Source organism: Lepisma saccharinum, chromosome 20 (assembly GCF_977018435.1).
Source record: "Lepisma saccharinum chromosome 20, izLepSacc3.1, whole genome shotgun sequence".
Classification (NCBI taxonomy): domain Eukaryota; kingdom Metazoa; phylum Arthropoda; class Insecta; order Zygentoma; family Lepismatidae; genus Lepisma; species Lepisma saccharinum.
The window spans coordinates 56021630-56309987 of NC_139248.1; the positions used below are offsets into that span (position 1 = coordinate 56021630).

Consider the following 288358-nt stretch of genomic DNA (forward strand, 5'->3'; position numbering starts at 1 on the left):
TATACAACATTAATATGCAATACACATGTGTTGACAAACACAAAAAACGACAGTTGATAAAATCACATTAAATGGATACTGCGCCGGCGCGAGAGAGGAGACCATTTCATACAGTCAGTCGCAATGGAGGATTGGAGATTTCAACAACGTGCTACTTGTGTTTGCAGTTATTACGAAACGAAGTCTGTGACAGGAGAGCAGCAGACGACCGTCCATTGGTCGACATGGACACGGGATTCGAACCCGGGACCTCTGGCGTAGTAGTGTAGTGTGATAACCACTCCGCAACAGAGGCCGGTGAAAACTAGAAAGAAGATACAAGGAAAAGAAATAGAGAAAAGGGGTTACATGAAAAATAGAGAGAGAAAGACGAGTAAAGTAGGTAATCTCTTGTTATTCTAGGGCGGCAAGTGCCCCCCCCCCCACACTTGATTCTCCCTGTGGGCAGCATTTTCATCTTTGAATCTCAGAGATCCATGCAATCCCAGGGTAATTGCTAGATGATTTATTTAATTAATAGATGATTTACATGAAGTTCATTAGAAAATAAATAGAGCAGAATAGACTATACCAGAACATTCATAGCCTTCAGTGAACTACCACATTTAAGATTAAACACGCCGATATCTCTGTTCTATTACTCCTTAATCAAATGTTTGAATTAGAGATTACTGCAGCTAAAATCCTCGTATAAGAGCTGCGAGAGTTTATGAAAATTGAACTCGAATATCCTCAAAATGCATATTAAAGTTTGCATTCTAAAGTGCAAAAGGAAGCCAGTCAATATGAAAATTTCATGAATTATTGATGATGGTTATTTACGAGGAGGCATCGTAAAGATTTCATTATCACCACGAACTAAATGAAACAGAAATTTTATTTCAAGTTGTAGTCGTTCAACATGTGTGTCGTACATTTAGAATTTACGTAGTAGTAGTAACCGTATGTTTCAAAAAATGTTCTTCACAGCTTAGAAAAATTGTTAAATATGGTATACTTCTATTTTAAATCAGAAATGCAAACTATGACTCTTTAAATATAACTTATATAACACACACACACATTACCTTTTATGGTCGGCAGCTAGTGCGGCGGGAAATATGATCGCGTCTACAGGCAAACTGTGAGAAGTAAGTGGAACCGCTAGCTACGTAATGAAATAATCTCGTACAATTACACTAACAGTTACAATTGAAATAAGTATGTACACACAACGGCGAAAGAAACAGTAGGCGAATTGTCCACCACCATTTTCATTCGGTCTGAATTACACAATGTGATGACAATGAATTAAAATAAAGACGTCAAAAAGCAGAGAACAATGCCTGCTTCCAACGAACATTGTTTCATTCCTTAAAACAACACAGGATGTAGAATAATAAAGTAGTGAAAATAGCGGTGGACAATTTGCCTACCATTATCTTTGCCGTTGACTGTACCCTGTTAAAAGAGGTGTTGGAAATGATGTCCTCCTGCATCCACACATTTATGGCATTTTGAAAGGAAATTTTCACTAACACGTATCAGTTCCTCTTCCGAAATCGCTTCAACTACTCTCCTGATATTTTCGTTCAATTATTTGTACTCTAATATCTGGCTTCAGCTTTAAAAGCTTGGTAGCTCGCCACGCAGACATCATAAAAATGTATGTTTCTAATGCAAGGCCAACGGAGGGATTTTCGATCATACTTCAACGTCGTCTAGATTCTCCTCATTAAGCACACGCCCGTTTTACCCTTCGCTTCTTATCAAGAACATACCCCGATTACTTAAGTTTGATCACAAGTATCCGAACACTGTATCTGTGTGAAAAAGGAACATCTGGGAATTCCAACTTCCCTACAATAATTCGTAATCACGTAAGAGTCCTACATAAAAATAGATTGTTTCAAATTGTACGCATACCGTGGCATTATTAAACTGTAGAAAAGAGCCAGTAATACGCAAACTAACACAAAACAAACTAAAACATTTGTAAACACCTTAACACTTCACAAACACGTGCAAACTGGACACCAGCTAACTGGATACTGAAGCTCTGACGCGTGCAGTGCCAAGGTCAGCGTACAGCTGTGAGTCTAAATGCCGGCAGATGCGATCTTACTTCCCGCCACGCTAGCAGCCGCTCCACGGACCCCTCGACCATAAAAGGCACTATATAACACACACACACACACACACATACACACACACACACACACACACACACACAACAACAACAACAACAACAACACGAAACATGAAATAATCTTATAAAACTTAAAAGAGTAAAAATGCCATTGCATTTTCATGAACGTTAATTCCAGAGTAGGGGAGAAGGTCGATAAGAGATACAAACTTGTCTTTTCCCAAAGACACACGCCACTGTAGAACAGTTTGAAATGTTTCACTTGCTGTTAGATAAAATTGAATTTGTGATCTCGTCATTATTTTTCTTCTTCACGTTCAGGAAGAGTAATTTATTCTTATTTTATCTCAGTCCATTTAACAAATTCTGCTATTTGTATTACTATCGCATTTGTGGGTTGACTATTCTGTGTCAGTTCTCTACTCTCTCTAGATCAATCGCGGCGATTTGGATAAATGAATGAAATAGATGAAGAAACAACACAAGAAAATGTCCATGTGTTGTCCAGAATTTGAACCTTAAAACCCCTGATGCCTTACGGTAACCACTCCGCCATGGTGGATGAAGATAATTCTGTAGGTGGTAGGTAAAGTTCTCTGTGCACATTGCACCATGCCCTGAAGGCGAATACAGGGGAAGTGGAGGTAGGGCCCCACACATTCTCGATCTTGTCCATTTGTGGAAGTGATGTGATCAGCACCACGCTTCCCTTTAGGTGCCCATTTATTTGAGGCTGAGTGAACCCCAAAGCTGCAGTATGTATGAAGAATTCCGACATTAGATCAGCTACCTCTAGAATCGAACCCACCAAATGTCTCTTCTTCCCTGATAGCGTAGTGGTATCGCTATCACCTTGTAGTCAGTAGGTCTCTTGTTCGATCCCGGTGGAGGCACATTGCACAATGGTTCCGATACTGCTGTAAACTGTAGGCCCTGTCATGATTTGCTTATTTGAGCGCAAAGTGGGAATTTTCCCTCTGGGAAGACGTAAGGTCAGTTTTAGGAGCGTGTAAAGGGAAATTCCGGACAAGACGACCGCCAGAGGTTTGGAATATGTTGGAGAATATTTCAGTGGTTTCGCAGGGGTGTTGGGTGCGTGTGGATAAATCACTGGGTAGATGAGCTTAACGCGCTACGAAGCCAGAGGTCCCAGGTTCGAAATATTTTCAATGAGGTTAAACACCTTGTCCAACACCACAGGGAAATTGTGAGTAATCATAAGGGACTAGGAACGACACTGGGAAGAGAACGGCCAGTAGTGCAAGTGGAGGGATCGTGCGTGGGCTGTGGTTCGAAGAATAAAATCAGTCTCATGTACGATACAGTCAGTGTTCACTTCCGGATATACCACGAGCTACCTCACTTCGGGATCATGTGAGATCTTTCTTGTCCTTAGTTCGCGACAGAATTAGAATTAGAAACAGTCTTTCGAAACATCCTCAAGTTAATAAATTCAGCTACCAATCAGAATTCAAGAGCGCACTGGCTGAAGAGAGAAGAAGAAGCGCAGTAGGTGTTCGACTGTTTATTTCAAGGTAGTTTTTTTGTTTCTTTACATACGAATATATATATATGACTAAGAAGAACATATTACGAGTACTTATTGAATGAAGAATCTGCTAATTATTGCTGTTCTGTGTTAATAAACCACGTGTCTAATGTTTCTAATATTGATATTTAATTTTACAGTAGCAGTAATATTTCGAACTGAACAGTCACACATGTTTTCTGAAATTTATAAACTGTGACGACGTGGTTTAACACACAGGAAATAAACTTTGTGTATTTACGACATATGAGGATTGTTTTTAAATTATCAATTATAAATACTGCTTCATGGGTTTCAAAGTAAATCTCACAATAAATATTTTATGGCCAAAAGAAATGTCAGTGTAATGTAAATACTATGATAAGCTTAATGTAAGCACAAGAGTTTTCATATTTTCAATATTGTGAAGTTTATGTACTTTTGTTGGTTAGTTTGTATTGGGAAATAAATTAGATGCGACCTCTAAATTAATATATGAGTAACACAACTTTATACTAGTGTGTCCTTAAAGTTCGTTATCAGTCTGAAATAATATTTCATTCACTGTTACGCGCTACACATTCTGCATTTTTCAATAGTGCCAAAGTTATTATTATATTCTTTGTTGGGTACAACATTATTTGCCCTTCTTCTCAACAGTTGTTAGCATACTAAACGTGTGAAGTGGTATATGCTGTTCGTGTTGTCGCCATTTTTAAGACTGAGTTTTTAATGATTGTGTGAGACCTCTGTCGTTGCCTTCCCGAACTGAGGACATAAAAAAATATCTTGGGTAGTTTGAAGATGGAGGTCGATTCGGAAGTAAGGACGTGCATAGGAACGTGTGAAACTGGCTTAAACTTGCTTTGGACAACTTTTTAGGAATTCCAAAAAGTTTGAAAAATGGGGTTGGATTATGTCAAGGATTGGCTCTCTCAGCATTATCTACTCGCATCATAATGAATTTTTCCTGGCGGCGAATGATGAGCTTTTCTCTGGATTTCAAGCAGATGATTTCCGGATAGGCTTCCGAGCTTTCGAGGGCTAACCTCATTCCCATCTTCAGGGTTGAAGTTACTTCAATTCCTGACAATGAGAGTGACTTTAGCTCTCGAGAGCTCACTCGAAAGCCTATCCGGAAATCACCTGTTTGATGTTCCGAGAAAAACTCTTCATTTGAATGCATATTCGTAAATGAGTTTCCGGTTTTGGATTCTGAACTGTCCTTAATCCTACATGCCAGAAGTTTCGGGGGAAGGGGTTCGAACCCTACCCCCACTTCTCCCGTTTAAATAGTGCTATTAGTCTTTCATACATATGGTTTTCGCTACATTGTGCCGAATGAGAAAACTGCTAAGGTGCAAAATAACAATATCCAACAACTTCCTTCCTACAAGAACTATTTTCATGATCAATCCGCACTGGCAAATTAGGTCGTCAGCTACGAGTCCCACCTTCAACAATCCCGTTATATCAATTAATTTATAATAACTGTCAAATCGCGGCAAGCATCACGATTTTCTCCGCTTTGCAAAAATGGAAGCTTTGGAAAGTCACAGGTGACAAGAAAACAGAACGGAACCTTGTCCTTGAGATGACTTTCAAGTGGAGGAAATATTGTTTCATACCAACTCAAAATATTCCTTCATCCACTCGTAAAGATACATACCTATACAATCACAATATTATGAAGGTACGGATCTTAAGAAACTTCATTTCAGAACGGTGTGCACATTTCTTTTATTTTTCATAAGTTTGTGTAATTTCTCAGTTTCGTGAAATACCAGACAGGCGTAGTTTTAACGCAGCGAGGCACCATTAAGGCACTAAAAAATTCCGACACACCCAGACATATTACGATGATGCTAGTTACAGACATTTATAATATTACTATTGAATATAATTTTTCGATTTTCTTTATTTTGTTTGAATGTTATCTTAAGTCCGCCTTATGCACAAAAAGGCTAATCTGGACTGGACCTACAGTTTAAAGTGAGATCCAAGACACTATGTGCCTCCAACGGTATCAAACCCGGAGAAGACACTGACTGATACTACAAAATGCGAAACCAGAAAACACCATACAACCCCTCCCCATAATAAAAAAAACCCTAACACGCCAGGTGAAGTAAATTCGGGGTCGGATCGGAGGGTGCAATTGTCTCCCCCCCCCCCTTGCCCCCCGAGACATTCTTGTTTTTTTCCTAAGCCGACCAATTGCGCTCGGTCACCAAGCGTTTGTGTATGTATACGTGTGTGTCTATCTATCTACTGACCTCCGAGGTAGAATCGTTAGCACTGCGCACTACGACGTCTTGGGTTCCGGGTTCGAATCCCGGCCTGAGCATGGGTGTTCTTCGTGAGTTTGAATTGCATTGAAATGATGTTGTTTTAAGTCCACTTATGCATATAGGCTAAATTTAAAGTGGGCTGCAAACCACCGAACAATACGTTGATATGATCCTCTCGAATCCTATCAAAGATTCGGCCATATATAATGTTATTCTAAATTATTTTGCCTCTTATATTCACGATAAACGTTATGAAAGTTATGATATTTAATGGTTGACCTAATTTAAAAATTTTGTCTCTGAAAAGTTTCGTGTTTGTTATTTGTAAGCTTCATGAAAGCAAAATCTTTCATTGTTGACAATTAGTTAAAAATATGTTGTTCTCAGTTTTATGAAAGCCATAAGAGCTAGATTTCAGTTGAAGTTATTAGTAACATAAGCCTTATGGACATTGGAAAGCAGTTCCTTAAGATTGTGACAAAGTTTGTGGTAGAGAATATTATAGAAACTTCAAGGGTCATAATTGTTATTTTAGACATAGAAAAATGAACCTTATGGAACATGCTGTTTAATCTTTAGAATATTGCCATTATACACAAATTAGTTCTACATATCACAGCTGTATGTTTATCTTTTGTGCCACGGTATAAATACAGCCTCGAAACCTAATTCGGGGGCATTTTCATCACCGACTCCGATGGGTTAAAATCTTAAATACTCAGGTCCCTTTATGGGAGGGTTCAAGAACTCAGTCTTCGTTCTGAAATTGACTTAGAGACATTGTTATCTGTCGTATGGGTAAGTTCGCCCTGTGGACATGCTAACATTCCACCATACGAAAGAATAAGTTCATTTAAACTTTATTTTAAAGCTTTCTGAAATGTTAATTAAATCTTCGCATAATAATGTTAAATTTCGACACAAATCTCAGACCTTATTGTTATTCTGACGCATGGTTGGTTAGGTTCGCCCTGTGGACATACTAACATGTCACCATGCGTGAGAATAAGTTAATTTAAGATTTCTTTCAACTTCGTTGTAATTCAGTTTGGTATCTTCGAAACTTATACGTAATATATTTTCAGTTTGAGTAGGTTCGCCTTGTAGGCATGCTAACAAGCCATCATACGGAAGAATAAGTTCTGATTATTTCGTCTTCATAATTATTAATTATTTATCAGGTTATTCATTATTGATATCTGGCGTGGTTAGGCTTCGCCCTGTGAACATGCTAACATATTACCATACCCGATTTCAAGTCGATGTCTAATATTTTACGAATTATCGCAGTTTTGTATTCCTTCACATATCTTGAAGCCAGACCTATAATGTCCAATTAATATTAAATCGGAGTCAATACCAAAAGTTTTGCCAGTCATATCAAAGTTATACTTCATTATGTCCGGGGAGAGTTCAGAAAGTTTCAAGCAAGGGCCTAGTCGTCTTTGTAACGAATTTGTCAACCTACTCCATGTTCAGATTCCATAGATGTAATAAGAAAGAAAAATTGTTCGGCAATTTGATTTTTGGAAACCTCTAAAGAACCCATGTAAATATTTCTGAAATAACCTTAAAATAAACCATCTTCAGAAAAGGATTTGCCCTTAAAGAAGCCTACTGAAGACGCAGACCTTTCTTCAGAAACAGACGTTGTTCATTTATCTAATCTCCTTTTCCATAGCCTGTGTGCAAATGATTTAGTATATAACAATTGAAGCCTCATATCACATGTATTTCTATTTCTATTACTATACCCGAACCTGAGAGGGGTCAGAGCATCCCATTAGCCCACTGAGTTCAGCCGAGGTGAAGGAACAGATGAAATTGAATATGAAAGGTGATCGAAGGAAGGTAAAGATGAGGATGGACGCTTGGTCTTCGTGATTTCTTTTTTTATGTTATAGCTGCGATTGTATAATTTTTCGAAGACGATCTATGCTCGAGGACGCAGACGACAGAGGGTGGCCTAAAGGTTCGAGAGAGGAACCGCCACGAAGCCTAGTTCAGCATGAGAGTAGCCTAAAGTGTCGCGATGGATTTTTCCGCTCACTTTCGTAACGCTATGCATCTCTCGTCGTATAGTTATTCACCTGTTGATAGATAAATTGAAAGGCGAAAGATACCTTTCAACGTCTCCACCAGATATCGAGCCCGGGACCGACGTTACCAGTACGCCATAAGGGAGGCCCCTGTTCTTTATGAGTGTCCATCAGTTTCATCATGTCACAGCTCACCCTTACCTTTCCCGGGATTCGAATTGGAGACCCCTGGGTAGTGCGCTGTCCTAACAACTCCGCAACAGAGGTCGGCTGGGAAGATACAGACGTGGGCGTCTGTGTAGCGAGCAATAGGACGCATTTGGCCTGGTTCAGGGTAGGGGGTTGGGCACAATTCAAGCGCGTGAGAGAGGACGGGAGTGTAGAAGAATGTCCAATATGTGTAGGAAGACGAGACGAAATTCCACATTCTCCTCCAGTGAAAAGAAACAGCATTGGCAAGACGAAAATACACAATGGATATGAACGAATGTAAAATTGAGGGGTTAATGAGGACCATTACTGGGAAAGAAAGGGAGGGGAGGGAGGAACGCAAATAAAGGACTTGGAAACCTTCCTTCAGTACGTCTGGACAAAGAAGACGAATAAGATGAGGGAGGTGGTGAAAGTGTTTGAGAGCGACGTGCGGACAATTTGTTGTCTTTTTAACTCGTGATATCAGGAGTGGTTCCCTGAAGCGCCGCGTCTGGCTTACAGGAGCGCCTGGAAATGTTCCAATATATTAAACTAATGATATGATTGTTCCAAATATGTACTTATGTAGTACTTTTTACATATAAAATGTTTCTGAATTTGAAATATGTGTTGAGGCAACTCTACCACACTGAGCGTTGCAAGTGTTGGGCTTACATTGTGACTTGGGCGCCGCGGGAAAATCTTGAAGCACTAAGGGCTCCGTGAAACAAAATCGTTTGGGAATCCCTGTTGTAAAAAGGAGAGATTGTAGTTGGTGGGAGAACCCAAAATTAACACGGACAGAAGAGACGAATATATAATAAGGGTAAAAGAAGGGGGATATTTAGAAGAAAAAAAACTCATAGGTGTGTGGCATACAATCGCAGAGGCTCATGCGGGTAAATAACTTTATTCTATTCTACAGACGATGATAGTGAAATACAATCTTTGTCAGAAGAGTTCCAGGAATGTTTTTTTTTCTTTACCTGTGATATTCAAACACAAGAAATGGGTGTAATTCAGTCACCTGATATGTGTTCTGAATAGACATGGCCTTTGAAAGTGTTTCCATATAAACTCACTAGGTGGCAGGGCTGTGCTAAATAACCCACTGTTCGGCTTGTTGGCACATTTAGTTGGAAGTTACCCGAGTGACGTCATGGACGTGGATTCCGAGCAGAGAGTTAAGTTCTGCGTTAAGCTAGGAAAATCCCTTGTAAATCATGGAATATGATACAGCAAGCATATGGTGACGAGGCATTATCGAGAAGCCGTGTCTTTGAATGGCACAAGAGGTTCAGCCAGCCTCCAAAAAAGTGAAGCGACAACCCTGGAAAACAGAGACAATGTTGATTGCACTTTTTTTGGTGCTGAATGTTCGGTGCATCATGAATATCTGCCTGAAGGGCAAACGATAAACTAAAACTTTTATATTGACGTCCTGAAACATTTGCGTCAAGCAATTCGGCGGCGCCGTCCTGATTTGTGGCCATCTGGCAGTGATTCTTAATGCACGACAATGCAAGGCCCCATAATGCTTAATCAGTCCAGGTATATCTGGCGAAAAATCATATCCCTGCTCTACCACATCCCCCATATTCACCCGATCTGTCGTCATGTGATTGTTTTTCCCCCATGTGAAAACGCCGCTGAAAGGGCAGCAATGCAAACAGCTGTGACAGATGTGCTGTGCTAAGCATCCCAGATGAAGCTTTCTCTGCTTGCTTCCATGACCTCCACAAACGGTCTGACAAAGGTTGAACATGCTTCTAGTCACTTTTGAACACGTGATTACATCAAAAGAGATTACTTTGTTTGTTGTTTATTTTCAGTTTTGACTAAGTCGTATCAAGTGTGTGAGGCCTCTGCCTCTCCCTTGAAACATTTCCGCAACCTACTTCTTCTCGCGACCGTACAACGAGAGACCTACCCTCCTTGACACGTACGAAGCAGGACGCTTGACGAAACCCCGAGCCTCTCACAAGGCCCTTCTTTCCCAGTCAGCAAGACTCCATCCATATTTTGTAAGCAAGGAAATTAATGGACGCGCCGCTATTGATCGATGAACAATGAATCGCCCGACTCGGCGTCACATGCAATTCCAAGACACCGCTCCTTTCGAGGCCCCCCGCCCCCTTGTTTCATCTCCTCCTCTCCTCAAACGGAGTAATGCGAGCGAAAAAGAAATCCCATTTGTCTGAATGCGGGGCTACTTATTTGCACAAACCTTGATTGATGGGGGGATAATGACCAAATTCTGGATTAAGTGCAATAATCAAAAATGACAGCGGACTCCTCTGTTGAGATCTGTCCGAGGTTCTTTTTATCTGTGAGGATTGTTGAGCTGGGAAAAATAGCTCCTACATTTACCACCGCCATAAAATAATTAGGGCCTTATTTGCAGATCTGGTTTTCAGGTCCCGCCTACCTGGAACTCAACTTTAAAAAATCCAAATTGATTTCGAGATGAAACGGTGGCGACATCTGGGATCTCAATTAGCGTTATTTTTTATATACCACTGCGTAATCATGCCAGTGGTTCCTGGTTCGAATCGCGGCCTGGACATGGGTGTTCTTTGCGAGCATCCCGTTATTAATTTCATCACTTATTCTCATTATCGCGATTAGCCAAAAATGATAAGAAAATTGGCGCTAAAGATCAAAAATCGAATCAGATCATTTTGATCATATGATCACTACCGAGAAATATATTTCGGGGGGAAGAGGCTGCAAACCCAGTGTTTCAAAAATAATAATTACATAAATTAATACGTTAACATAATACGTTACATTTCTCTTGATAATAATATATAAATTTATTAATATTGTATTATTATTATATGAATAAGTAAAAAGACTGTATAAGAATATGACGGCACCTATTCATTATCTAGCTTACGTGAAGTTAAGATCGTCAAAATGTGTATAAAGACAGCTGTCCTGGCATGGTAATTAATGTCAAAAAGATAAAGAATTAAATATTTGTTGAATAACAAAAAAGTATGTTAGATCTAGTTGACGAAAAGTATTTTTTTTTATTAATATTTGATGCATATTATTGTAAGTGGTAGTGTGCATTGCAGCAGCGCAGTTTCATTCAAAGCCGTAAGATCCCACTGTCATCCTTACCTTCCATTCTAATAAGAGAAAAAGAGAAGCATAGAAGCGAGACAACACACAATCACATGCGCAGACAGAGAGAGAGGAGAAAGAAATAGAGAAACCAGAGAGAGGGAGAGAATGTGCCACTTTTGGCAAATTTGCGAAGGAGAATGAGTGATGATGATATGATGAAATTGATGAATGGACACTCACAAAAATCCATGCCCAGGCCGGGAATCGATCCCGGGACCCCTGGCGTCGTAGCGCGATGTGCTAATGCTAACCACTCCGCCACGGAGACCCGCTAAAATGAAATAAATACGAACGAATATGTGCTAAAACTGAGAAAAACTCGAAATATAGAAAAAAGATACAAGGAAAGAAAGATAGTAAAAAAACCGGAGGGAGTAAGAAGTAGGCCATTTTTCTTTATTCCAAGGAAATGACCCCCTCCTGCGGACGCCAATGAGTTCTTATGACGAACACCATAACAAAAGTTGAAGGGTACTACCGGAACCTTTCTTCCAAGAAAAAAATGCTCTAGTAATAACCTTGGTATGAGTCCGTTATATCAGAGACACTTTAAAATCGGATATTTTGTGTTTCGTATGGTTCGTACTTACCAATTGAGTATTGCGGAACATTTTTACACTAAAATAAGCCATTTCTCGAAGTGTTACGGAACGCACGTCATGGTGCGAGCCGCACAAACCATTCACGGATAGCCCCAAAAACCATTCACACATAGCTTCAAAAACCATTTGGGATCGTATAAACCATCCGCGAATAGCCCCAAAAACCATTCCCGGATAGTCCCACGGACCATTCACAGAATGTTAGGTTAGGTTCAGTTAGGTTAGGCAAACATAGTTAAAAAACGGCGTGGTTACGTTTTCGCTTAAATTGAAGCAACGGGAATTGATTTCCGGCTGAAATAGATTGAAAGATGAAAGAAAATACCTCGAAGGACTTCGACAATGCTACAGAAACTGATTTCCGTAAGTAGTTTCTCCTGTAAATTTGAAGAAAAGTGTCTCCGATATAACGAACTGTTACCATAACCTTAGCAAGTGGAATAGATGGGATAATTGTAGACCTATAGACCTATATCTGGTACTTTAACCTTTGGCCAAATATTTAGGCCTACATACTATATAATTTCTTTAGAGTATGCTACGTCCCCGGCTATGAGTATGAGAACTCTTGGTACTATTATCGTATGGGTGAAACACCTACGAATCATATATTTCGGACTTCTTTACATTGCTAACGTGTTGCGGAACATTTCTTAAGGCGAAATAATGCATTTCTAACTAAGATAATGTTTATTTTCTCTATTTACGAGTACTTACTGTTACTTGTTGTTTCGAATCTGTAACACATTATGGCCGTGATAGCATACTGGTTTAGGGGGCGTTCTGAGAGTGTTTTGTCGATTTATGCAGTGGTGCAACCTCGTTCACCGGAAAATATCTACTTTCGTGCCCCTATTTGAAATTATGCTAATACGTCGCATTTACGTGTAGAACTTGTAAAATAACCTTGCGATTTACCACGTTCATTGTCCATAAACAGCAATTCGGAACCATCTTCCTTTCACAATTCGGAACCATCTTTCTTTCGCAATTCGTTAATGCTCTTCCTTTACGCACAACACTCTTGCAACCTTGAATATTGACGTCAGACGAGGAATGCCTACGTGGTTAGGTTCCATTAGCATAAATACAAAGAAAAAATAATATTTTCGCTGAGACGCGTTACCTTTGTATTGCCTAACATGAAAAAGGTCTCTCCTGTGACGTCAAAACACAATGTTGCTAGAGTATTGTGCGATAAGTGACACCCATTCGGGTCGGAACCATCTTCCTTTCGAAATTTGTTAATGATCTTCCTTTACGCACAACCATCTTGCAACCTTGAATATTGACGTCAGACGAGGAATGCCTACGTGGTTAGGTTAGGCCTGTTGGGTTAGGTTCCATTAGCATAGATACAAAGAAAAATTATTATTTTCGATAAGAGACGCGTTAGCTTGTATTGCCTAACATGAAAAACATCTTTCCTGTGACGTCAGAACACAATGTTGCTACAGTGTTGTGCGATAAGTGACACCCATTCGGGTCGGAACCATCTTTCTTTCGTAATTCGTTAATTCTCTTCCTTTACGCACAACAATCTTGCAACCTTGAATATTGACGTCAGACGAGGAATGCCTACGTGGTTAGGTTAGGCCTGTTAGGTTAGGTTCCATTAGCATAAATACAAAGAAAAATTGTAAAAACAGCTCTCTCCTGTGACGTCCGAACACAATGTTGCTACAATGTTGTGCGATAAGGACACCCATTCGGGAAAAAAGCTTGTTCCGTACTCCACAGGTGGTTCTAGTGAAAACACGGCGAGGCTGAAACACTGGCTACGGGGTTGCATCGTCTTAACACACGGAACATTGCACTCTCATGCAAAAAGCAAATGGCGGGAGCAGAAACAGCGTGTCGGACAGAGATTTTCGCAGAAAACAAAACGCATTCACATTAAAATGGATCAAATCTACATTCAGTAACTTCCAAAACGCTCAAGAAAATGATTTCCGTAAGTACTTTCTCCTGTAAATTTGAAGGAATCCGTTTTACCCATACGATAATGTTACCGAACTCTTCAACGCCCATGTGCGTTTAAGTAACAGCATAATTAACGATTAATTAACAGTAATAGTTTGAACTAGCAACTAGTTAACAACACACGTGATTCAACACGTTTAAAAGACACTTCCACGGAGATAGTTAGTTTACACAAACCTTACAGAGGCCAGTCTTTTAATTAAATTCTAGCTCTGCTATTTCCAACAGATTATAAGCAGTAAAATAATTACAATATTATCACAAAAAGGACTTGCAATAACACAAATTTAGACTTACATTCATGTCATCTTTTCTATGTTTTTATAACCAAAACCAAAAGAAAAAATCTCTATCTTTTCCCATCGTTACCAACTCTTTTATTTTTGCGGAGTTTCCAACCTCGCACAGAAAATTATCCTATACCTAAATGTGTGACAACACTAGATATCTTCAATGACCATACAGGCCCTCCTATACGAGTAATAACACTGATTCAAACGAACATGAACATAAATTAAACAAAATAGTAATATTTTGCTACGATGTAACTTGGGTCGTTCCACGTAAGTTCATATGAATCAACACCACAATGTAGTTTTACGTTTTCAGCGCTTCTCTCTGCCGATTGAAAGAAGAGTCTGTACAGTGAGATCCGTAAGTATTGCTCACCAATTTGTGCATGACTATTTTCGTTTGTATTTATCCTCATCCTGAGTATTTTTAAGGGCTGTATTTCTACGTACTATCGTTCAGAGGTTGTAAGCAGATTGTTTGATGTTTTGTGTCAATTATTGAATCTCTCATTGTATAAAACAAAGGGACAATTAATTAGATTGGTAATACTTATTGATCGCACTGTACATATGAAGAAGTAGTAGTGCTGCTACCAGACGGCACAACATTGTTTTCGAATGCACTCAAAGTTCCTAACATCGTACACAGGCACGTACCCAAGGGGTGGGGCTTAGGGGACTCGATCCCCCCGAAAGTTTTCCGTTTTAGAATAGATAAAATGAGGTTTTTTGTTTCTTTTGGCGTGAAATAAAATAATGTGACGATAATTTAAGGAGAGAAATAATTATGGGGGCAAGACGGAGCATGTTCTGTAACCCTCTTATTGATAATAGCACGTATCCAAGGTGCGGTACGAGGGGCTCGAGCCCCACCCCCCTCCAAGAAAATTTTTAGTTTACACTAGATGAAATTAGTTTTTTTGCTTCTTGAATAATGTGACAATAACTTATGGAGAGAAATATTTATCGAGGCAAGATGTAGAATCTGCTATAACCCGGTTATTGTTAATAGCACGTATCCAAGGTGGGGACCGTGGCGCTCGAGCCGCCCCCCCCCCCTTTCAGGAAATTTGTCTGTTTACACTAGATAAAATTAGATTTTTGGCTTCTTAAATAGTGTGACGATGATTTAAAGAGATAAACAATTATCGAGACAAGACAGAGAATGTTCTATAACTCTATTATTGTTAATAGCACGTATCAAAGGTGAGGGTCAGGGGGCTCGAGCCCCTCCGTCAGTATTTTTTTTTTGTTTACACTAGATAAAATTAGGTTTTTGGCTTCTTGAATAATGTGACGATAATTTAAGGAGAAAAATACTTATCAAGGCAAGACGGAGAATGTTATATAACCCTGCTATATTGATAATATTCCGCTTAAACTTTTCTTGCGCTTTCGGCGTTGTCGCAGCGAACTTGAGTACTATAACTTGACAAGTTTAAAAACAAGACGCTGCAAATAGCTGTTGCGCAACTCACACCACATTTCCCCACTCCACTTTTCGGAGCGACGTTGGTTCGCAGTGTTGCAACCTGGAGGGAGGGGAATGGTCTGAGGATTTTAAACGAAATTTGTATTCGCTTTTCCTGGGCTGTTTTCTACCTGTCGGAGTACAGAACTTCAGCTCACCTTTCGCCAACGACTCCTTTCCTTCTTTTAAAACTTGAACTCCCCGATGGCGCAGTGGTAGCGTCGTCGCCTTGTAATCAAGGGATCCCGGGTTCGATTCCCGGTGAAGGCACATAGTGGTTCGGATCCCACTTTAAACTGTACGTCCAGTATCGATTAGCCTTACTGTGCATAAAGTGGACTTAAATCAATCCAATCCAATTCTTTTAAAACTTGAGAAACCATCCATTTAGATACTCCCGTGGCGGCGCTTGTGGACTCTACAACATTATACTTAAGTTTATGTAACTCCTTCTGATTTCGCAAATACGTTGCAACACTGTAAACAATTTATCTGGCCTGTCCTCTAAAAGGCTTTACAGAGCAGATTGTGGATTTCGTTGGACCCGGCATGATTTGATTTTTGCATTTCAAAAATATGCAGCCAAGAGTAAAGAGCAAGAACATTTCAATGCTTTAAAAAAGCACACAGGCAAGCGTGTTATCAGATTGTCTTCTCGTAATGATTTTTGTACGATAATCAAAATAACCCCCACCCCACTCAGCTTTAAAAAAACAAAACAAAAAAAAACAGGCCACTGGTCGATGTCGCATTCAGAAAATTGCTACGTTCCCCGGATTATTATCAATGGAACTACTTACGTTTATTCCTCAACGGCGAGCCTGAGACTTATCAGCCTACTATGAAGCTCTCAGGTTGTGGGAAAACAGATAAGGATATGCTTACGTAAACCTTACCAACTCTCGTACACAAAATATATTTAGAAGTCAGTTAATGTTAATATATTACACTTGAACTCACAATTAAACTTCTTATTACAAACAAAAGTGTATTTTGATCATAATACTTCTTCACTACACAAATTAAAACATTCACATTTCCAAAATCTTCTTCTTCTTCTTCTTCTTCTTCGTGACCCTTACCGCCGGGTATATGGCAGTTTTGGTCAAAGGTCTGCGATGTAGTACACTTGTGAGCAGAAGTACCATTGAATCGAAGTCATAGTAAGTTGTGGTCGTAAAGATATTGTAATATTACACTTCACTGTATTTTAGTACTGATCAGAAGCTTGAACATACACACAAATTTCAAAATTGAATACCATTCTGTCTGGCAAAACTATATAATATCCACATCGTACGCGGTGAAGGAGACGATAATAGGGATGGTATGGATATGGGAAATGGTATTTTGGCTCTGTGTAAACAGTTAAAAAGAGCGTGTCTGTATTTGCTTCTTAACGGGCAATGGAAGAAGAGATGAACTGGCGTTTGTTTGTTTTCTCCGCAATCACAAGCAGGGGAGGGATTTTGATGCAGTCTTGCTAGGTGTTCGTTTGTGCAAACGTGTCCCGTTCGTAGGCGAAGTGTGAAAGTTATCACTTCACGAGGAAGTTTTAGTTTATGAAACCAGGGTCGACTGACTACTTTTTCTGCGTACCATTTATAAGTGGTCGTATTTGCAATTTGATTAAGTGCCCGAGCTTCCCATTGGGAATTAATTTTCATTTTAACTCGGGGTAGAAGATCAGTATAGGATAAACGAAGGGGAGTAGGAAAAGGAGTGTTCTTTGCCTTTTTTGCGTATTGGTCCACTAAATCCTGATATATATTAAGATTGCTATGAGCTTTTACGTACGTAAATTGCACTCGTTGATCATTTTGGCGGAGATTTAATGTAGTTTGTAAGATCAGGGACGGGAGAATGGGCATGCGGTATGCATCTTTTTCACAACGATCGAGTGTAAATAAAACACTCATTGCGTCAGTTAGAATTAGAGTTTTTTTAAATCCCGCTCCACGGGCATAGAGCAATGCCTGGTGTATGGCATAACATTCTGCCGAAAATATGGACATGTCTTGCGGTAAGGAGAATTGTCTGACTATGTTTTGGCAGGGTGCGTAGAATGCGCAGCCGACATGTTCGTCATCTTTTGATCCGTCAGTGTATATGAAGTCATAGTCTGGCCAAATTTCTTTATAATATTCATGTCGACCGAAATCAACATAATTGACATTGACAGGTGACTCGGTAGGAATCTTCAAAGTGTAAATCAAGGGATTTTCTATAGTGTAACTTAAGTGATATGCTTCTCTATCTATGTTGTAACAATACAAAAAATAATATCTAGAACATGATCTATCCAAGGGTAAAGTTTCACCCAGTTGTCGTTGTATTGCAAATGCTTTATTGAAAGGATGGTTTTGTCTTTCCCATATTTTAAATAGAAATTTCGTAGTAGAATACTGGCGTCTAAATGAAAGGGCCTGTTCAGCGCTCTCGTTGTAGACACTAATATTTGGACTAGATTTCATTAATCCTAGACAAACACGGAGTGCCTGTCTCTGTAAAATGTCTATTTTATCGGCCCAAGTATCAATCGTCCCACCATAAACGGGTGCCGAATACTCGAATAAAGAGCGAAAGCAATTTTTGTAGAACAAAGTCATAATGGAGGGGTGTCCACCCCATTTCGTGTTCGCCAAACCTTTTAGAATATTGATTATTTGTTTTCCTTTTGCTAGCAGTTTGTTAATATGGACTTTCCAATCTAATTTTCTATCAAAGGAAACCCCCAGGTAAGTACAGGAAGATACTACCGGAATCTGTAGTTTATGTGTCAGATTGTTAGGGTGTCGGTTTGATGTATAAGGGTTAAATATTATAATTTTTGATTTCTCGGCAGAAAAAGATAAACCGCGAGATAATAATTGAACACGTAGAGTATGAATCAGGTTGCGCAATTCTAAAATTCCTTGTGTGGTGTCTGATGTACTTTGATAAAAACAAAAATCGTCAGCATATTGAATGATGTTGTGAGTGGCACTTGGTATTTGATGTATATATTTGGTGTAAATGTTAAAGAGGAGGGGACTCAGAGGGGAGCCCTGTGGTATTCCGCTCCGAACCAGTCTCGGGCCTTTAACATCATTATGAAACCAGAAGACCAGAATACGTTCCTGATATAGATTCCAAGCTATTTTAGCCACAATCGGGTGAATGTTTATTGAATCAAGAAGATTGCATAATATTGAAATGTCAACGGAGTCATATGCTTTAGCGATGTCAACAAATAAGCTGAAGCAAAATTGTCTCAGGAGTTGGCTATTTTGAATAGCAACAGTGAGTGTAGCAATAGCATCCTGACTACCAAGACCGATGCGAAATCCTAATTGTGTGGATGGGAAAAATTGGCGTTTTTCTAGTGTCCAAACGATTCTATGTTGGAGGGTACGTTCGAATAGTTTAGCCATAACTGGTATCAAAACTATAGGTCGATATGAAGAGGCTTGCATGGTTGGTTTGTTTGGTTTTAAAATAGGTATCACAATATGTTGGGTCCAGCCACGTGGTATTTTTCCTCTGCGATATACATAATTATAAATCGCAGCAAGAATTTCGAACCCTTGAACTGGTAAGTGCTTTAGAATTTCATAGGTAATACCATCGTAGCCAGGTGCCGTGGATTTGATTTTATCAAGGATATTTTTTAGTTCTTCAACTGAAGTAGCTGGGAAGTCATCAGTAAATTCGGAAGGCATAGGAACGGATGGGGGGGGGGGGGGGGTGAGAAGATCCATAAAATCTGATTCCCAGGAAGTATCAATTGGACGTGGATGGGAAACATGGGGATGTCGGAGAGAATTGAATTTCCGCCAAATTATACTAATTGGCACGTTAAGGTCAAGAGACTGACAATATGATTTCCATGCCTGACGTTTAGCTTTGATATATGTTTTTTTCGCTATCGCCTGGGCATTCTTTAGTTCTCGCCAGGTATCCGGTATAGGATATCTGGCGTATAATTTTGCTAATATTTTCTTTCTTTTTTTAATTGCGGCACAGGTTGGGTTCCACCAATAGGGTTTTGGAAAACGGTCAAAAGAGTAAAACTTTTGTCTCGTTCCGCTGTCATCGAGTGCGATTGTTAGCATTTGCAAGAATTGGGTATATGTAATGGTCCTTACTGAAGCCGAATCATCACTATAATATAAACGGAGGAAAGAAGTGCGGAAATTTTCCCAGTTTATGGAATCGCGTTTCCAGCGACGAACCGGAGGTACAGTTGTGCTTGTAGTCGATAAATTAGCCGGTAAAGAAAGGAAAATTGGGGTATGATCACTCCCTCTTAAATCCATGTCGTTAAACCAATTGATGTTATTGAATATATGTGGTGATACTAAAGTGAGGTCTATACTCGTCGGGCTGGATCCGTTATGAGGATAATGTGTGGGGGAACCATCATTCAGAATAATAAGGTTATTTTCAGTAACCCAATTTTCTATTGTGGTTCCCAGCCTATCCGTCCGAGAGTTACCCCATATGTGATTATGTGCATTAAAATCTCCTGTTATCAAATATGGACCCGGAATGATTGTAAAAAGTTCGTTCAAGGCTGAGAGTGGGATATTCTGAGAAAGAGGATGTGGTGGAAGGTACATAGATATAAGCGTAAATAAATAATGAGCATATTTAATTCGGGCGGCAGCTATTTCACCTTGGTATTTTTTTATTATTGGGAGGGAATGTGGAATGTTAATTACGGAATGGGGTATATTTTCATGGACATATACAGCAACTCCCCGTTGATTTTGGTCAAAGGGAGGGCCGTACATTATGTAGTGGGGTAACCGATAGTTCTCATGATGAGTACCTTTCACCTCCTGTAGACAGATAAGTTGTGGACGGTAATCCGCCAACAAATCTTGAATTTCGCATTTACGTGCCGATAGACTGCGCACGTTCCATTGTAGAGTAACAGGCAAGGACATGTTTTTAGGATAGGGGAGGGGAGGTGATAGAGATAAATATGAAAGATATCGGGGCGTATTAACGACCCGACATAATAGACAAGAGGTGGGACGTAAGTTCTTGTATTCTTCCAATTATTTTCTCCTGTTCGTGTATTTCTGGTATATTAACTACAGAGGCCCATAGATCCGGAATAAGATCAAGTAGAGAACGATATATTGATCGCTGTTCGGGAGATAATGTGTCTCTGGCACCATATGTCCACATAGGGGGTAAAGTGTTATCGGAACGAATCTCTGTTAGGCCTTGTTGACCTTGAACCTTCTCGTCCGTACGAATCGTGATACTTTCTGGTATACTCTTGGGTGGAATTCTCCCAAGTGCACCAGCTCCTGTACTACGAGGCGGAGGAAAGGCTCGGGATCCTATTGGGGGTGAGGGATGGAAAATATCATCATCTGAGGCACTGGTAGAAGAGTCCGAGGTGTCAGAGGTTTTCTTATTATTTTTCTTCTTACGTCTTCTTCCACGTGTAGGGCGCACCAGAGGTGTACAGTCCTGGGTAGAGTTAGCTTTATTATTTGTAGTAGGTTCTTGTCTCACGATGTTGGAATAAGTGTTTCTTCTTGTAGAGGCCGGTGATCCCCCAAAAGAGGTACCTGCTTCCAGGGTAGGTAAGGTTGGGTATGTATGTGGATCGTGTAGTGATCGTAATACCTCCGCCTTTGTGAGAGGGGCTACATATGTACCCCGTATTTTGTGGCTAGCCTCAAAGTAAGAAATATTTTCTATTGCCATACGTGTATGTATGGCATGAGCTTCCCTCCTAGCTGGACAATTCTTATCTAGAGCATTGTGTTGTTCTTTGCAATTTATGCATTGGGGTGGTTTGTTGCAAGATTCCCCATGCTTTGGGGATCCACATTGTGGGCAATTTGCTTTCGATTTGCACTGATTTGCACCATGAGACAGTCTGTAACAGCATTTGCACTGCAAGACAGGTCTAATACGAGGTTGTACGTCCTTGATTTCGAGATTTAATATAATTTTTTCTGGAAGTCTGTTTCCGCGAAAAATGACACACTACAGTGGAATCTCTGAGTGTGAAATTCGCATCGGAGTTCCAAATTTTCTTTTGTTGTCGTTTGGCACTTATTGCCTGTATGGGACCAGCATCAATTCCTTCCAGAATATCTGTTTCTGTTAAGTCTATGGCCACGCCAAAAATTAAACCCTCTCTTTGAACTAAAGATTGGGGTACGCGGGCCAGTACGGCTAGTTGTGTGTGTAGTGTTCGGTCATTAACGAACGTGTTGGCTGCTTGTGCACTAGCAAATGTGACTCTCACCCGATTTCGTCCACATTGCTCTACTAGATCAACTGGGATTTCGTTTTTACGAAAAAAATTGCCCAAACTTCCCCCATTTAGTTTGCCAATATTTTTATCCACTCCTTCTAATAAAACAATATATGGTCCCGAATGATCTCTAGAATAATTAAAGTTAGGTATAGCAGATGTGGGTGATTTAGCTACTTTTTCCTGGCCTACTTCATTGTTTTCCTCTCTTTGCCTTTTGGGAACACGTTTGCTTTTGTGATCCGTCATGTCAACTTCTTCTCGATCATTTATATCTGCCCAGTCATTCTGGTTTTCCGTTACGTCAGCCAAAGCTAACATAGCATTTGCTGCGTTAAGTTCATTACTACTTTCTTCCATGTTGGGACGATCTAATTGTTTCCCGGTATCCTTTTGAAACAACTAGAAAAATGTCTGTCACAACACAATCGTAGCACTCGATAGTCACACTTTCTTACGCTTTTCGCGTTCAAAACCTATCACGTGTGTATTTATCGAATCCTGAACCTTTCACTTCTAATAACAAATAACTTTCAAGTCCACAATTATTAAAAAACCATGTAAAATAGACACTTCCAGAAAAGTACAACTTGAAGTTCCATTTTCACAGACTCGAAACCATTTCCAAAATCACTTCCATTATTCCAGCAACTTCCATAATATCTCTCACCTCTCCACTCACAGTCCAATGTTTTTAAGGTTAGTTCATAACCATAAAAGACTACCCAATTGAACAAAACAAATTACGACATAATAGACAATTAACATTTTAAACATATTAAACACCTAAATGTTGGAATGAACACATTTTTTATCTCATTTATTTCATACGCCATAGACCAATAAATAATCCAAAAATACTATGTAACCATATGCACTGATTTCTTCAGACATTTGGTGGGACCCAAAGCTAAGAAAAGCATAAAGACTAATTCCTTTCTGTTTGCAGGGGGAGGGGGGGAGCTAAGAATATGCACACTAACATTTGAAAAGTTGTAATTTCAATTGTCCTCCTCCGTAGTCGAGCGGGTTAAGGCGTTCACTCGTCTTGAGATCGTTCGCTGCGGGACGGCGTAGGTTCGAATCCGGCTCTGGTCGGAATTTATTCGGCCTGCGTATAGGGCCGGTGGCAACCCACCATCGTGAGGAAATTGGGGAGAAGACCTACTATAACGGCTGGGGATACGTCGGGCTGACCCCCCGACTATTCCAATACTGGTTGAAGATCTCCACGCTTAGAGGTGACGAAGAAAGCGTGGGAGGGAGATCGGCAGTCGGTAGGTATGCCTAGGCCCTTCATGGGCTGTTGCGCAACGAATTATTATTAAACACCTAAAAGGATACAATAAGTGGGTGCGTATCATGGCATCCTCCCACAAACAAAAATAAAATTAACAAAATGAAAATGGAGTAAATTTTCTTTTTCAAACTCTGAGGCCATCCACTCAACTCTCCAACTGCTTCTCAGTTTCTTGGGGTGTAGGACGGGGCAGACGTATTCCAAGTGGTAACATCTAATTGTTTAACACTAGTTTCTCCACTATCGAAATCTTCCGTCTGTGTAGCACTTTCTTTCTTCCTCCAATTGTAGTTACCTCTATACCGGTTATCGCGATGTGGGGAGAAATTATTATTACCATACGAACTTCTTCTTCGGAATGGCGTTCTTCTTTCTTCTCCAGAAGATCGCTGTGATCCCTCGCAGTTCCTTCTTCTGTAGAACCCGCTTCTATTTTCTTCTCCTGAAGGATTGTTACTTTGTCGAGCGCTACCACTGAAGTTCTCATTATCAGATCTTCCGTTACCTGCAGGCATCTTTGCTGAATTGGGTTGATTACTGGAGAACGTCAATTGCCTAACTGTAGCTTGGTTGGCTCTTCTGTCCTCGAATCTCGGATTTTCTCTCCTCCATCCCTCAAGTTGCTCCGAGGCTTCATATCTTCCCAAGAAGCAGGTAAGTTGGTCCATGTTGCGTGGATCGCGAGTAAGTACCAACTGACGCACTCGCAGCGGAAGTTGACTAATAACCAAGTTCAGCGCTTCGCTTTGGTCAACGCTATCCACAAGATTACAATACGAGCCAGTGAGAGGCCACAGCTCCTCGAATACCGTTTGTTTCTCAGCGTCTGCATTTCCCTTTGCTTGGCATCAGCAGAGGCATATTGTTTTCTAAAGGCAGCACAAAAATGTTCCAAAGTCTTCCACTTCTTCTCATTTGCAACAAACCACGCCTTAGCCTTTCCTACCATAAGAGAGGGCAATAACTTCAATCTAAAAATCATAGGGACATTCATTAGATCCAGATATGTTATTAGCTCTTTTAAATACCTCTCAGCAGAGACAGTATTAATCTCTCCAGCAAACTTTGTAAGAGCGTTAACATCAGACATGCGAAAAGATTTGTAGGAACTATTCTTATAGGCATTGTCACGAGATATCTCATCCTGTCCCCATCTCTCAGACTTTCCATTATTATGTCTCTTCCTGGGCTTTGTAATTTTCCTAGTTTCAGTTTCCTCAGAACTAGAGGAAACTGCAGAGCAAGAACTTGACGAGTAACGATTTATTTTCCTCATCTTCTCCTTGGAATCACCTCTCGTTGTTGAACCGTTCATTCCCGGTTGAAATACAGCTTCACCATTTCGAGAAGGTTCTAGAACCCGACAGCCTGCCATTAACATCTGTAGTTGATCGACCTGCCTATCTACAGATGCGACTTTCTCTGTAACTTCTTCAAGTTTCCTTTCTTGCCTTCTCTGATTTAGCTCTAAATTATCAAGTAATTCTGAGGAACCCTGTGTTGGTTCTGGCCTTGCAATTATTTCAACACTCTCTATTCGTCCCCTCTATTTCTCAATTTCATTTTCCATTTCCTTTTCTTTAGCTTCTCTAGATGTTTTCTCCTGTGTCAAGTCTAAGTTCAACTTTTCATAATCCTCCTTTTGTTTTTCTTCCAGCTTTAGTATTAATTCATCTACTTGCTGCCTCTCACATGCAATTTCCTTCCTCAGAGTCGCCTTAATTTCTCTACATTCCTTTCGCCCCTCTTCTATTCTAAATAATAATTCTTCCTTATCTTGGCTGAGCAGCTTCATCAATTCTCCTCTTTCTTCATTCCTTTTTCTTTCTTGTACATTTCTTATCCTTTCCTGTTCCTCTTTATCTTCTCTTCTGATTCTTTCTTGTTAATTTCTTATCCTTTCCTGTTCCTCTTTATCTTCTCTTCTGATTCTTTCTTGTTCATCTCTTCTCCTTTCCTGTTCCTCTTTATTTTATTTTCTTATCCTTTCCTGTTCCTCTTTATGTTCTCTTCTGATTCTTTCCTGTTCCTCTTTATCTTCATTTTTTTTCTATCTTGTTCATTTCTTATCCTTTCCTGTTCCTCTTTATCTGCTTTTGTTATCCTTTCCTGTTCCTCTTTATCTTCTTTTCTTATCCTTTCCTGTTCCTCTTTATGTTCTCTTCTGATTCTTTCCTGTTCCTCTTTATCTTCATTTCTTTTTCTATCTTGTTCATTTCTTATCCTTTCCTGTTCCTCTTTATCTGCTTTTCTTATCCTTTCCTGTTCCTCTTTATCTGCTTTTCTTATCCTTTCCTGTTCCTCTTTATCTTCTTTTCTTATCCTTTCCTGTTCCTCTGTATCTTCTTTTCTTCCCATTTCCATTTTCTCCATCAGAGTTTGAAACAACTGTTCCAAACAAGGACTTCCTTTGTTACCCTTCTCTTTACAATTAAGACATTTCAATTCTTCCCCCTTATACTGCGATTTTGGCAAAGGATAACCAGCACAACGTAAGTGGAAGCTTCTTTTACAATCGTTGCACTCGACCTCTTCATCATCAGCTTTCCCTTTATCAATTTCCCCTAGGTCTTTCTCGCTGGGACAGCTGTCGATCACTGTTGCCAACTTTGCTCTTTTGGGGCCAGATCTGGCTCTTTCGTGCACTTGTTACTGTGAACTGTGGCACCCGCCCTCTACCCCACCATGGTGGCACCACTGGCTCCGGCCCATAAAGACCAACCTTTGCCATGAGTGTACATTTTGCACGTGACGTGATATTCATATATAGGCTGCGTCACCCACACCCCTCTTTCCTCCCCAGGTATTTTTATATATAGAGCTGTGGCTTAAGGTGAAGATGTCAATATTATTATCCGGGAATCCTTTATTTTCGATTTCATATGAACATCATAAAATTATTGAGATGGGTAATGCCGCCAAATCTAGGCGGTGAAAACTAATAATACATTTCCATCACTTTAAAGATAACGGTAATAGGAGCGCCCCCACCGCTCTGACACCTAAATTACCCTAGGAGACACTTTATGCAACCTTCCTTAATCAAGATCCTTGAAAGTCATCTTTAGCTCTTGGTGAAATGTAACTCTTTTATGCACATCAGGTTTGGCAACACTGCCAGGATGGCTGTAGGAGGCAAGGAGAAATACATTACGCTTATACGAGGGTCACTATTTATATTTTGAGCCTTGGCAACACTGATTGAAGTTAGGCGCGATTTGACGTTTGCACGGAATCGTCTGGCATTATTGACCATAACGTACTTCAAATGTTTTGTCAATATTTTCATTTGTGTTGTTTATGTTGCCTTGGAGATTGCGCGACAACATTAAAATGGAATTAACTCGTGAACATTTTCGTGCAATGATTTTTTACGATTTTCGACGTGGATTATCAAGACAACAGTGCATCGATCAACTTACTTCCACATTTGGCGATGAAGCCCCATCCTTTGCCACTGTGAAATGCTGGTATAACGAATTTAATCGTGGCCGCCATTCGCTCATCGACGAGATTCGCGAAGGTCGTCCAAAATCAGTTGTTGTTCAAGAAAACATTGATGCTGTGCAAAACCTAATACTGCAAGATCGTCATGTGACATACTGTGAGATTGAGGCAACCATAGGCATTAGTTCCACCAGCATATATAAAATATTACATGATCATTTAGCTGTGAGAAAGGTATGTTCTCGTTGGATCCCACACAATTTGACAAAACTCAAAAAGACGCTCGCGTCAATTGGTGGAAACAAATGCTCAATAAATACAATCGTGGTGCTTCAAAAGACGTATATAAGATTGTAACAGGTGACGAATCATGGATATGTGCATATGAGCCGGAACGTAAACAGCAGTCGACTGTATGGGTGTTTCAAGATGAACCCTATCCAACAAAAGTTGTTCGCTCTCGAAGCACATCGAAACAAATGGTCGCCTGTTTTTTCGGGAAAACTGGTCATGTGGCAACTGTGCCTTTAGAGGAACGTAGAACGGTCAACTCTGAATGGTACACAACAATTTGTTTGCCAGAGGTCTTTGGTCAAACGGAAAACGGAAAACAAACAAACGCCGTCGGATCATTCTTCATCAAGACAATGCCAGTTGTCACACATCTCGTCTAACAACCGACTTTATGAACAGTCAAAAAATCGAATTGATGGGACATCCGCTGTACAGTCCTGATTTGGCACCCAATGACTTTTTCTTGTTCCCGAATGTCAAGAATAAATTGCGTGGACAACGATTTTCGTCGGCGGAAGATGCCGTTGATGCGTTCAAAAACCATATTATGGAGGTGTCTCAAGAAGATTGGAAAAACTGCTTTGACAAATGGTTCGAACGAATGCAAAATTGTATTGACCATAAACGAGAATACTTCGAAAAACAATAAAGCAGTTTTCAATGCCAAATTCCTGTTTTTTCATTGTTAGGCTCAAAATATAAATAGTGACCCTCGTAGGAGAATTATTTTACTCGTTTTCTTGGAGATATCAAACTTCCGATGGCGGAAAAAATATATGATCGGGTAAAGGATCCATTGAATATGATATTTGCGCTAGAAATAGTCGAATCTCCCATTTGTTTAGCCGTAACTTCAATTTGAAGTTGTCTCTCTATAAGGAATACATGGGATTCTATAGGTACGTATTCATCACATTTTTCAAACATGGTATTTAGCTTAATAATCAACTTTAAAAACCGCTTCCACTTGCAACATGGGGAGAAATTCATACTCTCAAATTATGCGTGGATTTTCTTTAGTAGCAGGGCCAATTCCGACGATATTTAAATAAATGAATGCCTGGTGCGAAATTGTCCCTCCTCACCTTAAGGATTTCACAAATCGAAGGCAGGCTAATACGACCTATCACGCCTCTATGGTATGAAACGTTGCTGTTGATACGCTCGTTCCCAAGCGGTATGTGTCGCGGGAGCACCTGAAAATTTACACTGGAGTAACAAGCGACACGTCATGTCGCTTGAGGATTTTATCAATGCAGCCTGTCTTGCCGCTAAGGCAGGGTAAACGTTGGCTTGCTCGTACCGACGCGACGCGAGTCGCGTGTACATTAGATCTGAAAACTCCATTATTTGAGGCTACAAGCGACACGAGCCCCTTCAGTCTGATGAAAAAAAAAAACCTGTGGATGCGCCACCAACAAACCGAGCCGACACAATGGACTGTATTAAGAAAATTGCCCGGTCCGAGCGACATGCGTCGCCTGTCGCTTCGGTGTGAATTCTCACCAAAGCAAATGTTGCAAAAAGTGTCGCAGATGCCCGAGCAACACACCGAAGCGACACAATGTATGGTATTGGGAAATATGACCCAGTCCGAACGACACGCGATTGACACGTGTAGTTTGTCGTGTCACTTCGGTTTTAAAAAAAATGCATTCATTTCTGAGAGTCGGTTGCCAAGAGACACTTATCGTTTGTCGCCTGCCGCTCCGGTCTGAATGCTTCCATTAAATGAACGGGCTCCTGTCTTTTGTCGCCTATCGAGTGTCGCGTAATCGTCTGATGTTTCGGTCCGAAATCTACCTATAATCTCGATTTAGACTTACGTATTGAGGTGGCGTAAATTGTGTTATTTCCTGTTAAACCTTTGTACATAGCTCATATTTTTATATAATAATGCTTTGTGATGCATTTACAAGTGTAGGAGTTATAATGCAATTCCTATTTTGATTCTATTATTATTTCATTAAACTCTTTCTGGTATACTATGGTAAATGAACACGCCCCAGTACATAAAAAAGTTGTAGATCTCTTTCTTTCTTCGTCAAAACTAGTTACTAAGATCTTCGTGTTAATGTTTCTAACGATTTAAACATAAAGAAACATAACAAACAGCCTTAATTTTTCCGACGAAATTCCCTCTCGCTCAATGTTTACAAATAGACGCAACAGCTGGGTGGAACATCCCAACATGGCGGCAGCCGCAAGCTATTTTGGTTTCAGCTGACGTCACACACGCTCTCCCTTTACCGGAAATAACTCCTACTTCCTACTTGGCGCGATGATGTTGCCACGTTTAAAGTGTAACAAATGGAAAACAGCAAGCGCTTACGCTTTCGCTACACACTTCGTTCTCGCGGTCGCTCCAGCCGACGCCAAGAGATGTTTTTTTTTGTTTCAGTGGTGAAGGGATGCGAGGTGTACGCAAAATCACATGTAATAATTAGGCGTATTTTTTAGGATTTCAAATGTAAATCGTCTCATTTCACTCATTAAATGAGCTGAAATTCAGAGGTAGCAATCATTTCTTCTCAATTGAAACAAACATGAATGGACATTGGAACCAGACCCGTATCCAGCTTTGGGTCGGATGTAAAATGACAATTGAAACAAACAAAAACAGTCGGTTACTGACAAAGGCCGCTGCATGTCTTACAGCTTCACACTCATTGTTTAGTTTCAATTCTCAGTAGTATCCGAATATTCAATTCAGCAAATTAACAATGTTTTCGCTTTCTTTTGATTCCGTTACATCTGCACTACTGAATAGTCACGATATTTCTATGTTTAGAAAATAATATATGCTTTTGGCAAATGCACAATTTCATAGATTATTTAAATGATACATATTAGTCGATCGCGGAAGTTCAGGCATTTATTTTCGTTAAAATAGGCAGGCAAAAAGGCATTTATAATGTGGAAAATAGGCACTAAAAATGAAAAAAAAAGGCAAAATAAACAAAAAAAAAGGCACATTTGGAAGTCGCTTACTTTTATCTATAATTTCTGTTAAAATCTACATTGGGAAGAGCATTTCAATTTTCACCAAATTCACGCACGTAACCATGTAACTTACCACTTAATGGCACACTAAACTTCGGCATGATGACAACTACACGATCCTTTCCCTCCAAAGTGCAGAACTAATCTAAAGATAGAGAACTTTATTTTGGAATCCATGCAAAGGCCCTTGGGCATTAGTGCTGTTTCTTGTCAATAACATCCTGACGCGGACGCTGGACGTGATGACGTAATTGTGCAATGTTCTGCAACAGGTTTTCAGCAGTCAATCATGCACAAGGAAATGTTAACCGAAAGCCAATATCCTAACTCAGCATGAAATACTTTTTTCTCACACTTTTCTCCTTCAGCAATGTTGAAACATGCGTGAGTTTAATATTACTGAAATAAAACGAAAATTATTCACATAATAAAGAAAGAAAAATAAATGCCAACAACGTTTTTTGGGAGAAAAATAATTTATATATACCTACACACTTTTTTTTAAAAAAAATTGTCCAATTTCATTGAAAAAGGCATTATAATAAAAAATAGGCAGTGGGGTCCCAAATAGGCAAAATTGGCAAAATGAAAAGGCTTCTAAAACATTCGAAACAACATAAAAAACGTATATCCGGAAACATTTTATCAATATATGCAGTAGATAAAAAGAGGCATTTTGCCAAACTTCCGGGCTCTACATATTAGCAATGCTATTTAAAATGAAAAAGTAAAAAAACATTGCTTAATGTGAGTTAACCAAAGAATCAGGGCATTTTCGGATCACGGCTGCTATTCTAAGAAAACTCGGTACAAAATTAAAAGAAAAAAGTAATTAGTTATTAACCATGTTGTCTTGTAATCGAGTAGAGTGTTTGATTCCCCGTGGAGTCATATGGACAACGGTTCGGATTCCATTTTATAGTCTAGTCTCGATTAACTTATCTGAGAATAAATTGAACTTTAAACAAACTTGTTCAATTAAATCGAGAACACGGAACTAATGTTTTTTTTCGCGCGGTCCTTCATATAATTAATGAAAAGTACCAATTAAAATTTTACATATTTTAAAAATTTGTGAATGAATCTTTAGAGTTATGTTTACGCCGTAAAGTTGAGAGTGACATTTTAGGAAAATCATTTTCGTCTTTGATGATATTGTGAAGTTTTCAGAAAGTCTGTAGCTCATTTTCCCTATACATACATAACATGCACTGTCCTCCTGATAGCGGCCTGGGTAAAACCATAGAATAGTTAGGTTCTATGGTAAAGGTATCATATTTTTCAAGGCGAATCGCCCCATATCGTTCTTCTTCTTACTTGGTGTAGAAAGTTTCCCTCTTTGTTTTCATTAAAGTCTTTCTTAATTTTAATAATAGTCGACCTCTGACATAGCTATCCCCTCGGTTGCACTACCCCGCGCTCGCCAAGAAACTGATGTGAAGTGCTTCCGGTATGTACCGAACTGGGCTGAACAGGGCCTTAGGCCCGTTCCGAAAGTCGCACGAGCTTAACGCGTTAAACGAGTTATGGTAACTGGCTGTCCCATAAGTGCTTCCGTGCGTTTCATTATGCTGTCCCAAAAGTCGCATTCCGTGCGTTTTGTGCAAGAACGAGATTCAACGCACGGGCCAGGAGGCTGGTTCGTTCGGTGAGAATCGTCTGCTCCTTGCACACAAAGCGCGTGCTGAAGGATTCAAACTGCACTTCGGAAAATGTATTATACTTTTAACAGAGACCAATATGAACCAACATGCACAAGATGAATATGCCTTGACCGTTCTTAGAATGTGATTAAAATGAGTACCAGTGTCCACAGTAGAGTTTATTCTTGCCATAAGGACATTCCTTCTGCTGACGCCATGCGGAAACTTTCTCTAAACAAAACGCTGCACCTGCGTTTTCGCCTAGAGTCTGTAAAATAACTGCCTTCACCAGATTCACGAGCCCAAGAGTACAGCGCCTTGAATAACGTAGTGTAGAAAACGGCACAGTTCTGCGCGCTCTGGCTGGTTCCACTCGAAAATGATCCGCTAGAGGCGCTAGTGTTGAACCCGGGAGTTTTCGCTGCAACGTCTGATTTTTTTACATGAAGCATTTCCATGAATGTGATAATTGCTATGATATTTGGTACAGTGGTCGCGAAGATATTAACGAACATTCTAGACAGTCGACCACGTCATGTTATCGTCATACTTTAGTTAATAATATGAGAGAAAAAATACGCGTGGAATGCTCTTGGCAACTAAATTTCTGTGTATGAATTAGGTTCATTATTATTATCATCATCTTCATTTCTTCTAAAGATATACACAATGAAGCATTTGTATTTTGGATATTTACTGTCCCTTTTCTTCCGCTTTAAACTAATCGCGGCAATGATGATAATGATGATTCCATGAAACGACAAGGGGAACCCCACAAAACTTTCTTAGTGTCATCGACATGAGTGTAAGGGAACTTTCAAACCAATGGTACAAGCGACACGGGATGTTCACACTGTCACACTAGTGACACACGCTTCCAGACGGTAAATTGCATTCATTGCACATGAGGGTCCAAACAGCAAACGACACGTTCATATGGCGTATTCGCGTGCTACTTGTTACTTCGGTCGGAAAGCTCCTTTAAGGAAGGGTGCTCAGACCGAAGCGACGCGCTACAGTGGGAGTTCCCAACTAAATGACAAGCGACATGGTGCCTTCAGTCTATTGGCAAGCGTTCGCTGCTAATTGTGCGAACAACAGATAGGCGACACGAAAAACTGCACATTACAACAGATCTAGGTAACACGATAAGTCACACGTGTCGCTTTGTCGCTTGTGCGTCGCTCAAACTGGGCCATTTCCTCAATAGCTTGCAATATGTTGCCGTGGTTTGTTGTTCGCGCATGCGCGATGCAATGAGTGTCTTGCTTTAGGGAGATTGCGCAGCAGAGCGACAATGGGCACGCGACACCTGTCGCTTGAGGATTTCACTAACCGAACGCTGGCCTGTGCTTCCCGTCATGCCGCTACGATGTGAAATGTTGCTCTTGATTGGCTCCTTAACAAGTAACATGTGTCGCTTCGGTGTGAAAGTTGCCTTGGAACGAAAGACCCGTGTCGCTTTGGTGTGAAATCCTCGTATTGTTTGTCGCGTGTCGCTTTGGTGTAAAATCTCCTTGAGGTAACGGTGCAGTCAGCTTGTGTCCCTACGGTTCGAAAGGCTGCATTGATTACGGACTGCTCGCTTCCAAGCGACACTTATGGTTTGTCGCCTCGGTATGAAATATCTCTCAGGATACTATTTGTATTCTAATAACATAGAAAAATTACACTCTAGTACACAATCCAACACCTGACGTCCGGAATCACTTTGCGATGTTTCTTCTTGTGTTACGCATACTATTTATTTATTTATTTTATTTTACTTTTCTTTCCAAATTAATGTCATTTCGTGACTGCAAATCACTCCACAAATATAACTGTTTCCATCTATTCACGTACCGCCTTTCAAGACAAACAAATCTACATAATATATTCCAAAAACTAACTAAGCCGCATTACTTTCGTAAGAAAATTAGCACCGACATTGATCGCACTGCCATCTATGTTTCTCATCCGTCTGGGGAACTAGTTTTTTTGGTCGTTTTCCACACTACGTTATTCAAGGCGCTGTAATAAGACACACCCGTCAAGCGGCTCCGCACAACACGATACCAACCTTGAGTTCTGACGTCAGACGTGGATTTCATACGTTGTTAGGTTAGGTTTGTTAATTTTGAATCTCTTACAATAAATGCACTGCAAATATACTAAACATAACAAGTACACGGTGACGTCAGAACACAAGGTAGCAAAACTGTTGTGCGACAAGAAAGGCACCTACAACAAAGGCAAATATAATATTTAGCAAATTGTCCATTATTATTTTCATTCTCTTTTATTTTGTCCCATCCTGTGCTTCTGTACGGTATAGAATTCTGTTGATGCAAAGCAGATATTGATCTCTGTTTATTGACGTTTTTATTTCAATTCATGTTCATAACTTTGGAAAGAGGAGTGAAATGAATGAAAGTGATGATGGCCAATTCGTATAGCATTTCACAGATTACTTATTTACGTTGTGTTGTACGAATGGATGATTTTATTTTCCAAGCAACTTTTGTGAACCAACCGGGCTTGTGAATAATCGTTGAAATTTCTCTCTGATCATCGGGTGGGACGTGTATTGTCATCTGCCAGTGAATTAGTGAAGTAAGTTACGTTATTCCAAAATACTCCCTATTACAAAATAGAATAGAAATTGTGACATGTTACAATGCTTTCCGTCTAGTACTTATACTTTACGGTTTTCGCCCAGCTATTGACTGGAGAAAACTTGCAGGACGAATAATAATAATAATGTATGAGACTCTCAATTGATTCCTAACATAGCTCAGTCGATTTTCTTTGTAGAGCAAACCAGCGAGACATTCTAGACATACTGCGTTGCAGCATGGGCTAAGAGCAACTGGTAAAATATTGTATGTTTGTATAAAGTACCTAGTATTAATATGTAAACTGCCTCACTTTCTTAGTAACGATTTTACTGTTGTATGGCGTGTCCTACAAAAGATATTGCGTCTATAACTTCCAGAGGTGAATTGGAAACAAACTTGCTTTTGCTATGCTTGGAACACTTTACTGCAGCTAGCCCAAGCTCCGGTTGTTTAATTCCGAATTAATCATGGTACAGACATTTTGGTAACATTTTCGAATCTGTCTTCTTGGACAGTACTCATTTTAATGTATTGTTGATGTTGCGTTCAGAGTACCCATTCTGTTTGAAAGCCATGCAAAGATGCTGTGGTAAATGTCTGTTATATCGGAGAGACATTTCTTCATTTTTTTCAGAAAAAACTAAAGGAAATGAGTTTCTGTAACATTTTGAAAGTTCGTGGAGGTGTTTTCTCACTAGAATGCTGCACAACAAGAAATAAGCACTTTTGATATAATAAAAAACTTGCATTTTGTGCAAAGCGACAACATTATATCGTTGTTTCCATTATGTTCCTGCAGATAGTGCGAGCGTTGAAAGTCACGTGGTCTCGCCAGTGTTCCCAAACGTTCCATTTTTTTTTACGAGAATTTTTTTTTTAACTATGCTTACCTAACCTTGCTGGAAATGGTCCATGGGGCTATCGTGAATGGTTTTGGGGGCTATCCATCAATGGTTCATGGGACTATCGTGAATGGTTTTTGGGGTTATCCGTCAATGGTTTCTAATGACATAATGAACATGAAAGTAGGTATTTTTCGGTTACCAAGGTTGAAACACTGCATAGCGGATGAAAATCGACAAAACACAAGCAGGACGCGTGATGATGCACAGCTGTGCATGCCATATTGTATGTTCCGCAACTGAAGAAGGGAACCAAAAGAATTAGGGTGGGTGCAGGTAAATATGAGACACATTTTAAATCTTTTATTGGAACTTTGTCTAGAACTGGTTTATTGTGATGAAACCAAAGCTATACCAACACAATTCAGGTTATACTTCCATTTTTGTTGGCTTGTTATGATTATGTTCACCAAAAAGTCCAAAAAAAAAAATGAAAAACACTCTCATTTCTAACCTCAAAAAAGGTAAAATATGATACACCATGAAGGTAAGAATGAAACATGTTTATATCTCAATGGCCATGCACTGTGGAACAGTAGGAATGAAATAATGAGATAAAGCATGAAAATATGAGTCACTTGGTATATACATATTTTTTTTGTAACGTGAAAACTGACAGAGTTATGGCTTATAGAGTTAAAGCTCCAAAAAATCCTTAGAAATGAGAAGGCCTGTAGGAACATAAGGAGACATAATGAATACTGTATATCTATGCCTATATGCTACACATTAAATAAAAAATGAATGAAATAGGCAAAGGAACATAGCCTAGCCTACATTTTACAGTGTAAAGCAATTATGTCTCGCCATAAACATATCTACTACTGATAGGCCTAGTTCAATACATAAACATATTAGGCTATGCCCACTGCTACTATTATTAAGAAAATATGAAATGTTAGGCCTCCTCGGTAAGCTATCTTATTCATTAACACAAAAATTGAAAAAAATGAAAACATCAATTGTACAAAAAGTTTAGGCCTACAGGTCTTGCCATAAACTCAAAAACGAACATTCTATACTGGTATTAACATTTCAATACAGCTCATGAATACCTAAATAAACAAGGAAAATAGGTAATTGAAACACGGTACCAAACAATATGGTAACTCAAGAAACTAAAATACACGCTGGAAATTAACAAAACTAGGCTATGTTTCAAACACATCAATTGGCTGTGAGAATCGATATTTCACTCTGTCCCCAAAAAGCACACAGTTTTTGGAACCTCAAAATTGCCAATGATATCGGAAAGGCTTGTGACTGATATATCATTCTCGTCTACAAGAAAAGTGTATTTTGTTCCTGAATGTCTCATTCCCATTATCTGGATATCGTTTTTATCAAGAACTTCTTGCACGATACACACGTACCGAAATTCAGTACATTTTCTTTTACCACCTCTGAAGCGAACGAATATGTAGTCACCACGTTGAAGGTTTTGTGTGCTTTCCACTGGACTTGATAGTCAATTTTACTTTCTTGATGTTAAGACATCTTTAACATAATTGTAAATACATAAAAGGAAAAGAAGAAGATAGGCGAGGTAAATATCTGCTGTCTCATTTTTATCTTCACGTGTCTAATTTTGTCACCTAAATTGAAAAGTGACATAACTCATGTCACAAAGACACTTTTTAGGTTTTTTTTGCATTGATGTTACTCTAAAGTTAAACCTTCAATGAGTTATGGTTTCAATTTTCCTCCTAAAGTAATAGATGGCTGGGTACAGCGAAAGTTTGTCGTCGGAATTTGAAAGTTTTTTTGAAATAAAACAAGGAGTTTTAGTCAAGAATTATTTTCCACTAAATGACTTTTTTCAGAACACTGTAATATACATATAATGAAAGACAAGATCCTAGGCAACTTTTGATGATTTTTATTCAAAGTTTGAAACACTGCGTTAGTGCAATATTTCACTGTCTCATTTTTCCCTTCATTTTCCCCTGTCTCATAATTACCTTCACCCACCCTACTCGTAATGTGAAAAATCGAAGTTATTTTCGTGTAAAAAGCATAATGGCACCTTCAACTATGTTCCGCAATACACAATTGGTAAGTACGATCCATCCGAAACACAAAATATCAGATTTTAATGTGTGTCCGATATAACAGACATTTAACTAACTAACTAATTAACTCTCTAGCCTTCTTAAACCTGAAGGTTCATGGCTGCAGCAACACAGGCCTTCCATCTTTCCCTATCTTGAGCAAGATCTATATACTCTTTTCCATCCATACAGATTTCCCTTAGGTCCATCTCAACGTTGTCCCTCCTTCTTCGTCTTGGCCTTCCTACAGGTCTCTTACCATCAGGTTTCCCAACAGGAATCCTGTAAACTCCTCTTTCCTCTCCCATTTGTGCCACATGGCCTGCCCACCTAAGTTTAGTTTAGTTTAGTTTAGTTTATTTGCGTCCAAGGACTATCGGTGTGTACAAATTACAATACATGGTAATATAGGACATGTCAATACTTACATTACAATACAATACTACATTAATAGATTTTACAAATACAAAATTTATAGCCAAAAATTGTAAAAAATTGGGTCTTACTCTGGTATTATATCAAAATCACAAAAAAAATATAACATGAGAAGATATAGAACATTGCAGCCTACTTCTAGGTGATACTAATTATCCACTTTCATTTGACATTTAATTTTACAAGAATAATATGTGATTATACTGCATTATGTACATTTGTCTTATGTAAAAGTCGCTTCCATGTATTCAGCTATAGAAAAAAAACATGCTTCAGAAGCATTGATTTTATCTTGTGCTTGAATATCATCAATTTTGGTTCTTTCCTCACATCTTGTGGTAGTTTATTGTAGAGATCTATGGAAGAGTTTAAGGGACTTCTTACATAAGTCAAGGCGGCCGTGTTTTATGTGAAGTTTGTCTTCATTTCTTGTGTTTAGGCCATGTATTTCCTCATTTGTGGCAAAGTTGGAAATATGTTGCTTAACATAAATTAAGCATTCATAAATGTATATGCAGGGAAGAGTTAACACATTAAGTTTACGGAAAAGAGTTCTACATGAATAAGTTTTCTTTACTCCAGCTATGATTCTTATAGCTCTTTTTTGAAGCATAAAAAGGACATTGGAGTGGCCCTTGTTACCCCAAACCATAATCCCGTACCTTAATAAAGCATCAAAGTTTGCCATATAAAGGCACTTGACAGTTTGGGTGCTTGAGATGTCTACCATTTCTCGAAGGGCATAGCACACACTACTTAATTTTGATTGTAACGTCTTTATGTGTTCTGTATAGCTAAGGTGTTTATCCAGAAGTCTTCTTGATTTAATTATTCTAATATCTGGACATGAATACAAATTATGTAGTTCTAAATTATGTAACCTTCTCCACTCACCTGTCTCCTCATCCCTTTTAGGTCCAAAGATTTTCCTAAGGATCTTATTTTCAAATACTCTCAATTTATATTCCTCTTTCAATGTAAGGGACCAAGTTTCACATCCATATAATACTACAGGCAAAATTACAGTTTTGTATATTTTAACTTTTAGTTTCTTAGATATTAAACGAGAAGACAAAAGTTTATGAAGAGAGCAGTTACATGCATTTCCTGAATTAAGCCTACTTTTTATTTCCTCTTTAATATAATTTTCATTTGTTAATATTACTCCTAAGTATTTGAATTTGGAAACTGGTTCAAACTAGGGATGGCCAAACGGATCCGGATCCGAAAAATCCGGATCCAAAAGTTACGGATCTGGATCCGGATCCAAAAATTCCGGATCCGGGTCGGAAAGTTTCGGATCTGGATCCGGATCCAAAAATTTCGGATTTGGATCCGGATCCAAAAATTTCGGATCTGGATCCAGATCCAAGAGTTCCGGATCTGGATCCGGGTCCGAAAATTCCGGATCCGGATCCGAGAGTTTCATATCTCAATCCCATTATAATATTACCACACCTTAAAAGGTATTATGATCTTCGATTACAAAGAAATTTTTCATTAGTTAGTCCTACAAGAATTTTTTTCAAGTGTTGTTCCTAAAATACTTTGCTACGCATCGGCTAACACACTCGTGCACAAAAATAATCTTACTTGTTTAACATAAAATGTCAGAGGTGATTTTGTAAATGCCATTGAAACTAATATGTATTTATTCGAATGCATTTGAAATGAAAACACACATAAATGTGAGACATTCCATTCCAGGATGAAACCTTTAACACATATAACAAGATAGAAACGTTATACAAAAATTATACAGTTATTCTAGTTACAGTTTTACAAATTAAAATAAAACATTATAATATATGCAGTGTTATATAATTACAAAGTGCAAGACTAACAAGGGAGGTTATCTTAGTGTCCCCCTCCGATTTCCATGAAACTTGGCAGGTGTGTGTATAAACGGGCCCAAAGGAAGAAGTACGTGTTTTTTTTGTTTCAGCAAAAAAACGGTTTTAGGGGGAAAAACCCCTCAAATGTCAAGATGAGGACAAATTGAAGTGGGGATCTGACCCCTGTGTCCCCCTCCGATTCCCATGAAATTTGACAGGTGTATAGAGAGGCCCTATGCCCCCTGTTTCTTCTGGATCTGGATCCGAAAAAATTTAGGATCCGGATTTCGGATCCTCCAGGATCCGGATCTGGCCATCCCTAGTTCAAACGAGTTGTTATCAATAATTATATTTTGATTATTACCTAACACTTGGTTTCGGCCTGTAAGCATATATTTAGTTTTCTCTTTTTAAACTTCCAAACCTATCTCTTTAGCAGTTTTGAAAAATATTTTAGCATTATTCTTAATTGTATTCACATCATCCCCCAGTAAGTCTACATCATCTGCATATGCTAACAACTGAGTCACACCATTTAATTTTAGTCCTTCTTTAGTTTCTTTTACCTTCCTTACAGCATATTCTAAGGCAAAATTAAAGAGCAATGGAGATAATGCATCTCCTTGTTTTAACCCATCATGAATTGTAAATTTGTCAGACATATTAATACCCACACAAATTTTACTTTGTTTCACTGGTGCATATTTTTATCATACTAACAAGCTTCTTAGGTATTCCAAACTCTACTAATATATTATATAATTTATCTCTTTTGACCGAATCATATGCTTTTTTGAAATCAATGAATAGCTGATGGACATTTTGATTATATTCCCACTTTTTTTCAAGTGTCTGTCTGATGTGAAAAATTTGATCTGTAGTTGATCTGTTACGTTTAAATCCACATTGATAATCACCTATAATTTCATTAGCATATGGTGTTAGTCTTCTTAAAAGAATGTTAGACAATATTTTGTATGTTGTTCAGAATAGAGAAATTCCACGGTAATTATTGCAGTTCATTTTATCACCTTTTTTAAACACAGGAACAATTATGGATTCTTTCCACTGTTGAGGGATTTCTTCTTTATTCCATATTAAACAAATTAATTTATGAATTTGACATATTAATGAATTTCCACCATATTTAATTAACTCAGCTGGTATTAAATCAATGCCAGGTGCTTTGATATTCTTTAGCCTTTTAATAGCATCTTTAACTTCAGTCAAGTTAGGTTCTGGAACTAAAGGTTCTGCTGTGTGTACTTCATTCACTTCTGATTTATCTCCTACATGAAGATTTAAAAGGTCATTAAAGTAGTTCTTCCATCTATTTAGAATATTGCTTGGGTCAGCTAGAAAATCACCGTCTTTATCTTTTATCAAGTTTACTTTAGGTTGCCACCCCTTTCTAAACTCATTTACACCTTTATATAAATCTATGATATTTTTATTTTTGCTGTTTCAATTTCGTTAATTTTGCTTTTCAAGTAATCTCTTTTTTTTACTTCTAAACGTGCGGTTAACTTCTCGCTTTATTCTATTATAATTGTTTAGATTTGTATCATCAGAGTTATTTAACCACCTAAGTCTAGCCTGATTTCTTATTTCTATTAGATTATGACATTCATTATCAAACTATGGCTTACTTTTTCTCGGTTTATGGTATCCTATACTTTCTTTAGCTGCTGATTGTATTGCATTACGTATGTGCTCCCAATTCTTATTTACGTCTGTTTCATTTATATTTTCATCATCATTTAAATCCTGCAAAACATCAAATCTATTTGACAGTTTAATTTGGTAATCTTTCTTAATTCTTTCATCAGTAAACTTTCCTGTATCAAATTTTATAACTTTTAGATTTTGTTGCTTATGATTTATCACTGAGAGTCTTTCTCTTCATTTAGCAATTACTAAATAATGATCATTGGCATGAACGTCAATTATACTAGTATCCCTTCTCTTATCTGTGAGAATATGATCTATCTGATTATGAGTTTTACCATCTGGAGAAGACCAGGTATATTTATGGATATCTTTATGTTTAAAAGTGGTACTTTTCACAATTACACAGACATTTACAGATGCTGTATTTAGTACCAGTTTCATAGATCGGAGACACATTAAAATCGCATATTTTGTGTTTCACATGGTTTGTACTTATTAATGGTTTGTAACACTTTACCATAGGGGTGACGGATTTCTTACTTTTTGCAGGAGAAAGTACTTATGCAAATCATTTTCTGTAGCGTTGTGGAAGTTCGTGAATGTAGTTTTGATCCATTTTAATGCGAGTGCATGTTGTTTTCTGTGAAAATCTCTGTCCGACATGCTGTTTCTGCTGCCGCCATTTGCTTTCTTCATTAGAGCACAATATTCCGTGTGTTATAGTGGAACCACAAGCAAAAAAACCTGCGCAGAAGCACATCGGGGGGTGCGGGAAAGGGCAGAGGGAAGGAACATTCAGCGTGGCTCACGTCAGCGTTGCCACGTCTATTGGTTTCTCTGGAGAATTCCTTAATAAACTATTGCTATGGAACCTCCAACTGCCAGCTCAAAACATATTTCCTCCTCATCTTACTTGAACATGGAGGGGAGAGGTGGAGTGGAACTCCTCTCAGTCGTGAAAAGTGCTGTTGGAACTGTGAAATGATGTCAAACGCTATTCAATTGTGCTACGACATTATTTTATTACTTTTACTACATGACTATTTTTAGAGGGCTGTATTTTATCCAACTCCAAACTCTATTTCTATTTTAGTTATTTTACTTCGCTTTTGTGCCTCTATGGGTAAGTACGACAACAAGGATGAATGAAGAACTGATGAAATGGATAAAGTGACACAAACACAGTGAAACGTCCATGCCATGCTAGGTAGAACCTTCGTAGCGTGGGCAAATATATATACAGGGTGTTTCGTAAGTTTGTTTACAACACTTGGGAGGTGATTGTACGAGTGAAAATAAGGTGGAAAGTTCATGTAACGAAATTCCAGAAACTGCTTTGTTGCCAAGTTATTGACGTTTGAAAATGTGGGAAAATGATTTTCCGAAGTGAATAATGGCAAAACGGGTGGAGATAAGTCGTCGGTGTTGGGAGGTCCACTAAGAAATTGGGTACGCTCTTGTCAAAAAAAATCAGGCGGCAATGTTGTGCAATGTCGGCGCAAGGGATTCCCCAAAGGATACGAACGATGATGTTGACGGGAGTAAATTGGCATGTGTTGAATGGCTCCAAAAAACAAAGAAAACTTCCTGAGCAACGGGCACCATGACGTAAAAACGAAAAAAAAAAAATGAACTGTCATAGGTTGCATACCCTGAAGGGCACACAGTATGCTTAATGGAGATGTGAAGGGAACCTCATCACAGACGGTTTTCAAAGTTTCCACCATGTATTTGCAAGCAGAGGTGACAACGGCGAATCAAGGATTGTCTAGTGCGACCCAACAACCCCGGCGTTTCTGCTATCGATGCTGCAGCTACATTGATACAGGCAACGAGGTCCTCGGCTGACACGACAGGAGGCATTTCATCTCTCCCCAGAGGAAGAAATTCAGGGGCGTAATATTAGGCGATCGAGGTGGCCATGGCACAGGCCCTCCCCTGCCAATGCACTGGTTGTGGAATAAGGTATTGAGGAAATGGCGCACATTCCGATCGAAATGTGGGGGTGCGCCGTCATGTTGAAACCACAGTCTTTCTCTCAGTGCCAAGGGCACGTCCTCTAGTAGTTCAGGCAAAACCTCACTGAGAAATGTTTTGTAAGTGGGTCCACATAGGCGAACAGGGAGAATGTACGGTCCAATCAAATGGCCATGCAGTATCCCGCACCACACATTCACTGCAAATCTATGCTGATGATGTGCCACTAGCAGTGCATGTGGATTTTCATGTTCCGATACATGACTATTTTTACTATTGAACACACCAATTTTTGTGAAGATAGCCTCATCAGTCCATAGTACCGCATTCTGAAAATTTTGGATAGTTTAAATTTGATGAATAAACCATTGGCAAAAGTCCTCACTTGGCCGAAGTCCCGAGGTAAAAGTTCTTGCATTTTCTTCAATTTGTACGGGTACATCCCCACTTCTGCCATGACTCACCACACATTCACATGGGAGGTGTTTCGTCCGTGGTCTAGTGTGTGCGTACTGGTGCCTGGATGATCCATCACTGCAGTTAGCACATCTTCTACAAACAGTCGCGTTCGCACACTTCGCAGTCGTCCAACTTCTCGACGAGGTGGCAACACTGATCCTGTTTCCCGAAGTCGATTGTCTAGTTTGAAATAAGGTGTGCGATGGTAACACCCTATTTGGAAAAGGTGCCCCATACACACGCCTTGCAGCCTCCCCATAAATCAGATGCATGTCCGCCAGCTCTTGGGACGTGTATGCAGCCATCCCTTACACCGGGCTACAAGTGTTTATGGCCGTTAACACTAGTACACTTCACAGAACACGATGGGCTGTGGCTAAGAATTAACACGTAACACTGCTAGGTCAAATGTTTGGCCAACACTACTGTCCAAGAACCTCACGTCTTTCCATTCAACTGTGAATGTTAAACAACCTGCTGCTGGCAAAGCACCTGAAGCACGAATGGCACAGACACGTGCGCTCCTTCATGAGGAAACCTACACTGTTGGTGCCCCTAGCGGGAAATGTGGACTTAACGTAAGATCTCACGGACAGCCATCTGCCCTTCAGGGTATGCAACCTATGACAGTTCATTTTTTTCGTTTTTACGTCATGGTGCCCGTCGCTCAGGAAATTTTCTTTGTTTTTTGGTGCCATTCAACACATGCCAATTTTCGTCGATACCAGCTCACGCAGAACGCACACCCACCCCACTCCCGTCAATATCTTTGTTTGCGTTCTTTGGGGAATCCCTTGCACCAACATTGCACAACATTTACCGCGTGATTTTTTGACAAGAGCGTACCCAATTTCTTAGTGGACCGCCCAACACCAACGACTTCTCTCCACCCGTTTTGCCATTATTCACTTCGGAAAATCATTTTCCCACGTTTTCAAACGTCAATAACTTGGCAACAGAGCCGTTTCCGGAATTTCGTTACATGAACTTTCCACCTTATTTTCACTCGTACAATCACCTCCCAAGCATTGTAAACGAACTTACGAAACACCCTGTATATACATGTTCATGTGTGTGTGTGTGTGTGTATATATTTCTAGCAGATAGGGAGGATAGGTGAACCCTAGTATAAGCGTTGTTATCTTCAATTATTTTGGAAGACATGCTGTATAATTCACCAATATATTTCACATACGTAATTCATTTTCTCATTATGGTGCAGGACGCATGCCAACCCCTAACAATACCTGTACACCAAACACCAGCAAAAGGCAAATTAATTTGTTATTGTTAGCATTTGGCTTGAAAGATTGTGGAAAATCCCTGACAATGAAGGGCGGCACGTTAGCTTCATTTGTGAACACAATTTTCTACGATTTACTGTCCGAAAATAGAGGCATAGCAGACCCCTTGTGTCGGTGCAGAGAAAGGGCAAGCTTGAGGTTGTTTTTCGTCCACCCTCTTAGATTTTACCACCCGAAGATGCGGAAGAGATGAAATACATTGGTCGGGTCCCTCGGACGGTATACTTTCTTTTGTTTGAAACACGTCCAATCCTGAAATGGAGATGTTCAGTTTTTTTTGCCAAACACAGGGTGCTGGGTTTAGCACCATTGTTAGAAAAGTATCTGACTTTTACACCTTAAACAACGCGCGCCACTGCAACAGGGGTCCTTTATTGTGACCCTTTGCTTGGCGACTGTAGGTTATTCACAACCTATATCGTTCCCTTCCCTTCTGGAAAATGAATGTTGACGTAAAAATACCTATTATTTCAGACCTTTGAATCGATTTCAGTCACAATAATTTACATCCTATTATAATAGGAACGTGGTAATTTCAAACGCAAGTGGTGTTTTCTGAGAGGGCAACACTATTACGGGTTAGTATGCCTAGTTTAACCCACCTGATAAAAACATTGTTTCCCCCTAGCTGGAAAGAATCTGCGGACGTTCCCTTGCCCCCAAGTGCGCACGCCTATGCCACCTCCCCCCAAAAAGTCGTTTATCCGCTACTATTAGATCATTGGATTTTGTAGCAGATCTTCTGGTTTTTCAAGTCTGACCTGGCAACACTGCTTTGAGCACCGACAACGGCAGGGAAGATGCGCGGACATTTTTGACGGAACTATAGAGGACATAAACCCCGTAGTCAGTGTTTCAAACTCGCCATGTTTTCACTATAAAATGACTTGTCTAGTATTTTTAATTTTTTTTTAACTTTGCTTGCCGAACCTAACCTTACGGAAAATGGTTTGTGGTGCTAACGAGAATGGTTTGTGAGGCTAACGTCAATGGTTTGCTAGGTATTAGCATAATTTCAAATCTGGGTATGAAAGTAGGTATTTTCCGGTGAACAAGGTTGCAACACTGCATAAATCGACAAAACACTCTCACAACGCACGATGAATCAGTACGCTATCACCATAATATGTGTTACAGAATCGAAATAACGAGTAAGAGTAAGTACTTGTAAATGTAAGAAATAGACATTATTTTCGTTAGAAATTCATTATTTCACCTAAAGAAATCTTCTGCAATGCAGAATAGTACGTTAGCAAGGAAAAAAGTGTGAAATAAATGATTTATAGGTGTCACCCCTATAGTAAAGTAGTACCCCAATGGTGGGTAAAAGTTAAGTATCCCGGAAACATATTTCTTCAATTTTACAGGAGAAAGTACTTAACCGAAAAGAGTTTCTGTATACTCTACCAAGGTCTCGGAAGTGTATTTTCCCGGAAAACCATCTATTTTTCAACATTATTGTCTCCAATGCACGAAACCTGTTCCGTTGATGTCCTTCTACTATGTGAACAAAATTTTGCGGGCGCTTGATGACGTATCAACCGGTCAGTGTTTCCAAACATGCATTTTTTTTTTTGCAAGAACATGACAGTTTTGAGGATGACAATTTTATCTATGTTTGCCTAACCTAACCTTGCTGTTCATGGTTCATGGGGCTATTTATGAATAGTTTGTGGGGTTTTCGAACCTGGGAAAAAATACAAAATCAGTAACACAAAAGTAGGTATTTTTCGATGAAGAAGGTTGCAACACTGCATAACCACTGATCATCGACCACGCTAGTCAAGATTTCTCCGCCATATTGCGTGTAATGCAAGCGAAAACGAACAAACAAGAATTACTCGATATGTCGAAAATTGAGATTATTTGCATGAAAAAAATGAAATGGCACCTTCAAGAACCATTAGGAATGCGGAATACGTAAGTACCAATGTGAAAAACAAGAAAATAAAATACCTATTATCGTGTTCGTCACGTGTGAAAATTTTACATTATGCATGGTAGCTGACCGATAGTCGCACAAACAATTTTGCATGGTAGCTGACCGATAGCCCCACAAACCATTATGCATGGTAGCTGACCGATAGCCCCACAAACCATTCACGGATAGCCCCACAACCCGTTTCCGATAAGGTTACGTTAGGCAAGTATAGTAAGAAAAGGGGTGGGGTTCAAACAGTGACAGGGGCTTACGTCATCAAAAGTACGCAGCATTGGGTTGTCGTAGGGCAAGCAAATGAAGCAATGGCAAATGTGTGTCAGTGAGATATTTCTCTTGAAAAATACATGAATTCCCGGGTCAAATATATTCCACGATGAAAGAAAATACCTCGACGAACGTTGTATACCTTGCAGAAACTCATTTCCGCAAGTAGTTTCTTGTGTAAAATTGAAGAAATGTGTCTCCAATGTATGAAACTGTTACCCTGTATTTCTTCTGATAGATGCTCAGTGTCACTGATGGAGATGGCCCGGTGAAATAAAGTAGAGAGTGCTGTAGCTCGTTGAGATGAGGGTGAAAACTGTTGGCATTGAGATATAGATCGGTGTGACTCGGTTTCCTGTATACACCGTGTCCCAAGGATCCGTCTGGCTTGCATTTGATGAGTATATCCAGGAACAGCTGTTTGTTATTTCTGTCTCTATGGTGAACTTGATATTTGGGTGTTGATTGTTTAGGTGGTCTAGGAATGGCTGAAGAGTTTCTTTACCTTGCAGCCAGATGATGAAGGTGTCGTCGACGTATCTGTAGAAGGCGGCGGGTTTCAACGGAGCTGTGCGCAGGGCTTCGTGCTCTAAGTTTTCCATGAAAATATTGGCTATGGCAGGCGAGATTGGGGAGCCCATTGCCACACCACCGGTTTGTTCGTAGTACTGTCCACTGTAACTGAAGTAGGTAGAGGTCAGTGTGTATTTGAACAGATTGATGATTTCTCGTGTGAAGTGTAATTCCTGTGAATCTTGAAGCGGCACTTTGGTGAAGAGTGACACTACGTCGAAGCTGACTAAGATGTCATCTGGTGATGTTCTGATCTGCTGCAGCATCTTGATGAATTCTGCAGAGTTTTTCACATGGTGTTCACATTTTCCTATGAGTGGTTGAAGCTGGGCTGTCAGGAATTTGGCGAGTCTATATGTTGGGCATCCAATGGCACTGATGATCGGTTTAGAAACAAAAAGACTACAGGTTTATACAAATTTGCTGTAATGCAAAGTGATGCCCGGAATAAAGCACTGCATATTCTTCGCCATATTGTCTCGTGCACCGATTGAGGGTCACTCTCCTGGGTTTGAGAGTATGCATCGGCAATGCAAAACTGCATTGCCCTGACATCTGTTGATAAAAATGACAAACATATTAATTGTGATCTCAGACAGACATCACAAAGTACTTCATAATCATAACACTGGATACATTGTTGCGATGTTCATTCAATTCTGTTAAAGGTGTGTTTGTTTCCTTCCCGCCTCCTTCTTTGCAGATGACAAACCATTAAAAAAAATAACAATTACAAGTAGTATTCTATTTTTATTATCTTTAGTGATTGTATTTTATCTATTTTCAGGTACATTTGTTCACGTGTAACTGCTAGCATGGGTACTTTGGTGTGCCCTCTGTGCTGCAATGAGCCGTTTCTGACTCACTGGGATTTAAAGTGTCATTTGAAGAAGGTCTTGACAACAATAACATGTCCAGCATGCAAAGCAGTGTTTCTATCTTTGCAAAAGTTTGTGAAACATTTAGATGGTGGCTGCTGTCAGGCAATGAACACAGTAAGTGCCAATTTCCCAGATGGTGTAGAAGGAGATGGTTCTTCACAGGGCACTGTGTGTGCAGGGAATTCAAAAGAGGAGAAAAGAAAACAAAGCAAGGTAGGTGTAGAAATATGTTGCTTTTCTGTTAAGAGCATAGCTTGATTAAGGGAGAGGATAAAGTGAATGATTTACCATTAAGATGTCTAAAACTAGCAATTAGGGGCAGTGTTAGCCTGGGTTTTCCCCATTTTTTTTCTTCTTCAGAAAAACCCACCTTGAAATAAAAAATATTCAAAAAGTTGTTGTTTTTTCAGAAAATGTTGTAATGCTTTAAATACTTGTGAATTTTAGGAAACTTGTAAAGAAAAGCCTTAGCAGAGCTTATAATACTAAAAATAATTAATGTTGCACAAGTCATAGTTGGTTTTTCAGGCTATTTTTCTCAAATCATGGTAGAAATGGACTTTTAACAAATAAAACTAACACATCCAAGAAACAAGAAAGCAAGAGTATCAGACATTTTTAGATAAAACCTTTGCATTGATTGATGTAGCATAGTTGAACAAAGCTTATAATTTAGAAATTTGGTAGCTCTTTGGTTATCAGTCATATGTGGGGAAACCATCATACGTGTATCATACATTGTTCACATAGTTTCAGCTGTTACAATACATTTTTGCATGTTTAAAGCATTACGAGGGAGAATTTAGTATGTTTTATTGAAATGTCGTTAATTGTATCAGAATGAAATCAGAACTTTCTTCAAATGTTTTTTTCATTTCTCATCATCATCATCATCATGCTGGCCCCCGTTGTGGGGTGGTTAGCACATTGTGCTAGAATGCCAGGGGTCCTGGGTTCGAATCCTTGTCTGAGCATGGATGTTCGTGAGTGTCCATTCATCAATTTCATCATGTCATCACTCATCCCCATCTTCACGAATTAGTCAAAAGTGGCACAAAAAGTAAAGTAAAATAAAGCAAATCAATCAGTCAATCATCATCATCATGGGTTGCTTGCGTATGCAGGATAAATGTTGTTTATGTCTGGATAGGAACTCTATACCCATGTAAGTTGTACACTTTCATAATCTACCACAATTTCAGTTTTATCTTTTTCTTTTTTTTTTTTTTTATCGGGTTGTAAATACAGTGTATGTGTATACTTTGTTATTTAGATCACTTTTGAGCTTTGTGCATGAAACTTACGCGAGCATTATGGTATTACAGTAAAACCGTGTTAATCCAGACTAATCACATAAGTTGACCAGTTCATGATGAAAGTTGTACAAATTACTCACAATTATAATAAAAATATATTAAAAACTTACGTTTTTGCAAAGTATCTATGCTGCTTTCACGACGTTTCGGGATGCTACTGCTCCCTTCTTCAGGCTGTTCACTTTTGGTTATACACAATTCATAACCGCGTTGACCTATTATTATGTATAGGATATGGGATTGGTTAAGTGTGTGTGGATAAAAGCATTAAAAACCCAACACCCATAACTGGTGCACGTCATATTATCATGCTGTTTTCCTGATTAAAAATTGCTCCTTGAAACGTTGAAACTTTAAAACTAAATAGCCACGGCCCGCGTGTGCTGCAATTGCAATACTCCGGATTAACTGAAATAACCTAAAAGAACAGTAGAAAGTGCCTTAAAACTCCGTTTATAGGAACAAAACATGTTTATTATGGTGTATTTAAAGCAGGGTTAGCCCGGCTAGGCCCAGCCCAGTTTTTCCCATGTGGGTTTTTTCAGAAAAACCCACCTTGAAAAGAACAACAAAAAACCCACTCAAAATGTGTTTTTTTTTCTTCAGAAAATGTTGTAAATTATTGCTTTATATAATTGTAATGTTCTAGAATTGTCAACATTTTGAGAAAACTTGTAAAGTAAAAGCTTAACCAACCTTATAATACTCAAAATAGTTAATGTGGTACAAGTCACAGTGGGTTTTTCAAGATATTTTTCTCAAATCATGCTAGAAATAGACTTTTAACAGAAATACGAACATATATCCAAGAAACAAAAATCAAGAGGGTCTGAAATATTTAGATAAAACATTCAACGAACAAAGCGTATAAGTTTGAAATTTGGTAGCACTTTAGATATCATTCACTTCCGTATGTGCGCTAGCCACGTAGTTTCACCTGTGACGATCAACTTTTGCAATATTTTTTTCCCCATGAATAAAACATTACAAAGAAGAATTGAGTACATGTTATTGAAATGTCGTGAAAGTAGAATATGGTTAATTGTAGTATAATTAAATCAAACACTTTTCAAATGATTAATTTCATTTCTCAAAATTTAGTATGTGTGCAGATGCTCTGTTATCTTTCCAATGCCTTTCACTGAGACAGTGACCCCTCCCTCCCTCCAGTTCAGTGCATTGATTGAACGTAATGAGTTGCTTGCCCAAGAAGTCGAGCACTCTCATAATCTACCACGATTTCTTTTTATCTTAAATATAGGGGATGTGGGGTACTCCAGTAATTACAATGCATACATATACTTTCATATTTTGACCATTTTCAAACCTTTTTACAGACTACGATTTTGATCTTTGTGCATAAAACTTTCAGGAACATTGTGACATTACTTGCACTGTAAATTCACAATAAAATTATCAAAACATAATGCATGATTTAGGAGGAGCATGGGTGGGGTGGATGGGCAAAGATAGACAAGTGACCATGATAACATGTTTCTGCAGCTAGAAAACTTGATAGACTGCAATGGGACATGTGAGTGAAATTGAACAATGTGTTTCAAGATGGTGAATGAAAAACTAATTTTCCTTATGTTGCATGCACGTTCTATACCATGCTCTCTTTTCCCCCAAATTTGCGTTCGATGCATTTTCAGAGTTAAAAGAACCAAAATCAGTCAATGTAGATAATCCATCAGTCCACAATTTTGCAGTAAAACTTTAAAATTCTATTTCATAGTTTAGGAGAGAAGTGATGAAAAAAACCACAAACATAAATTTTGCCATAAATGTAAACCTTTTGAGTTGCGTTACAAGATAACTTAAGAGATTGGTGTCAAATTGTATTTGAGAAAAAATTGTCACCATGTTTAAAGATGGTGGACAACAGACTGATTTACATGCCTTGCGAGAGCTTTAAGTTATGCAAATATTTGAGGTTAAATTTTCGTAGATTAAGAAAAGCAAGTCTAAGCTACATTAGGACATTACTAGAGCTTGAAGTTTTTAATAAAAAAAACTGTAATATAGTGTGTGGTCTCGGAAGGGTCACCAATTTTGAAACCACGATATCTTTAGCAATTTTAGAGTTCTTAAGCTGAAATTCATGTCGCAAATAGAAACACCCAGGGAATGATTTTATTTTGCATTTGCATTTGTTGAAAGGATTTCAAGATGGTGGATGAGAAATTGATTTTTCATATTCTGAGGTAGCTCCAAATTCTGATGCCACTTTCAAATATCAGCCTACTCTACATTTTTGGACATTAAGAAAAGATATTTAAATATTTTAGGGTATTTCTTAAGCTATGGCTTGGCAAATATTTTTTTTGATTTTATAATGCAGTACAAAATATGTTATAACTAGTGCTTTCTTTATGGCAGTAAACAACGTAACTACATACTGGTACCTTATTATAGGTGAAGACTATTAACATTTTATTTTAACAAGAGATATGTGTATGATGGCAAAGGTCCTGGGTTCGAATCCTGGCCTGGGCATGATTATTCTTTGCAAGTCTCTTCATCAATTTCATCATATCCTCATTCATTCTCATCTTCGCGATTAGCTTAATGTGGCAGAAAAAAAGGAGTAAATTGAAACAAATCATTCAATCAAACGAGAGAAATGCATATATGTGTGTGTGTGTGTGTGTATACTTGGATGCATCATCGTTTTTGAACATAATACAATTTTGAGTAGTTGTTATGATGCACACATTAATAAGCAACACAGTAACATAAGAAATCAACTTGAATAGTGCAGGAACCATTCTTCCCAGAAAAAAAGAATCAATAACAAACTTTTTTACTGTGAGACTTTTAATTTTATCATTCAAGTTTGTTACTTTCTTCCTCCTGCAACAACACTCAAATTTAACCCTTAACACGAATCATGTTTTTGTTTGTGCGTAATCCAAACCACCCGGTCTGTCAAACCGACATGCATATTTTCTTTTTTTACAGCCAATTTATTTATTTTTTGGTAATGATGATAAAAAATATTTGTTCTGTGAGCCTTAATTATCAACTTCAAATTATTTTATCTATGTAATGTTCAATAAATAAGAAGGAATATTAATTGTTTATTTAGAACACAGTAAAAATTTGGCTGCTTGCAGCCTTCTTTGAGAACATGGAAAGCATATTTTCATGAACGGATTTAAAGTACAAGAAAATTATAAGAAGAGCCCTTCGCTCAGTAAGATCCATGTGTTATTTTGAGGAGTGCGAAGATGTTTTGGCAGTTCAACACTTCTCCATATGTATGGGTTGCCTCTCGCACTGCCAAATTAAAAACTGGGGAATTGGTCGAGGGGCGTGACATTTCAGTTGATGTTGTCTCTGGCAGAGAACAGGTGATGACACAATTCATCATCGTCACTACTTGTTCCGGAATCTCCACCATCCTGCGACTCAGGAGAATAAATGTGATCAGCGTCAAAGAGTTATTGATTGTCTCAGAATCAGCACTCTCATCACAGTCATCCTCGAGTTCAGACTTCATTTTCTAATAGTTCCCTAACACGTTTGTCAAAATCATCGTCTGTGACTCACAAAATGGCTCTTATTTCTTTCTTGGACCATGGAAACACTGTTCGCAAAAATACAACGAAAGGGACAAAAACAAACACTCACCACAAATGTACACAACGGATCGGGGTGATTCTGACGTAAATCAAACTACCCTGTCTCACTACCGTGCCGATCGATACTCAACAAGCCATTGATATGGTTTGGCTAGTTCAGAGGTAAACATTGTGGTGGAAAGATTTTGATTGATTGATTGATTTGGTGTTTTAAGTCCGCTTTATGCACAGTAAGGCTAATCGGGACTGGATCTAAAGTTTAAAGTGGGATCCGAACCACTATGTGTCTCCACTGGGTGAGGGGGAAAGGTACAGGGAGTTTCCGGGTGGAGAGCGCAACAGTGTAGCCACACAAGCCCGATGAAATTTTCAGGGGGTCTGTCAGACCGAGGGTTCGGGTTAAGGGTTAAGCATATTAAAGTATGTTTTTCAAGATGCAGAATATTTGTGTAAGTACTGTTAGTGAATATTCCATTCTGAACTTCAGTTTATGAAACAAATTATTTTGTGAATGCAGTGTTGTGCATATGTTGGAATGATTTATGTTACAGCTACAAACACATTTATTATTTCATATACCATAGACGATTAAATAATCCAAAAATACTGTGCAACACAATGTTTTCAATCTGCTTCAATACAATTTGTTCACAGTTTATCACAGTTGTGTCTTCCCATTATTTTTCTGGATGTTTCAAGCATACCTCCTCCTTGTATTAATCATGCCAAATTATAATTTTGCCACATTCAATTGTCTGGCTGATTTAGTCTCAAACGAATACCTTATACATCCTCTAAACTATCTGGCTGCTATGAAGATGGCAGTTCCCCTGATTAAAACATTAGTGACCCCCCCCCCCCAAGTGATGCCCTAAAAACCTTAAAAGATTTTTTCTTGATCTCCAGATATGTAGTTTAGCCATTTGAAAGTGTCATCAGAATTTGGAATCTACAGCAGCATATGAAAAATCCATTTTTCATCTACAATCTTTAAATGCTTTGAACAAATGAAAATGCAAAGCAAAATCGTTCCCGAGGTGTATCTACTTTTGATTAATTTAAGCTAAAAACCTCGAAATTTACCTCAGTTATCATGGTGTCAAAATTGGTGACTTGCACCCAAACTTCCTTAAGCACACACTATATTACAGAGATTTTATTAAAAGCTTAAAACTCAAATGATATCATAACATTGCTGAGACTTGTGTTTCTTAATCTTCAAAAAATGTAACCTAGTCAAATATGAGCATAAGTTAAAGCTCTCGCATGGCATGTTAAACCGGTCTCTCGTCTACTATCTTTAAACATGATGACCAATTTTTCTCAAATAAAATGTGAGACCAACCTTTCAAGTTATTTTGCAACTATAAAAATTGCAACTCAAAAGCCTTCCATTTATGGTGCTTATCATAAATACAACGTTTGTGATTTTACCACCACTCTTCCCCTAAGCTATGAAATATTATTTTAAAGGTTTTACTGCAAAACTGCGGACCAGTGAAATCTCTAAAATGACTCAGTTTAATTCCTTATACTCCGAAAATATATTCTTGACAGTTTTGGAAAAAAAAAAAAATGTAGAGCAGAGCATAGAGCTGCATGGGAAAAATCAGTTTTTCATCCACCATCTTGAAACACATTGTGCAATTTTGGTCACGAGTCTTCTAGCTGCAGAAATAATTTTACCTATATGATTCTAAATTTACAGCAACATGGTCACTAAATAGATGTCTCTCTGCCCATCCACCCTAACTCGTGCACCATTTTTTGATGATTTTATGGTCAAAGTATAGTGTAAATACATAATTCTCCTGTAACTTCCATGCACAAAGCTCAAAACTATAGTCTATTCAAAGCTTTGAAAATGATCAAAGTATGAAAGTATGGTATACATTTGATGAAAATAGCGTCCGCAAAATGCCTAAGCAGACAAGAAACGATGAAGCAGAGCTCATTGTGCGAAGTAACGTGGTCAACGTGCAATACCGATCACCACAGACGACTACCGGAGTCTGCAAGCGAATGCGTGTGTTCGAGCGTAGCACCACGGTAGTCGGCGAAGGTTAGTTAGGTGTTCCTTGTGTCCAGTTAGTGAAAGGCGAGCGAGTGAATTTCTTCTTGCGGCACAGGACGAATGGGATCGCTTACCACAAGATCACCTTGATCGTCTCATCCTCAGTATGCTACAGCATGTTCAAGACCTTCTTCCAGCCAGGGGAGGACACACCAGGTGGTAGGCAATGTTTCTGGTGGATCCGCTATGACGAACAGTCTTCTTGTGACAGTTCTTTGTTTTTTCACCTCCATCATGAATTGTGCCATTTTCGTTTTAAACAAATTTCTGAGAAAATTGTACGTTTTTTGTTCCCTTTTCATTCAACATGTCTTGTTCTTCATCTTTTCTTTTGTATTCTCACTGTCATTGTCAATAAACCTTGTGCTTCATATATGTTTTGTCATTTTCCATCCTGATGCAAAACTTTTTTGACTGTGTTTATGTTGCATCAATCAATGCAAACGTTTTATCTAAAAATGTCTGATACTTTTTCTTTTTTGTTTCTTGAATATATATATTCTCGTTATTTGTTAAAAGTCCACTTCTAGCATGAATTGGGGAAAATAGCCTGAAAAACCCACTATGACTTGTTCTATTTCATTCATTATTTTTAGTATTATAAGCTTTTCTAAGCCTTCTCTTTACAAGTTTTCCAAAACTTTTTGACAATTTTAGAACCTCACAAGTATGTATTTAAATAATTTACAAAATTTTCTGAAAAAAAAAAGAAACCCACATTTTCACTGGGTTTTTTGGTGGGTTTTTCTGAAAAAACCCACATGCGGGAAACTGGACGGCCTACCCGGGCCAACCCTGATTGAAGCAGATTTAAAAGTGTGTGTGTGCAGCTACCGTATGTTTTATAGATAAAGGTAAAGTTCCCCGTACATATCCAGGGTGGCTACTCACCGGGAATTCCTTGAATTCTGGAAATTATGTGTGAATAATTGGCTCCAGGAATTCTGCATGAATTCTTCGTGAATATTTCTCCGTAGACGTGAAAAATTGCAATATTTATTAAATCCATATCCCACTGAGGGCATACCCGATGGCGCAGTGGTACCATCGTCGCCTTTTAGTCAAGGGGTGCCTGGTTCGATACCGGTGGAGGCACATAGTGGTTCGGATCCCACTTTTAACTGAACCTCCAGTCCCAATTAGCCTTTCTGTGCATAAAGTGGACTTAAAACACCAACTCAATCAATCAAACCATATCCCATTGAATTTATAAATGCTCTGAGGCAAGTTTTTAACAGATTAATTTTATTTTTATCCAGGAAGGACAAGAAAGCTACATGAAAAATAAAATGAATTCTCTTGATCTGTTTACTTTCTTAGTGTCCTTTGTAGAACAATCTGTCTGATAGATGGAAGATTATTGCAAGATAATATCCTGAAGTTGAATAGGCAAATTTCAGCTTAAAATTCTTATACAATTAACAATTTTTCGTACATTAGTATATCTTAATATTTGAAATATACATATGTGCCGTTTATTTGAATTGATTTAGAATTTTTGGATACATTGGAATCACAAAGACCCTTTATAGTGTTAATATATTTGTGTGTGTATGTGTGTGGTGGTGAGAAGCTGTAATACGTAATGTTGAAAAGGAGGAAACATCTTCTGGCGACCTTCAATTTTTGTAAAGTTCACCTTGAAAACTGGAAATTACCGTATTTACTCATGTATAATGCACACTTTTTTCCAAAATTTTTGCCACCAAAAACTGTGGTGCATATTATGCACGGAATAATTCAGACAGCCAACATGAAACAGTACAGGGTCATTCCATGATTTTGGGAAACTTGCATTGATTTTTCATGTTTACGGAACCCTATCATGTTATATATCATTGTAAAGCTTGAATCCTGCAGTTTCTGAATATGGAAACAGTATTCCATACAAGATAACGTCACTAATGTGAAATGCGGTTGAAATAAGTTTATCAAAATATGAAGAAACATTCTGATTTTTATGGTACTTTGGATGAAAGAAAACATAAGGAAAAAGATAATAAAAATTAAAATGTATTACTGGCCAGATAATACGACATACATGGAGTGTGTAAATTCCTTAATGGAAGAAATCTTGTGCTGCTAACTGCTATTTGGAAGGTCCTGAATGTACCTCGTATAAATGTTACAACTTGAAACTGGATTGTACTGCGCATTATATACGAGATATAATTTTTTGTTACTTTTACCCATCCAAAACCAGTGTGTGCATTAGGCTTATGACAAAAAAATATTTTTTTAGCCTGTAGTAGAAATCAATGAACTTTTTAATACAGAATCAGAAAATGACAATTATTTCGTTCAATTCATAAAAAATGTTCCGCACCAATGACAATGAAAATTCTCAAATTTAAGTACATTCAGCACAGTCAAAATGTATTAGTTGAAATAAGCTTCAGATTCAAATATTTATCTGTTTTGAATTTCTGGTACAGTTCTTCCATTAATTTCACCCCTCGTTCGGCACAAATATTCGTCCGTGATATATCTGCAATGAATCTTTCTTATTTCACCGCTGATTCGGCACAAATATTCGTCCGTGATATATCTACAACGGATATTGCAACATTCCAGTGAGTTACAAAGCACTTCATGGCTGCAGAGCAATTTAATTCGGAAATTTCATCCATCAGTTTCTGGTGAATCTCTGTGTTGAACATTTGGTTAGAAAACCAGGCTTCCTGCCATGTATTTGAGATGAAAGCGCACAGAATTTCCAGTGATATTCTCCATTTAGGAATGAGGAAGTACGAAATAAGAGCATATATAGCACATGAATTCCATCTGGCATTGTGAAGAGACGGTAATTTTCTCCATTTAATTGCTGGGATTGCACCAGTTTCTTTAAGGAAACTGAATGCTCTACATAACTCATACTGAAATTTAAAATCATCTCGACAACCTGTATTTTGAACAGTTATCATTTAACTTTCTGGCTTGTAGGACTGCTGCAAGACATCGTATTGTTTTATCACTTCGTCCACGAATTCATAGTTCAGAGTTGGTTTGGTAGAAGAAATCGGATTAAAGAAGTCTAACACATGCTTTACGATTCTATCAAGAATATGGTGCTGGCAGCCAATGTACTGTGGCTGATCAAATCCTCTTGTGATCATTTCACTTTTTAATTTTTGAACAATTCCATTTATTCGTCCAGGATTTACTGCTGTTGTGTCACATACGATCATTTTGAAGTTCTTCCATGCATCAAATTAATTCAGCAAACTTTGCAGTGCATTAAAATATCCTGTGATGATCTGCTTTCACATTTTACTATACCTAATTTCAATTCTTTAAGTGAACTCTTCAAGATTACCACTTGATACTCGTGATTTGCAATTTGCTTACCGTCGAAATGAAGGCAGAATTGTTTCTCTTCTTGCAAAATAGATTTTATTTTATGCTTTGCATCTTCGCCACTTCTTATAACAGCTCGCCAAACACCTGATTGTGATGGTGCTGTAACACTGATTCCATCTTCAGCTAGACTGGAGCACACTACAGCAGCTTTATTAATTGAAAGAGGTTTTTTTGTCACCAACTTAGTTGCATGTGATGTTGAAAAACACACGACTCGTTTTCTTTTGACATTTTCATTTTCATTTTCTTCTGATACATATGCTGCGTCTGTGTCATAAAAATTTCATCACTACTTACTTCTGCTGATGATGCGTCGTCTACATTAGTGGCAGAGACAGTGTTTGGTCCAAATTGTGAAGCTGATTTTCACACTCGCTTAGAGGGATGGATGGACGATTGTGGAGCAACTGTGCTTGTTACATATCCAATTTTACCTTGTGATTTAACTTGTAACTTTATAGTTCTTTATCTTCTTGGCTCACCAATGTCAATCTGTTTTCGTTATGTCAAATATATTTTCTATTTCAACTTGAAGTGAATCCTTTTTCCTCTTTCTATTTTTATCGTTCTCTTCAATCAATTTAACTACTTTTGACATAATTGGTTGTTTTGATAAATTTGGAAAGCTAATTTTTCCCAGAGCTCACCAGTTATCATAGTCATTCTTTCTTTCTTATCTTTCTCTGTTTCCAGAAGTGTATGATAGCGACCAATAATGTATTTCTTTCGCATAAGTCGAGTAAAAAAACTAAGTATTTCAATTATAGGTACATCTCGTCTTATTGTTGCATCAATAGCTTCATTCTGCGTCCACGATTCCGCATTTTTCTTAATCGCATCACTTGATTTATAATATGCCATTATAATACTAATATTGAACTACCAAACTTGAAAATAAGAGAAAATATACACAATTTGTCACTTAATAAATAATCATTTAATAATTACTACATTAATTTACTAATTATTACATTAATAATGTCCTTTTCAAATGTTGTTTGTAGTATTTTTCGAAAGAGCCCCAAAAATAGTTGTTATTGATAATGTAGGATTATAAAAATTTAAAATTTATTTTGATGCTCTTTCCGATGAATCCTCGCTGTTTGAACCCACCAACAGTTACACACACACTGTATAATTTGCATAATCTGTAACTACATACAGATACAAATACACGTATCATTTTAAATAATGTTTTACTAAAAATATAAACACATCTTATTAGTAATTTTATCGTGAGCGATATTATAAAGATCTACTTTTTTATTAGCTACAGGCTACAGTACCGTACATACAGTTCTTGTGACACACACTGAAATTGAAACGGGTTGGTGCGGGAAGTTTTTTTTAGAGTCACCTGTAATAATTATTTTTTAGTAATCAGGTCACAAAAGCTCATCATTTGTGACCACAGGAGATACAAAATTTTGCAATTTTTTTTTTTAGTCATAACCCTAGTGTGCATTATACATGCACGTGCACTATAAACGCCCTGAATTTTATCATGGTCCTAGAGTGTCCACCCTGATATAGCACCACACCATGAAGACACATTCAGGGGATATGGGGGTAGGGCCCGACATATTCTTGATCTCTGCAATTTTGGACGTGATGGGATCACAACCAAACTCCGGCTGCCTTTACCCCCCAGAACCCATTGATTTGAGGCTGGGTGAGTTCCACATCTGCTTTATGCAGGGACAAGACTGGAAAAATTCCGACCTTAGATCACCCACCCCAAGATTTGAACCCGGGTCTTCTGCATGGCAGTCAGACAGCCTGTCTACTTTTTTTTACGTAATAAAAGTAGTCTGCTTTTTTTACGTAATAAAAGTAATACCGCTAAGCAGTAGTATCCCCCCCTTTTTTCTCTCTATTTTCTCAATTTTCTGTATTTATTTTCTCTGTATTATCATTGGGACATGTCTGAACCAGGATTCGAACCTGGGACCCCTGGCATGGCAGCATGCTGTGCTAACCCCTCTGCCACAGAGGCTGACTAAACCACCACAGCTATCAAGCATTAGTATAGTATTGCAATGTGCAACCCTGGGAACTGATCACAGATCTACTAACTGTTACGCCATCCAGGAAGAGTAGAATCAAACTGTTTGTCAAATTTTTCAGAACATAGTATTTTAGATAATTTAATCATTTGTCTCACACTGTGGCTATGTGGTCATGCTTTGAGCTCCGGCTACGGGACGCGTGCAGGTTTAATTCTCCTTGGGGAAATGTTACAGCTTCTCTCCTGAGATTTCAGCCTGTGGTTGAGACAGGTGAACACATGATTAAATTGGGGAGCTACGAATGAGTAGCATAACCTGGTCATTAAACCCTACAACGAGGGCTGGAGGTTCGTCGTGCTGACCACACGTCACCCCGTAACTGGTTGTATGATATGCCACCTCCTTGTAGGATCAGGTGGGAGTGCGGCCGGCAGTTTGACGATCGAAGGATGTATTAAACATTTGTTATATACAACTGAAAGAGTATCCATTATGGATATTTTGTTGGTAGGAATCATGAAAGAAAACCCAAGCAACCCTGTGACATACACATGTATTAATGTACAAGTTACAAAAACCTGTCTGACCCTGTGACATACACATGTGCATATGTTACAAAAACTTGTCTGATTATGACAAACCTTCGAAATAATCTCCCGCATTGTCCACAGCACGCTGCGCAGTAGGTCCCGTACACAAGCTGCCTTATGTGGCCTTGCATTATCTAGGAGTATGATTGCATTATGCAGTAGATCTGGACGCTTCTCCCTAACGGCACATCGTAGATGTCGCTGCAGGAGCTGTTCCACATCGATGGCAGCATGCTGTGGACAAGCAGGAGATTATTTCGAAGGTTTGTCATAATAAGACAAGTTTTTGTAACATGTGCACATGTGTACAGGTTTTTGTAACTACATTAAACAAGGTTGGCGACAGACCTGGAAAACTGGGAAAAGTCAGGGAATTTGAGGTGTCAAAAAAAGTCAGGAAATTTTGTCTTTAAAATTTTTTTTATTATTTTTTTTTAAAGATATTGAGGGGCAGAAAAATGTGTTAAGCCTCTAAATATTACGTGGAAAACACATTGAATTATAATTTTTTCTTGTCCGTATGGAAGTAGTAAGGGGACAGAACTGTCAACACATGAAGGGGATGGGAGTGGGTGGCACCATCCGATAGTTGTCGGACGTCGTCGTAAGGCATTTTGTTGGACAAACTGAAGGAACATGGAAACAATTAGGCTCCATTGATACATACGATTTTTGTTGAATATCACCACCCGACAAAGTATCTCACTACAAAATGCGACAGAATTTCATGCATGACACTCGTATTGAATTGATTTTTGTTGGATGTCTTCGGACTGCAACATCCAACAAACATCGCATGCATAAACAAGAAGAGCTTTGCTGCTGGAATTTTATTACTCTTCTGGCTCACTTCACCTTATTTAACGTAGCAGTGCTTACGAAGGTTTTCTTTCATCATCCTGACATATTACTGGTTTTGCACAAGTTAACATATGTTTACAATGACATAGCACTATTCTTAGATATTAAGAAGAATCCAACAAAACGGGATATACTATTGCGAAGCAGTGAAACATAAATCTCCATTGGTGAATGTTATAAAAATTGACAAGTGCATGCTCACAACCTCAAATTTACTGCAACATTAGTATTGCAATGAAATTATTGCCACTCTCTGTCCTGTCTGTTTAAACTCGTGAGAGATGGTCATTAATCTCTGAGTGAAGTTATTATCCAATATTATGAAATAAAATACTATAATAAATATGTAAATATTTTTATATATTTACTCGAATCATTCAATCATAAAGCAAATCACTTTCTTCAAGAATTGACTTTTCTCTGCCAGCCCTGCTAAATTTTCACTTTCCATCTACTGATTTATACGAGGGGTGGCCAGAAAGTAATTTCCAATTAGTAGGGACATTGATTTTTCGCAAACTCAAAAACCGTGAAAAATGATAATTGCTGTGAAGTTGTGTTTATGAATGTGCAGTGATGTCTGGACACATTCTTCACCTGTTCGAAATATCGAAATAATGCGAATTTGGCATCAAATGCAAGTTGTTAGCATTTTTAGTGATTTTTTTTTAAAAAAATGTCCTACAGCAACGAAAAATTCCATGAAATTCAACATTCTTGGCTTTTCTAGGCCATGTTTTTGTACATAGAACATGCAAGTCCAACATTTTATTCAAGAGTAAACTAATAATGCTTGTTATACATGGAATAATTCCGACAGCCACATTAAATCCTGTATTTCCCACGATTTTTTCAACTTCTATCAAAACCATTTGCATCACAGAGCAAAGTGGCAGGGTTCTAACAGGAGATTGAGAGCGTATCTGCTGTCACACGGGAGCCACATCTTCAGTATTTGTCGTACGAGATGTGTTTTGAATTACCAAGTTAAGTGTGCACCATTGGCATTTGTCGAGTGAGAAATAATGGAGCTCAGTCGTTAGGGCATCTGATTACCATGCGAGAAACCTGGGGTTGATCCCCTGCGGGGGAAAACTGGGATCTTTTCCACCTATTCAAACTGCTCTGGCACCCACCCAGCATCATATCAAGCATGTACTTGGAGGAAACTTTGAGGGTAGCCAGGTAAAGGTAACCAGGAGTGTGGTGCTGGCACATCACTCACACCTTTAGCCGTGATCAAGAAAGTGTGGGGCCCTAACTCCACATCCTTATACACCTTCATGGCAAAGTGCAGGGGAGCATTTTACTTTTACTTCCTCAAAAATCTGTTCCAACATATCAAACTGTCACGAAAATACGTAGACCATGTGACCTACAATTTAAAATGATAGTTTAAAAGCACAGTGGAGTATTAAGTTTTGGTATATTTGCCCGAAAAAATTTCTAAAACAAAAACGTGAATTTTGGGGAACGTAACAGCAAGAAGTAAAAAAAGAAGATAATGCCAATTTTTGGTGCCATAATAATATATCGGTATCTGTCACGTGGGTCATTATGCACCCTTCAGTGTGTATGGGGAAAATTCCATTATCTAAAACCATTACCTTAAAATTAAAAAGGAGGTATGGAAAATAACTTACGCAAAATAACTTTCAAGATATCAAACTCTCACGAAGAGGCATAGGCCATGTGACTTACAATTTGAAACAGTAATTTAAAGACACCATGAAGGTATAATTTCAGGTATTTGCCATAAAGTGCGCTAAAATTAAAATGTGAATTTTGGGGAAAAATAACACCGAATAGTAAGAAATAAAAAATACACCAATTTGAAAGAAAATAACAAAAAACTCAAGGTCCCTGCCGATTAGGCATTAATAGAACAAGAATATCAGTAGTAATTTATTGCATTAGTAACAGTGAGTCCCAACCTAATTTTTGGCATAATCATCATTGTTGTTCTGGCATTTGTCGTAGCATGGCACTAAATTTTGTATGCCCATGCCATGTGCAAAGACTGGAACTCTCTCTACCACAGTGTAGCTGTCAAATCCTTGTCCTCCCAGAAACCTCTTCAGTTGAACAAAGAGATGAAAGTCGGTACATGCAAGGCCAGGGCTGTACAGGGAGTGGTCCAAGATCTCTCACCTGAAGTGGCAAAAGGCCTGTGTGTACTCAGCTGTGTGGGGTTGTGCACATTCGATTGGCCTTCTGTGAATTGTCTGCACCATCGTCTGACCATACTATCATTCACGACGTCTGGTCTGCACACCTCACACGATTGCTGGTGGCTCTGTGCCAAATTCTGAGCGTGCAAGAATCTGATTACTACATGTAGGCTACATCGCAGTCGGTGGGAGACTCTATGACCTAGAACTGTCCTAAACCGGCTGCATTGCAACTGTACCAGATTACAGCTACATGCTACTTGTTCCTGCCTGCATGTGTGTGTGTCGCTCTCCGACCACTAGTGCTGCATATAGGCACCATTGGAGCTTTTATCAGAATGCCCCTCGTATATGAACTTTCAGAAGCTGTTATTAACAGTGTGTTCCTGTTGAATGTGTGGTTAGCTAAATCAGGTACCTATATTTCTAATATCTACATACCCTTTTCGCCAGCAATAATGGTATAACTGCATGTTGTCAGTTTCACAGTACTTGACTTGGATATACTGTACTGAAGCAGAAATCCCATGTATGTCCAATTCAATTGTTTCACTTATATGCATGAGTTAAGTTGTTTGCTTTACAGAGAAGAGAGAAGTAGCTTTATGCATCGAAAAATGAGTCCGCACTCATGCTTCTTGCAAGCAGAGGGTTCCAAACCTCAGTGGAAATATCAACATATAATACCGAGAATGTATAAGGAGACTGATAAATTATAAATTGTATTTCTTAATCAATCACTCTTCATTCTTATCTCATTTAGTCGTAACTTTAAGAATAATCAAGTATTTTATTTTAAACTTACTGCATATGATAAAATTCCGTAATTCTTCCCTTGCTTGTGAATTGTAATAATATTCCAAATACACTATTTTGCTGTTAGAATTCAAATGATAGAGAATAGAGAAATTAAGTCAATTTCATAGAAGATAATATTGGTACTTAACAAATCCATACCTGGATCTGTACGAGTTTATTATTTCCATTTGCAAGAACATCAATTTAGTCTAGTTTGTAATTGTCAGTGAAAAATGTAAATGTTGTCCTGGAAAAGTCAGGGAATTTCATTTCTGCTTGTTTGTAGCCACCCTGATTAATACATGTCTATGTCAGAGGTTTTCTTGGGTTTTCTTTCATGATTCCTACCAACAAAATATCCTTAATGGATATTGTTTCAGTTGTATATAACAAATTTTTAATACATCCTTCGATTTTCGAATTATTCTGTTTTCCACACAGCTTTCTTTTCTTTTCCTCCCTGGATAAATTATGACTTACTCCCCAGCCCTCGTATATTAACAGAAAATATACTGCTGGACAAAAAAAACCGGACACTTGCATTTTTTGTGATAACGCAATGGGTCGATAAAAGCTCTGGTACAAGGGCTAACTAAATGTTGCAGAAACTGAATTAAGTACGAATGCATAAACAAAGTCCGAGCCTATGAATGGTGCATATGGTACTACATGATCTGCCGAACATTCTGTAATATACCTGCGAGCTGTTATTGCAATTCATATGTCAAATATTAAAGTGTCCGGTTTTCATTGTCCAGCAGTATATTAAATAGTTTTTGATTCAGTGAGCTAAGACAATATAAACTGAATGCTCCAATATATTACTATCAGGTAAAAATGTATTTCATTTTCAAAATATATATATTTATAGATATAACCTGAAAAACCCAATAAAACCCAGTTTTGCCTGTTTTTTTTTGTTTTTTCTGAGAAAACCGAAAAACCTACCTGTTTTTTTTTGTTTTTTTCTGAGAAAACCGAAAAACCTACCTGTTTTTTTTTTTTTTTTTTTTATAAAAAAAAGACCTGTGAAAATACCAACCCTGACTCTGTGGAAGGTGAGGATTGTAAGTTAACAGACTGGCTACTCACTGGAAATTATGCATGAATTCTGCTTGAATTTTTCTCTATAGATGTGAAAAATTGCAAATCCCATTCTATTTATAAATATTTATTGATGCTCTGGTTCAAGTTTTTCACAATTTAGCTTTTATTTTTATCCAGGGAGGAAAAGAAAAGAAAGCTGTGTGGAAAACAGAATTATCTCAATCTGTTTGCTTTGTTAGTGTCCTTTGCTGAACAATCTATCTAACAGAGGGATGATTATCATCATGAAGTTGATTAGGCAAATTTGAAGTACTTATAGAATTAACAATTTTTCATAGATTACTATATCCCAGAACATTTGTGACTTGTGTTTGTAGATGTATTTCTAGTCTTGAGTATGCGTAATGGCAAATTCCTTATGTACATTATTCTAGAAATTATTTATTTAAAGTAAATTAAATCTTGATTTAAATCAATCTACGTTGGTTGAAAATAATTTTGACTCATTCTTAGTTAAAGAGCTTTCAGATGGAAGTTATGAATGTAATAAGCCACAAGCTACTCTTGACCTGGAAACATACCTTCAGAAATAAACCCAACCTTTCACACCAAAGCAGTGTAAATTGTGGTCTGTGTATTTTTATTACATTCCTCATTCATTTATTTTATTTTTTTGCAGGGAGAACTTCAAAAGTATAAGAAAAATGTAGATTTTTCATCACCTGAGCCTTTCGTTTTCTTTGATGATGACTGTTCAATTGCTAAGGAGGAGGTGATTGTACCAAATGAGTCTGAGGCATATTTTATTGCCGCTGATGATAATTCAATTCAAGAAGTGGTACTGAGTGGTGGTGATATTTCACCAGGAGCACCTTCTGTCATTCCAACAGATGAGGAAAGTGATGATGATTATAGGATGGATGCAGATTCACTGCTGGCCAGTCCTGATGATTCACCATTGAAAGACTCTAGCGAAAATGATGCAGGTAATTTTTCATTCCTTTTCATTCATTCATTGTTATTTTATTAAATGATTTTAGCAATTTATCAAGTAGAGTAAGAGGTAGTAACAATTAATCCTTAAAGGACACTTTCGTGCTTGTGGCTTGTCTATATTGAGTGTATAAGCTTCGCTGCTAGGAGTGCCTCTAGGAAGCATAAAGCTTGTGTTTGAGACAATTAGTTTTGGTCTAGGTAACTGCATTGTTGTAAGAGGATGTATTTGTTTTGACCTTCAATTTTTATATTAAAATTGTGATATGCTGGAAAGTAAATACAGTAATCCCTCAGTAATCAGGCTGATATCAGACCAGAGGACTGCCGGATTAACGAAAATGCCAGATTAGTGGAGGTTCATTAAAAAAATGCACTTTAATAGCAAAACCTATGTTTATTGCACAAAATATTACAATATATGTACGTATGTATATTAAAATGGAAATTGGTGTTGTAAAAAAAATTACGAAACAAGATACATATTGCATTTTCCTGGATCACACAAATATTGCTTCACTGAGAATAATATATTGATATTTTTTTTCTTCTGCACACATTGACACATCATTCGAGCTTTTTCTTGGTTGACAAAACAAAAAAATAATTAGAACTAATTTTAAATATATTTATAGATAGAGTTATGTCCAAAAATGCAATATTTTCATCAGTTAATTTTTCTCATTTTAAAAATAATTTTTAAATATAGTTGCATAAAGTTTGTATTTCTGATTTTTTTAACATAGCATGTTTATTCTTTCTATATATCACCTTCATCAAGATCTTTATGTATATGAGACGCCACTTTGTTCTACAGCGTAATTTGTCATGATCCCCAATTGGGGATCATGGGCTTTGCCATGTTAAAAAGATAACTTTTCTATAGATGTAAATTTTCGTTTTGCGAAACAATAAAGAGTTTAGTCTTTTATATCAATCAAGAAAGAACTACCTAGGACCATGAACATTCCTACCCACAGTAAGCATAATGGTCTCTCATAAATAGTGAAGTGTAGTCTTCAGGGTAGTGTGTAATCTACTAAATCACATTGCAATCCCGGGACACATGATGTGTTTGGGGATGGTGTCTATATAGAGAATAAATTGATGCCTTGTAGGATTATTCTCGGTGGCCAAGACTCCACTTCGTCTGTCTGTTACAAGGACCTCTTGTACATGAAGTTGCCAGGGCCCAGGCTCCACTTCGTCTGGTGGTCCCGTCAAGACTATTTTTCCATGTAGGCTGCCAGGGAGAATTAATTTGCGGTGGCCCAGGTTCCACCTTGTCACTTATGTGCAGGGTTGGAGATTTATCTGTACAGATGGAACTTTGGCCAGTCAGCATACAAACGAGGATCAGTGTAGCACACGCACGGGGAGAACTGTATGTCCACAACCATTCAGGGTCTGACAGTTCACGTAAGCGGCACTGAAGGAGCATTACATTTTTGGGGTTGATTCCCAACAGTATCAATCCTTTGACAGACAGACGAGGTGGAGCCTTGGCCACCGAGAATAATCCTACAAGACAACAATTTATTCTCTATATAGACACCATCCTCAAACACATCATGTGTCCAGGGATTGCAATGTGATTTAGTAGATTACACACTACCCTGAAGACTGAGGCAGAATCAGCCTCCGAAACGTTGGTAATTTTAAAAATAACACAGTGGTTAAAAATTCAAAACGAAGAATAAATAATTCCTTGTTCATAATTAGTCAATACACATATCACATAACTCACCCCTATTACTTAACTCCCCTTCCCTATTCAACAGTCTATTACTGCTAAGTTTCCATTCTTGTTCTTACCTTTATATGTGAAGTAAATTGGTTAAGTCTGAGTGTTTAGCTAAAATATTGTGCCATTCTTCCAGATATGTTCATGTACATTAAATACCCTAATGATTTGGTCCGGAAAATGTTGGTTCTTAGTCTGCAAAAGTCAGCAAATTTTGTTTTTACAAAACTGTAGACATCCAGTCACCCTTTGGTGGTAATATGGGATTATGGGTAACACAATAGTTTCTTTAACCTTTTGGATCCCGAGTGTCTCGATCAAGATACCCAAATGTAAGCCTCACGGTCCCAAGCGTCTCGATCGAGACGCTGTGTCAAGGTCGTAGTTTTTACGTTATAACTTTTCTATTTTTGGCTAGAATTTCGATTTTTTTTAATATTGTTCCTAACACATGTATTTAACAGAAATGGTTTTTTGCATTTTTTTTGTCTTCATGAAAATGAAGGGGGAAAGGAGGGAAAAGGGACTTCTCTTTTGTGTCTCTTTTCAAGGTCAAATTTTTGCCGACAAAGGAACACCAGCTTTGTTGTTCTAAGGCAATGCTTTTCACTCCCGCGTGTGAACTGCTTTCAAAGGAAGCTTGTTTATCAGTATCCGATGTCAAAATGAAAGTTTTCCATGAGGGCGCAAGCAGGGGGTGTGGGTGGGGGAGGGGGAAGACTGGTTGCTGAATCTGCGTTGTGAGAATAGAATTTCGAAGCACGCTGAAGGAAACATTTGTTTTTTTTAGCACAAGTGTCCCCATTTTTTTAAAAAAAAACGTATTTTCAGGGGATTTCCCCCCTTTCCCCCTCCATATATATGCCGAATGTGCATGAATTACATATCGTCTGAATCTGTGATTCACTCTGCGTACAACGGTATATCTTTCATATCTCTAGGGCATTTAGTTTCTGAGCTATAGTCATTTCAAGGTACCGCTGCATTTTGAAGCTTGAATCAATGGCGTGCCGACCATTCCTTTTGGGGGTACAACTCAAGTTACATGGTCATATGATAATAATGCAAATATTTTTGTGTTCCTTAGATGTCAGCGATCATTTCCATGTGCATGTTGACACTGTCATGTACTTTTTTCTTGGGGGGAGGGTGGGGGAACCAAATTTTTTTTCCGAAATTTTGGAATTTTGAGAGTTAGCCCCCTTCCCCCCGCCACATATACGCTGAATTTGCATAAATTTCATATAGTCTGAATCTGGTTCATTCCGCGTACAACGGTATATCACTCATCTCTCTAGGGCAATTAGTCTCCGATCTACACTCATTTAATTGAAACTCTGCATTTTGCTCAAAATCGGCTCGGGACCGAGAGGCTTACTTGTGAAAATGGCCTTGGGACGCAAAAGGTTAAGAATAAAATTTAGTACTTTTAACACCAAATCTAATTTTTTTGTTCTCAATTACTGACTGGATCCTGAAATTAATAAAATACAGTCAGGACAAATTTGAAATTACTTAAGTAATTACAAAGAAGACTAACTTTGCACCATGGGTCATGACTAGGCCTCAGAAGTTGATATATATATATTTTTTCTGGCCCTTGAAGATAGTTCCAAACCTGATAGTAATTCGTTTCTCTTCAGTTAGCACCAGAAAATATTGCTTTTATTTTGAATTTCCTTTTTTCATTTTCTGACCATTTTTGGCTTTTAGGTTCTTTTTCATGTATATTTTTTTTAGCTTCAGTCTAGTGTAGTTTGCAAAATAGGTTTTCTCAAACTATTCAGTAAATTCTAATTTAAATATTTTATTTTGTTCATTTTGACTTCGTTCTTATTTTGCAGGAACTAATACACAAAGAGGAGTTCGAAACTATGATATTGATATGGAAATTCCTGAGAGAATATTAAGTGACAATGAAACCGAAATCCATGGAGACAAAAGTAACATTCCAAAGGGCAAGTGTAAGACTGAACTGATAGAGAAACTTGTACCTGTCGCTATGGACAGTGTAAGGGATAAAGTGGAAAAGAGTACGGTACAAACTCCAAGTGCTAAATCACAAACATCAAGTGCTAAATCACAAACATCAAGTGCTAAATCACAAACATCAAGTGCTAAATCACAAACATCAAGTGCTAAATCACAAACATCAAGTGCTAAATCACAAACACCAAGTGTTAAATCACAAACTGTAAGTGCTAAATTGCAAATGCAAAGTGCTAAATCACAAATGCCAAGTGCTAAATCGCAAACACCAAGTGCTAAATCGCAAACGCCAAGTGCTAAATCGCAAACGCCAAGTGCTAAATTGCAAATGCCAAGTGCTAAATTGCAAATGCCAAGTGCTAAATTGCAAATGCCAAGTGCTAAATCTCAAATGCCAAGTGCTAAATTGCAAATGCCAAGTGCTAAATTGCAAACACCAGGTGCCAAAACACCAACACCAGGTGCCAAAACACCGACACCAGGTGCCAAACCACAAACTACAAGTGCTAAATCACAAGCACTGCATAAGGAGCAGCCACCATCTTTACCTGGACAGAAAGCAACTGATAATTGTGCTAGTGAGGAAGAGGATGAAAATCTGTACACTTGTTCGTCGTGTGGCATGAACTTCACATCTGTATTGGAGCATATTCAGAAGCATCACAGTGGACAGGAAGTTTTAATAGAGGTAAGTAGGCTCTGGTTTTGCCTGTTGCATAATGCCAGTGTCAGATCAACCAACATAACTTTGAAATTTGATATTTCACATTGACTCCATTTTTGGTACATTGACAGCACATGAAAGATAAATGTTCTGAAACTGTAGTTTTCTTAAAATTAATTTTTGAAAATTGCACAATTCTCAAAATTTTGCCGTGCTTCCACTCCATATTTTTTTTTATGCAATCCAAGGAATGTTAATTAAACTATCCTAACTCTGTGGGACCACTTTAACTTTATCATTTGAGCATGGAATGCCCTCAAGCGTGGTATGCTTGGCAAAATTATTTTCCCGTATTACAGAGAGCTATGTCGATGTAAAAAACCCATCCATGGAAGCAAACTCCTATAAGCAATCAGAATTCTAAATAATAAGTCCGTACATTACCATGTAAGACCCAAATTAGGGATGGCCAAATCTGGATAAAATATTATCTGGATATTGGATAATTTTCTATCCAGATTTCAAATATCTGGACATTGGATATTCTGATATATGGATTATCTGCATCCAGATATCTGAATTGTCTAGATTATCTGATATCCAGATTATGGAGATATTTGGATTATTTGAATTATCCAGATATCCGAATGTGTGCATTATCCAGACAGTTTTATTGTTTATCTATTTTATGGCCTATCTACATAGGTTATTTTATTTGTCATGTTTGTTTTTCACTTTTTGAATTTTCTACAAATTCTTAATGAAAACTCTACTATCCAGATATCCATACTATCCAGATATTCAGATTATCCATATATCCAAATTATCTGCTTATTTTGATATCCAGATTATCTGTTGCATCCGATACAGATATCGGATAATTTGAAATCTGTCCAGATTTTGTGGCATCCCTAACTGAAATATGAGAGCATGCAATATCTACAGGCCGAAACGTAAATGGAACCCTAGTTAGACATGACAACAGACTTGCCTAAGCAATTTAAAATATGTAATCATAGTGCAACAAATACCTGTACATCATTGTGCACTATGGAAAAGAATAGTCATATTCTGTTAAATAATAAGATACAGTAATAACATACTGTAGGTAGGTCTTGACCTTCAAGACCTGCTACACCACGGGCTATTTATTATAGCCTAACATACAATCAAACATAATTTTAATGTAACAATAATCATAGAAAAACATACATAAAATCTCTGGCCGGATAGTTTCAGACCACAGTCACAATCATATATTTCACTTTCGTAGCTCATTGTGTTTTTGTAAGATAGACTGAGCCCGTGTTTCCCAAATGGCTGGTCTGCAGTTTGGTACTGGGCCCCGGCATCAATTAAACCAGGCTGCGAGAGATTCTAAAGTTTGAAGCTTGCAGCCTGAGCTGGCGACTACCTAGAATGATGGTTTTTCGTTCAGGTTTCCACTGCGATAACAGAAAATGCTTTCTCAGCAGTGGCAGTGAAGGATCAAACGTCGAACAGGGGTGCACGCTTTCTTCTTGCCTCCAAATTTGGAGGTAGTTGGACCACAGAGTAGATAATTTTATATCCAGAGGAATCCTGCTTACGGCCATCACCCTTCACCACGCTTGACTGAGCACCAGTAGTTTTCTGAGCACTCTTGGTAGTTCTGATACTCCTCGTTAGGGAGAGCGCACTGCACCTTAGCTTCAGTTTCTCTCCAGGAGGTTCGCAAGTCCCCACCAGGAGATGGTGTTGAAAAATTTTAAGGGTTTTCTTTAAATTAACGTGCGCTAAGATCACAGCAGATGGCTAATGTAAAGAAAATTAAAATAAAATAACCAAAAATACAAGACAAATGGGGACTCGAGTTTAACTAGGGTGTCTTAACTTATTTTATGGTTTAACAGAGTTTCCCCGATGGTGCAGTGGTTGCATCGTAACCTTGTAATCAAGGGATCCTGGGTTTGATACCTGGTGGACGCACATAGTGGTTTGGATCCCACTTTAAACTCTAGGTCCAGTCCCAATTAACATTACTCTACATAAAGTGGACTTAAAACGCCAAGTCAATCAAGCATGGTTTATATATAGTTGTTGGTTCCATTCACAGGCATCATTTGCTGTCTAACTCACAGGAAATTGTGATCTCAGATAATTTCAGTTAACCTCGACAGATGAAAATAATTTAGCCATCTCGCCAGACTCGAATCAGGATATGATTAGACGAAAATTCCCGTATTGCTACCGTTATCAATCGGATGAATTATGCTGCAGTGACTTAGAGTAAGTTTCTGTGTCCCATTCCCCCCATATTTCCACGCAAGTAAAATATTGTGAAGCCCCTTAGAGAAAAGAAGAAATTTATCGAGAATCCCATATTGTACAAATCATTGTTGATAGTAGATAGGACAAACGGACGCACAATAGTTAGACCCCCCACCCCAACACACACAAACTTGCACAAGAATTAAAATACATATCGAAATAACTGTATGAGGACATTCGGAATGTTTTATTTTTCTTCACGTAGTGGCGAAGTTATGGTTTATGGTTCTTTCTTGGGGAAGGGATGATTCTTCATGCGGAAAAATATATAATGCATGATCTTTTGTATTTTTGTGCTTCATACAATCGTAAAGAAAAACTATTAGCCTACACATGCATGCATTCAAAAAATACAATTTTGGAGGATTATTTAAAAGATATTAAAGACTACTCTTTTGAGCTTCGATGTGGGAAGCGATTCAGCACCAAAAACCTTCCCTTCACTTAGAAAGTCAAATATTCAAAGAAAAAGGCACATTCGTGGACTAATACTAATAGTAACAAATATATCACAGCAATGACTTCAATGATTGAAGTTGGATTGTCCGTGTTGTCTCAGCATCACAACGTCAATTGGAATCTACGGAAGGAAATAGAGTGGCGATGGGACTCGATTCGCTTGTCACGTGTCACCCAACAAGGAAGTGTATTGGAAAGACTTGCCCCTCGGAAGTTTGTCACACGAGCACGGAATTATGTTGGTGCACTTTGATACTCTTAATCATAATTTTAATGATGATATTTTTTTCCCATATATCACTGAACATACATTTCTAACAATTTTGCATAAAACAAACCTTATTTTTAAAGGAATAGCATAATACACTGAGAATCAAGGGGTCCCGCGTTCGATACCAGGTGGAGGCACATAGTGGTTCGGATCCCACTTTAAACTCTAGGTCTAGTTCCGATTAGCCTTACTTAGTAGTGGCAACTATGCTATAACGAAGCCCTGCATCGGAGCAAGGCCATGTCGTTTATACCAAAGGTTAGTTACATGCGTACCTTGCCTCAGAGCAAATGAACTCACTTTTCCCACTCCCATGTCCGTGCGCAGTGACAACAAGAACAGAGCATTTGTGAGCGAGCGGTCGGGGAGTGCAGTCATGATGTTTACGAAGCAGGAGCAGCAGAGCTGGTTAAATATTGAATGTGTTAGAGGTCGCACAGCACGACAGTGTCACAAGCAGTGCAAAACAACCTGCGAGCAGCTCTGAGAAGAAAACGGCGACACTTATGCATAACCCACCCATCATTCTGCTTGACAATGCTTGGGTGCATACAGCAGGAACTGCGGATGGGATGGGGATGGGATGTGCTTTACCACCCCCACTCCCTCCGGATTTAAGTCCCTACGACTTCGACCTAATCCCTAAGATGATGGAACCACTTTGTGGGATTCACTTCCGAACAGTTAGAAACATTCTTCTGGAAGTAGATCGCTCTCTTCACACTATCAACAGATTAGGCAGTGCCAACGACACCCGACGGCTTCCACATCGCTGGCAACACATTGTACGTAATGCTGGGGACTACATCGAAGACCTGTAAAAGTGAAAACCATGTATGTATGCTGTGTGTCCAGAAAATGAATAGTTGCCACTACTAAAAAATCAGCCCTTGTATATGTACAGTTTAATTCAATTGAATTAGAATTTTTGAATACATTGGAGTCACACAGACCCTTTATATTGTTAATATATTTGTGTGTGTGAGAGAGAGAGAGAGTGGTGAGAGGTGGTAATATGTAGAGAAAACATCTACAACAGCTTCTACCCTTGAATTTTTGTAAAGTTCATCTTGAAAACTGGAAATTATACTTGAATTTTATCATGGTCCTTTTCGGTGATCACCCTGGAAAATGAAGTCAATTGTGAACATCAATGTGCATATATATGTGTGAGTACAAGTTGGTTGATCAGACATTAACTGACCGATGTGCTTATAAGTACAGACCTTGATTATTTTCGCAATTAAAAAATATATCAAAATGTTTCAACTGACAAGGACTGAATTGCCGATCATGCTACGTTGCCGGCATTGTGTTGAGAGACCCAAGAAAAAATGCAAGGTAATTGGAAGTTTAATGTTCATTGTCACTGAAATTTAACATGAATTCTGCATACATGGCCTTTACAGCCATAAAACAGTGACAAAACTCCAATCAAATCAGATAATAGTAATCATTTGAATGTGCATTATCATAACAATTTAACATAAATTTCTCAAATTGAAACCAAGTAAATAATTCTTCCTTGGTGACTGATACAGTCGGAAAATTGTGCATTAAATAATACACACAACTACAATAAAGCACTGTGTGTTGGTGTGTTTTATAAATTGTTACTTTTATTATTAAACGTGTTTACACCAGGTGAAACTATAATCTGCGTACTGATGAATTGTCACTGTGATGGATTCAACAAATGCTGGCATAATACTGTTCTGAATTGATTGGACTAACATTAGATGCTCATATTTTTAAGTGTGAAAACATTATTGTGAAAATTATAATTTCATCAACCATATTTGACAAACAATAGATATTTTTCATGTTCCTGTAATATTTCGACTCAAAGACGTATACATTGTGTAGAACACATGTTCGTTTCTTGTCACTAAAATTTTGAAAATCATTATATAGAACCAGGAATTAGACTTAAATATTTACCTTCCATCAGGCTAGTTACTGATACATGACAAAATAGCATTGCAGCAAAATTAAAAAAAAAAAGAATACACAGATATTGGTAAAATTTAGTGGACTCGAAGAGAAGATGCAATTTAACTTAATTAATCACTGTTTTAATGAACATTGTCATTAATGGCTGCATTGTCAGCAGAGATCAAAGAATAGGTTGTTTCACTTGATGCTTTCACATTGTCTACATTTCATTAATTCTTAGAGTAGCCGCAAAGTGCGCAAGTGGTTTTATTGCAGTTCATGTGTTGCAAGTTATCTAGTGCATTTGGTTTTCAAGAAAAGTATCATAAGAAGTGCAGTGACTAATATAATTGCAACAAAAATAATCAAGGACCTTGCTTTTAAACTAAGTACATGTCGGTTGGTTTTTTTTCTTTTCAATTTGTTTTCTATTTGACACTGTGTTTATTTATATGTGTAGACCAGGCATGTCAAACTCAAAATCTGAACTGGGCCAAATAGTCAGTAGTGTTTGATAGGGCGGGCCGCAAGGAAAAAATTAATTATTTCTTTAATACTTTATTTTAAAGAATGACTAACATAACACTTAATAAAGTATATTGAACATTCATTGAAACTTGATCATTGCTTCTTGCTTGACAGCTGGCATCTTTTTCTGCCACCAACTTATCAATATCGGAGACATCTTATTTAAAGCAGCTACTTTCAGAACACAGCTAAGATGAACGTCTGATAATCTGGATCTCGTTGGTGACTTGTTTCCTTTCACGAGTTAGAAAAGTTTTTCACACTGGTAAGTGCTACCGAACATGGAAATTATTTCACCTGCAAATTTGCAGGTTTCTGGAAAACGTGCAGGCAAGTACTTGTAGAAGTCAGGGATACCCACTTCGCTGTACTTTTGTTTCATAGTTGAGTCGCACTGAATTTCAATTACTTCCATCTGCAAATGTGCTGCCACTTTTTCTACATCAGTCGTAAACAGGGCTGAAAACAAGGAGATCTTGTCTTCGAAAGAACGAACATCGTGGAACCTTTTCCCGAATTCAGTATTCAAAAGCTGAATTTTTTCGGCGTACTTTTTGTACAAAACAGGGTCCTTTGAACTAGATCTGTATTTAGAACAAGTTGGAAAGTGTGTCAAGTCTTAGTTTCTTAACTGTTTTTCCCAAAGCAATAACTTACGCTCGAATGTTTTGACTTGATCATTCATGTTGGTGATTAATTGATCATTTCCTTGCAGTTTCAAATTTAAATCTGACAAGTGTTTCGTTATATCAACAAGAAAGGAAAGATCTTGTAACCACGTTGGTTGCGAAGAAAGGCTGGTGTCTTGTTCTTTCATTTCAAAAATTGACATAGTTCATCTTTCATATTCCAGAATCTTTCAAGAACCATAGAACATGATAGCCAGCGCACTTCTGTGTAGTAGGGCACTCCAGAATATTCGCTTTCTAAATCTGCTAAGAAAGCAGAAAATTGTCGCTGGTTTAAGCCACGGGATCTTATGAAGTTGATAGCTTTTTTCACAGGCTTCATCACACTTTCCATGTTGATTACTTTTGAACACAAGACCTCTTGGTGAATGATGCAATGCACATGATGGAACATGTGTTTATCGCAGGTTTCACGAAATTCGTTTTGCAGTTTTGTCACAAAACGATTGTTTTTTCCCGTCATTGAAGGGGCACCATCCGTAGCTAGACAGGATAACTTTGACAGAGGTAAATCATACTTCCGCAAAAGTTCACGAACAGCAATAAATGCCTTCAACTCTCTCAGCTTGTCTTGCCTCATTAATCCGTCGTATTGGTTGTATGTAGCTCTGTGTTGCTCATAATGACGTTTGACATTATATAACTTCGGTACACTAATGGTTGATCTGCAAACCAAGCAAACAATTTTATCTTTCACTTGACATCAAAAGTACTCAAACTCCCATTTCTCTTGAAAACTACGATGTTCATCAGAAATTTTTCGTTTACTACCACTTGGTTTCGACAAAGACATTGTTGGTAGCACAAACAAAGCAAACCGAATAGACACAAACTTCTTGGGAAATGGAACCGACTGAGGGTAGCGAAGATGCGGGAGAGGCAAGGGAAGGGTGAGTTGCGAAGACTATAAGATGCGGTAATAGGTTTTCGGGCGAAGGCAGCTTGTTCCCCTTTCCCTTCAACCCTCCCCTCATTCTAGATTCCAGAGGGAAAACTGCGCAGGCAGAAGACGTAGCCTTGGACTCTGAACAACTGGCAATCACTACATTCGCCAACCACCCCAATAATGCAACACGACCACCTTTTTTCATCTACCGACGGGTATATCCTGTCCAAGAGGAAAACGTGTGAAATTTCACATCGTGTTATATAATAACACACATATTTTAGCAACTACTACATCTGAAGGTTCTACTACTTAAAAACAGGTAATAGCAAAGGGGCCGCACAACAATATATAGAGGGCCGCATGCGGCCCGCGGGCCGCGTGTTTGACATGCCTGGTGTAGACAGTACACACAGGCTTGTGTGATATGTCATTGACCTCGACATATAGATTATGTCAATATTGATATCAGTATTATTAAGATCGGTGGTGGCCTCGGTGTGCTTGACTTGCACATGACAACTGCAGTGGCATGATTCATCTCTCTTAACTTTAGTTCCTTAATAAGAGGTGGTGTTTGAGAACTATGGACTGCAGAGCGAATGACTCCATTGTGTAGTGGGACTCATATTTCTTTCTTAAAATAGTAAATAAAAATAAATTTAGTTATATTGATGTCATCGATATCAATATTATTGATATTGACATTGATATTTTTAAGACTTAATATATTGATATGATGTCGACATTGTACAATACTAATCTTTGATATCGACAAATCAATATCGCACAACCCTAGGTGTACACAACTTGTTTGTTGCTATTTTCATTCATCTTGTGTGATTTTCTTGTGATGAGATATTCTTCCTAGTGCAGAGATTTTTTTTTCTGATTTGGTGATTATTTTGCTTCATTTCTATTTATGCAAAAAATGTTGTGAACATAATGTTAGGTAACTTGGGTACCCATATATTTGTGGATGATGGTTCCCTATTGTTTAATTCCTATGCTGTTTACACATACCTGCATCTGATATGTATCTGATATGTTAATTGCAGTTGCCCTAGTAAAATATAACATTATACTTACATAAATCAAGTCTCTCACTAGTGTATGTTGATGCAAATTCTATGGACAGACTGCAATTTTTCACTACTTTCTCACAAATTTCATCATGCTTATTGTTAGAGGCATGCAAATTTCATTTTCAACGGAAACATGAAATTCGAAATAACACACTGTATACCCTGTCCCAGCTGACTGTAGAGCAGGCCAGCGCATATCAGCAGAGGAGGAGGAGGAAATTTGAGTGGTGAAAGTGCAGCCTTGCCAACCATATGGTCCTGACCGTACATATACGGAAATTTCATTGCATTAACGGACGTACGGTCCAGACCTTAGTCCGGACGCTAAATGCACGGCTTGTCAAAATTTGTTCTTGTAGTTTTATCCCTAATATTTCCCCAAGAAATTCTTAAACCAATCGTACGGACCTGGAGACAAAAATACGGTCCGTTTGCCATGTGCGTTCGGTATTATCCTTTTCAATAGTTTGCAACTCTGCATAGCGAAGGAGGAAATTGGGTAACTCCCGTCGCCCATTACACAATCGCATTTCTCTCACTGTTCGTTGGTGGAGCCGTCTCGCGTCACTACTTGCGCAGACACTTGTACTCGTTCGCCTGGTCTACAGTTAGCTGGTACAGAGTTTAATGTTCACTTTTCACGCTTCTGAAAGGTGTGAGTTGCATTTTCCTACCATGTTTTGTCATGAATGATGCAATAAAATGTAGACTTTATTTACTGATGCAATACTTGCTGAAGTCTGAATTATATTAGAAGTTGTGGAATTCACAGCAAATTTAATTAATTGTGCTGTATGTATTTCAGAAGCAAAAGTGGACTATTTTATACAAAAATAAACTTCATACTCTGATTTAGACCACCCCCTACATGTGCCGTTATGGCACAGCTCTATATGCACAGGGAACATTACCTTACTTTACTCTGATTACTACATAAATGTGCTATTAGAAGGGGAATGTTCTATTTTGTGTTACCAGTGTGGTTTTTAAATCAAATTACAGTTATTTTTCGCCATTTTATCACCGAAATGCCATTTTAGAGTTCTGCTTTTCCCTATGTTTGTACCGAAATCATGATCTTTTATTTGCCCGAAATATGTGGTCCTATATTTTGTGTACAGGCTTCACAAACTTATGTAATAAAACACACGAACTGTATGAATACAAAACAGTTGAATTGCCATTTTGGTAATTTTACATCACGTTTCTATCCCTCAAGCTTAATTTCAAAAATGAGAATAGGAGATAAATTTATGAAAACTGCAAGAGATGAAAACAGTAAAACATTCATGTCTCACCACAAGTTTTTACTCATTCTCCTCTCAACATGGGGTTCGTTCGCAAAGCACTGTATTTGGTATATATTTTGTAGATAATAAAAATTATATTCTGTGATGCAAGAGCCCTTGTGGGCCAAGGCCTACTTACCAACTGCTGGCCTCATTCCTGCATGTCTCAATATAAGTGACCGATCATCCATCCAGTTATGGGGTGATGTATTGTCAGCACGACGGACCCCTAATCATTGCTGTCGGTTTTGTATGACTGGGTTACGCTACTCATTTGCAGCTTCCCAATGTTGGGTGGTCACTGTTCATACACTAGCTGAAATCTCAGAAGAAAACTTCTTACTCCCCCCCCCAGGAGACTCAAACCAGCATCCCTGATGCCTTGGTGGGGGGACTGACTAGTTATTTACTTGGAATAGCAAACAGGATTTTTCATGCCTTCATAGGAAAACACTTTTGTTTATGTATTCATAAATATTTGAATTAAGAATAGTATCTTGTAAATAAATTCAAGATTAGAAATTCTCTGCTTTTGTACTCTTCACATTTTGTCTGAGCACAATGAATAAAAGAAGTCTCTCTGGAGAAATGGAAGAGCAAGAAATGGCAGAATCTTTTGGATGTTTTGAACAAGAATTTCAGTGTTATCTAAAAGTGAAATGAAAAGTACGCTTGTTTTCAATATCAAGTCTGTTAGATATGTATTTGTACAGTGTTAGGCCAGAAGGGGTTACCAATACTGAATTGCCAATTATGTGTGAATTATTTTGGCCAAATGCTTATCAGTGCAAACATAGCAACTTGAATGTGACACTAAGTGCTCAAATTCTCCCTTGCAAAGGAAACTGTGAACTCTGGTTGGCAGAGAACAAGTCGCATATTGTCGGTAAAATTTCATTTCACATGTCAGAATTGAAATTTTATGTAGACTTAAGTTCTTGCTACATAATAACCCATGGAGTAACATCCCATGATAGACTACCAACTGCCGGCCTCTTTCCCACCTGAAGTGTGAGATTATCCAACCCGTTACAAGGTTTACGTGTGGTCAACATGATGAACCTCCAGTCATTGTGTTTTCTATGACCGGGTTATGCTACTCATTCGTAGCTACCCAATTTCCTCATGATGGCCACCAGTCCCATACAGAAGCCGAATTTTCAGGAAAAGTTGTTGTGCTTCTCATACGAGACTCGAATCTGTGTGCATCTTGTAGCGGAGTCCCAAGATTGCACTTTAGATCGCATGGCTGGTCCGAGACTTTAGGTTCTTACTAGCAACTGTATTATATGTATGAATAAGCATTAATATGTTGAGAAATGTAATGTATTTTTATCAGAGGGAAAAGGCTTGATCATATATATCTAAACTTCACTTAATCTCCTCACTGAAGTTCCCAGATTTGCATCCTGGCCCGGCCATGGGTCTTTCATATTTTTCATCTATTTATCACTCATCCACGTCATTCTAATTAGGCAAAAGCAGCAGAAAAGCAATGCTAAATAACAAGTACAATATTGTATATTTATACTATTCATAATACTGACTATTTGCATACATTATAAATTCTTGATTACCGCACTTTATTCAAGACAGATAATATGTTGAAGCTAGTTCCATTTTCTGCATGGGGTTAAGACTTGTTGACACAAGTGAATGAAGCCTTTCAAAATTTCTTCTGGGAAAAAAAACCTCCATTATGGTGCTCCAAAATTCTGCTTAGAATTCCTTCTAGAACATTCATGTTAATCTTTGTGTGGCTTGCTTTCGCTGTTGTCTAGATATCTGTGATGGATAATAGAATAGATGGAGAATACATAGTCATGAAACTATTGTGAATACCTAGACAACAGGAAAAGCAAACCACAAAAAGATTCACATTTATGCTCTAGAAGGAATTCCAAGCAGCTATAATTTTTCACAATTTGGAATATCATAGCTGTTTTTAGAAAGAGGAAATTTCAGAAACTGCTTCACTGGCGTCGGCCTGTTTCAGCAAAACCTTAATGAATGGCAGAAATCAAGCTCTCAGTATATTTACTATACACTCACATAGTCACAATTTGGCTTGAAAGTGACCAGTCAATTTTGTGAAAGTTACACCGACAGAGGTTCTTTGAGGTTGAGGTGACGTCATGTTGAAGTCAATTCCAGCATTCTGTTGGAGAGCTCTGAGCATATAGTTTGCACTTATTAGTGCTGCATGTAGGGACTCCTGCATGATAAACTGTGGGGGGGCTGGTTAGCGTTATTGTAAATTGTGCGCTCATAGCTCGAATTACACGTACAGCACTTAATGAGAGGACTGCGTAAGGACTCATGTGTGATAAACTGTGAGAGCAGGTTAGCATTATGCTAAATATTGCACTCATAGAGCAAAGTCCTGAAAAGTGCATTCTTCTGTAAGGGAACAAAATGCAATTTGGAGCATACTTATACTGGAGGTGTAATGGAACGTTAAATAAATAAATAATTGTACATGAAGATATCTCTGTGAGGCGTCATTGAGCAAGCCCTATAGTTTGTTGGTGCATGCTAGGTACTAGGAGTGTAAAGTGTTTTGGTGTTTGTGAATCGGTCGGCTGTTAGAAACCCATAGACTTCTAGAGGACAGCCAATCTGGGTTATGTAAATTGCAGATATACGTAGAATCACAAAACAATTTAGGCCTCCCCAATGGCATACTGGTAGCGTCGTCGCCTTGTAATCAAGGGGTCCCGGGTTCGATATGCAGTGGAGGCTCATAGTGGTTCGGATCCCACTTTAAACTGTAGGTCCAGTCTTGATTAGCCTTAGTGTGCATAAAGTGGACTTAAAACACCAAATCAATAACAGCAACCAAATCCCAGAACAATTTTGTGAATATAAATTTCTCCCATACTTAAAACAATATGTCAGCAAAGAACAAATGGCTTTGAGAAGCCTAACTGTGGCCAGCTCTTAGATCATGTGGCCATCCATCACAGCACTGCTTGAGCAATGTCTTTCCTGGTCATGAATTTACTGCACCTTCACACTATCAAATTGTCCTCAATATACAAAACATCAAATTTTACTCTCTAACTTTGACCAATTTAAACATGGAAACTGGGATATATATATTAACACTGGGTTACCTACACTATACAAGCCTGCACGATTGTAGAAATTCATCCTATCATGGGATTTTATTTAATTGCCTCGTATACTAAGATTTTCATAAGTCTGTGAAACATTTGAAAATTTTATAAGATAGGAACTACTGAACAAAAAACAAAACATTTTATATTCATAATAAAGATACACTCTCCAAGTTTTGTTGCCAACAGTACAAAAGTCACAAATGCTCTGTGTCCACCTTTAGTGATGCAGCAAATGCCTACCTAGCATGGGCGTATATATAGTTCACATAAGGAAGGGGTTCAATTTTAGATATGATTAGGGTTGATATATTTCATAAGTGAAAATCCAGGGCACTGCTGACCAGAAGCTTGATGGGGAGCAGAGGAGGGGGGAGCTAGACCTGACAAAGTTATGTGTATGTACATATCCATCATCATATTTTTTACACTTCTTAAAACAGGAACATAAATCCACTTCGAAGTATATCATTAATCTTGCAATTCCTTTTCCATGCCATAATGAACTAAGCTGCTATCTCACAATGTCGAAGCTATATTTGAGAACTGCGGACTGAACAGTGCAGGCACCAGGGGTGCCCACAGGGGGTTTCATGACGTGCCTGCATCATGGGAATTTTTTTGGGGGACAAAATTTTATACCAATTTTATATATCTTCACACAAAAATTGGGGGGATTGTATCGTTTGACTGACTTGTTATTGATTTTTAGTTTTGGTTATGATGTTTAGTTTTTCTACCTGCCTGTGAATAATTGCAGTGATAGGGTTGAAATGAAACACCACCTCTTATGTCTTTAGAATCGGTTTGACGGAGGAGGAGGGGGGGGGGGGCGGTATTCGCATTAATACAATGTTATAGGTGTTTTCAGTTCTTATGGTGGGCACTCTACAAGCTGGCAAGGGAAGTGGGGAGCGGGGAAGCGACGAAGTCCGCGCGATAAGAAACACACCAGCCTGTAGAATGAGGTGGGGGCAGCACCTCCTCCCCTCGACGTCACAAAGAAAAATGTATTCCTAAACTTTTTATTAGATCTGGTAGACTATGCAATAGTGGAAAAGAAAAAGAAAACTAAATTCGGTGGATAAGAAAAACAGGATTAAAGAATGGATTCACAAATAGAGAAATGGATAGGATCGCGGGAAGAGCTCAGAAATTTTTTATGAAAGAAACCAAAAAAGAGGAAGGAGATCAAAAAGAAAAGGAAAAAGAGAACGAAAAAATAAAAATGCAAAGGTAAACTACGTTGGCATCCCTTACCATCAAATTGTATCCGAAAAAATCGGAAAAATAACAAGAGATTTCGGAATTGTTTGTGGGATGAAAGCCCCAAACAATGTGGAAAAATAGTTTACCTATTATAAGAAAGGAAAGACGACTAGGGAAATACCGGGAAAACAGAAGGGAGTATATCGAATAGAATGTCAATGTGGGAAGGAGTACATAGAACAGACTGGTCGAAATATGGGTAAAAGATGGAGCGAACATGAAAAAGATATAAAAGAAAAAGTTCCCAAAGATATAAAAGAAAAAGTTCCCAAAACAGGCGCCTCTGAACACATTTTGGAAAGCGGACATTGAATGGCAAAAAAGGAAATCATTAGAAAAGAAAAGAGGAAGTTAGGAAGAAATGTGTATGAAACAGTGAATATTTGTAGAGGGGGGAAAATAATCTTAATAGGGATCATAAGCCTTGTTGTTGTTGTGTGTGTGATCTCTTATCTATACATTTACAAGACATACAGACACGTAGGTTCAAATTAACAACATAACTTTAATGCCTGGAAGCCATTCACGTACATCTTACACACGGTTACTATAACAACCAATCAATAACATGCTATAGAATACAAATTCTTCTTCTTCCTCTTATCATGCGTCTATCATCTCCTCCTGGAGTCTCTTTTTTTTTTGGGGGGGGGGTTTAAGTGCTGGTCTCACCGTATCTATCAGGAGGTCTCCTAAGTCTATTTGATCTCCTGATTGGTGTGTGCCCAGCATCTGTATATGGTTGGTTTTGGTTATCTCTTCCCTCTGCATCCTCCGGCTGTCCTTCTGGTATCGATTCAAGGTTTGGATCAGGTAGATCTGTTGATGGGGGTTTGGTTCATGCTGACGTTTTCGTAGCCACCTGACGTGTACCGTTCGTGTTGATCCGTCGAACAACTGCACTTTATATATTAGGCTGTTGCCAACTCTAGACAATACCATTCCTGGTACCAATACCATTCCTGGTACATGCTTGGGCGAATTTACCTTCAGGGTCTGCACCCAAACTGGATCATTCGGAAGATATGCAAGATAAGTTTTGTCAAGTCTCTTCCTCTCTACTCGGCTCCGCCGTGATCCAAGAAATGGTGGTCTATCCACTCGCCTTTCCCGCTCAGTCATATCTGTTACCATCACCAGAGTCTTGGTTGAAATCACAACACTGAAGCAGAAGGCAAACTTTGAGTTTCTCCTAATCTGGAATTTCTCAAAAACAGAAGAACTTCCGCGATCCTCGCGTCCATTTGTAATGAACTTAAATTGTGGTGTTCCAATACCAATTTTCTCAAGTGGTCTTTAACGGTGCGAATATATCTCTCGGCCATTCCGTTACTCGGACTATGGTACGGAGGTATGGTTATGTGCCTTATTCCGTATTGTGAACAGAAGTTCTGGAAAGTTAGGCTACTGAACACAGGACCATTATCTGGCACAATATTGTCTGGTAGACCTAAGTAAGAACAAGACTGTAATATCCAACGTATGGTTTCCGCCGAATCCAGAGAATGAACTGGCCATATGTCAACCCATTTACTGAATGCGTCAACTAAAATAAGAAATTTCTTTCCTCCGAAGAAAAAGTGGTCTATGTGTATTCTCTCTGCTACGCGTGAAGCTTCTGGCCACTCATTTATAGGGCCTTTTCTTACTTTCCTCCGTTCCGATTGACAAATATTGCAATTATCAACATATTTGTCTATGTCCTTGAGCATCTTTGGCCACCAGTATATTGACGAAGCTGCATCTTTCATAACACGGGATGCTGCATGATTACAATGTAGTAATTTTAATACATTTTCACATAATATGGATGGTACAGTCATGTTCAAAAATTCTGTCGCATGGATTTTTTCTAAGTCCAACGTCTTACGAAATTATGTTGGTAGCTCTGAAACAAGGAAGTGTTGTGAAATATACGATCCTCCAATCAGAGTGAAGTTCGATTCTGAGAAGCAGGAGGCGTGACTCACGGTCTTGTCCACAGGAAGTTCAACCAATGCAGCATTTCCAAATATGAGATAACGTCCCCATTGGTTAAATATTGTTTCAATAATGCGAATCGGCAGAAAGATTGCGCAAAAGTTTACTTTGTCGTTTTAATACTTTTAATCGTTTCAAATTAGTATTAAGCTTAATATAATGTATTCATGTATGTGTTTGACAATCATATATCACTCATTAGAACAATTTTCACATTGTTTTCACTACGTGAGATGACATTTCATTTACATTTACGATAAAATAGTGGTTTGGGTGTAATAACAGTTTTCATTAATTAATTTAGAGATGCATTTTTATTTGTTGAGTTAATGATTAGGTTAATTCGTTATTTCTCGCGAAAGGAGGGAACCACAGCTGAAAGAAAATACACAACTTGTATTATTGAGGTCAAGAGTTCGTTTTAACATCACTTTTTGCACACATAGGCTAATCACGACTCGGGATAGATTTAAATTGGAATCTGAAACATTATGCGACCTGTCTGGAACTCGGAAAAGGACACACCGATTACAAGACGTCGATACATTACCACTTGGTCTGGCGAACGCCAATAATAATGAGGGGTTGTGGGAGTGGGAGAGGGGTGACGGAAAGTAGAAAATAAATAGTATTTTTGGGGGTATTTAATGTTATATTTATACACATACAAACCTAAGAAAATATTTATTTTGATACATGTCTGTGGGGGGGGGAAGGGGGAAAAGAGAGGGACAGAAAGATATTGGGAGAGATGGGACGAAGAGGTGATTGTGGAAAATGTTTTATTTGACGTTCAGTAATAAAAACAATCAAATCAATGATGATTATCTTATAAATACCATATTTAATGTAAATTTGTTTTAAAAATGGGGGCGGGGAGCTGTTTGTTTTACGTTCAGTGCAGGATAACAAGTGGAGACACATAGTGGTTCGTATCTCACTTTAAACTGTAGGTCCAGGCCCCATTAGACTATCTGTGTATAACGTGGATTTAGAATTTAGTAGAAAATAACGTCGATCTAGTATTTTGGATTTTAGATGCGTTGAGACCACTAAAATTTCCAATTCTTATAAGAAGAAACCTGTCCTCATATTACCATTTTGAAAGAGATAGAGTTAATTGTATAATCTTTCGTTGTTAGTTTCAAAGAAGACTAATTCAAATAGTAACAATGGGAACGAATAAAGCTTACGAAAAGTTTTTGCCACCGTGCGGATTTGAACCTACGACCATTAGAGTGACAACCCAGTGCGATAACCACTACCCCACGAGTTCGTTCTTTCTTACGCATGATTATGGGTTAAGACCAATTCGTTCGATATGCATTAGAAATATAATCCCCACCCGCCTCTTTATAAACAACACACCCAAACGCTCCTTTGTAGCAAATGAAATAAAGGTGGTATGAATGTCACAAAACATTTAAGCAAAATCTACTATATTTACGACGCAATCGTTTTACATGGAGAGGCTACAGCTTCCAGAATTGAGGTTGTGACGTGGCTTCTTGTAGTGATAGGGTAGATAATCGTATGGCAAGGTTCCAGCGTGCACTAGCCAGTAATTTCCGAGGCAAAACCTTAAATTTATTTTATTATGGTAAAGTGGTTCGGTGATAGGCTATCAGTATTACACGCCGAAGATTATAAGTTTGACTTCTGTTCGATTACCCCTATTATTATTATATATAGCAACTAAGTATTGTATTTAATTAATAATTGAAAGAAATAAAAATGTTATATATATTTTTAAAAAATAACACTCCTTTCTAATGATTTTTCAATGTTATTTTTTAAAATAATTTTTCAGAATATGTTTTTGAATTTCTCATCATTTTACTAGGATTTGCATAAAAATGATCCATGTGTCATATTCGACGAGATGTCATGTACAGCGAAAGTTATACATTTTTATTTTAGGGAAAATTATCAAGAAACAAAACAAATAAATACTATTGACATCCTTTTGTGAATAGTATTTATATTACATTATTTTTTGTTCACCATGCATAGTTGTATTCTTGTAAAAAGCATGAAAAACAATATATTCTCTACATTTCGCAAAGCAAATAATATACGAATTTTCGTAATAAGAAAAATGCAATAAATAATTTTTCGGTTTAATATGAAATAAAAATCGCAGTTAACCGAACGGTGAATCGAACACAGAATTTTACAACCCATAAAATGCCTTGTAGCCTTTGCAATGAAGTGATGTAGATTCAAGTAATACAATTTAATGCAAAATCGTACGTTATAAGATTGTTCAAATATATTAAATCAATGTGTCCATAAGTTATTATTCTGTCAGCCATTTGGCACATCTCGTTACAAAATCTCAACACATCATCATTCACTAGTTAATCGAATTGAATATTGATTCACTTCACAGTCCAAACTGCAACAATAGTTTCGACTCATTACACGTGAGATGTAATCTCCAGTAGCGTACGCAGGATTTTATCAAGGGGGGGGTTATTTCTAAAACTTTCTCCAAATTCACATTACCATTGTTTTATTATACTTTAATTAAATAATAATAATCACAATTAAATCCGGAAACTTTTCTAACGGTGGAAGCGGCCCCGGCGCCTACCCAGCGTCGAATAACATGGGTACCTGGGGGAAACCCTGGGGGGTAAAGGCGGTCAGGGGCGTGATGCTGATCACATCACCCCCACTCACGACCGGATCAAGAAAGTGTGGGGCGTTACCCCCACACCCCCTATACGCCTTCATGGCGTGGTGCTATGCACAGGGGAACACTTTACTTTTTACTCTTTATTAATTAATAATACTTATAATTAATTAATTAGCTGAATTACTACTAATAATACTAATATCACTACTACTATTAAGTAGTAGAGATCTACATAAATATAGTATTTACGAAATCAATAGAACAATATCACTTTCTAGTCATTTGATTTTTATCAAATTCTGGCAGCATTTTTTTGTTTCTTTGTTAGGAAATAATTGTCTGGTCAACGAGGTGAGACATTTTAAGTGTGAATAAAATCCATAAAAACAAGAAAATATATTAAAATAAATTAAAATAATCTAAGTATGGAACTCATCCAAGGAGCTGGGGTGATCTGGTCGGTAGAGCGTCTGACAACCACGCAGGAGATCCGGGTTCGATTCCCGGAATTGGTTGGAATTTTTCCGGCATAAATGTCGCCGATAATTCACATCTGGATTGTGTCTCTGTTCTTCCCAACAAAACATTTTACAATAGTTAAGCTTATTGTCGTTTGAATAATTGTCTAGTCAACTAGGTGAGACATTCAAACATGCTGCGGTAAACAATGGGAAGGCGGACTGGTGACTGTTCTTGTCCGCCTAGCCTTTGTCTATGCATTAGCCGCTTACAACGAACCAAGAACATTCTTTAGTTAATTCTCATTGTTCACACACAAAAAAAATACATGTTCATTGAACATTAGCGTACGTAGAGGTTGGCTGATGGTGTTACAGCCCCTACCGAAATTTTGAGAAAATCAGAATTTTCAAATAAAAATCCGTTAAGAACTTGAAAAAAATCAAAATGTGTAAATGAGAAACCTCTTTTCAAGTGAATCCCGATTACCATTTTTGTCTTCGAATACAATTTTAATAGACTGAAAAGCTCCAAAAATACGAAATATTTTATTATGCATCTTGCCCTCCAAAACGAAGGCATGTGCTATCCACATTTACAATTCCAGCCCGTCCCGAAAAAAAAACCCTGCGTACGCCAGTGTATTGAACATTGTTGCAACTGAGATACAAAACAAGTTTCCTCTCTTTTAAATCATAGTTGCACTCATATTTTATTTTCAAGAATACTTGTTAATTTTCAAGACTTTCTCTCTGAAAGACGCTTGTGTTTGGAATGCTGCGCTTCTCTCCGTGCTGCATGGAAATAATAATTCAAATTATTATTATTTTTATTATTATTATTATTATTATTATTATTATTATTATTAGTAGTAGTAGTAGTAGTAGTAATAGTAATAGTATTGTCCCAGATCTTTGACTGTGGTAAATTGGCCATTTAATTTTTTTTCCACAGCATTTTTCATAACATTTCACAAGCTCAAGGGGGGGTTTAAACCCCGTAACCCCCCCCCCCCCCCCTTGCGTACGCCACTGGTAAACTCAATTCAATTCTCTCATTGTATGTAACTTGTATGTTGAGCTTATGTAGAAATATCAATTATGAGCTTTAATCTAAATTTGATGCTACAATCGCTTGATCAACTCTTGCGTCTCGCTGCCAGACATTCTACGTTCCTGTTTGCTCCAGGTCGCTTCTGCATTTCATTATCATTGTTTTTACCTCTGTTTCATTCTCATCGTCGTTATAAACCTACGTAATTTCTACTGTTTACAGTAGACCGAATCTACTGTTATCAATTGTAGTACTCTACTGTTATCAATTGTAGTACTCTACTGTGTCTCTCGGAAATCTACTCAAAATCAATGATTTCCTACTGAACACTTTCAGTAGGCCAAATGTGTAATTACAGTTGAGGAACTACAAGTGAAATATTCTCTTCAGTATTACATGTAATATTGCATGTAGTGTGTTTGAATTTCAATTTGAATTCAAAATTTTGGGTGCATCAGCACTTAGGCTATTTTGCACCTGTCACTTTATACGGGGTCCAGCCCCTTACCAGAACTAAAATAACATAACTGTAACGTCGTGTTGTAACTAAAATATTAAAATATTCTGAATTCGGTTAAAAGCTGAGGCTGTAAAGAGGCACTCAGCACCCACAAGGACCAAACACAGGACAACACAGAAAATTATACTGGCCATGGGGCCAGTCGCCAGAACCTCGTTCGTCTGCAAACTGAAGTCCAGGGTGTACTACGTGGAAGGAACAATTTGGTGTATATACTTCGTGGAAGGTCATCCCTTACACCCTTGTAGTGTGTTTAGCTCAGCATGTTAGCTGTAAATATAACTTTTTATTCCTCCTCACTAACAATTTGTTTTTATATCTATTTAAAATTTAAACCAACCTCACTTCCATGTAGTACACCCTGAACTGCATTTTGCAGACTAACGAGGCTCTGGTGACTGGACTTACTGTTAGTATAATCTTTGTAGGACTGCGTGTGTGTTGTCCTTGTTTGTGCTGACTGTCTGTCGCTTTACAGGCTCAGCTTTTAACCCAGGTAAGGATATTTTAGTTTTCAGACACGCTTTTATTTTTGTCATGATAACGGGCTGGACCCCGTATAGCGTGACGGGTGTAAAATACCCTAAGTTTTCAGGCACACAAATTGTAATTCAAATTTACAAAATCTTAACATAGATGTTTCAAAGCACCTATTGATCTACTGAAAACAGTAGACAAAAGTTTCATTGGAGTAAGTAGAAAAGAGTCATGAAATAATACCCAAAGACGTCAACCATTATGAATTAAGTTACATACTTTTTTTTTATTTCACTTTCCAAAACCTAGGAGCTCAAAATAATACATGGCATGCGATTTACTAGACAGTCTGCTTTTCTGTGAATGATTCGTCGTGCCCAGTCGGGGATAACTTCCGTTCAATTTAAAAGGGGAAGGGGAAGAAATCCACCACAGTACCGTGACGTATGAAGTAACATGTTCACAGGCATCCAATACAACTGATAAGGGTTCACCTGACCTTGGAAGTGTGGGAAACACGTTTCACGCTGGTTTCCAGAATGCTGTGGCTAAATCTGGAACTAACGGTGGAATAAGAAATAGTTTCTAACATTTAACAATGACATTTCGCATTTACAAAATATGAGATATGTAGACTTTGATTTATTTATTATAGTAGACGGTAGAGAATTACTTACCACGAAAGTCAAGTTCTAAATTGCAGACATCAAAATGTACTCCAGGTTGTAAAATACATTTGTGATAGACAGCCGATAGGTTAATAAGGTTTATAACATTGCTAACGACTATTAAGACAACGTTCAACGAAGGTTATTGACTGGGAAAATGGGAAATTGTTAAAAATAGCGGCCTAGTTGAGTGAAGATCGAAGGTTCGAATCTCTTATAGAACCGGCTATTTTTTTACACTAATTTTTGGTGCTTAATATATTTAATGTATTGTCGACATTTATAAGGAACAAAATATGAAAACTCTCCTCCTCTGTAACGGTGCGGTCTAAGACTCTGTGCTTTGGACTCCGACTGCAGCGGGACGGCATGGATTCGAGTCGTGCTGGGTTCTCGGCCTGTTATCTGTATAGGACCAGTGGCAACCCACCATCTTGAGGAAATTGGGGAGCTACGAGTGACTGGTGTAACCTGGTTTCAGATATCTTCTATAACGGCTGAGGGTTCGACGTGCTGACCAGCGACACCTCGTTGCCAGTTGAAGATAACTCTAGGTAGTATTGTGGAAGGGAGACTGACAGTCGGGAGATAGCCCATGGCCCTTCGAGGTTTTAAAATATGAAAACTATTCCTTCCGTAAATCTAATTTCTCGTCGTTGTCACGTGAGATTTCTTTTCAGTATGATTGCTGCAATACTAATTACTTCCTAAGTAGGATAATGAGATGGACAGAGAGATATTAAATTATGAGTTCACTGTTTCAAAATTTGCATTAACACATTTTTATATTCACATACCTCTTTACAAATTCCTGATCACGTCACTACAAATGAACCAATCTAGTGCACACTAGAGCCTTGGCTTATCGATATGGGGTATCCTACAATTACAGTCAAACCACAACCTCAATTCTCGAAGCTGTAGCCTCTCCATGTAAAACGATTGCGTCGTAAATATAGTAGATTTTGCTTAAATATTTTGTGACATTCATACCACCTTTATTTCATTTGCTACAAAGGAGCGTTTGGGTGTGTTGTTTATAAAGAGGCGAGTGGGGATTATATTTCTAATGCATATCGAACGAATTGGTCTTAACTCATAATCATGCGTAAGAAAGAACGAACTCGTGGGGTAGTGGTTATCGCACTGGGTTGTCACTCTAATGGTCGTAGGTTCAAATCCGCACGGTGGCAAAAACTTTTCGTAAGCTTTATTCGTTCCCATTGTTACTATTTGAATTAGTCTTCTTTGAAACTAACAACGAAAGATTATACAATTAACTCTATCTCTTTCAAAATGGTAATATGAGGACAGGTTTCTTATTATAAGAATTGGAAATTTTAGTGGTCTCAACGCATCTAAAATCCAAAATACTAGATCGACGTTATTTTCTACTAAATTCTAAATCCACGTTATACACAGATAGGCTAATGGGGCCTGTACCTACAGTTTAAAGTGAGATACGAACCACTATGTGTCCCCACTTGTTATCCTGCACTGAACGTAAAACAAACAGCTCCCCGCCCCCATTTTTAAAACAAATTTATATTAAATATGGTATTTATAAGATAATCATCATTGATTTGATTGTTTTTATTACTGAACGTCAAATAAAACATTTTCCACAATCACCTCTTCGTCCCATCTCTCCCAATATCTTTCTGTCCCTCTCTTTTCCCCCTTCCCCCCCCCCCCACAGACATGTATCAAAATAAATATTTTCTTAGGTTTGTATGTGTATAAATATAACATTAAATACCCCCAAAAATACTATTTATTTTCTACTTTCCGTCACCCCTCTCCCACTCCCACAACCCCTCATTATTATTGGCGTTCGCCAGACCAAGTGGTAATGTATCGACGTCTTGTAATCGGTGTGTCCTTTTCCGAGTTCCAGACAGGTCGCATAATGTTTCAGATTCCAATTTAAATGTATCCCGAGTCGTGATTAGCCTATGTGTGCAAAAAGTGATGTTAAAACGAACTCTTGACCTCAATAATACAAGTTGTGTATTTTCTTTCAGCTGTGGTTCCCTCTTTTCGCGAGAAATAACGAATTAACCTAATCATTAACTCAACAAATAAAAATGCATCTCTAAATTAATTAATGAAAACTATTATTACACCCAAACCACTATTTTATCGTAAATGTAAATGAAATGTCATCTCACGTAGTGAAAACAATGTGAAAATTGTTCTAATGAGTGATATATGATTGTCAAACACATACATGAATACATTATATTAAGCTTAATACTAATTTGAAACGATTAAAAGTATTAAAACGACAAAGTAAACTTTTGCGCAATCTTTCTGCCGATTCGCATTATTGAAACAATATTTAACCAATGGGGACGTTATCTCATATTTGGAAATGCTGCATTGGTTGAACTTCCTGTGGACAAGACCGTGAGTCACGCCTCCTGCTTCTCAGAATCGAACTTCACTCTGATTGGAGGATCGTATATTTCACAACACTTCCTTGTTTCAGAGCTACCAACATAATTTCGTAAGACGTTGGACTTAGAAAATATCCATGCGACAGAATTTTTGAACATGACTGTACAACAATTTTTCCCATCCAGCTAAGATAATCATTCTCCACAGATAAAATACGTCGTCGCTCGAAGAAAACACCCAATCCGGATTGAATATCTTCTACAGATAATTTATTTGGCCAACCATGTTTGGCAAACAAAATTACCTTGTTTAACAGTGGGTCTTCTAATGTGGCTTTATTAAATTCCTTCAAAGAGATTTTTGAATCACGTGTATCAACGCTGTTGCAAGTTGTTGTGTCTATGTCTATTGGAGTTTCACTTTGTTGTGGTAACCGACTCAACATGACTGCCACAGGTACATGCGATGAAGAAACTACACGGTAATTATACCCCGATAAGAATAATGACCATCTTAATAGTCGGTTCGATGTGTGTTTCGAGATACCTTTATCAGGATTAAATATATACTTAATAGCACTGGCATCTGACACAATTTCAAATTGTTGACCCTGCAAAAACTTATGGAATTTCTTAATTCCAAAAATTACACTCAATGCTTCACATTCAATTTGAGCATAACGCTGCTCGGCTTCTGACAACGTTGTAGATGCACATGCAATTGTTTGAATTTTTCTATCTACTCGATGACAAAGTCTTGCTCCGCATCCGTAAGGTGATCCATCGCAAATTAACACTACTGGTTTTGAAGGATCATAAGTTCCTGTGATATGTCAGCAAACTCTTGGATGCACTCTTTCGACCAATCCCAAGTTACATTTTTCTTCAAAAGTCCTGTAATATTGCGTATCTTGGACGAAAGATTAGGGATGAACTTTCTAAAAGTGTTCAACATTCCCAAGTATGAACGTAGCTGCGAAGAATTCTGTGGTACTGGACATTTAACCACTGCGTCCCAATTCTTAGATGGAATAATTCCATCTTTACTAATAGTGTATCCGAGATACTCAACTTGAGAAGCAACAAATACACATTTCGTTAAACTTGCTTTTACATTATGTGCATCTTACTTTGACAGTACAGCACATGTTCTATTGTAACACTCACGTTCCGAAGTTCCACCGATGATTACATCATCAAAATAAAACGAAACACCAGGAGTATCTCCTAATATCTTTGCAAGACACATCTGGAATATGTCACCGCTAATAGAGATTCCAAAGCAGAGTCGCTTTATCCGGAATAATCCAACATGAGTATTGACGACTGTGATGTGCTGTGCCTCTTCAGTCAACATCAACTGACAATAAGCCATCTGAAGGTCTATAATACTATAATGTGTACAATCCCTTAATTTTACAAAGATGTCTTCTGGCTTGGCTATGTTAAATTTCACATTTTCAGTCATTTCCAGAAAAATCAACGCAAAGGCGTAATGAACCATCTTTTTTCTTAACTACGACGAGAGATGATGCCCAGTCAGAGTACATAATAGGCTCCCAGAGTCCTATTTCGACCAACTTCGCTATTTCACTTTCTACTTTATCTCATAGTCCATATGGAACTTCATAGTGTCGTTTAAAAACAGGCGAAGCATTCCTTCTCAAAGGTATATCAACTTTAAATGGTGTGATGGGCTTTGATAGATCACCATCAAAAACTCTAGCATATTTGCTAGATAATAAATTAGCTGGTCTCAAACCTTCAATTTCCGGTATTTTAGTATTAATATCTCTGTTATTCTTTTGTTCAGATCCCGTGTTTGTCAACACAGTGTTACATTGTGTTAACAGTTTTCTCCAACCCAGATGAATACTGTCGAGCCATGAATGTCCAATCAACGGATAACGCAGTTCTTCTTCACACAATATAACCGGCAATTTATACAATACATCATTCAATGATAAATCCACTAAGGTTTGACCTTATGACTTTAACGTATCATTATTCACGCCTCGTAAGGTTAGTGAAGTAAATTGTGTTCGCCTATGTGGAAACAATTGTTTGAAAGACTTGTTATTAAACAAAGTAACTGTAGATCCAGCATCTAGTTCACATTGTACAATTTGCTTATCAATGCACAAATCAACTACGCACGGTTCTGCTGACACCAGAACATTAGTGCCATCCAGAGGCGAAGATATAGTACAAGCACTGCTTGCATAATTCGAATATCATTTAATGTACTTAATGTTCTAACCGTATTTAGTTTCCATCGCACTCGATTTCGCGAAAAAATGCGGCCGCAAACTCCCCCAGCAGCTCTGTAGCAAGCACCAGCCTCAATGCTTGCAGCCGTTCTGCGGGAAAATAAGGCCTCCGAAGGAGTCACATGGCGAAGCGTGAAATTCTGGTGGAACCCATCCACAAAAGCTTCTACAAAAAGCTGTGCTTTCCGAGCTTGCGTGATTCCCGAAAATAGCCGAGTTCAACCGAAAGCAGAATGATTCATCTATGGGTACGTTGCCAGCAAAAACTAGTAACGAATATTTGTCTTCATGAACACGTAAACAAGATCGCAAATATAATAATAATTGTTAGTCATAAAATAACTAAAAGAAGTTATTATCACTGTTCTAAATTCCATATATATCATATTATATTACAAATTATTTTAGATTTCGCGAAATGTAAAACGCGTAAAAAAAGTTGACATTGGGAGTTGGGGCAGTGGAATTTCTGCAGCCCCGTGAAGAGTTTTCTCAGGGAGGGAGGGAAGATTGGACGGACCTTGGTCCCGCACCCTGCTTCCTGGTCGGTCCAGCTCAAATTACGCCAGAAGTGTTGACCGCTACCAGTGTTTGCAACTGCCAAATTATTTACGCAGTAATTCAAGTGAGCTCTTTCACAAATTTTACAATCAATAAATTGACTGCTTTTGAATAAAACTTGGGGTGAAAATAAAGCTATCTGAGAAAGAACTATCTACTGATATTTGTACATGGCATAGAAGTAAATCGTATACATTCTGCATATTATGAGCACAAGAATATGTTTTAATGATTGATTGATTGATTTGTTGTTTTAAGTCCACTTTATGCACAGTAAGGCTAATCGGGACTGGACCTGCAGTTTAAAATGGGATCTGAAACACTTGTGCCTCCACCGGGTATCGAACCCGGAACTCCTTGATTACAAGGCGACGACACTACCACTGCGCCATCGGGGAGGCCCGAATATGTTTTAAGTTCTATTATTATGACGCAAGTGGTGTTCCCAGGGTCTTTTTACGGTCCCTATTTTGTCATCTTTTCCTTCCTTTGACGTTTTTTCTTAGATATACTGGGCCAAAAGGGGGTTATGTCTACCATCCACCCCCCCCCCCTTCGCCCCAGGCACGCCATTGAATGACACTTTATTACTTAAATATTAATGTACATACTCGTTCTGCTGAAATGATTCTGATTCCTCCACATAATTTTTATCTCCAAACTGATATATCTTTCCTTTGTGACGGATAAAATTAAGGAAATAGGTTGGTATCACTTTCTGTTGTTTCAGAGATTTTCAAAGTGATCTTGTGTGGATGCTTGCATTTGCAGTTGTGGAAAGCGCGTGGGATAGTGTGAGTGTTTGTTGCTTCGTGTTTTGTGCTGTGAATTTATCGGAATGAACGCGTATTTAGGAACGGTTGATGTGAAGTGCAGGTGTATTATTGAGCAATTGAAAATTGCTTCGTTTAGCTCGAGAGAGATAAGTGTTAAAATGAAAATCGTGGAAGGGGGTCGACCAACACCAAGAGTTTGAAATTTATTGTGGTGAGTACATCGTCTATGCATGTGTTTCTTTGCTTTGAAATGAATTTTTTATTGTTTGTGTTTAACTTTTTATTTAGTGTTTAAGTTACTCCAATGCGGTTTTTAGGGTGCCCAAAAATACTAAATTACATCATGCAGCGTAAAATAAACAAATGATTCCCATTTTTTTTTATCTAAATCGGTTTGGTCACCGTTTGACCATATTAAATAATAATGAACAAATAAAGGTACTAATAAGTAAGTAAGAAATTCCGTCTCCCTTTAGTCGTATGCGGAAAGTTCGCATATGCAAAACGTTTAATATCATATAAATAACGTTACCTGGATTTTTTTTAAAAAGTAAATGTGACGTTTGTGGATCATATGGTTTATTTTTAGTACAGTCACTTTATTACGATATTTTGACAAATCCAGCGACTGGGTAAATGAGGCTATAAACCTTGAATCTTTCCCCTCGGCATGTCGTTGTACTACATGTTTTGTTGTACTGAAACATTGCTTGCGTCCTTCGTAAGACTATGCTTCGCTACTGGTGCCATCTATAGCTTGTGCTCTTGGCTTGAAACTAACACTCCTTGCTTTTGAACGAGTGAGTGTTGCATCTTCCACTTGTGTATTTTCTGTGTTCGATGAAATAGTGCAAGTATTATCTTCTGGCAGATGAGAATCACTAACTTCGACGTGCAATAAAGACAAACCATGAAATTCATTTTGTATGTTTTGTTCAACAATAGCGTCTAAAGGTTTAATATCAGACGTAGATATTTGATCATTTGTAATTGTCTTACTCGCAAGTTCATGGTTCTTTTTCCTAAACTTGCATTTTACATGCCAATGACCTTTCTTTTTGAAAAATGAACATATCGAATATTTTGCTGGACAATGTCCAAGATCATGCCTTCTGGAGCATCTATCACATTCTTCAGTGTTTTTATTACTTTTATCCCGAGGAGTAACAAAGTTCTTTTTGCTTGCTTGCGAGGACTGGAAACATGGTTTAAATTTCTGTCCCAGCAAATGCAACTAGATTAGGACTACATTCCTTTTCACGATGTGTGAACATTTGTGTTTCCCGTTCAATTAATTCCATTTGAAGCACAATAGCTTGACATTTTGCTGGAGTCAATGTAGGTTCAGACAGTAATTTCTTTCTAATGGCGTCAGACCGAACGCCTACAATTATTTGCTCTACAATGGCTTCCTGTAAGTACTGGCCAAAACTACATTTAAGTGCTTGTTGATTAACACGTACCATAAATCGTGTTGCATTCTCACCACTTTCCTGCGTGCATTGCCTGAACTTGAAACATTCCACATATTTGTTTATTTTCTGGCCATAATGTTTATGCAGGTTGTCCTTGACGATCGACTGGTTCAGGTGCAAGGATGTTCTTCAGCACTTTGAAAGCTTCAGACCCTATAACTGCAATCAGTATGGGCAACTTCCTGGCTTCATTAACATCATGAGCCAAGCAAGACTGTTGAAACCTCGTTAAATAATCTTCTATTTCTTCCTAATCTGGCTGGAACTCTGAGAATAAATTCAAACCGAACATATTCATAATTGTGGTAAACTAAATATCACAATATCGTAGACACAATCCGTATCACACTGATTTAAACTTTGTTCGTGTACAATTATTGTAATCTACGCCGTAGACACAATTTGTATCGCACTGATTTGAATTTGCCCTTGTACAATTATTGTAAATTATATACAAACCGTGTAATCTTGGTTCTTACCGTAGAAATTGATCAAGCCGACACAATTTCTCCTTGCATAAACCTATGCTGGAATGATGATCGTCGCGTACTCTTCGTGACGTCTTCATCCATACTTCTTCTCACGAAGAATCACCAAGAATATCCTGTACGACTGCGCCATAGATGTAAGCCTTGTTGTTGTTGTTGTGTGTGTGATCTCTTATCTATACATTTACAAGACATACAAACACGTAGGTTTAAATTAACAACATAACTTTAATGCCTGGAAGCCATTCACGTACATCTTACACACAGTTATTATAACAACCAATCAATAACATGCTATAGAATACAAATTATTCTTCTTCCTCTTATCATGCGTCTATCAGGGATGAAGGAAATTTAGAAGAAGGGTGGGTCAATTTCCGCAAAAAAAATGGGACAAAGCCTGGAAGATTGCACCCAATATCGGTTTCCATGTCACTCCGGAAGTTATCCAAGCTGCTCGAGAAGAACGAGAATTTATGTTGGATTTGTGATGTGATAAGGGGAAATGAGGAAATAAAGGGGAGAGGAAAGCGTTCATGGAGGAGTGACGTTCATGTAGATTAGGAAGCACAGTTGAGCAGGAATGGCCGAACCTGCAAGTTGTATATAGTGATACACTCAGGTTTTTTAATTTATTTAACGTTTTTAACATGAGAATAGGTTTATTGTGCAAGTTTTTAGTGAACGACGAGCTTTTTATATACGTCTGTGGCGAGGATATAATATCTTAAATGTATCCACACCAACCCTTGTCCACAATCCTTTTATTACATTTCGACGTGGTACTATGCTAAGTACCTGGTTTTTTCATATGAACCTGAAGAATAGGATAGTTAATCCCCGAAACGTATTCTATACAAAGAAAAATAGGAACAACATACTTTCATATGTAAGTACAGTTTTTAACGTTAATTTGTTAACGTCTTTTTATATTCTGCAATTGTGAGTAATACGCACCAAACCTACAAAATGCTACATTAGCTTTTGTTCGTTCTCATTATAACACATGCTTTTACAGTACATCAGGGACATCGTTAGGAGAATGTTTGTGAGTGTTCATTCATCAATTTCATCATATCATCGTTCATCCTTATATTCCCAAATTAGCCAAAAGTGGCACCTGAAGCGAAGTAAAAAAAAGCAAAGGAATCAATTATTACTCACGGAAACGAAAATCTTCATTCCGTGGGGCAGTGTACTCAGTGCAATTTCAAGAGAAAGTTTTCTAATTCCATTTCTAGGTTGGTGTTTTTTTGTTGCTTTTCTATTTCATGGGTTAATCGTGGTGTTGAGATTGAATGATGAACTGAAGAAATGATGATGGGAAATGCATGATACACGTATGCCTGACCAGTGAAGGAAAGTATCATTGCACCACGTTCGGCTCACGTATAAGAATAAAATTAGCCACTAGCTGTGCAAAATCTGTTACATCCAGTGCCATCAAATATTTAGTTCTGCACTGACAAACAATATTATTTTTTAATATATTAGACCATAGGCCTAAGTGTATGTAAAATTCGTTATCCAACGTCATCATTCTTGAAGTCCGCAACCAGTTGGTAAAACAAACAGGGACCTCCCCGAAGGGTAGTGGGTAACACGATCGCCTCGAAATAAAAGGTGCTAGGATCGATTCTGGTATAAACTATATACATGAGATGCCCAGCAGAGGATTTATTGGAGTTATATTCCCATATTACAGATCCATCGCCGCATTTGGAACCCTAGCATGGAAGTGCCACAGTGAAAGAAAGAGGAAGGGAAGTCTGTAGTTCCGATGTTTCAGTTATCTTGGCACAAGTACACACCACTCAAGGCTTATGTCGGCATCCATGTTACATTATGAAAACTGAAGTAAAGACAACATCCATTTCTAGTAAAATTCTACTCTGAAAATCAACATTAATATTGTGTAATGATTATTTACGCTTGCGGTATGACAGTATACAATAATATTATTTAAATTGGGAGTGATGTTTACAGAGAGCACGAAAGTATCAACCTCTCTTCCACATAGTACACCGTAGACTGGATTGTTGCAGATTAATGAGGCTCCGGTATGTGGACCCACAGCCAGTGTAATCCTATGACGGGTTCTGTTTTGTCTTGTCCATGTTCCTTCGTGTTTGTCCTTTCATCTTATCATTCGTCCTCAACGCCACAATTAAAGCCAGAGTTTTTGAGAACTAGATACAATTACTACTACTACTACTTTATAGTACCCTTCAGCACGTAAAAACATAGATCAGAATATTAAGTGGTCTGTGACTCTGATTGATATCTGTGCATTGTGAAAAACTACAAAAAAACAAAGAACTGTTCATCAACTAAGTGATAATGTTTATTGGAAGGCAGCAAGGCGAATCCAGTTTCTACCTAAACAGTAGACTCGACTCTGAACTTGTATACAACGCCAAAGTATTTTCAATTCAATTTATTATTTGTAAAGTAATAATAATAATAATAACAAAATAATAGCAATAATAATAAAATAATATAATAATAATAAAAGATTCTGTGATTCTGCCCCCCCTAAGAAAAATCCTGTCCGCCACATACACATGCAAATCATTTTATCCCGGCCAAAAGAAAATTATTTTTAAATAAACCCTGTCAGGGATGTTTTTAACCCCCCCCCCCCAAAGACAATTTGAAAGGATAGAGTATACCATTTCTTAACTATGTAGCAAAGATAACTCATCAATCATTTGTGTCCGTTAATGGTTCAGTCATCAAAAATTTCCCTGCCAAAAAGTATGTAGAATTGCTTATTACAGGACGTGTAGATTACATTGAGTTGTAGTTTACATAGACTATGTAGACAATCTAAAGTGCATTAAAATTAATTTTCAAGGGTTTCGTGAGAAGAAAGTGACATTTTCAAGTATATTGGTTCCTAACGAACTGGAAAGAACCCTATTTACAACAAAATTTCTCTTCTCTTATATTATCAAATATGGAAGAAGATAAATAGTATGCAAAAAAATAACATTCTTCTTTGTAGCTAATTAGTGGTGATTTATTCATTCTAGTTTTTTGGACTTTTAACCACTGTTATTTTTTAAAAAAAGATATTTACCTACGTTTCGGAGGCTGAATCTGCCTCCATCTTCAGGGTAGCGTGTAGTCGTTAAGTCGCATAAAACTAGAATGAAAAAAATAACAGCTGGCACTCATGAGGCAACATTAGTCTTTTCCCCATAAAACACTAGAATATTTCCTATGTTAGGTTTTTCCTAGGTGAGAAATTGTTCAAATTTGGAAGAAAGAGTATGAAAAGTTCTACTCACACATCAGCAACTGATATGCAGTATAATTTTCTTTTAATTCCACGGCGCCCTTTGATAGGTTATCACCTTTCGCCATGTTGTTTACATAGATTACGTCATCTACGTGTATAAAATTGTCTACGTGTAGAATGTAGACTATCATTGTTTACGCGAAGATGCACATCACTGGTGCCCCCACAAAATATAACCAAAGGCCCCCCTCTACTTACATCCCTTCACACACATTATATATATATATATATATATATATATATATATATATATATATATATATATATATATATATATATGTGTGTGTGTGTGGGGGGGGGTGAAGGTCTTGATCTCATGATGACAGTCACATACAAGGGCCCACAGGGAAATTTAAAAGTCTCTTAACACCCCCTATAGAAAGTAAAGAAATTAGGCTGGGTAAAATGGGTCACAATAGAAACAGGTTAGGCTTAGGGGAGACCACGTTGGTGTGTTCAAAGTGGACGTTTGCCATATTGCTATATTTTACTTCGCTTTTTGTGCCAATTTTGGCTAATTTGCTAAGATGGGGATGAGAGATGACATGATTAAATTGATGAATGGGCAATCGCAAACATCCATGGCCAGGCCGAGATTCGAACCTGGAACCCCTTATGTCGTAGCACGATGTGCTAACCACTCCTCCACGGGGGCCGGTAAGTTAACCTTTGAAAAATTGTAATTACAATAACTAGCTTTTACAACAAAACATATATATCAGGGTACTTCGAACTTTATTAGCTGGACAAAAAAATTAACTGTACTAATGTGATTATGTAATTATACAACATAATACTATACATGTAACTTTTGACTGAGAACTTGATTATCACATTCGGTTTATAATACTTATTTCTATAATCCTTTATAGGAGTTTAATATCTTCACACATATTTAGGTAAAAAAGGAAGGCCCAAGATAAAATTTTCATCCAGGCGAAGTCTGTTTTTTTTGCACCTCATCTGTCCACCCTGTCGCACCCTGCCTCAACTTTCTATCTTGATCCCACTACTTTCCACCTTCGGCCAATAAAAAAAAAAAAACTTGACCGTGTTGTATATTTACAGTCTTAACGGCAATAAATAATAGCCTTATTTTTTCAATACCTTAATGTAAAGAACGTGTATACTGTAGATTGATATCAAAATAACAGTAGTCTCTTAGTTTAAATAATACATGATTTTGCAATATACATTTGTCATTGAGAAGTAACTTCAATTCATTTTTCTCTACACAAATCCAACTCTTTACAAAACAAATATCCACATTTATGTAATCAGAAATAAGGGTTTGGCTCGACTAAATCGGAACCCCCTGGTCTGGCGCCAAACACATGTTTACAGGTACATGTAGAGAAATTAGTAATCCTGATTATATAAAACAGTGCCATATTGATAACAGAATATTTTCAACTTCCGCTTGACTTTTCCGATGGGAAACAAAGGTGCCTATTTTGCAATGGGCTGGCTGATTCAAGAACATGAAGACTACAGTATTCCCACGCTTCTTGCTCTATTCTTACACTTACTCATTTATAATATACCATGCCTTTTCCTTAATTCATTGTCGGTTTGAAAAAAGAAATACTGAAATAGTAAACTTTCTGTGTGCAAAAGTTATGTAATATGTTGAAAATTATACATTGGGCCCCCTATAGGTGGGGACCATACGATAACTAGAGGTGTCCACCCCCCCACCCCTGGCCCCTCCAGTTTCAGCACCCTTGCGGATGTGATATATACATATGACACTGTTTTCTCACATCTGGAAAATGATACATTTGTTACAATCATGCAGTCATAACATTTTCCTGATAAAAGATAGGTTCATGGGGCCTCCTCGATGGCTCAGTGGTAGTGTCGTTGCCTTGTAATGAAGGGGTCCCAGGTTCGATACCCAGTGGAGGCACATAGTGGTTCGGATCCCACTTTAAACTGAGGTCCGGTCCCGATTAGCCTTTCTGTGCATAAAGTTGACTTATAGCAACAAATCAATCAATCAAAGATAGGTTTATGAAACCTTCAACACTGCATTTCTCGTGAAACTCTAGCCTGATTTGATTCTACGCTGACTGCCACGTGGGAAACCAGGGGTGGGTGATCTAAGGTTGGAATTTTTCCGGCTTTGTCCCCGCATAAAGCATCTCCAGGGTCCACCCAGCCTCAAATCAAATGGTTCCCAGGGGGTGCAGGTGGGGGATGCAGCTGGAGAGTGGTGCTAATCACATCACCTCCAAGACGTCAGACATCGAAAATATGTTGGTCCCTACCCCCATATACCCTACACGTGTCTTAATGGCACAGGAAACTTTACCTTTACCTGTATATATTGTATTATTTTCTGTACCCCTGAGTAACTGGGTTTGCGAACCCTCTACTATGTCAATGGCTGAGGGTTCCCTAAAGGCTTACTTGACCTCTGCCCCCCGCACTGCGGGGTTTTGCGGCTTGTAGATCCGGCACTGGACGTTATTTTTGAACTTGGTTAAGTTTTCGGTGTTATTAGTTCGATAATTCTTTTTGTGTATGCGTTTGGATTTTCTTAGAATGTAAATACAATAAATGTTTCTAGATTACGTGTAAATATTATCATAACATTTGATAACCTAGATTAGAACCAATGTTGTTAATTTGCACAGTGATTGCATATTTCACACATAGCCTATAATTTCATTTCAGTCACAGTAATTTATGTTAATTTTTATATGATCGTTTGTGCCTCTCCCAGAACAAAATTTAAAATTTCCAAACATTAGGTTGCTGTTCGGAAATCAAGCAAAGTGATAATATTCTTATTTCATTGGCATATCTCACATGCCTCCATAAAAGTGCTTTATATTTATCTTAGTCGCTAAAATATACATGCAGGTTTCTTGTTTTGTTTATTTTCAAAATCGCACACCCTCAGTACCCCTAGTTGATCACGCCGTCGCTGATCTTCACCGGAAAATCACTTCTTCAGAAACTCTGGTTTCAGCTCCTTTTTGGATGAACATTCTCTGCCACGGAAGTAGAATCTCCATTCTCCTCTACTATGTCAATGGCTGAGGGCCCCCTAATGGCTTACTTGGCCCCTGCCCCCTCCCCCACACTGCGGGGTTTTCCTGTTTGTAGATCCAGCACTGGATGTTATGTTTGAACTTGCTTAAGTTTTCGGTGTTACTAGTTCGATACTTCTTTTTGTGTACGAGTTTGGATTTTCATAGAATGTAAATACAATAAATGTTTCTAGATTACGTGTAAATATTATTATAAGATTTGATAACCTAGATTAGAACCAATGTTGTTAATTTGCACAGTGCTTACATATTTCACACTTAGCCTATAATTTCATTTCAGTCACAGTAATTTGTTAATTATAATTATTATAAGATCGTTTGTGCCTCTCCCAGAACAAAATTTAAAATTTCCAAACATAAGGTTGCTGTGCGGAAATCGAGCAAAGTGAAGCAAGTAGATAATATTCTTATTTCATTGTCATATCTCCCATGCCTCCATGAAAGTGATTTATATTTGACTTAGTCGCTAAAATATACATGCAGGTTTCTTGTTTTCTTTATTTTCAAAATCGCACTCCCTGAGTACCCCTAGTTGATCACGCTGCCGCTGATCTTCACTGGAAAATCACTTCTTCAGAAACTCGGGTTTCAGCTTCAGGATGAACATTCTCTGCCACGGAAGTCGAATCTCCATTCTCCTCTCGAATAGGCTGCTGACGGAGTTCAAGGTGTTCCAGCTCTCTGATGCGGAATTTTCCTCAAATAGAAATAAGGCAAGAATTAGAAATCTGCGTAGAGTGGCGTACCCAGGATTTTGGACAAGGCGGGGGTTACGTATACTTTTTTTTTAGTACTTACTCATTGTGACAACGTTTCCTGCCTTTGACATTTATTTTAGGAATACTGGGCCAAAAGGGGGGTTATGACCCTCACCAACCCCCTCTGGGCACACCACTGTATCATGCATCAATGTCGATAATGAATATACGTATAGTACCCTTGCTAATACAATAAATTGATTTTTAAAAACTCAGTCATAAAAATTACATGAATTGTGGTAAGTATATAATGGGTTCGATCCCCGGCCGGTTCAAATCCGGGAACTTTTCTAACGTTGGAAGGGGCCCCGGTGCCCACCCAGCATCAAATTACATTGGTACGTGGGGGAAACCCTGGTGGGTAAAGGCAGTCAGGGGCATGATACTGATCACATCACCCCCACTCAAGACCGGATCAAGAAAGTGTGGGGCGTTACCCCCACACCCCTATACACCTTTATGGCATGGTGCTAAGCACAGGGGAACACTTTACTTTTTTAAATATAATGACCGTTAACATTTACTTTAAAAATGGTCATGACTAGACATGGGATTTTTAGGTTCTAAAAAGTGTACTTCTAGGTTCCAAAAAAATCCTAAAATAGGTTCGAAAAATCCTAAAATAGGTTCCAAAAAACCTAAAATAGGTCCTAAAAATCTTAAGTTATGCTCGAAAAATCCTGAAGTAGTTTTAAAAAAATTGAAATAGTTCAAAATTCCTGAAAAAATGCTGATTCGGTATAGTAACTGGCAATGAAAATGGGACACCTATATCCTGAAATATGTACTATCTTGCATAACGCTATGCGTGTTGCCTAACCCTACGGCGATGGAAGAACTTACCAGTGGAAATATGCCATTAAAATCCACTCTTCGTGTATAGTTACAAACATGTTCGTCATCGAATCTTTCGTGACCAAACAAAGCAAATGTCTCTGTGTGACATAAAAATCCTGTAAAACCTTTTAAAATATATATACAAACCTAATAAAAGGCTTCATTTAGGTGCATAAACTTAAAATATGTTCTAACAAGCAAAATAGTTTTTTTTTTAGCACAATAAAACTTCGTCAGTTGTTGCATTTTGTAACGAAAGGCTGACATAACTTATTCTTTCTTACGTACCTGTAGGAAAAATATAGGTTAAAAACCTAAAATCTAAGGTTTAATCATGACCACTGCGGAAATTGACTGTTTTAGACTGATGGGAAAGTAAACTGTCTTTGTCCCCCCTTCCTCACTTCAACTCATTTTCTTAAGTTTTTACCTTACAAGTCTACGTGTTACATTTTCTAATATTTAGATTAGTACATAGCTACAATGTATTTCACAAAACTGAAAATAAGAAGAAAACGTTTTTTTTTGTCCAGAATAACGAGGCTTTCAAGTAATATAAATTTTGTCAACAGATGGGGTACAAACATTTTTTATAAATAATGTTGTAATTTTTTAAAGAGAAAGGTTATTTATAATATTGCAAAACGATTTTTACAATATTTATTGCAATCAAACTCGTGAAATAATCTTGAAACCAGTTTATGAGTTTTTCTGGCACAGATTTTGAGACATTTAAAATTAACCTTACATTCTTACAACACGTTGGTGGAATTTCTCCTTGAAATAAGAGCTCGGGGTTATGATTTGTGCTTGATTTCATTAGATTGTAATATTTTTGGGAGGCGGTAAATCGGTCAACCCCAGACATGATTTTCTGCCTAATCAGGGAAATAAAAACATGTTTGTTCTTAGCTCCAGTCTGTTTGCTGTAGAAATCTTACAAGATACGTGTGACATTTGAAACCGGGTAAGCGTTGATGTAGTTTTATGTACTAAGAGGAATTTGCATAAAAGCAGCCTCAGTAGGAATTTCCACTTCCAACACTGGTTGAATGAAAAATACAGTACTAAAGAATTCAACGACCGAATTATCTAAATGTGTATCATCATTTCTGAGGAAATTCGGTAAAACTAAGTAGCAGAATGTGTAAATGTTATTGTAAAGCTCTGAACTGAATGGAAACATCTGCTAACTAAACCTTACCAAAGAATCGCCATAATTCCCTTTTCAGATAGCAAGTATCTTCCATAAATATTTAAATATACATTAATAAAATTCATTGAAAAGTATAAAGTACATTATCGTGTATGGTATTGTATTCATAATACAGCGTGTACATTTTATAACCGGCCCCGAGCACAAATATGAGAAATGTTACAATATAGTGATCTGCGTATTTAGTACCATACTCTAAATGTTGGAAATGACGTCCTTCTTGCAGGATACACATGTCCAGACACCTAGCCATATACCTAGCAACCTTATGGAGTACTTCTGCGGTGGTATTCTGAATGGCAGCATATAGTGATGTGTAGAGCCTGGAAGTTCAGGCATTTATTTTCGTTAAAATAGGCAGGCAAAAAGGCATTTATAATGTGGAAAATAGGCACTAAAAATGAAAAAAAGGCAAAATAAACCGAAAAACGGCACATTTGGAAGTTGCTTACTTTTATCTCTAATTTCTGGCAAAATGTTAAAATCTAAATTGGGAAGAGCATTTCAATTTTCTCCGTCTTCATTGCACATAACTACAAGGTGCTTTTTAAGTTCTAAACATTCATTGATAGTCGTCTGTCAGAGAGAATGTTTTTCATAATAGAAAATGATCTTTCTACTTCGACAGAAGTTATTGGAGCATACATATAACAAGCTAATGTAGCTGGACTCATTTTGGTAACAGCATTTTCACCTTTTAGAATATCACAAATTGTTTTCAATTGTTTCAGGTCCTCATTTGCACTCACTACCCGTTTGCACTTTTCCGCAACAGCTGACCCCTTTTCTCCTGGCACTTCCATCATCTGCTGCATAGATTCCTCGAACATATTCATGGATGGTATAATTGTAATTGTCTCTGGCAATGCACCATAATGTGCAAAAATAAATTTGAATAGCACAGGGTTTTTTTCACTTCACGAATTGAAGCCACTTCATTTTCTGGAAGAGCATCGATCATCTCACTGATTTTTTGAAGGTTGTTAGCATAATATATAGCTGCTGATATCCAGGTTCCCCATCTCATCAAGACTGGTTGCTGAGGTAAACTAAGCTCAATCGCAACTTCCTGAAATTTCCGGGTTCGAGAGGGAGATTTCAGAAATATCTTCTTTGTGTTCGAAATCAACCTGTCCACTTCAGCAGTCAATCATGCACAAGAAATGTTAACCGAAAGGCAATATCCTAACTCAGCATGAAATACTTTTTTCTCACACTTTTCTCCTTCAGCAATGTTGAAACATGTGTGAGTTCAATATTACTTAAATAAGGTGAAAATTATTCACATAATAAACGGAAGAAAAATAAATGCCAACAACGTTTTTTGGGAGAAAAATAATTTATATACACATTTTTTTAAAAAAAATGTCAAATTTCATTGAAAAGGGCAAAAAAAGGCATTATAATTAAAAATAGGCAGTGGGGTCCCAAATAGGCAAAATAGGCAAAATAAAAAGGCTTCCAAAACATTCGAAACAACATAAGAAACGTATATCCGGAAAAATTTTATCAATATATGCAGTAGATAAAAAGAGGCATTTTGCCAAACTTCCGGGCTCTAGTGATGTGATACTTCAGCTCTTCTAAGGTGTGTGGATTATGTCTGTAAACAGTTTGTTTTTTAAAAAAACAACAACATAGGAAGTAGTCTGGACTTGAGAGATCAGATCTGGGGGTCATAGTCATGAAATAACCCTGTCGCCAAAAAATTCCCTCAACGTCGCAATAGTTGATTTAGATGTATGAGAAGTTGCACCATCCTGTTGAAACCAGCAGCACATTCGTTCATCAGGTTCCAACATTACAACAAACTGCATAATATGTCTTGGTAAATCTCACTGTCCAGTGTGGTTTCAAAGAAAATGCGTCTACTTGATATGGCACAACATACACCAACTTTCTCAGGATGATGGGCGGTAATTTTGCGAATTAAAAGAACTGAAACATCACATCACCGTTGCCATTCAGAATACCACCACAGAAGTACTCCATAAAGTTGCTAGGAATATGGCAAGGCATGTGTATCCTGCAAGGGGGACGTCATTTCCAACATTTGCTGTAAAGTACTAAATGCGCAGATCACTATATTGTAACATTTCTCATATTTGTTCTCGGGGCCGGTTTTAAAATGTACGCACTAGTACCAGAGCAGCTAAAGAGGTAGGTTTGGAAGTTAGCAAAGAGAAAAAAAATATATATGCTTACAGGCCAAAACCAAGTATTAGGTAATAATAATCAAAATGTAATTATTGATATCAACTCGCTTGAACCATTTTCTAAATTCAATTAACAAATAAAATGATATGAAACAGGAAATAAAAAGCAGGCTTAATTCAGGAAATTCGTGTCATCTATGAAACTAAAAGTTATAATATACAAAACAGCAATTTTTGCCTGTAGTATTATATTATATTATATTACATTAAAAGAGGAACATCAATTAAAAATATTTGAAAATGAAATCCTTAGAAAAAATATTTGAACCTAAAAGGGATGAGGAGACAGGTGAGTGGAGAAGGTTACACAATTTAGAACTACAACATTTATATTAATCTCCAGATATTATTAGAATGCTGAAGTAAGAGGACTTAAATAGGCAGGCCATATGGCATGAATGGGAGAGGATAGAAAAGTTTACAGGATTCTTGTTGCGAAACCTGATGGTAAGAGACCAGTAGGAAGGCCAAGACGAGGTGGAGAGATATCATTGAGATGGACCTAAAGGAAATAGGTAGGGATGGAAAAGTGTGGATAGATTGTGCTCATGAAAGGGACAGATGGAAGATTTGTATTGCTGCAGCCATAAACCTTCGGGTTTAGTATCAGAGACTGTTTCTTTCGAAGAACACCATAGTGATATTCGAAAGAAAGAGGACAAAACAAACATGCTGTTACACCCTGACTAGGCAGTGATTAGATAATTTAACATGCAGAATGCCTCCATTGTTTCTCCTTCTTCTTTTCTTCTGTCGGTGCTCTTCTGTTGTGACGTATACTGGAACACTGTTGTGAGCGGTATCTTTAAGAGACGATCCTTGTCGCAGTCTCATCTCGTGAATGAGACGAAGTCAAATAAACCAATCAATCAATCGTCTAAATTTTCAAACTCAGTCTCAGTCCCTTCTCTAATTTTGAGAAGAAATCGAGACTTCTTTTGTCTCAATACAACCTCCTCATGATCTTATTTCAAGGAGAAATGAAAATTTAGGCAGGATTATTTTGGTAACATATGTGACTGTTGTGCATTGGCAGCTTGGGAGCGAGTCATATCTCCAGTAACACCCAATCAACGAGCGAGCTGCTGACGTCATCTCAGTCCAGAACTTATCGATAACGCTCTTGCTCACGCCATACACTGTTGGTAGGCTGGCTAACTAGAGTAGGGCACTGCACTGACCACAATGTGGACAAAGGAAACCAATGTGGAAGTTTTAATTCAGGAAGTCTGGAATAGTACCTCATGACGGAGGAAAAGCAAACTGAGTAAGCTATTAATATTACATCGAAAGCCTCATTATTAGGATTCGGAACCGGAAGTTGATGACAAATCAAAAAAAAAAATTTTTGTTTTAGTTTGTTGAGAATAATGCTAAACCTGATATCAGTCCACTTCCCTTCAATTAGACCAATAAACATAGCTTTTGTATTTTTTTCATCCTTTGGACTTTTTTTGCTTTCAGGCCATTTTTCAGTGTGTTTTGCCACTTTTATTGCATTTTTTTTCATTCTTGAGGCTTTTCCATCCTCTCTTGTTTCGTGAATTTTAAAAGTATTTGCTAGCATAACTTACATATTTATATTTCCTGACCCATAATTAAATTACCACAGACAAAAACTTTCCTTTGGTAAACTCACAGATTATCTTCACATGGCCAAACTTTGCTGTGATTGGCTGTTCCATCAGAACATGGCCTAGTCGGCAAAACCAGTCAAGCAGCCATCCCATCGGGACACCAGTAGCATACGCAGGATATCATCAAGTAGGGGGGGGGGGATCATTTCTAAATCTTTCTCCAAATTCACATTACCATTGTTTTATTATACTTTAATTAAATAATAATAATCATAATTAATTAATAATACTTATAATTGATTAATTAGAATTGCTGCTAATAATACTACTAATACCACTACTACTATTAAGTAGTAGAGATCTACATAAATATGGTATTTATGAAAGAAATAGAACAAAATTAGTTTGTAGTGATTCGATTTTCACAAATTATAGGAGCAATTTTTTGTTTCTTTGATATGAAATAATTGTCCAGTCAACAAGGTGAGACATTTTAAGTGTGAAGAAAATCCATAAAAACAAGAAAATATATTAAAATAAATTGAAATACGTAATCAAAGTGTGGAACTCATCCAAGGAGCTGTGGTGGTCTGGTCGGTAGGTCATCTGACAACCACGCGGGAGATCAGGGTTCGATTCCTGGAATTGGTTGGAATTTTTCAGCTCTTGTCCCCGCATAAATGTCCCCGATAATTTGCATGTGGGATGACTCGCTGTTCTTACCAACAACAATTTTACAATAGTTAATGTTATTGACGTTTGATGCCAGAAATTTAAACGTGCCAGTGTAAACAATGGGAAGGTGAACTGGTGGCTGTGTATTCTTGTCTGCCTGCCTAGCTATACATTACCCGCTTACAACGAACCAAGAACTTTCTTTAGTTAATGCTCATTGTTCACACACACATACACCCACACACACACACATACAAAATACATGTTCATTGAACATTGATGCAGCTGAGATACAAAACAATTTTTTTCTCTTTTAAATCAAAGGTGTGGAATTCTGTGCTTTTCTCCATGCTGCATGGGAATAACAATTCAAATTATTATTATTATTATTATTATTATTATTATTATTAGTAGTAGTAGTAGTAGTAGTAGTAGTTTTGTCGCAGATCTTTGACTGTGATAAATTGGCCATTTTTAATTTTCTTCAGAGCATTTTTCATAATATTTCAAAAGCTCAAGGGGGGGGGCTTAAACCCCGTAACCCCCCTTGTGTACGCTGCTGCCGGGCAGGTAGTCATTTCAGCGCCAACTAGGGCATTGCTACTGGAAAATCAGTTCCATGTGATTCGGCCTTTAGCTAACAACTGCTGATAAAAAAGCCCACATTGTGATGGATGTTGGCTTACATTGAAATCTTTGTCGCTGTACTTATAGCTATGATAAATTCATATTCTGAACTGAATATGCAACCTGTCGTATGTGTTAGCATGGTAGTGTTACATAGCACGTTAATATGTTTTGTGACATAGAAATACAGAGCTTCCTCGATGTCGTAGTGGTAATGTTGTGTCCTGTAAGCAAGGGACCTTTGGTTTGATTCCCGGTGGAGGGTCATTGCACAGCGACTTGGATTCCAATCTAACACTCTAACCCGTAGATCCAGTTGCAATTAGCCTATCTGAAAATAAAGTGTATGTCAAACAAATTATGACCTTGACAGCAAAATATGCCAGTGGCAACCCTGATTCTGGAATGCATAATGTGTGGTTCCATACATGGAGGATAACTAGATCCCCAACGAGCAAACACTTCATTCGGGAAGGTTGCTCGCATGCTGTAAAGGTCTGACAGCATTGTGTAACGACCTCAAATAGGGATTGATGAGGAAGAGAGAGAGAAAGAGAGGGAGGGAGATAGAGAGTGAGAGAAAGATAGGGATAGAGAGAGAGATAGGGACAGAGAGTAAGATAGAAAGAAGGAAAAATAGAGAGGGAGAGAGAGAGGGGGGGAGAGCGAGAAAGAGGGAGAGAGAGAGTGTGTGTGTGTGTACATGCAGACCTTGAATATTTTGCCTTTTGTAGCAAATTTCCAGTACTTGTGGGCGATTAGTCCCTTCTTGGTTGAAGAGAATGACAACGAAATATGTGTTGTAGAAATATGTGCATCTGAATTGTTAAAAATCCATGCTCCAAATACTACATATATTAGCATCAATTATGTATATGTGTAAAATTAAACACCATTTTCGAAACAATTGCTTGATTTGTTAATTCTGCATATTCAACTTTGTGTAATATACGGCATCAGTGTTGCTCTTTTATGTGCATTTAAAAATAAACATTTAGTTTTTTCAAATAATTTTGAAGTGTTAGTGAAAGCTACAATGACGACAGGGACTTGTGGAAATGAACTTTCACCAGCATCTACGTATGTAAGTACAAAAAGCAGATGCACTAGCCACACATACATTGGGTTTGTAGTTTTTCTTGCAATTTTTACTATGAACAGCTGTTGTCTCTCAGCGGCATTCAGTTCAAAAAAGTTCCGGAAGGTGTTAAGCCTAATATCCTCTACCTAACACGTGTCACTTACCGCATACATGCTTTTGCATTGAAAGTCATCAGTGTTGCCCAAAGAAAGATGTTCACGTTCCTGCGTGTGCATTCACTCCTCTTGGCTGCGTAGACAGGGGCGTAACCAGGAACTTCTTCTTGGATGGGGCCTAAGTTTTGGTGAAAGAAAAACAGTGTTAATGGAAAAATAATACTGAAATAGCAATTTGTAATGTACATGTCAATATGTACAAGGGTCGTTCAAGGTTGACTGGAATTTTCGTACGTAAAAAATCGATGAATAGCCGGATCATGATGAAACGTGCAGGTGACGTAATGTATTCCTTCGCGAGTAACTAGCACCCGGCATGACGTATTTCGTGCATGTGCAGCAGTTGCAGTGAACATGGAGGCAAGCAGTGTGTGTGTGGCTGTGGAGCAGTGGTGTGTAATCACATGAAGGAGAAAGTGAAACCAGCTGAGATTTTCAGACGATTGCAAGCACAGTATGGTGAACAAACGATGTCACGGACAAGAGTGTACGAATGGTGTGAGCAGTTTCGCGAAGGACGGGAGCTGGTGACAAATGAAGCGCATGGACACATTCGCCCGACTGCAGTCACACCAGTGAATATCGCACGTGTTGAGCAAATGATTCTTGAGAACCGGCGAGTAACAGTGCGGGATATTGCTGCCGAGGTGAATATCAGTGTCGGGAGTTTTGAGACAATCATTCACGACCACTTACGCTTCCGCAAAATCTGTGCAAGGTGGGTTCCCCGCCAGCTTACATTCGATCAGAAGTGGACACGCAGGATGGTCTGTGAACAGCTTCTGAATTGGTTTCGTGTGATGAAACATGGTTGCACAATTCAACCCCAGAGACCGAAAGATGCAGCATGGAGTGGCGGCATAAAGGTTCCCCGCCCCCCAAGAAAAGCAAAACGCAGCCGTCTGCTGGAAAGATCATGGCAAGTGTCTTCTGGGACATGAAGGGCATTATCCATGTGGATTTTCTGGACAAAGGGAGCACGATTAATGCCCAGCATTACTCCACATTGTTGAGTGGTGCTGTACGAAAGTCCATTCGCAAGAAAAGACCTGGGATGTTGTCTGGAAATGTCATTCGTCTCCATGACAATGCCCGCCCTCACATGCCAATGTGACAACAACAACTCTGGCCGACATGCGCTGGGAAGTTCTGCCCCATCCCCCCTACAGTCTGGATTTAGCCCCCAGTGATTATCATTTGTTTGCACCTCTTAAAGACCATCTGGGAGGGAAGAAATTCACGACAGACGAATCACTGCGGAGCGATGTCCTCCAGTGGCTACGACAACAACCAAGTTCTTTCTACGCCAAAGGAATTCGGGAACTGCCAGAACGATGGCAACAGTGCCTCAGTGCGCACGGAGAATACTTTGAAAAACTGACATAGTTTGGTGTTGCTTCTGCTACCTATTTCCTCTGCAGAAATAAAAGTCCCGGTCAACCTTGAACGACCCTTGTACATTAATTGTGAGTACTTTATTTGCTGCTTCATTGGCGACCTAATTACTCGAAGAGCTAATATCTGAAATATATCTGCTCGTGGATAATCTCTCTCTGCTAGGAGATGTAAACTGTGGTTATCTCGCCCCAAAAAATCAGAAATACAGTATTTAAGATTAACTTTTGATTTTTTTGGACTTAGGCGAAAGATTAACTTTTGATTTTTTTGGACTTAGGCGAATAGTTACAAAACCAACTCTAATCACAGAAAATAATAAAATACTACTTGACATAATAGCCGTTGACAACATTGAATTACTGCTCAAAACTGAGGTCACTGTTCTGATTGGTATATATATATAGCTATATATACTGTAGGAATTTTAGCACTTTCAACGAAGACATGTTCGCAAAAGCTATAAGTGATGTTGATTGGTTGGAGTTACATTTGCTCGATGATGTTAATGAAAAGCAGAGTTTTTGACCTGAAATATACAAAATCTGTTCGACACACATGCACCTCTAATAATGATAAAACAAATTAAGAAAGCCCACATCATGAATCACCAGTAATGTCAAATTGCTGATGCGAATCAGAGATAATGCGCTATGAAAGTTCAAACATTCGAACAATCCAAGCGACTGGCAGTATTTTCAAGTACTCCGAAACTTTACCACGTCTGCCATAAGGCAAGAAAGGAACGCCTATATTACCTTTAAATTTGGCGGAAAAAATTAAAACCGAAAAGAAACATGGGATGAGTTGAAACAACTGGGTATTGTTAACAATAAAAAGTCTCACAATAATACATCCTCATTCATTAATACTATTGAGGATTTGGATGCCGTTAATGTTCATTTTTGTAAAAGTTGCAATGAATGTGAAATTCCTCTTCCACTCAAGGCTCAGGAAATAAAGTATTTAGAAAAGAAAACCTGTTTCGCAGGGAAACAATATTTTAACTTCACTGAAGTAATTGAAGAAGATGTATACAAAACTATGTATAGCATGGGCTCAAATAGCTCCGGAGCAGATGGTATCAGCACTAAAATGCTCAAACTTGCTTTGCCTTATGTATTATCTTCGCTAACGCATGTCATTAATTTTTCTCTTTCCTGAAATGTGGAAAGAAGCACGAATTCTACCACTTCAGAAGAAACAGATTGCTACCTCTGACAATGACTTTAGGCCTATCAGTCTTTTGCCTGTACTATCTAAAGTTCTCGAAAAAATAGTGCACTCACAAAAGTTGAAATATATTAACACAAATAATTTACTGCCTCCACTGCAATCTGGATTTCGTGAGAAACAAAGCACAGCCACTGCACTTGTTCAAGTAGCGGATGATATTCTTTATGCTACCGACAAACAGCAAGTCATTATTTTAATACTTTCTGGATCGCAGTAATGCTTTTGACACTGTGCAACATGATTTATTATCAGCTAAACTTAAATATTACAAGTTTCTGCTTCAACGTTAAACTGGTTTTGATCCTATCTGTTTAACAGGCGTCAAAACATCATATTGCATAAATTGACGTCTCACGTATCTCAGCCTATAATGCTAAAAGCAGGCATGCCACAGGGATCCATACCAGCCCCTCTCCTGTTTACCCTTTATACTGCAGATTTACAGCAAGCCATAAAATTCTTCACTCCACATTTCTACGCAGATGATATCCAGTTATACTTTTCAGGTCATCACGCTTTATTGGAACATAACTAGAGCTCGGATTTTTAGGTTCTAAAAATAGTGCTTTTAGGTTCCTAAAATAGGCTCTAAAAATCCTAAAATAGGTTCTAAAAATCTTAAAATAGGTTCTAAAAGTCCTAAAATAGGTTCTAAAAATCTTAAAATAGGCTCAAAAAACTCTGAAGTAGGTTCCAGAAAATGTAAAATGGTTCAAAATTCGTGATAAATACTGATTAGATACAACCGCAAAAAACAAAATTTCAATTTTTGGAATCGCACAGACCCTTTATATTGTTAATATATATATTTGTGTGTGTGTGTACTGAGAGGCGGTAATGCGTAAAATTAAAATAAGAGAAAATATCTGCCTGTACCATTGAATTTTTTAAAATTTCGCCTTGAAAACCATTTTATCATGGTCCTAGATTGACCACCCTGAATACATAACAGTTTTTTTTCATGTTATCCACAGTCAAACTTCGCTTTTTTTTCTGCGAGGATCATCTTACGTATTTAACATGATCTTTCAACAAAAAACAGTCAGTGGATCAAATTTGAATGTTGAAACGTTACTTTGCAAGGCATGAATGCCACAAAGCACAGCATGATCGTGCAGGTAACAGTGGCAAAATCTTTCCACGGCATCCAAGTCAGAATGTATGCATGTCTAACACTTGCAGGGCAGCGCTCAGTTAGTGTGGTTTGGTTGCTTGCCTTAAGTTAAAAATTAAACACACATTTCAAATTCAGAAATATTTTATGTGTAAAAGTACTAAATAAGCACATATTTCAAACAATCATATCATTATTTGAATATATTGGAACCTTTCGTGGAAGCACTGTAAGCCAGTGGTACCGGTACCAGGGTACCGTGGCACACACTTTGGGAACCACTGGTTCATGCACTTGGAGGAAGATAAATTGACAGTAAGTTTGTTTCAAACATGTTAATCATTGACTTTTTTCGGTACCACAGTAAGAACAGCTTACTGTGTGATACAAAAATCCTTAAAAGCCATGAAAAATACATAAAACCTAAAAAAAATATATATATATATTTAGGTGCATAAACCTAAAACAGGTTCTAACAAGCTAAATAACTGTAGGTTATTTTAGGCACTATAAAACTTCGTCAGTTGTTGCGTTTTTAAATGAAACTCTGACATAACTTGTTCTTTCTTATTTACCTGGAAAGGAATAAATAGGTTGTAAACCTAAAATCCGAAGTCTAAACATAACCTTCGGTCACTGAACTCCAACTTGAACATCGTCAATAACTGGTGTGAATATAAGGGTCTTAAAATTAATCCGGAAAAATCCACTTTCATGATCATTGGATTTAATTATTCAAGGTCGTAAATGAAAAACATTAACGTGGATCTCAAAATAAACAATTTGTCTATTGTCAGGAATAGCACTACCAAAAATCTTGGTCTGGTCTTTGACGAAACAATGAACTGGTCAGAGCATGTCAAGATGCAATGTATGAAAGCTTATGGAACACTCCGTGACTTCCTCCCTGTTGAATGCAAGCAAAGACTCATCCAAGCATTAACCTACCCATTCTTAGACTATTGTGATAATGTTTACGGCCCTCAACTCTCACAAATGCTCAGAAAGAAAAATACAATGGTGTAAAATGCCTGCATCAGATACATTTTTCAACTAAAAAGATCAAATCTTATTCTTCCCATTTCTAAATTCTAAAATAAATTTGAGTTTGGTGTCAATATGCAGATTAGTATAATGCATCACTGAAATTAAGAAAGTTGTACCTTTTTTTTTTTTATCCGATAACAGCTTTTGTAGTTATGTAAATCCTCTTTCCAAATTGAAGTTGGTTAGGTATATATCTCTGGCAGAACAATTGCAGATAAAACTTTTATGTCTAAAAAAATGTTCCTCTGAGATATTATAAGCTTTTCGTTTATTGCCATGAATACTATTGTTAACAATTACTTTGGTTTATCATTATTTCTATTGCCTTGTTTAATTGTTCACACCACAATTGCCGTCATTAGGGACTTATTGAAAACACGATGAGATTCCTGCTACTTACACCTTGCACCTGTGTCTCATATATTATTATTTATCTGGCCTGTCTGACATAGGAATTTTGATATGTATTTTAATGATTCCATAACAAACAAACAATTCTCTTTCATTTTCTTTTCAAAAACACAATCCTATGTGCTTTACAAAGCTGGAAATAGCAACACTCGAAAGAATTTGCATCTTGGTGACCAGAGGTAGAAAAAACTTAAAACAACTCAGGCGCTGGTCCCGTTTCCTCAGGAGCCAGTTATTTATTCTCTTCTTTTTTTGTTTTTTTTTTCAAATGCGGTCTAGAAAGCCATGGATCCAAGAAGCATAAAGTATACCCTGTCTCACTTATCTGTGGAGCAATGCTACGTTAGCGTCAGGTAAGGGGATGAAATTGAGTAGGCAGAGCGAAGCAGTACATGCTTCTGCGAATGCTGGTAACTGAAGTCACTTCCCCCTTCATGCAGTCCCGTTCCCTCTCATGTGTTCATTGGTGGATCCATCCCGCGCAGAGACAAGTTTTCGTTCACCTGCTCCAGAGATAGATGGGACAGGGTATACAAACTTTGAAATATGATCTTAAAACATTTCATTCGTACATTAATATAAGATAGGCCGTGCGGTCTAAGGTGTAATGCTTTTGACTCCGGCTACGGGATGCGCTCAGGTTCGAGTCTCCTGGAGGAAGTGTAACAACTTTTCTCCTGAGATTTTGACCTTTGTATGGGACCGATGCTCACCCACCACCATGAGGAGCTATGAATGAGTAGCGTAAACCTGTCATGAAAACCTACAACAACGACTGGGGGTTCGTCGTTGGATTAAAAGGATCAATTTTTACACCGAGGGGAGGGTGACCTTCCAAAAGAAAGCTCTACCGGTAACAGCATAAAGAACTATTAGTCCGACTCTACCATATTGCCGAATATTTTAAAATTCGGCTAGTAACAGTGCAAATATTTATTATGGCATGTTTATTATTAATATTTAATGATACACGTGATACGGAAAACACACAAACATTAAAAACCAAAATATTGTACTCATTATTTTAAAAGAAGTTAATGGAATTTTCCATAAGCAACCTTGAAATATTAGAAAAGTGGACTTATACAGGACTTATACTTATGTAGGGAAAGAATTTTAAGGTGCAAAATTATGGTGGGGATAGGGAAAAAAAGGTTCTGAAAATGTTTTCAAAAAGGTGCAAAAAAAGGTGTTGATAAAATGCCTTTATTCAATGCTCTCTTTTTCTGCGTCTTTTGTACATAATGCGCGTGGACCGCATAGAGAACTGTGGCTCTGCTGAATAGGTTTTGTTGAAGTTTGTGTTTTCTCTCGTGGGTTTTACTACATTATCTTGGAAACTATTGGGGCTGCAATGATTTATATTATACCATTTTATAGCTCTCGTTCTGCTCCACAAAATGGTACTATAGGTTTTTATGTATCTGCTCAAGAAGAGTGAAAATCATTTATTTTTCTGTCCAATTTTTTAACGAAACATGGTAGAAAATGGCCGAGTGGCAGAGTAGTTAGCACATCACACTACAACGCTAAGGGTCCCAGATTCGAATCCCGGCCTGGGCTTGGATGTGTGTGAATGTTCATTCATCAATTTCATCATGTCATCACTCATCTCCATCTTCGCAAATTAGCCAAAAGTGGCACCAAAAGCGAAGTAAAATAAAGCAAATTAAAAAAAATCAAATGATAGAAAATGAAGAAGAAAGGTGCTGAAGCATCAAATGTGCCAATCTCACGAAAAGGTGCAACAAAGTGTGTTCGTTTTACTCGATTTCATGTCCTATATCTCAAACGATCAGTATCAGCTATATTTTTGGAAAGATGCTGCAACTTAATATCCGTTCCCTATCTTATATGCAGTGCTCGAAAAATTGTCTTCAAAGCTAGGAGTCAACTCTGAAAATCAGGCGCCAGGAAACCACCTACTAGCAATTGTGCATACTACGGTATGCTTCAAAAGTCGCGCAATCCAAACTTTGAAAATGTATACCATGAAAGTCGTAAGAGATATTTACACCGGGTTTTCTACACTAAACTAATCCTGTAGGCTATCACTGGGTTCATAAATTTGTTAGCATTTATCTAAATAATTACATTATTTAAAAAAAAACATTGTTAATTTGCTGAAAACATCTGAGAACTGATTTTCAACAATAAATACCAACTCTTAAACAATTTGTGGGATCATTTGTTGGTGTTTGACTGGTTGTAAAACAGTTGCTTTGTGAGGTACAACAGAAGCAGGGCATTTTTATTGGAAAATCTCTTGCACATGTGTGTAAGAATAAGTAGTGAAATACTCTTCAACAATGCACACGCACTGCTCCAATGAATACACCATGCTGAATCAATCAGGCACTGTAGTGGCGAAGCGTGAGCGAAGAGAATTCAATGTAACCAGGGGTAGCCTAGGGTTCTCTCAAGAGTCCAATTTCGGCACAAAATCTTGATTTACGTTTTTTAACGTAAATGTATAGCCAATACTTAGACACATCTTACATGTGACTGTTGGCAATATATCAACCTGCTAGTGTTGCCATATATGGAGATATGTCCCAAAAATGGCACTTTTCACTCAACCTATAAAATCGCCAGTCAAAAATTCATCAAATGTTGCACATGACCAATATTTATTTATTTATTCAGAGTTTGAGATACAGTCTTATTTGGCCATTCTACACTGAAACAACATAAAGTAGAAACAAAGATAACAAAAGATAAAAACAATAACATGATGGGATAGATTGTCGCAAATGACAGACTTACATGGCTTCAGTCATCAAATGTCTAATTATGACTCTTCGATAATTTCTTACATATTTTTCTTACTCAGAAGTTCATTTCTGGAAAAATTTGAATGCTGCTTTCCGCCAGTTATTAATTTATATAATTTTCTGTACGGAGTGAACTTATAATTTTAAGAATTGAAAAATATCAGAATGGAAACCCGGTGTAAATATATATCTCTTATGGTTTTCATGATATACATTTCCAAATTTTGGGTTGTGCGATTTTTGAAACACTGTATAAGATGCTGAGCATAACGGTATTCAAAACATCGCTAAATCATTTGAGAGAGCAGGAAATGGAGTATTGGGTGACAAAGGGTAAGAAATTGTTACGGACTCTATGGAATGTTCACAACGTTGATAAAAAAAAAAAAAATCATTTACTAACTTACGCTGCACTGCAATTTCAATTTAGAATCATCAAAATTTCGTACATATTACAGCAAAAGATCACAGTCGCCAGCCTGAAATTTTTAGTCGCCATGGCGACCTGGCAACTGGAATTTTTCGAGCTCTTCTTATATGTATTTTTCAGAACTGAATTTGAAATTTCAGGCAGAAATTTGCAGGTGCTATGGCGACCGGGCACCCTGTATTTTTTCACCCCTGTTGGTGATGTCAGAGAAATCCTACAGATATACGAAGGAATATTTAAGACCAAGAATAGTTAAGTTAGATACTGGGGACAGAGAAAGGGGGAGAGAGAAGAGAAATGCAGAAGCAGGAGACGAAGGAAGAGAAAGAAAGGAACAAAATGGAGAAAAAAGAAAAGAAAGAAAATAATGCATCGACACAGAGAATTGAAGAGTCAAAAGAATGATACTGGAAGAAATAGATAGGAATATAGAAGAGAGACAGCGAGAGGCAGAAAATAGGAACAAAAAAAAGATGCATAAGGAGTGCTGTGGTCCCGAACATTTCATAAGGTATATGCTAAGTTTCATGAAATCTTAAATGGAGACCATGTTTCCATTATCCTTGGATTATGTTTCCATTCAATATGTGGATGAAATCAATCAACTTCTAGAAAACATTGACCTTGATGGTAAAACATTGGTGATTATGATGATGATATTCTCATAATCGGCATAGAAGAGGTATATTACAATTAGGATGGCATTTTTAAAAGGAAGAAAATAGGAAACTCATATTTTAATGATTGCATTTAGACATAAGGGCTACAGTAGTATTTTATGGGCTACTGAACAGTATGTTACTCTATTTTATTTTCTTGCTAATATTGCTTTTGTGAATTGTCAATTTCTATAATAACTTGAACCAGTAGCGGCGATTGGGTTCCAAATCTGAGGAGGGCAAGGTGCCAAAGTTGTGGAACGGGGCAAGAACAGTGTACTTTCCTTTGGTACATAAAGTTTAGCATAGTGTGAGGACAAAAGTGGCAAAAATGGAGGGGCAACTGTTCCCCTCACCCCACCCCCCAGCTAATACCACCAAAAATGAAAAACTTGGAAAAATACTTTGAAGTTTTCTGGAGCTGTTTCTACTACTTTAGACTACAAAGAAGAGAGAAGCTAGGAAAACTGAAGAAAGAAAGAAAATCAGAAAGAAAGAGTGAATGAAGGCATCCCCCCTCCAGGGGTGCCAACAGGGGGGATTATGGTGCAGACTGCACCATCAAGATTTTGGGAGGGGATTTTTTCCCCTTCAAATAATATAAAATTCAACATTTTTATATTTTTCCAAAATATATGTAAGAATTTTACACCTTAAATGCACCATATTTAATCCATTAGATGAAGACAAGAAAGTATTTGAGGGTATTATCGAAGGGGAGGGGGAAATTTCCAACTCTTACATATTAGGCCTTAATTGACACGTGGATTCTGAATAAATGTGGGGGGGGGGGGCAGTATCCAACTCTAGGTCTTAGATTATGGCAGGTATTTTAGTTAGAGGGAGATTGAGCATTAAATTGAGGTGGATATCCAATTCTTGTGTATTACTAGACTTTTGCGGAAATTCTGGTGTGGAGGTTGAGAATTAATTCTTTGGAGGAGGCAATATCTACTCTTCAATATCAACAGTAAGTCTAAATTTGGCATGGCAACTTTGGTGGTAGGATTGAGTATTTAATTTAAAGGGGGAGATATGAAGCTCTTGATAAAGTGTTAAATCTTAGATTGTCAAGGGGTTTTCGTAGTGGAGAGAGAGTTTGAACATTGAATTTTGGAGACTGCATTTAGCGATATGGTATCCACACGTTTTTGATCCCAAAAGTGCCAAAAGATAAGCTGGAAAGGACTAAATATCTCGGGATGCTAAGAAAATGTTGACACCCCCAATAAATTAATATTCTTGAAAGCCTGCAAAGAAATGGATGTAAAAATTTTCTTCCTCACTTCACTCACAATCCTATATTACGAGAATGCATGTTTGCATTCCTTTACTGAGGTGGATCTGAAGTTTTATACTATAGCTGCATTATAAGACATAAGCGATATTCTCGATATTCATTAATAACATCACTTCTTAAAATATAATGTTCAGTGTTGGTATACTGCTTAATTTAAAGCAAGTGCATCATTTGGAAAAGAAATATATCGAATCCACATTTCTAACTTCTTGTCACAGGAAAAATTTTCTTTAACCAGTTTAATTTGCACTGAAGATAAAAATCCACGTAATTACTCTTGTGTTACTAAAATAATTATATTTATCCCAAGAGAACTGGGGGGGGGGGGGGGAGGTAGGCAAGTTCTTTGAAAGAGGAACTGTAGTATATTATTGCCCTGAGCTCGAGAATTTCTAGCTAGGGTTCTGTAATGTCTCGTGAAACAATAATTGAATCTGTTATACGGCTGGAGCATGTTATTTGATTTGCCAAGGTTGAATTTTTTATCTTCATCTTCAGTTGTGTAACAATTTGTGTTAAATACCTAAATTGTGAGTTTTATACTCGCTCACAAACACTATTTATATGCATATTAACATAATTTAATTTACTACATTTAACCAATCAATCTGCTAACTTTATTTATTTATTTATTTATTATTATTTTTTTTTTTTTCGAAAATTGATCATTTAAAAAATATGGAAAGTTTAACATGGTATTTTATTGTCATAAATTATTACGCATTCATCCAAGCTATTTTGGGGGATTATGATGAACGATTTTCGGGACGGTCTTTAGTGATGAACACCCCTATTTAGGGAGGAGGGGTAGATCAAGTATAGTGTTCAGTAAAGCTAAGAAAAAATTACTTTCGGTAGACATGCTGTCGTAATTAAATACTTTGTGATGATTACAATACGGTTTGAGTGTGCGAATGATGATTTTGGGGGGGACACATGACATGATTTTGGGGGGAGGGGATGGGCACCCCTGGCAGGCACCCAAGCACTGACTGTTGACTGTAAACAGCTTACTGTGGAATGGAAGAGATGTGCAACTGAAATTCAGTGCTGCTAGCAGACGGCGGCGCTATCGTGAAGCCAAATATCTTTCCAGCACTTTCTTGTAACTCAGTAACTCTTGTATTATCCAGGGAGCGGTTCACTGTACAGTTAGATTGTTTAGTTAAATGAGCATTTTAATAATATGCATTTAAATATAAATAATGTCAAGGAAAGTATAGTCTTAATCATTTCTTCTATCCCACCCGATTCCAGGACATTGTGCATCCCAAAGAAACTATTTGGGACACCAGGACAAATTATGTCATTCCGAGATTGTCCCAGAAAATCTGGGATGTATAACAGACCTAGATATGATCAGCCTATCAAAATCCAATCTATCAACCAGGCCATCCAACATTTTGACACACTGTTCCAATGAATGAGGGATAGCCATTTCACATTTTTGGAATAAGTTGTTCCATTTTGGCAATGTGTTTACTATGTTCAGAGAAACATGAGTTAATTTCTACTACAAAATGGTCCACAAATGGACAACAAAGGTTTACCTTTTAATATTCTTCTGTACTCTCAGCTGGTGTATTGTTCCCTCAGATTTGACGGCTGGGTGTTTTAAGTCTATTCATTTCTTCATCATAGTCTGTAAATAGTATAAAAGTTCTCAAAACTCTCTCTTAGTTTTTTTTTTTTTAAAAATATCTCTATTACAATACAGTAGTTCACAGTGGTGAATAGTCCACCTTGTGAGGTGCCCAACATAATCTTGCACTGCATGAAAACAATTTGGTTAGGACAAGTGAAGATATTTCAAACTCCCCACAGGTTACACAGTGAAGAAACTGAAGAGCTTGCTGAAATATTTCTCTTCTAGTAATAAATTGTAGTCATGGCATCGGTGATTCGGTCCCTGAGATCGTGGATGTTAGTGGGCAGTGGGGAGACACAAACAATACCATTCACAAACCCCACAAGAAAGTAACAACGGGTTAAATCAGGGGACCAAACTTCTTGCAAACTCAAGAACATTAAATGCCTGCTCCCATTAACTGAACAACATATTGCTATTGTGGCCTTCTAGCAGCAAACCATGTCAACACCGCACCACACATTTCTTGCATTAAAAACTTACATTGTTTCTCTCTCTATTGAAGTTAGAGTTCTAACAATCTGTTGCATAGTTTAATTGTTATAACTGTTTTAAATGTTTCACAGACATGAATGACCCTGTTTTAATAAAAGTAACACTTTTGTGACCATGGTTGTTTTGGAAAATTTGATAGCAAGTCTGGGCTGACTGAGTAAGTGATTATTGTTCAATGACTAAATTATGGTTAGCTGTGCTTGTAATATCTACCAGACTAATTATCTGCAATTTCATCTTTACTTTATTCCTGTTTTCGCCCAGTACTAGAAGTTCGTGAGTACTTGTGTGAAATAATTGAATGATTAGCTGGCTCTGTAATGGAACATGTTAAGTGGTCGATTTTTTGATCGTCACTGGGTTCGAGTCCTGGCATAGGCATGGCTTTTCTTTCTGAGTGTCTCTTCACCAATTTCATCTAATCACCATCCTCATCATCACAAATAGTCAGAAAGTAGCAGAAATGTGATGGAAAAGAAATCAAATTGAATGATTGAGTCATGCTATTGTGTAAGATGATGTTTGAAAACAAACAATGTGGAAAATGTTGAGGAAATTGCTTATGAAATTGTGCTTCCAAGAATAGTGCCTTCAGTCAGAAGGGAATGAATTATTTCTTATACGTCCTGCGTTTATTTCTGTAGTAATTTGATGTACTTTTTGTTTTGTATGTTGTTATTCACTTCTCGTGCATGAGAATTTCTGGCTACACAACATGACATTCTGTATGAGGTGTGTTTTCTTTCAATAAATGTTTCCTTACATATTTACCCATTTCTGTCAAAGAATACATCTTCCATCTTTATAATCCTTTACGTTAATTTGCTACAACAATCATGTGATTTTTACCATTTAGTTCCTTGTTTAGAGCGGTTGAAATTATTTGACATTTTGGTTTAATTTTTTTTTTTTTTAAATCAAGAACTCATTATTATTAATCTGGTTACGAAAACCAAAACTGAAGAACAGTTTTAAGAACCAAAAAACAAAAATTGATTTTAAAAACTTAACCAAATGTTTTTTTATATCTAAAAATTGAATCACATAATGTAGTTTTGAAATACCAGCAATGTAATTATGTATTAAGTGCAAAACTTTGGGGGTGGGGGCCAGGGTCGAAAAGTTTTTGATCCCATAAAAATAGTGTTCAGGATTATTTGCTAAATAACTGTTATATTTGCGAAATCATAAATATTATTTATTATTTAGCTCCTTAGGTCTTAACAGGATATTAACAAAAGTATATTTTACTTGTAAATTTTAACAAACATGAAAATTTTGAGGGGCCCCCTTGCCCCCACCAAGTTACGTCTATGCTATCCAACACCAAATACTTTTTTGAAAGCCAGTAGATAGAAAACAGGCATTTAAAAACAGACCGGTTATAACCGGTTATACAAGTGTCATGTGCCATCGGGCACTTAACAAGTGCAATCAGGTGACCCTGTGTCGGGATGTGTCATCTTGCATCTTGGAACATGCATGTTAGAACATGTTATTTCCCAGTAGGGAACAGTGCATCTTGGGCTAAACTGGTTATAACTGGTTATACAAGTGTAACTTGTCATCGGGCACTTAAGAAGTGCAACTTAAGGCTATGCCTACCCCTCTGCAAGAGGCCACCCACCCCCACTTCCGGTCCACTTCCGGTTCACTTCCGGTCTACTTCCGGTCCACTTCCGGTTTGACTACTTCCGGTCCACTTGTGGCCAAGTTGTGGCCTATTTCTGGTCTTATTGTTTCAGATATTTTCAATGCGGTCCGTGCTCAGGCTATATAAAGAGATTTTGCATTGCATATCAGCCAGTATTGTGAGAGCTGTTGAAGAGAAAGGGTGTGTTGTTGCAGTGCTGCTCATATTTTTTAAACACAAAAATGCCAAATCAAAAACATTGTAATCAATGCAATAAGAATATATCCAGCCCCAATTGGGCTAAGCACCAAAAGAATTGTAGTCCAGATAAAAGCAGAATAGTCACAAAAATATGCCCCAAATGCCATAGAGAATATAGCATGAAATACTTCACATATGAACATATAGATACTTCTTCTGCACAGTCATCAATATTTCCAAACAAAATTGATTGGAAATATTTGTGTGATTGCCCTGTATAACTTAGATTGCAAGGCCAAATTTTGTAATTTTGTAGACCAGGAGCTTTATCCTATGCTCCAGAAACAGGCTCTCTACAAATTATGTGAACATCATGGAGTACACAATATATTTTACAATTTTGAGAATCTCAATTTAAATTCAGGAACAAGAGATTTGGATTTGATGTATCTGGAAATATTTTTGCATCTTGAATCAACCTGCAAACAATATTACATGTTAGGCTGGGCTATTTCAACAGCAGTAAATATTTACCAAATGTTTCAATGTTAAAAAACAATCAGAATAATATCTTCCAGGAAATATAGATACCTGAACATGCAAACATATTTTGAAAGAAGAAACATTGCAAGATATATAAAATCAGACCACCTGTTGGATTGTTTTAGGGAAAAATTTGAAAATCTATCAGAGTATGATTTTTTTAAAGTGCAAAATGAAACAGAGGCAAGATGGGTACTTGACAGTGATGTTGGGTTTGGGTATGTGAGCATAGAATTGGGTTCTGAATATGATGATTTTGAATCCAATACATACTGGCATAGAATTGATGCATACCTGTTGCATTGTTATTGGGGAAAATATGTTGCTTTTTTTACAAAAAGTACTTCAAGTTTAGAAAAATTTAGGTTTTACAAATTTTTCCATGATCATAGAATTTATACAAACAGCAGGTGGCCTGTTGATGACATAACATGGGACACAACAATTTCCATACTTGATGAGGCAGGAAAATTGGATGTAAATTCTGGTTTATATTTTAATGAGTTGATTATGTACCTGCTTAAAAACAATATCAATTCTGGCTTATTCAATACAAGATGGACTTAAATAATTAGAGTTTTTACACAAAATATTTTTTTGCTAACAATTTCAAGTTCCTTGAGTGGGAATATGTTGTTTTTAAGATCAGCATTGATTCTGTAGTATAGTATTGCTGTGGAACATGTCAAGTCCTTGGATTCTGTCACACCTATTCTAATACAATTAATATCACAAGTACTATTACAAGGCACGCACTGCATAAAATCATAATTCCAAGCGATGGAATGGAGTAATTATTTTTCCACGATTCCATATCATACAAAAAAATTATACTGCAATTGGAGCTTCAGCAGTTCGGGACTGTGCAATATATTGTCTACAAATGTAGGAAAAATAATATTGTACGGGTTGCAAACAAAACTCCCAAAGCTTATGTATTTCAGGTTTCTTAAATTTGAAACAGAATCCAAACTGTCTGGAAGTTCATAAAAGTGAAGCCATTCTACAAGCGGGTCTATCTCAGCTTTTGCATGATATATTTGAGCAAGAGGTGATGTGTTTATAATATTTGTTGGTATAGAGGTTTGTTCTGAGTACAATTATATCTTATTAATTATGAACAGCTCTGCTGCATGTTGTGATGATGAATATCTAGTCCCTAAACCTAACAGAGCTGTGCAGTGATGTTGTTATTGGGAACAGGATTCAAATCCTACAAATATTTATGGATAGGAGTGAAGAATTAATTTTTGCCATGAAATTATATCTAGATACTCAATATTCCTGTGCAATAATGCTGTTATTGGGAACAGGATTCAAATCCTACACAGATACAGATTCTTGCTGAGCTTAATAGGTGATTGTCATGGAAGATACTCAATATTTCTGCTGTTATTAGGTACAAAATTCAATTACACAGACACAGATATAAATAATAATGCATACAGAACTGTGGTTTCTATAAATCTATACTCAATATCCCTACACCTGACAGCTGTGCGGTGATGCTGTTATTGGGAACAAGATTCAAATCCCACACAGAAACAGATTTTTGCTGGGCTTAGAACTATTATGGATAGGTGATTGCCATGAAATAATATCCCTATACCTGACAGAGCTGTGCAGTGATGCTGTTATTGGGAACAATTTTAACAGAGCTGTGTTTTCCATAAATCTATACTCAATATCCCTATACCTGACAGAGCTGTGCAGTGATGCTGTTATTGGAACAGGATTCAAATATACAGATCCTTGCTAAACTTAGAACTATGCCATGAACAAAACTGTGCGGTGATATAATTATTGGGAACAAGCTTCAAATCCCCGCACAAATACAGATTCTTGCTGAGCTTAGAGTGAAGATACCAGTGATATAATTATTGGGAACAGGATTCAAATTTTGGAACTATTATGGATAGGTGATTACCATGAAGATACTCAATATTTTTGTTATTAGGTACAAGATTCAATTATACAGATACAAAAATATTTATTACCAGAGCTGTGCGGTGATGTTGTTATTGGGAACAGGATTCAAATCCTACACAGATACAGAGCCTTGGAATTATTATGGATAGGTGATTGCCATGAAGATAGATACTCAATATCCCTATACATGACAGAGCTGTGCAATAATGTTATTATTGGGAATTGGAACTTAGGTACAAGATTCAATTACACAGATACAGACACGGAAATAATATCTAGATAATATTTTTTAACAGAGCTGTAGTTTCCATAAATTTATACTCAATATCCTATACCGTGCAGTGATGCTGTTATTGGGAACAAGCTTCAAATCTCACACAGATATAGAGCTTTGGAATTATTATAGATAAGTGATTGCCATGAAGATAGATATTCAATATCCTATTAGACACAAACACAGTATCAATAAATTTATAATATCTTTATATTTAATAGAACTGTGCTGTGATGCTGTTATTGGGAACAGGATCCAAATCATAGATAGGTGATTGCCATGGGAATAGATATTAGATATAGATATAGAAATAATATTTATCCATAAATCTATACTCAATATCCCTATATTTAATAGAGCTGTGTAGTGATGCTGTTATTGGGAACAGGATTCAAATCATGGATAGGTGATTGCCCTATACCTAACAAAGCTGTGCGGTGATATAATTATTGGGAACAGGATTCAAATCTTACACAGATACAGAGCGGAATTATTATGCATAGGTGATTGTCATGAAGATAGATATTAGACACAAATACAAACAGATACAGAGCCTTGCTGAGCTTGGAATTATTATAGATAGGTAATTGTCATAAAAAACACAGAGAATGAAATAATATCTAGTAAATAATTTTTTGTAAATCTATACTCAATATCCTTTTGACAGAGCTGTGCGGTCATAATGTTATTGGGAACAGGATTCAAATCATGGATAAGTGATTGCCATGAAGAGGTAAATAATATTTATCCATAAATCTATACTCAATATCCCTATACCTGACAGAGCTGTGCGGTGAAGCTGTTATTGAGAGGATTCAAATCCTACACAAATACAAATCCTTGCTGAGCTTAGAATTATTATAGATAGGTGTGTTATTGAGAACAGCATTCAAATCCTACACAGATACAAATTCTTGCTGTGCTTAGAATTATTATGGAAAAGTGATTGTCATGAAGATAGATATTAGATACAAATTTTATAAATCTATACTCAATATCCCTATACCTGACAGAGCTGTGTGGTGATGCTGTTATTGGGAAGAAGCTTTAATACTGAGCTTGGAATTATTATAGATAGGTGATTGCCATGTAGATAGATATTAGACACAAATTTTATAAATCTATACTCAATATTCCTATACCTGACAGAGCTGTGTGGTGATGCTGTTATTGGGAAGAAGCTTTAATACTGAGCTTGGAATTATTATAGAAAGGCATGAAGATAGATATTAGATACAGACACAGAAAATAAAATAATATTTAGTATTAATTCTATACTTAATATCCCTATCTCTAACAATTACAAATCCCACACAGATACAGAGCCTTGCTGAGCTTGGAATTATTATGGACAGGTGATTACTATGGAAATAACATCTAATAGAGCCTTGCTGATATTTCTACAGCATGGAATTGTTATGAATCCCTAACAGAGCTGTGTTGAGTAGGTACATATCTCACACATAGATATAGAGCCTTGTTGATATTGTTATTGTCATAATCCCTATCTCTAACAGAGCTGTGTTGTGTAGGTTGCTTTGAAAATATTATTTACCCTTGCTGATATGTTATGGATAAGATGTGAATAATACATACCCTAATAATCTGATTCTGATATTTTCCACTATTGTTCCTTTATAAACGTTTCAACATACGTTCCAGTTTTGTAGCTACAAAGCTGGAACGTATGTTGAAACGTTTATAAAGGAACAATAGTGGAAAATATCAGAATCAGATTATTAGGGTATGTATTATTCACATCTTATCCATAACATATCAGCAAGGGTAAATAATATTTTCAAAGCAACCTACACAACACAGCTCTGTTAGAGATAGGGATTATGACAATAACAATATCAACAAGGCTCTATATCTATGTGTGAGATATGTACCTACACAACACAGCTCTGTTAGGGATTCATAACAATTCCATGCTGTAGAAATATCAGCAAGGCTCTATTAGATGTTATTTCCATAGTAATCACCTGTCCATAATAATTCCAAGCTCAGCAAGGCTCTGTATCTGTGTGGGATTTGTAATTGTTAGAGATAGGGATATTAAGTATAGAATTAATACTAAATATTATTTTATTTTCTGTGTCTGTATCTAATATCTATCTTCATGCCTTTCTATAATAATTCCAAGCTCAGTATTAAAGCTTCTTCCCAATAACAGCATCACCGCACAGCTCTGTCAGGTATAGGAATATTGAGTATAGATTTATAAAATTTGTGTCTAATATCTATCTACATGGCAATCACCTATCTATAATAATTCCAAGCTCAGTATTAAAGCTTCTTCCCAATAACAGCATCACCACACAGCTCTGTCAGGTATAGGGATATTGAGTATAGATTTATAAAATTTGTATCTAATATCTATCTTCATGACAATCACTTTTCCATAATAATTCTAAGCACAGCAAGAATTTGTATCTGTGTAGGATTTGAATGCTGTTCTCAATAACACACCTATCTATAATAATTCTAAGCTCAGCAAGGATTTGTATTTGTGTAGGATTTGAATCCTCTCAATAACAGCTTCACCGCACAGCTCTGTCAGGTATAGGGATATTGAGTATAGATTTATGGATAAATATTATTTACCTCTTCATGGCAATCACTTATCCATGATTTGAATCCTGTTCCCAATAACATTATGACCGCACAGCTCTGTCAAAAGGATATTGAGTATAGATTTACAAAAATTTATTTACTAGATATTATTTCATTCTCTGTGTTTTTTATGACAATTACCTATCTATAATAATTCCAAGCTCAGCAAGGCTCTGTATCTGTTTGTATTTGTGTCTAATATCTATCTTCATGACAATCACCTATGCATAATAATTCCGCTCTGTATCTGTGTAAGATTTGAATCCTGTTCCCAATAATTATATCACCGCACAGCTTTGTTAGGTATAGGGCAATCACCTATCCATGATTTGAATCCTGTTCCCAATAACAGCATCACTACACAGCTCTATTAAATATAGGGATATTGAGTATAGATTTATGGATAAATATTATTTCTATATCTATATCTAATATCTATTCCCATGGCAATCACCTATCTATGATTTGGATCCTGTTCCCAATAACAGCATCACAGCACAGTTCTATTAAATATAAAGATATTATAAATTTATTGATACTGTGTTTGTGTCTAATAGGATATTGAATATCTATCTTCATGGCAATCACTTATCTATAATAATTCCAAAGCTCTATATCTGTGTGAGATTTGAAGCTTGTTCCCAATAACAGCATCACTGCACGGTATAGGATATTGAGTATAAATTTATGGAAACTACAGCTCTGTTAAAAAATATTATCTAGATATTATTTCCGTGTCTGTATCTGTGTAATTGAATCTTGTACCTAAGTTCCAATTCCCAATAATAACATTATTGCACAGCTCTGTCATGTATAGGGATATTGAGTATCTATCTTCATGGCAATCACCTATCCATAATAATTCCAAGGCTCTGTATCTGTGTAGGATTTGAATCCTGTTCCCAATAACAACATCACCGCACAGCTCTGGTAATAAATATTTTTGTATCTGTATAATTGAATCTTGTACCTAATAACAAAAATATTGAGTATCTTCATGGTAATCACCTATCCATAATAGTTCCAAAATTTGAATCCTGTTCCCAATAATTATATCACTGGTATCTTCACTCTAAGCTCAGCAAGAATCTGTATTTGTGCGGGGATTTGAAGCTTGTTCCCAATAATTATATCACCGCACAGTTTTGTTCATGGCATAGTTCTAAGTTTAGCAAGGATCTGTATATTTGAATCCTGTTCCAATAACAGCATCACTGCACAGCTCTGTCAGGTATAGGGATATTGAGTATAGATTTATGGAAAACACAGCTCTGTTAAAATTGTTCCCAATAACAGCATCACTGCACAGCTCTGTCAGGTATAGGGATATTATTTCATGGCAATCACCTATCCATAATAGTTCTAAGCCCAGCAAAAATCTGTTTCTGTGTGATATTTGAATCTTGTTCCCAATAACAGCATCACCGCACAGCTGTCAGGTATAGGGATATTGAGTATAGATTTATAGAAACCACAGTTCTGTATGCATTATTATTTATATCTGTGTCTGTGTAATTGAATTTTGTACCTAATAACAGCAGAAATATTGAGTATCTTCCATGACAATCACCTATTAAGCTCAGCAAGAATCTGTATCTGTGTAGGATTTGAATCCTGTTCCCAATAACAGCATTATTGCACAGGGATATTGAGTATCTAGATATAATTTCATGGCAAAAATTAATTCTTCACTCCTATCCATAAATCTGTGTAGGATTTGAATCCTGTTCCCAATAACAACATCACTGCACAGCTCTGTTAGGTTTAGGGACTAGATATTCATCATCACAACATGCAGCAGAGCTGTTCATAATTAATAAGATATAATTGTACTCAGAACAAACCTCTATACCAACAAATATTATAAACACATCACCTCTTGCTCAAATATATCATGCAAAAGCTGAGATAGACCCGCTTGTAGAATGGCTTCACTTTTATGAACTTCCAGACAGTTTGGATTCTGTTTCAAATTTAAGAAACCTGAAATACATAAGCTTTGGGAGTTTTGTTTGCAACCCGTACAATATTATTTTTCCTACATTTGTAGACAATATATTGCACAGTCCCGAACTGCTGAAGCTCCAATTGCAGTATAATTTTTTTGTATGATATGGAATCGTGGAAAAATAATTACTCCATTCCATCGCTTGGAATTATGATTTTATGCAGTGCGTACCTTGTAATGGTACTTGTGATATTAATTGTATTAGAATAGGTGTGACAGAATCCAAGGACTTGACATGTTCCACAGCAATACTGTACTACAGAATCAATGCTGATCTTAAAAAAACATATTCCCACTCAAGGAACTTGAAATTGTTAGCAAAAAAAATATTTTGTATAAAAACTCTAATTATTTAAGTCCATCTTGTATTGAATAAGCCAGAATTGATATTGTTTTTAAGCAGGTACATAATCAACTCATTAAAATATAAACCAGAATTTACATCCAATTTTCCTGCCTCATCAAGTATGGAAATTGTTGTGTCCCATGTTATGTCATCAACAGGCCACCTGCTGTTTGTATAAATTCTATGATCATGGAAAAATTTGTAAAACCTAAATTTTTCTAAACTTGAAGTACTTTTTGTAAAAAAAGCAACATATTTTCCCCAATAACAATGCAACAGGTATGCATCAATTCTATGCCAGTATGTATTGGATTCAAAATCATCATATTCAGAACCCAATTCTATGCTCACATACCCAAACCCAACATCACTGTCAAGTACCCATCTTGCCTCTGTTTCATTTTGCACTTTAAAAAAATCATACTCTGATAGATTTTCAAATTTTTCCCTAAAACAATCCAACAGGTGGTCTGATTTTATATATCTTGCAATGTTTCTTCTTTCAAAATATGTTTGCATGTTCAGGTATCTATATTTCCTGGAAGATATTATTCTGATTGTTTTTTAACATTGAAACATTTGGTAAATATTTACTGCTGTTGAAATAGCCCAGCCTAACATGTAATATTGTTTGCAGGTTGATTCAAGATGCAAAAATATTTCCAGATACATCAAATCCAAATCTCTTGTTCCTGAATTTAAATTGAGATTCTCAAAATTGTAAAATATATTGTGTGCTCCATGATGCTCACATAATTTGTGGAGAGCCTGTTTCTGGTGCACAGGGTCTAGCTCCTGGTCTAGAAAATTACAAAATATGGCCTTGCAATCTAAGTTATACAGGGCAATCACACAAATATTTCCAATCAATTTTGTTTGGAAATGTTGATGACTGTGCAGAACAAGTATCTTTATGTGTATATGTGAAGTATTGCATGCTATATTCTCTATGGCATTTGGGGCATATTTTTGTGACAATTCTGCTTTTGTCTGGATTACAATTCTTTTGGTGCTTAACCCAATTGGGGCTGGATATATTTTTATTGCATTGATTGCAATATTTTTGATTCGGCATTTTTGTGTTTAAAAAATATGAGCAGCACTGCAACAACACACCCTTTCTCTTCAACAGCTCTCACAATACTGGCTGATATGCAATGCAAAATCTCTTTATATAGCCTAAGCACGGACCGCATTGAAAATATCTGAAACAATAAGACCAGAAATAGGCCACAACTTGGCCACAAGTGGACCGGAAGTGGACCGGAAGTGGAGCGGAAGTGAGTGTAAGTGGCCTCTTGCAGAGGGGTGGCCTCTTGCAGAGGGGTAGGCATAGCCTTAAGTTGCACTTCTTAAGTGCCCGATGACAAGTTACACTTGTATAACCAGTTATAACCAGTTTAGCCCAAGATGCACTGTTCCCTACTGGGAAATAACATGTTCTAACATGCATGTTCCAAGATGCAAGATGGGCACATGACACATCCCGACACAGGGTCACCTGATTGCACTTGTTAAGTGCCCGATGGCACATGACACTTGTATAACCGGTTATAACCGGTTTGTTTTTAAATGCCCGATGGCACATGACACTTGTATAACAAGTGCCCGATGGCACATGACACTTGATGTTTTTAAATGCCCGTTTTATATCTACTAAAGCCAATACTGAAAAACTGTGTTTGAAAACCAAATCTGAAGAACAGTTTTTTTTAAAGAAATTTTTAAAAAAAATTGTTGAATTAACTTTCAAAATTTGATATTCAATTTTATTCTTAAAAGAAAGTTTTGCCAGAGATACTTGGAACCACAGTGGAAGCAAGCTATTCAGAAAATTACTTTTGTTTGAACACGTTGTTCGTTATTTTTTCATGAGCATAGTGAGTTATTAATTACAAATTTGCATGTATTATTAATGTCCTTAATACATTATTATTATTAATAATAATACCTTGTTCTTGCTTGATTCATTTTCCCTTCTGCAACACCAGAATTTTTTTTGTTGGTTTGTTGTCTCATAGGTTTAGATGTTCTCTTTGGTGCACAAGAATATTCATTGTACAAATGAAATAGATGATTATGGGCTGAAACTGTTTAGGCTTACATTTTATGTTTCTATGATAATTTCCACATTAAAATCCAGGTAACTTAATATACTATAAGGTAGCGCCATCCGAAAATTGCCGATCATGCACGAACGCGTGACGTCATGTGGGAGGATCGGTTATGCTTGGTGTCCCTTCGGTTATTTTCGTTTGGGGCTTGGCAGAAGCAAACGGCCGCTATCATTTCTATGCGAGTTTCAGAGAGGGAAAGTGTTTCATTACTTTGAGGGGTAAATATTAATTATCATACTTCGGGATGGTATTGAGGTATTCCTTTAATGATTAGTAACATAATTAAAACATGCTACTTTTAAAAGAGGGGAAAATTGCACATGCAAAAGTATTGTAAAAATTCATTTTTCTGAAACATGATCGATATATTACAAAGAAGGTTGTCTGTGTTCTAATTAGAATTTCAGATTTCATCATTTCATAAATCGTATTATGATTTTAATAAGAAACGTTGCATGCTAAAGAAGAATTGCATAGTGAAAGAGTTACAAAGAAAGAATTGATTGACAGATTTGGTTTATTTTTGCTTTTCTGTCTTTTTTTAAATATGAAAGGAAAACCCATAAGAGGATCTCTTTCTTTGTTTCCACAAGCTGGCCTCCTTGGCGTAGTGATTAGCACATCGCACTTCAACGCCAGAGATTTGGGTTCGAATCCTGGCTTGGGCATGGATGTTTGTGAGTGTTCATTCATCATTTTATCACTCATCCCTATCTTCGCAAATTAGCCAAAAGTGGCACAAGAAGCAAAGTAATATATATTTGTTTTCACATATACTATCACATTTACTAAATTCTCAATTTTCACATTAAGGACAAATCAATGTCTTACCCGATTGGATTCGAATCCGGGACCCCTGGCGTCGAAGCATGATATGCTAACCTCTACGCCAAGGAGATCGACAGAGGCCTCCGAGGTACTACGGGCCTCACAGAACGTCACAGGAGTACTATCGGATTATAAATTATGGATATTAGAGTTTGGATAATAAATAAATAAATTATATAATATATAATCTATAAATAAAAAAAAAACACCCGTTCTTTATTTATAGAATCTCAAAGAGAGCGATAGTTTGCCAAACTAAAAAATAATCCTATCTTGTTCTCACGATAATAAAAATAGAAGGATTATAAAAAAAATAAATTGGTAACTATAGATTGACACAGAATTGAATAAGCTGAATTTTGATGTAACTCGTTTTTATGTGGTTCTACTGATTAACTTTTAATTGGAGTCCAAACTTGAATATCCGTAATTTTTAATCCGATAGTAGTCCGGTATAATCTATTTACAACATTTAACACAACGCAGTACAAAAGCCTAATATTTAGTTTTCTGACTGAATAGTTCCTTCTTATTCATTCAGAACGTTGCAATCATTTCCAGGAACATTTCAAATTTTACATAACATCAGAAAGTATTAAAATTATACTGATATACTTAAAATCCAATCTTTACCATTCTCCATAATGTAACTTTATTTTTGAAATTATCAAGTGAAAGAAGCAATATACAATCTAGATAAAATTTTACTCTGCATTTGATACTTACTCTAAATTCGAAAGAATTCCAAACCTTCTTCATATATTTATTTACTGTACAATAATTTACGTACGGATCAAAGTTCCACATGCAAAAATTTTTTGAAAAGTTTTATGTGGAGGAAGAATGATGAAATAGTTTGTAAGATAGTAGTTTCAGACTTTGAAAACGCAATTCCAGTTTGTAATTTGCAGATATTTTTAATTTCTCTGGTTCAAATTTGGCTGCAAGTTATCGTTGTCATAGTTCTAAAAAAGTATTTTTTCGTATTAAGAACTTTACATACAAACGCGTGCAGAAGACGAGCCAAAGTGTACAAGTACTAATTTAACTAAGTTAACCTACTCGAAATACTTGATGAGTACTAGGAACATCAAACTTAAATGTCTTAACCTACTAATTCAAGCCTATAGAAATAGATTTTTGATCACACTGTAAATGAAATGCTTTGAGAATATTGATGAAAATATCTTAGTTTAATTAAACAATAAAGGAGAAAAGTTACATGAACACACAATGATTGACCGGGCAACTGTACAAATCATTATTCGTTAAAGGACTTTGTCCGCAGATTTTCCATTTCCATTCCCATGTGTGTCTGAGTTGTATAACCGGAAAATATACTCCAAGGCTGATATGCGACACACATTTGTACATTAACGAAGTAACTTGCATTACACTAATCTTAGATCTTGCTCTTTTTGACAGAAATGTACTACAAAGAAATAATGTAACATCCATTGGTTTATATTGAGTACAAGGGTACAAAATTATTCACAATATATTTGTGAAATACCAAAATTGAACAAAGTTGCAAACATTTTAATGATGGGTGTAATATTCACTCATGCAATATTTACCATCGTGCATACAACGCTATGTAACTCGAATTGAAGATGTATTAAGTGAATTTCATTTCGAATAGCGTGAAAGTTAGTACACGATCTTCGAAATGCCCATTTCCGACAACGTTGTTCACAATAATGTGAACATACAAATCACAATCAACATCGGTCTGTGTTAAATGAAATTGTTAATAATTATAAATCCGACTTACATAAAATGTACTTAACAAATCAGTTAGGCTCACTACGTACTTCGCACTAGTTGAACACATTTTCAAGATATTGATGACTTCTCTTGTAGTACTGTCGGTTAGGTTACGTTCTAGATTTTGAACTTTTTTATTTGGTTAAAGAGGTTGAAAGAGGTTGTTTGTAATCTTTAATTTATTTGCTTCATTATGCAGATGTGTATTTCTCCTTTGTAATAGATCGAATGTGTTTTCCAACAACGAAACATTGCTTGCAGTTTGTGTATATACCAACGTCTATATATTTTTCACTTTTTTTGGCAGCATAGTCTTTAGCCTGTTTAGGGCACGTTTCCTTATTGTGTGTCTTTCGTAGCGTACAGCTCTGCAAACCTTATCAGCACGTCCTACAAGCGAAGCATATTGTGAAGATAAGTGTTTAGGAGAACTACACCATTTCCTCGATTATTTGGTACTAAAGTAATTGGATGTAATTTTAGCGATGGCACTGCAGTTGGCTTCAGCACGTTCTTTGGTGGAAAATACAGAAATTCTGCTTTTAGATCTCGCACATAGTCTTCTTCACAATAATTGGCACTGCACACTTGCATTGTTTTACATTTCGTCTACAAGCATGAATCCACTGTTTACTTACGCAATTATCGACTGGAAATCTATGATATTTTATGTCAGTTCCTTTAGTTTTCTGGATATAGTTTTCATAGCTTGCTACAGCACAATTAGACATGATTGCAGTCTAGAAGTACAAAAATACAATAAAAATAAATCGAATGCTACAAAATCAACAACCTGCTTGTTCCGCTGATTTTTGCGACGTGTTAGTAGCTAAATGTACCCCGCACCAAACTTACTGCACATAGCAACGAGCACCGTCAAACCCGATCCTCCCAGATGACGTAATGCATACGTACTTCACATAGCAACGAGCACCCCCTGATTAAAATGATGTTCGATTGAATGTTAGAATGGCATTTTATTATTTCGCAGAATATGCTTATTCTTTTCGGTAAGTGAACGTACTAGATGCAGTGTGATAAGATATTTGTAATTGATTAGGCAAGTCTGTCAGCATGTGTTTCAATTTTACATTTCAGTCTGTAGATATTGCAAACTTTCACGTGTGATGTATTTGAGTCTTACAAAATAATATGTGGAATTGTGATTTAGAATTGAAATTGCATAGAGTTATTTCCTTTCGTGTATGGGTTTTAGCTTGACAGTGTTGCTTATTAGGCTCTCAAATACGGGACGTCATCAATCATGCCACTATAAGTGTGGTACGATCGAGCTTGGGAGACCCGAATGAGTTTGAGTAAGTGAAAGTGGTCCTATGCAGTACTCTAATATGTACACATTCCTCATACCCTGAATCATTTCGGCAAAGACTGAATGCACAATGCTCACCCTGCATGTTTTCATTGGAGGATTTGATCTGTTTGCCCGAAATGTGGCAGCGGAGCTTGATTTTGTGGAATGAATTTGTGGGGGAAGTTGTTCGCTGAATATCATCCATTAGAATTCAATGCAGGATCTTTCTCTGAGGGGTCAAAGATGTGGCTAGATTTATTTTGGTTCTGTCATTGTGTACATAACTCGGTAAGATACACGAAACTGCATTTTAACGTGGAGATGATGACTATAGCCTGACAAGTTAAGTCCCGATATGCGCAGAGCACTTCCTATTATGTCATCCTCCCCACCACTCTTCTACGTACTGGTCTGGCCTTGAGACTACGAGTGGGGCCAACTCGGCAAAATTAAGCTGAAACAAATATGACAAACTATTTTTACTGTGTGGATTGTCTGTGCCGGCTCATATCAGTTTATCAGTGGTTCATTTGATTTAATCCGGTCTTTGAAAATGCGTGGGGTGCACGGGTCGTAAACTGTAGTATTACACACGCGTGTTAACATTTATAACGAAGAGAAACTACGGGGCGAATGACTTCATTTTCTGAATGCGAAATCGAACAGTGGCCTGGTTTTTTTTAAAGCTGAGTGGGGTGGGGGTTATTTTGTTTATCGTACACCAATCACTACGAGAAGGCAATCTGATAACATGCTTGCCTGTGTTCTTTTTTAAAGCACTGAAATGTTCTTGCTCTTTACTCTTGGCTGCATATTTTTGAAATGCAAAAATCAAATCATGCCGGGTCCAACGAAATCCACAATCTGCTCTGGAAAGCCCCTTAGAGGACAGGCCAGAGAAATTGTTTACGATGTTGCAACATATTTGCGAAATCAGAAGGAGTTACATAAACTTAAGTATAATGTTGTCGAGTCCACAAGCACCGCCACGGGAGTATCTAAATGAATGGTTTCTCAAGTTTTAAAAGAATTTGATTGGATTGATTTGTTGTTTTAAGTCCACTTTATGCACAGTAAGGCTAATTGGGACTGGACATACAGTTTAAAGTGGATCCAAACCACTATTTGCCTCCACCGGGAATCGAACCCGGGATCCCTTGATTACAAGGCGACGACGCTACCACTGCGCCATCGGGGAGTTCAAGTTTTAGAAGAAGGAAAAGAGTCGTTGGCAAAAGGTGAGCTGAAGTTCTATACTCCGACAGGTAGAAAACAGCCCAGGAAAAAGCGAATACAAATTTCATTGAAAATCCTCAGACCATTCCCTTCCCTCCAGGTTGCAACACTATAAACCAAGGTCGCTGCGAAGAATGGAGTGGGGAAATGTAGTGTGAGCTGCGCAACAGCTATTTGCAGCGTCTTGTTTTTAAACTTGGGAAGTTATAGGTTCTCTTATTTTTCAATTTCACTTCGTCTTTCACTTCACGATCCATAATTAAGTGCCTGCTATCATGGACAAATTACGGAAATACGTGTACTAATATGCTTCAAGAGTTTGTGTGTATTTCGCTCGAGCGTAAGACCTATCAACTCTGTATGCCATCTAGCGCTGCCCATGTTTTTGTTTTTGTTTGATTTAGTTTTATTTTACTTCGCGTTTTGTGCCTCTTGGCTAATTTGCGAAGATGGGGATGAGTGATGAAATGATGAAATTGATGAATGGACATTCACAAACAACCAAGCCCGACCGAGATTCGAACCCGGGACCCTTGGCGTCGCAGCACGATGTGCTAACCACTCGGCCACAGGGTCGGGCCGCTGCCCATGTGAATTATTTGCTGTTGGAGCGAAAAGCGCTCGTTGCTTTACTCTAGTACATTTAAAATATTGCAAAGTTCCCGCTGTGGTGAGGTTGGAGTTTTGGGTTGAGGAAGGGTGGTTGTTGATTCTGACGTTCAAGGAGGTAGAGGTTACACCAAGGTAGAAATTACCACTGATTGGGCAGATGAGGGTGTATATAAGGTTGGACGAGTGGTAGGTGCTCTTTGGGTGAAGTGTGAACTTTCCAGCAGTGGTAGGGATCTGGAGGGTGGGGGGGGGGGTGATCATTATGGGGGCAGGTCTTAAACCTGGGTTTGTTGCACCTGTGGGGGCTTGGTGTGTGGGGTGGAGGGGGTTGGTGTATTTTGCACTAAGATGTTCTTGAGGTGGGTGGGAGAGGGGGTGGGCAACTGGATTGTTTGGTGCCGGAGCAGGAAGTGGCTCTGATGATTTGTTTGTTGATGAGGGTGGTGGTGTAGCCACAGTTGATTAGGGCTTGAATCAGGTGTACAGGGTGGGAAATAACCTTTTGCTAGGGGTCCACAGTAAAAAGTAACAACAATTAAGAAATTATGGTAATACCAAATGTTTACTACGACAATTGTGGTTACAAAAACAAAATTAAATGTTAATATGTCCGCCGTTTGCTTCTCTCACAGCACGAAGGCGATCAGGGTAGGAGCTCAGAAGATTCGCAAATAGTCCGTATTCCATTCCATGTCACAGAGGACTTGTTCCAGATGTGCAAGGAATGTTGGCCTGGAATAGCGGTCCGGTCCGCGTTCCACTATCATCAAGGACTTAACTGCGTCCTTCAGAATAGCCCCAAAGTGCTCCGCTGCATTTAGGTCCGGTGATGCACCCGGCCATTCAGAACTGCTGAAAAAGTCAATGCCACTTCACCGAAGAAGGTCTTGGTTTTAGCATTTGCCTTGAAGCAAGGTGCTTTGTCGTGAACTAACTTTTAATTTTGTTTTTGTAACCACAATTGTCGTAGTAAACATTTGGTATCACCATAATTTATTTATTGTTGTTACTTTTTCCTGCAGACCTCTAGCAAAAGGTTATTTCCCACCCTGTAGGTTGTAGTTTTGGCAGGATGAGGGGGATCAGTGTCTTGAGAGCTGGAGTAGTGTATATATTGTAGGTGGTTGGTCAGTTTGATATGTATGGGTTTTTCCAAGTGGTCTCCCACGATGTGAATATCCACATCTGGTCTTTGGAGTGGGACCAGTGGTGGCGAACAGCCCCTTGCACCCTTCCTAAACCAACTGAATGACCTATCCCACCCTCAAATTCACCTGGTATATTCAACTTTATATATGTATATATTTCTTCTGTGTGCCATCTTTGGATATTCACAATCTATCCTAAAAACTACATAACAGATGAATTTATTTTGAATGTTTTCAATAAGATATATTTATTTATTGGTTTGTGGACTACACACTATAGATGTGCACTCTAATTTGGACCTAACAAATAAGCTAAGTAGTGATAACAGTGTTCCTTTTTCATTGAATTCTTTTGCTGTTCTCATAATGAACCCCGGGTTTCTAAGCACCACATTAACAGTCTTGGTAATATGTAACTGAAATTATAATTTATCATCGAACACTGCACCAAGAACTGTTTATTGAGTCTGCCCCAGAGATGACCGGCCATTTGACTTGTGCCTCACGAGTCCCGGCCTTCGAGTTGAAGGTGAGCCTCCGGCCTCATGTGGCCTCAGCCTCCGACCTCCAACTTGGCCTCAAGCCTCACAGGGCCTCAGCCTCCAACCTCCAACTCAGCCTCCAGCCTCACAGGGCCTCAGCCTCTGACCTCCAATTACGTGGACCATATGTTATCCAATGACAGTCATTCAGCATTGAAAGCATGTGATTCGTTAGCGGGACAGAGCGGAGGATGCATCCTCCCAGGAGTCCAGAAAAAATGTATTATGTGTATGTAAGATATTTGAGTATTATACAGAATGCCCTCCCCCCCCCCCTCCCTGCCCACAATAACTCAGTTGCAATGCTTATGATGATAGCCCGACCCTGTGGCCGAGTGGTTAGCACATCGCGCTGCGATGCCAAGGGTCCCGGGTTCGAATCCTGGTCGGGCTTGGTTGTTTGTGAATGTCCATTCATCAATTTCATCATTTCATCACTCATCCCCATCTTCGCAAATTAGCCAAGAGGCACAAAACGCGAAGTAAAATAAACTAAATCAAATCAAAAATCAATGCTTATGATTGAAGTATCAGACAATGTGACATTGCTCTCTTCCTTCATGTTTTGTATTTTCCCTCCTAGCATCATTTTGCATATTTCAGAGAGATTGATTTTTGACCATTTAAAGAAAGGGTTCTCAAACTTCTTCGCTTCATGGTACCCTTAGTGTTTCAAGATTTTTCTGTGCTGCCCAATTCAGAATGTAGGCTTAACATTGACTCAGTGCTTACCTTAAGTTAAAAATGTAAACACACATTTAAATTCAGAAACATTTTATATGCAAAATGTACTAAATAAGCACATATTTGAAACATTCATACCATTGACTAACAGTTCAGTGAAAATATTGGAACATTTCACAGCGCCCCTGTAAATCAGCGTTAGGGAGCCACGGTCCACACTTTGGGAACCACTGATTTAAAGCATATAGTAACATCTATTAATCGTCCGTCATTAACATATTTACCATCCTTGATCTTATACATTGCACGAAACAAATCGTTCCAGGGGCAGTCTTTTGGAAGCGAGTCGCTTGTGTATGTGCAAATGGTAAATGCCCAGGATGTGTCCTTTGCCCATCCATACATTCGGCTGAATTGATCAATTACAAGTACTGTGCGATGAAAAAATATTAACTGCAACAATTCTGTTTTAGATACAAGGTGCATTCAATAAATAACCGGAAAACTAGTATAAAAAATTTAAAATACGGCCGTGATTGTTATATGTTTGTTATTTTGTGGAGGCATCTGTAAGCTATTCAGAGCTGGGGCTTGCACGACTGCCTCGCACACGGCATGCTAGGAAACAGTTACACAAGATGGCAGCACCCTTACAGGAGTGGTCCAAGCTGGAGTAATGAAGTGTCGTGAGATTTTTATTGAGTGAAGGTGTGAAACCAATAGAAATTCATCGCTGCATGACAGTTCAGTACAGTGAAAACTATATGAGTCGATCAAAAGTGTAGGAGTGGGCTGAGAAGTTCAAACAAGACATAACCAGTGTTGAAGATTGTCCGGGTCCAGGTTGCTCTGTCACTGCAGTCACTGCCGGAAAGGTCATGTTAACTTTGTTTTGGAACCACAATTCTTGAACATTACATGCCCAGAGGTCATAATGTAAACAGTGCCACCTACTCCAACCTTTTGCACGAAAAACTGAAACCAGCCATTCTGCAGAGACGACATGGTCTGGTGTCCACTGGTGTGCTTTTGCTCCATGAATATGAGGTACCACACACTGCCAATGTCACATTGTCCACCATCGAGGACCTAAAGTTTGAATGCTTACCGATCTCACACCTTCCAATTTCCACACCTTTGGCCCACTGAAAGATGCACTAAGTGGATCGAGGTTCCAGAATGACGAAGAAATCCAGTCAGCCATGCATGAGGGGTTATGCACGAGTCCAAAATATTTTTTTCCCTGTGGAGTCAGTGCCCTAACAAGCACTGTTGTAAGTGCATTGAACTAGGGGGCAACTATGTTGAAACATACATACTGTAGTTCCTTTAGTGCTTGGTAATAAATATTTGTTGCAACATATTTCCAGTTATATATTGAATGAGCCTTATATATATTTATATATTTTTTAAATGTATCTATTGCAAACATGACTACTTGCTGATTTGCCCAAATAAGTGACTAAAGGACACATTAGACATGCACTTTCATTTGATTAAAATCCACAAGGTCTAGCGACTTCTCGCTAAAGTTTGCAACTATGTAGCGCAGATCTTTTCGAGTCCCACTAGACATGCCTTGTATATGCTGCACTCTGGTGCTGAATGTAAGAAGTATTACCGCTTGCATCAGTGTTTGTACAGCGAAGTGAACATATAGTGGCCAACAGCCCCTTAGCTGTCAGTTTTATGCAACATGCACAGCAGTTGTGTTCAATGTCCTTGGTTGAACACCATGGGAGTCATTGTTACCAACTATCTACAAAAGTTACCAGACGTGAAAGAAGTCATGTCAGAGTAAATTGTATGTATATACTCGTACATCAAACAAAGTATTTTTTCGAATAAATATATATATGTGTGTGTGTGTGTGTGTGTGTGTGTGTGAACTTAATATATGCATAATTTAGAACAAATACATGAGTGTTCACGTGCGAACGTTATCAGGCGACGTACCTGTTACAATGTAAATGACATACTTTTAAATATAAGGTAGTGTGATGCTTATCCTCAGGAATGGAAAGAGGTTATTCCATGGACAATTGTAGGCGGATCAGATTTGTTAGTAATTGACCCATTTGGTTCTTGAGAGGGAGCAGGTGAATTGTCTTCCAGATTGCATACGGCAGTGGTTCCCAAAGTGTGTGCTGTGAAATGTTGCAATATTTTCACTGAAAGGAAATGATTTCTCTAGCAACATAAAATCTATTTCTGAAGAGCATCTTCCACAGCTTATTCAACTGGTTTGAGAAATACATTGAAGAAGATAAAGATAATATTGACAAGTTCGCATGGATTCAAGACCCATTCATGGCAAGAGCTTCATCTGAATTTAATTCTGCAGAAGAAGAAAATCGTATTGAGCTGTCTTGTGATAATACGCTGAAGACCAAGTTTGGAAACATGAAGCTAACGCAGTTTTGGATATCAGTAAAAGATTAATATCTGCTGTTAAGCGGTAAAACTCTGCGAATGTTACTTTCAGTTGCCGTGTCATATTTCTGTGAATCTGGATTTTGGCGGTTGCTGTGATAAAGAGCAAGTATTGTGTAAAACTCAACGTGGAACAGGAAATGAGGGTGACTGTGTCCTCTTTGACACCAAGTGGCTCGCTAATTACAATTGTAAATTCAATCAGTGATATGATTGTTCCAAATATGTGCTTATTTAGTACTTTTCAAGATGTTTCTGAATTTGAAATATGTGTTTATTTTTTAACTTAAGACATGTGTCTGGTAACTGACGTTACCAAGACTAAGTATATGATTTGTAAAAGAGAAGCAAACACAACCAGTAGAGACATTGGACTGAATGGACGAAATTATGAATGAGTTGAACATTCAAGTATCTAGGTTCACTAATTACTAGGGCTGAGCCGATACCACCATTTGCCGATACCAATACAGATTCCAAATGATACCTTAACTGATTCCAACACCAATACTTGCATAAATCCAGTTTAAAATAACAAAGACTAGTTACTGAGTCACAAAACTCATCACATCACAACTATTAATTATATTAGATATTCCAAAATTATTCTCATATAGCATTGTATCACTTGTTCTGTGACATTTTATGTGAACTTCTTTCTACCCCAGAGGATACAAAAAAAGAAGAATAAGTTTTTGAAATGTTGCAAGCAATGTTAGTGTAGCAGATACACCGAAAAAAAATCGTTTTATTATTATAAGGGTCCCTGATTCATTTCATGATCTCCAATTTCATTATACATGTCTTTAAAAGGAGACAAAGTTATAGTGTGTAAAATAAAATGTATGTATGCATATAGCGTACAGTTTGCACAAGGAATGCAAAATAAATACAAATGTAAACAACATTCTTATTGTTTGGATTAATCTGGAGAGGGAGGAAAATGACGTAAAAATATACACAAACACAGATATATTTAATGATCATTTAGCAGCTCTGTATATAGTGGCCGCGGTGGCTCAGTCGGTAACGCGACTGACTACCATGCTAAAGGTCCTGGGTTCGATACCTGCCCGGTTCAAATCCGGGAACTTTTCTAACGATGAAAGCGGCCCCGGCGCCCACCCAGCGTCGAATAACATGGGTACCTGGGGGAAACCCTGGGGGGGGGGGTAAAGGTGGTCAGGGGCGTGATGCTGATCACATCACCCCCACTCACGACCGGATCAAGAAAGTGTGGAGCGTTACCCCCACACCCCCTATATGCCTTCATGGCATGGTGCTATGCACAGGGGAGCACTTTACCTTTACCTTTTTTATATGTCCTGCTGTCCATTATATTCAGTCATTTGCAATAAAAACAAGTCACTGCAGTGTCAGCATCAGGTAGCAGTCACACAGAAGGGTAAGATCACATGAAGAAAATCCACAATCCTCCCTCCCACAGCGACATTCACCCCTTTCCCAGGAACTCCGGAATGAGCGTAGCATTATAATAATGCTGGTTTTGAAAACTTCACGTTCTTAACCCACGAGTTTGTGAGCAACAATTGGCAGTGAATGGTTTCTTTTATTTCCACATAGCATTGACCACCAGGCAGTTACATGCCTTCAGTGTCACGTTTTTCACAGTGCTTTCACTTTAGTCCTGCCTTTGATCTTCTCATCTGCTTCCCAGGAGGGTGGATCATTTTCGGAAATGTACATGGAATTCTTGTGCGGGATCCCAACCTGTCACAAGGAAGGGTAAACAAACCTTTGAAAAGGACAAATCTTGACAAATGAGTTGTTTCTCTTGGCCGGTGCTAGCCACTCAAAATCTTTGGTATAGGGTGATATCGGCGAAAAATATCCAACCGATACTTACCGATACTGATACATCGGCTCAGCCCTACTAATTACAGCAAAGAATGGCATACACTTGGGCATAAAAAAAAATAACTTCTGCAGGTAATCGTTGCCTTCAAGCTTTTCACAAAATGTTTAGCGTCAGATACCTGAGTAAAGTACTAAAAGTGAGGGTGTATAAGACAAATCAGACCTATCATACGAGGGATGTTCTGAAAGTAAGTTTCGTCATTTTTTTTTACAGGGAAGCTTTATTACATACAGAAGAATACAATGCCATAACAAAATACAATCTTTTTGCTATTTTTTCACATAGGCCCCACTGACATGATACATTTGTTGTACCGTGAAAGAAATTTCAAGTGGTAAAAATCCGTGCCCAGCGATTTAAGGAAGTTCTTCACAGCCTGTTGCACCTCTTCGTTGCTTCCGAAGTGACGTCCCGATAGTGCTGACTTTAACACAGGAAAAAGGTGGAAGTCTGATGGGGCAAGATCGGGTCTGTAGGCTGGGTGATTCAATCTCTCCCTTCCCAGACGACGAATGTGTTCTGCAGTGACCCTTGCTGTGTGGGGTCTTGCATTGTCATCCAAGAAGAAAACCACTCAACGTCGTCTCCATAGACGTCGATGAATATCTTAAACACTAGTCCCATGCGTCCATTCATAGCCCACGATAACACACACTTCCATTTGTGACCATGTTTTCAGCACAAGTCTTTCTGCCATACTGGTTTGCACTCGAATGAGCTCGGGCACGTCGGTCTGCTGCTTATCTCTATTCTTCGGCACTCTGCGCATGCACCATCGCTCCTCTGCTCTGGCTCCTCCCGTCGTGAATTCAGGAAATCTTGTCTTTTGTTACGGCAATGTGTTTTCTCACTTTGTAATACAGCTTCTCTGTGAAAAATAAATGACGAAACTTACTTTCGGAATGTCCCTCATACTATATGGCTGTGAATCATGGACAATGACTGAAAAAATTGAATCCACGCTGATGTCTTGGGAAGGAAAGATTTTGCGTAAAATATATGGACCAAAATGTGACCATGGCACATGGAGAATAAGGAATAATTTGGAGTTACAGAATTTGTACAAATCACCTGATGTCGTAACAGAAATAAAAGTCAGAAGATTGGAATGATTAGGACATGCTATCAGAATGGATGATCACAGGATACGTAATAGAGCAATGCACTTAAAACCAGGAGGAAGTTGAGCTGTAAGAAGACCAAGACAGTTGAATGACGTAGGCCCAATTGTATAAAGCACTTGATCCTCGATTAGCCAGTAAAATTGATCTGCAGTCACGCTGAACTCCTGAGTTTGTGTTGTATAAAAGTTGAACTGAGATTAAGTCCCTGCGATCTGCGGTCAAAGTTGACCCGCGATTTTTCTCTGATCAGCAGACATTGACCGTAGTTCAACTGTTGTAACATGGCTGTACTAACGAATATTTGCTTGTAAAATGTGTTGCAAGTGAACGTATGCGGCAAGATGGGAGAATCAATTCATAAAATCTTGTTTCCATAATAATAAAGAAGAAGCATGCACAACGAGGTGAACAATGATAAATATTTCTTCCATTTTTCTTTCTTTCCATATATTGTGTGTCATTGTTATTTACTCTTTGAAATACCATGCATTTTTTTCTTGAAATTTGCTTTAAATGATTGCAAGAGCATATTGTAACATTGTTTAATTTCACGATCAGAGAAAGGTAACTTGAGAACAATCATGTGTTGATACAAACAGAAAATATGACCCGCTTACATTTCCTTGTTGATATCATTGTAAAACTTGCGTTGGGATGAAGAGGGAGTATAAAAATATTACCATTTCGCTTTACTGCATCCAGCCAAGTGTCATTGCAATTCAATTTTGTCCGCAGAATGGAACAGAGCATGCAACTTTGGCTGTAGTGTATATTAGGGATGGCCAAACGGATCCTGATCCGAAAATTCCAGATCCGGATCTGGGTCTGAAAGTTTTGGATCTGGATCCGGAACAGGATCCGAAAGTTCTGGGTCCTAAAGTTTCGGATCTGGATCCGGATCCGAAAATCCGGATCTGGATCCGAGAGTTTCGTATCTCAATCCCATTATAATATTACCACACCTTAAAAGGTATTATGATCTTCGATTACAAAGAAATTTTTCATTAGTTAGTCCTACAAGAATTTTTTCAAGTGTTGTTCCTAAAATACTTTGCTAAGCATCGGCTAACACACTCGTGCACAAAAATAATCTTACTTGTTTAACATAAAATGTCAGAGGTGATTTTGTAAATGCCATTGGAACGAATATGTATTCATTCGAATGTATTGGAAATGAAAACACACATAAATGTGAGACATTTCATTCCAGGATGAAACCTTTAACACATATAACAAGATAGAAATGTTATACAAAAAATATACAATTGTTCTACAGTTACAGTTTTACAAATTAAAATAAAACATTATAATATATGCAGTGTTATATAATTACAAAGTGTAAGACTAACAAGGGAGGTTATCTAAGTGTCCCCCTCCGATTGCCATGAAACTTGGCAGGCGTATAGTGGGGCCCAAAGGAAGAAATACGTGTGTTTTTGTTTCAGCTAAAAAATGGTTTTAGAGGACAAAACCCCCTCAAATGTCAAGATGAGGACAAATTGAAGTGAGGATCTGACCCCTGTGTCCCACCGATTTCCATGAAACTTGGCAGGTGTATAGTGGGGCCCAATGGAAGAAATATGTGTGTTTTTGTTTCAGCTAAAAAACTGTTTTAGGGGGCAATACCCCCTCAAATGTCAAGATGAGGACAAATTGAAGTGAGGATCTGACCCCTGTGTCCCCCTCCGATTTCCATGATACTTGGCAGGTGTGTGTATAAACGGGCCCAAATTAAGAAATACGTGTTTTCTTTTGTTTCGGCTTAAAAACTGTTTTAGGGGGCAACCCCCCCCCTTCAAATGTCAATATGAGGACAAATTGAAGTGGGGATCTGACCCCTGTGTTCCCCTCCGATTTCCATGAAACGTGGCAGGTGTATAGAGGGGTCCAAAGGAAGAAATACATGTTTTTTTTGTTTCGGCTAAAAAACTGTTTTAGGGGGCAAAACCCGCCTCAAATGTCAAGATGAGGACAAATTGATGTGGGGGATCATCTGATTCCCATGAAATTGGACAGGTGTATAGAGAGGCCCTATGCCCCCTGTTTCTTCCTATGCCATATTTACGTGGTTTCGGGGTCAGATCCCCATTTCAATTTCTCCTCATCTTGACATTTGAGTGGGGGGGCTCTATACACCTGCCAAGTTTCATGGAAATTGGAGGGGGAGACTTAGACCTCCCTTGTAAGTGTATTAATTAATTACAAATCGTGCACGCGCACACACACACTATATATATATGCGTACGTATGTATATTATATATATATATGTATATTAGCAGGTAACAATATGTTATAAGCACATTCTTACTTTCCAAAGAAGCGCATGTGGGATGGCAAAATGGCCGGATCCAAAAGTACCAGATCCGGATCCGAAAGTTCCGGATCCGTATCTGAAAATTCCGGATCCGGATCTGATTAATTTTAGAATCCGGAACCAACCTGATCCGGATTTTGGATCCGCCAGGATACGGATCTGGCCATCCCTAGTGTATATATCTACTGCTTTATGAACCGAGCACATTGCATTTTAGGTGGTAAAGCTTTCTCTCCTCCTGATATATAAATAACATGCATCTTATTTTATTTATTATATTATTTGTTTTGGGCATAATTTACATCTGAGAGGACAAACGTCATTGTTGTTTCAATATTTCTTTCCATTTGGGAAAACTCAAACACATTTTAAATTTGACAACGTAGCTTATTCAATTAAGTGCAAGGAAAATTCCGTATAGCCTACTACTTACAGGAACTAATGGTCCACCTGTAACATGTTATCGTATATTCACAAAATATATATAATAAACATCTCCTTACATGAACAATAGCTCCAAATCCGAGTATAAGAAAGTTGTTACATATCTCTTTTTAGCATTAAAAAGAAATACATATTTTTTATAAAATATTATTTATGCAAGCATATCTTCTCCCCTTTGCAACCGAGAACCAATACTTGCTTTCGTTGTCAATGACAAATCATCCACGTGGAACTCGCACAAGCGATAAATGGCCATTTAATATCTAATTTACGTGATTTTACTAAATTTGCAACATGTTTGAATATTTACTATGTCCAGCACCTCAGATTTATTCTTTATTCAAATATTAAATACAGGCATTTTCCGAAACCGACTTTAAAATGTTTGCTGTTCAATGTTGGACAATTGGCACCATCACAGGTACACTAGCGACATGTCTGGATTTGCTACGTTGCCAAATGTATATCTTTGACCTAAGATCAGGAGTTGTTCTAAGATCGACAAATCGACAGTTAGCTTTATACAACATGATAGAAACTTGAACTTAGTTCATTCCAGGATTGTAGGTCAAATCTGATCTCCAGTTAGTAATGTTTATACAACCGGCCCGTAGAGGGTGGTTTGAAAACTGTAGGTGTAAGAGCGTGGGAAAAAGAAAGCACTTGTCAAGAGAATGGTTGGCAGTTCTGAGGGTGGCTAAGGCTAAAAGAAGAAGAAGAAGCGGTAAAGCTCTGTAAATCTTAATTCCAATTGCGGTGTCATATTTGTACGAAGCTGGATTTTGGCGGTTGCTGTGATAAAGAGCAAGTATTGTGCAAAAATCAATGTGGAACAGGAAATGAGGGTGGCTGTGTCCTCTTTGACACCAAGTGTCCCACAAATTACAATTGTAAATTCAATCATTGATATGATTGTTCCAGATATGTGCTTTTTTAGTAATTTTCAAAATGATTCTGAATTTGAAATATGTGTTTATTTTTTAACTTAAGACAAGCATCCTACCTACACTGATTGTTGCAAGTGTTAGATAGGCCTACATTCTGACTTCGGTGCCACGGAAAAATCTTGAATCACTAAGTGTGCCATGAAAGGAAAGTGTTTGGGAACCCCTGGAGGCATACTTCTTGTTGTCTGCAATAAGAAAGCTCAGATATGTCGTGTGTCCTTGTCTCTGTGCATCATGCATGTACAGCAGCAACTTTTCTCTTTCCCACTGGACTGATATAGAGTAATCGTTTTCAATAAAGATTTTTGTTTCTTTCAAAGCTGTCCTACTTTTTATTATTTCCTCTTTCTTCTTGTATATAAAAAAAATGACACATTATAGGACGGGATCCATGTGATCTCTGAACATTCACACAATTCCCTCTCTAGATATCTCGCCTTTTGTTCCGAAGTTTTCCAGTCCTCTCCGGCATTTTCCTCCACACCAAAAGACACGAGGTTATCTCTCCATCCTCTGTTCTCTTGATTATCGATTCTCTGTTCTAACCAGCTTGCGTAATCTCTCAGGTCGTTCACACACCTTTGCAGAACATCCACTCGGATTTGCATGATGTCCACCCTTAGCAATATCCCATTTAAAGTGTCCCCAAGTTGCCAAACTTCATTCCTCAGAGCCTTGTTGCTCTCTTGGAATTCAGAGTCTAGTTTCTGAAACAAACATTTGAACTCCTGTATATCATCACCAGGCCCAGGATTCTGCTCAACATCTCCCACAATGAGTAGGGTTAGCACCACAACACCATACGCAAGGCACACTTTCTGAAAACCTCTGATCTGTTTTGCTTTCAACACTTTTTGGTGCACTTGGGTGAAATACATGCCTATAGCCAGGTGCCACTGAACGGTACACACACACCGATTATCCCCAGACACTTCAACCAGGAGAGCTCACCAAAAACACGTCTATCCTCAATGACTGCCACTCATACTTAAAAAATGTTTCATGATGAAGTGTTGAATGATTATGCAAAATACCTCCGTACCATTGTAAGCTTACGACAGTATTACATTCTACAATTTTTTCTATTCATTGTGGTTTATTGTGAGAGCCCCAGGGCACACTGAAGAGGATTTTTTAGATGTAAAGAGCTGAGGTACTTACTTATCTGCACAACTGTTTTATGTTAGTGTTATATTAATTCGGAAAACAAGAGAAGAAAAAAAATAGAAGTTCACCAAGCAACAGTACAGCGATATCCAATGAGGATGGTGGTAGTGGCCACTGAAATTAATAGAACACTAACAAAAACCAATTGCGTGTATAATAAAGTACACCTGCTCCTTTTACCTCCTGCATCAAATAGTCCAGAAAAATACACAAACACATTTTCCTTTTTATATGTATGCAAGCATAGCAACTAAGTAATCAATAAAACTACTATTGAATAGCCAAATGACCCTTTTGGTGCAAGCGCTCCCGGGTTCTATCCCTAATAGGACCTCGCAAAATTGTGGCGTTGACCTGGTATCGTGAAGACAATTTGGGAGCTCCTTGAGAAGAAGTAGTAGTCCATTCCATTCTCGAAAAAAAAAAGAAAAGAGAAGCAAAGGAACTTGATGCCCTGACCACGGTTCACGTTATAAGAAGGCCACTCTGGCAGGCTCTACCCCTTAGAGATCTGTTGTGCTATTGAGCTTTGTTTAGTTTTTTTAATCAGTAAAACTGGTAAGATAAGCACCAAACTGGAAAGTACAGTCACATTGTGTGTCTTTATTGTTTAATTTGAACACTGGTGGGGTTTCAACATGCAGAGTAAATAAACAAGAAAATATTCCCATCTTTAGCTTATGTTTATATGAAAACCTAAAACTTAAAAGGCAAGAATTGTTAGTGTTCCTCCACAGTGATGTTTGACAATATCAAATGTCAGCGTACAATCCCGCTTGACATCCTGGGTTCAAGTCCTGGCATGTTCCATAATGTTTACCCTCTTTAAATAATTACACACAATGATCATTCATCATTGTGAGCACAATTAATCAAATAGGTAGAAAAGCACCTTTAATGAACTGATGCATCCCAGTTTCTACAAGCTTAACTGTATTATTGATGTAATAATTTCCAGCTACATGATGAGATGGTAATTTCTCGAATTTCATTGCAGGCGGGAGATCAAGAACTGCTCAACTCGATAAAGATTGAAATCAATGATGAACCGATTTTAATGGATAATGACACTGGTCCTACTTCTAGCATGGAGCAAAGTAGACCAATTCATACAGATGATTCAGTTAAGAAGGTAACCAAAGAACTACAAAGTGCAAGTGTTGTGGCAAAAGGAAGTAGTTTTACTGGAACTACGCTGATGACAGGAGTTAAACGGGAAGAAGTTACTGACGAAGATGGTAATGTGTTCATTAGAAATTCAGTCGTGGTTCTGAATGAGAGAGACAAGATCAGTGACAAGTTGACTGATGTGGTAAGTGTGTCTGAGCTCAATAAAAGATCAAAGATTTTCGACTACACTAAGATATGTATGGAATGCGGTAAGACTTTCTTAACAGAGTGGACATTTGAAAGACATGAATGTAGAACTAAGGAAAGGAAGAAAATGAAGGAAATTGAGAAAATGAAGGAAATTGAGGAAAGGAAGAAAATGAAGAAAATTGAAAAACAGGAGAAAATTGAGAAAAAGGAGAAAATTGAGAAAAAGGAGAAAAGGGGCCCTGTTATATGCGAGGTATGTGGCCTCACTTGCAAGACTCTCTTAGGTTACAAAACTCATCAGAGAAGGCATAAGAATAATGAAGACATTACTTCTGTCTGCAATATATGTGGGAAAGAGGTCACGACAAAATATTTGCCCAATCACATTAAAAGTCACAATAAGATGTATGAATACGAGTGTGACATGTGCAAAAAGGAGTTTGTCACGAAAACGAACCTCTACATTCACATTATTCGTCATCTAGGACTGAAGTTGCATCAGTGCCAGTTGTGCCCGAGAACATTTGTCGACTCTGAAAGCTGGAAGTGCCATATGAATTCACATTTAGGTATTAAGCCTTTTTCTTGCACGCACTGCAGTAAGAGATTTGTCCGGAAATCTGACAAAATAAGACACGAGAGAGTACATACCGGGGAGAAACCGTATAAATGTTCAGTATGTGATAAAACTTTTCGTATCAGCTCCTCCCTTACTGTTCACATGCGTGTACATACTGGCCATCGTCCGTACACCTGCAGGATCTGCGGAAGCAAATTTAAATCTTCCAGCGTATACAGAAATCACCTTGTCGGCCGCCATTCCAATGTGCATGCATATAAATGCACAGACTGTGACAAAACGTACAAGTCACCGGTAACTCTGGCTGCGCACCGAAACACCCATAAGATGCAGTTTAAATGTGCTTTGTGCAACCGGAGGTTTGCTCATCATTATAATTTAAGTCTACACTTGAAGTATCACAAAAGTGAGGAAGGTCATTTAAAATTCCATTGCGGTTATTGTGGAGCAGCATTCGTAAGGAAAATGCACTTTGAAGAACATAGGAAGAGTCATATTGGTTCTTAAATTTTGATACAGAATCACAGCATGTGTTTCATTTTATAGTGTGGTGAATGGATAAGTGAATATTGACAAATCACTAGGTTATTTACTGTTATATCAGTAGGCACTCTATGCGTATAAAAATGATGTATTTTTTTATGTATGACATTAATTTTGTTGCCATTATGAATAAATATGGGTTTCATTACAAAATTTAGGCTGTTGATCTTGTATTTAAACGTGCTTATGCTCTGTATTTCCAATTTTTTTCTGATTTCAAAGTTGTGTCTTTGACTTCTCATTGAAACTACCTTATAATTGGTAAGGTGGCGAGTGGGGTGTTTGTAAAGGGTGACATTCTGGTAAGGCACCCAAAAATCAACCTCACTTTTCCATAGTACACCCTGGAAACGACTTCTTGCAGACAAATGAGGCTCTGGTGCCTTGACCCACAGCCAGGATGGAGTTGTGATGTGCTGAGTTTCCTCTTACAGCCTCAGCTTTTGACTAGGCTAAGCAGATGTTTACCATCAGAGAGTGTATAGTTTCACTTCTTGTTAAGCAAGAAATGAATGTTTTTCAATGTGCGATCAAAGTTCGGGTTGGGCAAATAACTAGAGGTTACAGCAATTTTGGGTTTTTCCATCTGCGGTCAGCTCCTCAACTGGAGGTTAAATGGCACTGAACTTGAAACTTGATCCGTTCTTCATCTGGTGGTCAGTGAGATGACTGGTAGTTTGCGAACAAACATGGCTGCCTCATCGGAAGATCGATCTCCACCAGACAGTTTCAATAAAAAGTTACATTGGTGTAAAAATAAACATGTGCTTGGCAGAATTCAAATGAAGTGTGCAGTAACGGGTATAACAAAGGAAATGGTCGCCAGACTTTCATTTGTGTGCATGTACTGGTGACATCCATCCTTTTGTGAAGGAAAACCCTAAGTGGCAAGTTGGTATTGTGGGTGAGGGCAGCAGCTTGGAGCAGGGTGTAGTTTTATGTTGTGAGTTCCAGTCCTGCTGCTGACTTTTTTTTTATCATTCATTTACCATGATTTTGAGATTGATTATGTATATTATTTTGCACGATCCTTACACACGTATTAAAAATTGCTGCATTTTTATATCGTCAGATAGAGATAGTGTGTAAAAGTTGAATACAAAAGAGGAATGTTCAATGAAAATATTTAACTTCTTTGAGATGTTATGTTCTCCCGAGAAAAATAAAGTGTAAGAAGCAGATATATACTTCTAGTCGAAAGATAGTGCAAGATGAAAACATATTAATTCCTAATTAGCTAGATAGAGTTGTTTATATTTGATGTCGTCTCTTGTTTACTGTAGGAAAGGATAATTATTTGTACTCCCTATTACCATTTTGTGGTTTGTGAAGTCTATCTGTTTTAGGAAAAAAGCCAAATCTGTATTAATTGTTTTCCCCTTGTATGCATTTCTTTGTAGCAAAGGAATACACACGCGTTATGTTCTGCTGTATTTACAATGTAAACAATGAATTTCAACATCCGCATGTGCCTTATTGTAGTTCTACCTTTTCACACCAGGCAAAATTTAATTTGAATTTACACACCCAGATGTCAGCGTCATCGAATTTCTTGCTCAACATTGCAAACTCACAATTGTTATGTGCCCAACTTACGGTCAACGAACCTTTGGTTATTTTTACATTGAAAAACCTGGTGTTGGTTAAGATTGGAGGTGAACTCCAACTGGTGATTGGCTGACCAAAAAGTTGACATTTCTTCTTAGTTGCCTGCCCTCAATTTTGTTTAAGTTAGGAGACATATACCTGTATTGTATGATGGGCAAAAATAGGTTTTGTCCTTATAAAAAAAAAAAGTCCATCAATAAAATCAATTATAATTGGTAGATAAATTAAAAATAACAATGGAATAGTAATCACAATATAATAAAAATAGTTCAGAAACACCTATTCGTTTTATTTGCTAAAGGTGATGTTTTGATCTGATCGTTACAAAAAAGCGTAATTATAAAGTTATACTCACAGTATAAAAAGTATAAAAAACTTACGTGAGTGAGTATAATAGTCGTAACACTCCTTGCAGATGACGTTTCGGGAAGCTACGCTTCGCTTCTTCACGTATTTCTTTTCAGTATATAAAATACTTCGTCATATATGTAAAAATAAACCCAAGATTAGGTAAAAAAAAAAGTGTATTGGGATATATAATTTAAAATTACATGACGTTAAAAGTGCCATTTTTACATATATGACGAAGTATTTTATATACTGAAAAGAAATACCTGAAGAAGCGAATCGTAGCTTCGCGAAACGTCGTCTGCAAGGAGTGTTACGACTATTATACTCACTCATGTAAGTTTTTTATACTTTTATACTGTGAATATATTTAGTGAGTAAACGCACAAATTTTCAAAATGTATATAAAGTTATACACATTCCTTTAGTTAGTTAACCCACACAACAATAAATAATTTGTTCCAATCTGTCCTCTGTCCTGAACAGATACAGTAACTTGGCAGTAAAAGTATTAAAGAGGAGGACTGATATAAAAATAAAGTTTTACTAAGAAGAGATAAACCCTCTGGCTCTGTTGTTGAATTTCATGCTCGCATACTGTCTCCATAAGCCCCACACTGTACTTTTAACTGGAAATCGCCAATAGAAATCAGAAATCTTGATCATTTTTCAATATAAATGTACCTTTATAGTTCCAGGTCCACTTAAAAAAAAAAAAAAAATACTCTGAAATATTTTAACCCTTTTTGATTCTATATCAGACCTCATCCGACATCATGATTTTCTCTGAATATTAGTGACAATGGATCTACATTAGCATGGAATGTTAATTAGACATTATCCATTGTCTAGTGTTTTTAAACTATTGCACTATGTTTCGAGAGAGCACATCTTCTCTCGTATTCAGGTAAAATTTATTTTGAATCGAACATACAGTAGGCCTGTGATTTTACTACAAATCCGGTGCTTTAACCAATTACGCCATGGGGAACCACGTAATTGGTTTGAAAATGATAATTTTTCCCATCAACATATTGTGGAATAGATTTTATAAATGGACTATTTACTCTTCAACCACCCCTTTTTGCTGATATGTTTTACATGTAATAATGAAAACAACAACACGTTCACAACATACCATGCAATTGTCAAGATTTCCTGAAAATTACGATTTTCTAAATATTTCATAATTTTTTTTTTAGAATTGGAGAACGGGCATTACATGTCCTCAAAGAGTGATCTTTTGTGGTGTTTCCATGCAAATATGGTTCATGCAGCATCCATAGGCCAATGCTAGAAGCGAATTTGATTTTTTGTGCAAACTGGCAACACTGCTTTTCTTACCTAGTCTTACCATAAATACTGTCCCAAAGTTGTAAGTAAATAGACACAAAATGGTGAGAGATATTGTAATATCAGAATAACATGAGGTGCATGGATGCATTATGAACCAAAATCACAAATAATTATTCGAAATGGCCACCTTTAGCACTGACACACTTCTGAAGTCTTCGTGGCCATGCATCAATTGAATTACGCAACACATTGACTGGAAAATGAGCAACTGCCTTCAGAAGAGACCGACTGCTTTAAACTTTCAATATTGGGATGTCTCTTCTTCCAAGCCATCTCCTGAAGCTTGGGCCACAATTTGTAGTCCAAAGGGTATAGGTCCGGACTTCCAGAAGGCCAATCTGAAGTGGAAATGAAGTCTGGAACATTTGATATGAGAGCACGCTCCATTTCTGTGAAAAAGGGGTAAAAACATCAGCCAAAGTGTACCAGCAGACAGTGCTTGAGAAACTATGCAAGAATCTTACCGACACCATCTTCCATGGAGAGAACTGGAGCTTCCAACAGGACTCAGCCCCAGCACACAAAGCACGCACCACCCAGCAGAGGTTGGAGGAAAATGTTCCTGACTTCATTTCCACGTCAGATTGGCCCTTTGCCAGTCCAGACTTAAACCCTTTGGACTACAAATTGTGGTCCAAACTTCAGGAGATGGCTTGCAAGAAGAGACATCCCAATATTGACAGTTTAAAGCGGTCTCTTCAGAAGGCAGCTGCTGAGTTTCCACTTGATGTGTTGCATAATTCCATTGATGAGTGGCCATGAAGACTTCAGAAGTGTGTCAGTGCTAAAGGTGGCCATTTAGAATAATTATTTGCGATTTTGGTTCATAATGCATCCATGCACCTCATGTTATTCTGATATTACAATATCTCTCACCATTTTGTGTCTATTTACTTACAACTTTGGGACAGTATTTATGGTAAGACTAGGTATACATTTGTATTATTCCCCCCAGAAATATTGCCCTGTTTTCAACGCAACTTTGCATGGTTGTAGGAGTGTTCCACTGTTACGTACATTTTTCATTCACTTTGGTCTATTAAGGTGTCCACAGGTGCATACTACTGAATGTATTATTTCTTTGTAAAATCTCAATTTTGTTTTTCTTATTGTGAAGTACCATGTGCACCTCCACTAAAAGCCCTGTCATTCTGAAAAAAAAAAAGAGAAACAATTTAATCTCTCTCTGAAAATCAGTTCTCGAACTGTGACTTTTTGTATAGCATGGCAAGTTTGATAAGCGTTCACGTGGAAAGCCCCATCCTGAGTGGCTACACACGGTTCCCAGTGTGTTGTCCATGGTGCCATGGCTGGCTTGCAGGGGCACCGCGAAATGTTCCAATATTTTCACTGAAATTACACTTAACCTGTTGGTCTACACGTGGTTTTAGAATCAGACCAAATGACTGTTCCAAATATGTGCTTATTTAGCACTTTTTACACATAAAATGTTTCTGAATTTGAAATGTGTATTTATTTTTTAACTTAAGGCAAGCGACATAATTACACTAACTGAGTGTTCACAAGTGTTAGATAAACCTACATTCTGGCTTGGGCACTGCCAAAAAATTTGAAAAAGAAAGAAAAATCCCTTACTAAGGGAGCCGTGAAACAAAAAAGTTTGGGAACCCCTGCTCTAAGGTTAAAGGCAAATGACAATTACTAAAAAGTAGCTACAGCAAATTTTCCATTGTGTGCTACTTTTTGCTGTTGGTAGGGACGAGAGCATGCAACTCGTGACCACTATTTGTATATGCCACGATAAATGTGCAGTTATATAACGCTTATAATATGTTTTAAAAGTAAGTAGTTTAACACAATATATTTGCATTTTGTTTCAGGCAGAGGATAGAAGCAAACTTGATAATCTCTTGAGCATTACTGAAGATACAAAGAAACAAGAACTTTTATTAGATACCCAAAATGGTAGCCTTCTTAGTAGAACTGGAAGTATTTCTGTTGAAAGTGAAAGCTCATCAGGGAAAAGGCATGATAGGAATGAGTCGGCTCTCCTAGTAGAACCCATCATTGAAGTAATGGACTGTGAAGATCGTAAGAACTTTTTTAAAACTGTTTTTAAATCGAGTGATGTTGACATGGTACAGATGAAATCTACTCTTTGTGCCAGTAGGGAGTGCAAGAAGCTGAAAATGAAAAGTAGGAAAAAAGACAAGGATGAAAAAGATAAAAGTACAGTTACAGGTATTCAAGATGTAACAAATGATCTAGATGATGCAAGTGTGGATGAACACAAAGAAGCTGCTTCAAAAGAAGATGAGGTTAAACTAAATGCTCCAACTGAATCTCATGGCTTACAAATTCACAGTGAAGATTTAAAACAAGATAAATTATCTAAAACTAGAGACCGTGAACAATTCTTCGAAGATAATGACAAGGCGCATACTGGAAAACCAATCAAGAAATTTAGGTCGAACCATTGTTCACAACCAATTAAAAACTTTGAAAGGAAGATGAAAGGCTCTTTAACTTGCAATGTTTGCGGAAGAACTTTCTCAAGCAAAAATAGATTGACAGAACACATACAAGCTCATAAAAACTCATCTAGTTCCAAAGCACATGGAAATAGTAGTAATGTAAAAGATGCAAGGCAACATCCTACTATTCGCAGCAGCAAAAATTATGTTTGTAGCGTATGTAACAAAACATTTCAGTCAAAGTCTAGATTAACGGAGCATAAGGATTATCACAACAATCAGTTGCAATCCTCTGCTAAGAAGCAATATCCATGCTCGCATTGTGAAAAGACATTTAGCTGCAATGACGGAAGGTACAAGCATGAAAAGGTCCATACTGGAGAAAACCCGCACAAATGCGACACATGTGGAAAATCATTCAAATCAATTCGTTATCTCAAACAGCACGTCAAAAACCATACCAGTAAGATCAGTGAAAAAACTTCTGGAACTAAATCTCGTAGGACAACACACAGTGTTAAAAAAAGCACCTTTCAATGTATTCTTTGTGGCAAATCATACAACTCTGTTCTTGAACTAAGTGAACATGAAGTGATGCATGTGAAACATCAGCAGTGTGACGATTTGCTCTTTCAGTGTTCTCGCTGTGGACGATGTTATGCTACAAAGGTATCACTGGATAACCACATGATTACAAAACATGATATTGCAACAGTTTCTGGGAAACATTAACTGTCACTGGACTTCACATGCACACCAAGTCTATGAGAAATATATGCTACATTTCCATTTTTGTTTTAACAAATAAATTGTTGATCAAATTGTACACGTATAAGATTTTTTAAAAAATAGCTTATCTGGCGAATAGTGTAAAATTCGGAATTTGCTGAGTTTCACAATGCTCTAAATTGTTTCACATAATTTTTTTGCTAAGTAGCTATAGGGCGATCACTTGGTATGCCTTGGTCCACAGCAGTGGCATATTCTCCCTTGTTAGTTACCTGGTTTACCGCCAGTAAACCAACTTTTTTCATATGTATAGAAATTGCTGGAAACTTTGAAGTTGCCTGACTTCTATTTCTGTTTTTTGGCATGCCTGCATTGGTATTTTATTTCTATAAATAAGAATTGTTGCTGTAAACCAGGCCACATTTTCAGAATACACCACTGGACCACAAAGGCTATTAAGCTAAAACCTGAGCTATCAAAGAACCAACTTGTCTATTTTTTTTGTCTTTTCTGTTGGAAGGTAGGGAGGGCCAAATGAACCCTTCAACCAATCAGCTTGGTCTGGTTGTCATAGTGAGGGAAATTCTTGTGGTACTGTGTGTTGCAAATCTTATGCCTGACAGGTGCAGCCAAGCCTAATGATCGCTGCTTGGTAGCTAATAAATTGGTCTCTGAATCTATCTCTCCCTGAACTGCGAGCAAAGAGTGCATGTTGACAGCAGAAGGTGTCACAACTGAGGAAAAACAAGCATGTGGCAACACTGCTTTTTGCACTTAGAAACTCCCATGTAGTTAGAGTTTACTTTTATTTTGCTTATCATTCATTGCATTGCTTATTAGGAAGGGGGCCCAGAATTCGCCCCCCTTCAGTTTCTTGCCCCTGCTGCTAAGTTGTGAACTTTTTAGTGATCCAGGGAGCTCCTGTTCTGGTTTTACAAAGTTTTTTTTTTGTCATCTTGGCGAGATAAGTATTGCTATGTTTTAATTACAAGTCCTTTACACCTAGTGTAATTGTTTACATATATTCTCTGAATGTAATTGGCTTTGTTTGAGTTGTGTGCTGTCAGTCTCACTTGTTGAGAATGTGGAGACGTCCATGTTTGTTTGAGGGTTGTACTAATTTTGTCCCTCTTCTTGTTCCTAATTTCGTCCCCTCATACTTTTTGTTTTTGTTTAAGAAGGGGCCCTGGAAATATAGGATCTTAAACAAAAGATCAGGTTATTTCAATTAACCCTAATATTCTTTCTGAATTTTGTTCACTTTTGTAACTTTTTCTAAATAATATGTATATTAAAGCTGACAAAAAATATTTAAAAAATCGTAATTACTTCATTCTTTCAGAATTTTTTGGGGGGACGAAATTAGGAACATCTTTTCTTGGTTAACAGGTACTTTTGAATTTAATTTCTGTTGCTACTAATAATTTATTATGCAAGTGATACGGTCACCAGGGACGAAAATGTGTTAAAGGGATGCCATTTGGGAAGCTGTTAATACACCTGAAAAACACACAATTAATGTGATTGAATGCATTAATTTTGATTTATTATCTTTAATAGTTTGCCTCAGTATAAAGGTTTACTTCCACCAGTAATATTTTTTTAAAGTACAAAATATTTGCTAATACTAATGAAACATGTAAAAATTAGCAATTCATACAGCTTTACCATGAAGAGAAAAACCCTATGGTGTTGTCATAAGTTGTCAAATCTATATAAGTGGTGGGAGAGTGAATGATACTCAGCTCCATCAAAAAGTTGTTGCCTTCATCTTACTTAATTCATTGAAAATATATGTAAAAATACATAAAGTTCTTGCATGCATACACAGTACACTATCCTTTTCCTCAACACATTCAAGTGCATTGAATGCAGCAACACAGATCAAGTTTGCCAGGGTCTTCCTCATGTTGGTAGAGCTCATGGCTGCCAAGCAGCATTTTTGCTTGGTTATCAAGTCCTATGGCATCCTTTTCTGGGTTGGAGAAGTCCAATACTACTACCATATTTCTTTGAATCCAAGATGCCATTGAATGTAAATGTTGCTTCAGCTTTTGAGAAGAAAAGAAAAATACTCCCAATGTAAGGTGCACAGATGTACATAATACCAGTGGTCGGAAGTAGTGGTAAACTTTGAATGTGGCAAGAGCGTAAAAAAAATTACAATAATGCTTACTTTTGCTGGAGGTTCATAAAGACAAAGTCTATTACATGGAAATACATATAATCTAAATTATAAATATCTTGATATTGCACGTTATAGGTATTCGAGTAATTTATTTCATTAGTATCTGAATAATTCTAATATCCAGATAAATAACTGGCATATATGAATATATTCAGGCTAATAGCTACGGTTTTTTTTAGCTGCATCGCTCAACATACCGTTTGTGACACCTCCGGAACAAATCCTGTGGATGTCCATGGTGTAAGAGACAGCAAAATGTCATTAATTACTGTGTAAAACACAAGTTGCAGTGCAAAAGCAAGCAATTCATTCTCCACTACAATGACAAAGCAGTGGTGGCAGCAATCAATGACTCAGTACGTTAACAGCATTGATCATTGTCAGTATATGGGATCTCACCAGCAAGAAATTATTGTTACAAGAACAGTAGACATACACTTTCTGGAATTACAATTATTTTCGTCATAATTTTTTTTTTCACAAATTTTAAAATTACAATACGTTTTCAACCCTCGGGCTTACATGTCAGTTTCCTCAATATATTTTATTATATTTTAAAAAGTATGTTCGGTTATTGACTTTCCTGCAGAAACGACAATTTTCTTTAGTTCATATACAGTTTCCAAATGTATGTATTTTTCCTACTTTTACGTCGCTTTTTTGTAACTCGCATGAATCATGAAAATGAGGATGAATGTAACTCAGAAATGAAAGGGACCAGACCTTGCAGTGCGGGCAGAGAGCTAAATGCCCCCTTTTTTATTGTTGGTTTTTGCATTACATTCATTGAGGAACCTTTGTTCCATAATGTAAAGAGTATACAAAATTACTCTTTATGCAAATTAATGGAAATATTAGTGACACTGTAATCGAAGAAACCATTCAATAATCAATAGGTTCCTATTTGACGAGTATCAAACAACTGTTTTTGACTCAAAAAATTTCAGACAATTGAAGCATTCCACAGAATAACTCTTGTATGGCACTTTTGGGAATGTGCTGAGTTACCAGTGGAATCATGCTGCGGCCCTGCGGCTATGGGCTACATGCTGGCCAGTCTTAAGGTAGGATGTTGCTGAAAGATTGATACTGTGCTTGCATAAGGTTTTGTTATTTTCTATTATAGTACAGTAACATACGTACTACAGGTTTTATCAGTTGTTGTCGCATTCACTGAAATGTGCCATACAGCGTTATTCGGTGGAATGCTTCAATTGAAGAAATATACACAGAAGTCTGCAGAATGTCCTACATAAACAGTACAATGTCTATAGTGGAGCAAGAGTCTTCCTTTGTAGCAAGTAGTGTCAGAGCCAAGACTGAAAATGTCGGGCCATGAATTAAAAAGAATGGACTGTCTGATTGACTTGCATCAATGGGCATAAAATTAGAATTGCCAAATATTGTAGACTGCATACTTCCGGAAACTGTCTCTTCCCAGAAACAAGCCATTAATTTGTGCAAGGACAAAATCGAAATTCTTGCAAAATTTGAAAATTCATCAATGCTATTTTCGCAAGTTCTTATAGGTTCAAATTTAAATGTTTTGTAGCTCGGGGGGGGGGGGGGGAGATGGCCCCTCCCTTTGGTATGGGCCTGCCATATGGTTATTTCAAGTTTTTTTATGCAGAAGTAGCGGAAAAGTACTGAAGCAGCGAGCTACTTTTTGGTAAATGTAGCTGTAGCTAAGCTACATTCATGGAAGAGCAGCTGTAGCTGTAGTGAAGCTACTTTTAAAATGTTAAAATGTAGCATTCTGATCACTGCATAATACCAATATTTTAGTAGAACAATACCACACTATTACTTTTACATTTTGTTACATTTAACATTTACAATACTACCAATTTTGTAATTTCAACTCTGGTTCTTCCATATGGTAGTGTGTGTTAGCAGGTGTTCCCAAACTTTTTCGTTTCATGCCACCCTTAGGGTTTCAAGATTTTTCCACGACACCCTTAGTGTTTCAAAATTTGTTCCACGGCACCCAAGTCAGAATGTAGGCCTATCTAACACTTGCAACGTTCAGTTAGTGTGGTTAAGTTGTCTGCCTTAGGTTAAAAAATAAACACATATTTGAAATTGAGAAACATTTTACACATAAAAAGTACACATACATTGGAATAAGTGTTGTTTTCAATGAAAATATTAGAACATCTCACGGTGCCCCTGCTAGTCATCCAGGGTGCTGCGGTGCACACTTTGGGAACCACTCGTGTGTTGGTATCTTCATCAACATGTTAAAACTAGTATACATTTTTCACAAATGAGATTTTTGTGATCCTTAAGTGGAATAACCTTATGAGACATAGAAGTGAAGAAATCCAAAATAAATGGAAGGTTGAAGCAATGGTGCAGGAAATTAAAAAAATATCAGTTAAAGTGGAATCAACATGCTCTGCGGATGCCAAATAGTGGTTTGCCTCAAAAATTATTAAATTGCAGGCCAAAAGGAGAAATAAATTTAGGAAGACCATATTGCCGATGGAATGATCAATTTTTGTAATTGCAGAACTGGCTTTGGGTAACCAGACCTGCAAGAGGAAGAAGAGAAAGAGTACTACCATTGCCATCAGAGTTTATATTTACCATTTGAACAATAACAGCACATTACACCGTATTACACTAATATTGATGTATATTTATACATACGTGGGGTGACCCAAAAGAAACTAATCATTCTCTGGTGGGCAGGCCTATTATAGTACATGCTTCCGGCGGTAGATGCCCTTCTGCATCAGTCTGCTGACCGGCATCGTCGAGTGATGATGAGGTACCATGCAGTCAAGCGTCTCACTTGTTTGTCGATTTTTGTGATGGCTGAAAAGTTCGAACAACGTACGGCTGTGAAATTCTGTTTTCTGTTAGGGGAAACAGTTGTAATGGTTGAAACAGCTTACAAAGAATCTCCTCTGGGGAAAAGACAAGTTTATGAGTGGTTTTCCCACTTCAGGAATGATGAATTGTCATTTACAGACCAACCTCGCTCAGGGTGAGATGCCAAGACAATGCGGATTCCTTTTTCTTATTGTTCATGTAGAATTCGTTCTTAATGGTGAAACTGTTAATCAGGCATTTTACCTACAAGTTCCGAAATGTTTGCTTGATGCGATGAGATGAAAAGGCCCCGAGTTGTAGCTAAGTGGGGAGTTGTGGCTTCACCATGACAACGTGCCAGCACACAAAGCCTTGAGTGCAACAATGCCTCTTATTTGAAGTTTAACAATACTTCAGAGCAACAGTTGTGATACAATATTGCTGTTTTAAATGAGACGAAACCAATATTTGCTTGAATTTTAGTGACAGTAATTTTTTTATTATTACCATCCAATTATAATTGGATATTGTCCATTGTCTATATTTTTACTTACTGCATGCCATATATTATCACAATTTTTTCAAGAGAGCTTTTCTACTCTCCATCTTCCTGCCTGCGATCGTGCTACAAATGAAGATTGCATTTTAATGCTAGATGGAATTTGAACTTTCGAAAGAAAGAGATGAATGTTTGTTTAGCTGTTGAAGTACAGCAGCTGTTTTCCTGGTATTTGTTACAATACAAGCTGGAAATTTGAAATTCTGTACTCTCTTTAAAGAATATCTAATATCTCTAAAACTGCTAATTGTAGTATTACAAGTCGTACCTCATTTTGTTCAGTACAGGCTACAAGCATATGCTTCTGGAGAACAATTTTGTTCCATCAGCTAGAAGAACAACAGGAACAAAGTTTTAAAAAGTATTTATATTTCTTTTATATCCAGAAAAAAATAGAGAGAAAGGACATTCATGAGAAAAATTACAAGGGAGGGTTAAATAATACCCTTAATTTGTTCTTGTTTCTTATCTAAGATGGGATATCAAAAAGTAATTGAGTAAATTTTTTACAGCCAAACTGGAATGTATTCACAAAAACTGAGATATACATTTGGAAGTACATGTATTTTGCAACCTTTCTACGAGATTGTAGGTGTGTGCACCTCGCGCACGCCAAGAGGCAGTTCGACACAGTTGGGTTGCAGTGTGTGATTCTGTTTCTGTGGTCAAAGGGACAGAAACTAGGGCTGAGCCGATACCACTTTGAACCGATACTCCTACCGATTCCCACTGATACCGATACCGATACTTGTATAATCACAATTTAAAATAACAATGGCTATTACCGAGTCATCAAAAAGTCACGCAATCCATGGAGGGACTATAAAAGATGTTGGAAATGGCCACCATTCAGTTCCTCACACATGTGCACCCTTTTGATCATGTTCCTGAAGACCCTCTGGAGTGTATCACATGAAATGTTGTTCACAGTACGTTGAATATTCGTATTCAGTTCATCCAAAGTGTGTGGATTGTTACGTAGGCCGCAGACTTCAGAAATTCCCAGAGGAAAAAGTCCGGCGGAGTGAGATCGGGAGACCTGGGTGGCCATAGTGACTTCGTAATGATGCACCCAAGTAACACAGATTCAAGATAGTCCATGCTCACACGAGAGGTATGGCTGTCCTGCTGAAACCATGTTCTGTCCTTTTCCTCGTCAGTCAGAGAGTCAAAAAATTGCGTGACTTATGGCAATTGCTGCACTGATATCCGTTATTTTGTCTTCTGTGAGAACTTTCGGTCTACCACTTCGGGGTGCATCAACCACACTCCCTGTAATCTTGAACTTATCATACAGACGTTTAATTGTTGATTTCTTCGGAGGTGTCTTCTCAGGATATGCCTCGGGGAAGCGCGGTGGTTCCGTAACTCAAACTCCGTATGTACTGTTCCAGAATGAAGATCCGTTCCTCAAGTGAGTACACCATCCTGCTGTGGACCTCTACACTGCTTCTTGCCTCAACTAGCACCACCAGTCACCTGCAACACAATAAAAAACAAATGTTACATGGGTTGCGTGACTTTTTGATTACTCTGTATATATGGTATTAAATACAAACTTTAAGTAAAAAGCAGTTTTATAGACAAAAGTTTGGGGCTTCTAGCGAGGGAATTGACAATTGATCACATGTTTCAAATATGAAAGAAATATTATAAGAAGCTAAGAGCGAGATAATAGTGTTGTCCCCCCCACCCCCAATGTTGAAAAATGAGATCATGCCACTTCAACCTCCTCTAAAACTAAGGGATCAATCTTCCCAATCCAACAGTAAATCATCCGTGAACACAAGAATAATTGTCGATTTACCAGCCCCAGCCAGACACGATACCTAAAACTAACAGTAAAGCTGTAATGTTAAACCAATCTCGTCTCTTTTTTTGTCCTTTAACAAAGAGAATAAAAATTTATAAATGAAATGTAAGGAGAGAATGATAACTAACCAGTCTCTTGCTTCTATATCAGGCGATTGACTTCAGTACAGTGATATTCCGACGTGACTTTGCTTTATATATATATATATATATATATATATATATATATATATATATATATATATATATATATATATATATATATATATACTTTAGGCAAATGATTTCTAAAATAAAAAGTAATTGCATAGTTCTATCCCTTGGCGTGGAGGAAAATCCAAACCCTTCACTACATTCCAGAAAGTACCTACCATCATCTGTTGTTCTAAGAACATTATTCTCCTGCCGCATCCCTGTGTTGAAACATGCCTGCTGAAACCCAGTTATCCAGGTCAGGACAAACAAAAGTCTAAAGTTGGAAAGGAAAAGGGGATTAGCCCAGGTATTTGAATTTCCAGGAATATGCTATGCACTATGTCTGAGACACGTCCACCACGTGGGCAATGACTGTTTTGACTGCAGGAGGTCTCTAAGGAGAGAGATGTCCACAATACACCAGGTGCCTTGTTGGCACCTGGACGTTATTGTTACATATAAGCGCATCTGTGGGAACAAAGTGTGGTAGACTTCGAAGGAACTCCTATGGGGATAATTTCACGTTACCCTTGCTTTGCAAGATACTTGACCGCAAGTCTTATCTGCGTATGGATTCTTTGTCACGTACTTGCTGTTCACGGAACTTGAGTCCGCGTTCAACTAACAAATGCACAAATACGTATTTTTCAGTTTTTTTCCAACCCAAAGGTAAGTTGGAAAAGGTGAATGGACATTTGAAAAGGAACAAATTTTGGTTTGGTCACGCTTCTAGTGACTCAAATACAATGGTATCGGCTAGTATCGGTGCAAGAATATCAATCGATACTTTCCAATACCGATAACCTTGGTATTGGCTGATACTGATACATCGGTATTGGTATCAGCTCAGCCCTAACAGAAACCACCTGAAATCTATTGTGAGTTGTGTGCAGTGTATGGTGACATGTGCATGACATTCACAAAAGTCTGTAACTGGTTGTGCAAAGTTCAACACAGGGCATGTAAATGTCTTCGATGAACCCCGTTCTGGATGGCCCCGGACATCCCACACACATAGCAATGTTGATGCTGTGGAGACATTGATTCAGGTGGACCGGCGGTCAACAATCCAAACAGCGGATGCAGTGGGCATATCATATGGCATTACATACACCATCATCCATGAAGAACTTGGGTATCACAAAGTGTCAGTGAGATGGGTCCCCAGACAGATCACACCACAGCATATGGACCGTATGAGATATAGTCTTGAGCATTTGCGCCCGTACCATAGAGCTGGAAACTCATTTCTCGAACGCATTGTTACCAGGGACGAATTGTGGGGTTTTCATTACACCCCTGAACGAAAGCGACAGAGTATGCTATGGAAACACACAAACTCGCGCCCACTCCAAAAAATCAAGACAACCCGGTCGGCAGGAAAGGTTTTGCTTACCGTTTTCTGGGACAGCCAGGCGTGTCATTTTTGCTGATTTTGGGGTAAAAGAAGCATCTTTAAATGCTGCTGCATATTGTTCCACACTGGATCGTCTACGAGCTGCTTTGCGCCTTAAATGTACAACAAAATCTCTGGAGGAGATCATGGTTCTCGATGACAATGCTTGTGACGCAAAAAGTCAATTCTTGGCATTGGGAAATTCTCAAGCATCCAGACCGGACCCCTTCAGACTTTCACCTGTTCGGCCCACTGAAAGAACACCTTGCCGGCGAACACTTCAGCTGAGGCACGGAAGTTGTGACAGCCGATTGTCATTGGTTGCGCATCCAGCTGAACAATTTCTATCGCATGTGCATGAAAAAAATTGGTGTCATGGTGGGACAAATGTATAAATGTGAATGGATGTTGTGTGGAAAAGTAGATTAATGTTCAACCTTCAAAATATACGAGGGGCAGTCAAATGAAAACCGAACACCCGCTACAAAGTGACAATGGAGTTTGTTTAATTCAAAACTAATTGCCACAAGTGTTAAGACATTTATCCCACTGGGAGACGAGACGATCAATTTCAGTCTTGTAGAAAGAGGTAGGTCGCTGATGGATCCACAACATCACCCACTGTTGCACTTCCTCGTCTGAATGAAACCGATGTACACGAATGTCCTTCTTCAGGTCACCAAAAATGTGGAAGTCACAAGGGGAAATACCAGGCTGTACGGAGGATGTTTAAGTGTTTCCCAGCCAAATGTCTGAAGCTTATCCCTCACCAGATTGGCAGTATGGGGACGGGCGTTATCATGCAAAAGGATGATTCCGTCGGACAGCTTTCCAGGGCATTTTGACCTTATGGTGCGTTGCAGTTTCTGCAACGTGTCTGCATAGCGCTGCGCATTGATTGTGGCTCCATGCTCTAGAAAGTCGACAAGCAGAGGGCCCTTGCAGTCGAAGAAGAAGCTCATCATGAGGGCCCTTGCAGTCGAAGAAGAAGCTCATCATGACCTTACCGGAACTCATATGGACAGCTTTCAATTTCTTTGGCGGGGGAGAATCAACGTGTTTCCATTGTTGGCTTTGCCGTTTGCTCTCGGGCTCAAAATGGTGGCACCACGTTTCATCCGCTGTGACGATACGTGACAGAAACACATACTCTTCCTTGTGGTACCGCTGCAAATGACTCAGACATGCAGTCATTCTGTCAATCTTTTGTCCCTCCGTCAGTTGATGTGGAACCCACTGCGTGCAAATTGTTCGGAAATGCAGGTGATCTTTGATAATGGCATGTACAGAGCCATGACTAATACCAACCTGAACACGAATTTCTTCCTCTGTGATTCGTCAGTCTTCCCGGATCAGACCATCGATCCTCACAATCACATCAGGCGTAATGGCTCGATGGGCCTGTCCCGGGCGCAGATCGTCTTGCAGTGATGTGCGTCCTTCGCGGAATCTCTTCTGCCACTCGTGCACACTTGTCAGGGACATGCAGTGTTCACCATACACTGCAGACATGCGACAATGAATTTCTCATGTTCAGCACCCTCAGCCACAAAGAAACGAACCACACCTCTCTGCTCTTCTTTGCTTGCCTCCATTTCCAATGCTGGACGAACACACTTTTCACTACGTCACCTCCTGAGCAATGACGAAGCAACTGTGTGGACCTGTGCGTTTTCACTATGCATTTCTCCTATCCTACAGATGACAGTATCAATACGTAACAACAGTGTTGCCAACTTTTGCGAGGAATGTGTTTTATGGTGGGTGTTCGATTTTCATTTGACTGCCCCTCATATATTCCAGTGAATACATTTCCGTTTGCCTGTAAAAAATTTACTCAATTACTTTTTAATATCCTTTCGCAGATTTCTGTATGTATGGTTGCACAAGTTTGCCGCATTTTAGCACAGACCTATTGGTGATCTACATAAATCTTCATCTTTGAGTTAGTGCCTGTATACCTTAAGAAGAATAAGTCTTTGGGCTCCACGTGCAGTCACTTATGAGCCAGTGCGAAGGCCTTTCCACCCATCTGCCTGCAAACTGAGGCCATTGTCAAACTTTCTCCTCCATTAGTAAACTTGCTGGTGGTAAGCATACACAGAGATATTGAATTTTCATTTACCGAGAAATTTCTGTAAGTTTTATGCTGACAGAGGACAAGAAACCACTCATTTTCACTGGTGCAAGTGTAAAATAACAAAAATGGCATTTTGAAGCTCGCTTGATTAATGTTACAACCTTGATGTCGTTTTGTATGAGGGGTAGTCATAAAGTTTTAATTATCACCTCGAAAAAATCAAGCTGCGACCATAAAACTTGGTGATAGTGTTAGTCCTTGTCTACATATTCACCCTTCAATGCGACACATTTTTCCCAATGATGAATGACTTGGCGGAGATCTTGGTTGTAGAAGTCTGCATTTTGGCTGTTCAGGAAACATTCAACCTCGAAAATCACCTCGTCGTCATTCTGGAAATGCCTGCCACGCAATGGTTTCTTCATCCGAGGAAAGAGGAAGAAGTCACTGGGTGCCATGTCACTTGAATACGGGGGGGGGGGGGGGGGGGCAAAATTTTATAGCCCAAAGAAGCAGCATGTGTGACTGTGTCCTGTGCAGAATGAGCTGGGGCGTTGTCGTGGAGCAAAAAGACCCCTTGGACAGCTTCCCGTGATGCTTCGTCTTGACAGCCTCCCGTAACCTCGTCAGGAGATTTCGGTAGTATGCTCCTGTGATCGTTTGCCTCTTACGAGCATAATCTGTTAGCACCACACCATGGCAGTCCCAAAAAAACACTCAGCATCACCTTGCGCGATGATGGTTGGGTCTTTGCCTTTTTCGGCGGTGGTGAATCCACATGTTTCCATTGCTTGCTTTGCTCCTTTGTCTCGGGGGTCATAGTGATACACTCAGCACTCGTCCATGTAGATTAGGTGGCTAAAGAAGTAATCTGGATTGGTCTGACACAGCTGCAACATTTCTGCTGCTGCCTCGGTTCGGCGGGCTTTTTAAATGGGCGTAAGCAGTCGCAGGACCCAGCGAGCTGCGACCTTTCAAAATGTCGTGCAAGATGTTGAAAACTGATCCATGACTGATGTACACTTTTTCTACTATCGCCTCGATTGTGATACGCTGGTCTTTGAGCACCAGGGCCTCCACTTCTCTTGCGATTCCCGGTTCTTCACAGAGAGATGGTCTGCCACTTCGTTCTTCGTCATTCAGACTTGTTTGACCACACTGGAAGCATCTGCACCACCTAACCACTGTGCCATATGATGGTGCATTGCAGCCGCACACTTCCACCAGCTCAGCATGGATTGTTGCAGCATTGTTCCCCTTCAAATGCAGAAAACGAATTACCGCACGGTACTCCACTTTATCAATGTGCTGCGCCATTTTGTTTTGGCTCCTCTAGCGGCATGCTACGGTACTGTGGCGGAGATTTCAATGTGTACCAGGACTGCAGACATGTACCTGCAAACATACAAAAAATTAATTACATAACTTTATTTTTACGAGGTGATAATTAAAACTTTATGACTACCCCTCGTAAATAACATTTGATACCTGATGTAAATTTGAGGTGTGTACAATCTGTTCTTAATTTTGTATTGGACTTTGAAGGTTTTCATTTGACTCTTGTGATATATTCGAAACTATTGACAGTACGGTTATGATTAATATCTTGTTCAGTAAAGACCAGGATACAAGCACATGCTACCCGAGAACAAATTTGCTCTGTTGCCTAAAACAACAAGAGGAATAAATTTGAAGAAAAAAACAACATTTTTTATACAGGTTTTGAAATTTGGCCATTCCCCCTAGGAGGCCACTCATTGCCAGGAGTGTTGAAAATGGTGTTGTAAATGAACCAGTACAAAAAATTATGCATCTCTACTGAAAAGACTGCTGCATGTCTGGATAATCCGATTATCCAAAATATCTGAATGTGTGCATTATCCATACAGTTTTATTGTTTATCTGTATTACTGACTCTCCACATTTTCTTTTATTCGTCATGTTCGTAATTCTACTCTACAGATAACGTTGTCGCCTTGTAATCAAGGGGTCCTAGGTTCGATACCCGGTGGAGGCTCATAGTGGTTCGGATCCCACTTGATATACTGTAGGTCCAGTCTCAATGAACCTTACTGCACACAAAGTGCACTTAAAACACCAAATCAACAACAACAACAATCTACTCTACAGATTTTCTACAAATCCTTCATCCAAGCTGTCTGTCTATGTGTCGAAGAATTTCCTGCACATTTTTAAAATGTTTACCCCCCCTCCCCCTAAAACATATCTCTGCATCACTATGTTCACAAAATGTTGCCGCATAAGAAACCATAAAAGAGATAGGGTTGAGAATATAAAATTCTACATATGTGCAAAATGTGATATGTAAAATAAAATAAATGAACCTATGAAGAATTTACTTTGTAATACTTATACATCCCACCATATAAAAAATAGAAGAAAAGAACACAAAGATTTTTACAAGTTATAACGTTTCAGTCACAAGTAAAATTATCTCTAATGAGTAACCATTCTCTCTCATCTCGCATACAAACAGGTACCGGGTGGGATGGCATCTATCAGAGTGCCATTATCTGGATTTTTTAGTATTAGTTTTGATAAATAGTATGTAGGCATGAAACTTAAATAACAATCCGAATTTTCGAACACACCTTAAGAACATGGAGAAGGAATAAGTCTTATTTGTGTGTGTAACAGGTAAAACCCTCCCACTGCCTTCAGGAAGTCATGTCCAGCCGGTTTCTTCTTTACTGTCAGCAAATCCACTCTGCAGAAATACCCAGGTGAGTTAGAAAATTCAGATTGTTATTTGAGTGTGTGTCTAGACGGTCTTTTACACTGTTTGTGATGCTGTTGACAAGTGGTGCAAAGTTCAAGGTTTTAAAATTACATATGATGTTTAACAAAATTTCTTCAAAGTTTTTCAAGTAATGAAATTTGATTTTCATGTTAAGGGAGCTTTGGTGCTGTGAGATATTAATATAGACATGAATTGTGTTAACATATCCACGTACATGTTTATTTAATTCAATTAATTTATGTGACCACTGTCACCATTGCCTGACCTTGCTCATCGAAATTCATTGAATTAAATAAACAGATGTGTAAGCATATTTGGTATGTACCTAGATATATAAAAATTAACCAGTTTAATTAAATACAGTTTTGATATTAACATATAAATCCCTATTTTCACATTTTGTCATCCTTTTAGCCGATGTTCGGTAATTGGAAAATATCAGTTGGAATTTTTTATTTATCGATAACAGCTAATACTTTTACAGCATTTTGTGGGGTTCGCAAAAACACCACATGACATTTTCATAGATTTTAATTATCCTGGGAATGATGAAAAATTTGAAGTTTATTTTTATTTTGATCCAGTTTTGCAATTTTGTGATTACATATTGTGTTTTTTTAATATTCTGATATAATTCTGGAATATTTTAAAACAAAATCCTTAGTAAATTGATGCATATACTGGGTGTCCACAATTTTTCTTTACAACTTCAAATCTAAATAACTAAATAATGGAACGAGGTATCTCAGTTCTGTTTCCTTCATTTAATAGAGAAACTCTCAAAGGATATCAAGGCGATACTAGACTTCCTGCCATGTCCTCTCTAGTACCACCTCAGTAACTGTTACGATGGCTGCAGTAATCCTTTGTCGTAGGACGTTGATATTGGGAACTGGCGTTCGGTACATACTATCCTTAACCTCATGAAAAGAAATCCAAAGGAGTTATGTTGGGTGATCTTGGTGGCCAAGTAATTGGGCCATTCCTCCCCATCCATCGACCAGGAAAATGTTCATCTAAGGACCTGCGTACCTCCAGAGCCCAATGAGGTCGTGCACCATCCTGTTGGAAAAGGATATCTGGCTGGAGATGCTCCAGTTGTGGGAAACAAATTGGTCCAGCGTATCCAGGTAACAATTGAAGTTAACAGTTTGTTCAGCAAAGAAAAAGGACCAATGATTTGATTGTGCATAAGACCACACCACTCATTTTCCATGAACTTTCTGTTTCATTCACAGATTGTTGGTCTTGATGGTGGTTCTCTACCATACTTAGTCCTGAAATTTCGTTGGACCTGTGTATCAGATCTTGTCTCTATGAACCGTGAAAAACACTGTGTTTTCTCCCGTGTAGTAGTCATTTCGTGGATATGTCACCTTACCTCTTCGTCACTTACTCAATGTACTTAAAAAAACGGTTAAAAAACTTTGAGAGTTTCGTTTTTAAATGAAGGCAACAGAACTGAGATACCTCGTTCCATTATTTAGATTTGAAGTTGTAAAGACAAATTGTGGACACCCGGTATTTAGAGTGGAATACTTACACAACAATATTGATAAATTGTGAACAAATTATTTAATTGTTACAATTTTCAAGCTTCGGTTTCAATGTGTGAGTATAGTATGTGTATTGGTTATAATTGGTATTGGATCACCCATACTTTTAGTTTATCTTACTTAAGCTGCCAACACCTCAGTGATTGTTTTTTGTATTATGATTCACATAGATAACAAACACATTTTCATCATTATGCTTGCACCTTTCACATTGCAATATTGTCACTTCTTCATTGGGTTTGTTTTAGGTGGAGAAGAAGAGAGACCTGCAACAAATATTAAAATGCAACGAACGCAGAATTATAGAGGAAGTAGAGAATTTCTCAGAAATTTCTGAACGTGCTGAGTTTAACACGAATGCTGCTCCCATTTCAAGCAGCTCTAAAGTAAAAGTTGAAGATATGGAAAATACAGGCTTTGATACAGAGTTGAATGATGTGAGTGCCGGGTAACAGAATGAATCTGTAGCATTGCAAGTTGTCAAAAAGGAACAAGAAAATCCAATTATTCAAACAGTAGAATGTACAGATAATGCAGGCAGGAAGTTCTATAAAAATGTAATGAGAGTAGACCTCGTGACAAGAAAAGATTTATCCACACATTTGAATAGTATGGAACATGAAGAGTACAATGTTAAGAAAGAAGTCCCTTGTCCAGATAACAATATGTACAGAATTATAGAGGAAGTAGAGAATTCCTCAGAAATTTCTGGATGTGCAGAGTTTAACATAAATGCTCTTCCCATTTCAAGCTGCTCCAAAGTAAAGGATGAGGATATGAAAAATACAGGCTTTGATACAGAGTTGAATGATTCAAGTGCAAGGCAACAGAATGATGAATCTCTAGCTTTGCACGTTGTCAAAAAGAAACCAAATGAAATTATTGAAAAAATAGAATGTACAGATAATGTAGGCAGGAAGTTCTATAAAAATGTAATTAGAATAGACCTCATGGCAAGAAAAGATTCATTCACGCATTTGAACAGTATGGAACATGAAGAGTACAGAAAAAGGTATTCTGTACTTCGCAACATAAAGAATGTAGTACCTTGCCCTGATAACAACAAATGTGAGATGAAATTGAAATCAGAAAAAGGTGAAGATAAGGAAGTTAAGAATGAAGAAACTTTGTTCGAAGATAGCAACAAGCAGATACAGATGCCTTTAATATGTGAACATTGTGGAAAATTGTTTGAAACTAAAAGAGCCTTTACGTTCCACACCCAGACACATACTAAAGTATGTAAAAACCAACCATTTTGTTGTGATGTGTGTGGGAAGACTATAAGTGCACGCCATGCCAAGGAACACAAGGAATTACATGCTGGAAAAACATATGATTGTAAAATCTGTGGTAAAAAGCTTTTTTCATATTCTGGTCATATTATGCATGTTAAGAGACACAGTAATGTGAAGCCATTCTGTTGTGATCATTGTTCAAGAACATTCTTTGAATTCTCTGATTTGAAAGTTCATATTCGGGTCCACACTGGAGAGAAACCTTTTTCCTGTGTGCATTGCGGCAGGACATTCCGACGTGATTCAGATAGGAAACTGCATGAAACGATCCACACGGGAGAGAAACGTTACACATGTGATACATGCGGAAAATCATTCCGTCTACCTTTCAGCCTTTCTCTACACAAAAAAATCCACACTGACATTTATCCATACACTTGTGGCATTTGTGCTAAGATGTTTAAAACTAATTCACAGCTTAAAAATCATCATCTGCGTCATGGCAATTTACGCACATATAAGTGTCCTGATTGCGGAAAGGCTTACAACACACCACCCGAAGTCAGTAGTCACAGGGCTAGGGCACATACAAGGCCTTATGTTTGTGTTGAGTGTGGTAGGAAATTTGGTGAGAATGGAGGATTGAAGCTACATATGAAACGTCACGAAAGTGGCAAACTGAGCTTCAAGTGCCCTCTGTGTCATGCGTTGTTTGGTAGGCAGCTAATTTTGGACCAACACATCAGCACAGATCATCCTGAATTTGATTGGGTAATTTCATATGAGTAATGTTTTGGTTTATTTGATTTGACATTGAAAATGATGAAAGTATTTACATGTTCTCTGCCAGGGTGCTTTCACAAATTACTTCCTCCTGTGTTATTGAACTTTATTTTGCAAATTCACAAATTTCGCTTTTTTACCTGTAAAACATAGAACAGCAAAAGCACCTTTATATGCATTCGGCTCCCTATGCCTTGTTGGTTATTCCTGATGTCCATCATTGTTGTACTCATGACCAATGGTGCGCTAGGAACAACAAAGTCAAGCCACATGTTTTGGTCATAATGACTAACATTGTGTGATTGGTGGGGTTCATTTTCAGTCATTTTGACTGACGTGACAGAGAACTTGTTAGCCCATAGGCTATCAAGCTGTTTTCCAATGTGTTTGCATAAGTACTCAGTGCAGGCACGTATCCAGAGGGGGGGGCCTAGGGAGCTCGAGCCCCCCCCCCCCGAAAGTTTTAGGTTTACACTAGATAAAATGAGGTTTTTTGTTTCTTGTGGTATGAAATAAAATAATGTGACAATAATTTGAGGAGAGAAATAATTATCGAGGCAAGACGGAGAATGTTCCGTAACCCTGTTATTGATAATACCATGTATCCAAGATGGGGCACAGGGGGCTCGACCCTCTACCCAGGAAATTTTTCAGTTTACGTTAGATAAAATTAGGTTTTTAGCTTCTTGAATAATGTGAAAATAATTTAACGAGAGAAATAATTATCGAGGCAAGACTGAGAATGTTTTATACCCCCGTTATTGTTAATAGCACGTATCCAAGGTGGGGATGAGATAGCTCCAGTCCCCACCCTCAGGAAATTTTTCAATTTACACTAGATAAAATTAGATTTTTGGCGTCTGAATAATGTGAAGATAATAAATTTATAAAGCTGAGAGAAATAATTATCGAGACAAGACGGAGAGTGTTCTATAACCCTATTATTGTCAATAGTACGTACCCAAGGTGGGAATCAGGAGGCTCGAGCCCCCCTTCAAGAAATGTTTCTGTTTACATTAGATAAAATTAGGATTTTGTCTTCTTGAATAATGGAAAATAATTTGGGAGAAATAATTATCGAGACGAGACGGAGAATGTTCTATAACCCTGTTATTGTTAATAGTATGTATCCAAGGTGGGGTTGAGGTGGTTCGAGCACCCCCCCCAGGTTTTTTTTTTATTTTTCACTAGATAAAATTAGGTTTTTGGCTTTTTGAATAATGTGACGATGATTTAAGGAGATAGACAATTATCGAGGCAAGACTGAGAATATTCTATAAGCCTGTTGTTGATAATATTGCACGTAAACTTTTCTTGCGCTTTCGGTGTTGTAGCAGCGCACTTGAGCACTATGTAGAGACTTGTCAGCATTTGGATGCTGCACAACAAAGGTAGCGCCACACGTAGACCGATTCGTTGTAACTTCTAATCTCTGGAAGGCGGGAGAGGGTACGTTCTTGAATGAGAGGAGTCAACTACTGGCAATATTAACGAATCGTTTTATCTGTGGAACGTTCTAGAGTATAATGAGGATATAAATTCGCGGATTCAATTTTTCTGTTGATCTGTACAAAGAATCGGTTAATGAGATTTCAGAGGTAAGTGTGACAATTCATACAGTCGATTAGTGACCAGTCAACCTCCTCTGGTTGCTTTATAAGATATAGTGATTCGAAAATGAAGATATTGACGACAGTAGAACTTCCGGGGCCTCAATGTAGTGCTAGTTCGGGCCGAGGGCCGAAGAGATCAAGGCCCCCCCCTCTCTCTCTCCCTCTCTCTTTAAAGTGAATATTTAAGCAGTACCGGATATTGGACTGGTTTATTAAAACAAAAATAAGCTGCATAGATCAACTGAAAATCAAAGTTTTGAGTGATGATTTAGTTTTGCCAGAACTAAATTTTGTATATGCAGTCCAAGAATTTCATGGTATAAAAAGTTATTTTGTTTAAGCCTACATTTAAACATAAAGAGACAGCCGAAAATGTTATGAATGTCGAGAAGAGAAAGCAAGAAGATTTTGCATATGTAGACATTTTAGGCGGAAATTGCAGGCTCTTCCAGGATCCGAATCAGGGCTCTACCAACGGAGCCACCTAGCCATCCTTGACTTCAACCGATTTTTCGTTAAAATGTCTACATAGTACATGTCCTGCGTATATCAAATCGTAAGGTGTTGCCTGTATAGTGAACAAGCACAGAACATATAGGAGAGAGAAGAAAACTGAGGAGCACTCCTACCGGTTGAGGAGAATTTTTTTCTTCTGTGGTCAAAAAGAGCTACTACTTCAAGGTGACAATGACAGTGGCCTAATAAGGGAGATTTCACATCGTGTCGCCTGAGGATTTCACAAGTCGAAATTAGGTTTGTGTGGCCTTTTGTGTCAGTACGGTCCCATTCCAATCGACATGTATCGCATGTCCCTTCGGTCTGAAACCTTCCTTAGTCTTGAAAATCCAAGTCACAAGGATGGAAAATTAGGGCCTTGTTAAGGTTAGGTGTGAAGGCAGGCAGACGACAGCACCCTAAAGGATCATATCCAAACCTGCAGGAAGAACGCATTTTACTTCAATCTCCAATATGGAATGATAAAAACTTCTGGTGAGTTGATTTTAAAAAATGTGTCTGAGATAAAGAGTGGCGTGCCCAGGATTTTCGGAAGGGAGAGGGGTTAAGCATACTATTTTTGGTGGTCAGTCCTGATTTTGCCATTTTTTCCCTGTCTTTGACTTTTTTTTTTTAAAAAAAAGGAATACTGGGTCAAATGGGGTTATGACCTCACCAACCCTCCCTTGGGCACACCACTTTAGATAAATGAATAAGCATTTCATCATACTGGGAGACGAAACATTAGATATGTTGGGAACGGAAGGGTTTTCATTGTGCGTTAATTGTTTCGTGATCCAGCTGTATTCGAGAAGACTTCCTTTGTTTCGTGTCGATATATGACGAGACAGCGGAAGCTGTGACAGGCATTTTTGAACACTTGTGAGTGCTAAGGCCTGAATCTGAACAATTTGGTGGGTTTCGGCTTTTATAAGAGCTGCAAACATGGGAAGACAAGACACGTTACTGGTGTTCAGGCTCAAATCAGAGATACAAATTCAAGAGCTGTCTGCGTCCAGTTCGCAGCCCACAATTTGAATCTCACGTTGTCGAGTGGATTGTCCATACCGTGCATGTGTAACAGTTTCGTAAAAAAACACTTCAAGACACCATAGATGTTTTTATGCCTGATGAGAAGAAATGGACAAACACGCATACTGAAATGGTTCCAGCACACAATGTTAATGAATGGAAACAGAGGAGTCAAGTAGTAAAAAATGTTCCGATTTCACGTTCTGATTAAAATGACAGCCTTACAGTGGCTACGATTTAAGGAATAGTTGTTCCTTATTATTTTGCCTCAACATTATGGCCTCTTAATGTTAAGCCTTGTCTACCAAGAGAAAGTAAACTTTCTTTGCACCGCCCTCTGCCCCCCTCCCTGTTTTGGAACCCAATTGCCACCACTGGTCTTAAACATACAATTGTGAGGTTCTTACTATACACCTTAAAAAAATGGTGTTGAGCCCCCCCCCCCCGAAAGGAATTCCTGGATACGTGCCTGACTCAGTGTATTTTCAGCAATAAATTTAAAATTCTGCAAGTTTTTAAAGTAATTTTAATATCTTGCGATCTATGAACAGTAGAGTTACAACTCGTAGATTTTGTTCAACACACATTGGGCTATAAGCCTATGACAAGAACATTTTTTATCAAGTAGAAGAAGAAGAAAGCTCTTATTTATTCATTTTTTTTATTTTTTTTTGCAAGATTTACAATTTGGCCAATTTTCCCACAGAGGCATCGCTGCAACATATGGTACCAACATGTAGCTATATACATGTTCTGCTCATGCTGCAAAAATACGGCAATTGTTATGGTTACTGTCGGTGAAAATAAAATTCCAACATGCCTTGTATATAACTAAAGTAAGTGGCATAGTGTGAAGCATGAACTGTAGCCTGATTCTCATTTTTTGCATGTTTAACCTTTTCAAGTGGTTTAGGGAGAGGAGCAGTGAGTTGCACGTCACAAGTTCAAAATGGCCGAGTGTAGTTTTAGGAAATATTTGAAAGTGGCATCAGAATTTGGAGCTACCTCAGAATATGAGAAATCAATTTTTCATCCACCATCTTGAAATCCTTTCAACAAATGCAAATGCAAAATAAAATCATTCCCTGGGTGTATCTAGTTGCAACATGAATTTCAGTTTAAATACTCTAAATTTCCTACAGATATCGTGGTCTCAAAATTGGTGACTTTTCTCCACCCTTCCTAAACCACACACTATATTACAGAGTTTCTATTAAAAACTTCAAGCTCAAGTAATGTCCTAACATAGCTGAGACTTGGTTTCTTAATTACGAAAATCCAACCTCAAATATTTGCATAACTTAAAGCTCTCGCAAGGCATGTTAAATCAGTCTGTCGTCCACCGTCTTTAAACTTGGTGGCAATTTTTTCTCAAATACTATATGACACCAATCCTTGAAGTTATCTTGTAACTCTAAAAATTGCAACTCAAAAGCTTTACATTTATGGCAAAATGTATGTTTGTGATTTTACCACCACTCCTCTCCTAAACTATGAAGCATATTTTAAAAATTTTACTGCAATTTTGCAGACCAATGAATTATCTACAATGACTGAGTTTAGTTCCTTATACTCCGAATATTCATTGTTGACAGTTTTGGGGAAAAGAGCATGGTATAGAGCATGCGTGCAACATGAGGAAAATCAGTTTTTCATTCACCATCTTGAAAGACATTGTTCAATTTCACTCACATGTTCCATTGCAGTCTATCAAGTTTTCTAGCTGCAGAAACATGTTATCATGGTCACTAAATAGATGACCCAGATAGCAAGGTAGACTTACCTCAAATCCACATTAAGTTTGCAATGCAAGTAACGGGAACTTGCAGGAAAATTTCAGAGCAAGTCTGTAAATTTGCAGCAAATTGAAAGCAAAGGTACTAATTACCAACATTTGAAATTGCAGTAAGTTCTAACTGTAACCTGCAGCTAACTTGCACGATAAGTCTCAAGGCTTGCTGCAAGTTAACATGAAACTTGTAAGGCAGGTGTTAAAGTCTCAAAGGCTTGCTACAAGTTAACCTGAAACTTGCAAAGTAGGTGTTAAAGATCTGAGGCTTGCTGGAAGTTAACCTGAAACTTGCAAGGCAGGTGTTGAAACTTGCAGCAAGTTGACCACAATCTTGCTGGGCAACTAACACCAGCAGGTGGTGGGTCCAAATAAGATGAAGAAGTAGTAGGAAAAAATGGTGTATCAGAGAAAATTAAACCAATAGTTACACATACTTATTAGAAAATGTGGTTTCTAATGAGTGTGTGTAACTATTGATATAATTTTCTCTACTACACCATTTTTTCCTTCTAGCCCTTCATCTAATTCAGACCCACTACATGCAGTAGGGTAAATATTCCCACCACAGAACCAAGTAGTCACATTTTTAACCAATATTTCCAAATCTAAGGACGAATGATATGTAAAATTGACACTAAAATTGATAAAATGAGTAACATGAAGGAAAATGCAAAAAAGACAAAAAAAAAAAATTGTCTAAAACTAAATTCAATGCCATTAAATGTACATGAAGCATATACGAACTATTTTGTAATTCTTATGCACACATCAAACTAATTAATAGTCTCCAATAAAAATACATAAATTTGCTGCAGAAAATAAAATAGCTAAACACATGGAAAATACTTGAACTATTTTTTTTTAAAAAAAGAAACAAAAGATATGGACTAATTAGTCGGAGAAGTATGAATAAATCTCTCATCAAAGGGAAAGTGAATTTCTAGTTAAATATATTCATTTTGAGTTTACACCCAAATCCAGCAATGCGCTTCCCCCAAAATGATATTGGACAAGACTTTACTACATTTGCAGCCTGCGGTTGTAAACAGATTATTGTAATTGATCAAAATGAAAGTGGATGTAGTGTTATAGATGTGGCATTCATTCATTTTATAATAAAATTGCAGTTAATAAATTTCACCTGTAGCTTGTAAGTAGGCATAAAAGAAAAATACCACATGTGTAGTTTCAACTCATTATTTATATTTCTCATGTTTTTACAGATCATGTATTTATTCAGTCTTGTAAGGGGTCCTTAGTCAGGCTCTTCCATCACTTCCTGTTGTGTCTATGTGGGCTTCCAGCTTCATTTCTCTGAAATAAAAAATGGTGGAAAAAATAAGATTCGTGGCATCAATTCAAGTTCCATTACTCCAAAACTATTTTCTTCAACAAAAACACACACAAAAATAAATTTCTGGGTACGGCTGAATTTACAGTGTACTCCAGAGGTGTGACATTATCAATACTTCATTACTTCAACATTGCAAGAATTCCTAATTTTTTTGATTACATGTGACAGTTTTCAATGCATTATAAAATGCGACATATTCTTTGTTCTTTTAAGCTGATTTTACACACACACACACACACACATAGAGCAAATGATACTAAACCTTCAATTTAAAGTTATATCTCAACTACCATGCATCCTGTCAAGGAATCTAAACTTGAACCTTTTTTTACTAGGCGGTGTTAATCTTTTTTTTTACTTCACATTTCTGCCAGTTTTGGCTAATCATGAAGATGAGAATGTTGATGATATGATAAAATTGGTTAAGAGACACTCACAACGATCATCCGGCTGAGATTAGAACCCAGGTTCTCTGGCTTTGTAGAGTGATAATATTATCATTGAAACAATATACTTGGATACTAGAGACCCCAATACATACACATACAAGCATGAGCGTATAATTGTTCCTTCTGTTTGTAAACTACAACATATTTTTGTCAAAAATTGTTTTCTATCAGAATAATTTCTTTGGTAGCTAGAATCCACGAATTAAAATAAAAGTAACATTTCTGAGCACCACAGTTGGAATAAAGCATGTTAATGAAGACCCTTACCTACAGTCTCTCACAGTGCTCTGAATTTCTCTTTTAGCTTATTTCTCACACCCCTCCAACTATAAATGAACACTTGCCTTTGTCTGTCGAAATCTTATTGAATTATATTTTGGGTGAACTGTCTGACAGACATACCATAGTAGTTTTTTTTCTTTAACGTTCTCCTTCTAATGGCTCGTTACTAATTTTTAATTTCAACAAAATATTACATATAACTTTGAACTCCTGCTTTTCTGACAAGATAAAATATAGACATTTTAAGAATTTGGAATTTTCCCCCCTCCCCTTCCCCAACACAACTGTTACAATTTCTGGCCCATTTTCTTCCTCATTGCATAAATTAACTTATATTTCTTTAACTATAAAATAATAAATGAAAGCTGCTTTAAAATAGTCTTCTGTAACCATGTAAAGTAATGTAAAACACGTCAGAAATTGAGAATAGTAAAACAGGTAATTTACAGATCAAAATCAAAACAGCAGTCTGACAGACCCCTCCATACTAGTTGTGTGATTATTGACATCCATAGTACTTGTGGGTTAATAGTAAATATTTTTTTTTAAAAAAAAAAAACTAAACATAGTTTTATCAAAATCAAATATAAAATGCTATTTTGGTGTTAAAATCTAAAATTGCTTTTAAAACCCTAAGGTTCTCTACCTTCGTTGGTGTCTTGTAGAATTTTGTGCAGAACATTTACATGGAGATGAATGATGAAATTGATGAAAACATTGCACATAAATTATCATATTCAATTTTTTAGCAGTTACAACAGGTCAATGCCCTAAAATGTCTCTATAACAAGGTTACTTTGTACAGTCATGGACACTTGTGGGTTGTAACGATTCCATTGAAAGTTAATGGAATTGTTATAACCCAGAAGTGTCCATGACTGTATATACAATATACCATAAATAGGTTAGGATGAATAAAATTTTATTTCAATGATACTCAAAAATATGTCATTTTCCTGGCCATTGACAGAGAGCCCCACGAACCATTGATGGATAGCCCCAAAAACCATTCACGATAGCCCCACGGACCATTCATTTCCGGCTAGGTTAGGTTAGGTAAGCATAGTTAAAAAAAGAAAAAAATCTCATAAAAAAAGGCTCGTTTGGAAACACTGGCGAGACGCTTGCGCAATCTGCAGGTACATAATGGAAACAACAGCATAATGTCGCTTTACAGAAAATGCAAGTTCTTTACATAAAAATTGATTATTTCTTGTTCTACAGCATTCTATGGTGAACTTTTCAGTTTCCGCGAAAGAAAATACCTCGAAGAACTTCGACAATGCTACAGAAACTGATTTCAGTACGTAGTTTCTCCTGTATATTTGAAGAAATCCGTTCGGGCGATATCGCATATTACAAATTGCAGTGAAAAACACAAAAAAATCTGACTTTACAGACCAGCTTTGCAAAAAACTGACAAAGATCAAAAACATTTTTTTTACTGTCAATATTAACCACTTTCCATTTGCATAGTTGCAATAAAGTGCATGACATGGAATCAGTTTGAGTTAATTTTGAAAATATGGTTTTCACAGTAAATCTGGATAACTCTTGTGATCATGAAGGCTACTGTCATTGCAAATGGTTGCACAGATATTAGAAAGCCAAAATATTTCATGTATCACCAGAAATATAAGGTTAAAGCAAAGGACAAAAACTATTATACTCACAGGAAAAAGGTTGACTAATTTCATTTCCGGTGGAAAGCTATCTGTCACCTGCAAAAGAATCAAGAATTAGTTAGTACAGATTAAATATAATGAGGTACAGTTACTCTTATATTACCAAACAGTGACAGTAAGAAAAAACTTGGTTGTGACTATTATCTTGTAATCAAAGAGTCTAGACTTAGAATCCCGATGGAGGTGATGCAGTGAGATTCACATCAAACAATTATTTTTGAAGCTCAATATTTGACCGTTCCTCATTTCAATAGTTGCATTAAATCTATCAAGATAAAAATTAGGCCTGTGTACACAACTTTAATGTTAAGACAAAATATACACAAAACAGACATGTCACTAAATTTATGTTGTGTAAAGCATAAAAATGGACCTATTAAAATAATAAGAGATGTAATTTTCGAGCGTGGACATATGGTCACCAGCTCCTTCTATAACATTTGAATTTATTTCTCACATAAAATTTGATTGGTTTCAAAAAAAAATATGAAGTTTCTGGTGCATGGAAATAATGGAGTTTGGGGGTTAAAATGAATTCCGAAATAGTTAAGTTTTTCTCACAACGAACTTGTAAAGTAATTTGGTAACGGTACCAAATGTTTAACGATGTTCCCAAATTTTATAGAAGTATTAAGAAGTGCCTTAAAATACTGGACACATTTGTGGCTGATTTCCATGTGAGGCTCAAAGGGGGTTCGTGCTTGAGACCAGATGTCACATGAGCATGCATTGGAAGCATTTAGTGATGTCATTTAATTCTAAAAGCCATAAACCTGACTCACCTAGCCTAACAAAGAAAGCATTTAGAGATGGTTTGTGAATGTTAGAGCCCTAAACTTAACATGCCTAACTTAGCAACGAAAGCATCATAGCTCTGTCCCCAACGCATGTGAAGTAAATGGTAGTGGTAGCCCGTATCCAAGCTTACATTAAGTGAATATCTGTTCACAAACAATCACATAGGAGTATACGGAAGCAAAAAAAAAAATGTGTAAATGTCTGTTATATCGGAGACACATTAAAATCAGATATTTTGTGTTTCAGATGGTTTGTACTTACCAATTGTGTATTGCGTACCATATTTGAAGGTGCCATTATGCTTTTTACATGAAAATAACTACGATTTTCACAATACGAGTAATTCTTTTGGTTCCTTTCTTCCGTTGCAGAACATACAATATGGTGCACACAGCTGTGGATCATTGCGCGTCGGGCTTGTGTTTTGTCGATTTGGAGTGGGTATGCAGTGTTTCCACCTTCTTAACTTTCGTGTTCATTATGTCATCACAAACCATTGACGGATAGCCCCAAAAATCATTCACGATAGCCCCACGAACCATTGATGGATAGCCCCACAAACCGTTGACAGATAGCCCCAAAAACCGTTCACGATAGCCCCACGAACTATTGACGGATAGCCCCACGGACCATTTCCAGCAAGGTTAGGTTAGGTTGGGTTAGGTAAGCATAGTTAAAAAAAATTCTCGTAAAAAAAGGCACATTTGGAAACACTGGCGAGACTGCATGACTTCCGACACTCGGCCATCTGCAGGTACATAATGGAAACAATGGCATAATGTTGTTGCTTTGCACAAAATGCAAGTTTATTATATCAAAAGTGCTTATTTCTTGTTGTGCAGCATTCTACGGTGAGAAAATACCTACAAGAACGGTAAGAGTCTAGTTTACGTCCTTTTCCTAAGAAATACATGTCATATATCGTTGGAAAGGTTATTTTATAAGGAATTCAACAAAGTAAATCCCAAGGCGAGGAAAAATTTCCTGGAGGAGAAAATAGAGAAAACCCGATGTTGTCCGGATATGCATGATTGAACGTACTGAGGACATTTTTCGATGATGAAGCACATATTTAGGCGTGAAATGAGTGCTAATGGAACCTAACCTAACAGGCCTAACCTAACCTCGTAGGCATACCTCGTTCCCGTGAATGGTTAGTGACAGAAAGTGTAAAAAGAAAAACTTACTTACTCTATGGATGCCGGAGCGCCGGCTGTCTGCTAGCATGGTTTTGTAAACGGACAAGAAGGAGTGCGCAAAGAAAGATGTAAACGGGTAAGAAGGAGTGGACAAGAAGGACGTAAACTAGACTCTAGCCCCAAGAACTTTCAAAATGCTACAGAAACTCATTTCCGTAAGTGGTTTCTTCTGTAAAAATGAAGAAGTGTGTCTCCGATATAACATACATTTACCAAAAAATCGTTCTTCAGAAAGCATGGAATAAGTTATCACTCATATTCCAAAGCAAGTGTTACCAGACATAAATAGGAATCCAATTGTGTAAAAAAAAGGTAAGACTGTAGAATATGGGCTGCTTAGGAGGAAAGCGATTCCTAATTCTATGGTAATGGTTTGAATTTATTAATCAGGAAAAGTAACTTTCAAGGTGCGGAAATGTGTAATTTTCGAAAAAAAAAAAACAAGAAATAAGAGTTCAGGATGGGTGCTATTGAAATCGTGGCACTGCAAAGCAAAAAAATGCCTACGTTGTTAGGTAGCTAGGTTTAATTCTCTTAGCCTAAATAATAATTTGTCATTGTATTTATGCTAACAAAACCTAACCTAACGTTGTAGGCATTCCTCGTCGAAATAATGAAAAAAAACTGTGCGTAAACAATATGGACGCGAACGAATGGAGAAATGCATAGCTTTTAGTAGCATGAAAAACATTTTTCATTGTATTTATGCTATTGGAACCTAACTAACAGGCCTAACCTAACCTTGTAGGCATTCCTCGTCTCAAATAATGAAAGAAACTATGCGTAAACAATATGGACGCGAACGAATTGAGAAATGAGCCGAGAAATGCATTGCTTTTAGTAGCAGGAAAAACATTTTTTCGCACAAAAATATAATACTAATCGGAAAAATAACACCGGAAAATGGAAGCAAAATGTACGTACTTTCAGGGAATATAAATTTTGGGTAAATATGCGATATCGCCCGGACGGATTTCTTCAAATTTACAGGAGAAAGTACTTACTGAAATGAGTTTCTTTAGCATTCTGGACGTTCTTGGAGGTATTTTCTTTCACGGATAGTAAAAACTTCGTAGTTTAATGCTGCCGAACAAGAATTAATCACTTTTTACGTAAGAAATTGGCATTGCCTGCCACATTATGCCGTTGTTTCCATTGTGTGCGTGCAGATGGCGAGAGCGTTAAAAGTCACGCGATCCCTGCAGTGTTTCGAAACGTGCCTTCTTTTTACGAAAATTTCTATTTTTAACTATGTTCACCGCACTTTCTTTTTTCGATGAATTTAGGGGTGAAATGAGTGCTAATGGAACCTAACCTAACAGGCCTAACCTAACCTTGTGTGAATGGTTTGTGGGGCTATCCGTAGATGGTTTTCGGGGCTAACGTCAATGGTTTGTGAGGCTACCCATGGATGGATTTTGGGGCTAACGTCAATGGTTTGTGGGGCTACCCGTGGATGGTTTTTGGGACTAACGTGCATGGTTTGTGGAGGTAAACATGAAAAAAAATCGAAATAGTACGTAATTTTCCGTCATGAAGGTTTGAAACACTGCTTGTGCACTGAAAATCGACAAAACACAAGCTGACGCGTCATGACGCGCGATGATCCATTACGAGTGCACGCCATATTGTCTATTACAGAAGCAGAACAAGTAAGATAAATAATCAATCGTAGTATGAAAAGTTGACAGTATTTAATGGAAAAAGGCATAACTTCACCTTAAAGAATGTTCCGCAAGGCAAAATAGGTAAGTACCAGTGGTAAAATTAAGGAAATAAATGAGTGAAATATGTCCGGGCGTTATCGCATATTTACTAAATTATGTTCGTCTACGTAGAGGAACATGTTCTGCAGTGAGACCCAATTCTTACCATCATTAATCTCGAATGAAATCACTTTATATATCATGAACACCGTTGAAATTTAAAAAGTCTCAGATTTTAACTGCATGATCTAAGCCATGCCTACAAATCCAGCTGATTTTTTTCTTTTCTTTTTAAGAGCAATCTAATCTAACTACTTGACTTAACAAAAAAAAGCCATAAAGAACCTAGCCCGCTAAATAACTGCAATATTATTTTTTATCATTATTTCTGTCATTTTCCCAGACAATGCTAAGAGTATTGTGAAAATATATACAGTATTGTTTCGTATCTCACATAGGTGTGCGTTTTTACTGAATTGTTTTAAACCAGTTTTAATTATTACTTATGAATTGTATAATTATTTACTTACTTTAGGTGGTCACAAAATTCTTCTCTTTCTCGTTTAATCGGCTTGATAAACCACACGAAAGATTTTTGTTTGAAGTACTTCTGATCATGTCGCCATTACAAAACAAACGAAACCGTGTGCGTACTTTTGCATTCATCTTTCATTAATGAGCAATTCTACATGACACATACATTCTTGTTTCAGTAATGACCAATTTTACATGACAAATAAATCTTTAGCATATTTTTGAGTTAGTGTTTTAAGTCCACTTTATGCACAGTAAGGCTAATCGGGACTGGACCTACAGTTTAAGGTGGGATCCGAGCCACTTGTGCCTCCACCGGGTATCGTACCCGGGACCCCTTGATTACAAGGCGACGACGCTACCACTGCGCCATCGGGGATGCCCTCTCTTTAACATATTAATTTCATCATGGGTTAACCTATATTCTTTTAACGAGAATCTGAATAGTATATATAAAAATAGTACTCCAATCATCTGTGCCGTCGTGCAGGAATCAAAACGCCAAAGCCAATAAGAGGGGTTAAGTGGGCCGCGGCCCCAAACTTTCAATGAAAAAAATCATAAAAATGGGGAGTTTTTCACATATTTGATAATGTAATGCACCCAGGAACATGAAATGACTTTCATTCGGTTTAAAAAGGACCATTCTTTGAAAATAGGGCTAAAGTTTACCTCTCCTTCCCAAAATAGCGGGGAAAGAGGGGCAAACTCCCCATTTGTATGAATTTTTCATTGGAAGTTGTGGGCCGCGGCCCACCCAACCCCTCTTATTGGCCTTGGCGTTTTGATTCCTGTACGGTTGCATGCCCTGATGTTTTAGCTGCAAAACAAAAGTTACCCGAAGTAGATTGGTAAAATAATCTACGAGTTATAACATTTTTTCGGTTTCGCCAAGGCCTTTTGGCGCGAATTATAAATTCGTACACTTATTTGACAATAAAATGTTATAACTCGTAGACTATTTGACCAATCTACTTCGGGTAACTTTTGCTTTGTAGCTAGAACAACAGGGCATTCAACCGTGGAGAAATCAAAACGCCAAAGCCAATAAGAGGGGTTGAGTGGGCCGCGGCCCCCAACTTTCAATGAAAAAATCATAAAAATGGGAACTCTTTACACATATTCTATAATGTAATTCACCCAGGAACATGAAATGACTTTCTTTCGGTTGAGAAAGGACGATTCTTTGAAAATAAGGCTAAAGTTTGCGTCCCCTTCCAAAAATAGCAGGGAAGATGGGGCAAGCTCCCTTATTTTTATGATTTTTTCATTGAAAGTTGGGGCTGCGGCCCACCCAACCCCTCTTATTGCCTTTTGTGTTTTGATTCCTGCACCAGTGACCCATCGGCCAACTACGCATATATTTTCTATGGGTTACATGTGACCCATTGGCCGAGTAAATGTTAAATAACAATAAATGGTAACGGGGTAAACGAGCAACCCTGGGAGAGGGAGTAAAGGCGGTCGGAGCGTGGTGCTGATCACAGCACCCTCGAAACGAGGGGGCGAGATCGAGAATCTGTGTTCGGGACTCCGAACAGTCGAGAAATTCCAAATTATCATATATAACATTGACCAAATGTTGCGTAGTTTCTGCACTTAAAAGGTCTGGAATTTCTTTAAATGGCCAATTTTTATTGCAGATGTGCAAAATCAATCACTTTGGGGGGAAGTTCAATTCTAGATTTTCACAGTGTTGGGAAATTTCAAAAAAATTACGACCTAGTCGGGGAAATGGAGATTTTCTCAATACCGGAAATCAGAATTATATAAAAAAAATCCCTTCCCAATGCCATTACAGCAGTGAACATGATTCTAATAACAGCTGAAAACAGTCTCCCAAGATTTTGTAGGACATGGTAGCAAATTGCTGAAACTTTACAGCCTGTAAATCACAGAAAACAAAATTATTTTGATTAAATATCGTTTCAATTTAACCATTCGAATTCCATGAAATTTTTCCAGATATCTCAAAGGGGTAAGTGCCCCCTGGTCCCCTTCTGTCGGCCCCTTGCTGAGAGATACCTCTGCGTTGTGCCAAGAAGCATCAATGACAGCTAAAATGTAAAAATGTTGCACCCTTCGGAGTACGCAATACGTTCTAATGACGACTTGAACTCCAGGCTTGTTGCAAGTGTGATACGCAAGTATCAGGCAAATTGTCACTTATACACCTGCTGCAAACTTATATTTCCTTAAAATGCAAAATCATGGTTCCTGCACACTTACAGTGAACTTGCATTCAATTTGAAGTGCCAAGCAAGTCTCGCAAGACAAATGCAAATCAAGTGCAAACTTGCACTTAACTTACGTGCTATCTGGGGACTTGCCTTTCTTTCCCCATCCACCCCACCCATGCTCCTCCTAAATCGTGTGTTATGTTTCGATATTTTTATTGGCAATGTACAGTACAAGTAATGTCACAATTCACCTGAAAGTTTCATGTACAAAGCTCGAAATTGTATTCTATAAACAGGTTTGAAAATGTCAAGTTATGAAAGTATACGTATGCATTGTATTTACTGGAGTACCCCACACCCCCGATTATTAAGAAAAAAATGAAATTGTGGAAATTATGAGAGTGCCTGACTTCTTGGGTATAGAACTCCTAACCACAAATAACATTTATCCTACATGGGCAAGCAACCTTGTACGTTCAATCAGTGCACTAAACTGGAGGGAAGGGCACTGTCTCAGTGCAAGGCATTGGTAGAAAACAGAACATTTGCACACAGACTAAATTTTGAGAAATGAAATAAATTATTTGTAAAGTATTTGATTTAATTCTACCACAATTAACTTTATTCTACTTTTGCAACATTTCAATAAAATGTACTCAATTCTCCCTTGTAATGTTTTCTACATAAAAAAAAAAAATAATTATTGTAAAAGTAGATCGTCACAGGTGAAACTGTGTGGCTTGCCCACATATGGAAGTGACTGATATCTAAAGTAATATCACATTTCAAAATTATAAGCTTTGTTTGTTCAATGTTTAATCTAAATACAGCCCACCGCTCAGGAGAAGATCCCTGCTGGAAGTCAAGTGACGTAGCGGCAGGCTACTCCACTATTAGAGTTGGGGGAGTGCACCCTGGTTCAGAAACAAGCGCTGTGGTCTTGCTGTAAGCTGTAAGGCTTGATTCACATCTACACTCAAGCAATGTGCTCAAATCACTGTCCGCACACAGTCAGGGGGTATCTACATTAGCGGTCAAGGCATGATCATCGTCAGTCTGGTGTTGACTTCTTGGGTACACTGATTTATTTTATTTTATTTCATTTTATTTTATTATATTATTTTTTTAATAAAGAGCCTGCCAATTGTACTTTCGACTTAGTCTATGATTGTATTAACTACAATGTTTAAGATATTTTTAACGACGGAATTGGCTGTTACAGCACTGGTGTTCGAAGAAAATGGCAAAGAAAAAGAATTGCGAAAGCGGAGAATGTTTATTTGCACTTACAATGTGCAAAGCTACAAATGTGAACAATAGTAAACTTTGTCAGTCTAAGGTTGGCTGATTGTTTCATATTGACATTGTTGATCATTTCTTTTATTCGAACATTTCCGACACAACACGGCTAAATAGTGTACAATATAAGCAATACAAAAATATTCTGTACACTGAAAAGAAATGGCAACCAATGAGAAATAAACAAATTCTTAATTCAAAACGAATTGAATTCCTGATGACATTCATGTCTAAATCATCACATTACGGTGAGGTGGACTTTTCCTGATCTTTCCGGGGGAAATTAGTTTTCTCATCGGTGACCGATCATTCCATACAAGCGATTCTTTCCGAATACTCTTGATTGTCGGCTCTGACAAACTTGTTGCTGCAGACGTACGCTTGGTGCTGTGTAATTGGCTGCAAATATTGCTTTTCTTCAGATTCATGATCGCAGAAATCAATAACTTTGCTGACACTTCACTATACACAGTAGCACCTTTCCTCCTTACACCTGCCATATCTCTTAAAACACCATGAAAACCACGAAAAATCCCCCAAAATCACAATTAAACACCCACTCACAAGCGCTTCCATGACAACACTGATCGCAGCAGAGGACTTCCTGCTACCCCTAAAATCTGCAAATAGACTGGTCTTCACCTGTCCCTTCGCGTGCCCTCTCCCCCTCATTTGGGGATCTTGTGAGGGGTGAGCTGTATCTCAGACCCTTTTATTTTTTCTTTCTTGGATATATGTTTTTATTATTTCTGTTAAGAGTATTTCTAGCATTATTTGAAGAAAATATCCTGAAAAAACCCACTGTGACTTGTACCACATTAACTATTTTGAGTATTATAAGCTTGGCTAAGCCTTTATTTTACAAGTTTTATCAAACTGTTCACAATTCTAGAACCCCACAATTATTTAAAGCAATAATTTACATTTTCTGGGGGAAAAAAAAATTCGAGCGAGTTTTTTTTGTGGCTTTTTTCGAGGTAGATTTTTCTGATAAAACTCACGTGGGGAAAGCTGGGCTGGACCCAACCGGCCAATCCTGCCTTAAAGACCTTACAAACACCATTTGAATGACTTCTATGGGTGTCCTGAGTCCCAAAATATTGCAATTTTAATTTAACAAGATGTTGAAAAAGGAAATGGTCCAAATCACACATTTTACAACACTGTAATTTCGGAAATACAAGATATATGAATCTGGAACTGCATATTTCCTACCTCAGGTGGCTCTTTCAGTATGTCACATTTCAAATGAATCAAGAAATGTGGATGTTGATTTGACAAGGAATGACCCTATTATAACTTGTACATATCCAAATTGTGCTGGTGATTGATCTGAATTGAATGAAACTAAACACTTATAGATTTTGTTCATTACATTTGAAATGCATTAATTGAGGGTAATCGCAGTGGTGCCACATATGATTCTCTGATCAAGTGTACATCCGCAGCATAGTGCAAAGCCTGGGAACTCCATTGATAATGTGAGTTAAACATGGGTGTTTGTGTATATTTGTAAACAAAAAATATTCATCATTGTTGTTTCTGTAGCATAAATATACATGAAATAAAATTTTTAAAATAAAGTCCAGGTATTATGTATATGCTTCTTGAAATCCTTGCAGCATTTACAATTTTTGTAGTTTATCTGTGGAACTTGCAAAGTGACTATAGACCACTGAAAATGTATTTTATTTTCCTTCACTTAACTGTTACAGCTTGCATTTGTGAATAATCTGGCAAATTAACATATATGTTGAAATTAACAGTCTTGTTTATCCCTTATAAGTGCAGGTTAACAAGCAGGGATGCCACACTAGCATATAGCACAGTGGCGAACATTGTGTTCGAAAGATGGGTAGCAGAAGCTACAAGAAAACCACCTACCCAAGGGATTCCTGCAAGGGGGACAGAGGGGCACTTACTGCCCTCTCTCTGAGATATCTGGAAAAAAAATCCTGTAATTCGAATGGCGATATAGTAATATGTTTACAAATAATATTGTTTCGTGTGATTTACAGGCTGTAAGTTACAGCAACTAACTGCCATGTCCAACCAAATAATGAGCGAGAGTTACCAGAAACAATGTAATCGACTGCCGTAACAATGGACATTTTTTTGCTCACGATGAAATTTGGAAGGGTCTTTGTTGTAATCCTGATGTTTGAGACTGAAGAATATTCACTATTTCCCAACCAGGTCAGAAAATTTTTGAAATTTTCTGACCAGGTGAATATCTGGAATAAAACCCATCAAATTCAAGAAATTTCAGTCTCTGATAATGCAGAAAATAGTAGATTCAAATCTGAACTTTTCAACAACGCCAGATTATTTTCAATTCAATTTAAATTTTATGATTTGTATAGTATGAATAGAAATAATAAAGAAGGAAATATATAAGGGCTTATATGACTGAAAGACAAGATGTGATGTGAAATCTTATTCTTTCCCCCGAGAAATAATCCTCAGGCACTCTTTCACCCATCCCTTAATTTTCCTGCATGTATGTATGGTAATGATATGAGATCATTACTTGACCCTCTTTTATGTTTATTGTTTGATTTTAATTAGAGTGGACAGTTATAATGTTTGTAAGTTTTACGTAATAATAATGTTTTTTTATTTATGTGTGTTTTTTGTGTGGACTCTATGTGTGTCGTATGTATACTTTCTTTGTTGGGATTGTACATTGACCTAGACATTTGTGTATAAACAAGTGCAAGTTAAATAGCTAGGGAATGATAGAACTGTTAGTGGATATACATACCTTCATCCTTTGTGAGTAAAATAATAATAATAGCCTGCAGCGGAACAGCCCCTGAGGGCCAAGGCCTATGTACCTACCAGCCTGCTTCAGCAGAGGTAGGCAATCATCCAACTAGTTGCGTGCTGATGTGTGGTCACGATGAAGTCCGAGGCCTCCCCGATGGCACAGTGGTAGCTTCGTCGCCTTGTAATCAAGGGGTCCTGGGTTTGATACCTGGTGGAGGCTCATAGTGGTTCGGATCCCACTTTTAACTGTAGGTTCAGTCCCGATTAGCCTTACTGTGCATAAAGTGGACTTAAAACACCAACTCGATAACAATAATGACGAGTTCCGAGTCGTCGTTGTAGGTTTCCGTGACCAGGTTACACTGATTTGTGTTTCCCCAATTTTCTCACGATTGTGGATGGCCACCTGTCCCACACACAGGCTGAAATCTCAGGAGGAAAGTAGTTATGCTTTCACCATGAAGCTCAAACGAATGCTCGTCCCATAGACTGAGTCCAAACCTGATGCCTTAGACCGCATGCGCATGGTGCAGGACCATCCTTTGTGAGTATTGCCCATTTTCTCCAATGTATTTGGTGCATTTGTGGTATCAGCAGCAGAAATAGTGGCATGTTGTATGTCTGTAGCTGGGTACTGCAGTATAGAATCAAATTCCTTGTGAAGGTGAACGTGCAGCTGAAATTTTGAGATGATTGCGATCACAGTATGGAGAACAAACTGTGTCATGAGCAAGATTGTACAAATGGTGTCAACAGTGTGGAAACTAACAATGGTTATTTACAATTGAACCACATGGACATGTTCGTCTGACTAGGACATGCAAGGTGTTATTCATGTGCATTTTTGGAGAAAGTGTCAGAATTAATGGCCAGTATCACTGTATGTTGACGAAGGGTACCAAGCAAATTATCCATTGCTATTGAGGAACAGAATTTCATTACTGACACTGTGAAGAGATTAACTGCTAAAAACGTTATACTTTGCTTCGGTTTGAGTGGTCCCAGTCAGGGGTGCCCATCCCCCTCCCCCAAGGCCAATGGTGCAACCCCCCCAAATCATGTCATGCACCACCCCAAAATTATATTATTTATGCACTCAAACCATATAGTAATCCCCACAAAGTAAAGCTCAGGACGATAATATAATTTGGTTCCTCTTTCAAATAACTCACCCCCCCCCTTTTTTCCGTTTTCCTGGGGTAAATATTTTTATTTATGTAACCCATAACAATAATTACGTGGATTTTATCTTAAGTGCAAATTTAACTTGTTAAATTAAAACTATTCTGTGACGTGAAGTTAGAAATGTGGATTCGATATATTTTTGTTCCAATTGATGCACCTGCTTTAAATTAAGCAGTATACCAACACTAAGCATTAAATGATGTTATTAATGAATATCAAGAAAATCGCTTATGTCTTGTAATGCACCTATAGTATAAAACTTCACATTCACCTCAGCAAAGCATCAAAGAAACATGCATTCTTGCAACACATCATTACGATCGAAGTGAGCAAGAAAATTTTTATATCCATCTCTTTGCAAGCTTTCAAGAATATTAATTTAATGGGGTGTCAATACTTTCTTAGGATCCCGAGATAACTAATTAGTCTTTTCCAGCTTCTCTTTTGGCACGTTTGGGGTCAAAATGTCGCTAAATACAGTCTTCAAAATGTAATGTTGTATAACTCCCTCCACTACAGAAATTCCTTCCCAACCTAAGATTTAACACTTTATCCAAAGCTTCCTATCTCCCACTTTAATTTTAATAGTCAATCCTACCACCATAATTTCCAAGCCAATTTTAGATTTACTGTTGATATTGAAGAGTGGATATTACCTCAGTGTTGACTCAACATGTTGAAGGCAACTAAGGTGATGGCAGAGTTGCCAGACTCTAATCTAGAAAGCCCAGACCACGTGTCATCCAATGAAAAGCCACTTGGCAGACCCTGGTCTTCAAGAGGTTGTTGCTCTCCAGAGTTTACATTAGTAGAAAATGCAAATCAATCAACTCCATAAGAATATTATAACCAGTGATTGTTGTCTGGCAGATTGCAGTGGTGCACCATTCCACCATTTTTTTTGTGAGTGCAAAAATAAGTACTTTTTTGAGTTGTATTTTTCTTATTCTCCAGAGTAGTCACAAAGTGGGCATACTCCCCTTTATTTTCGACACTACGATGTTTGTGGTTGTATGCTTGATATGGACATGTACACATGCGAACTTTAAAAAATAGTCTTCCTCCTCTTAGTGGGAGTTGGAAGTAGTTGGAAACATTTCATTACTTCATTATTTTGATAAGAGAATAAAGGGGAGGAAGATCGTTGCAGATAATGCCACCCGTATTCTAAGCCACTGAACGTGAGGTAGGTAGGCTATATTCACGTAAACTTGCTTCCTAGAAGTTTTCTCTTAGTGTCTTATCCGACATTAACTGGGTAGTTTATGGAAGAATTTTATGTGTTCATTCCTCTGTTTGCGAGTGCGCACCAACACCTCTCTCTTCTTAAGTTTCACGTATTTTTATTGCATCGATTAATTACTGTCATTGGAATGAACCAGGTTAAACAGAAATATCTACATTAATTTTTTTCATGGTTAGCAATGAATAAATAAGGAAGGATTAAAAAAAATCCAAAATTCTTGGCATGAGTTTCTTATTAGTTTTTTATTAGTTTTGGTTTTAAACTCACTTTTATGCACAAATAAGCTAATTGGAACCGGACATAACAATTTAAAGTAAGATCCGAACCACTATGTACCTCCACTGGGTATCAAACCTGAGACCCCATGTTTACAAGGTGACGACGTTACCACTACATCATCAGGGAGTCCCCCTCTTCTCTACTCTTGTCGAAGAAAAGAGAAAATAAAGATGATTTACATTATGCATATGTGGCAGTATTCTTTGGATGGTGTCTTGGAAGTATCTGTTAACCCTTTAACCCTCACTATGTTGAAGGATAAAACTAGTTGAAGCCATGTTCATTCATGGTGCTATTTGGCGAGTGATTTCTGATAAGTAATGAGGAAATAAAGTCACAGAATGAGCAAAAGTTTAACTTGCGTTTTTCAGAGAAAAAAGAATGGTATGCAAATCTATTCTATGAATGATTAAGTCATTGTGTCCCTTAACTACATTTTGCAGACGAACGAGACTCTGGTGTCTGTGCATTCATGCAGTGGGGCTTGTGCTGTGTCCTATCCATATTTGTTTGTGATTCTCATTTCACAAATTCCATCACCTTTAATCCTAATCTTATTATCTAAAAGTGGCAGAAAAGTGTAGTAAAGTACTCGTAAATCAAATCAATCAACCAGTGTGTCACTGCATTTTTCACTTTTATTTATCTGATCGAAAAACAATATTCCACAAATATAGCTAATACATCACTATAGTCATGTGAATTATTTTCCATCATCATTGTGTGCTTAATCATTCCTTAGAGCAGGGGTTCCCAAACTTTTTTGTTTCATGGTGCCCTTAGTGTTCCAAGATTTTCCCACGGTGCCCAAGTCAGAATGTAAGGCCTATTCAATGCTCAGTTAGTGTGGTTAGGTTGCTTGCCTTAAGTTAAAAAATAAACACATTTCAAAATCAGAAACATTTTATGTGTAAAAGTACTAAATAAGCACATATTTGGAACAATCATATCATAGTGAAAATTTTGGAACATTTTCCGGCACCCCAGGAAGCTAGCCACGGTGCCCCAAGGCACTGCAGGGCACACGTTGGGAACCTCTGCCTTAGAGCATAGACTAACTCTTAAGTGATGCTCTACACTGTGCTGCCCTTAGTGCAATCGACGCATATGAACTGTTATAGTTCGATGTCAAGGAACAAATTTCTCCTATACATTAAAAAGATTCCAGCCTCCGTGGTGGAGTGATTAGCACAGCACACTACAACACAACGGGACCTGGGTTCCAATCTCGGCCTTGGCATGGGTGTTCATTGGGAGTGTTCTTTTATCAATTTCATCACATCACTCATCCTCATTGCCGCGATTAGGCCATAGTGAGAGAAAAGTTAAGGAAAATAAACCAAATCAAACACTTAAAAAAATAGCTGAAGGGCTAAATATGCCTTTACCAAATATAAAAAAATTATATAAAATACAGTAATTACTTTGTGGCAGAGTGTAGCTGCTTTAGGGTCATAGGTTCGAATTAGTTGTACACCTAATGCATGGATAGGATTTGTGGTTGTTCCATCATGTTAGGTCTTTCATCTCTTATCCTCTCCGTCACGATTAACCTAGAGAGGTAGAACAATGTTTTGAAAAATCACGAAACTACAAAAATATTGTGACCACAAAAATTATGAATAGTGAACGATAAATGGAAATGTCGATGCACATTTCTATTACTTTAGTAACCGTTCAGTCTTAAATTTTGTGGGCAATGTGATAGGAAGTGTTCCCGGGATATCAGTTCATAGACATTTACTTGTAACGTTTACAAAATATGAATTGTCTCATCATCAAATGGAAGACATGCATATGGTGATGGATATTATTTTCCTTTTTATAGGGGTGGGGTGTGATAATAACCGTGTTTTGTGTTGGTCTATGTTTGTGTGTGTGTCTTATAATAATTAATTCAATACAGCTCCATTGAAATTAAATGCATTCTTGAAATACCTAATAGTCTCATAATCATCACATTCCAGGGGAGGACTGTAATCGTTTCTCACTCAGTTGCACATAGAGAATCGTAGTGAATGATGTGATGAAATCTTTCTCAAGGTTGCAACTAGGCAAATGAGAGAAAGATGACTTTATATAAAAGGTAACAAATGAAAATACAAAATGTGCTGACTTTACACACTGTATTGTATTTGTATTATTTAGTGTCGGTTTTCTGTTATTTTTGGCTAGTCACGATGACAAGAATGAGTGATTACCTGGAACTGATGAAGTGATGCTGATAATGATCCCCCTCTCTCATGCTGAGTCCGGAACTCGAATCTGGCAACTGTGGCGAGATCACATCAATGTTCAGTTCACACAAAATATTTATAAATGACACGCATTATTCATTCACTTTATTATTTTCAGAATACCACACTACATGTCACATTCCTCGTAATGTCTTACTGTAAAAGTTAAAGCGAATGAATAAAATGGGCTTTCCCTAATTTTCATATAACTTAGACATAGATATGTTTTGTGTGTTTGTTTATACAATATTCTTGAGTATTGAGTATCGTTGTTTTCTACCTCTTGAAATTAATGATGACTGGAGATGAGAATACACACATGGTAGAGTAAACGTGCTTCGATGCCAGAGTTCTCAAGTTCGAACCATGATTAAAGCATGGATGTATCTCTATGTTTTCCCCATAACATCCATGTCGTCCATCCTCATCGCCACAGATTAACCAAGAGGTAAAGAGGCAACATATATCTTAAATAATAAAAAAAGGAACAGAGACAAGAGAATACACATATCGAGCCGAGTCGAGGTTGTGTGTTGCAAAACGGAAATGTGTAACTATTATGGCAAGATCACATTCAGTTGTTAGTGCAGAACCATATATTGCACAATACTGGTGAAATTGTTGTTCGTTGACGTGAATTGTTAATTTGCCTAAACTGTTAAAATACTCTAATATCAGGTTTTCTATTGCAATTATTATTTCAATTTTGAGGGCCTTTATGACTGAGTGCTTTTTGCATACTGTATTTAAGAGCTTATTATGTTTGTTTATTTATTTGATCACTCCACCACCTTCGTCCTTATCATTGAAATTAACCAAGAGCGTTAGAAAATGGTCGTAAACATTGCAAAGTTATGACATGCCTATCACGTGCCGAAAGCAAGGACCTTCTTTGATTGTTTTCATTTTATATTTGTTTCAGAGCTAATGATAATAATAAAGAAGACAATATTAATTGATGAAGGAAAGAGATCACCAGCTTGCGAGCTCAAAATGGACAACAAATGTTTAATTTCTTGAGGACTCATGGATAACATTGTTCTCCTGTGTAGAGCTTTTTTTTTAATGTATAAAAAAGAGCTGAGGCATCAGTGATGCATTATATAAGAATTTCAGTGTACCTGATGGTTTAACACCAGCATGGAGACCCATAATTTTTGTAGCACAGTTGAATACTGCATCATGTTCTGGAACACTTCTCGTTGCAAGTGTGTCATTACCTGAATTAGACTTTTTCCAGGTGGTGGATTTAGAGGTTCTCACTTGTACTGACCTCCAAGAAGTTCAGACCTCACTTTTGAGGGTTCATCATCAATGACAGAGCAGAAATTACCATAATTGCTCAACACAAAAGTTGCAAACAGCTGTGAAAGATACCTTCATGTATGGTATACTGCATTAATCTTCGCAAAAACATTTGCCAGAACATGGTGCAGGATTGAGCTGTGCTATGAGATGTCCTGGGCTCTTAAACCACATGGTTCTTCCTGGAAAAGAAAAGCCTTGATTATAACAGGAAGTAAAATTGATTACCCCCACCACTTTTCCACACACACACAAACAAATAAAAAGTGCCCCATTGTGATGTTGGCTTCCAATGGCCTAGGTTATGAGGAATGGCCAACTATGGTTGATATTTATGGGTAATAAGGGGTTCCAGGTTTGGTTCCTTGTTGAGGCACATTGCACAGTGGTTTGGACCCCAGTTTAATCTGTAGGTCCAGTCCCGATTAGCCTATTTGTGTGTAAAGTGGACTTTAAACAACTCCATATTTTGTAGGGACATTCCTTTGGCATGAAATATTAATTGGATATTATACATTGTCTAGTGCTTTTACGTATACTTATTCCAACACTGCTTTTCAATAGAGCAGTGCTTGTCTCGTCTTCAGTTGAACAAACTTCGTTTTGATGTTGGGGATCAAACCTACAAGAGTACTGTGTGAAGATGTAACAAGTACAGTGAGATGCATAATTATTACCAGTCAAGTTGAGATGTGACATTTTATTGGTGCAGAGGTTTGTTCCTTGTTTCATGTAATTTTATTTAATTTTGTGAACCTCACATTGTGCAAAAGAAAATGAATGTACGTGGTGATGAACAATTTACTTGGTAATACTTATACATCCCATTCTACAAGGTTAAAAATTACTCCCTCTGTCCCATAATTATAGTCCGGTATGCCAAAATGGTGACTTTTTATTTATGTTCTTTTGGATACTTGATCGGCCAATTTGTACTGATCCTTGAGTAATAATGTTGTATGACTCATTCCCGTGTTTAATTTTCTTCTTCTGTATACACCAATGTCACAGTTTGCCTACCAGACAATTATTATGGGACAACAAACAAAATTGTACCGGACAATAATTATGGGACAGAGGGAGTACAAAGTAAAACCAACATTTTAGTAACCACAAGTAAAATTATCTGTAACGAGTAACCACCCCATCTCCTTTCAGATACAATACCCAATAGGATGACACCTATTGAAGTGCTGTTATGATGATTTATTAGCACTACATCTGATAAATAGTGTCTAAACATGTACAGTCACGGATAATTCCAGGTTGCAACAATTCTATTGAAAATTATTGGTATTGTTACAAACCTGAATTGTCCGTGACTGTACCTTAAATAATAATTCGAATTTTCAAACCTACCAATGCTGCACTTTCACCACTCAATTTCCCTCCCCTTCCTCTGTGCAGCTCTGCTCCACAGTTAGCTGGGACGGTATAATATAAAATAAAACCACTTAACACACTTTTCTTATTTTTTATTAACTTGAGAATAACATATCAGTCTGAAACTCACTAGAAACAGTGTAGACTTATTGACAAAATAATGCACAAATCTAAAAGAAAAATATGTAACATGATTGGTCATGGGTGAGCTCTGCGCTCACTCAAAACTCCTTCCACAACAATGGTCTCTCTCATTCTGCCGTTTATGTCATGGGATTAGAATGTCATCAGATCACTCTTGACACACTAAAACTCAGCTAAAAGAGCACCACAGGCCAATATTTTAAATATTGTTAAAATTGCACATAATTAAAATTGAAAGTGAGCATGGTGCTCAGCTTGCCCAATTGCAGGTAAAAGAAGGCACTACCTCATTGACTCAAGGGAATCATATCTGGCTGGTTCCTCTCATACTGTTGCAAGTACCACCCTCAGGAAGTACCCATGTTAAGTTGAAAATTCAGATTGTTTCTTAAGGTGTGTCCAAACATTGATATTTTACACTACTTATGATACTGATGACGCATAGTGCAGTTTTTAAGTTATCTTTGATGTGTAACAAAAATTCTACAAACCTTTTTGAGTAATGAAAAATGATTTTGTTTTAAGCATACAAATCCCTCCTTTCATATTTTATTACTCTTTTAGCCAGGGCTGAGCCATGCCGATGCTGATGTATGTGTCTGCCGATACCAGTAATATCTGTATCGGAAAGGACAGTAAAACTTCTCGTAACGGACACCTCTAAATTACGGACATTTTTAAATTCCCTGGCAGAAACACATGGGGTTTAATGGCAATATTACTTCTCAATAACGAAGATTCTTAATAACGCACGCGGACACTGAAAACTACCTCCCCAACGCAAATATAACTTCTTAATAATGGACAGCCTGAAAGAAAACTGTTGCAATTCCTGGAATTCGATACAACAATGGCCAGTATTTCGAACTAGCGTGCATTGTTTCATGTTACACTGAACATATTTCTTTTAAAAAGTGACAGGATGATGATAATGACCATGCTGAACTGGACTACCCTCCACTTACAAGTAAAGAAGCTGCTGAAGAAGTGAGGAAGTTAAAGCATTACTTTTTAAGAAAACAGATGAAGAGGGACTCAGTTTAGCATCTGAACTTGAAACACATATTGAAAAGTCAATTGTAAAGAACTTTAAGAATCAGAAAAATATAGATTATTATTTTGGACAATCTGGGTCTGGTCAGAAATAGTTAGAGCCTATTTAAAATGAAGGAGCATTTTGAATGCAGTAATTTAACAAAGGATTACACTACGTGTACTGTATTTTCTTTTTTGAAATTTGTAATGTATATAGGCATACTTTAGTGAATTTAAATTCACCATATGTAGTACAGTATTTTGATCCTTGAATGTAGGGGGAAAAAACACATTATGTTCGTAAAGTACGTACTGTAATATTCCTCTCCTATTGTGTAACATCCTATACTTTTTTTCTGAATAGCAGTCACTTCTTAATAACGGATATTTATTTTTCCCCCAGGCCTCTCCGTTATTGAGAAGTTTTACTGTATCAGATGTTTTATGTACCGATACCAGTCGATACTTTTCTGGTATTTTGGTCTTTCATGGGGTCCACAAAAATTCCACACCACACTTTCATGGAGTCTAATTATCCTGGAAATTTTGCACTGATAAAATTATGGTATATTTTAAAGCAATACTCTTGGTAAATTGAAACATCTGTTTAAGTGGAATACCAAGACACAAATATTGATCAATGTTTTTAAACAAATTTTAATTGTTACAGTTTTCAAGCATCTGTATCAAGTATAGCTTGGAATCTGTGAGAGTATTGGCATCAGTGTGGGTATTTGTTCAAAGTGATATTCGCTCATCACTATTTTTAACTATTTACTTACTTAAGCTGGCAACACTTCAATTATAATTTATTTTATGATTTATTTATTTATAAGTAATTCACATAGAAAACAAATTGGCATTGTTATGCTTGCACCTTTGATATTGCATTGTTGTCACTTCTCCATTATTTTTGTTTTAGGTGGAGAACAAGACAGACCTACAACAAATATTAAGAAGCAATGAATGCAGAATTACAGAGGAAGTAGAGGATTGCTCAGAAATTTCTGAACATGCTGACTTTAACATGAAACCTCTTCCCATTTCAAGTAGCTCTAAAGTAAGAGATGGTGATATGGACAATACAGGCTTTGATGCAGAGTTGAATGCAAGTGCAAGGCAACAGAATGAATCTGTAGCTTTGCAAGTTGTCAAAGAGGAATCAAAGAATGAAATTATTGAAACAATCGAATGTACTGATAAAGTAGGCAGGAAGTTCTATAAGAATGTAATGAGAGTAGACCACATGACAAAACATGATTTAGCTGTACATTCAAATAGTATTAAGCGTGAAAAACTGAGAAAAAAACATTCTGCACTTCACAACGTAAAGAAAGTAGTCCCTTGTCCTGATAACAACAAATGTGAGATGAAATTGAAATCGGACAACTCTGAAAACAATAAATGTGAGAAGAAATTGAAATCAGACAAATCTGAAAACAATAAATGTGAGAAGAAATTGAAATCAGACAAATCTGAAAACAATAAATGTGAGATGAAATTGAAATCAGACGGTGAAGATAAGGAAGTTAAGAATGAAGAAACTTTGTTTGAAGATAGTAACATGCAGATACAGATACCTTTAATATGTGAACATTGCGGAAAATTGTTTGAAATAAAGAAAGCCTTTACGTGCCATATCCAGACGCATACTAAAGTACGTAAAAACCAACCATTTTGTTGTGATGTGTGTGGGAAGACTATAAGTGCACGCCATGCCAAGGAACACAAGGAATTACATGCTGGTAAAACATATGATTGTAAAATCTGTGGTAAAAAGCTTTTTTCACATTCTGGTCATATTATGCATGTTAAGAGACACAGCAATGTGAAGCCATTCCGTTGTGATCATTGTTCAAGAACATTTTTTGAACTCCGTGATTTGAAAGTTCATATTCGGGTCCACACTGGAGAGAAACCTTTTTCCTGTGTGCATTGCGGCAGGACATTCCGACGTGATTCAGATAGGAAACTGCATGAAACGATCCACACGGGAGAGAAACGTTACACATGTGATACTTGCGGAAAATCATTCCGTCTACCTTTCAGCCTTTCTCTACACAAAAGAATCCACGCTGACATTTATCCATACACTTGTGGCATTTGTGCTAAGATGTTTAAAAGTAATTCACAGCTCAAAAATCATCTTTGGCATCATAGCAATTTACGCTCATTTAAGTGTAGGGATTGCGGAAAGGCTTTCAACACACCACCCGAAGTTAGTTGTCACAGGGCTAGGGCACATACAAGGCCTTATGTTTGTGTTGAGTGTGGTAGGAGATTTGGTGAGAGTGGAGGATTGAAGTTACATATGAAACGTCACGAAAGTGGCATACTGAGTTTCATGTGCCCTATGTGTCCTGCGTTGTTTGGTAGGAAACTTATTCTGGACCAACACATTAACACAGATCATCCTGGATCTGATTGAGTAATTTCATACGAGTAGTGTATTGGTATTACTCAGGAAATTCGGGACAAAGTGGTCCACAGCAACCTCCAGAAACCTCAAGTGTCCCCTGTGCAGGAAGTGAAATACCTCGAAAACAAAACTGTGCAAATGTTTTACTGATGTATTCCACTACTGCCTTCTGTTCCTTGACAGGCCTTGAATTCTAAATGGATTCGCCAGGTGTTAACAATATTCGTGACCTGGGTGGTTCCAACCAGTACTGTCCTTCACGCTTTGATGCTCGCTATACTATGAGATAGGACATCCTGGTCAAGGTTGAAGAAGGTTCAAGAAAAACCCTCTTCACTTCAACCACCAGATCCCATAGATTTGGTAGTGTTTAAAGATACAACACCATGGTCGATGGCTACAATTACAGAAGATGGAGAAGTTTTGTTCGCCATTCAAATGGAATAAGAATGGAATCATCCACCTTCCAAGCTGAATTTTTGGCCACCCTAGGGCCACTTTTGTGTTTGAAAGATTACAACGTTAAGCTCATGTGTGTCAATGTGGGAGTGGTACCCTCCAATCACAGTAGGGTCTGCAACATCCAAGAATTCATGTACATTTATAGCCCATGTAGTGTATTTGCATAGCGATTTTGTCATAGAGTCATAGAATTTGTGTCCTCCATTTTCATTAAAGTGGATACTCTGAGTAGAGACCCGATCCCTTAAACTGGAGCCAGTCTGCATCATATGTTCCCAGCATGCTCAACAGCAGCAGCATCTCAGTTTGGAAGTCTCTGCAAGAGGGAGAGGATGTGTTGATTAAACAGATTTAATTTGAGCGATGATGTGTCAGGTTTGGATTTGGAGCTCATTTTGAGCACAGTCTTAATGCTTGCTTCCCCATATTGCAACTTGAGACTATATATGCAGGTGAGACAGTAAGAACATGCAGAAAGAAAAAAAGGAAATAGGTGATGTGCCACTGAACAATTTTAGATAGGGAACCGAGAGTCAGGGAAGTTGGCATAATGAGATATGGCTGAAACATGTTGAACTTCAGCATGTTCCATCGCCTATAAGAATGGCAAATAAGTGACACGTATGCACAGGTATGCTGCTGACGTACGAAGTTGTAACCACATTTGTTGATATTTACTGGTGTTAGCAATGCACAATTTGTTACCTCATAACAGTCTTTCAAAGTGACAGCCACCAACCACAATGTAAGCATCACAACAGTGTATGAAATTCTGCTGCATCCTTTCGAATATCATTGGCATGCTTCAAATCAGATCACATGTGGTGACAATCCTGGTTACTAATTCCATATCTTTGTTTAGTGGAGGTGTCATAAAGAAGTGATTTGAGATATCCCCAGATGAGAAAATCAAATGCATCCATGTTTAGTGACCTTGCAGGCCAGGGAATAGGGTGCCTCTGTCCAATCCAGTGCACAGAAAAAGTAATGTTCATATGGTTGCAGACATCCACACTCAAGTGAGGCTGTGCTCTGAATCTCACCATGGTGGCTTCTCCAGCCTTCAGTTCACTAGTGTATCACCAATTTTCCGTTTCCATTTTGCACACTTTTACTTTATCCCCCTGTGTGTTTGTATATATATATATAAATGAACAAACACACACACATATGTAAACATGTCCATGGGATAATAATTGAATACATCAATGTTAATAGAATATCTTTCAAGAGTACTATGTAAAATAGTATATTTTTATGCTCATTGTATCTATTTGTGCGTTATGGGAACATATTGGGACAGCTGTGAAAATAACATTTTTCTTAATAAATGTTGAGTAGTATTCAGTGGTTAATTATGCTAACCCAATAAATAGCCTCTGTTGCCTATGATTCTCAACCCCAATGATGCTGGCGATTGGTCTCAATAGATTTGAAATGTATTGATTGAGGACAAGGCTTACAACTATGCTGTCCTATGTGATTCCATGATCAAGTTGCAAATACAGTGTAGTGCAAATCCTGTTAACCTCAATTGAGAATATGAGTTAAACATAAGTGATTATGTATATTAGTTATACAACAACAATTATTCATCCATCATTGATGTTTCTGTATCATAAGTATACATGAAATTAAAAAATAACAAAGCAACAAACTAAGTGCAGTTAGTTATTATACGAGATTTATTTTTTAATTAGAGGCCATTTTGAAATAAAACAAAAACTTGCAAAGGAAGACATTTAATTATCTCTGTGGCTGTTCATATGTACATTCAGCTACTTCTCAACGTAGTTCCCATAGTTGTTGAGACACTTGTCGTAGCGGTAGACGAGCTTTTGTAGACCCTCATCAAAGATATCTGCCACCAGGTCAGACAGCCAATCCGTCACGGTCTGTTTGGCTTCATCGGCGCTCTTGAATCGCTTCCCAGCGAGGAAAGTCTTCAAGTGGAGGAATAGGTGATAATCGCTAGCAGCGAGATCCAGACTGTATGGAGGGTGGTCCATCAACTCCCAGCCAAATGAGTCAATGAGCGACTGTGTGGCACCTGCAGTGTGTAGCCGTGTATTGTTGTGCAGGAACATGATACCGGAAGACAGCATTCCTCGTCGTTTCATTTTCTTAACTTCAAATTCTCCACTAAAATCGTGTACAGTACAGAACGTGAAGCTTGTGGAAACAAATCGGACAGCATTGACATTGTCAAATGCCGGTTGGCTCGTATCGCGCTATCAACATCATGCACCAATGAGTCCATTATGATTGAAGGGCATCCTGATCGTGGTTCGTCATGAACATTTGTGCGACCAGCCTTAAACAGACGTACCCACTTATGCACCTTGCCTTCAACAATGACATTCTCACCATACACTTCGCATAACTGGTGATAAATGTCTGCCGCTTTCACATTTTTCGCAGTCAAAAACCTGATCACTAATCGTATGTCACACTCGGCGGGATTTTCATTCACCTGCACCGCTTCCATTGTCCATCACAACCACACCAAGCATTTCACAACGTGCAAATAGCGTCCGTTTACGTGCAAGGCATGTTGGTAACTAACGCACATGCGCAAAATACCAAGCATGCAGTGTTGCCAACGTGAGTGCAAAATGGCCCCTAATTAAAAAGAACCCTCATACATGTTCCTTGACCTCCTGAATCATTTTCAATTATTTTTTGTTGTTCTGTGGAACTTGCAAAGTGACCAGCCTGAGAATTATGTCTTGTGTAGAAACACTGAAGTTTCTTTGATTTTCCTTCATTTAGGAGGAACTGTTACAGCTTGGATTTGTGAGTAAATATATATGTTAGTGGACCTGGGGATTTTGTTGAATGCTTTAGATGTAGTCTGAAGTAAGAGCTCCGTGTGGTGAAGTTCAAAGTCCACACTGTCAGAAAAACTCACGATACACCCAAAACAATATATAAACAATACAAAAAAATGCTCACTCTCCTCTAGAACAAATTAAAATGATTTTGCCTATTTACAGTGTGTCACTATGAGGTGTGATGAGTATAATTATTTCAGAGAGGCTGCTGTCTAGGGAGAGTGGGATACACATTAACATATTTTGTAATTACCACTTTTAACATTTGGTTTGAAAGTTGTTTAAAGACAGAAATTATAATCCGGGGTTATTTTAAGGGGGATTTTCATTTATCACTTTCGTTTTTATCGGAGTTCTTTACTGCTTTCATTTGGAATTTTTGATTTCCTCAAAATTTCAGACTGGGCTGTAACCCCATCAGTCACCCCCAGGGCCGGTGGAAAGTGGGGGGGCGAAACATGCCACCGACCAGAGCGGCAAATTTTCAGGCCGGCAAAATTTGAAGAGAAGAAAAAAAGTAAGCCTCTTGAAAACTTGAAAGTTATAATATTATATATATAACTTGGAAGTTAATAAATGTCAACCCAACATTTTGAAGGAACCGATCAGTAGTCTCACTTTAAAAACACTGTGTGCCACAAGGTGGGAAAGCAGATTCGATGCCTTAACTCCGTTGAGATATCCTTCAAATAATTGGCGACAATAAAACTGTCCGAATGGTCGCACATGAGGCTTTGTGTGGATTTACATTCCTTTCCTCAATATTTATCTGGTATGACTTTTTGCTCCACATAATGTCTTCAAAACATTAATCTACGATGTGCTAGATGCTGTTAGATGATTTCTTGTAAACAAATCAGCGCTTTGAAGAAAACAGGAGTGATGAAATATTTCCGCCACTTGGCAGCCTGGCAGGGCATCCCTCTCTCCACTCGTGGAGGCGTCAGGGGACGGCGACCTGTGAATCCCGGCTGATGAGAAAGAATTGGCATCAAATTTAGATATAGATGATCCAAGGATAGGCAATGTACAGTCACGGACACTTCTGGGTTGTAGTGATAGCATTGAAAGTAATGAAGTTATTACAATCCAGAAGTGTCCGTGACTGTACAGGGCCGAAATCGATAGAAGAAGCAGTTTCAGTATGATGATCAGTTGAAGATCCACAAAAACAGTACAAAGTTGATTTTTATTACCAGGTCCTAGACAATTATTGTAGCTCTAAGAGGAAGATTTGAGCAGCTTAAACATCATAGTGAATTTTTCAATTTTTTTTATGACATTAGTAAGCATAAAGACATGCCATCTGATCTTTTGTCTGAAAAGTGTAGAAAACTTGCCGGAATGGTAACACATGAAGGCTACTGAATTAAAAGATGAATTAAAAGTGTTTTCGGCTATAATAGAACAATTACACCAAAGGAGACCTTAAACTGATCAAGGGTCATGATTTTCACCTAATGTGAGTGTAGAACTTCAAATTTATTAACTTTGTCGGTAACCGTGGCAAGTGGGTACGAAGTTTTTTTGGAAATTAAGTTTAATAAAAATACTATCTTCGGTCAATCATGTCTGAAACACGCTTGTTTCCATTTTATGCAAGATAACATTATACGAAAAAGAATATCACATGCAAAGGTAAAGGTAAAGTTCCCTGTGCACATAGCACCATGTCATGAAGGCACATTTAGGGGATATGGGGTAGGGCCACACACATTCTCGATCTCGGCCATTTTGGAGGTGATGTTATCAGCACCACTCTTCAGCCACCTTTACCTCCCAGGGTTGCCCCCAGGCACCCATTAATTTGAGGCTGGGTGAACCCCAGAGCTGCTTTATGCGGGGACAACGCAGGGAAGAATTCAGACCTTAGATCACGCACGAGGGAGATCCGGGAATATTACATGTAATTCTTGCAAAAAAATCCAATCTTATATCAGAACTACAAAGGTAGGAAGTCAAGCCTTCATTTCTTTCTGAATACTTGTTACATTAAAAATACGTATGAGAGAGAGAGAGAGAGAGAGAGAGAGTGAGAGTGAGTGTGGTGTGAGTGAGTGAGAGTGTGTGTGTGTTTTCATAAAATATAATAATAATATAAAATTAGTGTCGCACTTTTTAAAGTTTAACTGTGTAAACTTTTGAGTTGATATTTTAATAGGAACTAGATATGTTGAGGAACTAATAGTGTTGCATGTGAACAAAATCAGTCAAAGCACACGAGGAGTTCCAGGTTCGAATCCCAACCTGGGCATGGGTGTTCTTTGCGAGTCTCCCTTTATCAATTCTATCATAACATCACTTACCCTTATCATCGCAATTAGCCAACAGTGGCAGAAAAACGATGCTAAATAACAACAACCAAATGAAAATCAAACTGAGTACTCTGATGTGATGACATCTCTCTTAACACCTTCATTAGTATCAAGAGAAAACCTTTCCTTACACATTGCATTTCTTTTTGGGCCTTCATTTTATTTCATTGTTCTGCTGTTGTATGGGTTCCTGCATAGCTGATTGGTGAATTTTCTCTCTTTTTTTGGAGCTGATTGGTGAATTTTCTCTCTTTTGTTGGAGTCAGCCTTGGGTTCAATCTACAGCTGTGCAGCATTTTGATATATCCGTGTCAACATCGAAGGTACTGGCATTATTGAGATTAGTGATGCCCTTCATAAATACTATTGTAACCTTGTGCTTGATTTGTATATGATGAATGCTATAACAGCATTAATTCTCACTTATTTTTACTTGATAGGGGTTAGGGCAGGGAGTTTGTTGAGAACTTTAGATGCAAAAAGTAAAGTAAAGTGTTCCCCTGTGCATAGCACCACGCCATGAAGGCGTATAGGGGGTGTGGGGGTAACGCCCCACACTTTCTTGATCCGGTCGTGAGTAGGGTGATGTGATCAGCATCACGCCCCTGACCGCCTTTACCCCCCAGGGTTTCCCCCAGGTACCCATGTTATTCGACGCTGGGTGGGCGCCGGGGCCGCTTCCATCGTTAGAAAAGTTCCCGGATTTGAACCGGCCGGGGATCGAACCCGGGACCTTTAGCATGGTAGTCAGACGCGTTACCGACTGAGCCACCGTGGCCACAGATGCAGAGCAAACAAATCCATTGTGTGGTGGGATGCCTATTTTCATTTAGGTGTATCCAAAGAACACTATTCTCAGATTCTTTCAGTTGACAATTCAAAAGTGGGACTGATCGTTAATGTTATCAGTATCATCAATATTGATATCACCATTTATAGTTGCAATACTTGATATATTGATTGAATATCAATATTCAAATGATATCTAGCAGAGATTGACAAATCAATATTAGGAATTGTAGCTCTGATTCGAACAGGTGTTCTCGGGTTACCAGCTAGGTTAAATTGGAGTTAGCTTCCAACGTTTCGAGGGCATACATTGCTCTCATCTTCAGGGAATGTAAAAATGGAGACCAGTGTAGGACTATGATGTGGCAGAGTTTGGACTCTGCCTTCCTGTTGGTTCACTCTTGATCCTGGTGTTCTCATTGGCTGGTGTTGGAATCCACTCCTCTGTAAAAACAAGACACCAGCCAATGAGAACACCATGATCCAGATCGAACCAATAGGAAGACAGAGTCCAAACTCTGCCAAATCATAGTCATATATATAAACCTACACTGGTCTCCAGTTTTACATTCCCTGAAGATGAGAGCAATGTATGCCCTCGAAATGCTGGAAGCTAACTCCAATTTAACCTGGCTGGTAACCCTAGAACACATGTTCAAACCAATATTGCTCAGCCTCAGTTTAATCTCCAGTAGGAGCATGAAGTAATCAGAGTTGATCCAGCATAATGATACCAATTGCGGAACCACGTGAAACAAAGTGAGAGGTTCTAGGTAAAAAAAAAACAACAGGCAATGGTGGGGATGCGCAGCACCTTCATGGCCCTTAATGAGCCTCCCTGATGGCATAGTGGTAATTTCGGCACTGTTGTAAGGTGGAGGCACACTGCACAGTGGTTTTGTTCCCACTTTAAACTGTAGGTTCAGTCCCTATTAGCCTATCTGTGAACAAAGTGGACTTAAAACAACAATTCAATTCATGGTCCTTGACCTCCAGAGTGCTCTTGCACCACAGAGCTTATTTTTAGAGTTTTGTTCCATGGTCACCAGCAGGAATTTTGTCAGGAGGGGACAAACTTAGGGAAGAGCAGGCACGTTTCATTTATGAAACCGCAAATACAAAGCTAAATATATGAACATGTTATAAAAATATGAACAGTTACCACTTCCTCCACCTGTAGAGGGTAACACAAGATAGCTATTCCCAGAACAAAAATTGGAGATACCTAGATAATTCACTGCAATCTTTGCAGTAATAGCTACAGAAGGATACATTGAAGCGGTTTGAATCATTTTTTTTTTTTAATGTTGACAGCATGATGGAATCTTTGTTTGCATTGTTCCACTTAAAAAAAAAAAAAATGTAGCTTCAGCCTCCAGATATGAATGCACAGTTGCTAATTTTGTTATCAACTTGCTGTACTTGTCGAATGACAATAATCTGAGGTATTTTGGGATGAAAATGAACAGTTCCAGACAATGCTGGTTCTAGGGTGAAAATCCTAGATCCAAGGCAGCAATAAGAGAATTGAGATATGACACAAATATTCGATGGAAGTACTCTTCTACACTTTCTGATGGGTAATTTTCATGATACTGTTGCTATGAAGGGCAGAAAAGATTGAGACAAATTTGTTAATCTCACACATACATCTCTGCAAATTTTCTGTAGGTATTTTCCCCGTCTTGCAGAATCAAGAATGAACATTCAGGAAAAAGCCAGGGATGGGCAAATGCCCTCTCTTGCCCTTATATGGCAGACCCTATGTTTAGTTTGTGCTTTGGTGTTTTTTATGAGAAATAATTCACAACAAAAATAAATTAAATTGAAGGGTCGGAGAGAAAAGTCAGGTAAGCCAATCCCGTGAAACTTCAGAAAAATGAACTTTTAATTACAAAGACTGAAGAAGTAAATGAGAACTTACAAAAAACATACTCTTTGATGAATTTAAGTTCAAGCGATTGCTTATGATAGAAAACTGACTTGCTTGGTTTTTACCCTGACCCTTCAATTGTAATATGCGTGTAATTGTGAAAGCTTCTTCCCCCTTTATTCATCACTTGCTTCTTGTTTTTTTAGGCAGAAAACAAGGGGGACCTAAGAAACATCTTAACATCCACTGAACATGATGGCAGCCAAGAGGAAGAAGTGAATTGCTCAGAAAATACTGAAGATATTGACTTTTCCACAAAACCTGGCTACATTCCAAGCTGCTCAGCAGAAAATGGAGATGATATGGATAGTAATGACTGTGTGAGGAAGTGTGTTGATTCACTAGAAAATGTGAGAGAACAGGATAAATCTTCAGCGCTGGGAGTACCCAAAATAGAAGACAATAAGTTTGTGGAACAAGTACCAACTATTGACACAGTGGAATGTGATCAAGTAGGTAGGGAGTTTTATAGAAATGCAATGAAAATAGGACATATGGCAAGAAATGAAAATAATGTGATAAATAATGGAGAGGAATTGAGCTCATCTGCAAATGGCAACATATTATACGAGATGCATGTTGAATCGAGCAAGTGTGAAAATAATGAAGAAGTTAATGATGAAAAGACTTCAAAGAAAGATAACAATATTCAAACGTCTTTCATGTGCGATCAATGCGGGAAATTGCTCAAAACAGCATCAAACTTGAGAAATCACAGTCTGACACACATGGTCCCAGATCCGAGGCAACGATTTCACTGTGATGTGTGTGGGAAGACTTTGCTTGCAACTTCTGCAAAGGAGCATATGGCAGTACATGATGGGAAAATATATGAGTGCAAGCATTGTGATGAAAAATTTTTAAAACGTGATGCTCATTATAGGCATGTTCAACGTTACCACACAGGGGATCGCAAACAATGCAAAATATGTTTAAAAACATTCAGTACTGAACTCTGTCTGAAAGATCACCACAGTGTTCATACTGGAGAGAAAAGATTTCTCTGCTCCTATTGCGGTAGGGCTTTCAGGGTCTGGCGTGACAGGTGGAGGCATGAGATGATACACACGAACGAAAAACGTTACAAGTGCGAAGCATGCGGAAAAGCATTCCGTACCAAATACTGCCTTGAAAAGCACTCCCGAATTCACACAGGAATCCATCCGTACACGTGTGGTATTTGTGGAAAGAGAATGAAAAGAGATACAGAACTTAAAAATCATATTCTGTATCATGGAAATGTACGATCTTATAAGTGTCCACACTGTGAGAAGTCTTTCAAAACACACAGTCATTTAATAACTCACAGGAACATACACACAAAACCCTTTGTGTGTGTTGAGTGTGGCAGACGATTTGGTCACAATAGCCAAGTAAAGGGTCACATGAAACTTCACGAGAGAGGCAATATTGAATTTGTGTGTCCTGTGTGTTCAATGTTATTTGGTAGGAAGCTGTATCTGGACAAGCACATGAAGACGGAACATAGGATTGATTTTGAGAGTGAATGTCAGAAATGGCAGAAACATATTAAACTGAAAAAGAAATGATGGATGTAGAAGATGCAAAAACATGTTTCTTCATAACATTATGCTGATATTACTGAAAGGGTGGGTAGAGCTAAAAGCACTTTGAATCAATGCATGAATGTTTTAGTTTTTAAGACAATCACAGTACTTATAAATTTTAATTTAGTAAGTAATTAAACATTACTAATGTTTACAAATATGACATTTACCAGAGTTTTGTTAAAATAATGATAGATGTATCTATGTAATAATCAGAATATCAATACAAATATCATGTGAACTTCATTTGTGCTGAAAAATTTTTGATTGAAATGAATGAGAATTAAGCATTTTTTTACAAATCACAGGTTACCTTAACTGAATAAATTTTGTTAATATTTTGAATATTATTGTTTCCAGTATCCCTGAAAATTGTCCATTTTATAATTTCTGAAACTGATACGTCCTCAAGTAACCAAAAGTGGCATTGGGGTAACCGTACTGAAAATGATTGGCCCACAGTTTGCCAAACTTAAAAACATACCATTGGGCAACAGTAATTTTGGCCGTGGTTCCAACGTTTGCCCAACGTGTGATTTTTACGATGGGTCAATGTGTGGTTTTTATTTTGAGCCAACGTATGGTTTTAATATGGCCCAATGTACTGAAAACTAAAGAATGGATAGGTTTGTGTTCTTATATATACATAATTTATTGTAAGGCCAAATGTAAACAATAGTTCAAGTTATTTATGAAAATAAAAGAAAATACACAGCACTTTCTCAATCACATGGTATCATTGTTTTCAAGGCACTATACCTTCAAGTGGTAGCACAAAAACTTCTACAGTTTACTTAGTTTTCCACCTTTCATGGAATTTAGTCTGCACATGACATTGCTTAACCACCTTCACAATAATACCAGTAAGAGTGTTCTTGTTCTACTTGACACTGTCGTGCCATGTTCAACAATAGGATATTAATAGCAATCAGAGTATATTGATGAGCAACATGAGCAACATGAAACTCTATATTGGCATATGAATGACACCTCTCAGGGCACGGGAAAACATTAAGATTTGCAGTAAAAGAAACAAAACTCAGAACTTACGTTTTAACATATGGATTCAGAATGTACGGTGAGTCACATAATTATTCGGACAGATAAGATTTCTGAATATTTACTGACGTAGTCGTGATATAATATGATGATAAATGTTTAATATTTATTTAACAAACAAAACACAATATGAGCACACTGTTAATTATCTTCAATTATGTTTAATATAATATATTAGTAAAATATTTTCATTAAACAAAACAAACATTTTTTGTGGGTTAAACAAAATGATTTGGACACATGGAGGAGAAACAGGAAAACACGCTTGAAAAGCAACAAACAGAAATGTCAGTATCTGGTAGGCATTTCTTTCATTTTTAACACCTCGGATAAACGATTTGGCATACTTTCTACCAATTTTCTGGTGTACACTGGCGATATGTTGGCCCATTCATGTTGAAGTCTGTCCTTGAGGTCTGCCTTCGAGGTTATAGGTGTTTTCCTCACTTCTTTTTCCAACTTACACCAGAGGTGCTCAATGACGTTCAAGTCTGGAGACTGCGGTGGAGGATGGAGCACTTTTGGGCAGTTGTACAATAACCATTCTTGTACTACGCGGGAAGTGTGCTTCGGGTCATTAGCTTGATAAAACATGAAGTTACAAAGAATGCTCATCATTTCAGCACTAGTCTTTAGATTTGACTTCAGAATGTCAAGGTAACGGTACCTGTCCATTGTCTGTTCGATGAAAGCCAATTTACCAATGCCTTGGGCCGACATGCAGCCCCAAACCATTACGTGACAACACCCGTGCTTCACTGTTGCTTGCAAATTTTTCCCTCGGAGCTCCTCATTTGGTTTACGCCACACTGTTGCCCTCCCATCTGACTCACAAATATTGAATTTACTCTCGTCAGTGAAAATTACCCGATTCCACCATGTCTGATCCTTCCCAAAGTGTTCCTTTGCGAACACCAGTCTTTTTGTCCTGTTTGGCTTACTTACAAATGGCTTTCTCCTGGCTACACGGCCGGCCATGATAGTTTGCCCATCTGAGCACTCTCCGTATAGTTTCAGGATGACTATGCTTTCCACACTCCTCAGCTACCTCAGCACACACCATTGGAGCACTCATCTTTGTTTTTTTTTAAATTTTCGTCATGAATACTGTCTCTTCTCTGGGGAAAAAATTCTTGGTCTCCATGTATGACCGTGGGACTCGATCCTGTCTTCATCTTTAAATCGCTTAATAATATCTGCAACTGTACTTTTTTTCATTTTCAACATTGAGGCAATTGCACGGTAAGTTTTACCCTTAGCGTGGTGCCATATCACTAACTGACGTTGTTCAAATGAACTTTCCTTTCCTCTTCGCCCTATTTCTACATAGAAAATGTTCTTATATCACAACTTGGTTAAACAAAACGTGATCGTAATTGCTATAGAAACCTACAGGAAACCAGAGTTAATATATATGAACAGAGTATACATACATCAATCAATCCGTAAATCGAAATTGTCACTGTATCGCAAACTTACGTTAACATTTACTATGTGTCCGAATAATTTTGTGGCACTATTTTTGCAACGGTAGGGATTCATCCTTCGTTATATTATTGATGATGTTCGTTTTTTAACTTTTTATCGTCCAATTTTGTGCTAAACATGACATTTTTTAAACGAAAATCAACTTCTACGCTGTACACAGATTTCACTCTCTTCCCGCTCTTAAACGTTAGAAATTTACTGCGTGTCCGAATAATTATGTGACTCACTGTATTTATCTTGATTATGCAATTAAAAACAAAGTTGTACATCATGATGAAACACACTAAAAGTCACAGTAACAGCATAAATTTCTTCCCTGCACTTATCCCCCGTAATTATCTAGCAACAAGATTAATATATACCAGGTGGGATGATGGTGTACTTCAACAGTTTGTTCATACATGCGGGAAGGACATGTCATACTAAAGCTAAAGAAACAATCAATAAGTAATTCCCAACACATCTTTCATCCATGGCTGCTGACAAAGGACTGGTGAGTGACTGCAAGTTAAAAATAGCTTCTATTTTCATTAAAAAATTATTAAATTTGCATTATGTGCTGTGACTGAAATATTCGAAAAAAAAAAACACTTTTACATACCACTTATTTCACACTCTGGAATTTACAGCACACTCCTGAAAGTTGTCTTAGCATTAAAAAGTTGTTTTTAAAACTGATTTTGACTCACTTTTCCATGGTTAGGCAAACATTGGCAACCACCGTTGGCCCAACATAAGACCAACGTCAGTTTGCCAACCATCGTAAAACCAACCTTTCCCACATAAAAACTGACATTGGCCCAATGGTTGTGGTTACTTGGGTCAGCTCAACTCTTTCCATGTCTGATCTTAATTATACCAGCATGATTCTCGCATATTTTGTTGGCTACAAGCCAACAATCAAGGAGTTCCAAGAGCCTTCCTGATGATGCAATGGTAGCATCGTTGCCTTGTAATGAAGTGGTCTCAGATTTGATACCTGGTGGAGGCACATAGTGGTTCAGATCCCACTTTAAATTGTAGGTCCTGTCCAGTGCATAAAGTGGACGTAAAAAAAACAAACTCAATCAATCAATCAATGGGTTCAAGGTTCGATACCCGGTCAAGGCATAAAATGGTTCAGATTCCACCCACAAGACTATAGGTCCAGACCCACGATTTCCATGTCTATGCATCAAGTGAACTTAAAACTTAACTTGACAACAACTCTTTATATATTTTGCTATCATCTAACACATCTAACAAATTTATAAATCTCAATTTATGCCTTTTGTGTTCAATAAAAAAATTTTTGTCACTGCAGTTAACAACACAACTCTAGTGTAATTTTCCTTCAATAAAAGTTTATTTGTTAATGCATCGAAGGAAGAGTCATGCGATTTCTTTTAAAGCCTGTAAGTAATGTGTTTTAGATGTATTGGGTCGTTGCATAAGTTTGTAACGTTTTATAAAATATGTTAACAGGAATACAAAAATTAATTAACACAAGTACACGGGTGGTAAGAAGAAACATTGTTGTTGTAGTCTAACAATACATAGTCGCAACAACAACACTCACTCAGTCAGTAATGTAGTCGCTTCCATTGTCAATGACCATTTTCCAACATTGGGGAGGTGTTCAATGCCTCACCTGGAACTGCTGGGTTTTCAGCATATGGCATTAGCCCCGTACTTGTTTCTAAGTTGAAGAAATCAGTTAGCCAAGTTTCAAGAGCAGCTTCGTTAGGAAAGACTTCCTACTGCCGCTTGATCCGGGGTTAGACTCGAAGAGCAGAATGTGCCGGAAATGGTCAACTTTGCCCACTTGACACTCCATCTTGTTTCGTTCGCAAAATAGACAAAATGTGCTCAGAATTATAATACACTGTGTTTTCACAAACAGAAAACTACACACTTAGCAATAACAATGGAACAACAGACAAAGAACGCTTTGCAATGCAGTGTTGCCAACCCATAACAAGATGCTACGGATGGAGAGGGATAGAAAAACAAGCCAAGTTATGGGAAGAAAAGTTTCAGATAGTAAATAGAATATGAAACATACAAGGGATTTGTTACTTTTGGATGTTATTTTCCCTAAAATTCAAGTTTTTAATGTGGCACATATTTCTGAGAAATATGCTCAGAATTTTACCTCCATTGTGCTTTTAAACCTTTGTTAGGTACGTACATCATTTTCCACATGTATAGGTGCTATGTATACACCTGTCCCCCCAACCTTTTTAACTATCTTCAAGGTATAAAATACACCTTGATTATACTTGCAATATGTATTTTTGTTTGTCTTTTTTTTTCTAAGATCAGCTGCAATTTTCTGCTGCTCTTTGAAAATGGCATTATATTATAAAGGTAACGCCAGTCACATGCTTGTTGTCCAGTTGTTCCCCATGTGCATCAACTGAAGCAGTGCCATGTTCACTTTTGGTCACGTGGTCACTTCCTTGTTTGCTTTTGGCACTAACACACACCTACGTGTCCTCCCTTTCCTCAATAACCCACTTCCGCTTAACATTGGAATCTGCAGTGTGCTCCGTTTTTCGACTCATTGATATTTTATTGCTACGTATTTCCTGATGTTAGCATTGTAATATTAAGTAGCTTAGAAATGCAGAAGAACTGTGCATCTTTGCTTAGAACAAAGAAAAAGAAAGGACGTTCAGCTACACAAATGCACTCATGTGCAGTATAGTTCACAGTGTTGCAATCTCGCAATGAATATCGATGGGGTACACCTGTACTTCACGTGCCTAACAGAGGGCTAAACTAGTATTTTAATTTGTAAGCGAAATGGCCTATGCCTGAAAGTTTCATAGGTTGGAAACTATTTTTGAGGAAGTTATATTTCCATTTCTTCGTGTGCAACAAATGCTGGAGTTTCAACTCCCATGTGACTGTACTTGCACACTAGATCCACCACCAGAAACCTGCCACTTTTCTCGGTGATGCAAAGAATGTTCCAATAGAAGCAGGCCCGTAGCTAGAATTGATCTCTGGGGGAGACTTTGTAAACCGAGTCCATTTTTTTAAAAAAATAACAGTGTTAAATGAAGGTAAATTTTGTGTGTGGGGAGGGGGTTATTAAGTTACATAAAGTTTAGAAATATCACACAAATACTACATTTTTTCTATATCTTTTAAAATATCTCTTGAAGTGTTAATTGGCTGCTACTGAAAGCATCCCTTACTACAGACTCCATACTATGATACAGATAATTATATCACACAAAAAAGGACAATAGTCAATCATAGTACCTAATGTACTATTCCACCCCCCTGGCTGAAACAATAAAACTCCCCTTTGTTCCAAAACTGTTGACCTTAAATGCAGATGAGGAGGGAATTTGCATAATGACGTCAAAATCGCAGATTTCTGTATCAGTGAGAGGTCACAACAGGAGCAACGAAGGTACAGATAAAGAAGCTCTCCTGTGAAGGAAATTTCTGAAGTATAGAGAAGAGAATCTTCTAAATACTTGATGGTACTTAAATTTCTTATATATAAGAAGAACGAATGTAATAGCTGTTGTTCATGCCCTGTGAATGAGCAAAATAATATCTGCTGCCTACATTCTCACTCTTCACTCGAAACAAATTACACAAAATTGTTTTACCTAATGTCAAAGGGGGCTGACCTCAGTGCCAAGGGGGCTTACCGCAGTTCCGTTTGGGAGGGGGCGGGGCTGAGCCTGCCTGGTTGGCTACGGGAGTGAATAGAAGGTGAAAAGTTGTGGGAAATCTCTATTTATGCATTATTTCATGTAGCTGTCGGAATTTTTTTATGTATGAAATACACTATAGTTTTTTGGAGGGATGAGTTAAATTTTCGTGGTATTTTTCCTTTTTTCAGTGGCAAAATGTGTTGAAATTAGGGGGAAGCACACAATTCATTTTTTTTTTCCAAATTCGTGCTATTTCAAATGCATGAAAAATGTGTTTATAACATGTCTCTGCACACACACACACACACACACATTTTTCCTTTTTTGTAACAATTAACTTTTTTTGGTGTTATCGCATTCACAAAGAATCCAGGTTCCTATTGAGAGATTGTTGTTGCAAGTGTTCACCTCAGTCCTGCAGAAGGTATGACTATAACTGTTTAGCTTTACTGTAAGGGTGATATTTTGTAATATTTTAGGCTTGTTGCATTTTTCTTGTCTCACTGTATGCAGTGAGGGCTAAGCACCGCACTTTGAAGCTCTGTATCCTTTTTCTGTTCCAGGAAGGTGTTAGCTCAGTCTTCTTACTAGGGTGAATCAAATATAAACGGAAATTTATTTTTCATAATTTATTGAAACAAAATACAAATACAAAACAAAGTAATTACTTTTCTACATAACTGATATGCACTTTTGCCAGCGGATAGGGAGTTTGGCAATCCCTTTGTCCCAGAAAGTTCTCGGTCGTGTGTGCAGCCAGTTGCACACGAACTCTTCCACTTCTGCGTCATCCTGAAAATGCTTACCTCCGAGTGCTTCTTTCAGGGGTCCAAACAAGTGATAATCACAAGGGGATAAGTCTGGACTGCATGGAGGATGTTCAAGTGGTGTCCAATGAATTTCGTCCAGTATGTCACGTGTTGCACCAGCTGTGTGAGGTCTGGCATTGTAATGAAGCAGCAGAACACTTCTGATGGGTGTACCACGTCGTTTGGTCCGATAAGCAGCCTTAACACTTTCCAGGAGTTGACAATACTAAGCAGCATTTACTGTTCTTCTTTCATGAACATAATCAATAAATATGACACCTCTGAAATCCCAAAAAACTGTGGCAAGAATCTTCCCAGCTGATGTGTGGCTTTTGGCCTTGACTCGCCCAGCCTCTTCTTTTTTCCGCCACTCCTACCAAAAGCATGTTGTACCATTCATACACACGGCTATTTGAAAGGGTGGACTCGCCAAACTGTGCTCGAAGTCTGGTCAAAATTTCACTTGGTTTTACCCCTTCGTTTGTAAGAAATTTGATAATGATGCATTGCGCAATGTACAGGTGTACCTTCTGCTCACTCATCGTGCTACTGACTGATGTTAAAAGTTGACAAGGACTCCAGGGAAGGAACAGACTCCAGATACACCCACTATCATCACCTCAAGGCCACAGAACTCCACCACATTTTCCCTGCAAGTAAGAAATAAATTCCCGTTTATATTTGATTCACCCACGTATTTCTGTAGATGAGAATTCCTTCAATTCTTTGATGCAGACAGGGACATGTCTTTGGGGAGTTGTTTTTTTTCATGCTGTCATACATAGATCATTACACACAAATTTTTAAAACAAATTTTTGAAATTTATAACTGCATATTTTGCCTGTTTTATAATGCATATTTACATGTACAGTTTGGTTATTTTAATGCACATAAATCTGTTCCCTACGGTAAAGGTAAGGTCAAGTTCCCCATGCATATAGCACTGTGTCATGAAGACACATTTAGGGGATGTGGGGTTCGTGCCCCACATATTCTCGATCTAGGCCAATTTGGAAGTGATGTGATCAGCACTATGCTCCAGCCACCTTAACCCCAAGGGTTCCCACCAAGTACCAATTGGTTTGAGGTTGTGTGAGCCCCAGAACCACTTTATGCAGGGAGAAGGGTGGAAAAATTCTGACCTTAGATCACCAACACCAGGAATCGAACCTGGACCTCCTCAGAAGCCCTACCAACTAGACCATCACAATAAATCTGTTCCCTACATCATTACTTTCTGAGAGCCTAGAATTTTTTCAGTATTTTTCATGTTTTTTAAAGTAAAATAAAGGCAAGGTTTTGTTTCTAAGTCAACTTCATGCTCTGATAGATTAATTGGAAACACATCTGTAGTTTAAAGTGGGATCCTGATCACTGTGCAATTTTGCAACCACTGGAAATCGAACCCAAGATCACTTGATTGCAAAGCAATAGGGTTAGCCACTATGTTATTTGGCATGCATGCATCCAGTGGCGTGGCGCAGTTTTATGTGTCCCCCTGCAAGTAAAATATCGGGGGGGGGGGGGCCCTCACTGAAAAAAATATTGAGAGTACTATACCAAGTAATAAATAAAATAAAATACTTATTATTTTTACTTACGTTCAGTGAGTATGCGTTGAGTAATTGACGTTTCAGGGACCACTGTCTCCTTCTTCAGGTCGGTTTATCGGCTTCACGGTTGCCCACGAAGGTTCGTCAATAGCAATGGCAAGGATTAGGTTTACATGGATAGGATAAAATATTGGGATTCCGTTACAACTGACCTGTACTTTTTTTTTAAAAAGAACACTGTAAAATTTCCCGCTATTAAAATCTGAAGACATTGACTGTTAACATGTGATCGGCAAAACGGCGGATTGATTCTTTTTTAACAAGTGAAACAGTGGGGTTGTAATAGATTTTAATAGGGGAAAATTTCACAGTGTTTTTTTAAAAAAAGTACAGGTCAGTTGTAATAGAATCCCAATATTATATCCTATCCAAGTAAACCTAATCCTTGCCATTGCTATTGATGAAGCTTCGTGGGCAACCGTGAAGCCAATGAACCGACCTGAAGAAGGGGACAGTGGTCCCTGAAACGCTGTCAATTACTCAACGCATACTCACTGAACGTAAGTAAAAATAATAAGTATTTTATTTTATTTATTGTTTATCAAGTGAGTAAGTCGCACGTAACCTGAAAAATGTATACCAAGTAAAATGCCAGAGGTGTGGACAGATGTGCTAGTTAGCTAGACCCCCCCCCCCCCCCCCACCACGCACACACAGTTATAAGGTTGGATAGTTGAAATGTCTGCCACTTTATCTGAATAGGAGCGTAAAAGAACTTATTCGTAGCTTGGCCCAAGTACCCGGAGTTCACGGTTTTTGTTATCAACTTAAATATCAGTGTAGTAGCATCTGGAAACTAAATCAGGACATGAATATCTGATGAATAACTGGAAGAGGAAATTGGAAATATTTTCCTTTACTTCCCAGTCAGGATTCTTTCTTGGAAAGGGGGGGGGGGCACTTCATGCAGTCAAATATGTAGTGCAGGCTATTTTGTATTTTTCCCTTGACATTTTTTAAAAGAAAATAGCAAATAGGTTACATATAAACATACACAGATATTCAAAAAAATATGTTTTGGAAAATTGTTTAAAGGATAATAAACACTCCTCTCTGGCTTTTTGAGGTGGGTTGGGCTTTAGCCCCCAAAGCCATTCCCTTGGCTACGCCAGTTCAAATTCAAGGGAAATGTCACTCACATTCGCTTACTAATACAAATAGTGACAAATATATCAAGCAAACTTACCATTTCAGATTGGAGGTTGAACTGCACCTCTAGATTGTCAGTGTTGACCCAAGGTCAATTGGAATCTACTAAAGACAAATACTCGTGGACTCGAGTTTCGAGAGACAGGTAAATGAGTAGCGATGGGGATCTATCAATTGAAAATGCATCACTCAATGAAAAGCCGAGTGAAAGGTCTTAAGCAACAAAATATTGTTGCAACACGGACACGGAGTTTTAATGTTAGTGAACCTCAATATCATTAATCATAATTTTGTTGATGTCATTCCTTTTCGGTACCACCAAACATACATATTTTAGACTTTTTTTTTTATTAATCAAGGCAGTTTTTTTAAAATGTGTCATCAACGCAGAAAGTGTTGGTGATATGCAGGGAGTTTGCAATATTCCCTTGTTAACATTTTCATAAAGCATTCTCCTCTCTGGGATAATATGCATAAGCATCCCCCATATGGATAATGTAGGACATGTACATTAACTCTTATTTGAATATAAAAAAGCTTGGACCCCCTTTAAAAATATTTTATGAGAAGCAGTGGCGTTCAAAACCGGGAGAAAGGTGCCAAAACTGAGGGGGGCAAATGCAGTATGTTTCCTTTTGTAGATAAGAAGGTTTAGCATGGTGCAGGTGCAAAAGTGCCAAAAAGTGGGGGGCGACTTCCCCCATCGTCCATCTAATCGCCGCCACTGAGAAGTTATATTTGAAAGAACGACACTTAAAACTAATATTAGTAGTACAAGTCCATGAATTATGAAGTCTGATTATTTATTGTGTGGCTGAAGCACTGAATTGATAACTAGACAATTTACCCTCTATACGTAAGTTTAGGACAAACTGTGCATGAATCTATGAGTGTTTTTCCCTCCCCCTCCCCCATCGATGTCTATCTCAAGTAAATTAATTCAGTATTTTCGAGAGGTGCCGCATGTCAAGTATCCCCTCTGGCTGAGCCAGTTCATCCTTGCTTATATTCAAGCCGACATTGTCTTATCTCTTATGGCATTCTACTGGAAACCCACTCGACCACATCCCACACATTACAAATTAATAATAATGAACAATGAGTAGTGAGAGTTATTTATAGTGCCTGTTGACTCGTACAATACAACGAAATCTGTAGATACGTATTACAAGTTCATGGACAGTAAATAAATAAATCAATTAGTGCTCACCTTAAAGAATTTCAGTTTGAATTGTGTCATATTTGACACAATCTGTTTTGTAAATAGTTTCTTTTTTTTAAATTATTGTAAGTCACACTTCAAATTTCCAAAGCACTAACAGAGCATTGTGAGGCCCCTACAGCTTGGGACCCCCCCGCACCGTGGGGGTTGCGGGGGCAGCTGCTACGCCACTGCATGCATCTTTTTTTCAAGGTGAAAAGGCTGTGAGCTTTCTAAACTTATTATCTTCGTAGAAGTGCCCCTTGCCGATGTCCATGGTGGAGTGGTTAGCACAGTGTGCTACAATGCCAGGAGTCCCAGGTTTGCCAGGAGTCCCAGGTTTGAATCTCGGCCAGGGCATGGGTGTTGTTTGTTAGTGTCCCTTCATCATGTCCTCATTATTGTGATTAGCCAAAAGTTGCATACAAGGGAAGTAAAATAAATAAAGTTAATCAATCAGAGAGTGCCCTTTTTCTTTACAACACAAGATTCCATAGATGACATTGAATAACTTCAGCTGTTTTGTTTTCACTTATCTGTGGTTAAATATTTATTAGAAATAGGGCTGAGTCAATGTCACTTTGAACAAATGCCCATACCGTACTCTCACTGATTCCCAGCAATACCAATGCCAATTGAAAATTGTAATAATTAAAAGTTGTTAATCAATTTACCTAAGTTTTGCTTCAAAATATTCAAGAATTACATCAGAATATTAAAATATCTGTCATGAAATCACAAAATACAGTTTCCCTCCAGCAAAACAAATGAAAAAATTGAAATTTTGTACAGTGCCACGAAACTTTCAAGGGATGACAAGCATGTGACAATGCACGATGTAGTGTTGGAAGAGTCTTCCTTTAGTGCAACTATTCTCTGGCGGTCATTCCAACCGGTGTCCAATCACAGAGCAGAATGGTTATTTTGACAAAATCCTGTTTCCTTGCTGGCTGCTTCAGGGAGGAGGGATTTTATTGTTGCCACTTTTTGCCCTAATTGGTTCTTTGACCATGAGTTACTTTCTAGGTAAACATGGCAACAGAGGGTCACTGCCATAAAGGCGGTCCGAGCCGAGATGATAAATGTCTGGAAGTGGATTAAAAGGAATGAATTCTCCTGATTCTCTCCTGAATCAGGATGTGTGGTAGTTTTGCATGAACGGTTATGAAACTAAAATGACTAAATATTGCTGATTTAAAACTTCTGGAGTATGCCTCCCTCCAGAAGCAACGCATTCATTTGTGAAAGGAAAAATCGAAGTCCTCCATCACCAGTCCTTGCACCACAGGTGTTTGGTTAAACGTACAACACTATAAGCACAATATTTGTTAGAACAGGCCCATGCATATCACATTATGTAAACAACAGTCACAGCCATACACAACACAGGACATATGCCAGATATGCACACATCGCACAATGACACCATAGCTCATAGGGACATGGTGTTTGTTTGTTCATGTCTGCCAACACTGGGGGCACATGCCCTACTTTCTGGTTAGTCATGTTCTCAAGTTATGGATGATTAACAATGCTGCACTTTGCACCCGTTGCTTTGTTATTATTAGTTTATAATAATTGTAATGGTTATTATCAATTTATAATGATAATATTAAATTTTATTTCAGCGCCTGACCCCTCTCTCCTACAAAAATTCCTGGAGACATCTACAATTTCCACTATAGGCACTGAATCTGATACTTTCTGTTTTAAAGTAGATTCTCATTTATATTTACAGTAAATAACATTTGCTGGGGATTGAACATGAGACAGCTTGCACAAAAATCAAGAACATAACAATGAGGCCACAAGGAAACTGAAGCATGAGATAAGACAATGAGTTATTGTGATTGTTGAAAAAGTTAACTTCATATTTTCTTTTTTCAGGTGGAAGTTGAACAAGAAGATAAATTTTCAAGTTCTGTGGAACACTTGGAAAACTGTAAATTTATATTATCTTTTCCGACTGCTGATGCTAGTACTACTTCTTCAGTAAACAGTGAAGGTTTAGAGAATGTTAATCGACAAGAAAGGATTGAGAATGTTCAACAAACTGTGAACGAGGATGCGAAAAATCAAGGGAATTCCTCAACACTTATCAGTCTTTTAAAGAACCAAAAAAATGGAGACGTAATTAACAAGAAGATTATTCCAACTGGAGAGAAATTAGTGTGTGCAAGAGAAAATGTTTGTCATACATCTTGTGATATTTCAAGTTCTTCAGTTAATGTCCAAAACATTACAAACCACTGCAAAGAGTGCATGAACACCTTTGATTCTTTGCAAGAACTTGAGGTTCACAAATGCGAACTTCTACAACAGGACTTGATGAACGAAAATTGTGATGCAAATTTCGACTCAACATTAGAGCCAAAAATTGGTGATAGAGACCACCAAAAACAGCCAAAAAAAAGTACATTCACATGCAGCACTTGCAACAAGACATATCCAAAATCATACGAGAAAATTCACAAGAGGGTGCACAACAAGGAAACCATTTACGAATGCGATGTTTGCAAAAGAAAGTTTATCACAAAAAGCAATCTTAATAAGCATATAAATCGTCATAAAGGTGTGAAACCATATTGCTGTCAGTATTGCCAGAAAACATTTGCCGAATCTTCTGAACTGAAGCTGCACACTCAGACTCACACAGGACAGAAACAGTTCAGTTGCAAATATTGTGATAAATCTTTCTCCAGAGTGCAAGAGAAGACAAAACATGAACGCATTCATACTGGAGAACGTCCTCACAAGTGTGAAGTTTGCGGAAAAACATTCCGTGTGAGCTTCTCGCTCTCTGTGCATCGCAGAGTCCACAGTGGAGTTCGACCGTACACCTGTGCAATTTGCAGCATGAAATTTAAAACACATTCCGTGTACAAACATCATCTACTATTACATTCAGATGTTTTCTCCTACAAGTGCCCCTTCTGCGAAAAGTCATTCAAAACGTCAGTGCAACTAAATGCTCATAAGAAGAGCCACACGAAGCCATATGCTTGTGAATTTTGCAGCAGACATTTTGCTAGCAAGTACGAGGCAAGAAGTCACATGTTGTGCCACAGAAGTGATAAAAATAACTTAACTTACCAGTGCTCTGTGTGTGGAGCTAAATATGCAAGAGTATTCAGCCTTGAAAACCATATGGCAACACACAGAACATTGCAGATAGATGAAAAGTCTACAAACAGAGATGGGTCACTCTGACATGAGTACTGTACATATAAGGTAGGTATAACTGTAAATTCATGTTTAATGTACATAATATTTAACAATGAGTCTCCTGAATGGTGTAGTGCTAATGTCAACTTGCAATCTAGGTTGGATACCTGGTGGAGGCACATAGTGGTTCAGATCCCACTTTAATCTGTAGATTCAGTCCCAATTAGCTTACCTGTGCGTGAAGTGAACTTAAACACTCAAACTCTTTAAGCAGGATTTCAATTAAAGAGGGTGGGATGAACAAAGTATTTATGGCAGACAAGGGGTAATTTTATAATCTCTTCCCCTACATCAAGATTGAGAACTAGTCACTGTTGTAGTTTTTGTTAAGGCCGAATCACACGGAACTGGATTTGTAGTTGGTGCTGAACTGACTACCTGCCTGGGTGATGGCTGCTTGGCTGGCTGCTTGACTGGTTTTGAGGAATAGGCCATGTTCTTCTTGCTTTTACCCGACTGGATTCTGTGGAATAGCCAATCAGATCAAAATTTGGCCATGTGAAGATAATCTGTGAGTTTGCAAAGGAGAGTTTTTTTTTGTCTGTGGTTTCCGAGTGTTGACTGTTTTTGTTTAGTTTCTCGATAAAAAAAAGTAAAGAGATGACGTGCAGTGCATTCATGTTCAGTTCATTATTTAGGTATTTATGCAAGGCGATGAGATGTGTACGTGACAAATATGATTAGCCAAAAATGAAAATCATTATTATTACAAGTGAGTGAAGTGACTATATTAAATGTTTGATTTTTTTTTAATGAATGCTGCGAATCTCATGTATGAATATGCATAGCCGAGTTCATTAAAAAGCTTGTTCGGTATGCATTGATTATCATATTTTTTTCCGAGCCAATTTCTAGTCCATATTTTTCTTTTTAATTTTTAATAAAAGCACAAAGCAATAATTTTCCTACAACTACAACATTCTTCAAATTGCTCGTCCATCTCTGCAGATTGTCTGCTCTGCGCAATGTCTTATGGGAACAAAAGGCTATCGATAAGTATGGTAACATGTATTGTGTGAGGCGAAAATTACCAAATGGGTAGACACTCCAACGCCAACTAGGGCATTCCTACTGGACATCCAGTTCTACGTGATTCGGACGTAATTTACCATTGCTTTGCTACTTTTGGCTAATTGCGGCAACGAGGATGAGTGATGATATGATGAAGGGACACTCACAAATATTATCATGCCAAGGCTGGGATTAAAATCCAGGATCTCTGGTCATGACCGGATAAGACGAGATTGGGCCTGATGCTGTATAATAAGTAACGCTGTGTCTAGGCGTTCGAAATTGTGGCTCCAAATTTCATTCTAAGATTTATTTTCAGGTTAATATAGCAAAAGAAAACACTTCAGCTTTCGGAAAATTCTCGTCTGTTTTCATCTGGGCCTATTTCAGGAATGGGCCTAATGCTGAAGCATCAATAGCACATGCCTTAATCCGTCACTGCCTCTGGTGTCGTAGCACGCTTTGCTAACCACTGTAACTACTGCAGAGGTCAACTTCAAAATTGCAGCATAAAGGTTTATGTGGTGCATTTTCAAAGAAGCAAGAACTTCTTCCATTAAACAAAAAAATCTTTACTTTTTTCCTTGTATCTTGAAGACAGTGCTAGACTGCTGCCTTCAGTTTGAACCAGAAATAATGTTGCATTCTAAAACTTTTTTTCTTTTTGTTATTGGTCTTTTATCTAATTTTTATTACATTTTATACCTGTTTCTGTGCCGCGCTTGGCAGAAACAGTGTTACTACATGGAAATTTACCTTGGTAAAGAGAAATCCAAGTTCAATTTTCAGTGAAAAATGAATTTTTTGGAATGTCGAAATTGCCGGAAATTTTGGACTTGTAGGCAGGGACGTTGTTACGGGGCCACGGGCCCCCACAAATGTATACGTGGCCCCGGCAAATTTATCTGCATATTATACCGGAAATTTGAATTCGGTGACAAAAATAGTGCAACATAGTTCAGTAAATTTTGCTTACAGTTTGAAACACTGCTCTTGAGTTGTTCTCCTCCATGACCTGCAAGCATGCCATTTCTTTCTGTCCCTCATTTCCCTGATCCTTCCTCGTCCAATACAAAAAAAGATGCATTTGCAGGAGTTTTATGGACCAGCTTGCTCAGGGAAGTCGGAGAGCTTTTGAAAATGCACTTTCTCTCCCTGGCCACCAGTTAACCCTCGAGTACTCGCGCGGCATCCCGTAACAGGGATACTCGCACGGGTGACAGTTGTCACCCATAATTTATTTTATTTATTTCAAAAAGACTAATTATAGTATGGTGGATTTTTTTGTTTTGTTATATTTACAATCTATTCTAGGGACACTTAAAATATTTTTTGAATTATTTTTGTATGAAACAGGTGTTGTAAAGAAAAAAATACCAAATCGTTCTTTAACAAAATTTTGCATGGAGAAAATATCTTAAACTTTAGGCTACCGTAACTTTTTTTTAATGCAGGGTAACATTGTAAAACTCCTTGCTCATCTGAAAGACTGCTTTATTGAGAATCCATAAACATATATATTAACATAATTTGGCCTTTATTACAGGGCAAAATAAATCGCTAAAGCGTACCCTGCATTTTACATATAGAAAGAGTATAGTCACAACAATGTTTGTTACTCGTAATAATTTTTTATGCATATTGTAGGTTGAAAATTTCAATGACAAAGAATTGATGAATGATCACTACAGATATGACGTCCACATTTTTCACAATGTTTTCTGGTTGATTTGTCTCTTACCCTCCCACACAGATAGGAGCGACCTCTACTGTTACCTTGTTGTCTGCACTCAAGCTGAGGAGTTTCTTCGATTACAAGAAGGGCCTTCCCTCTTCTCTTCAGATGTGCAGGGATGAAAGGAAGCTGGATGAGACTGTCAATCAGAGGTTTTATGAGTTCCAACGCCAAACTTTTCAGGAATTCTCGTCTTGCAGGTGGTTTAGCTGCAGCTTTGTTAAACTTGTAAATGATTGAGGCGTTGACCACAAGTTTTGCCCTACAAGTTCTAGGACTTCTCTGATAGGCGCAAGCCGATCAATTTCTCTTCGCTGCTGACGATCTCCGATGTCATCAAAACGAAGACATCGCATGAGGAAATGAAATATATTCTCACTAACAAGATAACAGACTTCCACACCAGTCCCTGCAGAGTTGTCCCACATTGCTTAGTTTTTTCCTTTTACTGCCAAAACAGCCAATTAGTAGCAAAATGCCTATGAAAGCACGAATTTCAACAACATTCGTGTGTTTGGCGTCCCGCTCTCGGCTAAAATGCTCCTTTATATGGTGAATATAAATGTTGGTTGATGTAACTATAGTTCCAATAACGTTAAAAAGTACAAAGCACTGCACAAGTGCACTGCGTGCTTCCCTACCCTGTCTAGTTGGTCCTGGCAGCCGCAAAATAATGTTGTCAGCTATGGTTCGTATATTTCTGGGCTGAGAGGATAGTTCTTCCACTTCATTGCAGTCTTAAACTGGTCTCTTAAAATGTATAAATTTGCAAATGGGATGTCCTCTTCATCACTGGATTCTTCTTCCGCATTTGGCGGCAGGTCATTTTCGGCATTTTTCACTTGGTCCGTTTGTGGCTCATCTGCTTCTTCTGTGTCAAAGAGATCGTCCTGGACATCTAAATGGTCATCTCCACCAACGTCACTATCATTCTCCACAACATCATCCTCATCGGAACTCTCACCAAGCAATACGTCCAAAATAAGAGAGTTATTACAGAGTCGTGGATGCTTTGGTGCATTTATAACGCCGTTAATCGTGCGGGGGACAAGTGTCACCCAACTGGCTTTCAAGCGCAATAACACGAGCCACTCCTCACTACAACATACAAACTCACACTAGTCAGGTAGCTGGAAATGTATGCGGAAGGTACTGAAACCCCTATCACTCCCTTCCATCACACTGCTTGGCGGTAACAAAAACAAATGGGCTGGGTGACAATGGTCACCCGCGCGAGTACTGGAGGGTTAAGTGGTAACAGCTGTCCATATTCCCTTGCGACATCGCAATCACTCCTTCGAAGGATCTTTTAAAACGTGGTTTACGCAGCTAGAACCAGGGGTGGCTCCAGGGGGGCGTTAGGGTGTGCTTGAGCACCCCCTACGTTCAACTGAAAACACTAACCCTTAACCTTTTGAGTCCCAAGGCCTTTTCACATGTAACCCCCTTGGTGCCCGAACCGATTTTGAGCAAAATGCAGAGTTTCAATTAAATGCCCTAGAGAGATGAGTGATATACCGTTGTACGCGGAATGAACCAGAGATTCAGACGATATATAATTTATGCACATTCAGCGTACATATGGAGGGGGAAAGGGGGAAAATCCCCTGAAAATACTTTTTTTAAAAATGGGGTTTCGCCCCCCCTGCCCCCCGAAAAAAAGGATATGAAAAGTTCAAAATGCACATAGAAATTATCGCTGGCATGTAATAAACAGAAAAATATTTGCATCATTGTCGTATGACCAATGTAACTTGAGTTGTATACCCAAAAGGAATGGTGGGCACGCCACTGATTCAAAATGCTTCAAAATGCAGCGGTATACCTTGAAATGACTTTAGCTCAGAGACTATTTGCCCTGGAGATATGAACGATATACCGTTGTACGCAGAATGAATCACAGATTCAGACGATATATAATTTATGCACATTCAGCGTACATATGGAGGGGGAAAGGGGGGAAATTCCCTCAAAAATACTTTTCTTAAAAAAATGGTGTTTTCCCCCGCTCCCGAAAAAAATGTCAAAATGCACAAAATGCAGAATTTGTGCAAATTTGGCATATATATGAAGGGGGAAGGGAGAAAACCCCCAAAAATTATTTTAAAAAATTGTTGAAATGTTTGAAATTTATCTTTTCCCTTGAAAAGAGACGCAAAAGAGAAGTCCCTTTTCCCGCCTTTTCACCTCCATTTTCATGAAGAAAGAAAAATAGGTGCAAGAAACATTTCTGTTAAATACATGTGTTAGAAACAATATATAAAAAAGAATCGAAATTCTAGCCAGAAATAGAAAAGTTGTAACGTAAAAACTACGACCTGACACAGAGTATCTCGATCGAGATGCTTGGGACCGTGAGGCTTACATTTGGGTATCTCGATCGAGATACTTGGGACTCAAAAGGTTAACCCTCGGAAGACCAGTGAGGTACATTTTTTACCCTACGCATATATTTGTAGCTGTATTTCATGTGGTTTTTAGATCCGAAACTGGGAATTTTCTGTAGCTGAATTTTTTGGTTTAATGTAAATGACAAGGAGTAAAACGTGACCTTTCTCGAAAAATTTGCTATGAAAAAAAGTTTTTTTGTGTCTGGGGTCCAAAATGTACCCCATGGTATTCCAATAATGAAAGTAAATGCAGTGTTTTGGGCATTATAAAAGTTGTTTGTCAACTACATTTTCATTTAATGTGTTGTATACTCTCTCAGTTTGTTTCTATTGTATCATTCAAAATCATTAACCATTCAAAATCATTAATCATTCAAAATCATGAAAGCTACGTATAGAACATGAATATAAATGACTGTGTTTATTACATATTATTTAAACTTGTAACTTGGGAAATACATTATAAAAATACTCTCTTTATGTTATTTGAAAAACCCTAATTTTTAAACCGAAACAAAGAAAAAATCATTGGGCTCCAAAATGTACCCCATTGGTATTGCGTGGGTGTTGTTTTGCTTACTATGTCATGTCGTCACATTCAGCGCCGTGTTTTAAGTACTGAAGTAAGACCGTTATTATTGTATGCAACAGGCAAGTACTGAAGGAGATGCCGATATACATGTACATACTTTTCTGTACTGGCGGCAGCCTCTACATTAGGGTGAGCAGATTTTCTGAAACCAAAAGCAGGACGTCCCTGGATGCGGGGGATTGCAGTCATAACTAAAAGAGCACAGGGTCAAGTACACCCCCACTCTTTGGTAAATAAAAAGTCATGCTGCTTACATGTCTCCTGAAATATTACACATTCGTCTTTAATCTGTTTTGTTCTTGATTTAATTTTTGTTATTTAACTTCGCCTTTCTGTCACTTTTGGCTAATTGCAGTAACGAATGTGGGTGATGATATGACCAAGTTCATGAATAGACGCAAAGAAATCCAGCCCAGGCTGAGATTCGACCTCAGAATCCCTGGCATCCTAGCGTTCAACCACTCCACCACGGAGGTCTTCCCTTCTTATATATTTCCCTTTCCATGTCTCTCTTTTTGGTTCGTCCTATTGGCCTCCCCGATGGTGCAGTGGTAGCATCGTCACCTTGTAATCAAGGGGTCCCATGTTCGGTACCCGGTGACGGCACATAGTGGTTCGGATTCCACTTTAAACTGTAGGTCCAGTCCAGATTAGCCTGTGCTAATCCACTGTGCATAAAGTGGACTTAAAACACCAAATCAATTAATCGTTTCTCCTTTTGCTTATCTTTTTAATTTTACGGGCTAACTTAGCTATCTTTCTCGTTCTTACTGTTTTTTTGGTGTTTCCTTACTTTCTTACCATAAAGGATCGATACATTGTGAAACAATACTAATATATTAACCCATAATGAGAATATATTTGTCTCTTGTCGCAGCTTGTCTCTAAATTCCCTGGCCACGCCAAGCGATCGAGATCCTGAATGTTGACTCAACTCATATCAGCTGTCCACTGAAGAGTTCAACCGAATTAGTCCACACAACACACAAAATAACTGCGTCGACTTCTTTTATGATTATAAGTATTAAAACAAAGACATTTTTTATTTTAGTCTGTTCAAAATTAAAATCTTTAAAGTATTTTTTCTTGTGGTGCGGGCCCATAGGCTGCAGCCTAGATAGCCTGCGCGTAAATGCGGCCCTGCCAACAATTGATATCGTATCAATCCCTAAGATTGTATGGTTATTTTATTAAGTCTCTCTGAACGCTTCATGTTGACCAGGGCATTCACTTGTTTTTCTCAGCTGTCTCAAGCCTCTTAGGCATGTTTATAATGCATTGTGTTGTGCCATGCAAACCTCCTGAGCATTCAGGAAACAGGTAATACTTCTGGTTATGGTGTCAGCGGTTTGCATGGTAGCAATTATATTAAACACACGATTCGGCGATTCGGATTGAGGAAGAGCTCGATGGCCAGGGAATATAGAGGTGAGACAAGCTGGGAAGTGACTGACTTTTGGGATTGACTTGAGAGAGAGAAGGTGTGGTCAGCAAGGCAGGAGGTCAGTAGTGGAAGCACGCTTTGGTCAGCATAGGAGAGAAGCTCACAGAGGACTTCGCTTATTTCGATTCAGCTAAAGACTTCAGATAGACAGGTAATTATCCTACACCCAGCCATGATTCAGGTTCAACGGTTCGCAAAACCCAACGAGTGACCATTGTCTTTTCAGTAGTTTAATTCCTTTGTGTAATTTGTACCTTTCGCATTTGCCAAGCGTAACTCGTTATGCCAATGACGAGTGGTCTCATCAAGAGGATGAATGATGACCAATTTACATCACCCCATCAATTAACTGGTTAACCTTCTAGGTACACTTAAGATCCCACGAACTTTAAGGTTCGTTACGATATTTAAAACTGACAACAATGCAGAAACTGTTGTGGAGCAACCACGAACCAACCAATCTCAAGAACGTAAAAAGGTGATTTTTTTTTTGTGAGCAGGCAAGTTTCTTTATATAAGACTGGTAAGAATAACTACTTAAACATATATTTACTTTTATATTTTATTGTCTGTAGGTTTTTCACTTTTCCTTTCTTAATATTAAGTCCCAGAACAACTCAGTTTGCATTTTGCTTTAAATGAAGAAGCTACTCAATACAACTCAGGCCAGTGCCCAAGATTTTTTAGAAAGTGGAGCAGAAAATCCGAAATGCTGTTGGATTCATTGAATTAGGTTTTTTTAATTCGCTTTTCTGCCACTTTTGGGGATGATATGATGAAATTGATGAAAGGGATTCGAACCCGGGACACCTGGCATCGTAGCACACTATGCTAATCACTCCACCACGGCGGTGGACGAAATGTTGTTGGAGTATCAGATGTGACCACTGACGCTATGGTAGTACTGCAGCTAGAACTGGACGCACAACTGTGGAGCTGCAATATTTTTGTCCAAAGTAACGAAACATTTCAACTCAACGATAGCCCTGTGGCGCCAACGCATTTTCTGGGTTCGAATTCCTGCCATTTCGCCTTTCTTTTTGTTTATCCTTTCCTCAATTCCATCCAATTATTCACTTTCATCGCCGCCTAAAGAGACACGATGTAAATTGAGCAAAATAAAAAAAAAGAACATGTCTATTGGCTACCCTTGTGCCTTCTTCCGCTGGGAAAACCACCTTGAAGAGACAGGCGTCAGTGTAACCAACCCTAAATCGTTCCCGGAATGCTTCCTAACTTGCCTGTACTTCTGAAACTTATTATTCACCACAATTGCACAGATTCTCTAGTTAGTTCACTGAATGTGCATAGAAATAAGTAGAGACTGAAGTTTGGCACAATGCATATTTTTTTCTGCTGCATTAATTAATACATTTTTTCTCGATATACAATGTTTATGTTGTTGCTAATGTTTTCGTTTTGAAATTTTTGCCTGTTTTGTATCCTACTGCACATTTTTAATTTTTACTATTTTCAATGACATTTTTGATTTATTTTTAAAATTGCATGTACCTTATTCTTCGTTTTAAAACGCTGCGAGGCTGAAGAAAAAGGAGAGGCTCTTGCAGAAAAGGCAAATGTGGAATTTTTACATAGTACTTGGATTCGGACGATTAGACATCAAACAACACTTATTAACTTGCTAGCAGGAACACGTAACCGTAAATCCATTAACCCTAAACGAATATTATATTTGTATTGATCGTAATTAATAAGTCCAAAATGACCCCTGTTACTACATAGACTGACTCCTGCTGATGTGTTTACTTGTGGAGGAATTCGGAATCCGGACTTTGGCAAATAAGTGATATGAAACTAACCATTCTCGCTTATTTCGTTAATGCATAATTTTCTTATTAGTTACAAAAAAAAAGCCCTGGTCGAGCCATTCTGTATCCGACAAAATTATTAGTGACTACAGAAATATTGAAAATAATTTACCAATTTCCTTCATTGCTTCATAAGAAATTGGTTATTAAGTAAAGTAGAGGGAAGAATATTTATTACAAAGTCTGAAAATTTGAGCAAAATATTGCACAATTCACATTAACAAGTCTTATGAACAATTCATTTAGCAAATTAATTAGGCAATTACATTTTACAAGTTTGACAAACGAGAAAAATGCTAAAACAAATGCTAGTATAAACAAGGCTTGCCATCTAACGGAGACCATAACTAAGCATTTCGTTTTTCGGATGATTTTGTTTTTAAACAGAAAAAAATCTTATTTTGAAAATAAGAGTAAGTTGTAAACATTTATTGTATGGGATGTATGGGGGATGTATTAGTATATGTTCATAAATTACAGGGCCAATCGGTAGGAGACGCGGGGGACACAGGTTCGAATCTCGTGGTGAGTGACAGTGTGTGGGGATTTTTCACACAATGTCCCTTCATTTGGCTCACCAATCAGTGGATACTTGGATGTAAAGGCGCCCCCGAAAGGCCGGAACACTGTAATGGATTTTCCTGGCTTGTGTTTTCGTTAAACTGGTCCGCTGCAGGCAGATTATAGTGGCGTATGAGGCCCAAAGCTGATGGTTTCGTACAGTTGCACTTCTGCAGTAATTTTGCCACGATTTCCCACTATGCTAAGCAAAGAATGGCAAAATTTTGGAGGTTTCAACACAATTAAGTATGGATTGCAACACTGGCCGGGAAATCGGTGTACGTGAAAAAAAGAACCCAGCAACTTGCATCTCAAAATTGCGTTAGTCATAATTTAAATGTTGTTCTTAAAGCTGTAGGATGTAACCGGGAAAGAATCCAGCTTTTTAATAACAATCCAGAATGTCTCTAATTTATTTGGTAACAGTAATCTTCGATGGCAAGAGTTAACATCTTGAACAAGACATAAGCCGAACAAAGTTTTCAAAACATTTAATCCAACGCAGTTATGTGTGCTCTTATAGAGATGCTTCTTGAGATTTTGAAAGTTTTTCTCATAATATTAACAAATAGGATGCCAAATGAAAGAAGTGGGACCATTGACCTTAAGGGGAAAATTGAATCTTTCAGTTTCATTTTATTATTGACTGTTCAGTGTATTGATTTGGCTACAATTGAGCTTCAGGGATTATTTGAATCACTTTTTGAAATGCTGAAAATATGTTCAAAGTAGAAGGATTTCAAATTAATTCTCTGACGAAAGAATCAAAAAGGTCAAGTAGCATTTTGACGAACTCTGTCCAAAGAATTACCACCCGAGAGAGCTGGTTCACTATCAGTATTTTACCCGATGACAGACACAATTTGCTCACAACTCGACAATCGTTTTAAGGCGTTGTAGACACATAGAAAGTGATACAACCATCTATTGCAAGATCTATAGAGACTGAGCTTCGCAAAACCTGAAAAAAAAATTGCCAAAACATTTCCAAACCTTTATTTCAGCCACAAATATTATCATTAGGGCCAGGATTTTTATGACTTAGCATATTTTTTTGGTAAGGGTGATGTGTTCCCCAAACATATAGAAATTCATATTATGAAGAAACTAATAAAATTAAGGTGCTTTTTAAGGGCATATTTTGGCATATTTGACCATTTCTGCGTGATAGAGCGTATTGTGATGGATTTTCGGTCATATTCAGCATATTTTTGCATTTTTAAGAAATATACAGTCATTTTCGAAGTGGATTCGTTCTTACTCCCATTTTTACTCGAGAGTTTTTTTTCTTTGGACTGTAGCAAAATCATCTTCATTTTTATTTGAAAATTAGAGAAAGTTGCAACTCAAGGCCCATAAAGTGAACTAAACAGTGGCGTACGCAAGGGGGGGTTACCGGGTTTAAACCCCCCCTTGAGCTCTTGAAATATTATGGAAAATGCTGTAGAAAAAATTAAAAATGGCTAATTTATCACAGTCAAAGATCTGCGACAGTAATAATAATAATAATAATAATAATAATAATAATAATAATTTGGATTATTATTCCCATGCAGCATGAAGAAAAACACAACATTCCAAACACAATCTAAGCGGCCGCAAAGTTCAATTTTGCAATTTTCTTTTGCAAAAAGTCGCGCAGTGACTCTTGCGAGAATTGTGAAAATTCCTTGCTTCGTCCTTATTGCAAACGTTCTTCCCGGTACTGATTTCACATCCCCTTGTGAACTCTCAAGTGATGCTGAGTCTACATCCACATCATTAAATAATGTCGAAGAAGTCTTTTGTGAATCACCTAGAAGGGATAAATGTGTTGGAATGTCTATAAACTTACTTTACAACGAAAACATAGACTCAGTGGAATTTAGCAACATGTATTCTCGCGCTTCATCATCACCCTGGGTGAGTTCCATAGGTAAAGGTAATGTAAATTCCCCCGTGTATATAGCACCGTGCCATGAAGTCACACATAGTGGTGTGGTGGGCCCCAAAGGTTCTTGATCTCGAACTATTTTGCAGGTGATGTGATCAGCACCATGCTCCGGCAGCCTTCATCCCCCAAGGTTGCTCTCAGATACCCATAGGCTGGGTGCGGAGACAAGGCTGGATAAATTCCAACCAATTCCGGGAATCGAACCCGGATATCCCACGAAGTTGTCAGACTAGACCAGCGCGGCTCCTTGAATGAGTTTCATATTTCGATTATTTCAATAAATTTAATATATTTGCTTGTTTTTATGGATTTTCTTCACACTTAAAATGTCTCACTTATCATATACAAATAACCGTTGACTAGACAATTATTTTGAAACAAAAGAAATGTAATTTTGTTCTATTTCTTTCATAAATAGCAGCTGCATTAGTAGTAATTAAACTAATTAATTAATTATAAGAATTATTAATTAATTTATTATTATTAATTAATTAAAGTATAATAAAACAATGGTAATGTGAATTTGTAGAAAGTTTTCGAGATAACACCCCCCTTGATGAAATCCTGCGTACGCTACTGGAACTAAAAATAGTACTATGTGAAAATATCTAAGCATTTATATATTGATGTTTGAAACAGTCCAGTTATAAGGGTATATTTTGTAAAATTTTAGGTCATAAGAGCATATTTTATTTTGCATATTTTGTTGATTTTTTAGGTCATAAAAAATCCTTGCCCTAATTATCATAAGTTCTTTCAAACACAAGATAGTGGACGTGAATGATGTGAAAGTGCTTGCTCATCTCCTTGCTCATCTCTTCCAGTTATCCTGATGTGTGCACGGCTTGTTTCATGTGCAGTAACCGTAAATAGAAAAGAAACACCTAAATCCTGAAATGGTGGCAATGCGTTAGGCTATGCAATGCGTCATGTGTGTTGCCCAATTCTACGACGATCAGCAGACTTCAATAGGAACTTATACGAAGTTCTGCTATCGACTTAGAGTTAGGCAACCAATATAACCCGTTGCAGGGAAGCGACTACTTTAGATTTAGGTGTGCGATTTTTATTGCTGGTGATTTTATTTACTGTTCTTCAGGGGCGGTGCCAGAAATTTTCGACCGGGTGGGCAGAAGCTCCTTATTGATAAATTAGGGTGGGCAGTATAAATGTAAGACCATATATACTCTACGTGATCAAAAGTATCCGGACACACCGCGAAACGTGTGTTTATCAAGAGGGCGACACAGTACTGTTATCTACCGCCTGAAACACATAGTCAGCGAACTCAGAAGACTGCAGACAGTGTGAGACAGCAGTATGGGATGGTCTGAGGAACTCACAGACTTTCAAAGTGTTTAGTTGGTTGCGTGCCACTTATGTAGGAAGTCTGTGTGTGAGATTTTCACCCTCCTAAACACCCCTCTGTCCACTGTTTCCAATGTTATAGTGAAGGGATGTGTACAACTCAAAAGCGTGCAGGCCAACCTCCCATGTTGACCTCCAGAGACCATCGAGTGTTGAAGAGAGTCGTACAGCATTATCGTCAATCATCCCTCGCCACCATCGCACAGGAATTCCGAACTGCATCAGGATCTACTCCAAGCACTATTACTGTTTGGCGCAAGGTGCGGCAACTTGGTTTTCATGGCCGAGCAGCTGCCTATAAGTCAAACATCACACAGACAAATGCCAAACGCCGCCTCGTGTGGTGCAAGGAGCGTCGAAACTGGACCATAGAACAGTGGAAAACCGTTGTGTGGAGTGATGAATCACAGTACACAATGTGGCGATCCGATGGTAGGGTGTGGATGTGGCGAATGCCTGGTGAACGATATCTACCAGCCTGTATAGTGCCGACAGTGAAATTCGGAGGTGGCGGGGTTACAGTGTGGTCATGTTTCTCCTGGAGGGGGCTTGGCCCCCTTGTTGCTTTACATGGCAATGTCACGGCACAAGCTTACGTTGACATTTTAACAGCTTTCATGCTGCCTACCGTCGAAGACCAGTTCGGGGATGACCATTGTGTCTTTAACACGACCGAGCACCCGTCCATACTGCAGGGCTTGTGGGGGAGTGGTTTGACGACAACAACATCCCACTAATTGACTGGCCTGCGCAGAGTCCTGATTTTAAACCCATAGAACATCTCTGGCATGTTTTGGAATGCCGACTTCGTTCTAGACCACACCGATCCACATCAATACCTCTTCTCATTTTGGCGCTCTGCGAGGAATGGGCTGCCATTTCTCAGGAAACCTTCCGGCACCTGATTGAAAGTATGCCTGTGAGAGTGAACGCTGTCATCAAGGCTAAGGGTGGGCCAACACTGTATTGACTGCCTTTGTTCCCGATGGAGGGTTGCCCAAACTTGTACTTTATTTTCAGGTAGGTGTCCGGATACTTCTGATCACATAGAGTAGTATATATGTGTATGTAAGACGTATGAATCTCCCTCTCTCTACAACTCCCGAATTCCCTCTTACTTCTTTTCCCTTTCCTTTTCTTGTTTTCCTCTTTATCTTTTCTAATCTATTCTCGCATCTTGTTCCATTTCCTTTCGCTTTGTCTCTGATGGACACAATTATTTCAACGAAGTGTTTACACATGCGCAGCCATACCCCAACCAAACATTCTAATCACATTCTTTCATGCATGTTAATACAGTGAAATAAATGTGAATTAGGTTTAAGCTTGTGTTGCAAATACAAGGCACATACTTGATTTTATGTATTCGGCGACTATGACAGAAAGTGCGATGGTAGACCATCGTGAAATTTCTCGTAATGTAAATGCATGTTCCTGAGCATAGTATTTTCATCGTATGAGTTTTTGACTGAACGAGTTTCTTACTCCTTGGGGGTCACTTTTCTTAGCTTACAAGGTTTGTACAACTGAGAAATCTATCTGAATGTTTGTAGTAGCGGCGATTGGGTGCCAACATTTGAGGGGCAAGGACAATATACTTATTCTTGGTAGAAAAGGCTTAGCATAAAGAGACCATAGTGTGGGGGCAAAAAGTGGCAAAATGTGGCGGGGGAACTGCATCCCCCACTTCCCGGTCCTCCAAATCGCCGCCACTGAATGTTTGGTTTAAATTAACGTCTTATGAGGAATGATTTAAAACACACACGGAGAACAAATTCTTTGTTCATTATCCATGAAGTATTCCTTGGCTAATGAAAGGTTATTTTGACAAAATATCACTCATAAGTAATAAACAAGTAAGATTGAAAAAATCTGTTCAGAATTGAAGAGATTATTAGCTAAGTTGCTATTCGTTTTCTGAACTGTCATGTTACTAATGCGGGAGAAGCAATACACGTATGGTCACATGAACATATTTTTTGAGGTAACAAAATGATTTAGGACACAAGGAATTCATCGAAGTTGATCACCGTGCCAGAAATAATTCATATTTTTCATAGATGACTTGGGTTGTATGGCGTGATCATTTCGAACACACTAGAATTTCAACCTCTACCCTGTGCAGCATACTCTGGAAACTTTATTCTTTCAGGGCAACGAGTCCCTGGCGCTTGGAACCACTGTCAAAGTAATAATTTATGAGGATTTGTATTTTGAGTGTTAGTATGTGTTTGTTTCGCCCCTTCGTTACTTTCATCTAATCACCATTGAACCTTATCGTCGCCATTATCAAAATTAACGGAAAAATGGCTTTAAATAAAACAAATCAACCACAACTTACTCTTCAAAAAATGGAATTTCATTAGTCCATAGCTCGTAGAAAGTTGAGGTGGTAGTTTCAATTGCACAGCGTTTCATTAGTGGATCAAGGCAGCTAATTCCGTGAACAATGACGTTTTCCGAAAGTCTCAAATATTTGTCTCAGGCAATTACCCTCTTAAAATGGACGCATCTTCTGTGGTGATAAAATGCCACGTTTGGTGCGAGTTCTTTCTGTATATTCTTCCCCAATGGCATAACGCTGTCGCATTATAATGAAGAGGTCCTGTGTTCGACTTCCCTCTCCTCTGGTGGAAGCACAATACACACAGGTTCGGACTACACGTTAAACTGTAGGTTTAATTCCGATTAGCCTATCTGAGCATAAAAGTGGGCTTAAAACGAAAACTAACAAAATCGTCTTCTGGATACTTCGTGACATAACTTTCTTTCTTTACTTCAACTGTATCTACAGATTCTGTTTAATGTGGCAAAATTTATGCGTGGGACGAGGATTTCTAAATAGGATAAGCCACTCATTAGTAATTGAATAATTCTGTAGCTTTTTCCATACATAACTGGTTTATTAAAATTTATTCACTTCAGTATTGTAGTGATTATTGTGATTCCTTCTTATTAGTAGAATAAATATAAAGTTGATATTTCGCATACCATATTGATATTGGAAGACAACAGATATATAAAAATTGTAATGAAATAAAAAGGACACTTCTGGAATTTCAATGCAGAGCTAATTAAAACTCTATTATACTCTCTAGCATACTTAAACCCGAAGGTTTGTGGCTGCAGCAACACAAGCCTTCCATCTATCCCTATTCGGAGCAAGATCAATCCAATCTTTCCCATCCTTGCCGATTTCTTTTAGGTCCATCTCAACGTTATCCCTCCATCTTCGTCTTGGCCTTCCTAATGGTCTCTTACCATCAGGTTTCCCAACAAGAATCCTATAAACTCTTCTTTCCTCTACCATTCGTGTCACATGGCCTGCCCAATTAAGTCTTCTTGATTAAATTATTCTAATAATAATAATAATAATAATAATTAAAAAGTTGAAATAATGTATTGTGTTACCGGAGGAAGTAACGCTAAGATGATGTTTTTATTTGTTTATTTGGAGATTATTTTAACCATACCCAGGCCGGGATTTATATACGTATGTGGAGGCCCGGAGCTGCAGCCCTCAAGTTCACCTTAAATTCTGATCTAATCTAGATCATACCCAGCATAATAATTTTGAGCCTCCTAAGCCTACTAGTTGCTTTTTAATCATGGAAGTATTCATTTGATCACAGTTTTTGTTTCAATAGCTCTAGTATTTACTTTCACTTTCTAATGACAAAATTGGCTTTTTATGGGTTGATAATATGTTAACATTTCTAGCATAGATAATATTCACAAGTAAAATATACATGTTATGAACACCAGAATACACTTATTTAACGAATCATTCATATAGCTATCTCCAAGTATATGTAGGTACTTATTGAATTTGATTGGGTGGGCCCTGTCGCCGTCCCTGCTGTTCTTCTCACAGTAGCAAAGGCAGAGAGATGATTTTCTAAATTTATTCTAAATCTAATAAAAAACTATTTATGCAGTTCTACGAGTCTAGCTTTACTTTGAACTGAAAATGACAACGAGAAAAGAAAAACTTTAACAAAGCAATCGATGCTCTTTCGTAAATTATGATAAATTAATGTGTAATGTAAGCATTGTAACTAATCATTAATATGAACTTGTTAATGAGTAAAGAATGTATTTCACACTAGCATATCTTATTAGTTATTTTTTACTATTCGTCTCTTGCATTTATCAAAAACGAACACATCTGTGATCACAAGAACCCCGTATGTTAACATTATTCATTTTATGTAATCGTAGATCCAGCCACTATAGTAGTAACAGTATAACTGAGGGGCCCCCGCGAGTGTCGTTACGCCCCTGCGGAGCGAGATGCCGATCACATCCTCCCACTCCCGCTATGTGCCTCCATGGCACAGTGCAATGCATAAGGTATAGCGCAGGTCTACCTTTTCGTACTTACTAAATTGCTTTGACTTGTTCGAACACGAAATGCTATGTGCCATCTCTTTGGCCAAGCGTGTTGAACAGTGCCGTGCGTCTACGCGTAAACAACGATAGTCTACACATAGACTATTTAATACACGTAGATTACGTAATATATGTAAACAACATGGCAAAAGGTGATAATTTAGCAAAGGGTGTCGTGAAATTAAAATAAAATTATACTGCGTATCAGTTGCTGATGTGTGAGGAGAACTTTTCATACTCTTTCTCCCAAATTCAAACAATTTCTCACCTAGGAAGAAACCTAATATAGGAAATATTCTAGTGTTTTATGGGAAAAATACCGCTCTTGCCTCACGACTGCCATCTGTTGTTGTTTTTTGCATACTATTTACTATCTTCTTCCATAGTTGATAATAGAAGAGAAGAGAAATTTGTTGTAAATAGGATTCTTTTAATTTCGTTAGAAACCAATATAGTTGAAAATGTCGCTTTCCTTTCATGAAACCCTTGAAAATGAATTTTAATGCACTCTAGATTGTCTACGTAGTCTATGTAAACTGCAACTCAATGCAATCTACGCGTAGATTACGTGTAGACAACGCATGAAGACGTAAACTTATAATCTATGGCACATCACTGGTGTTGAGTGATGGATTCGCGATCTCATCATCAATTTCAGCTACAATCAGGGCTGTAGTCGTGGGTATACAGTGGTATACGTCGTATATACCCTTTGGTTAACCTTTGTATACCTTCTAGTTTCGTCTCGTTTCTATCTATTTATGTAATTTGGCCATTACTCGAGTGAGCTTACAATCCTCAAGCGACACGTGTCGCTTCGGTCCGAAATCTCCCTACATAGTGCTATTCCTTCTTCTGCCCAAACGATTGACGACTGTCTATGAAGGTTCTTATCGTCGAACGCGACAATGGACGTTTGTTGTATTTCAGATTTAAACAAGGAGAGAATAAAATAAAAGAGAATTGTTGCTTTTTCTCTTCATTTCATTACGTAGGTACTTCCACAAGATATTCATTTTTAGTATAATTTGCAGTATTATTAAACTTTATAAAGGTATACAAGCTGATAATGCACAAAAGCGATATCAACAACAACAAAAAATAATACCACGCTATAGCCTACTCTAGCCTTTGTGTTCAAATTAAATCATTAAAATACGCGTTTATTTTCTCTGTTGCCTCTTTTACGCCAATTTAATATTCGTGATCAGTAGGGCTAGAATTCTTATCACCTAAAAATCACCAAAATATGCTCTTATGACCTAAAATTGTACAAAATATGCACTATAATTTGAAAAATATGCCCTTATAACTAGACTGTTTCAAACATCAATATCTAAGTGTTGAGATACTTTCACATTCGTACTATTTTTAGTTCACTTTATGGGCCCTGAATTGCAATGCACAGTGAATAGTGGTTTCTCTATATTTTCAAATAAAAATGAAAAAGATTTTGCTACAGTCCAAAGGAAAAAAACTCTCGAGTAAACATGGGAGTAAGAACGAATCCACTTCGAAAATGACGGTATATTTCTTGAAAAATCGAAAATATGCTGAATATGACCGAAAATCCATCAAAATATGCTCTATCATGCAGAAATGGCTAAATATGCCAAAATATGCCCTTAAAAGGCACCTTAATTCAATTAGTTTCTTCACGATATGAATTTCTAAGTAAATATTTATGGAACACATCACCCTTTCCAAAAAAAATATGCCAAGTCATGAAAATCCTATCCCTGGTGATCAGTATCATGAATGACCTTTTTTGTTAAAGTTAATTGACTTCAGAGTTCATCCACATATTTAATGGAAAAAATAATGCAAAGTTAATGGAAACGTGGTCTCCATTTAAGGTTTTACAAAACTTAGCATACACTCTGTGAAAATTGTGGTACTACAGCACTGTATATAATCATTCAATCATCATCTTCGCGGTGGCAGGAAAGCAACGTAAAATATGAATGCACAGGTGCAAAACATAATGTGCTGAGAAAGTGTAGTCATCAAGTCGGTACATGTGCAGTCTAAATCCAAGAAAAAAATCAATGTAACGTTCTGCAAGGAGTGATAAATTCAATAGATCAACATTTGAATATTTTTTTGGTATGAAACAAAATTGTTTTAGTTTGCATATTATAGTGTTATATTGTTACTAGAAGTTCATAAAGGGCCTCCCAGGTGGCGTAGTGGTAACGTCGCCGCCTTGTAATCAAGGGATTCCGGGTTCGATACCCGGTGGAGGCACATAGTGGTCCGGATACCACTTTAAACTGTAGCCTTTCTGTCCATAAAGTGGACTTAAAACAGCAATTAACTCAATTATATTAAGATCTAAATGTTCATAAATTCGTTTAAAACAAATTGTCAAAAATGTAACTTCCATTCAATAGCGTACAAAGAGGGGGAGGCTACAGCCCCTCCCGAAGTTTAAAGAAAATCGAAATTGTGAAGTGAAAATCTGAAGAGAACTCGAAAAGAAAGAGAAACGAAACGTGTGAATGGAAACCGCTGCTGAAATTATCCCAGATTGCCAATTGTGTCTTCAAGTACAATTCTAATGGTTAAAAGCTCCAAATATACGAAATACAATTCCAGCCCCTCCAGAAAAAAAATCCTGCGTACGCCAGTGCCTGAATTACAATCGTATTGAGAAGTAGGTGAAAGGTATTTATTGAGAACTTAAAAATTACATTCAAATATTTTAAATTTTAGGAAATTATTGTTATTATTATGATTGTTCTTATCATAGGCGTAACATGTTACCTGATCTTGGTAGAATCGAACTTGGAGCTAAATTTTGGGGGCGCTGAATCAAAAAGTTTTCAAGTTCATAAAACTATCATCGAGGACTATTTTGAAAAATAACCGTTACATTTTCAAAATGTTAAAAAAAAAACATTAAATTGTAAATTTTCAGAAACCTGTAAACGAGGGTGGAGGGCAAATGCCCCCCTTGCCCCCACCAAGTTACGCCTATGGTTCTTATCACCATAGAATTAAGTTGCTACTAATGCTTGATGATTGAGGGAAATTCTCCTCAATCAGAGGGCGTCACTGACAATATTTAAAACACTACACTTTCTATACACACACATACATATTTAAGACACATTATTAACCCACATGAACATAAATCTAATCTTAAGTATTCTTACACTTCAATACATTAAGTTTTCCGTGTCTTGCTAGAATCCTCTTGTTCCACATAACACCTCTCACAAACATGATATTATGGAACGAGAACAACAGTTCACGGGAAACTCGAGGAGCTTGATTCCTATACTTCTCTCAATAGTCTACTGGATTGCCAGAAAGTCCCTTTACACTGAATTCGAATTACGTGGTTATGTACACAGCTTGCCTCCTATGGATCCAGAACGTCCGTGTGGGTTCATCCATGATCTTAGCATAGTTTTATGCGCCCCTATGTCCGATTGTTCATCCGCAACAGCATATCAGGGGTGACATCTTGAAACGCTGCAGAAACTGCGTCTTTCTGCTACTCGTCGGAGTATCGGAGTTTCCGTACCTCTTCTTTCACAAGGCTCCCCAGGGTGCATTGTCAGGTGTGCTGATATCAGGGCTTCTTACAGGCCAAGGCAATGGGGCCGGACATTCTGCTGACCCACGTCCGATCCAGCGACTTGTGGAAATTTCATCCAGACGTCTGCGGACGACCAAAGCGAAATGCGCAGGTGCGCTGACGTGTTGAAACCAAACGTTGTCGACGATTCCCTTTGGCGTCAACTGTGGAAACAATCGCCCATTGATCATTCTCAGATAACTGTGCTGATCAACAGAGACATAAGAGAAGAAGGACCAATAAGGCGTTCCAGGGTAATCTGTGCCTAAACCATAAAATGAGACGGATTGCGTTCGATTTTCTAAAAAAAAGGAAGTAAGGATTTTCTTTCGCTCAGAAATAGACATTCCGATTGCGTGAGCTTCGATAAATCGCACACTCGTCGTTCATGACAACCTTCATTGTTTTTCTAATGATTCGAAGTACGTGAATCCACACACAAGCCACCAAACGCTCCTCCAGAGTGAAAGCACTTGTGCCCACCATCACGACTCGCCCGGAATGTTTGCGCGTTTTTCTGCTATCAGGGGCAGCACGGTAGTCAGTGGTGCCAGTCACATCTCGAAGACACCCCTTTAATGTTCCTGACAGACGTATTTGTACAATCGAGTAAAGTGCAGTGTAAAGGGACTTTCCGACCACCCTGTACATAAGAACAACTGTTTACAATATACAAAGATGTCTCAAAGGTGTTCTCAGAAAATATACCTCTCTCGTCTAGTGCTCTGGTCATCTCAGATGTCTGTAAATAAATTAGATTAATGTCATGCGCTAGGAGCCATATTGTACAGTCACCGCCAATAAAAATGGGACACGTAAATACTAGCTTTCCTGCGCCGATAAATGGATTATAATAGCAAAGTTTCCATGGAAACTTCTATCACCGCCGTAGAGTTAGGCAACACACATAGCGTCTTGCAGAGAAGCAAGCATTTCAGGATCTAGGTGTCCCACTTTTATTGGCGGTGACTGTACATATCGATGTCTGGTGAAGTAGACTTTGGAACATGTTCGACAACCTTGTTTAAGTAGCCACTGCATCTCCGTGATTGTTGTTCGACATTTCTTTAGCATGATTTCGCAAATAACCCTTGTCAACAGCTAAAGGTTAGATTCATTAGCTTTTCCGTAAATATTTTCTTCACCCCTCAGTGAAGAGCAGTGAAGCGATGGACGAAGCAAAGCATTTCGCAAATGCTTTGTACATGCAGACGACTGGTACAAACGACTGGTACATGCAGACGCATTTACCCCTCCAAGTATCCGCTTTCCCTCTCGTACGTTCATTGGCCCTCTCGAGTCACTACTTGCGCAGATGACTTGTTTTCGTTCGCTTGCTCCACAGACTCTTGGAAAGGAGTGTAGAGTTTGCACGGTTTGCAACATACCCTGTATAATCGGTATTCCACGTGCAAAGTTTTCGGTTCTTTGTTGAACAGAATCCAACACACACGCTCACTGTAGCAGTGTTGCCATCCTCTCCAGAAGTGACAGACAATCTTAGAACTTTCTGATGGCGCTACGCAAGTTGGTTCTCCGGCGCAAGGCCGTACGGTACAAGCGGCCTTGCGTCCCTCTCCAATTGAAAAAAGATGCCCCCGCAGATGGTAGAGACGTTGACGCCGTTGTGGGGCTTCAGAACTAACATCTACCTGTACCATCGCTTGGTAGTTCTCTTATTTGCAGATGATAGCAGCTCCAAGCAAGGATGAAGCAGGCCTTAACAAGAAACGGAATTCAAGAAGTCTTTCACATGGATTATAAAAGGCAGGAGCATGTGCAAGGGGGAGGCTTAGCAGCTGCCCCCTCCACGCACAAACTTCCCTTCTCACGCTGTCCCTGGTGGAGCCTCACGAGTCACTACTTCCGCAGAGGACTTGCTTTGCTTTGAATGCTCCACAGATTTCTGGGAGAGACTATAGAGCTTGAAAGGTCTGCAAAATACACTGTATAATAAGGATTCTTCCTGAATCACATGGAAAGTGCTTTTGTCCTTTGTTGAACAAAATCACTAAGTGACGATCCAACACACGAATCTACATATTACTACAACAATACTTTATTTTAATCTTAAGATAGATAATTAATTTTATTGCTCATTTAGGCTCCTCCGTTGCCTGTTGTTCAGGAAATCCGGGGTTCGACTCCCCGTAGGAGACAATTGAGCATTTTCCATGATGAAGAGATAACAAAGTGGCCATAATGTGTGTTGTGGTTTGCACTAACATGTTGCAATAACGTGCCTTGTTTTTTTAATATATAAAATATTTAAGTATTTTGTTATTTAGCGTCGCATTTCCATCATTTTTGGCTAATCTCGACGATGAGTGATGATTGATGAAGGGATGCTCTCAAATAACACTCATGCTCAACTCAGGAGTCGAACCGGGAACTTGGGTGGCGAGATCGAAATTCGACAACTTACTGTGTTCGCCCACCGAGCATTCAGGAAGTGCCTGAATTTTCTCAATTCACTTTCATTTCTACGCCAAATCATTTTTTAAGCAGAGAAGCGGTGTGTGCAAATAACACGGAAATAGTCTTGCATTTTCTGTTTTTCTCAAAAATCTGGACGCTGAAAGTATCTATGTTGAAAAACCAATATAAAATATATTATCAAGGTTTGCTCATGATGGCCATTTTTCTTATTTGTTTATCAGGTACGAGAGCGGCTTGTGTGTTGAATTTAGGTTTTTTTTTTTTTTTTTTCGTTCATCCGTTTAGAGGGTTATGTCCCTCTCTTCGGTACGTTCTGATACTTTTAAATATATAATAATAATAATATATAGGCTAAGTGCACTTTTTCTATTTTTGGGATTATGAGATGAACACTAACCTGGTCTTGAAATGACCTTGGATTTTCATGGCTATATTACATAACACCCTACTTTCATTCTTATGTTAGTAAATAAATACCCTTTCTTGTAGTTTGATTATTAGTTGCAATATGAAGGGTATAAATGTGGTCGTAATTGTGGTGGATGATGAATGGTGTATAGTTCATAATCAGGATGTCTGGGCCCGATGGTCAGAGTATACAGAGTTAAAAGATGTTGTAATGGAGTATACAATCTGTACGGGTAGCAGTCGTGTATTGCATCTTCACGGATTGTGTGAACCAACGGTGGGTGTTCTTTGTTCATCCTGTTATTTATATATTCTTTTCGCAATGCCTCTAGGTGAAGTGTTATATGTGGAAAACTTATTCGTGTATATAAGAGTCGAGTTGCACTTGGTAGTTTGATTCTGTATGCCAGTCGACATGCATGTCTCTCTATGATTTGTAGTCGTTCATAGAACGAGTCCTCTGCTGAGAGCCATGCTGTGTGTCCATACGTAAGTACGGGCCGAAGAAAGGCCAGATAGGTATTTAGGAGTTGAATTTAGTTTTCTGTAGCTATTCTTACAAATCAAATTCAAGAGAATGGTTGCAGGAAACTATGTATTTTACAGTTGATTTTTTGTTTATACAAATTATTGAACATTTTGTATAACAGAATTTAGTACAATGTATTTATCTCAAATTTACTTTACAAAAGTTTTGTCACAGTTTAAAAGAATAAAATTAATGTATTAACGAAATATAAAGATAAATCTCATTATAGTCCTGTCATCTATTGGCAAACTTTAAATTAAAACATTTCAATTGACTTAGACGTACTGCTATATCGTGTTTCTGTGTATACTACGTTTTTGTTTGTAATGAATGTTAAAACATTGATGACACGTTTTTCCAAGAAAAATAGCCTTGCGTCAGCTCTGAAGGTTGGTGTTAGGAAGGGGATTGAAGCAATCCGTCGACCCCGCCCTGGGAAATTGCATTATTTGTTTCAAACTAGGTGGAAAAAAGAATCTTATTTTATAGCCGATAACGGAAACGATGTTCAGCCAGTTAGTATTACATCAGACCAATCCTAGAAAATGCTTTAGGTCATAATTTTAATGTCCTCTTTCAATATTCTTCCATTTAATTCAGAGAATAAATAGTTCGACAAGTTTTTAAAATTTCAAGAAATGAAAGTTTTATGTTAGGGGTTACGCAATACAATCTTTATGGTTAAAAATGTCAAGTAACTCTTGGATGAAGTGTGTGATAGTACATATCAAATAGAATACTTATGCATTTCAGTAAATGTAATAACATTAAGATAGGTAAAAAGGTTTTGCTGGATTATTGTGTATCGACCAGAAAGTCTCCGCATACAATACTACAGTATTGTAGTACTACTAATAATAATAGATAATAATAATAGATTAGCAATGTTTGTGAATATGTAGGCCCATATTTGTTTTATATTTTTAAGGATAGTTTTGTAAAACAGCAACTCTTTTCCATAATTCGGATATCATTGTAATTGCTAATAATTTTTGTTTGTAGATATAATCAGTTTTGAGGCAGAGACATTGAAAATCAATCTAGATACAACCTAGAAGTGTCCGTGACTGTACAATACAAATAGTACAGGTCTAGCCTTCCGTCTTCTCCCTTTCCTGTGCCTTTTCTCAAAAATCTACTTGCAAAGAATACTGACGTAAGAAAGTAAATGCCGTGTATGCTTCAGTCACTTCATAGTAGCTGCAAATCTAACAACTTTGATTAGGCCTACATTTTTGTCACTACAAAACCCTTTTACATTTAGTGCAGTTGCAGCTCTCATATTAGCAGTTGTTGCTAAATCGACGGAGGCAGGATTCTGTCACTCCTCCTTATCCAGTGGTTAACATATCATCTTGTAATGATGGCCTCCTAGGTACATACATCGAAATTGCAGGTCTAAACTCGATCAAACTATAAGTGGACTTCCCCGGACTTGAAGGGATTCTGTCGTCTGTCACATTCTGCTTTCCCTATAGTTAAGTTGTCAGATGAGCTACTTATTAAATCCCTGGCACTTCTAAACTAGAAGGTTTAGAGTTTTCTATTTTAAAAACAAATCTGTCGGTGTAGTACAAGCTTTGCCAGGTACGCAATGTGTTCCCTAGTTCGAACTATAGCCACACACCTACGATGGTGACGGTGGCGCTGCAAACGCCTTCTATGCATGCACACGATAACTCAGTGTTGCCATTTGCACTTTTTGTTATTTTTCGTCCCTTTATAGCAGTGGCGTATTCTCCATGTTACCGTGTTTACTGCCGGCAAACCATTTTTTTCATACAGTATGTAATATTCTTATTCGTACACACGGATTTTCAAAGAAAATGCTTTAATATCTGAAAGGAAATACACTCTTTTGAAATTGTTTCTTTACAATTCAAGAACTAATATCATTAGGAACATAAAATCTTACCCAATTTCTGTATAACCAACGACAATAATAAATTAAATAAAACTGAAAAAGAAACATGCCATTTTGTGTACAACTTTTCTATTCGTACACTTAATAATATAAAAGAAAAAAAATATATTCAGAGCAAATTGACTGGCAGTTCTAATACTTTGATGCTTATCCTTTGGCTTTAATTACTGCTTGACTCCTGTTCTTCATAGAATTAACCAGTTTCCGACATGTTTCAGAGCTTATTTTATTCCACTCGGCTTGCACAAGAGTTTTCAACTCTTCTTTGGACTTGACGCCTGCTTTATGGACTCGCCTCTTCAAAATTACCCATAAATGCTCAATGGGATTTAAGTCTGGACTTTGAGCTGGTGTTTGTAGTACTTTGGGCACGTTCCATATTAGCCAATTCATGTTAACTCGCGCCTTATGCTTACTGTCATTGTCTTGTTGGAATCTGTAGATAGGCGGCATGTCCATTTTTTTGGGCACTCTGCTTTACATTGTTCTTCAACATGTCCAAATAGACATATGCATCTATGATACCATCAATAAACTGGATGGTACCAACACCTTTAAACGACATACAGCCCCAAATCATTAATGACCCACCACCCTGTTTAACTGTTGGAACTGTGTTAATGTGATCATTGTCTTTATTTGATTTTCTCCAGACCCTATTTATCCCATCTGACCCGTATATATTAATCTTGGACTCGTCTGACCATATGACACTATCCCAAAATTCCTGGTCCTTGTGGATGTGCTCTTTCGCGAATGAAAGAGTATTCCTGCGATTCACCTTATTTACATACGGCCTCTTTCGTGGTATTTCGCTATGATATCCATGCTTCCACAAGGCACGTCGGACAGTTTGATCGGACATCATCTTGCCAGCAACATTTTCTACTAACGGTCGTAACTGAGGAACACTTAGTCGGAGGTTTTCTCGCACTTTTTTTAAAATAAAGCGTTCACCACGTTTATTCAACCGTCTCTCTTTTGGTTTTCTCAGCACATTCCGTGTTGAACCTTCCTCTCTAAATTTGTTTACTATGATATTGGACTGTGGAGTGTGATTTATTGACTGTTTGTCCAACAATACCTACGCCAACATTCCACTTGACGGGGAGCGCGCCTGCATGTTCAAACTTGTTACGAAGTTGCAAACTGCACCAAATCGCCCGAATAGCGGTGGCGCTGTATGCGAGGAAGATTGAAACTCTTGCCTGTACGAATAACAATGTTGCATAAAACAGCATGTTTTTATCTTTTCACACAAATTATATGCTCTGTTTATACACTTGGAACATACATTTTTATTGACATTTGTTGGTGAAACCTTCATTAACATTAATTTCCAGGTACATATGAAAATGATTATATTTACTAGTGGATATGAAACTATTTTTAATGGCGTGATGTTTTTGTTAATTCTAATTTTGGATAATTCGAACTCTTATCGTGTCTCCTTGGAGTTCGAATAAAAAAGAGCCCATTGTATATATGTGACACAACAAATGTGGAATAGAGTTCTTCTATACTCTGCCCCAGGCACGTATCCTTAAATTTGTTTCGGGGTTGGGCAGGCGCGGCTCGTGCATTATTTACCCGGGGGTTCACTGAAGTGATGTGACATATATTCACTTTCCGCAAAATATACTTCCTTCGCCCAACAAAAGGATGGGGGAGGGTTTAAAAGCTTTGTCAAGAATTCTTTTTATCTGGGAGTATAAGGTTTTGTTGTAGGGGTGTGCGAATAAATTTAGGGCTGAAACTACAATAAATTGTGCCTTTATGAAAAAAGTTGAGTTTTGTTGGAATATCATGGACATCCTCAAGTAGGGGCAAGTAATATATTTTTTCCCCACGAGGAGCAAAAAACACTCCTTCAGTCTAAAGTTACTGCAACGCTTTTATAATAATTACCAAAAATTACTGTGACTGAAATTAAATTATATGCGTGTAATATATAATTTTTGGTTTACATTCAATTTCCATGGGGGCGGCCCCCTTTTCCCCTTCCGGACGTCCATGCTGACTAATCAGAACTGGTCCTACATTTGTTAAAGGGAAATGGCAACTAATGGCATGCACATACTAGAAATCGAACCTGAGACCCTTTCATTTATACGCGACAGGTTTGTTCAAATTTGGGGCTGGTCGACCAGCACACGCTTTTTTTCAGTGGACAAGGAAGTTTGTTTACGTTAATTATCTGCATTTCTATCGGTCATTTCTTACCTGCGCGGACAGCAACGCCTACACTGCATCAAATGACATAACCTAGGTAAAGTCCATCCCTCGTTTCACTCGCAGCATCACTTAATACTTTCCAACAAGTATCCAAGCACTTCAAAAACTAAAAAACTTGAGACTTTGACACCGAGCGACAGCGAGTCACGTCTTCGCGCCATTCTTTCTAGTAGTGTGATTGACTGTATAACCAGGACCGGAAAGTATGAGCCCCCCTCAAGCAGATTTGTCTACACTTAAAACTTGCTCAACATGCCCATATGAGCTTTTTGCTCAAGTGTGGAACCCCGTCTAATCCAAGATTTTTGTAAAAATGCCCTCGGGAATTTCCTGAGAAAGTATGAGCCCCCTCAGATTGATTTGCCTACACTTATAAAAGGCACTTCTGTGAGATTGTTGTCCATAAACCTGTCAAAAATAAGCCCCTCTTGATATTTTTTTTGGCCACACCTAAAACTACGCCAAACGTATTAACACACCCACACACATACCCGTATTGACCTTGACCTTGAAATGATCTTGACCTTGACCTTGACCACACCCACCCACATACACACCCACACACACCCACACCCACCCACATCTACACACACACACACACACACACACACACACATACGTGCATATGCTACCTTGTGGGGACTCTGTTAGTGCACATACACTGTGGGGACCGGGGGAAATTACAGTCGTAGTCTGATGTGTTTGTTGAAAATATGTGACAAATAACACAGTAAAACTATAAACTCCTGAAAATTAAAAGTAACCTACATTGTGAGCAAATTATACAAGAAAAACGTTTCCTATCCTTGTGGGGACACCAGTACCCACAAGGCCTGTGAAATCAGGTGGCCTCGGGTCCCCACAAGGTTCATTAGATATATGAAAATTTACACATACACTCCATACACACGATTGATTCTGTACAGACGCTGTGGGGACCGATGTGTAAATAAGTTTGAAAATGCTACCCTGTTGGTACTTGACAATAAAAGAGAGGAAATACTTTTAGTCTGTGTCGATTTTTGCAGTTTTTGTCGTTTATGATATTTTTCATAAACAAAATCGTAAATACTTGTCTTGCAGAGAATAAATCACTGGAAAAGAGAAACAGATGTTACATGAAATAGGAGAGATCTGACGGACACAAGAGCACTGGTAAAATTATTTTGGATGTAAATAAGTGGCTGACAAATAAAGTTAGCAAAATAATTATAATAACGAGTGTTGTGCTATTTTATGAAGAAATGCAAACTTCTCTGTTTTAAAATGAAGACAAAAAGTAAAAAGCTACATAGCAAGTGGATTACAAATAATAATAATGATGATAATAATAATATTAACGATAATAATAATAATAATAATAATAATAATACCATGTGATATGATGTGGGAATCATGCAGAGGGATATAGGACTCGAAATCGATTCAATAAAGTTCTGAGTTCGATTATTTTCTTCCAGTGTCACTTCATCAATTTTATCTAATCGTCACGATTAGCCAAAAAAGCCAGAAAAAAACGATGCAAAATGTGATATATGTGCAAAGTATCTTTCATTGTTCTCACAAACTATTTGTGTTTAATTTATATACATTTCGAATCATGCTTTGCTTTAAGTTAAATGTTAATTTGTATCTGAAGTCAATTAAACATTACAATGCTGACCAAGGCATGAAACAAGGCTCAACAGTGTTACTAAATTAAATTAGTCAATAATTTAAAAAGTGCTTTTACAAGGGATATAACTTCTGATAGAAAAGTGAGTAGTGTCCCTACAACGTTGTTATCTTCCATTGAAGAAATATATAGTGCGCTCAAGGGTATACAAGCGCTTAGAAATTTTCCAAGGAGAAGCGGGAGGGGTGTATCATGGGCAAAGTCAATATATTTTTCAAGGAAGCTAAAATGTAAATTTACACGTCATGAAAATACTAACAGTAACTGTTACTAATATTATTGATTTATGTACATTTCTAATTTATGATAATATATTATTCTTTAATGCATTATTTACATCTCACAAATTCAATCAATTTACTTTATGTGCTAGCATGCTTTGAAATAAGGAAGTCATGGCTTCAATTCGCGATAGAAATTCGATATACGTTTAAGAAACTTTTCGATCCACAAGCTTACCTTTTTGTTGTTGAAGTGTATTGTGTGCTCACAAGGTATATTACTGCCGATACAAATTGAGTAGTGTCCCCACAAGGATGATATCTTCTGTTGTAGAAATGTATGATGTCCTAACAAGGTTTATTACTTCTGATGCAAAGTGAGTAGTGTCCCCACAAGGTTACTATCGTCTGTTGAAGAAGTGTATGATGTCCTCACAAGGTTTATTACTTCTGATGCAAAGTGAGTAGTGTCCCCACAAGGTTACTATCTTCTGTTGAAGAAGTGTATGATGTCCTCACAAGGTTTATTACTTCTGATGCAAAGTGAGTAGTGTCCCCACAAGGATGTTACCTTATGTTGAAGAAGTGTATGATGTCCCCACAAGGTGTATTACTTCTGATGCAAAGTGAGTAGTGTCCCCACAAGGTTACTATCTTCTGTTGAAGAAGTGTATGATGTCCTCACAAGGTTTATTACTTCTGATGCAAAGTGAGTAGTGTCCCCACAAGGATGTTACCTTATGTTGAAGAAGTGTATGATGTCCCCACAAGGTTTATTACTTCTGGTGCACAAGTGAGTAGCGGCCTCACAATGTTGTTATCTTATGTTGAGGAAGTGTATGATGACCTCAAAAAATATAGGGGGCTTAAAAATTTTCCAAGGAAGGAGGGGCGACATAACGCATGGGTAAAATCAATATTTTAGTCAAGGAAGCTAAAATGTAACACCATTAAGCCTTGTTTCCATGATTATGAAAAACTAAATATGCTGATCAAGGCAGTAATTTATTTTATTAAAAACATAAACTAAACGTAACATTTCAACCTTCTAGCAAGGTCTTCTTCAGACTCTGTATCAAGTACAAAAGACCTTGCTAGAAGGTTGAAACGTTACGTTTAGTTTATGTTTTTAATAAAATAAATTACTGCCTTGGTCAGCATACTTAGTTTTCTAAAATGTAACTTTACATATCAAAATAATAGTAATTGTAACATTTAGTGCATATAACTTATTTATGATTAAATTATTGATTTAGTTTATTTTACTTCGCTTTTGTGCCAGTTTCGGCTAATTGCGAAGATGGAGATGAGTGATGATATGATAATATATTATTGTCGCATGCATTATTTACTTCTCACACATTTAATCAATTTACAGCAAGCGGAGAACAAGTCTTTGCGCAAGTGGTGACGCTAGACGGTCCCCAATGAATAGGCGAGAGGAAATGGCCTTGCGAAAAGAGGGAACACCGATTGCAGTTACCAATCTTCACAGCAGCGTGTACTGCTTCGATCTAACCACTCGATTTCCCCCTTTCTGACGCTAGGCGCAGTTTTGCTCCACTTCCATCATGTGATGTCCTTTGGGACTTCTCCTACGATAATCAAAAAATATTTTAACCAATTGCATCAAATGTGAATCTGATTCTTAACAAAATAATAAATAAAATACACTTGATGCGTTCTGGTGCATCAATAGATATGATGCATTTAGTTTTCTGTGTGTAGCCTTTTTCACAATGGCCTCCCCCAAGGCGCAGTGGTAGCGTCGTCGCCTTGTAATCAAGGGGTCCCAGGTTCGATACCTGTAAACTGTAGGTCCACTCCAAATTTGCTTTACTGTGCATAAAGTGGACTTAAAACACCAACTCAATCAATCAATCAATTTTTCACATATATACTGGCTTCAAGATTCCACTATGTCAGTGTTATATCTAAGGAGGAAGCCACTGTGAATTCATTATGGCGGGGAAACAAATATGTTTTTCTTTTTATGTCGCTTTGAAACATTCCTTCCACTGCAACTGCTTACTCATGATATCCGATTAACTGTAAACATGTTGAAGGGAAAGAACGGCGCCACATATCATGGAGGAAGAAGAAGGAAGTGCAGGCACAGTGAATGATCCAGTGGATCATAATGATTTTTTTTAATGCGAGTGTTATTTTTGTCTTCGGTGCGTCCTTTCGGCGGTACGAACGTTCAAAAGAGTCCGGTTTTATGACATTGCTCTCTGTGGTAAAACCATGCGTGCTAGGGGTGCAAGGAACACATATTCAGACCAAAGTAACGTCATCAAAACACGAAGCCTTCGGTTGGCAGAACCGACATTTCAACTGATTCAAGTACTGTTCGACGATATATCGTCCAGACGATATATCGCGATGTTGAGAAACTATCGTCCAGGCGATATTAACTAGACGATATATCGTCACGATATTTTTGCGATATATATTGTGCAGAGAGAGACGATATATCACCCATATCACGGTACGGAAATAATATCGTATCGTATCGTCTGCTACGATATTTTCTTGACGATATATCGCGATATCAAATTCCCGATATTGTACATCCCTAGATTCAAGTCCAATTTATGCACAGATGTTAATCAGCCCGCCTATGCGTCGGATACGATGTTTGTTTATTAAAGTTTACCTATTCTGGTTATTTCACGTCATTCGAAGTTGAGGTTTAGTTATAATGATGAGGATGACTGACGAACTCAGGAACATGGTGATCGAACCTGGGACCTCTGACATACTACCAGTCGCATAATGATTTTTAAACTTATCAAGGAAAACGTCCGGTAACCCAACGGAAATCAGACTTCAGTTTGCGGGATCAAGAAGTCTTGTCCCGGGAATCTTCGAGAAATGATTAACTTACTTTCGGGATTTCGAATAGGTCAGGAATTTAAAATGATCGCGAAATAAGAATTCTGGATATACTTAATTATCGGAAAGGAAATCTTCTAGTCATTTTCACGTTCAGAAGACACAATGGGCTCTTATGGGCAATGCTTTTCTCATGGGAAATATGAGCGCGCTGTTGTGAAATTTCTGGATTTACAAATTTAGCTTAAGTAAAATCTGTACCTGCAGTTTTGCAGGAAATTTTGTACAGAATACGATGGTGAACACAAAAAACTGGTAACTTGCTTACATAATTTTAGATAAATTAAAAACGCAAATTTTCCTTGAAAACACAATTTTTACATTGTTTTCATTCCTAACGTTGAAACATGCCGTAAAATTGAAGCATTCATTATTAAAAAAATTGACACTGTTTTTTAATTGTCATAGGTGGTGGTGGTACTCAGAATTTATCAATACTTTAAAGCATATTCGCATTACAAAATATTCAAATGAAGTATGTGGAGATTTTTTATATTCGTGCAGTAGAAAATGTCGTCGCTGGCCATTTTTTGTTCTGTAATTCCAAGTAAAAACTTCCAGCGACAAAGTTGTGGAGAAAATAATGAAATTATTTTTTATAACCACTCAAAGGTTCCCAGAAATATTACTTCCATGCATTTGGAGTTTCTTTTTAACCCGAACCGCGCGCGAAGTAAGGAGACGTTGTCTGGCCATCTTGAGCCGACTCACCGCAGCATTCCGGCTATCACCACCAAGTTTTCGAGTTGTTATTTTATTTCCATTCAGTAAAAATATGAACTTCATGCAGTTTGTTATAATAGAATTGAAATTACTTAAATTTAATAATTGACAATTATTTCCAATGCTGCTGTTGTGAGCAACATTAGTGCTGTCGCAAATACACGTTGTTTTCGTTTACATTACTGTCGACATTAATACTGAAATTAAGATCACCTTTCAGTTTCCAACGTACACATAAATTCATAGACACCATATTAACCTTTGAAAGTGTTTCCAACACGTGACAAAATATGGGTCTTCAAGATAGAAATATGACATGCCTTGCTTGAGTCATTCACGTCTTATCAGTTCACGTGGGCCATAACTTATTTGTTTGTTTGGGTTGCAGCTTGAATTTAACCCATGTGCCAGGTTCCCCTTACTTGAGTGAGAAATCTACTTTGGTCTGCTTAGACTTTTTCCCTCTCCCAAAAAAGTGTTTTCAGTTGTGTGAGCTCTCAGTGATTTTTACTTTTTTAAGTGATTTCTGAAGTGTCATATTCGTGCATTACACTCGCATGTGTAGTGATCGCAATGGATCATAGTAAATAGGGTAACTGTAACGTTCACAGTATAATATTAATATTAATAATTACATATAATTATCATTATATATACAAAATATGTAACACCTTCATTGTGAAGGAAGGTCATCATTTCCCGGCGACATGAGCTAGCGCTGTATTGGCAACACTGTGCGGTTTCTCCATAAGCGCCGTTGTGTCTTCTGAACGTGAAAACGACTCTAGAAATTGCATCAAAATACCGAAAATAATTTATTTGGGGACAAAATGTGCGTGGAACTCAATAATTTCAGTAGTGTTAGGAAATTCTGAACATTACCTATCGATAAAATTTTCTGAACTAGTCGGGAAATACGTGAAATTTTCTGTCCTGAAGATCGGGATAGTTTTATATACCGTATCGATCCCGTCCCGGATCCATAAACTCCGATCACTCACACCCATTAAGTAAAAGAAACAGTGGGAAAAAAGAATAAAGTATCCAAAAGAAATTGTGCAAACTGAGGCATAAGGTTTTTGATTGATTGATTGGGTGTTTTAAGTTAACTTTATGCACAGTAAGGCTAATCGGGACTGGACCTACAGTTTAAAGTGGGATCCGAACCACTATGTGCCTCCACCGGGTATCGAACCCAGGACCCCTTAATTACAAGGAGACGACGCTACCACTGCGCCATCGGGGAGGTCTGAGGCATAAGGAAAAGAAACGAAACATTGCTTTCTTCCAGTAAGCATTAATTTAGTTTTATCTAACTTGTAGACCTATTTCATTTGATGATTTTTGGTCTTTCCATTAATTTACAGCGAACGAAAATATTCTCTAAATAATTTGAAAAATGTAAATAGCTTGGTCGTCTTCTGTGGCGGAGAAGTAAGTGTAGCGCCAGAATTCCTGGATTCGAATCTTTGTCAAGGCATAATGTGTTTTTGTCTTTCCATCTATTTCACAATTTTATCCTTGTCGTCGCGATTAGCTAAATTGGCAGAAAAGCGACGTAAAAATACAGATGGAATTAGTTTGATCTTTTCTCAAACAGCACATTTGCAAGGGTCATTCAGGATTGACCGACCAAGACTACAAGTCCTACAAGGACAAAACTACGTGAGTTTTTTAAAGGAATCTCCATGAGCATACAGGCATAGCTGCTATCACTGTGTCAGTTCCGTGAGTTCTTTGGCGTTGAAGACACTAGACTGCTGCCATAGCCACTGCAGGATATCTTGATATCTTTTGTCAGTGCTTCATCTGTCTAAAATTTCTTCCCTCTCATATTATCTTTAAGCGGCTCAAATAAATCTGATATTCACTAAGAGTTAGCCCGGACTGTAAGAACATGAAGCAAAACCCTTTCGGAAAGTTATTGCTGTCAAATTGACCATGTGGGGATGTTATGGTGAAGGATAACATTTGCAGACAACATCAACGTCTTTTTTATGCAAATGTCATTACACGGCACCCTTCATCAACGTGCAGGAAAACTGGGCATATTTCATGACCCTTTCCCCAAAAATTCACATAAGGAACACCTTGCATATCCCAGTCCGACAAATGTGTCCACGCGCTTCATTCGTGAGAAACTGGCGTTCTTCGCCAAGCTGTTGAGATCATTCGTACACTCTTGCCCATTCTCCGGCAGTTTTGTCGTTCTCCTATTTATCATTGCACATTACACTATACCGAGAGTCACTGGTAGATGAATTTGCTTAGTTTGATTTATTGATTTGTTGTTTTAAGTCCACTTTATGAACAGAAAGGCTAATCGAGACTGAAGCTACAGTTTAATGTGGGATCCAAACCACTGTGCCATGTGCCTTCACCGGATATCGAACCCGGGACTTGATTACGAGGTGACAACGTTACCACTACGCCACCGGGGAGACCCTGAATTTGCTTAGTGTCTCGTAGAGCCGCTAACTAGTCAACCGACAGTTTCTCACAAAAACGCGGCGCAGAAAATGGAAAAACTGTAGCAGAGGGAAGTTTATAATCGCATAACGTTGATCCCCGTAACTAGCAACAGTCACCTGAAAAAAGAATCATCTGAATCGTCGCCACGAGTACTGTTGGCTAAATGTAAGATGTTAGGAAGGAGAGCTCTCGTTTTATGACATCTGTAGAGGAAATTGCAATTTAGTCTCATAATATGTGATTTTTTGTCAATTTTAGACATCTTGGGGACGGGGTCGTCCCGTCGAACTCATACCTCCTTTAAAAACAAAATTATTCATCGTGCAAGAAATTCCGGATCTCGGTATTTAAAATTTAAAACTGGGTAGTCCCTGGTGAACTTTTTGAGTGACATTTTTTCATATTTTTGCACGTAAACGTTGTGTTTTTCTTCGCAGCAACCAAAGAAATACAAGGTAACCAAGTTCTTGCTGTTCTAGAGCAGTGATAAACAAAGAGCAATACAGTGGACGGTACGTACCTTTGGGTTTCGAAGTAATCTCCATCAGCATCCAACACCTTTTGCCAAAGTTCCTGCAGCTGCACAATACCCTGGTGATAAAACTCGGCGGGCTTGGATGCAAAGAAATCCGTAAGTGCGTTCCGTAGGTCTCCCTCATTTGCGAAGGATCTACCACGGAGGTGGTTGTCGAGGGAATGAAACAGGTGGTAATCTGTTGGTGCAAGGTCCGGTGAATATGGTGGATGGCACAGTGTCTTCCAGCCAAGTTGCTGAAGGGTTTTTCTGGTCCTCTTTGCCACATGTGGTTTGGCATTGTCGTGCAGGAACAGCTCACCCTTGCGATTCACCAATGCCAGCTCCTTCTTCCGCAATGCACGGTGCACCCTTTGCAACTGCTGAGAGTAGAGTTCAGCAGTGATGGTCTGACCGGGTGGAAGGAACTCGTAATGTATCACTTGCCGACAATTCCACCATACAGAGAGCATAACTTTTCGTGGGTGCAGGGGTGGTCTTGAGGTGTGAGGAACAGTGTCACGTGGCGACAACCAATGTCTGGTATGCTTGGGAGTGTCATAGAGGACCCACTTTCCGTCACCAGTGACCAGCGGAAGTGAAGAAGGGCAACTACGCCCCTTTATTTCAAATTTTGTACAAATTTTGTACAAATAAAAAATTTTGGTTCTAAAAATTTTCTTGCTCACTTCGCAATTCGTTATGCATTCTCTGTCGTTCAAAAATGCTGTTTGTGAGCTTGTTTTTCATTATTAGCTAATGAAATTGAACGTGTTGAAAAAATATTTCAAATAGTTTGATCCAACACTATTGCTTGGGCGCCGACTTCTAACCCCCCTTATTGCGTGAATAATAATGGGTTTGGTACTACTACTATTAATAATAATAAAATTGCAATACTAATTACAATCGTGTTATTGTTATTATTATTATTATTATTATTATTATTATTATTATTGATACGTTTATTCTAGTGGTTGCATCCCAAACAAAAATTCGTGGTTGCGCCTCTGACTGAAATATTCTTAAATATGTTAAAACTTTTGTTAAAATCAGAAATGCAAAATACGAATCTTTAAATATAACCCATATTATTTTTAATGAACTTTTATTTCTTTCCTTACTCCAAAATTCGCGCTCGTATTGGGAAAGGGGGGGAGGGGGCAGTGAGGCACTAGACCTAGCTGAGATGTCTGGGAACACCTAATATCATTTGAATAGTGAAATTGTTGCGTGGACAAGGTGTGTCTTGAAAGACATCAGACTCAGTGGTCTCTGATATTTGAGTTTTTGTTTTTTTAAGTCCACTTTATGCACACATAGGCTAATCGGGACTTGACCGACAATTTTAAGTGGTATCAGAAGTTTTGGTTGCCTCCTTCGACTACCGAACTCGGAACCGCTTCATTACAAGGCCACGTCATTACCACTACGCCATCGGATTGACCCTAGTCTCTGATATACACATTGTGAAGAAATACAAAAAGACACTGAACTGTTTCTAAAATAAATGATAATGTTTATGAAAAGGAAGCAAGTCGAATCCAGTTTATATTTAAATAGTGGACTCAAGTCTGAACTTAGCAACAACGCCACGGTATATTCAATTCAATTAAATTTTATGATTTGTAAAACAACGACAACAATAATGATAATAATAATAAAATGTCAAGGTATTTTTTTATGACTGAAGGGTATGATATGAAATATTACCCTGCCCCCAAGTGCTCGAAGTGAAAATCCTTGCCCAGTTGGGGAAAAGATATGGGAATGCTTGTAGTTGTATGGATCAATTTTGAGAAAATGCGGTAGGTGATGGAATGCCTATGCAAATTATCCTTGTCGTGGACGCTTTGTTAGAATTTTCTTAACTGGGGGATATCATTACTGTGGCATAAGAAGAAAATATCGAAGGACGTATGTAAAATGTCGGTGCTTGGCGGAGGGTAACCGTGGGTAAGGCGCCAGAATATCGAGCTGCGGAGCTGGTTATATTTTTCATAATTGACAATGTAATTGTTTTTGGAAAAAAGAAACTCGTTGGATGCATTACGAATATTAAATATCTGAATTCAAAAACATCTGAAACACTTGAACGTGGATCGATCTCAGAAACAAACCCATTGGAACAGAGGCGCAACCACGAATTTTTGTTTGGGGGGCAAGTACCAGGATAAACGTACCATAATAATAATAATAATAATGCTAATAATAATTATGTTAATAATGTTATTATTTTAACATTATTATTATTGACTTTGCCTTATTTTACTTCGCTTAATGTGGCACTTTTGGCTAATTTGCCAAGATGGGGATGAGTGATGATTGGATGAAATTGATGAATGGACACTCACAAACATCCATGCCCAAGCCGGAATTCGAACCCGGGACCAAAATTATTATTATTGTTATTAGTAGTAGTAGTAATATCAAAGACATTATTACCCTCGTAAATTATTCAAGAAGGGGGTAGAAGTTGGTGCTAAAGCATTTGTGTTCGAACAAACGATTTGAATCATTTTCAACACGTTCAATTTCACATTAAAAATGGAAAACAAGTACACAAACCATTTTTCAAAGACAGAAAATGCTTGATAAATGCATTCCAAATATAATGATTTTTTACATTAACATGTATGACTTTCGTGCACGATATATTTTTCACATATCGTTGGTGAAGGGACGAAGTGGCGTATCTTGATTTTTATGATTTTTCAGGAGATAGATTTAAAGTTTTTCGTTAAACATAATACCGTCGTGTTCATTTGATATTTATTATATCAATTGAAAATTTTGTACAATAAGTGTATGATTGTTGTTATATCTGGGAAAAAGTTACATTTTGAACATATTTTCATTTCTGCTGGAAGAAAAATGCTGGAATGTGCTTGAATCACTTACGTCCCTTCGCCTTTTCTTTTCAAAGATTGTGATTAAAGTTACGCCCTCCTTAATTTTTTTTTTTTAAAAATAATCTTTTTGGTATGTAGAAGGATTAGAAGAATTATTAATTTTCCCGTTAATATAAAGTATTTAATAATAGTTGTATTGATTTTATTCCTTTATTTAAAAATGATCCATACATTCACGTCTATTTATCCATTTCTGTTGAAAATAGTAGTTAAAAGAAGTGAATAAAATACAGAAATTTAATAATGGTTTATCTTTAATGCAATTCAAGATATAGTAACACTTCAGTACAAAGATAATATGAATTCTGGTTGTACTTGTAACTAAGAATAACTATGGGACTCTAAAGGCTCGTACAATAGCATATTTTTAATATTTTGTTTATATGATATTCAGTGTGGAAGATTTTTGTAGAAATACACAAACTCAGGTTCGCTCACTACAGGTGTATCTCCTTCACATAAATACATCAAATCTGCATACATCTGTAGTGAAATCCTTGGTGGATGCGAGTGAAGACACTTTGGAGTTTTGGTGAATATAACTTTCCTTTGCAGCGAGATACTTCGATGAACCACATTTAAATGCCTGTCCTTGAAATAAATTTTATCTGGTTGATCCTTGATCACCATTAGTTCTCGTATGCCTGTCCAGTCAATTCCTTCACCATTATCATCCTTCCTTACAGATAGGATCCTCACATTTTATGCGACATCTCGGAAATCTAAGAAATTCATGCATCGAAGGGAATGCTCAGTGTATGGTTTATCAGATCGTGCAAGTCTAAAAATTGGTAGCAGCTGAGCTGGAATGAATACATTTCCAGTTGATTTTAGTGCCTTCATTCTGTCCGTGGTACGATTCAAAGAAATTTAAATTGATGACACTGATATGCTGAGCCATAGTAACAGTGTAGAGCATCATGGCTGCAACTATTGAGTTTTTATTTTGCCCTGTACAACCATCAGCGAACAAGTAAACATCCTTCAACCTGTTTTACATCCAATTGATGAAGAAAATTGTTTAGGCAAGTGGAGATTTTCGCATGCACCTCTGTGGTTCACTCCTTCGTGCCAAACAAAACAATGACATTCCCTTGTCTTCAGATCATAGACTGTAATATTATATGTGCATAATCGTCTTATATAAAATAACTTTATTTCATTTGAAATGGGAAAATAAATGACTTGCTGAAAATGAAACACTGAAGCAACAGTCTTGCATTGAAAGTCCGATGTGTCTTTAGCTTAAATTTTCTTCTTTCTTACAGCATCCTTCTCGGCGATATGTTTTTGATGCTTATCAGCTAGTTCGCTTTTCTTCGACTCATCTCCTTCCAGAAAGTTGCTACACAGACCGTATGTATCCTTTTTCGGTCAATGAAAAGAAAAGTCCATGCTTTTGAATATCTTTCTGTATGTCTGATAAGTTGGTAAAGGGGGGATGTTCTCTTTATGATCCTCAATAAACATTCTATACATTTTGCTTTTTGGCAGATCAGAATGAAGACATTGTCTTTGTGTATCTTTCCTGCAGTAGTGAGATTCGACTCTTGGGGCCGGACCCTGTGGTCGAGTGGTTAGCACATCTCGCTGCGACGCCAAGGGTCCCGGGTTCGAATCCCGCTCGGGCTTGGTTGTTTGTGAATGTCCATTCATCAATTTCATCACTCTTCCCCATCTTCGCAAATTAGCCAAGAGGCGCAAAACGCGAAGTAAAATAAACTAAATCAATCAATCGACTCTTGGGAATCTCTTTATGAGTTCTATTATTATTTTCTCTAATATTTTGTCCCTTTCCAGTAGGGTCTGAAGTTTTCCTCCTATTTCAATTTCTCAATGACACCTGAGCATCTTCTTTTGGCTAGAGCAGTTCGCATTGTTTTCTCTGGTGTTAAAAGTGTGTTTATAAACATGGTTTTACACAATGATACTACTTCTCTTTTCTTCTATGGTAAAAAGTAATGATTTGTTTTTGATCTTCGAGATTCTTCATTTTGCGTAGTTTTGTGTTTAACGTCAGAAACCTGTGCATATGTGTTGACGAATTCTCGTTGAAGCTGAAGTTCGTTACTTGCATAAAAGTCCTTAAAAATTTCAAGTCTTTCCGCATCTGTGATTTTTACCAAACTTTTCACATTTTTCATCACATTTTACTTTCAGATTTCTCCCTGGAACTAACTTTTTTGTGTATGGACTAACGTAGGATTCACCCTTGTTTCATAAATCTTATATAAATTTATATAATCTTTCGTAAATCGTATATCTTGTTTCCCGATATAGGCTAAGCTTACGCCAGTACGCACCTTCATTTCTTAGCAGCCACTGAAGCAACTTCTCAGATTTTTTTATGCAGAAAATTTCAAGATACGCCAATTGCAGGGTGCTTAAATCTCCGGAACCAGTGGGAATTCAGCTTCGAAATTTTAACAGGTAACAGAGGAGGTAGTCATAACTCAAAAACGCAATTTTTCGAGTTACATCACTTCGCGCCTTCACCGACGATATATGCAACATGGAACGACGTGGACACTAAATTGTGTGCATATTCAAAGTTTATTTAATACATATATTATATACAATTTATATTATTTAAATCCATTAGGCAACAAATTCATCCATCTCACAATAAACCAACAGCAAAAATTACATAAATTGTCTCTCAAATGTGCACGCTTCCTTTCCTCGAAACAATTGTTCATGCATTTAAAACAAAATCAATTAAGACAAGTCTTATTTCTCTGTCTCTTTAATACAATTTTCACTTGCTAATATTACTCCTAAGTATTTGAATTTGGAAACTGGTTCAAACGAGTTGTTATCAATAATTAGATTTTGATTATTACCTAACACTTGGTTTCGGCCTGTAAGCATATATTTAGTTTATTATATTAAAGAGGAAATAAAAAGTAGGCTTAATTCAGGAAATGCATGTTACTTCTCTCTTCATAAACTTTTGTCTTCTCGTTTAATATCTAAGAAACTAAAAGTTAAAATATACAAAACAATAATTTTGCCTGTACTATTATATGGGTGTGAAACTTGGTCCTTACATTGAAAGAGGAACATAAATTGAGAGTATTTGAAAATAAGATCCTTAGGAAAATATTTGGTCCTAAAAGGGACGAGGAGGCAGGTGAGTGGAGACGGTTACATAATTTAGAAGTACATAATTTGTATTCATTTCCAGATATTATTAGAATAATTAAATCAACAAGACTTAGGTGGGCAGGCCACGTGGCACGAATGGAAGAGGAAAGAGGAGTTTACAGGATTCTTGTTGGGAAACCTGATGGTAAGAGACTTGTAGGAAGGGCAAGACGAAGATGGAGGGACAACGTCGAGATAGACCTAAAGGAAATCGGTAGGGATGGAAAAGAGTATATAGATCTTGCTCAAGATAGGGACAGATGGAAGGCCTGCGTTGCTGCAGCCATGAATCTTCGGGTTTAAGAAGGCTACAGAGTTAGTTAGTTAGTTAATTTACTTATTTCTCTGTCTGATAATTAACAATGCATTACAGAGAACAATGACATATTGCGAGCAAAGCGAGCAAGAAAATTTTTGGATCCAATTTTTTTGCAGGCTGAAATCAATATTGATTTAATAGGGCTCAAACAATTTCACGGGACCCCAATGCATTATCTCTTACAACTTTTGTGCCTTCCCGACTCAAAAATATATACACTTGGGAAAATGCGAATGGTCCAATAAATAAGTTCATTATGGTGTTCACTTCATGTATATTTTACTTGTGAATATTATCTATATTACAGACAAGTTCACATATTATCATTCAATAAAAAGCTTTGTTGTCCTTTGCCGGAACACTGATTTCGTGAATAGGTTTACAAAAATCAGAGTAAATAATAAGTTGAATGGAATTAATTTAAGCTTTTCTTTCAACTTCCTTAACTTTAACTTTGGAAAGCGAAAGGAATTTCCAAATCTTTTGAAACAAAAAATGTTATCTAATGCCCACTTGTAGGCTTAAGCAGCCAGTAGGCTTAAAGGGCAATATGGGAGGAGCAAAATTTTGCAGAATATGATCAAGATTAGAACAGGATTATGGGCCTGAGGGCTGCAGCTTCTGACCTTCACAGGGATGATGTATCAAATTGCTTTGAAAATGTGCCACATAATGAAAAGAAATAGATACTTGAAATGTGGCAAAAATATAGAAATATAATTAACTGTCTGCCATAACTTGGCCACAAAGTTGTAACTGAAACTGAGTGTAGAAGGGGTGGAGTGGAGTTGCTTGATGTTTTCAACTCCGGGCTTCCGGCCTGGGTATGATTAAGGTGATCTGTTAAACAAATAAAAACCTCTTCTTCGCGTTGCTTCCTCCAGCAACACACAAAGTTTTTTAGTTAGGTCTATATTGAAATACTAAGACAGAGGTATTTTGATATGTCCCTTTCATCATTACGATTTTATATACTTGTCATCTTCTAATTTCGATATCGTATCCAAAATAGATAATAATAATTTTATATTCATTCTACTAATAAGAAGCAATCACAAAAAAAGATTTTGATAAAACAGCTCTGTAGGTTTGAAAAATAGCTGCAGAATTATTCACTTGATGAGTTAGCAACCGTATGTAGAAATCTAGTTGTTGTTTTAAGTCCACTTTATGCACAGATAGGCAATCGGGACTGGACCTACAGTTTACAGCGGGGTCCGAACCACTATGTGACTCCACCGGTTATTGAACCCGAGACCCCTTGATCACAAGGCGACGACTCTACCACTATGCCATCAGGGAGGCAAAAAATCTTCTTACAGATACATTTTCCCTATCAGTTACGTAATCATGTGATTTTTCTTGTGGTTAACTAACATAGAATAGGGACAAAATTTTAGAACTTTGTGCTTCATAACATAACACATACAATTTTATTTATTTACTTACTTATTACATTTCGATTATATTTTTCCAAAGTGTCCTTCTTTAGCTTAGGTAAATATTATGCAGAATGAACTAAGAATTTGATTTATACCGGGTTCTCGCTTTTTTTTAAATTTTGCTAAGAAGACATTATTCATACTTATGTCAAACGCTGAGCTGTATTGGGCGCTCGGAATGCACACGTGATGTAGAGACACCCTTATACAGATCGGATTGATTTTAGTTATTATGTATTAGTTTTAATCTGCGAATTAATTAATGTTTAAACGATATTTTTCATTTTATTGCAAGAGCTTTTACAATTCATTATTTTCAGTAAGGGGTTTGCCCCCGTATTATGTGAGGGACTCGATTAGTCATTTAGAAATAAATAAATAACAGTCTGCGTGTGAAACAAAACAAGGTGGCGAACACACTATGTTTGCATTTCTCAGTTCGTCCATTTAATCAACATGTCGTAAGTGCATCTTGCGATTCACGATTATTGGTACTGCACGACACTCGAAACACGACGGGGACATTTTAGAATAAAGTGTCTTGAATTTCAGTCCGTATATGTTGGAAATTCTTTGTCTTGGCCAGTTTGTAAATACTTCTTATAGGCATAGGTGTGCACACGGAGGTGACAAAGGTACCTGGCTACCCCAAATGTCTTCTAAAAAATAAAGAAAATATGTTCAACTACCATTAAAATAATGAAAATAATATCAGTGGTAAAAAAATAAGGAATTTCGTTTAATTTGAGATGACCAGCTCTCTCTCTCTCTCTCTCTCTCTCTCTCTCTCTCTCTCTCTCTCTCTCTCTCTCTCTCTCTCTCTCTCTCTCTCTCCTCTCCACAAAACAATGTGATATTCCTTTACTATAGTAATCAGTAATCACGTAGTAAATAAATTATTTTTCCCTTGATAAATCGCAGAGCCCCTTCACATATCGGACCGTAAATATTATTTTCCCGAGGACCGACTTGTTTCTTAATGCAACCTTCTAACATTTCCAATAAGACTTTCATGAATGCTCTCTCACTTCTCATTCAATGACAAGTGTATCAATTTTCAGATTTTTGCTTACATCTGAATTCTACGGTTTAAAATTATATGTAACACATGGCATTAACTATGGACTGACCAGGTACAGCAATATATTTTATGAAGTAGGTAAATGTGCATTGTAAAACATGGTAAAACTGAACCTACAGATGTACTTCGTGAGAGTAATTCAGCTGATAGTACCTGTAGAGATATAACCTTGTATTTATAATTTTCAATTGTTTACTTTCATTATTAAAACATCGACACGGTGATAGTAAAACCTGTGCTAAAGTGATAACAAATGCTCATTCTATAATGTTAAATTTTCATGTTGATATACTTAACAGTTTCTGTGAAAATAACATGAAGTTACGACTATAGGCTAGCCATGTCCAGATAGGTAACTGAAACTTCCGTTAAGGGACCCCCAAATAAATTATTCTGCGCGCACCTATGCTTACAACATCGCAAGTATAATTATTCTTTTGTATTTTGCCAGATAAGACTCCCAAGTTGTTGTTTTCAATTCAAGTGGCAATCTTGTTACGCGTCCCTGGAAGTTACGTCAGAGCGATCGGTTGGTGAGTTGGGTTGTATACGTCCAGTCATGGACACTTCTGGGTTGTAATGATTGCATTGAAAGTTAATGAGATTGTTATAACCCAGAAGTGTCCGTGACTGTACTTACAGGTTAGATTTTCAGCGCTCATAGATCAGAAACTAAGCACTTTCGAGGTTATGAGAATGAGGAAAAGTTTGTTGTTTTTTTACATATCTACCAGCATCCAACCGCTGTTGAAGTTGCTTTAGGACACCCTGTATATGTTGGGGGGGGGGTACGGGCATGAGTTCATGGAACACTCATATACGGTCTTAGATTTATACTGCCCACCCTAATTTATGAATATACAGCTTCTGCCCACCCGGTTGAAAATTTCTGGCGCAGCCCCTGCTCCTCGATGGTATAATGATAACATCGTTACCTTGATACCAGCTGGAGGCACATGGCACAGTGGTTCGGATCCCACTTTAAACTGCAGGTTCAGTCCCGATGAGCATTTCTGTGCGTAAAATGGACTTAAATCCACAACCCAATCAATCAATTTTACAACTTATTTTCCTTCAAGTCGTTCGGCGCACAGGGCAGACTCCCGCCGCCCCCTAGCTACGGTACTGAAGACTAAGAAAAGCAGGTAATGTGAGCGAAGCGATGAAGAAAATTTTGCGAAAAGTATTTTTATTTGCATAAAATTTCAAGTTGTGAGCGGTAATTGCAGGTACACTTGGCCGTCAATGTTTGCCCCCCTTGCCCCCCCAAGAACTCATTTCCGTCCAAGGTTGGGGCAATGCCTCCCCTGCCCCTCCCCCTTGTGGTCGCGCCACTGCAACGGAATAAAAGTGGCGACACGTGAGCTGCGTTCGCGCTAAATCTTTCGTTGCTGGGTCACTTGATGTCGACAAATAAACTCAAGGTCAACAGATTTAGGGTCGCGTGGGTGTGCAGGGAAACGTGTAAGCTGCTTACGTGTCACCTATGATGTAAGCGCTGTCATTTTGATAGGAGTTTTTGGGATTGATTATGTCAGGGGAAATGTTTTCCTTACGCTAACCTGATGTGAGGGTAGGAAGTATCAACTAGGAATGAAGTTAATGGCAAGCAGAAACACACCTGTTGTGTGTGTTTACGTAGAGGTCGATTTGGTTGATTTGATGTTTTAAGACCACTTTAAACACAGTAAGGCTAATCGGGATTAAACCTACAGTTTAAAACTATGATCTGCACCACTGTATGCCTCCACCGGGTATCGAACCAGGGACTTCTTGATTACAAGGGAACAACCCTACCACTGCACCATCGGGGAAGCCGAATTAAATATTATCATGAGGATTCATAACATACCCAACTTACAGACCCTATTTCCAAGATGTCTCAACTACAATTTTACATTAAACAACTCTGTGAATAATTGAATGTCGATGCTAAATTAAAATGTAACACAATTCAAACAAGTTTCAAATGTAGCAGTTTCCTAGCTTCTTCCTTGCTCAATTCATTCAACTTAAATTGACAATTTGTACTAGGTGGTTAACCGTGGTGACAAAGTAAGAGAGTGATGGAAAATGTGATAAACACATAAGAGGAAATGAAATATTTCCGCAGCATTTGTCTCAAGTGACGGTGGAAACTTCAAGTTAACATCCACTGAGACGCGGCAACAGAAAGCAACAGAATTTCTGTTGTCTGCTTCTATTGAAATCAAATGGTTTAACGCCCACTACAGGGAAACGCACGGAATTTCCATGCCAGAAGTCTGCATGTTATCTTAAAGGTTATCGCA

The 288358-nt window shown here is 37.8% G+C and overlaps 3 protein-coding genes across 6 annotated transcripts; 2 read left to right on the plus strand and 1 right to left on the minus strand.

Moving 5' to 3' along the window:
* Window positions 1–33978: 33978 nt before the first annotated feature.
* Window positions 33979–226533, plus strand: LOC146003280 (uncharacterized). 4 transcript variants are annotated; one of them, XM_083141502.1, is made up of 5 exons: window positions 33979–34209; window positions 48415–48721; window positions 67001–67307; window positions 70903–71735; window positions 214686–218288. In XM_083141502.1, the coding sequence occupies exons 2-5, from the start codon at window positions 48443–48445 to the stop codon at window positions 216189–216191; spliced, it is 2925 nt and encodes a 974-aa protein (XP_082997628.1). In that variant the 5' UTR covers window positions 33979–34209; window positions 48415–48442; the 3' UTR covers window positions 216192–218288. The 4 variants fall into 4 exon arrangements, with proteins under 4 accessions (XP_082997628.1, XP_082997631.1, XP_082997630.1 ...); XM_083141505.1 differs by lacking the exon at window positions 214686–218288 and adding an exon at window positions 167055–168474 and having other exon boundaries at window positions 33980–34209; XM_083141504.1 differs by lacking the exon at window positions 214686–218288 and adding an exon at window positions 224662–226533 and having other exon boundaries at window positions 33983–34209.
* Window positions 47303–47893, minus strand: LOC146003473 (uncharacterized). The gene has a single exon (XM_083141763.1). It carries the CDS (start codon window positions 47891–47893, stop codon window positions 47303–47305), a length of 591 nt encoding a protein of 196 aa, XP_082997889.1.
* A 9487-nt stretch (window positions 226534–236020) lies between the features above and the next one.
* LOC146003474 (uncharacterized) lies at window positions 236021–240272 on the plus strand. Its single transcript, XM_083141764.1, has 2 exons — window positions 236021–236119; window positions 238950–240272. Exons 1-2 carry the CDS (start codon window positions 236021–236023, stop codon window positions 240270–240272), a joined length of 1422 nt encoding a protein of 473 aa, XP_082997890.1.
* Window positions 240273–288358: the final 48086 nt, after the last annotated feature.

Excerpts from the sequence above, each read along its gene's own strand:
- LOC146003473 (XM_083141763.1), bottom strand. The coding sequence starts at position 47,893 with ATGCTGCAGCAGATCAGAACATCACCAGATGACATCTTAGTCAGCTTC.
- LOC146003280 (XM_083141502.1), top strand. The coding sequence starts at position 48,443 with ATGGGTACTTTGGTGTGCCCTCTGTGCTGCAATGAGCCGTTTCTGACT. Across the intron at positions 48,722-67,000 it reads AGAAAAGAAAACAAAGCAAG|GGAGAACTTCAAAAGTATAA; the intron begins GTAGGTGTAGAA and ends ATTTTTTTGCAG. Across the intron at positions 67,308-70,902 it reads CTCTAGCGAAAATGATGCAG|GAACTAATACACAAAGAGGA; the intron begins GTAATTTTTCAT and ends CTTATTTTGCAG.
- LOC146003474 (XM_083141764.1), top strand. The coding sequence starts at position 236,021 with ATGGGGATCTATCAATTGAAAATGCATCACTCAATGAAAAGCCGAGTG. Across the intron at positions 236,120-238,949 it reads CACGGACACGGAGTTTTAAT|GTGGAAGTTGAACAAGAAGA; the intron begins GTTAGTGAACCT and ends TTCTTTTTTCAG.